At 41.6% G+C, this 249,204-nt stretch overlaps 1 protein-coding gene and 3 pseudogenes across 1 annotated transcript; 2 read left to right on the forward strand and 2 right to left on the reverse strand.

Moving 5' to 3' along the window:
- Positions 1-56,623: 56,623 nt before the first annotated feature.
- On the forward strand, positions 56,624-218,732 carry CAP2 (cyclase associated actin cytoskeleton regulatory protein 2). Its single transcript, NM_001132441.2, is given in 13 exon segments — positions 56,624-57,027; positions 84,831-84,952; positions 89,881-89,981; positions 125,074-125,151; positions 168,934-169,077; positions 169,407-169,492; positions 175,602-175,707; positions 201,994-202,183; positions 203,696-203,871; positions 205,551-205,674; positions 205,776-205,858; positions 212,470-212,610; positions 217,318-218,732. Coding segments are annotated over 12 exon segments (1,434 nt in total). The 5' UTR covers positions 56,624-57,027; position 84,831; the 3' UTR covers positions 217,402-218,732.
- LOC112134117 (U2 spliceosomal RNA) lies at positions 162,945-163,049 on the reverse strand (annotated as a pseudogene).
- LOC112133789 (large ribosomal subunit protein uL30-like) lies at positions 193,602-194,391 on the reverse strand (annotated as a pseudogene).
- A 24,091-nt stretch (positions 218,733-242,823) lies between the features above and the next one.
- Positions 242,824-243,423, forward strand: LOC103890819 (small ubiquitin-related modifier 2-like; annotated as a pseudogene).
- Positions 243,424-249,204: the final 5,781 nt, after the last annotated feature.

Consider the following 249,204-nt stretch of genomic DNA (forward strand, 5'->3'; position numbering starts at 1 on the left):
GAAGCATTTGTTTTTTCTTGGTTTTATATCATCTATGTAGAAAACATGTTTGTGAAAGACTTTGAAATGTACCACAAGATTACTGAGTGACTTCAATGGAAAACAGTGTTCTGCTTATGGTGTGCCCTTGGGTTATCTGGTTCTATGGAGCATGTGTCTTTCATTGTCTTTGAGCTATCTTACAATTATGCAAGTTACAGATAAAAGATTTTGCAAACATTTTTGTCAATAGACCTGCAAATAAATTCCACCTGGTGGAGACACAATTGATTTATCCACCCTGCAGAAATAGCCAGTTTTGCATCTATTTGCAAATTTATTTCATGGCTTATGTATATATCTCCTCTTTTCAAATTCCCTTTGGAATCAGTTATAAAAAATCTTATTTTTCATTGAATTGATTTCATTTTGAGGCTTCTTTTAAAATTTCAATCAGTACATCCTTGAAGTAAGTGGAAACATTTGTGTCATCCTTGTAATATTTGAATATCCAGAACAGACAGAATACCAGAAGTTTATAGGAATAGAATTTGTTAACTTCTTACAGAAACTACAGCTAATGGGAAATAGAAGGGAGAGACTCAGGGAGAAGGATGAAGGTTTGTTCAGCCTAATGGTGAACCACAGCATACCCTGCCTCCACAGCAATCTCTTTACCTCTGACTTTTATAACAGAAAAAAAAAAAAGATATTTCATTAAATTTTCAAACAACGTGAAGCTAGAAAAAAATAGTTAATTGTTTGGATGATAAAACTGGGCATTCAAAAATATTTTGACTGTCTGGAAACATTGAATCACATCTCAAAGAATGAATATCACTTGGCATAAATGTAAAGTCCTACCTTTATGTTTAAAAATTCAATTACATGAGTAAAAAATGGGGGGAAATATGGTTTTTTTGCTTGTTTATTTTTTATTTTGTATTTTTGCTTTTTTTTTTTTTTTTTTTGAGATGGAGTCTTGCTCTGTCGCCAGGCTGGATTGCAGTGACGTGATCTCGGCTCACTGCAACCTCTACCTCCTGGGTTCAAGCGATTCTACTGCCTCAGGCTCCCAAGTAGGTGGGACTACAGGCGTGCGCCACCATGCCCAGCTAATTTTTGTATATTTGGTAGAGGCGGGGTTTCACCATGTTGGCCAGGATGGTCTCGATCTCTTGACCTTGTGATGTGCCCTCCTTGGCCTCCCAAAGTGCTGGGATTACAGGTGTGAGCCACTGCGTCCGGCCGAAAATATGGTTTAATAAAATCCCATTTGAGAAGAGAGATTTTAGCTGAATGACACTCCAAATGATCTAATAATATAATTTGGTTGCCATAGATTTTTTTTTTTTTTTTTAATGGAGACGGAGTCTCACTCTTGCCCAGTCTTGCCCAGGCTGGTCTTGAACTCCTGAGCTCAGGCAGTCCGCTTGCCTCGGCCTCCCAAAGTGCTAGGATTACAGGTGTGAGCCACCGCGCCCAACTTTTTTTTTTTTTTTGAGACGGAGTCTCTCTGTTGCCCAGGCTGGAGTGCAGTGGTGCCATCTCCCTCACTGCAACCTCTGCCTCCCGGGTTCAAGCAATTCTCCTGCCTCAGCCTCCTGAGTAGCTGGGATTACAGGTGCCCGCCACCACGCTGGGCTAATTTTTGTATTTTTAGTAGAGACAGGGTTTCACCATGTTGGTCAGGCTGGTCTTGAACTCCTGACCTCAGGTGATCCGCCCGCCTCGGCCTCCCAAAGTGCTGGGATTACAAGCATGAGCCACCGCGCCCGGCCACCATAGATATTTGGTTACAAACTCCACCCAAGCACAGCATTAGCTCCTGGTCAATCAAAACCCATGTGTTTTGTTGCATTCTGTACTGAACAATTTAAGGATATACTGGTAAATAGACAACATCCAGATAAGTGCAACCAAGATATGGAAAGGGCTTTATAAACCATATCATATGAGAGTGATTGTGGAAGAAATTTTGAGTTATTGGGTTGCAAGAGATTTAGGGGAGAGAGGTAGGTTGCCAATTGAAAGAAGATTCCTACAGATCTAAGCTAGGACCAAGCAGTGGAATAAATAAATTTTAGGTCAATATAAGGAAAAATACGGAGTTGGAGCTCCTGCAGAGAGTCCCCACCAGGGCACTGCCTAGTAGAGCTGTGGGAACAGGGATAGTGCTCTCCAGACCCCAGAATTATAGAGCAACCAGCAGCGTTTAATCTCAGCCTGGAAAAACACAAGCATTGGACTGTAATCATGAGAGCAGCCCATGGGCTGTGCCCAGCAAAACCATGCGAACTGGGCTGCCCAAAACCGTGGGAGCCTACCTCTCATACAAGTGTGCCCAGGATGTGGAGTGTGGAGTCAAGCTAGATCATTTTGCAGCTTTAAGATTTAATATCTACCCTGCTGAGTTTCAGACTTGCATGGGGCCTGTGTTACCTCTTTCTTTTGGCTGATTTCTCCCTTTGGAATAGGAATCGTTATCCAATGCCTGTATAATCATTGTATCTTAGAAGTAAATAACTTGTTTTTTATTTTACAGGCTCACAGCTATAAGAAACTTGGCCTTGAGTCTCAGATGAGACTTTGGACTTCAGACTTTGAGTTGATGCTGGAACAAGTTGACTTTTGGGGACTATCAGGATGGAATGATTATATTTTGCAATGAGAGAAGAACATGAGTTTTGGGAGGGCCAGGGGTGAAATGCTATGGTTTGGATATTTGAGGCTTCCAAATCTCGTGTTGAAATTTGATCTCCAGTGTTGGAGGTGGGGCCTAGTAGGGTGTGTTTGAGTCATGGGGGCAGATATCTCTGAATGGCTTGGTGCAATCCTTGTGGTAATGAGTTGAGTTCTTGCTCTATCAGTTCCCATGGGAGCCGATTATTAAAATGTCTGTCACTTCCCTCTCTTTCTCTCTCACCATGTGGTCTCTGCACACATGCTGCCTCCCCTTCTCCTTCTACCATGAGTGGAAGCAGCCTGAGGTCCTCACCAGAAGCTGATGCTGGTGCCATGCTTCTTGTACAGCCTGCAGAACCATAGGCCAAATAAACCTCTTTTCTTATAAATTACCAGCCTCAGATAGTCCTTTATAGCAACACAAATGAACTAAGACAAAAGCCAATACTGGGATCCTAAATATGTACATTTGTATAACGTGAATTCATAATTTACTTGTGATTTTTAATGTTTAAAACCCATATATGATATCATTTCTTTAACAAATTATTTTAGTTATTTGAATAATTCAACCAAGAATGATAGTCTTTTGGTAGGCACAGGAGGTACGATAGGTGGCCCAAGGGTTTTCTGCCTCACTGAACATGGTACATGTATCTTTATTAAAGGTACCTCCCCAAATTCCAAGCCTGAAAAAGATGATGAACTTCTAGTCAAGAATAATGTGATTGAAGATAAAATAGAATTGTTTACCTGAAGAAGATCGGATTCTTGTGTCCAACCTCACTCTCAATCTAGTGGGGACTCATTCTACTCAATCTACTCTGCACTCATTCACATTTCTACCTTTGCCACAATTATTCAAGGGTACCTAGCGTCAGGATGACTGATACCATTTGGGATACTGATAATAGTGGTATAGCAATTCCTCTACAACACTTGTATACCCTGACAGTAATTTCTGGTACTGTTCAGGAAATAAAAGTCCTCACCTCCTAGGCAATAAAGACTGGAGCTGTAGAAACATTTTCTGCCCTGGACCTTACCCCACAGTGAAAGCCTTTACTTTGCCCTATACCAGCCACTAATGTCAATGGGAGCTTTCCTGCCAAAGAGTTTCTTCTATGTCGCCCTGGCTCCAAAGTACTGTGCCAAGAATTTATTCTTGTTTTGTTTTGTTTTTGAGACAGAGTTTCACTCTCACCCCGACTGAAGTTCAGTGGTGTGATCTTGTCTCACTGCAACCTCCGCCTCCCAGGTTCAAGTGATTCTCCTGCCTCAGCCTCACGTGTAGCTGGGACTACAGGTCCCCGCCACCACGCCCAGCTAATTTTTTGTACTTTTTAGTAGAGATGGGGTTTCACCGTGTTAGTCAGGATGGTCTTGATCTCCTGACCTCGTGATCCACCTGCATTGGCCTCCCACAGTGCTGAGATTACAGGCGTGAGCCACTGTGCACAGCCAAATATATTCTTAACCCCTCCATCAGATTACTCATGCCAATATTTTCACAGCTTAATTTTTTTAAGCTGTAAAAATTGCTACTGTCTACCTTGATTTTGTTGGTGGTGGTGGTGGTGGTGGTGGTGGTTGTGGTGGTGTTAAATTAGGGAGAAAAACGACATGCAAGTGAAAAAGCAAATGGATCCATTGCAGCGTTCATGTTGAGTATGAAATGGGGGAAATTTGTTTCTAGGTGTGTAATGTAGTCAACTCTAAAAATTGATGCAAGTGGTCAGAAGTATGCTAGTAGTTATTTAAGTACTCTCCAGAAAAATAAAAAAATAACTGATTTGCAACCTAGGTGCCCATCAACAGAGGATTAGATAAAGAAAATGTACATATACATCATGGAATACTAAGCAACTGTAAGCAAAAATGAAATCATGTCCTTTACAGCAATATGGATGCAGCTGGAGGCCATTACCCTAAGCAAATTAACACAGGGACAGAAAACCAAATACCACATGTTCTAACTCATAAGTGAGAGTTGAACACTGGGTATACACAGACACAAAGATGGCAACAATAGACACTGGGGACTACTAGACAGGGAGGGAGGGAGGTGGGGACTGAAAAACTACGTTGGGTACTATGCTAACTCCCTAGGTGATGGGATCAGTCATGCCTCAAACATCAGCATCAGTCAATGTACCAGTGTAACAAACATGCACATGTACCACTTGAATCTAAAATAAAATTTGACATTTTTAAAAACTAAGAAAATAAGTGATTTGTAACATTTTCCAATTTCTGTGGTAAAAATACTTCCACAGTGGTCAATTTCAAGCTACTAAAATGAACATCATTGAACCTGGGGTTGAGAAGAGACGTGCTAATAGGCCCTTATGAGTCAAGTGAGCCCCCTCAATTGGAAGTGAGGGCACCAATTTTGGCCGGTACTTAGGGGAAAAAATGCCTATGACATTTGACTCCTGGAGTGAATCATTTTTCATAAAAGATTTTATAGAGTTATTTAAGGCTGGTTTGGACCTGGCACATTAAAATAAAGCAGTATTTGTTTATTTTTCCTGTCTTCTTGCCAACTATTTTGATCAGCTGTCCAAATTTGCTTTCTTTCTAAAAAGCATTTTAAGAATGAGAATTGCATCTATTCTAATATTTATCTTGAAGTGCTTCCCATCATTGTGAAGTTTAATCTGTATTTTTATATCAGGAAGAAACTTTAATAACAAAGCTATGTGGTTGTAAGAAGAAATATAATTTTATATCTTTTTTTTGAGACGGAGTCTTGCTCTTTGACCCAGGCTGGAGTGCAACGGCGTGATCTTGGCTCACTGCAACCTCCACCTCCATTCTCCTGCCTCAGCCTCCCAAGTAGTTGGGATTACAGGCCCACACCACCACGTCCTGCTAGTTTTTGTCTTTTTAGTAGAGACGGAGTTTCACCATGTTGGTAAGGCTGATCTCAAACTCCTAACCTCAGGTGATCTGCCCGCCTCATCCTCTCAAAATGCTGGGATTACAGGTGTGAGCTACCATGCCCGGCCAATTTTGACTTTAGAATTATTCAAATACCAGTGATACTCCTTCCTCCATAAATACACACATAGTTTGATCCCATTTAATATAATGACATCTGTTGTTTAAGGTTGGTAATAATTCGGAGGTAAAGAAAAGAGTGGCAAAATCTCTTGGCTCAATATTCCATTCCCAACCACTTCTTCCTTGCCTTCCTGAAAAGAAGCTGGGAAACTAAACTTTCCAAGAATCCTCTGTAGCTAGACTGGACAATTCCATGTTTAACAGGCCTGTCCAATACCATGCAAGTTGAAGCCTACTTAGGGATTATGAGAATGTTTTCCTGGCAAAAAAGAACCGATACAACTGTCAGCATCTTCTCTCTACCTTCTCCTTTTTTTCTGAGTTGAATGTGAGGATAATGCCTAGATCGGTGTCAGCTTAGATCATGGGGCAACTAGCATGATGATAAAAGCCAACACCATAGGATGATAAATTAGAAAGAGAGATTAGTTGAATCCCGATAACACTGTCAAATCATTGACCAAAATAGAGTGTCTACATCTAGATATTTCATTATGTGAAAAAACACACCTGTTTCCCCTATGTTAAAACACAGCTGTTTCCTGTTTTAACACCCTATGTTAAAACACACCTGTTTCCCCTATGTTATCCTCAAAGTATAATATTAATTAATTTATTTATTTATTTATTTATTTTGAGACGGAATCTCGCTCTGTCGCCCAGGTTGGAGTGCAGTGGCGGGATCTCGGCTCACTACAACCTCCGTCTCCTGGGTTCATGCCATTCTCCTGCCTCAGCCTCTCGATTAGCTGGGACTACAGGGACTCGCCACCAGGCCCAGCTAATTTTTCATATTTTTAGTAGAGATGGGTTTCACCGTGTTAAATGGTCAGGATGGTCTCGATCTCCTGACCCAGTAATCCACCTGCTTCAGCCTCCCAAAGTGCTGGGATTACAGGTTTGAGCCACCGCGCCCAACCAATTTATATTTCATAAAATTCACCTACTGTTAAGTATACAAAGTCAATGAGGTTTTTTGTTGTTGTTGTGGATTTTTTTTTTTTTTTTTGAGGCAGTCTCGCTCTGTCTCCCAGGCTGGAGTGCAGTGGAGCAATCTCGGCTCACTGCAAGCTCCGCCTCCCGGGTTCACGCCATTCTCCTGCCTCAGCCTCCCTAGTAGCTGGGATTATAGGCGCCCGCCACCACGTCCGGCTAATTTGTTTGTTTTTTTTTTTTAATAGAGACGGGGTTTTACCGTGTTAACCAGGATGGTCTCGATCTCCTGACCTCGCGATCCGCCCACCTCGGCCTCCCAAAGTGCTGGGATTACAGGCATGAGCCACCACGCCCGACCACAAAGTCAATGAGTTTTATAATTTTTTTTTTTTTTTTTGAGATGGAGTCTCACTCTGTCGCCCAGGCTGGAGTGCAGTGACATGATCTTGGTGCGCTGCAACCTCTGCCTCCTGGGCTCAAGCAATTCTCCCACCTCAGCCTTCTGAGTAGCTAAGACCACACGCGTGAGCCACCACACCGGGCTAACTTTTGCATTTTTTGTAGAGACAATGTTTCACCATGTTGGCCAGGCTGGTCTTGAACTCCTGGCCTCAAGTGATCCACCCACCTTGGCCTCCCAAAGTGCTGGGATTACAGGCGTAAGCCACCGTGCCTGGTTAAGTTGCATAAATTTATAAAGTTGTGCAACCATCATGATCCACTTTTTCCTTCAAGTTAATTTTCAGTCAAGCCCCATTACTACCACTGGCCCTTGGCAAACACTGATCAGCTTTGTGTCTCTAAACTTGCCTTTTCTGGAGATTCCATATAAATAGAATCATACAGCATTTAGTCTAACATCTGGTTTCTTTCATTTACAGTAATGCTTTTGAGGTTTACCTATGCTGTGACATGTACCAGTATTTTACTCCTTTTTAATGTGGAATACTATTTTATTTGTATAGATATAGCTTAATATTTTTTAGCCATTTGTCTATTAATTGATAATTGTGTTGTTTTCAGCTTGGGTCTATTACCAAAAATGCTGATATAAACATTCATGTATAAGTCTTGATGTGAACTTATGTTTGCATTTCTCTTGGAGAGATTCCTAGGAATAAAATAGGGGGATCACATGGTACATTTATGTCTAACTTTTACAGAAATTGACAAACTTTTCCAAAATGACTGTAGTATTTTATATTCCCACCAGCAATGTATGAGAGTTGCAGTCTTTCCACATATTTGCCAATATTTCATATTATTTGTCTTTTTAAATATAGCCATTCTTAGTAAGTATATAGTGGCTTTTTTTTCTTTTTTTTTGAGACAGAGTCTCTATCACCCAGGTTGGAGTGCAGCGGCGCAATCTTGGCTCACTGCAACCTCCGCCTCCTGGGTTCAAGTGATCCTCCCAACTCAGCCTCCCAAGTATCTGGGACCACAGATGTGCACCACCACACCTGACTAATTTTTTGTATTTTTGGTACAGAGAGGCATTTGCCACGTGGCCCAGGCTGGTCCTAAGCTCCTGAGGTCAAGTGATCCGCCTACCTTGGCCTCCCAAAGTGCTAAGATTACAGGCATGAGCCATGGCCCCAGCCTAGTGGCATCTTACTATACTTTCAATTTTCATTTCCCTAATAACTAATGATGTTAAACACTTTTCCATGTGCTTATTAGCCATTCAAATGTCTTCTTTGGTAAAATGTCTGTTCAAGTCTTTTGTCCATTTTTACTTTAAAACTTTTGTATTGATTTTTATTTTTTGAGATTGGGTATCACTCTATCACCCAGACTGGAGTCTAGTGGCGTGATCATTGCTCACTTCAGCCCCGACCTTCCAGACTCAAGTGATCCTCCCACCCTCAGCCTCCCGAGTAGCTGGAACTGCAGGCATGCGCCACACATGCCCAGCTAATTTTTTAAAAAATGTTTTGTTGATTTTTGTACATTGACTTTGTATCCTGAGACTTTGCTGAAGTTGCTTATCAGCTTAAGGAGATTTTGGGCTGAGACAAAGGGGTTATCTAGATATACAATCATGTCATCTGCAAACAGAGACAATTTGACTTCCTCTTTTCCTAATTGAATACCCTTTATTTCCTTCTCCTGCCTAATTGCCCTTGCCAGAACTTCCAACACTATGTTGAATAGGAGTGGTGAGAGAGGGCATCCCTGTCTTGTGCCAGTTTTCAAAGGGAATGCTTCCAGTTTTTGCCCATTCAGTATGATATTGGCTGTGGGTTTGTCATAGACAGCTCTTATTATTTTGAGATACGTCCCATCAATACCTAATTTATTGAGAGTTTTTAGCATGAAGGGTTGTTGAATTTTGTCAAAGGCCTTTTCTGCATCTATTGAGATAATCATGTGGTTTTTGTCTTTGGTTCTGTTTATATGCTGGATTACATTTATTGATTTGTGTATATTGAACCAGCCTTGCATCCCAGGGATGAAGCCTACTTGATCATGGTGGATAAGCTTTTTGATGTGCTGCTAGATTCGGTTTGCCAGAAATCACAAGCATTCTTATACACCAATAACAGACAAACAGAGAGCCAAATCATGAGTGAACTCCCATTCACAATTGCTTCAAAGAGAATAAAATACCTAGGAATCCAACTTACAAGGATGTGAAGGACCTCTTCAAGGAGAACTACAAACCACTGCTCAAGGAAATAAAAGAGGGTACAAACAAATGGAAGAACATTCCATGCTCATGGGTAGGAAGAATCAATATCGTGAAAATGGCCATACTGCCCGAGGTCATTTATAGATTCAATGCAATCCCCATCAAGCTACCAATGACTTTCTTCACAGAATTGGAAAAAACTACTTTAAAGTTCATATGGAACCAAAAAAGAGCCTGCATCGCCAAGTCAATCCTAAGCCAAAAGAACAAAGCTGGAGGCATCACGCTACCTGACTTCAAATTATACTACAAGGCTACAGTAACCAAAACAGCATGGTACTGGTACCAAAACAGAGATATAGATCAATGGAACAGAACAGAGCCCTCAGAAATAATGCCACATATCTACAAATATCTGATCTTTGACAAACCTGAGAAAAACAAGCAATGGGGAAAGGATTCCCTATTTAATTAATGGTGCTGGGAAAACTTGCTAGCCATATGTAGAAAGTGGAAACTGGATCCCTTCCTTACACCTTATACAAAAATTAATTCAAGATGGATTAAAGTCTTAAACGTTAGACCTAAAACCATAAAACCCTAGAAGAAAACCTAGGCATTACCATTCAGGACATAGGCATGGGCAAGGACTTCATGTCTAAAACACCAAAAGCAATGGCAACAAAAGCCAAAATTGACAAATGGGATCTAATTAAACTAAAGAGCTTCTGCACTGCAAAAGAAACTACCATCAGAGTGAACAGGCAACCTACAAAATGGGAGAAAATTTTCGCAACCTACTCATCTGACAAAGAGCTAATATCCAGAATCTACAATGAACTCAAACAAATTTACAAGAAAAAAACAACCCCATTAAAAAGTGGGCAAAGGATATGAACAGACACTTCTGAAAAGAAGATATTTATGCAGCCAAAAGACACATGAAAAAATGCTCACCATCACTGGCCATCAGAGAAATGCAAATCAAAACCACAATGAGATACCATCTCACACCAGTTAGAATGGCAATCATTAAAAAGTCAGGAAACAACAGGTGCTGGAGAGGATGTGGAGAAATAGGAACACTTTTACACTGTTGGTGGGACTGTAAACTAGTTCAACCCTTGTGGAAGTCAGTGTGGTGATTCCTCAGGGATCTAGAACTAGAAATAACATTTGACCCAGCCATCCCATTACTGGGTATATACCCAAAGGACTATAAATCATGCTGCTATAAAGACACATGCACACGTATGTTTATTGTGGCACTATTCACAATAGCAAAGACTTGGAACCAACCCAAATGTCCAACAATGATAGACTGGATTAAGAAAATGTGGCACATATACACCATGGAATACTATGCAGCCATAAAAAAGGATGAGTTCATGTCCTTTGTAGGCACATGGATGAAGCTGGAAATCATCATTCTCAGTAAACTATCACAAGGACAAAAAACCAAACACTGCATGTTCTCACTCATAGATGGGAACTGAACAATGAGAACACATGGACACAGGAAGGGGAACACCACACTCTGGGGACTGTTGTGGGGCGGGGGGAAGGGGGAGGGATAGCATTAGGAGAGATACCTAATGCTAAATGACGAGTTAATGGGTGCAGCACACCAGCATGGCACATGTATACATATGTAACTAACCTGCACATTGTGCACATGTACCCTAAAACTTGAAGTATAATAATTAAAAAAAAAATGTTTTGTTGAGACAGGGTTTCCCTATGATGCCCAGGATGGTCTCAGACACTCTTGGACTCACGCAGTCCTCCTGCCTTGGACTCCCAAAGTGTTGGGATTACAGATGTGAGCCACCATACCTTGCCCAGTCCATTTTTAATTGAGTTGTTTGTCATATTTTTGAGCTGTAGGAGGTTTTTGTTTGTTTTTGAGACAAAGTCTTGCACTGTCGCCTAGGCTGGAGTGCCATGGTGCAATCTCGGCTCACTGCAACCTCTGCCTCCTGGGTTCAAGTGATTCTCCTGCCTCAGCCTCCCGAGAGGCTGGGATTACAGGTGCCCGCCACCACGCCTGGCTAATTTTTTGTATGAGAGACGCGGTTTCACTATGTTGGCCAGGCTGGTCTTGAACTCCTGACCTCACGATCCGCCCACCTCAGCCTCCCAAAGTGTTGGGATTACAGGCGTGAGCCACTGTGCCTGGCCACTGTATGAGTTTTTTATAGATTCTAGGTACACGTCCATGAGATATATGATTTGCAAATGTTTCTCTGTGGCTTATCTTTTTATTTTCTTAATGTTGTTTTGGAGGCAAAAGTTTTTTATTTTAATGAAATCCAATTTATTGATTTATTATTTTATGGCTTGGGCTCTGTGTCATATCTGAACTCTTTGCTAACCCAAAGACATGGAGATTTACCCCCTTATTTATTTTTTTTTTTCTTGAGACGGAGTTTTACTCTGTCACCTCGGCTCACTGCAACCTCCGCCTCCCAGGTTCAAGAGATTCTTCTGCCTTAGCCTCCTGAGTAGCTGGGATTACAGGTGCCCACCACCATGCCTGGCTAATTTTTGGATTTTTAGTAGAGACGGGGTTTTGCTATGTTGGCCAGGATGGTCTTGAACTTCTGACCTCAAGAGATCCACCCACCTCAGCCTCCCAAAGCGCTGGAAATACAGGCATGAGCCACCACGCCTGGCCCCCTACGTGTTTTTATAGAGGTTGTACCACTTCAATTCTTTTAAGGCTATGATGTCTTTTGAGCTAATTTTTGAGTATAGTGTGAGATAAGATTCCATGTTTGTTGATTTAGATGTATATGTATAATCTATTGAGGTATTGCTTTTTTTTTGTAGTGGATATCCAGTAAGCCTCATCACTATTTGACAAAAAGACTTTCCTTTCTCCGTTTGTCATGACACCTTTGTTGACACCTTCATTTCTGCATTCTCAATTCTATTTCATTAGTCTATGGCAGAGATCACAAAATATGGCCAGTGGCCTAAATCCAGCCTACTACCTTTTTGTTTTTTTGTAACATTTTAATAACATAGCCATTCCCATGTGTTTCCATGTGTCTGGGCTGCTTTTGCACTATAATGGCAGAGTTGAGAAATTGTAGCAGAGACCACAATGCCTCAAATATTTACTCTACAGCCCTTAAAAAAAGTGTGCCAACTCCTGATTTATGAACTTATCATTATGTCAATACCACACTGTCTTTATTACTGTAGCTTTATAAGTCATGACATCAGATAGTGTAAATCCTCCAACTTCGTTTTTAATCAAAAGTGTTTTGGTCATCCTAGATGATACTTTGTATTGCCATATAAATTTTAAGATCAGCCTGTCAGTGTCTACAAAATAGCATGCTAAGATTTTGATAGGGATTGTGTAGAATCTATAGCTTAATTAGAGGAGAATGACTATCTTGACAATACTGCTGCCCCTCTGTATTCATGGGGGATTGGTTCCACAACAACACCCATCCCCCACTCGGCAACCCCTGAAACCCTCACATCCCCCAGCTTTTTTCCCCTGCTACCAAAATCCATGGATGCTCAAGTCCATATAAAATGCCATACTATTTGCATATAACCTCTGCAATCCTCCCCTATAGTTTAGATCATCTCTAGATTACTTATAATACCTAATAAAATCTAAATGCTATGTAAATAGTTGCTATACTGTGTTGAGGGTTTTTTGTTTTGTTTTGTTTTGTTTATTTGTTTGTTTGTATTTTAAGAGATGGTGTCTTGCTCTGTTGCCCAGGCTGGAGTGCAGTGGTGAGATCATAGCTTACTGCAGCCTCAAACTCCTGGACTCAAGCAATCCTCCCACCTTAGCCTCCCAAAGTGCTGGGATAAAGGCGTGACCCATTGTGCCCAGTTGTATTATTTTTTATTTGTATTATTTTATTGTTGTATTATTTTTAATTATTTTTCCTGAATATTTTCCATCTATGGTTGGTTGAATCATGGATGTGGAACAGGCAGATATGGAGGGCTAACTGCATCTTCCAGTTCATGAGTATGCAGTCGCTCTGTTTATTTAAAGTTTTAGTTTTTCTCAACCATGTTTACTTTTCAGTATACAAGACTTTGGCGTTTTTTGTTAAATGTATTTGTAAGTATTTTATTATTTGTGATGTTATTTAAAAAGAAATTGTTGACTGGGAGCAGTGGCTCACGCCTGTAATCCCAGCACTTTGGGAGGCTGAGGTGGGGAGATCACGAGGTCAGAAGATCAAGACCATCCTGGCTAACAGGGTAAAACCCCATCTCTACTAAAAATAGAAAAAAATTAGCCGGGCGTGGTGGCGAGTGCCTGTAGTCCCAGCTACTTGGGAGGCTGAGGCAGGAGAATGGTGTGAACTTGGGAGGCAGAGCTTTCAGTGAGCTGGGATCGTGCCACTACACTCCAGCCTGGGTGACAGAGAGAGACTCTGTCAAAAAAAATAAATAAATAAAATTAAAAAAAGAAGAAGAAATTATTTTCTTAATTTCATTTTCAGGTTTTTTATTTACTTCTACTATATGGATACACGATTGATTTTTATATATTCATCGTGTATCCTGCAAACTAGCTAACATAGTTTATTACTTCTCTTTTTTCGTGGATTTTAAAGGATTTTCTACATAGAGAAATAAACACAAATAAACAGTTTTACTTCTTTCTTTTCAGCCCAGACTGGATGCATTTTTTGTTTTTGTTTGTTTGCTTTTTAACTTGCTGCAGTGACTAGAGAATATATTGACGAATATATTGAAGAATATATTGTTGAACAAAAGCAGTGAGAGTGGACATCCCTGCTTTCCCCCTGATTTTAGGGGGAATGTTTTCAGTCTTTCACTATTTAATATGATTTTAGCCATAGGTTTATCATAGATCCCTGTTATCATGTTGAGGAAATTCCCTTCTATTTCTAGTTTGTTGAGATTTTTAAATTTATGTATGGGTATTGGATATTTTTCACATGTTTTTCCTCATCAATTGAGATAGTCATGTGATTTTTTCTATTTATTATTCTATTAATATGGTATATTACATTAATTTATTTTTTTAGGTGTTGAACCAAGCTTGCATTCCTGAAATACATCACACTTGTTCATGATATATAACCTTTTTAATACACTTGAATTCTGTTCTTGAATTCATTTTTCTAATATTTTGTGAATTTTTTTTTCATGTATGTACATGATACTGACTAATCGTCTTTTCTTGTGATTGTGCTATCTGGCTTTGCTGTCAGGGTAATATTGGTCTCATAGCATGAATTTAAAGGTGTTCCCTCCCTCTCTATTTTCTAATAGTTTGGTGAAAACTGGTATTACTTTAAGTATTTAATAAAATTCACCAATGAAGCCACTTGGACCTGAGCATTTTTTTATAGGAATACAGTATTTCTAATTGCTAATTAGATTTCTACTAGAAATTACTGGCTCAATTTCTCTTTTTGTTTTAGGTATACTCAGATTTTCTATTTCTTCCTCAATTAATTTTTGGAATTTGTGTCTTTCTGCAACTCTCTCCCCATCTGCCCAATTTCAAAGTTTGTCTTATTAGTTAGCATAATATTGCTTATAATATTGTTTACACTCTTTCAAATTTTGATAGAATCATTAGTGATAGCCTCTCTTTTGTTCTCAATTTTGGTAATTTGTGTTTTCTGTCTTATTTTCTTTGTCAATCTACCTAAGGGTTTGTTAGTTTTATTGTATTTTTGATTTTATCTATTTTCTCTATTTTGTGGGGGCAGTTTTCTGTGTCAGTGATTTTCGTTCTAATCTTTATTATTTCCTTCTTACACTTGCTCTGGGTTTAGTTTTCTCTTATTTTTCTAGTTTTTTAAGTTGGAAGCTTAAGTTATAGATTTGTGCACTTTCTTCTTTTCTGATACTAGCTTTGCTGCAGATTTGATGATATTTCTTAATGAATTCAATTTAAAACTACCAGGTAAAACAGTACTTATATGTAAAGTTTATACCATGGTAAGATCATTTTGACAGCTAATGTTTAAATTACAAATAATATTAAAATGCTTTGCATATCTTCTGTGCTGGCAAAAGCTAAAATAAGAAGGAAGATTTGCATTAATATGCTAATTTTCAGCAGATGTATTTTCTGATCTTAAACTATGAGATAAGACTCTGATAGGATTCTATAAATGCCTTTCAAGCAATGAATATGGTCTGTGTTTGTTATTTGATACCAATATTTGGCAGTACCTGTCTGCGTAAAAAGCCATTTTCAAACATGAAATACAGAAAGTCTCATTACAGATCAGCATAAACATAAGAACATTTGCAGTTGACTGATGTTAGGGAATACTAAATTTGAACCCTAATTAAGCAAAATGTCATCTCAGAAAAAGAATTGCAATCTTGTGATTAGACCTGTATTACAAAATGTTCTTAATTATTATGATTATATTTTGAATTTCGTCAATGAAAAATGCATGAAAATTTATTTTCTCATGTTATATAGATAACATCATACATAAGATCCTTGATTGCTTCTTGGCCTGCAAAACCTAAAATATTTATGATTTGGCACCTGACAACAAGAGTTTGCCAGCCCCTGTCTAAGATAATATCTGCCTAACAAATTAAAGGTTTACCCCATCTGGGAAATGATAACATCTCTAGCACCTCTAGAATTTTTCATACACAGTGTCTGGCATTCAAAGAAAAATTACTAAGTATTTTTAGCAATAAAATCAAACTACTAAAAGCCAAGAGAAAAAAAAAGACAATAGAAACAGAAAGATATGTATTATAGATACTGGAGTTATCCAATAAAAATTTTGTTCAGGCAAGTATATATATTATATATAACACATTTATACTAATATAGATTATATAATAATATAATATATAATATAATATAGTTTATAATACTACTTATTAATTTATAATACAATTTATATTTATTAATTTATAATACAATATAAATTATATCCCAATTATACAATAATTTATAATGATTTATTAATATAAATATAACAATTATATAATAATATAATAATATATAATATATATTAGCAGAATCTTTTAAAGTTTATTTCAATAATTTTGGAGAACAAGTGGTTTTTGGTTACATAAATAAATTCTTTGGTGGTGATTTCTGAGAGATTTTGGTGCACCCATCACGCAAGCAATGTACACTGTACCCACTATGTAGTCTTTTTTTTTTTTTGAGACAGAGTCTCCTGTCACTCAGGATGGAGTGCAGTGGCGCAATCTCGGCTCACTGCAATCTCCGCCTCCCGGGTTCAAGCGATTCTCCTGCCTCAGCCTCCTGAGTAGCTGGGACTACAGGTGCCTGCCACTGTGCCCGGCTAATTTTTTTGTATTTTTAGTAGAGGTGGGGTTTCACCGTGTTAGCCAGGCTGGTCTCGATCTTCTGACCTCATGATCCACCTGCCTCAGCCTCCCAAAGTGATGGGATTACAGGCGTGAGCCACCGTGCCCAGCATATGTAGTCTTTTATTCCTCATCCCCATCCCACCCTTCCTCCTGAGTCCCCAAAGCCCATTATATCATTCTTATGCCTTTGCTTTTTCATAGCTTAGCTCCCACTTACAAGTGAGAACATACGATATTTGGTTTTCCATTCCTGAGTTATTACACTTAGAATAATGGGCTCCAGCTCCATCCAATTTGCTATGAATGTCATTATTTCATTCCTTTTTATGGTTGAGTAGTATTCCATGATGTATATATACCACTTTTTTTTTTTTTTTTTTGAGACAGAGTTTCGCTCTTGTTGCCCAGGCTGGAGTGCAATGGCATGATCTTGGCTCACTACAACTTCCACCTCCCAGGTTCAAGCAATTCTCCTGCCTCTGCCTCCCGAGTAGCTAGGATTACAGGCACCTGCCACCATGCCTGGCTAATTTTTGTATTTTTAGTAGAGGTGGGATTTCACCACGTTGGCCAGGCTGGTCTTGAACTTCTGACCTCAGGCGACCTGCCCACCTTGGCCTCCCAAAGTGCTGGGATTATAGGCATGAGCCACCACCCTTGGCCTATACCACATTTTTTTAATCCCCTTGTTGGTTAATGGGCATTAGGCTGTTTCCATATTTTTGTAATTGTGAATTGTGCTGCTATAAACATGCATGTGCAAGTGTCTTTTTCAAACAAGTCATATAATGACTTGTTTCCTGTGGGTAGATACCCAGTGGTGGGATTGCTGAATCGAACGGTAGTTCTACTTTAAGTTCTTTAAGGAATCTTCATACTATTTTTCATCATGGTTGTACTAGTTCACAGTGCTAACAGCAGGGTAAAAATGTTCCCTTTTCACCCCATCCATGTCAACATCTATTTTTTTTTAATTTCTTAATTATAGCCATTGCTGAAGGAGTAAGGTGCTATCTCATTGTGATTTTAATTTGCATTTCCCTGATAATTGGTGATGTTGAGCATTTTTTCTTATGTTTGTTGGCCTTTTGTATATCTTCTCTTGAGAATTGTCTGTTCATGTCCTTTGCCTACTTTTTGACGGGATTATTTGTTTTTTTCTTGCTGATCTGTTTGAGTTCCTTGTAGATTCTGGATATTAGTTCTTTGCTTAATGCATAGTTTGTGAATATTTTTTCCCATAAGAATATATTTTCAAAAAACAGTGAAAAATAGAGAATTTTCTTCAGATAATTGGAATATATGAGAAAATTTCCCAACCATCACAAAATCTAGAAGAAAGAATAATACTTCTGTTAGTAATTTGTGATATAACACCATAATGCTCTTTTCCAACTTTTTGATCTGCTTACTCTTTCATTATTTCTTTGCATGAGAATAATTGATAATATTATTATATATGTAGACAATAGTTGGATTATTCAGTCTTTCCTCTAACGTGATTGTTCATTTCCCACATTAATAGTAATTTTGGGTGCCATTTCCTCAGAAAGCATCAGACTTTGTCAGGGTAAACTGCGTAAAATACATTAAAATACGATTGAGTACAGGGGCCGGGTGCTGTGGCTCACACCTGTAATCCCAGCACTTTGGGAGGCCAAGACGGGCGGATTACCTGAGGTCAGGAGTTCGAGACCAGCCTGACCAAGGTGGTGAAACCCCGTCTCTACTAAAAATACAATAAGTAGCCGGGCATGGTTGTAGGCGCCTGTAGTCCCCGCTACTCAGGAGGCTGAGGCAGGAGAATTGCTTGAACCCAGGAGGAGGAGGAGGTTGCAGTGAGCCGAGATTGCACCATTGCCCTCCAGCCTGGGTGGCAGAGCAAGACTCTGTCTCAACAAAAAAAAAAAAAAAAGAAAGAAAAAAATACAGCTGAGTACATTGGGATACATAAAAATTTGTGACTTCTTACACAGACATACTTGCTCTTTATGGCACTGCTATTGGTTTGTGTTCTACAAATGCAGAAATTCTTGATAAATTTTATTTTACACAATTTCCATTAGAGAAAAAAATCCATAGTTGTATGCACTGTGTAACTGAGTATATGCATGACGGGAGAGAACTTTAATATGGATTAGATGTTCATGGGAACCAAATCTTCCATTTATAATTTTTATTTTATTTATTTTATTTAATTTTATTTTGAGACGGGGTCTCACTCTATCGCCAGGCTGGAGTACAGTGGCATGATCATGGCTCACTGCAGCCTTGACCTCCTGGGCTCAGGTGATGCTCCCACTTCAGCCTCCCATGTAGCTGAGACTACAGGTGCACACCACCACACCCAGCTAATTTTTTTTTTCATTTTGGTAAGGACAAGGTTTCACCATGTTGCCTAGTCCGGCGTCGAACTCCTGAACACAAGCAATCTACCCACCTTGACATCCCAAAGTGTTAGGATTACAGGAGTGAGCCACCATGTCTGGCCTCATTTATAATTTTTAAATGTTTGATATTTGGAAGAACTTTCCACAGATTGTTTTTGCCTCTCTACATTTCAATCTTTATTTTTCCTCCACTATATATTTGCTCCGAGTGTTGTCTAAACTATGATATGTTCATGTAGTGATACAATCTCTGCCTCTGCACCTCTCATGTGTCATGAGAAAGGATGATTTAGCAGAGTGAACAGTAGAAATATTCGTAAAATCTATTCCCACATCAGAACAGCTACCAATAATTTATATATAAATGAAAGTGACTATAAATCACATAAATATATCCTTCTAAACCTAAATTTAATGTATCCCTAGGTCAACTTCTTCTTGGCTAGATCCCAAAATTGAATATCATCACCCTTCCTTCCTTGATAAAGTTGGCACAGGTGTGTCAAGTGATGATTTCATCAGTCCTACAAACTAGAAAAGTAGAGGAAATATGCCTTTAGAGCAGCATTGTCAAAGAGAAATGTAATGTGAACCATGTATGTACATTTAATTTTGAAGTAGCCACATTTTAAATAAAACAGGAAAAAGAAATTAATTTTGGTATGCTTTATTTAGCCTAGTACATTCTAAATATTATTTCAACATGTAATCAAATTAATTTTTTGTGAAACTGATTTTTGAGATGACTTTTTTGTGCAAAATCTTCGAAGGAAGTTGTAATGGAGAGAAAGTTGGAATGGAAAGAGGCAATGACCTTAACTTATTGTTATTGAAAATATCTTATTTTTAAAAGGTTACAAAAATATATTTCTTTGGGAGTACATTGCCTGCAACCCCAGCCAGGGACTTGGAAGGAACTGAGGCAAATGAAATGTCCTTAAGCTTAAGCTTCATTAGCTAGAAGGATAAAGGAGAAACAAATATTATTGGCAAAACCGCAATTACTTTTGCACCAACCTAATAACAACAGGTATGCACTGGAGACTAGGGAGCTGAGAAGACAGAGGACAAGGATAAGAAAGAAACACTCTACCATTTGCATTTTATCATTCTGATGTTTGTGTCACCTACTAAAAATTAAATTTGGGCTGGGCGCAGTGGCTCACATTTGGGAGGCTGAGGCAGGTGGATCACCTGAGGTCAAGAGTTCGAGACCAGTCTGGCCAACGTGGTGAAACCCCATCTCTACTAAAATACAATGATTAGCTGGGCATGGTGGTGGGTGCCTGTAACCCCAGCTACTTGGGAGGCTGAGGCAGGAGAATCACTTGAACCCGGGATGCAGAAGCTGCAGTGAGTGGAGATTGTGCCACTGCACCCCAGCCTGGGCGACAAGAGCGAAACTCAGTCTCAAAGGATAAAAAATATAGGCTGGGCGTGGTGGCTCACTCCTGTAATCCCAGCACTTAAGAAGGTCAAGGTGAGTGGATCACGAGGTCAGGAGTTCGAGACCAGCCTGGCCAGCATGGTGAAACCTCGTCTGTACTAAAAAATTTTTTTTTAATTTTTTTTTTATAATTTTGGGCATGGTGGGGTGTGCCTGTAATCCCTGCTACTCAGGAGGCTGAGTCAGTAGAATTGTTTGAACCCAGGAGGCGGAGGTTGCAGTGAGCAGAGATCATGCCACTGCACTCCAGCCTGGGCAACAGAGCAAGACTCTGTCTCAAAAATAATAATAATAATGATAATAATAAAAGTAAATGTTTTAATTGAGGTCAAATATTACAAATTGGAAATGAGTGGCAAATACATTAGGCACTAAGTGAACACTGCTAGAAGCCTAACTGAAAAAAAAAAGTTGACAACCAGTGAATAAAGCATCTATCCAAGAATTCTGAGGGCTATCCATAGACCCTAAATGCCAAACAAGTAGTAGGATAATCATTCCATTTATCATCAACCCTCAGTCTCTCTCTCCTTCACAAATATTACACTGAAATATATCTAAGTATTGCATAATTCAATTCTTAATTTAATTACATGGATACAAAAATTCTGCTAATATTAATTCAGAAAGTGGAGAACTTTAAAGTTGCGCTATGGCCCTAGCCTCATTTGTCTACTAAGCAGGTAAAACGTGCCTAGTACAAATTGAGATGTGCTATAGGTGTAAAATACCTACTGTATTCAAAGATTTTGTAAAAAATTGATCTCAAAAATTAATTTCACAAAAAATTAATTTGATTACATGTTGATATAATGTTTAGAATGTACTAGGCTAAATAAAGTATATTAAAATTAATTTTCTTCTTTTTCCTGGGTTTTTTTTTTTTTTTTGGAGACAGAGCCTCACTCTGTCGCCAGGCTAGAGTGCAGTGGTGCAATCTCGGCTCACTACAACCTCCATCTCCCTAGTTCAAGTAATCAAGTAATTCTCCTGCCTCACCCTCCCGAGCAGCTGGGACTACAGGTGCACGCCACGACGCCCAGCAAATTTTTGTATTTTTAGTAGAGATGGGGTTTCACCATATTGGCAAGGCTGGTCTCAAACTCCTGACCTCAGCTAATCTGCCCTTCTCAGCCTCCCAAAGTGCTGGGATTACAGGTGTGAGCTACCGCACCCAGCCTCTTTTTCCTGTTTTATTTAAAACGTGGCTACTTCAAAAATTAAAGGTACATGCATGGCTCACGTTACATTTCTATTTGACAATGCTACTCTAAAGGCACATTTCCTCTACTTTTCTAGTTTGTAGGACTGATGAAGACATCACTTGACACTCCTGTGCCAGCTTTATCACTTTTCAAGAGAAAGTTAAATTCCAAAATACCAAGAGCAAAAAAACTCCCAGAATGAGAAAATTACATATCTATCACTATAATTGAATAGATCTATTAAAGTGTTATACAATTACATTGTTTCACAAGTTTGAAATCATCTCAAGAATTCTCTTTAAAGTAATAAGTAGTTTCTCCAAATAGTTCATTCTAGTTTTTTTTATTACCAACACACTTTATGCCTCTCTTAAATATCTTAAATTATATAAAATGAGAATGATGAATTTTTATAATCTTTAGAAAATAATCTTATAAGGAAAAATTTATAAGCAAGCAAAAAAAAAAGACATACAAAATCTGATTTTTTAAGGAGTCAAATTCATTTATAACAGTAAGTAGTGTACTGGCTTACCCTTCAATATCAGTCTACAGATAAAAAACTTGGCTGGGTGCGGTGGCTCACACCTGTAATCACAGCACTTTGGGAGGCCGAGGTGGGTGGATCACGAGGTCAGGAGTTCGAAACCAGCCTGACCAACATGGTGAAACTCCATCTCTACTAAAAATACAAAAATTAGCCAGGCGTGATGGCATGTGCCTGAATTCCAGCTACTCAGGAGGCTGCAGCAGGAGAATTGCTTAAACCTGGGAGTTGGAGATTGCAGTGAGCCGAGATCGCACCACTGCACTCCAGCCTGGGTGACAAAGCGAGACTCCATCTCAAAAACAAACAAACAAACCCTTAAGGCAAGGTGCTTCAACACATAAAAATTATGATAATATACTACATTAACAGAATGAAGGAAAAAAGCTACATGGTCATCTCAATTGATGTAGCAAAAGAATTCTCGACAAATTCAGCACCCTTTCATGACAAAAATACACTCAACAAATTAGAAATAGAAGAAAATGGCCGAGCGCGTTGGCTCACGCCTGTAATCCCAGCACTTTGGGAGGCCGAGGCGGGCAGATCACGAGGTCAGGTGATCGAGACCATCCTGGCTAACACGGTGAAACCCTGTCTTTACTAAAAATACAAAAAAAATTAGCTGGGTGTGGTGGCAGGTGCCTGTAGTCCCAGTTACTCGGGAGGCTGAGGCAGGAGAATGGTGGGAACCCAGAAGGCAGAGATTGCAATGAGCCGAGATTGTGCCACTGTACTCCAGCCTGGGCGACAGTAAGACTCTGTCTCAAAAAATAAATAAATAAATAAGTAGAAGAAAACTAGATGCTGGGCATGGAGGCTTATACCTATAATCTTAGCACTTTGGGAGGCTAATGAGGGAGGATCACTTGAGCCCAGGAGTCTGAGACCAGCCTAGGCAACATAGTGAGACCCCATCTCTACAAAAAGTAAAAAAAAAAAAAATCAACCACATTTGGTGGTGTGCATCTGTAGTCCCAGCTACTTGGAAAACTGAAGCGGGAGGATCTCTTGAGCCTGGGAGGTCGAGGCTGCAGTGAGCAATGATGCTGCCACTGCACTCCAGCCTGGGCGACAGAGCTAGACCCTGTTTCAAAAACCAACCAACCAAACAAAAAAAAAAAACAAAGAAAATTACCTCAAAATAATAAAGCCTATATATAAAAAACCAACAGCCAACATCACAGTCAATGGGGAAAGTCTGAAAACTTTAAGATCAGGAAAAAGACAAGGATACCCACTTTTGTCATTTGTATTAAATATGGTGCCAGTAGTTCTAGCCAGAGCAATTTGGGAAGAAAAAGAAACAAAAGGCATTCAAATAATGAAGAAGTAAAATTCTCTCTGTTCACAGACAACATGATCTTATATGTGTAAAACCCTAAATGTTTCATCAAAAAAACCTATTAGAACTAATAAATGAGTTTAGTAAAGTTGCAGGATACAAGTTCAACACTCAAAAATTGGTTGCATTTCTATACCTTAGCAATGAATAATCTGAAAAGAAAATTTAGAAAATAATTCCATTTATAATAGCATTGAAAAGAATAGAATACTCAGGAATAAACTTAACAAAGGAGACAAAAGATGTGTACTCTTAAAAACTACAAAATGTTACTGAAAGAAATCAAAGAAGACACCAATAAATAGAAAGACATTCCATGTTCATGGACTGGAAGACTTAATATTGATAAGATCTCTACCTGAAGTGGTCTACAGGTTCAATGCAGTCTCAACAGAAATCTCAGCATTGTTTTTCCAAAAATAAAAAATCCTAAAATTCATACAGAAATCTCAAGAGACCCAGAATAGCCAAAAAATCCTAAAAAATACAAAGTTGAAGTTTCCCTACTTCACTATTTCAAAACTTACTACAAACCTACAGTAATCAAAACAGTGTGATATGGCATAAAAACAGATATCTAAACCAATGGAATAGAATAAAGAGCCAAGAGATAAACCCTTGCATCTATGGCCAAATGACTTTTGACAAGGGTGCCATTTAATGGGGAGAAGATTTTTTTTTCAGCAAATGCTGGAAAAACAGAATATCCAGAAAAAAAATAGTTACACTATCCCATATACAGAAATCAACTCGAAATAAACTAAAAACCTAACAGCAGAAGCTAAAATGATAAAACTCTTAGAAAAAAATATATAGGGGGAAAGCTTAGTGACATTGGATATGATAATGATTTTTTAGATATGACAAAAAAACCACAGGCAACAAAAGAAAAAATAGGTAAGATGGACTTTATCAAAATTCAGAATTTCATGCATAAAAGGACACTACTAGCAGAGTAAAAAGGAAACCCACAGAAAGAGAGAAAATATGTGCAAATCATGTATCTGGTAAAGGATATCTGGACTAGTAAAGAACCTCTACAACTCAACAACAATAATGAAAAACGACCCAGTAAAAAATAGGTCAAGGACTTCGGTACATATTTCTCCGAAGAAGATATGCTAATGGCCAATAAGCACATGAAAAGTTGTTCAACAGCACTAATCATCAGGGAAATACAAATTAAAACCACAATGAGATGTCACTTCACAAACATTAGCATGGTCACTATTAATAAGAAAGAAAACAACAAAGGTTGATGAGGATATGTAGAAGCTGAAACTCTTATGCACTGTTAGTGGGAACGTAAAATTGTGCAGCCATTCTAGAAAATGGTATGGCTATTTCTTTAAAAAATTAAACATAGAAATACCATATAATCCAGCAATTCCACTTCTGTATATATAGCCAACATAAATGAAAGCAGGGACTCAAACAGATAGATGTACACCATGTTCATAGCAGTATTATTCTTTTTTCGTGTGTGTGACAGTCTCAGTCTGTCACCCAGGCTAGAGTGAAATTGCACGATCTTGGCTCTTTGCAACCTCCGCCTCCCAGGTTCAAGCAATTCTCCTGCCTCAGCCTCCCTAGTAGCTGGGACTACAGGTGCACACCACCACGCCCAGCTAATTTTTGTAATTTAGTAGAGACAGGGTTTCACCATGTTGGCCAGGATGGTCTCAATCTCCTGACCTCGTGATCCACCCGCCTTGGCCTCCCAAAGTGCTGGGATTACAGGCATGAGCCACCGCGCCCAGCAAGCAGTATTATTCTTAACAGCCAAAAGGTGGAAGCGACCAAGTGTCAATGGATGAATGAATAAACAAAATATTATATATACATACAATGAAATATTATTCAGCCTTAAAAGGAAATTATGGCACATGCTACAATACAGATGAAACTTGAAGACATTATGTTAAGTAAAATAAGTCCATCACAAAAGGACAAATATTGTATGATTCCATTCATATGAGGTACCCAGGGTAGTCCTATTCATGGAGACCGAAAGTAGTATGGTGGTTGCCAGGGGCTGGGGGAGGAGAGAACAAGGAGTTAGTGTTTAACAGATAAGAATCTCAGTTGGAGAAATGAGAAAGTTCTGGAGATTGATGCTGGTGATGGTTGCACAATGTGAATGTACTTAATTGTACACTTAAAATTGTTAGCCTGATAAAATTTATATTTTGTGTATTTTACCACAAAAAAACTTAAATGGGGAAAAATTGTAGGCTTTTAAGAAATTCTAGTATCTTTCATTTTAAATTGTCTGAATCTACTTTTAAACAAAAGTAAAGCACTAATTTCAAACTTCATTTTTAAAAAATTCATTCTAAGCCCTGGCGATACTAACAATTGCTTATTTCGTGAGCGCAACCAATTTAGAACACGATTTCAGTTACCTGCTTAAAGACCTGATTAGGAAAGTGGAAGGGATCATGACAAACTCAGCAGAAACCCCTCAAACATTCTTTTCTTGGTATGGTAATGGCAAGAGTCACATGACCAGCATACTTCAGCGTGGCAAGACCAATCACTTGTTGAGAGCTTGCCTGAAAATTGTGTAAGGCTCTCTTAGAAATTAGCATTACCTACTTCTGCTTGGTGGCATATTTTTTTCATGTACTTAGGAGCTTCATTTGGGTGCATTTATCGAAACTGGAAAAACTGGAAACTGGAAAAAGTAGCAGTTAAAAAACATTTGACTGGGCGTGGTGGTTTGCGCCTGTAATCCCAGCACTTTGGGAGGTGGATCACCTGAGGTCAGGAGTTCAAGACCAGCCTGACCAAAATGGTGAAACCCCATCTCTTAGCCTGGCGTGGTGGCAGATGCCTGTAGTCCCAGTTACTCGGGAGGCTGAGGCAGTAGAATTGCTTGAAACTGGGAGGCAGAGGTTGCAGTGAGCCAAGATCATGCCACTGCACTCCAGCCTGGGCAACAAGAGTGAAACTCCATGTCATAAATAAATAAATAAATAAATAAGATGGTTACACTTTTAGTGAGTTAAAGAGCTAAGATTTTTTTTCCAGGCTACATTGTGTTTTCTTCTTCAGATAAACTTTTTAAAATTGAAATACAATTCATATATCATAAAACAAACCTACTGAGTGTACAATTCAGAAGTCTTTATTATATTCAGAAAATGGTGCGTCACCACTGTCCAATTCCAGGACATTTTCATCAAACCCAAAAGAAACTCCATACCCATTAACAGTCATTTAATTTTCTCCCACCCTCAGCCCCAGGGAACTACCAATATTCTTTCTGTCTGTATGGATTTGCCTACTATGGACATTTTACATAATTGGAATCATACAAATGTGGTCTTTTGTGCCTGACTTCTTTCACTTAGCATCATGCTTTCAAGGTTCATCTGTGTTGTATTCTATATTAGCACTTCATTTCTTTCCAGGGCTGAATAATAATATATTGTTGTATGACTATATCGCAATTTGTTTATCTACTCACCCATGGTTAGATATTTGGGTTGTTTTGGATATTATGAATAATGTTGCTATGAAAATTAGCATACAAGGTTTTTTTTGTTTTTTGTTTTTTGTTTTTTGTTTTTGAGATGGAGTCTTGCTCTGTCGCCCAGGCTGGAGTGCAGTGGTGTGATCTCGGGTCACTGCAACCTCCACCTCCCAGGTTCAAGCGGTTCTCCTGCCCCAGCCTCCTGAGTAACTGGGATTATAGGTGCATGCCACCATGCCTGGCCAGTTTTTGTGTTTTTAGTAGAGAAGGGGTTTCACCATTTTATCAGGCTGGTCTCAAACTCCTGACCTCGTGACCTGCCCTCCTCAACCTCCCAAAGTGCTGGGATTACAGGCATGAGCTCCCATGCCCAGCCAGCATACAAGTTTTTATCTGGTCATATGTCTTCACTTCTCTTCAGTAGATACCTAGGAGTGGAATGACTTGGTCATGGGGCAAATCTATGTTTAACATTTTGAGGAACTGCCAAACTGTTTCCAAAAGTGATTACACCATTTTACATTCCCAACAGCAATGTATGAGATTTCTAATTTTTTATATTTTCACCAACACTTGTTATTGTCTGTCTTTTTATTTTAGCCATCCTAGTGGGTGCATAGTGGCATTCTGTTGTGGTTTGATTTGAATTTCCTTAAAGACTGATGATATTGGGTATCCTTCCATGAGCTTATGGACAATTGATGTATCTTCTTTAGAGAAATACCTTTTCAAATCCTTTGCCCCATTTTAAATTATTTTATTTGTCTTTTTAGTGTTGGATTATAAGATTTTTTTGTATGTAGATACTAGACCTTTAATATATATATGACTTGCAGATATTTTTTGCTATTCTTTGTGTTCTTTTCACTTTCTCATTAGTGTTCTTTGAAGGTTTTAATTTTGATAGTCTAATTTATCTATTTTTGCTTTGGTTGCTTGTACTTTTGGTGTCAAAAGTAAGAAACTTGCCTAATCCAAGGTCAGAAAGATTTACACTTACTATTTTGTAAGCAAAACTGCAGGGGTTCGGTCTAGGTTTGACTGCTTGCTGCACAGAAGGCCAATCACTGAGACAAGGAGTATTGCCAGGGAAGAAGACTTCCCTGCATCAGGTGATGCAGTTGAGGAGATGGGAGATCAGTCTCAAATTCACCTCTTTAACCAATTAAAATCAGAGGTTTATATAGCAGGGAAGAAATGTAACTATATGCCGGAAAACAAGAATAAAGGAAGGGTAAGGAAGAGGAGTTGGTCAACAGGAAGTAGGCAGTTGCTTAGGCAATCATGATGGGTGAGGGGTCTGGGCTCTCATTGTCCAAATGCAGTGATATGGTAAGTTTCATTTCCTTGATACTATCTGGGAGGCCTGATGTTTGGTTTCCTAAGAAAGGAACTCAGATAAGGAAAATGTAACTTTCTCAGGTTCCAAGACTGGGATGGTCAATTTCTATGTTTATTCAAAAGAAATCATAACATCTGTTTTATGGGACAATTGGGTCAGTTTCGTTTTCTTTTTTTTTTTTTTTTTTTTTTTTGAGGTAGAGTTTTGCTCTGTCACCCAGGCACCCAGGTTGGAGTGCAGTGGCACGATCTCAGCTCACTGCAACCTCCACCTCCTGAGTTCAAGCAATTCTCCTGCCTCAGCCTCCCAAGTAGCTGGGATTACAGGTGCCTGCTACCATGCCCCACTAATTGTTTTATTTTTTAGTAGAGACAGGGTTTCACCATGTTGGCCAGGCTGGTCTTGAACTCCCAACTTCAGGTGATCTGCCCACCTTGGCCTCCCAAAGTGCTGGGATTACAGGCACAAGCCACAGTTTCATTTTCTTCTAAGAGTTGTATAGTTTTACATCTTACATTTAGGTCTTTGATCTATTTTGAGTTAATTTTTGTATATAGTGTGAGTTTTTTTAAGTCCAAATTCATTCTTTTGCATATGTTTATCCAGATATTTCAGTACCATTTGTTGAAAAGACTATTCTTTCTCCATTGAATTGTCAAAAATCAATTGTCCCCAGCCTGGGCAACACAGTGCGATCCTGTCTCTAAAAAACAAAGAAACAAACAAACAAACAAACAAAATCTTTTTAAATTAGCCAAGTGTGGTGGTTGTAGTCCCAGCTACTCAGGAGGAAGAGGTGGGAGGGTTACTTGAGCTGGGGAGTTCAAGGCTGCAGTGAGCTGAGATTGCACCACTGTGCTCCAGCCTGGGTGACAGAGCAAGACTCTGTCTCAAAACAATAAAAATAAAAATAAATTGTCCATAAATGTAATGCTTTATTTCTGGACTTGGAATTCCAATCCATTGATTTATTTTCTAGCCTTATGCCAGTACCACACTGTCTTGATTTCTGTCACTTTTTAGTAAGTTTTGAAATCAAAAAGTGTATGTAATCCAACTTTGTTCTTCTTTTCTAAGATTGTTTTGACTATTCTGAGTCCATTGCAATTCCAGAAGAATTTTAGAATCAGCTTGTCAATTTCTCCAAAGAAGAGAGTTGACATTCTGATAAGGGCTGTGTTCAATCTGTAAATCTATTTGTGGAGTCTTGCTATCCCAACAATATTAAGTCTTTTGATCTGTGAATATCATATGTCTTTCCATTTATTAGGTCTTCTGCAATTTCTTTTTTTTCTTTTTCTTTCTTTTTTTTTTTTTGACGTAGGGTCTCACTGTGATGCCCAGGCTGGAGTGCAGTGGTGCGATCATAACTCATTCTAGCCTCAACTTCCCAGGCTCAAGGGATCCTCCTGCCTCAGTCTCCTATGCAATTTCTTTCAATAATGTTTTGTAGTTTTCACTGTACAAGTATTGCACTTTTTTGTTAAACTTACTCCTAAGTATTTGATTTTTGATGCTATTTAAGTTGAATTATTTTCTTAATTTTATTTTCAGATTTTCCATTGCTAGAAATAAAATAGCCGTGCCCGGTGGCTCACGCCTGTAATCCCAGCACTTTGGGAGGCCAAGGCAGGTGGATCACAAGGTCAGGAGATCGAGACCATCCTGGCCAACACGGTGAAACCCTGTCTCTACTAAAAATACAAAAAATTAGCCGGGCATGGTGGCGGGTGCCTGTAGTCCCAGCTACTTGGGAGGCTGAGGCAGGAGAATGGCGTGAACCCGGGAGGCGGAGATTGTAGTGAGCCGAGATCGTGCCACTGCACTCCAGCCTGGGCAACAGAGCAAGACTCCGTCTCATAAAAAAAAAAGAAATAAAATAGAAATAAAATTTACTTTTTATATGTTAATACTGTATCCTTCAACCTTGCTAAAATGCATTAGCTCTAATAGTTTTTTGTGCGTATCTCTAGGTTTTTTTATGTACAACATCATGTCATCTTCAAGTAGAGATAGGTTTACTTTTTTTTCATCTAGATGTCATTTTTTTGGCCTAATTGTCCTAGTTATAATCTTCAATACAATGTTGAACAGAAGTGGTGAGAACTGACATCTTTTTTTTCCCCCTGATCTTAGGGAGAAAGCTTTTAGTCTTTCACCATTATGTATGATGCCAGCTGTGATTCTTATAAGGTGAGAATGTTTCCTTCTATTTCTAGTTCTTAAAATGTTTTTCTAAAATCATTAAAGTCAGTTGGATTTAGCCAAATGCTTTTTCTGTATCTGTGGGGATGATTGTGTTCTTTTTGCCCTTTGTTCTATTCATGTTGGTCTATTACATATTTTTTTTTATGTTTAATCAAGTTTAGATACCTGGGATAAATAACCCATGGTTATATATGTTGGTAGATTCAGTTTGCTAGTATTGGTTGGGGATATTGGTCTGTAGTTCTCTTTTTCTGTGTGTGATGTCTTTGTCTGCTTCTCTATTTCATTGATTTCTGCTCCACATTATTTTCTTCCTTCTCTTCGCTTTGCATAAAGGAAGGACTCCTCCTTCCTAGGCCTCCCAAAGTGTTGGCTTACAGGCATGAGCCACTGCACCTAGCCACTGTTCAAGTCTTCTATTTCCTTTCTGTTTCCTTGCAGTTGTTCTCTTCATTATTGAAAGTGGAGTATTGAATTCTCCAACCAAGATTTGTTGAATTATCTTTCTCCCTTACATTCTGTCAGATTTTGCCTCATATATTTTGGGAGTCTATTGCTAGGTGTAATATGTTTATAATTGTTATATCTGCTTGATAATTGACATTTTCGTTATTATGAAATACCCTCCTTTTTCTTTTCTTTTTTTTTTTTTTGAGATGGAGTCTTGCTCTGTCACCTAGGCTGGAGTGCAGTGGTGTGATCTCAGCTCACTGCAACCTCCGCCTCCCAGGTTTAAGGAATTCTCTGCTTCAGCCTCCCGAATAGCTGGGATTACAGGAGCGTGCCACCACACCCAGCTAATTTTTTTGTATTTTTAGTAGAGACGAAGTTTCACCATCTTGGCCAGGCTGGTCTTGAACTCCTGACCTCGTGATCCACCCGCCTCAGCCTCCCAAAGTGCTGGAATTACAGGCGTGAGCCACCACGCCCAGCTGGTCCTCCTTTTTCTTTAGTAATCATTTTTGCCTTAAATCTACTTTGTCTGTTATTAGCATAGTCTTGACAGCTGCCATACTATTCATGCTATACTATGCATAACATATTATGCTATGCTATACACAAATATATACATATTATATGTATATATATGCAATACCTTACGCTACACATAACATGTACATATACCTTACGCTACACATAACATGTGTATATACATAAATATACACCTATATACATACATATATATTATGCTATGCTATAAACAGCTGGTTACTGTCTGCACAGAATTTCTTCCCTATCCTTTTATTTTCAAACTATTTGTATATTTAGATCCTGTTTTACAAGAAAGTATATAGTTGGATCACTTAAAAAATCTATTTTGCCAATATCTGCCTTTGATTGGAGTGTTTAATCCATATACATTTAATGTAATTACTGATAATATAGAATTTATGTCGTTAATTTGCCTTTGTATCTACACATTTTTTGTGCTTTTTTATTCCTCTATTCATCCATCACTGACTTCCTTTGCATTAAATAGATATTTTTTGTGTTGCATTTTACTTCCCCTTCACTATGTATTTTTTAGTTATTTTCTTAGTACTTACTCTACGACTTATCATTAACCTCTCATTTTATCCAAATCTAGTTTGGTTTAATACCAACTTAATTTCAACAGCCTAAACAAGTTTTGCTCCTATATAGATCCATGCCTTCTTTGTGCTGTTTTTACAACAGCATATCTCTATATATTATAGATCCACCAACACACACAAATTTATGATTATTGCTTTACACAGTTGTCTTTTAAATCAAATAAAAGAGTGTTAAAAAAATCAAAAAAGTTGTCTTTTATATTTACCTATGCAGTTACCTTTCTTGGAGACCTTTATTTCTTCATGTGGATTTGAATCACTTAACTGTCTGGTGTCCTTTCATCATCTCAGTCTGAAGGATTCCCTTTAGCATCTTTTTTTTTTTTTTTTTTGAGACTGAGTCTTGCTCTGTCACCCAGGCTGGAGTGCAGTGGTACAGTCTCGGCTCACTGCAAACTCCACCTCCTGGGTTTACACCATTCTCCTGCCTCAGCCTCCCAAGTAGCTGGGACTACAGGCGCCTGCCACCACGCCTGGCTAATTTTTTTGTATTTTTAGTAGAGACAGGGTTTCACTGTGTTAGCCAGGATGGTCTTGATCTCCTGATCTCGTGATCCGCCCACCTCAGCCTCCCAAAGTGCTGGGATTACAAGCTTGAACCAGCATGCCCGGCCCCCTTTAGCATCTCTTGTAGGGCAGGTCTACTAGTGATGAACTCCCTTCACTTTGATTTATCTGGGAATGTTCTATTTTTTTTCATTTTTGAAAGACATATAATTCTTGGTTTACTGCCTTTCTTTCACAACTTTAAATGTATCATCTCATTGCCTCCTAGCCTTCATGGTTTTTGATGAGAAATCAACTGTTTTCTGATGTGAAATCTCATTGAGGATCCCTTGTGTGTGATGAGTAATTCTTTCATGCTGCTTTCAAAATTCTTTGTCTTTTGCTTTAGATACTTTAAATGTAATGTGACCAGGTTTGGATCTCTTTGAGTCTATCTATGTGGAGCTTCAAGCATGTGTAGTTAATGTTTTTTCTTAAATTTGGGAGGTTTTCACCCATTATTTCTTCAGATATTTTTTCTGTTCCTTTTTCTCTTTCTCCTCTCTTTCTGGACCTCACATTATATGTGTGTCAGTTCACTTCAAGGTATCCCACAGGTCTCTAAGAATCTTTATTTTTAGTCATTCTTATTTTCTTTTTGTTTCTCACTGTATAATCTCATTTGTCCTATCTTCAAATTTGCTGCTTGCTCAAATCTGCTGTTGAGATCCTTTAGTGAATTTTTTATTTTAGCTAGTGTACTTTCAACTCTGAAATTGCTATTTAATTCTTTTTTACTTTATTTCTTTTTTTCTCATCCCCCCCAACAGCTGCACTCCAGTGAGGTGGTTTGTGGGGACTTTGGGGCTGGTGTGAGGTGGTAAGCATGGCAGGGGGTGAGAGCTGCATGGGGGAGGTAGAGGGATGCTGGCAGCAGCAGCAATCTAGTTTTTAAAAATATATTTTCTGTCTCTTTATTGATACTCTCTAATGAGACATTATTCTCATACTTTCCTTTTAGTCTCTTAGACATGGCTCCCTTTAGTTCTTTGACAACATACTTAAAATAGTAACTGAAAGTCTGCATAGTAATTCCAAAATTTGGGCTTTCTCAGTGACCATTTATTTTGACTACTTTTTTTCCTGTGTATGGGCCACACTTTTCTGTTTTTTGTTTGTTTGTTTTTGTATTATGTAATTTTCTATTGAAAACTGGACATTTAAAATAATATAACATGGGGCCGGGTGAGTGGCTCACACTTGTAATCCCAGCACTTTGGGAAGGGGAAGCTGAGGTTGGCAGATCACCTGAAGTCGGGAGTTTGAGACCAGCCTGGCTAACATGGTGAAACTCTGTCTCTACTGAAAATACAAAAATTAGCTGGGCATGGTGGTGCATGTCTGTAATCCCAGCTACTCGGGAGGCTGAGGCAGGAGAAGTGCTTGAACCCGGGAGGTGGAGGTTGCAGTGAGCAGAGATCATGCCACTGTACTCCAGCCTGGGCAATAGATTGAGACTCAATCTCAATAATAATAATAATAATAAAACATGGCAACTCCAGACATTAGGTTCTCTCCATTTCCCAGGTTTGTTATTGTTGCTCACTATGGGTTTTTTGTTTGCATGTTTATTGACTTTTCTAAATTAATTTCGTAAAGTCTGGATTCTTTGTCATGTGTGGCCACTGAAGTTTGTTCTTGGTCCACTTAGTAGCAGCTAATGATTCTACATGGATTTCCTAAATGCCAAGAACCAACAAGTCTCCCCGTCTTTGCTGGGGGAGGCCTCTCCATGTGAACATTGTAGCATACCTTCTTCATGTCCTGCTTGCACGGAGCCTCACGTGCAGCCATAGGTGAGAGCTTAGGGCCTTCTCAGGTCTTTGCTGAGTGCGCACAGAGCTCTGAGCATGTTCAGTGTTTCCTATGCAGGTATATGGCCTTCTAGATTCCCAAGACTATGTCAGAGCTTTCCAAAGTGTCCATAGACAGCTCATTCTCCAGTTTTTCCTTTTAAACTTTTGGTTACCCTGTCGTTCACCCCAACAGTTATCTACCATCTCAGGCAGCTGCTATTTTAAACAATTGCTGCTGATTGCTTTTGTCAAATAACTTTAGGAAAAACTATCTTCTCTCTGGGAAAGTTCCAAATCAGGTCAAATAAAGACAAGATTTGTGAGTGGGATCTTGAGAGAATCACCAGACAGGTTAAATAATGACAGTTCTCTAGGAACAGAGCTTTGATGGTGCACCAATCCCATTTTGTCCGTCCAGTGCCTGCCAAGCACTGTTTTCACTGTGAGTTTGGGCTGTTGGTTTTTAAGATTGCCACAGAGCTGAAGTAGGGAAAGTGGGAATAGAGAAAATTAAATTGCCACAAAGCTCAGTATTTTTACCAGATGTGGCCACTTTTCTTGAAGAAAAACTCCCCTCTGATTGCTGCAAGCCTTCAGTTACAGTTAATTTCAAGTTCTGAAAAAGTTGATTCTGAATTTTTTCCCAGGGTTCTAATTACTTTTATTGATGGGAGGATTTTTAGAGGTCCTTACTCTGCCATTACCACCAGTATTCAATTCATGTTTTACTGTACTACAAAATTAGTTAACCAATGACAAACATTTCAATTAGAAACCAATATTTTGTATATTTGGCTCTAAATTAACTCCTCAAGTTGCTAAAGTACTACATAAACCCCCTTAGAACTAAGATAACAAATAGACATTCCCTACATATATTTTTCTCTAATGGAAATTTATTTCTAGATCTTTAATTTCTTAGTTTTTATCTTTTTTAAAATATTTATTTATTTATTTATTTAGTGACAGGGTTTCACTATGTTGCCCAGACTGGCCTCGAACTCCAGGGCTCAAGTGATCCTCCCACATCAGCCTCCTGAGTAGCTGGAACTGTACAGGTGTGTGCCACCATCCCCAGCTAGATCTTTAATTTTAAAGTTTAATGACACTTCACTAAAATTTAAATATTTCTGAATGGCAGCATTGATGTGCATTCACTTGATTTAGATAATCCCCTTCTTCCATTTGTTGGACCTCAGTAGTCTAGGTCTTAGCTCTCACCTCCGTGGCTTCATCGTTCCCATTCTTGTCCCTGAACAAGACATAAATGAGCTAAGGCTCTGAGCTGACCCACAGTGGGAAAGATATCATTGTTCTGGGAAGGATCCCTGATTCTGGGCTAAGAATCAAGTGCCCATTCTATTTATCTCTTTTTGGAGTTCTTTTTACCTACTGTCAACCATTTTTTAAATTGTCTAAAGGTTGAATTTCCATAACCCCTTACAGGTTGCATTCCACCACCTCCTCTTCTCCCCTTTAACAGTGAATTAAAAGTGTGACTTGTTAATTAACAAATTGCAGGAATTTTTCCTCTCTTAGCCTTCCTTGTCCTTGCCTCCTCAGTAGAGCTCTTTTATTATGAAGCAATTGCTCTTTCATCCATCACTGGATTGGCTTAGTTATAAGGAAGGCATGTTTAACTTTCTCATTCTGAGAGCTGCTCTTTCTAAGGTGCTTGGACCACTTCTTTTTCCATGAAATTTTTTCTTTTCTTGGTTTTTATAACATTGCTCTGCTCTCCTGGTTCTTTTTTATCATAATATTGTATTTCCCTTTCCTTTCCTCGTTGACCTTCCAAACTTGAAAGAAGGACTTTCCCAAGGTCCAGTCTTCCGTTATTTACCTTGCCTCCCTTTGTGCTTAAAGAGCTCACTGACTCCAGAGATCCAGACTTCAGATATCTTATATGGTGTCATGCCAATTACCATTTTCTCAGCAATATCTTAAGGAACCTCCATTTCTGTCCCAGAACACGCTCCTGAGCTCAGATTTATACTTCTAATTGCCTATTACACATGTCCACTTGGCTGTTCTCCATTCCTTTCAAATTCAGCAGAGCTAAGTCAACTCATCACCTTGTCCTCTTCTCCACTAATCCTATCTCATCACAGTTTCCCTCTTGATTTTTCTGTTTCTGTTAACGATGTCATAATTTTCTCAATCCTTTGGATTTCAGAGCTAGAAAAATATAAAAAAATTATTTTTTAAATCTCTGGCTATTGGTCTTTAATACATAGTATTTTAGTTTGCTTGATTCTTCTTACAAAGTTTATTTTTTGTTTCATCTTTTTGCTGGGAGATTGGCAGTATTTAATACAAATTGTAATGCACACATTTTTTGACTCAACAGTTATATTTAAATTAATTTATCAAACAACTTTATACAGCTGGGAAAAGATTTATACATACAGGTGTGTTAATTTCAACATTAGTGAAATAGGAAAAGCTTGGAAATAAAAATATCTATAAATGAGTGACTGGGTCTGTATGTACCAATATGATATCTAAGACATTCTGTTGCATTAAAAAAATCAAGTAATAGGCCGGGCGCGGTGGCTCACGCCTGTAATTCCAGCACTTTGGGAGGCCGAGGGGGGCAGATCACGAGGTCAGGAGATCGAGACTATCCTGGCTAACACGGTGAAACCCCGTCTCTACTAAAAATACAAAAAAATTAGCCAGGCGTGGCAGCATGCACCTGTAATTCCAGCTACTCTGGAGGCTGAGACAGGAGAATGGCGTGAACCCGGGAGGCAGAGCTTGCAGTGAGCCCAGATCGTGCCACTGCACTCCAGCCTGGGCGACAGAGCTAGACTCCATCTCAAAAAAAAAAATCAAGTAATAATACTACATGCATGCTATTATTTCATTTTGTAAAACAAACAATAAAAAAGATGTACACATAGCATGCATACATTCTTGTATATGCATAGGCATTTTTTGTGTAATGTATTTTTCCACATATTTATTTATTTATTTATTTTGAGATGGAGTCTCGCTCTGTCACCAGGCTGGAGTGCAGTGGCACGATCTCGGCTCACTGCAATCTCCGCCTCCCGGGTTCTAGCCATTCTCCTGTCTCAGCCTCCCGAGTAGCTGGAATTACAGGTGCATGCTGCCACGCCCGGCTAATTTTTTTTTTGTATTTTAGTAGAGGCAGTGTTTCACCGTGTTGCTTCGGCTGGTCTCGAACTCCTGAGCTCAGGCAATCCACCTGCTTTGGCCTCCCGAAGTGCTAAGATTACAGGCATGAGCCACTGCGCCTGGCCTATTTTTCCCCATTTAAAAAATTAAGGTAGTCAGCAGGGCACGGTGGCTCACGCCTGTAATCCCAGCACTTTGAGAGGCCGAGGCGGGTGGATCACGAGGTCAGGAGATTGAGACCATCCTGGCCAACATGGTGAAACCCCGTCCCTGCTAAAAATACAAAAATTAGCCGGGTGTGATGGCGGGCACCTGTAGTCCCAGCTACTCGGGAGGGTGAGGCAGGAGAATCTTTTGAACCCGGGAGGCAGAGGCTGCAGTGTGCCGAGGTTGTGCCACTGCACTCCAGCCTGGCAACAGAGTGAGACTCCATTTCAGAAATAATAACAATAATAAGGTAGTCCAGGCATGGTGGCTCATACCTGTAATCCCAGCACTTTGGTAGGCAAGGTAGGAGGATTGCCTGAGCTCACGATTTCGCGACTGGCCTGGGCAATAAAGCAAGACCCCCATCTCTACTTAAAAAAGAAAAAAATTAGCTGGGCATAGTGGTGCCCACTTGCAGTCCCAGCTACTTGGGATGCTGAGGTGACAGGACCACTGGAGCTGGGGAAGTTGAGGCTGCAGTGAGCCCTGATCGTGTGCCACTGCACACGATTGTGTGCACACTGAAAAAGGTATAATTTATATACAAGAACATCCACCTATTAGTGTACAGTTTTGAGTGTTTTCACAAATGCATCCATGTGCAATCACCTTCACAATCAACACACAGTACAGTTACATCTCTCCAGAAAACTGCCTTGTGCAACTTTGTGGTCTACTCCAGTCCTCATCCTCAACCCAGGGAAGCCTTTGATGTGTTTTTTGTCCTATATATAGTCATGCTTTGCTTAGCAACAGGGATACAGTCTGAGAAATGCGACTAGGCGACTCTGTCATTGTATGATCGTCATAGAATGTACTTACACAAACGTAGATGGTATATTACACACTTACGCTATATGGTATAGCCCATTGCTCCTAGGCTACAAACCTGTACAACATGCTACTGTACTTAATACTATAGGCAATTGTAACATGATGGCAAGCAATTGTGTCTCTAAACAAATTTAAACATATGAAAGATACAGTAAAAACATGGTATAAAGGATAAAAAATGACACACCTATATAGCGCACTTACCAATGGAGCTTGCAGGCCTGGAGGTTGCTCTGGGTGAATCAGTGAGTGAGAGGTGAGTGAACGTGAAGGCCTAGGACATTACTGTGCACTACTTTAGACTTTAGAAACACTGTACACTTACATTATACTAAATTTATAAACAATATTTTTCTTTTTACCATAATGAATTAACTTTAGCTTACTGTAACTCTTTTAATTTATAAACTTTTAGATTTTTTAAAACTTGTTAACTCTGGCTGGGTGTGGTGGCTCAGGCCTGTAATCCCAGCATTTTGGGAGGCTGAGGTGGGCAGATCACAAGGTCAGGAGATGGAGACCTTCCTGGCCAACATGGTGAAACCCTGTCTCTACTAAAAATACAAAAAATTAGCCGGCTTAGGTGGTGGGCACCTGTAGTCCCAGCTACTTGGGAGGCTGAGGCAGGAGAATGGCCCGAACCCAGGAGGCAGAGGTTGCAGCGAGCTGAGATTGCGCCACTGCACTCCAGCCTGGGCAACAGAGCGAGACTCCATCTCAAAAACAAAAACAAACAAAAAAACAAACAACTTGTTAACTGTTTTTAACTAACACCGTTTAAAACACAAACACATTGTACAGCTGTATAAAAATATTTTCAGCCGGGCACTGTGGCTTACGCTTGTAATCCTAGCACTTTGGAAGGCCGAGGCAGGCGGATCACGAGGTCAGGAGATTGAGACCATCCTGGCTAACATGGTGAATGAAACCCCATGTTACCATGGGGTTTCTACTAAAAATACAAACAAAATTAGCCAGGCGTAATGGCGCATGCCTGTAGTCCCAGCTATTCGGGAGGCTGAGGCAGGAGGATTGCTTGAATAGTGGAGGCAGAGGTTGCAGTGAGCCGAGATTGCACCACGGCACTCCAGCCTGAACGACAGAGTGAGACTCCGTCTCAAAAAAAAAAAAAAAAAAAATTTCTAGGCTGAGCATGATGGCTCACACTTATAACACCAGCACTTTGGGAGGCCAAGGCAGGTGGATTGCTTGAGTCCAGGAGTTCAAAACCAGCCTGGGTGACCTGGCAAAACTCTGTTTTTACAAAAAATAAAAAAAATTAGCTGGGCATGGTGGTGCGTGCCTGTAGTCCCAGCTACTCAAGAGGCTGAGGCGGGGAGGCTGTGGTGAGAGGATTGCTTAAGCCCAGGAGGTGGAGGCTGCAATTCAGCCTGGGTGACAGACTGAGACCCCATCTCAAAATAAATAAATCATATTTTCTTTCATTATATCCTTATTTTATAATCTTTTTTCTATTTAAAAAATTTGTTTTGCAAACATTATGTATCAATAAAAAATAAATATTTTTTCTTTTACTTTTTAAACTTTTTTGTTAGAAACTAAGATATAAAACACATACATAAGGCTAGGCCTACACAGGGTCAGGATCATCAGTATCACTGTCTTCCACGTCCACTTGTCCCCCTGGAAGATCTTCTGGGGCAAAAAAAAATGCGTGGAGCTGTCATCCCCTATGAGAACAATGCCTTCTTCTGGAATCCCACGTGAAGGACCTCCCTGAAGCTCTTCTTGAGGAGTAGGTTTGTTAACACCAGCATCATGCTGTTGTGCTAAATTGCAGCTGCTACAAAGTCACTAGTAACTTTTCAGCTCCATTATAATTTCAGGGACCATTATCATGTATGAGGCCTGTCTTTGATAGAAATGTTATGCCAACCACGACTGTAGATTTTGTTTACCAGAATGTCATAGAAATGGAACACAGTAGACAGCCTTGTAAGTCTAGCTTCTTCAAGTTAGCATATTTAGGCTCATCCCTCTCATTGGCTGTATCAGTAGTTTATTTTAATCACACGGTAGCATTTCATCTTATAGATATACCACAGTTTATTCCCCAGTTGAGGGAAATTTGTGTGATTTTCAAATTATAGCCATTTTGAATAAAGTCACTGTAAACATTTGTGTACAGGTTTCTGTGTAAACAAGTTTTTGTTCCACTTGGGTAAATATTGAGGGGTAGGATTAATGAGTCATATTAAGTATATAAGAAACTTGCCAAACTTCTTCCTGAAGAGGCTGTACTAGTTTGCTTTCTCACCATCAGTGTTTGTAAGTTCTAGTTATTTCACATCTTCTCCAGCAGTTACTATTTTCAGTTTTTTTAATTTATATTTATTTATTTATTTATTTATTTATTTATTTATTTATTGAGCTGGAATCTCACTCTGTTGCCCAGGCTGGAGTGCAGTCGTGCGATCTTTGCTCACTGCAAGCTCCGCCTCCCAGGTTCACGCCATTCTCCTGCCTCAAACTCCCGAGTAGCTGGGACTACAGGCGCCCGCAACCATGCCCGGCTAATTTTTTATATTTTTAGTAGAGACGGGGTTTCACCATGTTGGCCAGGATGGTCTCGATCTCCTGACCTCGTGATCCGCCCGCCTCGACCTCCCAAAGTGCTGGGATTACAGCCGTGAGCCACCGCGCCCGGCCTTTTTTTTTTTTTTTTTTTTAATTTCAGCCATTCTAAAGGGTGACGTCTCACTGTGGTTGTAATTTACATTTCCCTAATGGCAGATGTGGAGCATCTTTACTTGTGCTTCATTTATGCATAGGCATCCTTAAGACACACACACACACACACATACAATTATGATTGTGTACAGTGTCACCATGGGAAGTATTTGCAGTAGCTGTGGATGGAAGACTTTTACATTGCACCTTCTACTCTTCTTTATGTGCCATTGAAATTTTGTCAAAAGCATGTTAATTTTGAATTTTTAAAACAAGGTAACTTTTTAAAAAATTTCCTCGCATAGATAAAACCATCTCTGTGCTTTGTGAATTCTCTAATAGGGCTTCATATGCAAAATATAAGGAGAATAGATTACTCAGATAACCACAGGGTAATCTAGGATTCAAAGGCCGTTGTGTTCAATTCTAGAAAAAGTTCTCTCCTATCCATCTCTTCTTTGTAACTCCCCTAGTTCAGACGTCATCATAAGATAAGACAATGTTATTTATTTCACCTATTTCAAAAATCCATAACCCACCACTTTGATAACTTTAATAAGAAAAATGTCTGGGCGCGGTGGCTCACGCCTGTAATCACAGCACTTTGGAAGGCCGAGGTGGGCAGATCCCCTGAAGTCAGGAGTTCCAGACCAGCTTGGCCAACACGGCAAAACCTCTTCTCTGCTAAAGATACAAAAATTATCTGGGTATGGTGGCACATGCCTGTGGTTCCAGCCACTTGGGAGGGTGAAGCAGGAGAATTGGTTGGACCTGGGAGGTGGAGGTTGCAGTGAGACAAGATGGTGCTGCTGCACTCCAGCCTAGGTAACAGCACAAGATTCTGTCTCAAAATAAAAAAAAAAAAAAAAACATAGAAGGGGAGCAATATAAACTTTTAGTTTTAATTTCAAAATTCAACCCTCACCACAAAGAGATACCATAACACACCTATTAGAATGTCTGACATCGGAACACTTGAACATACCAAGCGTGGGTGAGGATACAGAACAACTGGAACTCACATACAAGACTGGTGGGAATCCAAAATTGTACAACCAATTTGGAAAGCTTTTTGGCAGTTTCTTTAAAAGTTTCAGCCAGGTGCAGTTTCTCACACCTGTAATCACAGCTACTCGGGAGGCTAAGACAGGAGGATCACTTGAACCTGGGAGGTGGAAGTTGCAGTGAGCCGAGATCACACCATTGCACTCCAGCCTGGGTGACAGAGCGAGACTCTGTCTCGAAGATAAAAAAAAAAAAAACAGTTTCAAAATACTCCTACCATATGACCCAGTTATTCCACTCCTAGGTATTTACTTGAGAGAAAGAAAGCATACGTCCAAATACTTGTTCACAAAAGTTGATAGCAGCCTTATTTGTAGTAGCTCCGGACTGGAACAATTCGCCGTCGACATGTGGATAAATAAACAATATGAGATACAGCCATAAAATGGAATACTACTCAGCAACTTAAAATAATGAATATGGATAAATCTCGAAATAATAATGTGGAGTGAAAGAAGTCAGCCAAAATATGAATACAAACAGTATGGTTCCCCATATATAAAATTAGAGAACGTGAAAACTAATCTATAATGACAGAAACTGCATCAGTGGGTGCCTGGGGATGGGAGAGGGGCCACAAAGGGCATGGGAACACGATTACAAAGAGGCTCAAGGAAACTTTTGGGGACAATGGATGTATTCATTATCATGATGCTGGTGATGGTTTTCTAGGTGCATACAGATGTCAACACTTAAATTATCTAATTTAAATATGCACAGTTTATTTTATGACAATTGTGCTTTAATAAAACCTGCTATCAAATTATGCTTTACTCATGCCTGTAATCCCAGCACTTTGGGAGGCGGAGACGGGCGGATCATGAGGTCAGGTGATCGAGACCATCCTATCTAACATGGTGAAACCCCGTCTCCACTAAAAATAAAAAAAATTAGCTGGGCGTGGTGGCGGGCACCTGTGGTCCCAGCTACTCGTGAGGCTGAGGCAGGAGAATGGGGTGAACCCGGGAGGCGGAGCTTGCAGTGAGCCAAGTTCGCGCCACGGCACTCCAGCCTGGGCGACGGAGCGAGACTCTGTCTCAAAAAAAAAATTATGCTTTAATAAAACCTGAACCTTAACAATATCTGCCAAGTGTTTGACTTCCTTATATAAAATCAATAAACAAGAAGCCCTCCTGCTGGCTTTAGACTATAGGCCTGTGGGGTTTTTTTGTTGCTTTTGTTGTTTGAGACAGAATCTTGCCCTGTCACCCGGGCTAAATTGCAGTGGCATGAACATGGCTTACTGCAGCCTTGACCTCCCAGACTCAAGGGCTCCTCCCACCACAGCCTCCCGGGTAGCTGGGACTACAGGCGTGTGCCACCACTCCTGGCTAATTTTTATATATTTTGTAGAAAAAGGTTTTCTCCATATTGTCCAGGCTAGTCTCACACTCCTAGGCTCAAGTGATCTACCCTCTTTGGTCTCCCAAAGTGCTGGGATTATAGGCATGAGCCACTGTGCCCGGCCCAGGCCTGTGTTTTTTAAAATCTCTGAAGCATGAGATAATGGTGATGAGGAAGAAGTGCTGGAGATGCATGGAGTGGCAGAACCCTTTTCTCCTCTCAACTGTTTCTCCTACAACCTATTGGTCAGCTAAATGCTGTAGTGTCCAAAACAGGAGCCATTAGCCACATGTGTCCATTGAGCACTTGGAATGTGGCTAGAGAGGAGTTAAATATTTTATTTTATTTTACTCAATTCATAAATTGAACTAATTTAAAATTTAATTATAATAGCAACATGTCTAGTGGCTGCCATGTTGAACAGAGCAACTATAAAGCACTTCTTGCTAGAAGTCTCTTTATCATTGTTCTGTCCCTGTCCAATTGCTATTTTATTTTATTTATTTATTTTTGGGGGCAGGGTCTGGCTGTATTGACAGACTGAAGTGCAGTGGTGCAATCACAGCTCACTGCAGCCTCAACCTCCCAGGCTCAAAGCAATCCTCCTCCCTCAGCCTCCCACGTAGCTGGGACTACAGGTGCATGCTACCACACTCAGCTAATTTTTGTATTTTTTGTAGAGACAGGGTCTCACCATGTTTCCCAGGTTGATCTCAAACTTCTAACATCAAGCGATCCATCCACCTCAGCCTCCCAAAGTGCCTGGATTACAGGCGTGAGCCACGCACCTGGCCCTGCTATTTTAGTTTTTTGTGTCCTCACAAAAATGTAGAGGAGACTTCTTCTATGAGGGATAAAGTGGGGGGACAGAGGGAAAAGCACACCTGAACTCCTCCACCAACTTGGACATGAGCACCTCCATCATCACGAAAGTTCTTTTGGTGGCCGGGCGCGGTAGCTCACGCCTGTAATCCCAGCACTTTGGAAGGCTGAGGCGGGTGGATCACCTGAGGTCAGGAGTTCCAGACCAGCCTGGCCAACATGGTGAAACCCCATCTCTACTAAAAATACAAAAATTAGCCGGGTATGGTGGCTCACTCCTGTAATCCCAGCTACGCGGGAGGCTGAGGCAGGAGAATCACTTGAACCCGGGAGGCGGAAGTTGCAGTGAGCCGAGATTGAGCCTCTGCACTCCAGCTTGGGTGACAGAGCAAGACTCCGTCTCAAAAAAAGAAGAAGAAGAAAAAAGAAAGTTATCTTGGCCCCTGCTGCTCTCAGTTTGCTGACCATGTTTGAACATGATAGATTTGAACCAACGTGAGAAATGAAATTTGCTGTCTGCTTACTTCCAAAGCCAAGAACTGAAGAGTGATTGAACTGCACTGACTGCCTGTCTTAAAATACACAAAGCAAATGCTCCCATGAGTCAGCCAAGATCAAGCCCCGCTCGAGAACGCAGACTGTTCATCACTGCTCCAGAAACCAGGGCAAAGACATCTGGGACTTTAGGCACTAGGGCTGGATTGCATGTGGAGAGCTGAAAAACTACAGAATGTGCTCTTACATAATGGCTAAGGTTCCTCCACCGATAAATGCCAACTTTCCAGTGGACCACGGAAAACTGTCTATTTTGGGCCACTCTGTGGGAGGCCATGGAGCTCTTACTCATGTTGTGAAGAATCCTGGAAAGTGCAAATCTATGGCAGCATTTGCTCCAATTTGCAACCAGTTCTCTCTTTTTGGAGGGTGGAGGTGGGGATGGGGCAAAAATCTCTCAATGGATATTTGAAATCAGATCACAAAAATAAAACGCTTATGATGCTGCCATTCTTAGAAAGTTTCTATTCAGGTTCTGGTTAGACGTAATCAAGGAAATGATGATGAAACATTTCAGCAAGATAGCTACTTCCTTACACCAACTGTTTTTAGATTTCAAGAGGCTTATAATTAGTTACTTTTCTTTGCAATCTTCATTAACGACCACATCAGACTTCATGCAAAATACCTGAACGCAGGAAATATCAGACACTGAAGTCTCTTCTGAATTATATGTTACAATAAAGGAAAATGCAGTTATTGTATTTGAAAATATGAGTTTTATGACCTTAAAAGATCTTCATTCATAGTAGAATCATCTTCCACATAAATATACATAATACAAGCAACAAAAAAACTTCAAATGTATACTCATGATTTTAGAAAGTGTATCAACCTTCAAAATGTTTGAATGGCCCCATCCAGTTACTTAGACTTTTCTATAGTTCCTTTATTTATTTACTTATTTATTTATTATTTATTGAGATGGAGTTTTGCTCTTGTTGCCCAGGCTGGAGTGCAATGGTGCAATCTTAGCTCACTGTAACCTCCGTCTCCCAGGTTGAAGCGATTCTCCTGCCTCAGCCTCCCAAGTAGCTGGGATTACAGGCATATGCTACCACGCCCAGCTAATTTTTTAAAATATTTTTAGTAGAGATGGGGTTTCACCATGTTGGGCAGGCTGGTTTCGAACTCTGGACCTCAAGTGATCCAACCGCCTCGGCCTCCCAAAGTGCTAGGATTATAGGTGTGAGCCACCGCGCCTGGCCTGCTTTATTTATTTATTTATTTATTTATTTATTTATTTATTTTTAGATACAGAGTCTTTCTCTGCCACCCAGGTTGGAGTGCAGTGGCGCAATCACAGCTCACTGCAGCCTCAACCTATAGGGCATAAGTGATCCTCCCATCTCAGCCTCCTGAGTAGCTGGGACCACAGACACTGTGCCTTTGCACCTTGCTATTTTTTTTTTTTAATTTTCTGTAGGGACAAAATCGCCCTCTGTTGCCCAGGCCAGTCTTGAACTCCTGGGTCCAAGCAATCCTCCCTCTTGGCCTCCCAAAGTGCTGGGATTACAGGGATGAGCCACCTCGCCCAGCCAATTGCTTTTTTAAAAATGTGGAGCAGATAGGTCTTACTTTACAGATTTCTTTGACACTTTTTATAAAGTTGTAGTAAATTATTCAAGATTTGGCTGAAGATGAGTTTTGTTGCATAAAGAATGAATTTTCACTGCTGCATATGTGAGAAGTAAGAAATTAATCACTTTTTTTTTTTTTTTTTTGAGACAGAGTCTAGCTCTGTCACCAGTCTGGAGTGCAGTGGCATGATCTCGGCTCACTAACACCTCCGCCTACCAGGTTCAAGTGATTCTCCTGCCTCAGCCTCCTGAGTGGCTGGGACTACAGGCGCACCACCACACCCAGCTAATTTTTGTATTTTTAGTAGAGACGGGGTTTCACTGTGTTGGCGAGGATAGTCTCGAGCTCCTGACCTCGTGATCGCCCACCTCAGCCTCCCAAAGTGCTGGGATTACAGGCGTGAGCCACCGTGCCCTGCCCATCACTCTTTTTCTTTAGAATCAACTTAGATTCAAGACCCTGGAATTTTTCTTCTTCATTAGGTCAGAAACTGGAAATATCAACTTTATTCCATTCTGTGCCATAGAATTATCTCTTCCCAGATACTGCCCCTCTTCCCAGGCATTTTGCAGAGATGCCATTGAATTTATTTCGTCACTACTAGGAGAAATCCACAGAATTGTAGTTAGGTGGCTACTGAAGTTTCAAAAATGCAGAATTTCACCCATTAATGCTTTTATTATTCTTAAAACATGAAATTAAAAAGGTAGCCTCACCAGACTCTTTCAATTTCAATTCAAGATTACTTTCAGTGAGACCCGCCATGTGGTCATGGAAAGTCGACTTGAAAGATTTTGTTCCAGCCAGGCCCTGGCTCCATGGGCCAGTGATGCCCGCAGCCCGGCCAGCCATGCTCACCATCCCAGCACCGTGGGCTGTCTTGGTTCTGTCTGTCCTCACGGCCGCATGGTGCATTCTGCCTTTCCTGCTGCCTGCTCCTGGGCCTGCCTGCATGTGCACATTGCTGTGGGGCTCCACAGGAATCCTCACCTCTTTTGTCTCAGTCATTGCGCCTCCAGTTTGCCAAGTGTCCAGCTCTTATGAATCCCTGGAAAGTAGAAGCCTGGGGAAAGAGCCAACACCAACGAGGGCCCCAGTTCCCTTCTTCACACCACCGTTCCACTCACTATTAACAGATTTGATGGGGCCCATAGAACTTCTGAAATGCTATGAGCGAACATATGCTGTCTCTAAAGCATAGAAAACCCAGCTGCTTCTGATCTAGTACCATATGAAATCTTATTCAAAAGAACAGGAGTGGCTGGGCATGGTGGCTCATGCCTGTAATTCCAACACTTTGGGAGGTTGAGGCAGCAGGATCACTTGAGGCCAGGAGTTTGAGACCAGCCTGGGCAACAGAGTGAGACCTCATCACTACAAAAACTAAAAAATTAGCATAGTGCATGCCAGTAGTCCTAGCCATTTGGGAGGCTGAAGTAAGAGGATTGCTTGGGCCCAGGAGTTTGAGGCTACTGTGAGCTATGATCCCACCACTGCACTCTACCCTGGGTTACAGCATGAAACCCCATTTAAAAAAAAAAAAAAAGGAAGAAAGGGAGGAAGGGAAGGAAGGAAGGAAGGAAGGCCAGGTGTGGTGGCTCATGCTTGTAACCCCGGCACTTTGGGAAGCCAAGACAGGTGGATCACTTGAGCCCAGCGGTTTGAGACTAGCCTGGCCAACATGGCAAAACTCCATCTCTACAAAAAATACAAAATTTAGCTGGGAGTGATGGCACACACTTGTAGTCCCAGTTACTCGGGAGGCTGAGGAAGGAGGATTGCTTGAGCCTAGCAGGTAGAGGCTGCAGTGAGCAAAGATTGCACCACTGCACTCCAGCCTGGGTGACAGAGTGAGACCTCATCTCAAAAATAAAATAAAATAAAAATGTAAAGCCTTTAATAAATTTTAAGAGAAAGAAAGAGAAAGGAAGGCAGGAAGGAGGGAGGGAGGGAAAGAGAGAAGAAAGGAAGGGAAGGAAGGAAGAAAGGGAAGGAAGGAAGGAAAGAAGGGAGGGAGGGAGGGAGGGATGAAGGGAGGGAGGGAGGGAGAAAGGCAGGGCAGGATGGCAGAAGCTAATTAAGATATCGCTGACAAATAAAAATTGTACACAGATGCTCCTTGACTTACAGTGGGGCTATGTCCCAATAAACACATTGTAAGTTGAAAACATTGTGAATGGAAAATGCACTTAACACCCCAGATAAACTAATGGTGAAGTCAAACATCCTAATTCAGGACTGTCTGTGTATTTACCCAAGGTGTACAATGTGATGTTTCTATATATGTATACATTGTGAAATGGTCACATCAAGCTAGTGAACATACCCATACCTCACATACTTACTTTTTGTTGTGGGGACATTGAAGATCTACCCTCTCAGCAATTTGCAGGTATATAATACATTATCATTAACTGTGGTCACCATGCTACACAATAGATCTCCAGAACTTGCTCCTCCTCTCTAACTGAAACTTTGTACCCTTTGACCAACATCTCTCCATGCCCCACTCTAGCCCCTGGCAACCACCATTCTACTCCCTGCTTCCCAGTTCAACCTTTTGAGATTCCATAAGCTGAGTCTTTATTGTAGCCTCAGATATTCTTGTGCGAGCACTGATGAGATGACTACCCCAAAGCCTGCATGGTGTAATCAAAGTGTGCATGCTGATACATTTCCTTAATTCAGGAGTTTCCCGCGTGTGATCAAGTTCTCATGTCGGCAGCTGAGAAAGCCACTGACAGCTGGGGAGCTATTTTCTCCTTTAGTCACAAGATGATAGAGATAATCCTGGATGGGAAGTGTGGGGGAGACAAGGAGAAGAATGTTCGTTGTTCTGACCAGAATTGGTAAGGGGGCTCCTAGAGCTTCCTTTCCTATAGACTCAGCGTCTAAATAACTCATGATGTTATCCTGTACGTTCAATGAGAAACAACTGGATCAGATCAACAAAACACTTGAGGTATCAGAAAGAAGGATCAGGTTTTAAAAAATCAGCCTTATTTTTGTTTTTTTGTTTTTTTGAGATGGAGTCTCACTCTGTCACCCAGGCTGGAGTGCAGTGGCGCAATCTTGGCTCACTGCAACCTCCGCCTCCCAGGTTCACGCCATTCTCCTGCCTCAGCCTCCCCAGTAGCTGGTACTACAGGCGCCCGCTACCTTTCCCGGCTAATTTTTTGTATTTTTACTAGAGATGGGGTTTCACCATGTTAGCCAGGATGGTCTCGACCTCCTGACCTCGTGATCTGCCTGCCTCGGCTTCCCAAAGTGCTGGAATTACAGGTGTGAGCCACTGCGCCCAGCCCAGCCAGCCTTATTGTTATTTTTAAGGATCATTGCAAAAATATTTCATCTAGATTGCATTGTTGCCAAAAACTGAGGAATGCATAACACTCAATAGAGTATTGTTTTCCAAGTGTGAAGTCTGGCCAGGACAATTATTCAAAGTTAATCCCTCTTGTTTTGGTCGTCAACAAAACAATGACTATGGAACTAAAACAGGCAGAAACTTGGATATCTAGAGTTGGTCTTCGTAAAACGTTTGTACGTACCCTGACTAGGAATCTCCCTGACTGGAGGGAGAGTTACTGTTTTGGAATTTTCCACTGGCTGTCTTAGAGATTCCATGGAATTACAGATTAATCCACTCTTTATTTTGTATATATTAAACATTATAAATATTCTGTATTTAATGGTGCTAGGTATATAATATGCACAGTATATACAATATTAAATTCATAATACACCACTGACTTTCATTTATTGTTTAAGATTGCTTTTGGACAATCAAAGTTTCTTCTAGGCAATGCATATTTTCCCTATTTTTTCCTAAGTGGTGTGTGTCACAATATTCACTTCAAGTGATATTTATTGAGAGCCATCTATGTGCCAGGTGTGTGATATTTGGGCATTTGTTTCACTTCAAAGGCGGTTGTTAATTTCGGCTAAGTTCTGGGTAGACTTCTCCACACCTCTCAGTTTTCTTTCTTTGCCCTTTGCTGATGCCCCATTTCTAGCAATAGTGTAAAAACATACTTCTGCCATGATTAAATGAGAGGGGCAGGATTCTACTCAATACTCACACTTTTATCTTTAAAACTGAAATCTAATGCTTTTTTTTTTTTTTAACGCAGTCTTGCTCTGTAGCCCAGGCCCAGGCCAGAGTGCAATGGCACGATCTCTGCTCACTGCAACCTCTGCCTCCCGGGATCACGGAATTCTCCTGCCTCAGCCTCCCAAGTAGCTGTGATTACAGGCACCCGCCACCACACCTAGCTAATTTTTGTATTTTTAGTACAGACGGGGTTTAGCCATGTTGGCCAGGCTGGTCTCGAACTCCTGGCCTCAGGTGATCCACCCGCCTTGGCCTCCCAAAGTGCTGGGATTACAGGCATGAGCCACCACGCCCAGCCTGAAATCTAATTCTTGATTTCAACTATAGATTATGGCTTCTCTTTTAACTTACACACTACAAAATATACCACATGGAAGAGATATGAAGAGAAATGAAAGAATACACAAATACATGCTGTTAGGATGATGTGATATTTTTATCTGTTCTATATTTTCATTACTTTTAAGATTCTATATTAAAATGGAAAATAAATAAACTTGCTTTCTTACTAATAAAACCTAACCATTGGCCTCAGGCAATTTCACCCTCTGAAGTCTTCTTTATACTCAGAGTACAAGTGTTAAATATCATATTGGTAACTTTTTCTGGATTCAAATTGGCCTACAGTTCTCTTACATTCTCTCAAATAATTTCTCTTCCTCAGACTGTCTCTAAATTTTGACGTCTGGCTTTTCTCTTATTAATTTTGCTGTCAAAACCATTACTGTATTTCTTCTCAATAATTGGAATTTTTATAAAAACATGTTAAATGCTTTTGGCAATCATTTTATTTCCTACATTGTTTAAGATAAACTTGCCGGCCGGGCACGGTGGCTCACGCCTGTAATCCCAGCACTTTGGGAGGCCAAGGCGGGCAGATCATGAAGTCAGGAGATCCAGACCGTCCTGGCTAACACGGTGAAACCCCGTCTCTACTAAAAATACAAAAAATTAACCGGGCGTGGTGGCGGGCGCCTGTAGTTCCAGCTACTCGGGAGGCTGAAGCAGGAGAATGGCGTGAACCCAGGAGGCGGAGCTTGCAGAGAGCTGAGATCGTGCCACTGTACTCTAGCCTGGGTGACAGAGCGAGACAACGTCTCAAAACAAAACAAAACAAAAAGATAAACTTGCCTATTTCTCTATAAGTCCCGACTTTAAATCTGGATTTGTTTCATTAAGCAAACTAATAAAACTATAGACTCACCACTGATTGCATATCATGAACTGTCCTTGTTCAGGAACACTATGTATAGCTGTGCGGGTGGCTTACGGATGAATGGAGGATATTTGCTAACAGGTGACAAGAGGAAGAGACACCACATGGGCTGGTAGCACTGGTAGCAGCCCTTTCCTTAGGATTGAGTAATGACATAAAAGACATTCGAGATATCTATGGCCTTGCTTTTAGGCAGTTACGGGTTGATAGGGGACACTTAAAAAACAGAAAGCAGAAGAAATTTAAGATAGTAATTTCTTTCTAATTTAATGAATAAACTGTAAATTTCAAAGGTATTTAAGGAAGAGATGCAAGTGGACTGAAGCATTCAGGCACAGTTCTAAAAGTCAGTAGCATTTAAAAAAGATGATTATGTTTGTTAAGATCAGTGGTCTTATCTATTTTTAGTTACATAAAATTTTTATGTGGGGACAATCTTACCCACAAGGTAGATTATTAGAGACACACACAGTGGTTTGAGTGGTGTCAGGCACCTCCTTCCTCTTCTCAAATACTTTCTTCTAACCCACCCTGACTTCAATACCTGGAATTTAGTTAAGGTATGGCCATCATAAGATGGTCTTTTAAAAAAAGAAGATATTTCCAAAAGGCTAAACATACCAAACATGATCTACCCAGATGATTCTGATGAATGAGGCTGTTTGTGCCTCAGGTCAAACAGGCCCTCGGGTGAAGATTTGGAGAAGAGATCATAGAAGCCGGGATGCCATCTACAGCAGCCTGTGGTTTTGTTTAGTTTGGTTCAGTTATCCGTGGTCATCTGTAGTCTGAAGATATTAAACGGAACATTCCATAAATACACAATTTTAAATTTCAAACTGTGCTCCATTCTGAGTAGGGTGATGAAATCTCAAGCCATCCTCTTCCATCCTGTCCATTTGTGAATCATCCCTTTGCCCAGTATATTTATGCTGTCTAACAAGCTTGTCTAACTTGGGGCCTGTGAGCCACACGTGGCCTAGGATGCCTTTGAATGTGGCCCAACACAAATTTGTAAACTTTCTTAAAGTATTATGACTTTTATATATATATATATATATATATATATATATATATATAATTTTTTTTAGCTCATCAGCTATCATTAGTATTTTATGTGTGGCCCAAGACAATTCTCCTTCTTGCACTGTGGCCCAGGGAAACCAAAAGATTGGATACCCCTGCAGTCCAGGCTATCTGCCTGTTGACATCATCGGCTCCTGCATCCAACCATAGCCATGGTAATGACTCCATGATCCAGTGTCACTGATATGGTTTGGATCTGTGTCCCTACCCAAATCTCATGTTGAATTGTTATCCTCAGTGCTGGAGGTGGGGTTTGGTGGGAGGTGATTGGAGCATGAGGGCAGTTTCACATGGTTTGGCACCATCCTCCCTTGGTGCTGTCCTTACGATAGTGAGTTTTCGTGAGATCTGGTTGTTTAAAAGTGTGTGGCACCTCCCCCCTCCCCTTGCTCCTGCTCCTGGCACTTAAGATGCCTCACTCTCCCTTTGCCTTCCACCATGATTGAAAGTTCCCTGAGGCCTCCCTAGAAGCAGAAGCCACTATGCTTCCCATACAGCCTGCAGAACCATGAGACAATTAAACCTCATTTCTTTATAAATTACCCAGTCTTGGGCATTTGTATATAGCAATGCAAGAACAAACTGATAAAATCACCCAAAGCAGGTGACTCGTCTTCTGACATAATCATCAGAAGATGAATAGTAGCCTGATGCGCCATCACAATGCCTACGTCATTCACCTCAGCTCATTAAATCCCACAGGCATTTTATCATCTCACATCACCACAAGAAGAAGAAGGGCAATTGTTATCACTGATCTCTTACTGTACCTAATTTATAAATTAAAAATAATAGGTACATATGTATAGGAAAAAAATACTGTATAGAAGGTTCAATACGAATCTGTGGTTTCAGGAATCCATTGGGGGTCTTTGAACATATCCCTCGTGGATACGGGGGGACTACTGTACTGTATAAGCTTTATAGAATTTTGAGGTCCTGGGTCACCTCCTCTGTTGAGATTCTAGCAAAGCCCCTTATAAAAAAGAGTTCATTAAAAAGTTTTATTTTGTATAAACAAAGGTAAAAGAGCAGTAGAATCATTCTAACCATAGGTTAAATAGGGAAAAAGGATTTTTCCCGTGTCTACTGTGTTATCAGCCCTTGAGTTCAGCCTTGGCTGTTGCAGTTGGAGTGTAATCCATGGGGACAAACTCAGTGCAGAGGAGGTGGCTCAGAATGCAAGGACAAGGGCACAAGGTGGAAGAAGAGACCAGAATACTTTTAGCAATGACAAGGAAGGAGACATCAACTCAAAAGAAATATACAGGACAAAGGAGATGACGGGAGAAATTTTGAGGTAGAGGGGAGAAAAGTTGAAGGAGTAGAAGTTAACACAGTTATCGGCCTCTTTGTCTGGCACATCATGAGATCATGGGCTAAGGAAAAAGGCAGGTTTGGGCTGGAATCTCAAGGGGAACTGTAAAGATTTAGAAAAGCCCAGCTACTGTCCTCTTCTTTCAATTCCACTATTTTCTGACCTAATCCTGTACAAGAAAATGTTATCAATAAATATGTAGTCAGTGATCTTCATGTGTCTGGCCTGAGAAAATAGCGATTAACCAAACAGACCTAATCCCCACTTTCTTGGAATGTATAGGTCTAGTTGGAAAATATGGACAATAAGTATCAAAGAGTTGTGAGGAAGAAGTGTTCACTGGGGGCTAGACCTTTTGGGGAGACATCATATAGCAGACAGATGCTATGATAGGGCTAGTTCAGGGAAGAGTTCAGGCTTCAAGTTGAGGCTCGTTACTTTCCCCTCCAGACTAGCGAATTATTTCTTAGTGGATTTCTCTGCCTCCTATCTCTTTCCAGTCCTATATACCACCACCAAATTAACCATTGTTATCATGATTATGCTCAAAAATGGTCAATAGTCCCCCAGTGCCTCCTACTTAGGCTTCAAATATTTTAGGCTAAGATTGAAGGCCTCTACCAGCCAGGGCCTAACCTTCCTTCCACACCTGGCTTCCACAACCCTCCATTCCAGCTAAACTCACAGACTGTCCTTTATACATGCCATCCTTTATTACCTCTCCACTTTTGTCCCTGCCCATCATCTTGAGGGTTTTTCCTCCACAATCCACTCTTAATGTCTCATTTCCGCATGAAGACTCAACTCTCATGTCCATCAGAAAGTGTTCTCTGATCCCCAGTCTAGAAGCAACTTTCCTCTCTTCTGAACATCCATGGAAATTTGTTCAGACTTCTTTTAGAATATTTTTTACGACATTCCTAGAACTGTGGTTATTTTTATACTCTTCACATCTTCCTACTATATTATCAACCTAAAGACAGGATTTGTGGCTCATCCACTCTTAGACTCCATAATACCTTATACTCCAATAAAAAATAGATTTAGCTGAGGAAATACTCTGCTAATGTTTGTTGAAGTTAGTGTTAAAAAAAAGTCATATGAATGGATGCTTGGAACTTCCCTGTGGTCCTGCACACATTGATTCTTGTGGATATATATTTTTTCTGCATTTCTGGAACACAAATGTTCTAAATGCATACATACTTCATCCATCCATCCATTCATTCATTATTTAATACAAACATATTGAATGCCCGCCATATGCAAGGTATCCACAGGATAGGGAGGGTGCTGGCTCTGGCTTTATGCAGTGTAAGCACTCATTGATCAATGTTTATGTCATTTTGTTTCCCTTCTTTCCAGACAAAGGGAAGCAAAGACTCACTGCACCTCATTAGTGTCAGCAGACAGCAATGTGTAATTGGAATGACCTTTGTATAAGTGCTGACCTATGGGGTCAGAATAAGCCTTATAATGTACAGAACCAACTTATGTGCAATTTTAACATCGACAGAGAATATTGGCATTTAAGAAATTCATCTCACATTTATTGTTTGGAGATTTTACTTTCAGAAGATATCAGTTACATTTCCCCTCTTTTTTTCTCTTCTCTGCAATTATTTTCCTGGCATTCATTCAATAAAGAGCTTCAAGTCACTTTTTTAGACTGAAATAAACTTTGATGAAAATTGAAAATCAATGCTTTCCTTCTAATGACGTTAAGAGAAAAGCCTCCAATTTTATAATTATAATCAATATATAAAGGGGAAGTGGCCACAAATATGCTGCACATCTTAAGAAGCCGAGCGGGTTTGGTTACTCTGATTTTTAAATAATCGGGACATTTTAAAAGTTGCTGTTTATAAAATACTTTTTAAAAATGTCATCACACGCAGTATGAGTGCACCCAGTCTTGATGCCTCGCTAAAGCGTTAGCTGTCTAGCTCCTTCTCCTCCCAGAGCCTTTACCCTCATATCGGGTCTGGGGACACACATGCCGTCTCTTGATTCCTAAGGATCCATTACACATTTCTCTGCACAAATCTTCGGGGATCCAACCTATCTGTGCCTCCTTCAGCCAGGAGCCTCCGGATCTTTCCAGACTTCTTTGCAATACTGCCTCATGCACCGAATCCATTTCTCGCATAGCCTGGCGCTTGGCAGGCAGGCTGGCGTTCCCTGGCTCTGCCTTCCCCATTTCCCTGTCTTTTCTCCCACGGCCCATCTGCCCCTCCTTTCCTCCACCCCCTTCTCCTCTCTGCTCCCCTTTATTTCCACTCCCCACCCGCGTGGCTTTGCTCTCCCTCTCCCCCCTCAGCTCGTCTGTATTTGGAGCTCCGGAAGCTGCCGGCGACTCTCCCCTGGAGCAGCGTGACTGACACCGGTTCCTATTCAGCTGGGAGGAGGGAGAGGGGAGGACAAGGGGAGGGCCGCGGGAGGAGGGTGCGAGTGGCGGACCACGGATTTGCATTGCCGAGGACGGGACCCCAGGGCAGCGAAGCAGGTAATCCTGCAGCGGTCGGGGCCCAGCGAGGCGGGGAGGGGTCGGGGTGCAGGTGCGGGGGGCGCCTGGCGGCGGGCGCTGGCAAGTTGCGCCCGGAGGGTGGGGTGGGGAAGCGGCCGGGACGCGGCGGCTGTGGCGGCAGCGCGAGGGGAATAAAGGCGGCGCGGGCGCGGGGGCCGGGGCGCGGCGACCCTGGCGCCGGGCGCGGGGCGCGGGGCGCGGGCGCGGGCGGACTCCCATCTGGGTCAGCGGAGCGGCGCGCCCTGCCCCCGCCTCCCCAGCTCCGGCGTCCTGGCCGCTCCGAAGGCGGGGTGCGGGCAGGAGCTGCCTGGGGTTGGCGGGCGGCCGCGGCCTCCCCACCCCAGCGCCGCCGCCCGCCTGGCCGCTCTAACTTTGGGGGGTCTCGTCCGCCGGGCTGTGAGTCCTCCAGGGGGGTGTGGGTGGGAGTCATTGCGCCGGCTCTGACCAGAGCCACCTCGATCAGAAAGTGCTGGAAAGAAACAGACCTGGCTTCCCCCGCTGCAGAACCTGACTTGAGGAGATGAGTCACTTCTAAAAAATGCAGAGGCAACTGAGACTGGGGGAACGGCTCGGAAAAACGACACCCGCCGCTGGCTCTCTGACTGCTTTGGGTAGAGGGGTGTTCGTGGAAGTAGCCGCCCTATCATCACTTTTAGGGCCAGAAATCAACCTGCAGATGGCCTTTTCTTTATTCTCATCAGAGTAGTGTTCGCTGCAAGTTGTAGCAATATTTGAATGGATGCATTCTTAAAAATGAGTATGTATGCGTGACTGCATTTAGGAAATTGAACCAGGACTAGGTCCAAACAGCCAGAGTGGAGATGAACACTTGGTAAAAACATCTAGGACCTTTGGTTTTATAGTCGTGGAAATGCAGAAGCTTCTGGGACTTGAGCACTGTAGTTTACTGAGTACTCCTATTTCCTTACTGCTTCTGTAGATTTCATTTAAGCAATGTTCCTCAGAATTCTTGGCAAACTATCTAAGCCCACTTAGTGTAAAATTACAACGGTAGAGTGAACTTTAGAGAATTGGATTTATAGTTACTAGAGTCTAATTAGACTGCAAGCCTCTTGAGAGCAAGGATGGGTTGTTTGGTAGTTCCTACAGCACCAAACAGTATTTGGCTCACAGCATGTAATGGATAGACAATGAAAGTGTGTGAAATAGTTAATTCAGTACCTTAAGTGTAGATGGAGCATGACTTCTTGAATATACTGCATATTTTGCAAGGAAAGGCGACTTCTCCATGAATCCCGAAATTTAAAAAATTCTTAATAACATTACAATCAAAGTGTCATATAAATACTTCTTAAGGATAAAGAGAAAAAGAAGTTGACCATGAGAAATCAGAAAGGTGATTATCAAGGTGGTTTTTGCTAGTAGGAAGTAAGTTTTTGTTCCCCATCGTTAATGTGAGAAGTAATTTAATTTGTTGATACAGGGTAGGGTTTGGTAAACCTTTGAGTTAAGAGCTAGATAGTAAACATGTAGGTTTTGCAGGCCGTATGGTCTCCTTAGCAACTACTCAGTTCCACGGTGATAGTTTGAAAGCAGCTAAAGACAATACCTAAAGGAATGGTATGTTTGTGTTTTACTTTATTTACAGATGTTGAACTTTTCACCAGTAACAAAATATTATTCTGTTTTTTTTCCAGGCATTAAAAAATGTAAAAACTATTCTTAGCTTGAGGGAGGAGCAGAAAACACAAGAGTAAGAGAGAAGGGAATGGATTTGTCCTTCTAGTAGTAGTTTGCTACTCCCACTGATTGATTCTGTGCTAGAATCTGGAGAGGAGTCTATTGAAAGGATTAATGGGCCACATTCTCTTGAGTGCCTGTTATACCTTGGTAGTTAAGTTAAATACCCTCCAGAAAAGCATTAACTTATTTTGAGCATTACGGAGTTTTGTTTTGTTTTGAATATTTCCTAACATCTTTATGCATGAGGTTTTGTTTTGTTTTTAATTTATTATGTAACATTTTATATGTAAAAATAATATGCTAAGTCTAGGTAAGTTATGAACATTATATTCAACCGAACACCTGTGAACCCATCACTAGGTTTATAAACTAGGGCTTAAGAACTAGACAGTTGTGAAAAGATAGCTCATAGAATGGGAGGAAATATTTAGGAATCATGTATCTGATAAGGGACTTGTATCCACAACATATAAAGAATTCTTACAACTCAATAATAAAAAGAAAAATAATCCAATTTAAAAATGGGCAAAGGATCTGAATAGCTGTCTCCAAAGAAGATATACAAATGGCCTATAAACCCATGAAAAGATACTCAACATCATTATTCATCAGAGAAATGCAAATCAAAACCACGATGGGATACCACTTTATACTCACTAGCATGGCTATAATCAAAAAGTCAGGTAATAACAAATACTGGTGAGGATGTGGAGGAACTGGAACCTTTGTACACCGCTGATGGGAATATAAGATGGTGCCCTCACTTTGGAAAAGTTTGGCAGTTCTTCAAATTAAACATAGTGTTACCATATGACCTGGCAATTCCATTGTAAATATATGTCCAAGAGAAATGAAAACATGTGCTCACAAAAAAACCTCTACACAGATGTTGACAGCAACACCATTTATAATAACCAAGAGGTGGAAACAAACCAAATGACTATCAGTTGATGAGTGGATAAATAAAAGGTGGTATATCCATACAGTGAGATATTATTTGGCCATAAAAAGGAGTGGAGTACTGATACATGCTACAACGTGGATGAATCTTGAAAACATTATGCTAAGTGAAAGAAGCCAGTCAAAATATCACATACTGTATGATCTATTCATTTGAAAATGTCCAGACCAAGGAAATGTATAGAGCTAGAAAGTAGATTTTTTGTTGCTTAGGGCCGAAGGGGCTGTAGGTGGGTTGGGTAGGTAAGTGATAGATAAAGGTCACAGGGTTTCTTTTTGAGCTGAAACATGAAAATATCCTCTAATCGACTGTAGTGATAGTCTCACGTATCTGTGAATACACTAAAAACCATTGAGTTGTACACCTTTAATGGGTGAATTGTGTGGTATGTGAATTACATCTCAATAAAATTGTTAAAGAAAATAAACAGAAAACTAGGGGAAAAAGTACTAGATTGTTAGCATCCAGTTGCATCTTTGTGTTTTTCCTCTGTGCCTGCTCTCATGTCCCTCCCAACCCTGAATTTTGTGTTAATCATTCCCTGGTTTATTGTAAAACAGTTTTATCACATGTGTATGTATTCCAAAACAATAGTGTTTAGGTCTGTTTTTTGATTTATGAAAAAAGGTATTTATAATCTCGCATTCTCTTTTGAGATGGAGTCTCTCTCTGTCACCCAGGCTGGAATGGAGTGCACAGTCTCAGCTCACTACAACCTCCGCCTCTCGTGTTCAAGAGATGCTCCCGCCTCAGCTTCCTGAGTAGCTGGGATTACAGGCGCGGGCCACCATGCCTGGCTAATTTTTGTATTTTTAGTAGAGAAGAGATTTCACCACGTTGTCCAGGCTGGTCTCAAACTCCTGACCTCAGGTAATCTGCCCTTCTTGGCCTCCCAAAGTACTGGGATTGCAGGCGTCAGCCACCGCACCCAGCCTAATCTCGCATTCTTAAAATTTAACATTAGGTCATTAAGAATTACCCACATTGGGCCGAGCGTGGTGACTCACGCCTGTAATCCCAACATTTGGGAGGCCGAGGAGGGCGCATCACGAGGTCAGGAGATCGAGACCATCCTGGCTAACGTGGTGAAACGCCGTCTCTACTAAAAAATACAAAAAATTAGCCGGGCATGGTGGCGGGCACCTATAGTGCCAGCTACTCGGGAGGCTGAGGCAGGAGAATGGCGTGAACCCGGGAGGCGGAGCTTGCAGTGAGCCAAGATCGCGCCACTGCACTCCAGCCTGGGTGACAGAGCGAGACTCCATATCAAAAAAAAAAAAAAAAAAGAATTACCCACGTTGTTGCATGTAGGTATGTAATATTTCTTGGCAAATATTCCATGATTTATTTCACCGTTCTCGTTGACAGGCATTTGGGTTGGTTCCCATGTTTTGCTATTACAAAGAATGCTGCTTTGAAGACTTTTTTCCATGTGTCTTGGCACACATGTGCGAGAGTTCTTCACTGTGAATGTGCCATGTATTTTAATGGGAAAAAAAAAAAAAAGAACCTGATTCTCCTTTGACTCACACATTGATGGCATGTAACCACTTACTCATTTCCCCAAACCAAGATAAAATGATTAGATCTGACATTCTGACTTCTCATCCTATTTACATTCTAGTTGTAAGTGTATTTCCCAACGTTTTAAGAAGTGTGGAAAATCTAAAATTTCGCAACTGAATTTCACAGCAGAGCCTTTTAACCCAGTCACTCACGGACATCTTCATCTCCTTATATCACCTGGGTTTAGGATGGGAGGGAGGACAACTTTATCATTACATCAAAGGAACATTACTTTAATCAAAGTACATGAGTGGTTACTAAACCTCATTAAAAGTTGCCTCGTATTGTATATCCTGCTGGGTGGTCTAGTATTTCCGATATGATTTAGTTAGGTAAATCTGATAACAATGAACCTTGGGCAGATCTAGATCTGTCGTTGACTTAGGCAGTGAGCTTTTGCCGTTCATTCAGGATATTTCTCCTTGAACTTAGAAGGGGGAAAGCACCTTAAAGTCAGAACAAACCATTATGAGGAATTTTAAAATTACTTTTACTATTTTAAGATATATATAAAATTTATGATTTTAAACTTTTTTTTTTTTTGAGATAGAGTCTTGCTCTGTCGCCCAGGCTGGAGTGCAGTGGCGCGATCTCCTCTCACTGCAAGCTCTGCCTCCTGGGTTCAGGCCATTCTCCTGCCTCAGCCTCCCAAGTAGCTGGGACTACAGGTGCCCACCACCATGACCGGCTAATTTTTTGTATTTTTAGTAGAGACGGGATTTCACCGTGTTAGTCAGGATGGTCTCAATCTCCTGACCTCATGATCTGCCCGCCTCAGCCTCCCAAAGTGCTGGAATTACATGCGTAAGCCACTGCGCCTGGTCGGATTTTAAACATTTTTGAGCATACTATTCAGTGACATTAAGCTCATTCTCACTGTTGTGTAACCATTACTATTGTCCATCTCCAGAACTTTTTCATCATCTGAAACTGAAACTTTGTACCCACTAAATATAACTCTGGATTCTCCTCTTCCACAATCCATGGCAACCACCATTCTACTTTCTGTCCCTGAATGTGCCTGTTCTAAGTACCTTATACAATATTTGTCCTTTTGCTACATGAGCTTTGTTTGTTTGTTTTTGAGACAGAGTCTTGCTCTGTCACCCAGGCTGGAGTGCAGTGGCACCATCTCGGCTCGCTGCAACCTCCGCCTCCCGGGTTCAAGTGATTCTCGTGCCTCAGCCTTCCCAGTGCTGGGATTACAGGCGCGTGCCACCCCACCCAGCTAATTTTTATGTTTTTAGTAGAGGCAGGGTTTTGTCATGTTGGCCAGGCTGGTCTTGAACTCCTGACCTCAGGTAATGCACCTGCCTCGGTCTCCCAAAGTGCTGGGATTATAGGGATGAGCCACCACGCCCGGCCTAAATGAGCTTTTATATCCGGGGGAATTCCATCTTGTTTTGTTTTGTTTCTGTCTTTAGTAGACACTTTTCCCACTTTAGGAAAAAAAATGGCTTCTTTCACTAAGAAATTATGTGAAGCGATTGTTTCCCTTTCAGTATACAGCCCTATACAGACAAGGACATAGGACGTTGTCTAAAACCAGAAGAAGAAATTACGACTATTATGAATGGGGTCTTCATCTGCCCCGTCTAGTTAATTAGGCATCTAATAATCCTGGCTTCTCATTGAACACTTAGCCACCTGCAGAAGGTGCACTAGCCCCTAATTCTTAAAATTTCACATTTACCTGATACATGGAGGAAGTAAATAACCTTTGATGTTCCTGTTAGCCCTCAGCTTTTCAGAATGTAAAGGCCATTCTGCAATATAGAAGTCTGATCTAAAATCTCTTTTGTTTTGATGGGAAGGGGTGTTCTGAGGGGCTGAAGGAGGGTTCCAAGAGGCTGAACATAGAAGGGAGGTAAGCTAAATGGCAGTTCTGAAGAGGAAGATGGTTCCTGGAGAAGTTAAGATGCTGGAGACACCAAAGACAGACCTGTAGTGGCTGGGCATGGTGGCTCACACCTCTAATCCCAGCACTTTGGGAGGCCAAGGCGGGTGATCACAACGTCAGGAGATTGAGACCATGCTGGCTAACGTGGTGAAACCCCATCTCTATTAAAAATACAAAAAAAAAAAAAATTAGCTGGGCATGGTGGCATGTGCCTATAGTCCCAGCTACTTGGGAGGCTGAGGCAGGAGAATCGCTTGAACCCGGGAGGCGGAGGTTGCAGTGAGCCGAGATCATGCCACTGCATTCCAGTGTGGGCAACAGAGTGAGACTCCATCTTACAACACACACACACACACACACACAAACAAAACACACCTGTAGTACATAGACAGCTTTGTTGTCCTATTATTGTGCACAGTTTAATGAGAAAATAACCTCTGTTACTTTGCATCATTCCATTTGGAACTCCAGAGAAATTCTGGGATCCATTGGTTGACTTACTCCCCCTTTGTTGAGTGACTGCTATATCCCTAGCATCTGGGGATGCAAAAATGAAGATCAGTGAAGGAAGACAGAATGAATAGAAGATGACACTTAAGCTGTAAACATAAGTCTCGAAGGATCTATTCGGATGATTGTCATCATTTCCTACTTTGTTTCTATTTAGTTTTAGTCAGAGAAGAATCACTGGATTCTTGGCCGGGCACAGTGGCTCATGCCTGTAATCCCAGCACTTTGGGAGGCTGAGGTGGGCAGATCACAAGGTCAGGAGATCGAGACCATCCTGGCTAACATGGTGAAACCCCGTCTCTACTAAAAATACAAAAAAAAATTAGCCAGTTGTGGTGGCAGGTGCCTGTAGTCCCAGCTACTTGGGAGGCTGAGGCAGGAGAATGGCATGAACCCAGGAGGCAGAGCTTGCAGTGAGCCGAGATCGCGCCATTGCACTGCAGCCTGGGCAACAGAGTGAGACTCTGTCTCAAAAAAAAAAAAAGAATCACTGGATTCTTATGAAAATGAATTATTTTATCCTAAGGCAACAAGAACAGTTAAATTGGACCACACTAAGAAAATGAGATGATCAGATTTTTCAGAACCAGGTAAAATAGGCTTCCAGGTGGTGCATGTATAGTTCGGTCTGGTTATAGTGTGATATACCGGAGTTGGAGGCATCCATTTGTAATCTTAGTTTCGAAGCTGCTGTGGTCTGAATGTTTGTGTCCGCCCAAAATTCATATGTCAAAATCCTCACTGCCATTGTGATGGTATTAGGAGTGGAAGGCGTTGGGAGGTGAATAGGTCATGGGGCAGAGCACTCATGAATGGATTAGTGCCCTTATGAAAGAGAACCAAGAGAGATCCTTTGTTCCTTTTGCCAAGTAAGGACACAGCAAGAAAGTGCCATCTATGAGCCAGAAAGTGGGCCTTGATCTGCCTTGATCTTGGACTTCCCAACCTCCAGAACTGTGAGAAATAAATTTCTGTTGTTTATAAGCTATCCAGTCTGTGGTGTTTTGTTATAGCAGCCTGAAAGGAACTAACATAGTAACCTATGTATTACCCAAACTGTGCAAGTCATAGATCAATATGATATAAGTGTGATTTTTCCATCGAATGTATACTGTCCTGGTATTGCTACTCACCCCTCTCCAGTGGCAGGAAAACCAAATGTCTGGCCTAATGAGTTAGGTTGATTGATGGACAGGTTCAACTAATTGGTTACTTGACATGAGGTAGGCTAAATGCAGATAGTCTTTCTCTCGTCAGTCATGCTAGAAGCTGTGGCTAGAGATTTTCAGGGTACAATGCAGATCCACAATTATTTAGGCAATTTTTTTTAAGTTTACATTTTTATTTCTCCTCCATTTGAATTTCTTCTCTGTTTCTTAGTACTCCTCTCTGTGTTCAAAGTTCTCACTGTAGACAACCCTTCACTCCCCCTCCTTCCATCTTGCTTCAGAACACCCTCTCTCTTCTTTAGGAATTCACTCCCCTCAATGCCTCTTTCTGAATGAAAGGTGGACAATTATCAATTCAAAGTCTTCAGTAATTGAAAACTTTAAAAAGAGGCTTGTTAGTAGTGTGAGTCTCTATATAATATATAATTGGGGATGGAACTCATTTTTATGCTTCTTATTTTGGTTCAGCAATCTTTAAACTGTGTGCATTTACTATATGCAAAGGCTTGCCAAAGGTGCATGTGCACAGGTGCTTTGAGAATATAAAGGTCCAAATCCTCCTCTTCCGTATGTGCTTTTTCCTAAGACTAATCTTGATGAGAATGGACCTGAAATGGGGACACAAGTTCTCTTTCCCATCTGCTTTTCTGTAATCACCTTCCTCTCGCTTTCCTTGTGAAAAGCATATGTCTACCCCATTTTCCTAATCCATTTTACTGAACGGTTTATGTCTAACCCATTTTAGTAAATTGCTTTGTCCAAGGATGTAAAACTCTAGGGGATGGGGAGGACAAAAAGGGGGAAATTTCTGAATATAAATTTTGTTTCAGGGGTGAGAAAGCAAATGACTCTAATGCCTGCACAGAGACCCTTTTGCAAATCATGGGTTTTCTAAATCTATCTTAAAAAACAAAAAGTGAAGCCCAATCTAATCAAATAGTAAACTGATATTAAAGGATAAACTCTAAAAGAGAATGAAATTTTCACTCTCATACAAATAAAAAATAGACATTTTCAAACTTATTTAAAAAATGAGAGAGCCAGAAAGGGTTTGCAGTCAGTTTAAAGGAGATCATTTATAAGAATGCTGGAATGAATTTGCTTAATACATATAAAACTGGCTTCTTCCACAATGGGAGAGGGAAGGTGATTGGACTTCTACAGGATAAAGTTTATTTGCATGTCTGTATGACTTGCTTTACTGTCAGTTTTCTGCAAGTTAACTTGTATCTCTACAGAGTTATAAAATAGCTTAGTCAAATGCAATGGATGACTGAGATGACCCAGATGAATAAGTATTAGGGTACTCATGAAATTTGTCTTCTCAATTTTTCCTTACACTGACAATTAAAATAAGTTTTGATATTTCACTACCATGTGATGTTGGAGTTCAAAAAATCAAGTGACATTTCTATAACAAAATTCCTCCCATTTCCATCTCCTCATTAGTTTCCCAGCATTACATTGATAAAAACAAAATATAAGAATTAAATTGATGCTCAACCTTGACTCATTTTATTTATTTTTATTTTATTTTATTTTTTATTGAGATGGAGTCTTGCTCTGTCGCCCAGGCTGGAGTGCAATGGAACGATCTTGGCTCACTGCAACCTCTGCCTCCTGGATTTAAGTGATTCTCATGCATCAGCCTCCTGGCTAGCTGGGACTACAGGTGCGAGCCACCATGCCCAGCTAATTTTTTTGTACTTTTAGTAGAGATGGGGTTTCACCATGTTGGCCAGGCTGGTCTCAAACTCCTGACCTCAGGTGATCCGCCCGCCTTGGCCTCCCAAAGTGCTGGGATTACTGGCGTGAGCCACTGCGCCTAGCCACCTTGACTCACTTTAATAAGTATACACATCCACATATCCATAAAGTAATGAAAAATAAAGGTGTTCAAAAGAGAGAGATTTCCAGTAAAGTTGCTTTTTATTTACTTTTAGTAATTATTGTCAAAATTTGTAATATTTGTGTTGTTTTCTAAGTCACATCCTACTAATAGTAACAATGGTATCAGAATAGCTTTTTTTAAAAAATGTTTTGACCATTGAATTAGAATTTAAATTTAAATAATGTTTTTGATGCAGAAAAGTATGGTAGGCTAATGAGTAAAATAGACTAAAGCATAAAATATGTAAAATTAGGATAAACTTCTGTAGGGCAAGAAGCGTGGAAATATAAGTTCAAGGAGAAAATGGAATTATGCAAAATTTGTGACTATTAAAGAGCAGCCTGTTCCAGTATTCTTTTAAAATGAGTAAGAATGAATTTCACTGGACATATGAGATAGTTTTATATGTCCATATTTACACAGTGTTGGAAGTTACATTCTTTGTGACTATTCACATTTTGGTGACAGTTTCTATATGCCAATCTAAAAATGTGCAAGAGGCTTTTACAAAATTCTTTTAGGGTATATACAAGTAAAAAAATTGAAGACTCCTGTTGTAGCTCACCCTGCTGCTATTTTCTGACCAAAAACCAAGGGTCAGTAATTGTGGCAAAAGCTTTCTAGCTCAGTATTGGTAAATGAACCAATTCATTAATTGACATAGTTCTAGTGACTCCTTGTTTTACTGGATGTCCCTAAGGAAGACATTTAAGAATTAAAGGTCTTGGCCGGGCACGGTGGCTCACACCTGTAATCCCAGCACTTTGAGAGGCCGAGGTGGGTGGATCACGAGGTCAGGCGTTCAAGACCAGCCTGGCCAACATAGTGAAACTCCAACTCTGTTAAAAATACAAAAAATGGCCAGGTGCGGTGGCTCATGCCTGTAATCCCAGCACTTTGGGAGGCCAAGGCGGGTGGATCATGAGGTCAGGAGATGGAGACCTTCCTGGCTAACACGGTGAAACCCCGTCTCTACTGAAAATACAAAAAAATAGCCGGGCGTGGTGGCGAGTGCCTATAGTCCCAGCTACTCGGGAGGCTGAGGCAGGAGAATGGTGTGAACCCGGGAGGCAGAGCTTGCAGTTAGCCCAGATGGCACCACTGCACTCCAGCCTGGGCGACAGAGCAAAACTCCATCTCAAAAAAAAACCAAAAACAAAAAACAAAAAAATTAGCTGGGCTTGGTGGCACGCACCTGTAATCCCAGTTACTTGGGAGGCTGAGGCAGGAGAATTTCTAGAACCTGGGAGATGGAGGTTGCAGTGAGCCAAGATTGCGCCACTGCACTCCAGCGTGGGTGACAGTGTGAGACTCCATCTCAAAAAAAAAAAAAAAAAAAATTAAAGGTCTAAGTACTTATGACACCTCTCAAAAGAGGATAACAGCCATTACATTTTATTTATTTCTTTGTAGGCAGTTATATCTTTATTCATCGTTATTGTTCTCCTCTTTGGAGGCACTCACCAGAAGGTATTGTATGAGTGTGTGTGTATAACAGACAGACAGCACTACAGTATTCCCCCCTTACCCATGGGGGATACGTTCTAAGACCCCCTGTTGATGCCTGAAAGCATGGATAGTACCAAATCCTATATAGACCACGTTTTTTCCTATACATACCTACTGTGATAAAGTTTAATATATAAGGCTGGGTAGAGTGGTGCACGCCTATAACCCCAGCACTTTGGGAGGCTGAGGTGGGTGGATCACCTGAGGTCAGGAGTTTGAGATCAGCCTGGCCAACGTGGTAAAACCCCAACTCTACTAAAAATACAAAAATTAGCCAGGTGTGGTATAGATGCTTGTAATCCCAGCCACTCGGAGGCTGAGGCAGGAGAATCGCGTGAACCCTGGAGGCAGAGGTTGCAGTGAGCTGAGATTGCACCACTGCATTCCAGCCTGGGCGACAGTGAGACTCCGTCTCAAAATTTAAAAAAGTTTAATGTATAAATTAGGCATAGTAAGAGATTAACAATAATAACTAATAATAAACTAGAACATTATTTCAATATACCGTAATAAAGGTTACGTGAATGTGGAGTCTCTTTCTTTCTCTCAAAATATCTTATTGTACTGTGCTCACCTATATTCGGACCATGGTTGACCATGGGTAACTGAAACTACAGAAAGTGAAACTGGGCAAAGGGCAACTACTCTATTTGGATCTGTAAATGCATAGCTTTCACCAAGTTTGGAAGTTTTTGGTCATGATTTCTTCTTTTGTTTTGTTTATTATTTTTATTTTTATTTAAAGCACAAAAGCATAATGTTTTGTTTTTTTGAAACAGGGTCTCACTCTGTCACTCAGGCTGGAAGGCAGTGGCACGACCTTGGCTCACTACAGCTTCGACCTCCTGGGCTCAAGTGATACTCCTGTCTCAGCTTCCCAAGTAGCTGGGACTATAGGCTCACGCCACCACACTCAGCTAATTTTTAAGTTTTTTTGTAGAGACGGGGTCTCCCTATGTTGCCGAGGCTGGTCGTGAACTCCTGGGCTCAAGCGATCTCCCTACCCCAGCCTCTGAAAGTGCTGGGATTATAGGTTTGAGCGACCGCACCCAGCCTGAGCAGTGGTTTATATCTACTTCAGTTTGCAAAGCCTTTGGGACCGTCCCACACATGCACAGCTCAGGGACTTGTGCCGGTTCATACACAGAGCCAGGGCATCCCCTTCTTTAGCTCTCGTCTCTCTGGGATTCTCGCCACACACCTCTACCCCAAGATCCTTTTTTCCTGTTCTTCTGGAAAGATTGGATTTCTTTTAAAGTTTAAGCTGCTTATGCTGCTGTAGTACAGTTCTCTAAGACTTGGGGCCATCCTCAGGACAAAGTAGCAAGAGGAATAAAATACCAGGAATTCTCCCCATACTCTGTGGACCACGGGGTCCCCTGTTCCCCTACTTTTCTGTCAGTAAGCCCAGATTTCTTTTTCTTTTCTTTTTTTTTTTTTTTTTTTTGAGGCAGAGTTTTGCTCTTTTTGCCCAGGCTGGAGTGCAATGGCGCGATCTTGGCTCACTGCAACCTCCGCCTCCCGGGTTCAAGCAATTCTCCTGCCTCAGCCTCCTGCATAGCTGGGATTACAGGCCCATGCCACCACGCCCGGCTAATTTTTGTATTTTTAGTAGAGACGGGGTTTTACCATATTGGTCAGGTTGGTCTGGAACTCCTGACTTCATGATCCGCCTGCCTCGGCCTCCCAAACTGCTGGTATTACAAGTGTGAGCAACCTCACCCGGCCCAGGTTTCTTTAGAAAAAACCTTCAGGTGCCTGTGCTGCTGCTCACTGTTCTGCCACACAGTTCTGTGACTACAGCAACGCTTGGGAGAGAAAAATGCAAACAAAACCCAAAACCTGGGCTTTCCTCACACTCTTCTATTAGCCAGGGCCCCCTTTCCAGTTCCTCTGGCCAAAAAGAGGAGTTTCTGTTGGAGTGTTCACTACCTGCACCCCCACCCAATTCTGATTTAAGGTCGACCCAGAAGAAAAAAATGAGAAAGAAAAACAGCATTTTACTCCCAAATGGGTTCCCTTTTCAATTTTGATTCTTCTCAATTCATGTACTATTGTTTTGTCTTTTGGAATCAGATAGTTGCCTTTTGTGTTTTGAACACAGTTTGGAGAGAGGCAGAAGTGGGCTTCTTCCTTCTTGAGTGTCCCTGGTAGCCACTTCCTCTTTTTGAAGCTTTCTCTTGTTTCCTTTTTCTCCTCTGTTTCTTCCACACCATTCTTTTCTTTCCACTTTACCCACTTTCTCTGTTTCCCCTTTTACTTTGGGCTCCCAGGTTCAAAGGGCAAAAAAAGAAGAACCTGTAGTTTTTTACTGGTCAACAGCATGAGTTGAAACCCCTGATTGATTGTGTTGAAGTAATAAATTGAAGCTGGGTGTGGTGGCTCATGTCTGTAATCCCAGCACTTTGGGAGACCGAGTCAGGAGGATCGCTTGAGCCCAGGAGTTCAAGGTTGCAGTGAGTTATGATTGTGCCACTGCACTCCAGCCTGGGCAACTGAGTGAGAACCTGTCTTGAAAAAAAAAAATGGCCGGGCGCATTACCTCACGCCTGTAATCCCAGCACTTTTGGAGGCCAAGGCAGGTGGATCACTTGAGGTCAGGAGTTCAAGACCAACCTGGCCAACATGGTGAAACCCCGTCTTTACCAAAAAATATAAAAATTTAGCTGGGTGTGGTGATGCACGCCTGTAATCCCAGTGACTCAGGAGGCTGAGGCAGGAGAATCCCTTGAACCTGGGAGGTGGAGGTTGCAGTCAGCTGAGATCCTGCCACTGCACTCCAGCCTGGGTGACAGAGCAAGACTCAGTCTCAAAAAAAAAAAAAAAAAAATCAAAGTCAAGTGTGAAAGTAGACCCAGGAAGCTAGAGACACATGAAGAAGCAAAAGCGGGCTGGAGGAATGCTTGGGCCAAATTGATCACCTGGCTATTCTATTTTACGTCAAATGATCACACTTGGATTTGTTGCTAATTTCTATTCATAAAACTGGCCCAGCACTTAAGAACTGATCTTTAGGGCTTTTCTTTTTTCATTTTATTTTAAGAGAGTTGCTGAATCTTTTATTTAATTGCATATAATTGCAATGAATGCTGGTAAATTTTGAGATTACAAGGAATTTCAACAAACCTTATTACTCATTGTCTAAGTCCATTAGTATTGCTATAAAGGATACCTGAGACTAATTTACAAAGATAAGAGGTTTATTTGGCTCACAGTTCTGCAGGCTGTAGAAGAAACATCTGTTTCTGGTAAAGGCCTCAGGCTGCTTCCATTTGTGGTGAGAGTTGAAGGGAAGCTGGAATGCGCAGATTACGCGGCGAGAAAAGAAGCAGGAGGAGGGGAGAGGTGCCAGGCTCATTTTTTTCTTGCCACTTTACAGCTCACAAATGGATGCCAACCTCTTTTTAACAACCAGCTCTCTTGGGAACTAATAGAGCAAGAACTCACTATTGTGAGAATGGCACCAAGCCATTCATGAAGGATCCACCCCCATGACCCAAACACCTCCCGCCTCCCACCTCCCATTAGGCTCTACCTGGGGATCAGATTTCAACATAAGTTTTGGAGGGGGTCAAACAAACCAGACCATAGCACTCATCATTACAGAGAGACAAGGCATTCTTCACATTGAAATGACAGAATTTAATAAAGTAAAACATTTCTAGTCATGAGAAGTAACTGACTATATGAAATGATAGCCTACTTTTTTTTTTTTTCTTTTTTTGAGACGGAGTCTCACTCTGTCGCCCACACTGGGGTGCAGTGGAGCGATCTCTGCTCACTGCAAGCTCTGCCTCCCGGGTTCATGCCATTCTGCAGCCTCAGCCTCCCGAGTAGCTCGAGTAGCTGGGACTATAGGCACCTGCCACCACGCCCAGCTAATTTTTTGTATTTTTAGTAGAGACGGGGTTTCACCATGTTAGCCAGGACGGTCTCGATCTCCTGACCTTGTGATCCGCCAGCGTCGGCCTCCCCAAGTGCTGGGATTACAGGCGTAAGCAACCGCACTCGGCCCTATGATAGCCTCTTTTATGCTTTCAGTCCATGGTGCTTTGATATCCCCCTGCTTGCAGTCGGCGGTGATTTTGCAGAGTGCTTGTTCTGTGGTGTGGTTTGAGAAGTGTGGTGTGTGAGGCCGTGCGTGGTGGCTCACACCTGTAATCCCAGCATTTTAGGAGGCTGAGGCGGGTGGATCACCTGAGGTCAGGCGTTCGAGACCAGCCTGGCCAACGTGGTGAAACCCCATCTCTACTAAAAATACAAAAATTCGCTGGGTATGGTGGTGGGCACCTATAATCCCAGCTACTCAGAAGGCTGGGGCAGAAGAATCACTTGAACCCAGGAAGCAGAGGTTTCGGTGAGCCGAGATCATGCCACTGCACTCCACTCAGCCTGAGTGACACAGTGAGACTCTGTCTCAAAAAAAAAGGAAGTGTGATGTGTGAGATGTTACTGTCATTGTGTCTGGAAGATAGAAGAGGTAGTAACACTTGCCACGATAATTCAGGGATTGAGCACTCACTGGGTACAGATCGCAGCGATGAGTGCTATGGACCATTCAGAGGGAAATTATAATAATGATATGTAGGCATCACTTTGTAGTTGCAAAGTTCACTTCATGGTCTCCTTTCACCTTCCCAAGAATCCTGAGGCATGTATTATTATTGGGTAGCTAATACTTACGACATATTTCCAGAAGGCCCCTGAGCTTTAGGTCCCTACTCGTAACTGCCAACTGTAGGCACTTCAAATGCAGATCCTCTAACTCTGAACTCCTCTGCCCTGGGCACCTCCACTCCCTATCTCTATTTTGATTGGCACCACCTTCCCTGAAGCAAAACATCTAAGATATCCTAGCTTCTCCCTTTCCCTCCAAACCCCAACCATTTAATCTTTTCTCAAATCTTGCCTAATCTAAACTTCCCTTAGATCTTCTTCAACTTGCTGTCACTTTATTCCCAACTCCCCTCCCAGCCCTCACTACCACCCCTTCTACCTACTCATCAATCCCTTGTTTCTCATGCTCTGTTAGATAGCTCCTGGTGCATAATGAATGTTCAATTATATTTACTCGTCATTCATGCTTCCATGCCTTTGCATATGCGAGGCATAGGCGCTGGGATGCCTTTACTTATTTTTCTTCTTCTGAATACCATCCTCTCATCTTTGAGACTTAATTTGGTTCTTATCATAACTTTGGTAGCCTCTCTACTTCCCAGGGCTCAGTTGCATGTCTACCTTTCTTGAGCTCCCCTTCCCATGTGCTCCCACCACATTCCTGCACACCTCTGTTACAGTAATTCTCAAAGTGTGGGCCCTTGTACTCTGAAGAGTGCTTCTTAAAAAGGCAGATTCCTGGGAATACCTAGAACTACTACATCAGTATTGCTGAGAGTGGGGCCCAGGAACCTGCATTTAAGAAGCCTCACCTCTCCCCCAGTGATTCTTACACAGAGGAAAAAGAGTGGTGAGAATCAATGTTTTATTCTCTCACGTGCCTTGGCCCGTACAACTAGTTCCAGGAGTGGGGAGTATGGCCACTTGGAGCAGTCTCTGGGTAAGTTTCACCACCACTTCTGACCGTTGGGAGATGAGAATAGCAAAGTTACTCAGATTTAATGTTTTTTTTTTTTTTGAGATGGAGTCTTGCTCTGTCGCCCAGGCTGGAGTGCAGTGGCATGATCTTGGCTCACTGCAGGCTCTGCCTCCCTCGAGTAGTAGCTACTCGAGCTACTTGGGAGGTTGAGGCATGCCATTTTCCTTCCTCAACCTCCCGAGTAGCTGGGACTACAGGCGACCGCCACCACGCCTGGCCAACTTTTTTGTATTTTTTAGTAGAGATGGGGTTTCACCGTGTTAACCAGGATGGTCTTGATCTCCTGACCTCGTGATCCACCCGCTTCGGCCTCCCAAAGTGCTGGGACTACAGGCATGAGCCACCATGCCCAGCCAGATTTAATGGTTTTTAACTGTATCTTTACAAAGAGGCACAATCCTTTTTCATTTGTTTGTTTTTAAACCTTTTTTGAGTTATAATTTTATATGCCATAAAATTGACCCATTTTAAATGTCCTAACCTACTTTCTATCTCTATAGATTAGCCTTTCCTGGATATTTCTTATAAATGGAATCATACAATACACAGTCTTCTTGTCTGACTTTCATTTAGTGTAATGCTTTTGAGGTTCACTTGTTTTGTAGCATGTATCAGTACTTCATTCTTTTTTATGGCTGAATAATACTCCATTATAATACATATGCCATATTTTGCTTAGCCATTCACTGGTTAATGGACATTTGGATTGTTTCCATTTTTTGGCTATTATGAACAGTGCTGCTATGACATTTATGCACAAGTCTGTGTGTGAAAATATATTTTTGTTTCTCTTGAGTGAAACAGAGTGGAATGGCTGGTTCATATGGTAAACCGGTGCTTAACTTTTGAAGAAACTTCCAAACAGTTTAAACCAACTGCCCCATTTTCCATATTCACCAGCAATGCCTGAGGGTTCCAATTCCTTCATATTCTCACCAGCACTTTTTATTATCTGTCTTTTAGGTTGTAACCATCCTAGTGTGTGTGAAGTGGTATCTGATTGGAGTCTTGATTTGCATTTTCTTAATGACTACTGATGTTGAGCCCTTTCACATGTGCTCTTAGCCATTTGCCTGTCTTCTCTGGGAAGATGTCTATTTAGATATTTTGCTGATTATTAAACTGGCATGTTTGTCTTCTTATTGAGCGTAAAAGTTTTTTTATATATTCTGGATACAAGGGGAGTAACACATTTACTTGATAAAGGGAGAATGGTTCACGACCCCCCTGCCCAGTCTGCAGTGGCCTGGCCAGCAGGGTCTCCATGGCTCTTCTTTTCTCCCCTAGGTGGCCCTTAGGGGACTCCTAGAAGCAGTTCATTGAAGTCTGCCTCCTCCATGGCGTAAACAAGCACAAAGGGGCAACGTGGGGACACAGGAATAGAAAGAGCTTCCTCAACTGCATAGGTGCTTAGAAAGGGCTATAGAGGGGCCTGGGGAATGGGTTCCTCTTCAGTGAAGGGTTTCTATCTTGTGTTTAGCTAAGCGAGTTTCCACTCCGTGATAGGGGAATAGCATAGGGTTTATCCTGGTCCTGGTCAGCATTCAGAGTGCTTTATTTTATGGCTCTGCCTTACTCAGCCCCATCACCCCAAGTCAGTGCACAAAGCCAGGCTTCGGGGTGTACTTAGCCTTCTCACTGGGCTCCCTCCTGCCTCAGTAGCCCAGTTCTCTGTGGCCCAGTGCCATGGACAGCTGGCCAGCCCCTGGTGGCTGAACTGCCTACTCCTCAAGGAGACTGTGCCTTGAGGACACAGTCTGTGTCTCATCCACCTGTGTAGCCGCAAGCCAGTACCGAACGTAGCTCAAAACATCTTTGCAGACAATTTTCTTAAGCCACTGAATGAGGAAGAAGGAATGAATTCATATATTGGAAACAGGAAAACTGAGACTCAGACAGATTAAGTAGTCTGTCTACTAGAAGACCCAAGACCTCCAGAATCACATGGGTTGTCAGTGAAGGGGCTGGGTCTCAAATTAAGGTTCTCTAATCCCCAGAGTTCTTTTCCCACTACATTAAGTTACGAGTCCTAGCCTTTTATCTTCAGACATTTCAACTTAGAGAACAAATGCTTAAACTACAAGGCAGATCAGAGATGGTTCTGAGGGGTGATACCTCCGGAGTGGAGGGCGCAAGTGGGATGGCGAGGTAATTGTACATGTGGTTTTGATGGAAACGTCAGGGAGTAAGTATTTCTAATTTCAACTTAGAGGAGGAATATTTATATACAAGGCAAATTAGGGATGGTTCTGAGGGGTGAAACCACCACAGTGGAGGGGGCAAATGGGATGGCGAAGAAATTGTATATGTGGTTTCCATAGTCGATGGAGATGTCAGGGAGTAAATACCTCTCCAGAGATTACTCTGATTTGTGAGACACTGCAAGATCTCTTGGAGGAGCTGGGATTTGGGGAGTGAAAGTAACGGTGCTAGGAAGAACCTTAGAGGAAGCAGAATCATGGCATAGGAGAGGGATAGGGTAGGACATGTTTGGGACTTGGGGAGTTGTCCCTGTGGCATGTGGGCATCTCAGGAGCATGGGGAATTGTAGCTAGAGAGCTGGGGTGAGATCTTTCTGAAGGTCAAGCTGAAGCATTTTTCTCCTGCAGTGAGACCTGATTAGAGGCCCTAGAGGAGTCAGTTGGCTAACCAGGATCTCATACATGTTTTCTCCAGTTTCATGAAACATTGAGAGTGTTCTTTTCCTTATATAACTTTCTGGTCTCAGCTATTCTGATTACACCATCTCAAAAATCAGAGACTCTTGAAACATCTTTGCAATAAAAAGAAAATGGTGCTTTTTGTTTGCTGTTTGGCGAGAAGCTGGCTCCAGAAATGCTCTATAGGAGAGTAAGCAAAAGATACGAAGGCGGGCACCTTGGCAACGTGAATGTATCTCTTAGTTAAACAGCTCCCTGGCTTGACTGAGCAGGGTTTGCTTTCAGCCCCCTCACACTACAGTAGGGCAAGAAACGTTTTTTAATCAGCCTTAGTTTTCTAGATATGAGCATGGTGCCTAGCAGATAGTGGGAACTGACTGATTGAGTGAATGAAACAAACATATTCAATGAGCCAGTTAAAAAATGAATGAATGAATACTGTGATGGTTTGTTTCTCCTATACATACCATTACCCAATTAGTAATAGTGAATCGCAGGGTTACTTCTCCCAGTGCTTGGTAGTTTCCTGGGAAATAAAAGAAAGTCACTGATACGGTTACAGTAAAGAGAATTTAACAATTGGCCAGGCGCAGTGGCTCACGCCTGTAATCCCAGCACTTTGGGAGACCGAGGCGGGCGGATCATATGAGGTCAGGAGTTCGAGACCACCGTGGCCGACATGGCGAAACCCTGTCTCTACTAAAAATACAAAAATTAGCCTGGCGTGGTGGTGGGCGCCTGTAATTCCAGCTACTTGGGAGGCTGAGGCAGGAGAATCACTTGAACCCAGGAGGCGGAGATTGCAGTAAGCCAAGATCGTGCCACTGCACTCCAGCTTGGGTGACAGAGTGAGACTGTGTCTCAACAAAAAAAGAGTTTAACAATCTAGGACAGTCTGATTTGATGGTAGTTTACCAAATATTTTAAATTTTGATGGACCTGTAGAGAAATTAGTCCATTGTAACTTTATTTTTTGCAGAGAGTTCACATATAAACCAGTTGCCCAGCCTCACTATGAGAAAAGGTTTGAGAGTCTCCAGTTTCCTGTCACTTCAAGTCTATTTCCTTTTTTTTTCTTTATTTCTTCTTAAAAAAAAAAACACTTAAAAAAATGGGGTACATGTGCAGAACGTGCAGGTTCGTTACATAGGTATACTTGTGCCATGGTAGTTTGCTGCACCTATTGACCCATCCTCCAAGTTCCCTCCCCTCGGTCCCCATCCCCCAGTAGGCCTGGTGTGTGTTGTTCCTCTCTCTGTGTCCATGTGTTCTCAGTGTTCAACCCCCACCTATGAGTGAGAACATGGGGTATTTGGTTTTCTGTTCCTGTGTTAGTTTGCTGAGGATGATGGCTTCTAGCTTCTTCCATGTCCCTGCAAAGGACGTGATCTCATTCCTTTTTATGGCTGCATAGTATTCCATGGTCTGTATGTACCACATTTTCTTTATCCAGTCTATCATTGATGGGCATTTGGGTTGGTTCCATGTCTTTGTTATTGTAAATAGTGCTGCAATAAACATATGTATGCATGTGTCTTAATAGCACAATGATTTTCTGCTATTGGGTCTATACCCAGTAATGGGATTGCTGGGTCAAATGGTATTTCTGGTTCTAGATCCTTGAGGAATCGCCATACTGTCTTCCACAGTGGTTGAACTAATTTACATTCCCACCAACAGTATAAAAGTGTTCCTGTTTCTCCACAGCCTCACCAGCATCTATTGTTTCCTGACTTTTTAATAATCACCATTCTGACTAGCATGAGATGGTATCTCATTGTAGTTTTGATTTGCTTTTCTCTGATGATCAGTGATGTTGAGCTTTTTTTCATGTTTCTTGGCCACGTAAATGTCTTCTTTTGAGAAAAGTCTATCTCCTATTCAATCTTAGATTCATGATCTTCAGAAGCCCTTGGATCTGGGTCTCCCTTGCAGAACTGGAAGAGAAACACTCACTACCATTATTTCTGTATTTTTTGTTCTAGCGAGGAGAACTTTCAGCTAGCAATCAGGAAACCTGAAAGACCCACCTCTTTTATTAACATGAAAACGTTATCCAAGTAGCATTATCTCTTACTTGTTTTGTGAACTTGTTGTGAGGAATTTACAAAACCCTTTAGACAATGCGGAGTTTTGACGCAATTTGAAATCCTGAAGAAAAAGGAGCCATGGAAGAGACCCAAAGGCTTACGTTAGAGGGAGCAAGTGTGCTCTTTCAAGTCATGGGAGGGAGCCACTGTGGTTCCAAGTAGGAAAAACTAATCTAGCATCTTCTTTTAAATGAAAATTTCTCCTATGAAAATCTGGCTTTCAGCCTGATCTGGGATGGTGCCAGTGAGTGGGTAGGCAAAGGAAAGGCAGTGAGTGGAGCTAATTAATTAGTCAATCAAAAAGTATTTATAGTTCTCTAGGTATAGGGCAACATGCTGGACTCAGTGGGAAATGCAAAGAAGAGTAAGATCCAACCTCAGCCCCTGAAAAGCTTGCAGCTGGTCTCCCTGGGAGGCGAGGTGTACAGGTGCTGACAGGAAAGAAAGCACAAGGCAGGTTTTTAATTGGGCAGTATGTCTCACAGATGCAAGATAGGTAATCCAGGCACATAGGTTGTTATTCTAGGCTTATCATCATTTACACTGTGCCATGGAGTGTCAGTGTTCAAAGCATCTATGAAAGCTGCTTTTATAACTGGTTAGATTGAGCTAGTTAAGGGCTTAACAGACCCTTCACCAATGAGCATAAGATGGGTTGGGTGAAGAAAATATGAGGGATGAAGGAGTGCTGCTATTTTCCAAAAATGACCCCAAAGAGATTGGGCCTTCATCCTTTGCTGTTTAGAAGCAAAAGAGTCATTGTAAAAATGTTCAGAGGGAAAATATGTGATGAAAAAAACGAATTACATACTATAATTTTCATTTTATGGTAACCGCACGTACACGTAGACCTTAGAAAACTCTTTTAAACATGTTGGAGGAATAAGTACATGGACAGAGGAAAATGAAATGTTGGGGACAAAAATAAGGCTATATTGACCTCAAATTTTCCGTTAGTCATTTCCATTGACCAGATCTTCTAGAAGACTGCTTGACATTTCAAATATAACTATTCCCACTGACAACAAAATGAGATGGGATGACTGAATAGCTGCAGCTAACGTTTATTACTGACCATGTTCCAGACTTTCTCTACCTTTATACTTAATGGCAATCCTGTGTATAGTATACCTCCTGGCTCAGATGCAAATAGTCATAACTGTGTTAACACTGGATATCGATCACAGAAAAATTGTGATCTAACACTATTGGGAGGACAAGACAAAAGGCAATATGCATGTAGGTGGTAGTGGGGACTGGGCAAGAAAAAAGTAAACCCGTGTATTTTTGGTGGCAGCTCAGTAGATAATGCCCCAAACTGAAGAAAGCCAAACAAGACACAGAGATAGAGTCATGCTATTTAGAGATGAGGGGCGGGGGGGTGCGATTATCAAAGAAACAGTTAAAATAATTAAAAATGATTGGCATTTATGACACAGAATGGAAGAGTATAGAACTATTGATTCTTTAAATTATGTGCATGTCTAGCTGTGATAAAAATAAAAATTAGGCTGAATGCCATGGCTCATGCCTATAATCCCTTTATTTTGGGAAACTGAGATGGGAGAATTGCTTGAGCCCGAGAGTTCAAGACCAGCTTGGACAACGAGACACTGTCCCTGCAAAAAATGAATTAAAAAAATTAACCAGATGTGGTGGCATGCACTGTAATCCTAGTTACTACGGAGGATCTTTGGTGGGAGGGTCCCTTGAGACCAGGAGGTGGAGGCTGCAGTGAGCTGTGATTGTGCCACTGCACTCCAGCCTGAGAAACAGAGTGAGACTCTGTCTCAAAACAAAAACAAACAACCTTGAAAAGTGAGGGGAAAATTCAGATAAGAAAAAAAAATGACCAAAAAGGAGCATGGGTGCACTTCTCATTATAATGAAACTTAAAAGAGAATACAAAAAAATTAATTCAAAACAAGGAATTAACATTAATCTCGAGTACAGTTTTTTAAAACTGATTATTATTATTTTTTTTTCTGAGACTGGGTCTCATTTTTTCACCCAGGCTGGAGTGCAGTGGGGTGAACATGGCTCACTGCAGCCTCGACCTCCTAGGCTCAAGGGATCCTTCTGCCTCAGTCTTCCAAGTAGCTGGGACTGTAGGCGTGTGCCGCCACACCCAGCTAATTTTTCAATTTTATGTAGAGATGGGTTTCGCTATGTTGCCCAGGCTGGTCTAGAACTCTTGGGATCCAGCGATCCACCCGCCTCCGCCTCCCAAAGTGGTAGGATTACAGGCATGAGCCACTGGCCCCGGCCCCTAAAACAAATCGTGAAAAGGAGAAGGTTGTGCGATGTTATGTTCCTTCCTCTTTTTTCCACACACACTCACATTCTGGTCAGGTGTTTGTGTGTATCCTTTGACCTTTCCTTGTCATTGGCTTCTACTTGAATAGGATGACTAGCGAAGATCTGGGGGGCCAAGTTTGAGCTGTGTCATCTAACCCAGTCTCTTCATTCTCCAGCTGTGAATCTGGCTTCACTTTGTTCTTCACTGGGTTCTTAGAATATCTTCTTTCCTGCCATCTTGCTGTATCCCCCTATGCTGCTGGCCTCCTCAACCAAACTCCTCGGTCTATCCCCCTGGCTCTGACTCATTCCTTACCCTGACCTTGTTGTCTGTATTTGCTTTGACTACCCTATGAGTTTCCTCAACCTAATTCTTAATTCCTGGCTGCCACCTCCTTGTCAAAACTTGGCTAAATCCACTTTGGAATGCTAAGGCGGATGGGACTGCCTGGGAAGAATTTGGAGAATCTGCAGCTCCGCTCTTTCCTCATTCTTGAGAGCCAGGCTAGTGGCTGAGGGTATATGGGGAGAGAGACAGAGAGAGTTTGGAGAGAAGGCAGCATGATCATACCAATCATCTTGGGCCCCATCAGTCTCCTTGGGAATGCTAACGTGTCTCCTGGTATAGTCTTTCTTTTATTTATTCTTCAGTTTATCTTAGAAACTGTTCTGAAAGTTTTAAACCCGGAGACATCTCTCCAACTTCCTTGCATGAGCTGTATTTTGATCGCTTTAGAGGCTGTGGCAGGATTTCAGTCTTGCTCGTGGTAATTTTACATGGAGTGACATCTGAGTCGCTTTTCGACTGCATTCCACACCAATCTGTCCAGCCCTGCAGTTTGTGGGCTGACTCCTGTTGTCTTTCAACATACGGAGCACTATGAGATAGTGCGAGTTTGGGTCTTGTCAGGGAGTCTGATTAAGCCACAGTCAGAGACGGCAGTCCTAAGTGTGAAATGTAACAGGCCTTCTCAAGACAGCTTCATCTGTGAGCTGCTGGAGATGGCTGGTGCTGTTCTGTTGGGAATAGGGGCTTGCTAACAAAGCAAACATTTTTTTTTCTATCGCAGGCTAGGTCTATGGTGGTAACATTTGGCAAGTTGAGTAACAGGGAACATAGATAACTGTGAACAGATGGGCAACTATTAAAAGATTTGAGGGGCTTTCATCATTTCTCAAATGGCCTTCACCCACCTACAGGATACCCAGCTCCCTTGCAGGAGGATTACGTAAAGGATTCAATTACATTTCTCTTTCCTTTTTTTTTTTTCCTTCAATTGCGATGGAAGCACAAGCTCTGACGTGAAGAGGAAAAGAATAGATGAGAAATTTCTAATTTTGAATCCCCTTAGGATTAGATGCTGATTTCAGCTGTGCAGAGAACACTGCCCCATATTTTGCAAGAGTAACTGCTGCCAGTTTCAGGAGAGATGACTTTCCAAAATAGACAGTAAACTCCGCCCTCCATAGCTGATGACCATCTGACATTCAGACAGAATTACAGAGCTATACAAGTTTTGATAAGTATAACCTTGCTTTTGAAAAATGGCAGTGGCACATCATTACTGTGTTTAAGCTCAAAACTGATGGACTACAAAACACATAAGAGAAATGTATTGCCTGGCCCCAGCAGAAACATAAAATATTTATCCATCTGAGAGCAATTAAATTTATTTACCCCTGCTTTAGGACAGCAGTGTCTCGGATTCAGAAGCATGCTGTTCCTCTTTTGCTCAGAATGATGCCTGGAAGGTTCTTAAGAGGAAGAAGAATTCCAGGCACTGATTAAGAGGAGGCTTGTTGTCTTCTCTTAAGGAGCAGCAGCCTGATTTTGCCAAAAGCAGCCATAAATTGATATGGCCGGGGTTAAGGTGGCTATAAGCTAGATCTCAGTAACCTGAACAAATTAGATTGGGTTTCATTCCTCAGAGGTTGCCTTAATGACATATAAATTCTAGGGCCAATAATCTTAATATAAGTTTATAATTTTAGTGGGTACTTACCCTATGCACACTCATTTAATTTTCTGTTTGGAAGCGGGAAGCATGGATACCCTGCCCCCTCGCCATTTTTTTTTTCTAGACAGAGTCTTGCTTTGTCACCCAGGCTGGAGTGCAGTGGCGTGATCTCAGCTCACTGCAACCTCCACCTCCTGGGTTCAAGCAAGTCTCCTGCCTCAGTCTCCCGAGTAGTTAGGATTACAGGTGCCCGCCACCGTGCCTGGCTGACTTTTTAATTTTTATTATTTTATTTTATTTATTTATTTATGAGACAGAGTCTCACTCTGTCGCCAGGCTGGAGTGCAGTGGCACAATCTCGCCTCACTGCAACCTCCGCCTCCCGGGCTCAAGTGATTCTACTGCTTCAGCCTCCCGAGTAGCTGGGATTACAGGCGTGTGCCACCACACCCAGCTAATTTTTGTATTTTTAGTAGAAACGGGGTTTCACCATGTAGGCCAGGCTGGTCTCGAACTCCTGACTTCGTGATCCGCCTGCCTCAGCCTCCCAAAGTGCTGGGATTACAGGCATGAGCCACTGCAACTGGTCACCCTGCCCCATTTTTATCCCCAGTCCTCTAATCAGCTTTAGTCCCTATTTATCCCAGCCAAGAGTACTGGGTAACTGAAGATCCCTGTCTCTACACACCACCCCACCTAAGACTAAATTTTGCTTAAACATACCCAGCAGCCTTACAAAAGGGAAATAACCATTTGTCATATTTTAAATTAAAACCCTACATTCAGAATAATTATAATTTAAAATAATTCAGCAACAGAAACACCAAAACAAACCAATCAGTAATAAGTGGAAAACAATTAGCTCTTGGGGGTGATGGCCTCTTTGCCTGCTAAATGATGCTCAGATTCATAAACTCAGTTCTCCTGGGCTGGGCTGTTTGGTTTTATGTAATTGAGTAAACAAGGATTATCGGTGGGTTTAGTCTCCCCTGGAGAATTATACTTTAACAGAAGGAATTATTGGAAATAGTGAAAATATGTTCCCACCATTAGCAGAAGAGCTGGCAATATTAATTTTTCCATATATGTTTTGTGAGCTTTTAAAAAGTTAAGTGCTGTACATAGATTGTGTCATATAACAAGGAAGCATCCACACAGGCACTTGGAAGCAGTATAAAGGGAGTGAATATTTGTGTATTACATATTGGGCTTGTAATAATCACTAATGGAATAGAAAATAAGCTCAATATAATGCCAATTTTTTTTGGTTCCAAGTTTTAGGTTCTTTTGAATTTCACATATTTTTCTGATATTTAGAAATACTCTGTAGGTAAATAAAAGACGCATGCACACACATTTATAGCAGCACAATTCGCAATAGCAAAGATACGGAACCAACGTAAGTCTCCATCAACCAATGAATGGATAAAGAAAATGTGGTATATATGCACCATGAAATACTAGTCAGTCAAAGAAAGGAACAAAATAATGTCTTTTACACTAACTTGGATGGAGCTGGAGGCCATATTATTCTAAGTGAAGTAGCTCAAGAATGGAAAACCAAATATCATATGTTCCTCACTTATAAGTGGGAGCTAAGCTATGAGGACGCAAAAGCATAAGAATGATATAATGGACTTTGGGGACTCGGGGAAGGGTGGGAGGGGGATGAGGGACAAAAGACTACACATTGGGTACAGTGTACACTGCTCAGGTGATGGGTGCATCCAAACCTCAGAAATCACCACTAAAGAACTTCTCCATGTAACCAAAAACCACTTGTACCCAACCCCAAAACTACTGAGATTAAAAAGCAACAATAATACATACAATTTCATGGTTAAAAAATAAAAATAAAGCCATCCCCAGTGATTGTGTCTTCCTCCTCGCTGTTGTTGAGACTGATGGTGTTGGTTTGCTTATCCTCCCTGATGCTCACGCAGCCTCCGTTTGTGCCTGTGCTTTTCTAGAATGGCCAACATGCAGGGACTGGTGGAAAGACTGGAACGAGCTGTCAGCCGCCTGGAGTCGCTGTCTGCAGAGTCCCACAGGCCCCCTGGGAACTGCGGGGAAGTCAATGGTGTCATTGGAGGTAGGGTCACAAACTGTTGTCATTCCTGGTCTTCTTGTGGGTCACTTCATTTTGTTTCCATCATTTCACTCTCAAGGAACATTTCTATTATCCTTCAGCTTCCCTACTCCTTCCACTGTATGTGACCATAACATTAACCAGAGGCAAGCAATCCCTGAAAAAGAGAAAGGAAGAAAACCTTTCAACCCACAATCCACAAAAATTATCAGTATCTGTGCCTTTTAGAGACAGGGTCTCGCTCTATCATCCAGGCTGGAGTGCAGTGGTGCAATCGTAGCTCACAGTGACTTCAAACTCCTGGGCTCAAAGCATCTCCCTGCCTTGGCCTCTGGAAGTGCTGGATTACAGGTGTGAGCCACTGTGCCCAGCCTCAGTGCCTTTAAGAGCATATTCGTCTTTCTTTCGTTTAGTGTTCATACTGCTGTCCCGCACTCAATGACTAAATATATTATCTATATAATTATCAAAAAAGAAACTAATGTTCTCGATTAGAATGTAAATTGGAAGGAATTATCATTCTGTAGATTTTCATTTTAAAAAGAGCAAATCACTAAATTTAGGAACTGAAGTTTTGAAGGAAGCTAGTCTTATGCGAAGGCAAATATGACTTTGATGTGACATAACTACGTCACAGTGTTTTACCTTTGCCTATTCCTAACGAAATATGCTTTTTTTTTTTTTTGAGATGCAGTCTCGCTCTGTCGCCCAGGCTGGAGTGCAGTGGCATGATCTCGGCTCGCTACAACCTCTGCTTCCTAGATTCAAGTGATTCTCCTGCCTCAGCCTCCCGGGTAGCTGGGACTACAGGCACCTGCCACCATACCCAGATAATTTTTTGTATTTTTAATAGAGACGGGGTTTCACCATGTTAACCAAGATGGTCTCGATCTCCTGACCTCGTGATCCGCTTGCCTCGTCCTCCCAAAGTGCTGGGATTATAGGCGTGAACCACCATACCTGGCCAACCAAATACGCTTTTAAAACTATATCCTAATACCATACTGTAAAACATTTTTTAATTATATCATCAAAAATAAAAAGTTGGCTACTTTCCAAAAAGGGTACCACATATGGCAAGCTCTCCAAGTTATCTACAATAATTTTTCCAATTCCTTCTTGACTAAGGGACAAATAAAAATTACAAATAATTTACTTAATAATTTTTTTAACAAATAAAAATAAAGGACAACCAATTAAATTTGAATTTCAGATAGAGAACACTTTTTCAGGGGGTATAAGGATGTCCCAAATACTGCATGGGCTATACTGCGTGCTATGCACCTACAGCAAACATTTAATTCATTGCTTCTCTGAAATTCAAATTGAACTAGGCAATCTGCATTTAATATGGCAACTCTGTTCTTGTCACATGGGCACTTCCTCCTTATCTGACCCATACTGAATCCTGTCAGGTTTTTTTGGGCTGAGAAAAGCCGTGGGGAAGAAGGGACTTCAGAAAAAGCTTTCACCAGGAAAGACCTACATTGGTGCTTCTAGAATTTCCGGCGAATTTGGACCCGTGCCTGTATTACATACCATGGGACAAAAATTACTGTGTGAGCACAAATGTGCTGGCTGGTTTATTTCCCCCCTGAACATAATGAAAATTAAAATGCTTTGAATGAATTGAAAGGGGGTGTTGTTTTAAGGAAGGCTGCCAGGAGCCTGTAAGTTTTTTTCCGCACCAACTGAGACACATCTATGATTTCATTTTAAGCCTCTTTTTGTTAACTGTATACAGTTGGTATATGAGATTCAATAAACCTTATTTGTAAGAAAATATTTTCACCCTCTCTTCAGTAACTTTGTTTCATTATACTGTTGGCATCAGATGATTAAAGACATTTCTCTAAACTACTGACCACAAATGTGAAGCCTGTGAATACACAAAACAAAGTTAAAATCCAACTATCAGGAGATTATATAGTATTATTGAGTAAAGAAAAAAGCCTCAATAATTTGAACCTCACTTATTCAAAGAGGTACTAGACTGAACTTGGTACATTGTAAAAAAAAGATTTTTCTAGGAAAATTAATAGGCTAAGTAGAATTAGAGAGTATGTAATTAAATTATTTAAATTATTTAAGTGTTTAAACAAATATTTTCTCATATAACAAATCATTCCAAACCAGTTATTAAAGCAAAGCTCCTCTAAAACAACTTAGCCTGTAATTTACTATCCTACTTGAAATGAAGTAGGATAATTAGTAAATTGTCTGAATGATATCCATCCTTAAAACATTTTACTAATCCTAAACAACACCATTTCCATTTCTTCTTAATTAGTAAGTTTTGACAATTTTCTAAATTCTATTTTTAACAAATCCGCAGAACAACCTTTTACCTTACATGTAAACATCATTACGACAATGTTATAACAAAAGTTATTTTTTTTTAACTTTAAAAGAAACTTAAAAATGTTTAAAATCGGGCTGGGAGCGGTGTCTCACGCCTGTAATCCAGCACTTTGGGAGGCCGCGGTGGGCGGATCACGAGGTCAGGAGATCAAGACCATCCTGGCTGAGACGGTGAAACCCCGTCTCTACTAAAAATGAAAAAACTTAGCCGGGCGCGGTGTCGGGCGCCTGTAATCCCAGCTACTCGGGAGGCTGAGGCAGGAGAATGGCGTGAACCCGGGAGGCGGAGCTTGCAGTGAGCCGAGATCGCGCCACTGCACTCCAGCCTGGGCGACAGAGCAAGATTCCGTCTCAAAAAAAAAATAAATAAACTTTTAGAAAGAACATAATCCTTACAAATGCATAATAGGCGTAGATCAAAGGACCACTCTATTATGATCCTGGTATTATGATGTGCTTTAGAAGGTGAGTGTTTTTTTTCTCTGGTGATAATCAGTTAAGTTGCGCTCAACAGTTGAAGAAATATTTTTGCTTTTTTATAATGCGACAAACACTGTGCTAGGTGCAAGATAATTGAAGATGAATTATACACAGTCCTAATGTTCCAGAATCTTTGGTCTCAATGCATTACTATTCGTGGCCCCAAATTCTTTGATTAAGGGATGCTCAAAGGATGCAGTTTGGGGAGAAAGACAGGTCTGCCCGCAGGAGGTGTGAACAGAGCTGAACGATGAAAGGAAATTGGAAAATATTCCCTTTTATCATTGTACCTTCTGCTATGTAGAGGACTCTGTCACTTTTCTGAAACTTTCTCCCACTTTAAATACTCAGCAGAGACCCCCTCTCGGGCCTCTTCCATAGCAACAAACAGGTTTATCTGTCTCCAAACGGATCCATAAGGAGCCTTTGGGCTTGTGTCCTTTTTATGTTCCAGAAGTTGTTACATACTGTACTGTGAGCTTTAAGATAACTCAGCTTCAACGTCTAGCTTCAACATCCTGCTCAGAAGTTAGAACACACCTGCAGAGAGCTGTAAATAACTTGTTTCCATCACCCTTTGGGCCTGTGGAAATGGGTAATTGGGAGAAAGAGAAAAAGAAAGACACTCTCCTAATAGTTTTGTGAGCGTGGATGATATATTTGTACAACATGAGAAAAGGAATCCTAGGTTTTGGTTAGAGTTTTCATAGTTTCTCAGTATTGTATTTCTCAATATTAGGGACATGAAATCAGGGACTTAGATTTTTTTTCTGTTAATTAAAAGGCAGGGAAGGAAATGCAGAGCACACCTGTTGGGCAGTTGCCACTTGAGCTTTGCCAGTAATTTGGCAGCTCTGAACCCAACAGGTATGGGCTCAGCAGTCAATTTCATTCCCACTATGGTTGTCCCCCCACCCGCTGGGGAGTGAAGAAGAAAGAAAATGAGTGAAATCAGCTTTCTTTTCCTCCTTGCCCAGAGTTCATTATTACCTTCTGATTGTCATGGGTAATCTTGGTAACTGTTTGTAAGGTCATTATAGCATCTGAGCAGGTGGCTATGGAAGAAGGGCCACTGGCTTTGGATGAATCGGCCGGGTTCAGGTTTTGGATCTGCCTTTTGTTTGGTCTGTAACTCTGGCCCTGTCAGGTGCTGTGTTTGCAGCCATTACCTCATCTGTGATGGTGCTACCTACCTCCCTGTGTTCGGAGGGAATGAAATGAAATTATGTAGCGTCTTTACTCAGGAGGATGAAAAATAGGACAACAGTGTTTTCCTGAGCTGTTGAGAAATGTTTAATAAACATTGATGGAGATCCAGGCACGGTGGCTCACGCCTGTAATCCCAGTACTTTGGGAGGCCAAGGTGGGCCGATCACTTGAGCCCAGGAGTTCGAAACCAGCCTGACCAATATGCTGAGACCCTGTCTCTACAAAAACTACAAAAATTAACACAGCATGGTGGCATGCATCTATGGTCCCAGCTACTTGGGAGGCTGAGGCTGGAGAATCACTTGAACCTGGGAGAAGGAGGTTGCAGTGAGCCAAGATCACCACTGCACTCCAGCCTGGGTGACAGAGTGAGACCCTGTCTCAAAAAAAAAAAAAAAAAAAAAAAAACCCAAAAAAACAAAAACATTGATTGAGTGAAGGAATGACTTAGCAAATGAATTAGTGAGAATGACATTGATGATATTAAACTTCTGTATTGCCTATGGCAAGACAGTCCCAGGTTATCTTTTTTTTTTTTTCTTGAGATGGAGTCTTGCTCTGTCACTCAGGCTGGAGTGCAGTGGCACGATCTCGACTCACTGAGATCACCTCCACCTCCCAGTTACAAGCGATTCTCCTGCCTCAGCCTCCTGAGTAGCTGGGATTAAAGATGCCCACCACCACGCCTGGCTAATTTTTGTATTTTTAGTAGAGACGGGTTTCACCATGTTGTCCAGGCTGGTCTTAAACTCCTGACCTCAGGTGATCTGCCCGCCTCGGACTCCCAAAGTGCTGGGATTACAGGTGTGAGCCACCGTGCCTGGCTAGTCCCAGGTTTTCATTCAACGGCCAGGGAATAACAAACTGCTCCTTTCCCTAAGGTGTGGCACCCTCCGTGGAAGCCTTTGACAAGCTGATGGACAGTATGGTGGCCGAGTTTTTAAAGAACAGTAGGATCCTTGCTGGGGACGTGGAGACCCATGTAAGTACTTTCCTCCCCTGTTCTCATTAGAGAGTTTAAACTTACCAGCCCAGCCTCTGCGAACTCTAACAGCCTGAGGAGATCTTTATTTACTTATTTATTTTTTACTCTGGCTAGGCAGATTGTGGCTAAAACATTCATTTACCCATTTATTCATTTAATTGTTCCTGCAACGCCTATGGATAGAGTATTGTCCAGCACTGTTCTGGAAGCTAGGAGCATGGGGGTGAAGAAGATAGGCCACATCCTGTTCTCACAGAACTTCCACTTTAGTCTGGGAAACAGATGATATATACAAATATATAAACGAATTCAGGTAGTTATAAGTATGAAAAGAATAAGAAAGCAGAGTCATGATTTAGAGTGCTGGAAGCAGGGCTATTGCTTGAGATAGGAAGGTGTATCCGAGGTGACACTGAGCAGAGATCTGATGGTGAGAGGTAGTGAGCTGTGGAGTGATGTGGGGAAGAGAGTTCCAGGCAGAGGGAACAGCAAGAGCAAAGGCTCAGAGCAAGCTTGGTGTGTTCCCAGCAGAACAGAAGGCCTGGGAAAACATAAGGGAGAGGGGTAACAAGGGCTCAGAGTACAACATGCTCTTCTAGTCACAGTGAAGGACTTGGCTCTCCCTCCCACTGTGATGGGAAGCCACCCGGGGTCACCGGGCAGAGGACTCAGGGCAATTTGATTTATGCTTTAAGAAAGTTCCCCTGGCTGAGCTGACTCAGTCACCAGCCACCCTTCTTCTTTCTGTAAAATGCGGCCTGAGGATATCACCTCATATCCATTGGGATGGCTACTATCCAAAGAACAGGAATTAACAAGTACTGGTTAGGATGGGGAGAAACTGGAGCCTCTACACACTGTTGGTGGGAATGTAAAATGGTGCAGGCACTGTGGAAAACAGGATGTTGGCTCCTCAAAAAAAAAAAAAAAGAACTACTATATGATCCAACAATTTCATTTCTATGTATATCCCCCAAATTTAAAAGCAGCATCTCCAAGAGACACCCATGTTCATAGCAGCATTATTCACAATAGCCACGAGGTGGAAGCAACTCAAGTGTGCATTGACAGATACACTAAATGTGGTCTGTACATACAATGCAATATTATTCAGCCTTGAAAAGGAAGGAAATACTGTTACATGCTGTAGTATGGATGAACCTTGAGGACATTATGCTAAGGGAAATAAGCCAGACACAAAAAGACAAATACTGTATGATTCCATTTATTTGCAGTACCTAGGGTGGTCAAATTTGTGGAGACAAAGTAGAATGGTGTTTGCCGGAGGCTGGAGGGAGGAGAGAATAGGAAATTGTTAAATTAGTACAGAGTTTCAGTTTTCCAAGATTAAGAAGTTTTGGAGATTGTACAACTATGTGAATATACTTAACACTACCGAGCTGTACACTGAAAATGGTTAAGATGGTAAATTTTGTTATGTATATCTTACTATAATTTTGAACAAAGTACAGCCTGAGGAAAAGCAAAAACACAGAATTCGATAATCTCTGGATTGGAAGAGAACTTTAAAAGTACCTAGGTTAGCCTGCCAGTTTTAGACACTTTTCATATTTTAAAAAATATTAACATCATCTCCGGGGTTAGTCATTGTTTGCATGCATTTAGTGAAAATCTAATGTGATAGCCAAACCAATTAAAAACATAAAAAGAAATGTATCACTGGGTTCTTCTTTTTCTTTGGCCTTTGTTTCTCACTAAGGATTGAATTCCAAATCCATCTACCTATAGATTTCTCAGCAATGACAGAATCCTGGCAAAACCATTTTCACTACAGATTCACAGAAAATCTGATTCTTGAATAAAGTTGTGGTTTGGGGCTTTTAAAAAAAAGTATAAAGGGATTCTCTCTTTGCTCGCCTCCCAATTACACATCATATGCAATACCCAACACCAGTCTCCCAGGGGATCCAGTGACTCCGGTTATGCCGGAGGCTCCAAAATTGTAATTAAATAGGTGCTTATCTCATCACGTTGCAATGTATTTGTTTGCCACATCTAAGAAAAACAAAGATACTTCTCCATTTCTGTTGAAGTACCCCTTGGTGAAAGAGACAAGCCTTGATATATTTGAGTTCTGGAAAAACCTGGGCACTAAGAAGCGTCTGCATCAAATGTATCCCACAGCTCTATCGTTACTACTCTAGTCTGTTCTTTTCCTCAGTGTTTTTGTTTACAAGAAACCTTGTATGCAGCAAGAGAGTGGCTGAGCCTCTTGTATTCTGAGACATGATAACTCCTGAATGCTAACATACACAAAGGAATATTATCTGCAATACACTGAAAAAGATGCTTGAGTGATTGATGAACATTTTCTCTCTTGAACGCTATCACAGTAATCCTTGTATCATTATGGTTACTATTAATTAATGCCAACATTAGGCTTCTGAGGTACACAGTACATTATAACTCATTAGGAGTATCTCAAAAATTCTAGACAGAAGCTTTTTACAAGAGAATAATGAGACCTGTAAATAAGTATATTTAACTTTGCATTTTTTAAAAGAGTAAGATTTGTATGCTGTCTTCAAATTGCACAGTAAATAGTCCCTTTAAGTTCTTTTTAGAACAAAGTGAGTTATAAAGTGTAGCTTAATACTAAGTTTTTCATCTCTTCGTTCATCAGGCTGTAAACAGGATGACTCAGATGAAGGAATATTCTCAGTAATGAATATGTAATGCTTACGAAAATTTATGTTCTCCCTAGTTTTTAAAAAATAGAGGAAAGGAAGGAAAAGAATGAAAGAGGGAAGGAAGAAAGACAAGCAAGAAAGAGAGAAAGAAAGAAACACTTGTCATCTGAAAGTTTAGACTCCAGCTCTACAACACAAAGAAAAGTACAGGCAGCTATAGTCCATCTGCCCATGACTTTAATACTTTGAACATGCCGTTTATTTTTTCTCTCGCTTATAGAACCATGTGTCATTGGCATTAAGCTTGCAGCTGTTGCCTCTCACATCAGCCAGAAGTGGGGGTTGAACTTTATTCCGAGAACACACCTGTTGCCTAGAAAAAAAGCCCTCACATACCTGATTGTACAGGATGGAAATTTGAGAGTGACACAAATGTGCATCATGTTAAATCCTGTGCCTGTGCTTAAAAGTCATTTCACAGATACCAGTAAGGAATAAGGGCAGCCAAGCCATGATTTAACGTCTGTCTCAGTGTGTTGGCTGCTGGTTGGACTTAATTTACTGAACACTCAATAGCCTATTGACAGAACAGACCACAAAAAAGGGGAACTAATAGCTACAATTAGGAATCTCTGCTGAACCGAAGAGCATAACAGGTTTAGAAAAGATTAGAACTTGTAAAGCCTTCTTGTGTGCAACCTAAACCAAAGGGCTTATTTAAACTACTCTTCAACCCAAGAAACTTGACACAGCTTGCACCCCTTTTAAAAAAGAATAGATAATTTTATGCATAATTGCACGCATGCATGATTTTTTAATAGATATTGGGTAAATAGAGTTCTCAATGTCAAAGAAGCAGATCCTCTAGAAACTGGGCCTATATAATACCTAGCCCTTGGTTGGACATCATTTATCCATAAATAGATTTATGTGACTTTGGGTTTTTTTTTTTTTTTCGAGACAGAGTCTCGCCCTGTTGCCCAGGCTTGAGTGCAGTGGCGTGATTTCAGCTCACTGCAACCTCCACCTCCCGGGTTCAAGCGATTCTTCCGTCTCAGCCTCCTGAGTACCTGGGATTACAGCCGCACGCCACTACGTCTGGCTAATTTTTGTATTTTTAGTAGAGACGGGGTTTCACCATGTTGGCCAGGCTGGTCTTGAACTCCTGACCTCATGATCCACCTCCTCAGCCTCCCAAAGTGCTGGGATTATAGGCGTGAGCCACTACACCCAGCCATTAGGGGTTATTTTTTAACAAAGCTATCCTATTGTTAGGATTCATGGCGGAACTGATCTCAGGTCTATTTCTAATTGATGTGACAAATAGGAAGCAACTGCAAATCATAGCTTTTCCTAACCCAAGTCCTTTTTGGAGATTTCTAGAACTTACATTGTAAATGTTTGTAGGAATCTGGAATATTTATTTCCTGTTCTTGATTGAAATGGATTTAAAAAACTGTTGTTACCACATGCTCTCACTAATAACTGGGAGCTAAACATTGAGAACACGTGGTCACAAAGAAGGGGACAGTAGACAGTGGGCCAATTGGAGGGTGGAGGGCAGAAGAAGGGTGAGGATCAGAAAGTACCTGTCGGGTGCTATGCTTATCACCTGGGCAATGAAATAATCTGTACACCAAACCTCCGCGACACAAAATTTACCTGCATAACAAACCTGTATGTGTACCCCTGAACCTAAACTAGAAGTTTAAAAAAAGATCTCATTAAAAACAATAATTATTATTAATTATTTAAAATGAAAGAACCACAATTTGAACAAAAGGGCAATAAAATTCAACTAAACGTAACACACATAAAGCATGCTATGATTAAATCCATGCTGTCTAATGTTCTGTCTTTGAGTTCCCTGACCTCTATGAAGGATGAACACTATCAGAAAGTTATTAGAGCCTCACTTTTGACGGGTCATAGTCACTATGCTAGATGTTCATAGTCTTTACCATTTATTTAAATCATCTACAAAACAGGTTGCTCATTTTGTGCCATGCTGTTTGGTTAATGAGTTCAAAGAGTGGCAAAATGAGAAGTCTCTCTTCCTCTGACTCGCACTGGCAGTTTGTATTAATATTTGGATTTAGAGTGGCCCTGCTTTTGACAGCATGACCTTGAGCTAGTCCCTTCATCTGCTCCTTAACAAGGCAGGACAACATAATTTATCAGGGCCTCTGTCTCTCAATAGCCCATGCACCTGACTCATCAGTTCTCTCTGCCTGAAAGCATGAGGGAGCTATTCGGTTTCCAAATGAAGAGCTTGCAATAGGGTGGCCTCATCACCATTATAAAGAGCATCTTCAGTCATGCCAGGGAAGATGCCCTGAGAAACAAGCAGAAGGAACCATGTCAGAAAAAGGATACACAGAACACTAAAGACAAAACATCTTTCCACTCTCCTGTGGTGTAGACGAATATCAGTCTCCTTCATCTAAAAGGACCCGGAGGCCTCTACCAGTCTGTGCTTTCTGGTCCTACGAGTTGTCACATCTTCCTTTACATGAATCTTATCTCTGTAACATATAATAATCTTATCTCTGGAATAAATAATACAGAATATCTGCATGTTTATCTTATGGATGGTAACTTGTATTCTTTCAGTTCTTTTGATTCTCGAAAATATTTATGGATCATTTGTACTCATTTGAAAAGTGACCATTTACATTTTTGGCGCTTCAGAATCTGTGTCTTTACAGGATCCGCATCCCAAAAAATCTTATCAGAAGGACCACTATGGGGCTGACTCTGCAAACCAGCCCATTCCACGTCGATCTCCTCACCTCCCCACTCTGCCTTCAGCCAACTTGCTCTTCCTATGAACTTCCAGTTTCCTGTTCACTGTTTTAATTTGAACGTTAATTTTTATTACCACTGGATGTGGAATATCTTGGCAATTGCAAGCCCGAAGAATCTGTACGTCTTTCAATTTCACCAAATGGCGGAGATCCAAAAGATGACTTGCATCAAGAATTCTGCCTCTAGGTTTCATCCAGGCTTTAAATCGGGCATCTTCTTTCTTACTGTCTTAGCCATGAATGATAGCCAGAATTTTTAGAGAAGGAAGCATTTAAAAGTCATCCATTCCAGTTATCCACCCATCCACCCCCTTGCTTGCTTGCTTGTTTTCTGTCTTTTTTTCTTGCTTCCTTCTTCCTTTCCTTTCTTCTCCCTCTTTTCTTTCTTTTCCTTTCTTTCCATTTATTTTCATCCTTCTTTCCTTCCATACTTCCTTCTCTCCTTTTCTTTTTTCCCTCTTTTTTTCTTCCTCCCTTCCTTCCTTCTCCCTTTCTTTCTTAGCTTTTATTTTCTTTTACTTCCTTCCTTCCCTCCTTTCTCTTCCCTCCCTCCCTCCCTCTCTCCCCCCTCCCTCCCTCCCTCTCTCCCTCCCATCCATCCATCTATCTGTCCTTCTATCTTCTACAGAGGAGGAAACTGCAAATTAGAGAGGCTAGGTGATGTGCGTGGTGTGTTAAAGATCTCAGCAATGCAGTGGCAGAGCCAGGAATCTGGTCTCCAGAGTCTCTGTCTGTCACCTTGGCAGGCGCCTACTTTAACCTGCAATAGGGTGGCCTCATCACCATTATAAAAAGCATCTTCAACCATGCTGGGGAAAACACCATGAGAAGCAAACAGAAGGAACCATGTCAGAAAAAGGATTTACAGAACACTGAAGATAAAACATCTTCTCTTCCTGCTCTCTCCTTGTGGTATAGACGAACATCTGACTCCTTCATCTAAAAGGACTCTAGGCCTCCACGTGTCTGTGCTTTCAGGTCCTACAAGTTGTCATGGCAGCTGTGTCTCCCATCACCCTTGTGGTAATTGGCTGACTCGTGAGAAGCAAGACCGCACTGACCTGCCTCCTTCCCTCTTTCTAGACCTCACTCCCTCTTTCTAGAAGACGAGGATAGGTCTCCATGACCAGGCTCAGGCCTAGGGCAGAGGAGAGGGTGGAAGGCTACTGTGCCTCTTAGTGACCAGGAGAATGCTGCCTCCAGGACAGAACTCTGTCCCTCATGGTCTTCATTTCTGCTCCTTTGTACTGGCGTGGGCTCGGCCTGATCATTACTCACTATGCTGTTGGCAACAAATTTGCAGAATTCAGAAAAGTCACAGATAGATCAGCCTCTGTTATCATGTCTTCCCAAGAACGTGGAGAAGTTTTATTCTCAGCGTAGAACACATGGTTTGCTACCAAACATGCTTTGATTCACAGCTCATCTCCTGCTAAATCTCAGGCCTTAATTGGACATCCCTGTGACTCCTTTTTTACTTAAAGTTTGTTTCTAGAGCATACAATCCGCATCTATCTCACGGAACATCCTAATTTCATAAACACACTTAGAGCTTTGGGGACTGGCCAATAAGAAACCGGACTTGGAATCAAAACCAGACTTCGAAGGGCCACCAGGCCTGACCAACCACAGGATTGCCCATTTACTCTACCAATGAAAAAAATCATCAAGACACCTTGCTGAAACAATGAATCAGATTCCATGAGTTGAAAAAAATCACCAAGACACCTTGCTGAAACAGTGAATCAGATTCCATGAGTCTCTAAGCTTGAGATGATACCTGCCCTTTTTCTTTTTCCTGGACAGCAAATATGCTTTCTGCCAAACTCTTGCTTCAATGCTTTTCTTTCTGCTTTTTTAGTAACTTAATTTCTTTTTTTTTTTTTTTTTTTTTGAGACAGTCTCACTTTGTCGCCTAGGCTGGAGTGCAATGGCGTGATCTCAGATCACTGCAACCTCCGCCTCCCAGGTTCAAGCAATTGTCCTGCCTTAGCCTCCTGAGTAGCTGGGTCTACAGACCCGCACCACCAAGCCCGGCTAATTTTTGTGTTTTTAGTAGAGACGGGGTTTTGCTCTGTTGGCCAAGCTGGTCTCGAATTCCTGACCTCAAGTGATCCGCCTGCCTCGGCCGCCCAAAGTGCTGGGATTACAGGCGTGAGTCACTGCACCTGGCCTGATTTAATTTTTTGAGTAAACGTTTGCATGGGTTAAAAAATTGAAGGCAGGAAAAGCACCACGTGTACTTTGTGTAGTAACGTGTATTAATGTACGTGTTCATCCCATTTCCCTCCATACCCCTGAAGGTGACGACTTTTCAAGTTTCTTATGTATCCTTCCAGTGTTTGTTTTTGAAAATACATTTATTCTTATTTTCCTCTTATTACTAAACAGTCACCTCATTATATACACTGCTTCACACCTTGTTTTCTTCACTTAACAATATATTCTAGAGATCTTTTCTATCAGTCCATCTAGAGCTTCTTCACTGTTTATTACGGCTTCAAAATACTCCTCTGTGTAGTTTATCACAGTTTATTTGACCAGATCCCTGTTGCTGGACATTGGGTTGTTTCTAATCTTTTGCTACAGTGCATAAGCACGTATGCACAGAATTTTCTATATTCACAAGTATATCTGAGGATAAATTCTCCAAAATGGGATTCCAGGGTGTATCAGTCAGGGTCCTGGAAGGATACTCATGGATAGATCCTGTGAGTCTCTAAGGTTAAGATGACTAAACTCTTAATCTTGGCATGGTTAAACTAAGGAATCTTTCCCTTTCTTTCTTTCCTTCCTTCCTTCCTTGATAGAGTCTCACTCTGTCACCCAGGCTGGAGCACAGTGGCACGATTTCAGCTCACTGCAACCTGTGCCTCCTAGGTTCAAGTGATTCTCCTGCCTCAGCCTCCCAAGTAACTATAAGGGATTATAGGCGTGTGCCACCCTTCCAGCTAATTTGTTTTTTCTTTTGTGTTTTTAGTAGAGACAGGGTTTTACCATGTTGGCCAGGCTGGTCTTGAACTCCTGACTTCAAGTGGTCCACCCGCCTTGGCCTCCCAAAGTGCTGGGATTACAGGCATGAGCCACCACACCTGGCCCAAACAAGGGAATTTGAGGAGAGTTTAATAAAGGGACTATTTCCAAAGCTGTGAGCAGGCAGTCAGGAAACAAGAAATCATAAAGTACCCAGGACTACCAATCACAGGAATCACTGCTACACCGAGGTTTGCAGAAGAAGAGAGAGGGAGGCGGGTATCAGAACATTCCGCAGAGAGACACAGCCATGCAGTGGAGACCAGCAGGAAGAACCAGGGGAATAAAGGCCACCTTCTGCTTGCCTCCCTTGCTCCAGTCTCCTGTCAAGCCTTCCAGTGACTGAACCCAGTGAGAATCCAGGAGCTAAGGAGCCTGTGGATGCTGATGCCATCTATGTCAGGGGTCCCCAACCCTGTTAGGAACCAGGCTGCAGAGAAGGAGGTGAGTGGCGGGCAGGTGTGCGGCCAAAGCTTCGTCTGTACTTAGAGCCACTCCCCATCCCTTGCATTACTACCTGAGCTCTGCCTTCTGTCAGATCAGTGGCGGCATTAGATTCTCAGAGGAGCGTAAACCCTATGGTGAACTGCCCATTCGAGGGATCTAGGTTTTGTGCTCCTTATGAGAATCTAATGCCTTATGATCTGTCACTGGCTCCCATCACCCCCAGATGGGACTGTCTAGTTACAGGAAAACAAGCTCAGGGCTCCCATAGATTCTACGTTATGGTGAGTTGTATAATTATTTCATTATATATTACAATATAATAATAGAAATAAAGTGCACAATGAATGTAGTGCACTTGAGTCATCCCCAAACCATCCTCCTGCTCTGTCTGTGGAAAAATTGTCTTCCATGAAATTGACCCTTGGTGCCAAAAAGTTTGGGGACCGCTGGTCTAGTGGTCGGCCTGGAGCACAGAGCAGGGTGCAGCAGGGTAGAGAGTGGGTCTAGAGCAGCAGAACAGGGATAGGCAGGATGCTGGGCGAAAGGAAGGGCATTGTGCTTTTGAGATCTATTGTGAATTGCCTTCCATGGGGAATATTCCTGTTATACTTTCATCAACAATGGATGAGTGTGTCTGTTTCCCCAAACTCACCTACAGAGGGGGATGTCAGTGGAGTTTTGCCAATCTGATAGGTGACAAACGGTGTTTCTGTGTTGTTTTCAATTTGTATTTTTCTTACAATGAGTGAGGTTGAGCACTTTTTCGTATGTTTAAGGATCACAGGCTGGGCGCGGTGGCTTACACCTGTAATCTCAGCACTTTGGGAGGCCGAGGCGGGCGGATCATGAGGTCACAAGATCGAGACCAGTCTGGCCAACACAGTGAAACCCCGTCTCTACTAAAAATACAAAAATTAGCTGGGCGTGGTGGTGCATGCCTGTAATCCCAGCTACTTGGGAGGCTGAGGCAGGAGAATTGCTTGAATCTGGGAGGTGGAGTTTGCAGTGAACACAGATCATGCCACTGCACTCCATCCAGCCTGGGCAACAGAGCGCGACTCCGTCTCAAAAAAATAAAGAGTCACGTATGTCACTTTTGCTGTGAGTTGTTTATGCATTTCTTTTGTCCATAGGCGGGAGCAAGAAAGTCATTGGTTTATCATTGATTTCTAGAGAACTTTATGTATTGGAGATATTAGCCTCTGTCTGTGGTGAGAGATACAAATATTTTTCCCCATTGTCATTATGACATTATGACTAGATTATAACATTGCTGGTCGGGCGTGGTGGCTCAGGCCTGTAATCCCAGTGCTTTGGGAGGCCAAGGTGGGCGGATTACAAGGTCAGGAGTTCAAGACCAGCTTGGCCAATGTGGTGAAACCCCGTCTCTACTAAAAATACAAAAATTAGCTGTGCATGGTGGTGGGTGCCTGTAATCCCAGCTACTCGGGAGGCTGAGGCAGGAGAATTGCTTGAACCTAGGAGGTGGAGGTTGCAGTGAGCCGAGATTGTGCCACTGCACTCCAGCCTGGGTGAAAGAATGAGATTCCATCTCGAAAAAAAACAAAAAAAAGACATTGCTTATGTTGGTTTTTTTGTTTGTTGGTTTGATCATCCAGAGTTGGTTTTTTTTTTGAGACAGAGTGTCTCTCTGTTGCCCAGGCTGGAGTGCAGTGGCACGATCTTGGCTCACTGCAAGCTCCGCCTCCCAGGTTCACGTCATTCTCCTGTCTCAGCCTCCTGAGTAGCTGGGACTACAGGTGCCCACCACCACGTCTGGCTAATTTTTTTGTATTTTTAGTAGAGACGGGGTTTCACAGTGTTAGCTAGGATGGTCTCGATCTCCTGACCTCGTGATCCGCCCACCTCGGCCTCCCAAAGTGCTGGGATTACAGGCGTGAGTCACCGTGCCTGGCCCAGAAGTTTTTTTATGTAGTAGAATTTATTATAAACATATCTTTTTTTTATGGCTTCTAGAGTGTGAGTTGTCATTTAAAAGGCCTTTTCTGCTGGGCGCAGTGGCTCATGCCTATAATCCCAGCACTTTGGGAGGCCAAGGCGGGCAGATGACGATGTCAGGAGTTGAAGACCAGCCAGACCAACATGGTGAAACCCCATCTCTACTAAAAATACAAAAATTAGCTGGGCGTGGTAGTGCGCACCTGTAATCCCAGCTACTTGGGAGGCTGAGGCAGAAGAATCGCTTGAACCCAGGAGCCGGAGGTTGCAGTGAATCAAGATCGTACCATTGCACTCCAGCCTGGGCTACGGAGCGAGACTCTGTCTTAACAAAATAAAGAGAGAGAGAAAAAAAGGCTTTTTCTTCTAACACTTTCATGGCTTCATTTTTGACACATAAATTTGATCCACATTTGAGTTTATCTTGGTGAATGATGTAAGGCATGGATCCAACTGTTTTTTTTTTTCCAGATAAGTTACTGCAATTCCCATCACTAACATCAATCAGTCCATTTCCCCCATGGATCAAAATGCTGCCTTTATCACATGCTAAACACCTGTATGTCTTCAGATCTGTTTTTGGACTTTCTGTTCCTTCTGTTGTGCTGTTCATGTCTCAGTTCCAACTGCTTCAGTCACTGAGGATTTAGAGCAGCAGTACTCAACCTTTTTTGGCACCAGGGACCAGTTTCATGGAAAACAATTTTTCTATGGACCAAGGAGAGGGATTGCACTTTATTTCTATTATTATTATGTACTCATCAGAAGATAGAATCAATGAGAGCCCTGAGCTTATTTTCCTGCAACTAGACGGTCCCGTTTAGGGGTGATGGGAGACAGTGACAGATCATCAGGCATTAAATTCTCATAAGGAGCATGCAACCTAGATCCCTCGCATGCACTGTTCACAATAGGGTTCACGCTTCTATGAGAATCTAATGCCATTGCTGATCTCACAGGCGGTGGAGCTCAGGCGGTAATGCAAGCGATGGGGAGTGGCTATAAATATAGACGAAGCTCCAGTCACTTGCTTGCTGGCTTACTCACTGCTCACCTCCTGCTGTGCACCCCACTTCCTACCAGGCCATGGACCAGTACTAGTCTGTGTGTCCTGGGGGTTGGGGACCCCTGATTTAGAGTATGTTTCATGTGTAATAGGGTTAATTCCCCCCATGGCTCTTCCTATCCAGAGTTCTCCTGGATGGTCTTGCTTGTCTTTGCCTTTTTATTAAAATCAGCTTCTCTGTTTCCAGAAGAAAAATGTTGGAGTTTTTATTGGAATCGGTTAAAATTATGTTAGTATTAAAATGTTCACGTCTGTGTGATGTTGAGTCTTCCTGTCCAAAACCAGGTTATGTCTCTCCATTGATTCAAGTCCACTTTTGTATCCTTCAGGAGTAGTATTAAGTTTTTCTGCAGAGTTTTGGCATGATTCTTGAGTTTATTTTGGAGGACAGGGGTTGTTATTTTTAGTAAATGGGCTAATTTTGTCTATGTATTTTTGAATTGATTGTTCGTATATGTGAAGGCTGCTGATTTCTATGTGTTAATTTGTGCCTGGCTGCCTTTCTGAAGTTCACTTTTGTTGTTGTTTATTGGAGCTTTTCAGTTGATTATCCAGCACTTTTTAAGTATATAGTTATTTGCAAATAGTAATTACTGACCTCTTCCTTTTTATACCTTTCATGTCTTTTTATTTACTATTACCTTTAAGACAGTATTTTAAAAATATTGACAGAGGCTTATCTTTTAGCAGGAATGCCAGCCCATTAATATGATGCTTGTTTTGGGCTGGAAAAAACTGTGTGTGGTGTGTGTGTGTGTGTGGTCATTTTAATGTTCAATTCTGTATCTCCCATTTTTTTTTATTATACTTTAAGTTCTAGGGTACATGTGCACAACGTGCAGGTTTGTTACATATGTACACATGTGCCGTGTTGGTTTGCTGCACCCATTAACTCGTCATTTACATTAGGTATTTCTCCTAATGCTATCCCTCCCACATCCCCCCACCCCATGACAGGCCCTGGTGTGTGATGTTCCCCGCCCTGTGTCCAAGTGTTCTCTTTGTTCACTTCCCACCTATGAGTGAGAACATGTGGTGTTTAGTTTTCTGTCCTTGCGATAGTTTGCTCAGAATGATGGTTTCCAGCTTCATCTGTGTCACTACAAAGGACATGAACTCATCCTTTTTTATGGTTGCATAGTATTCCATGGTGTCTCCCATTTTTAAGCAAGAAGATTGTTTAATTTTTTTCAAAGGTCTTTTTCAGCATCTATAGAGATGCTAAAAATATAACTTTTCTTCTTAGATCTTTTAATAAATTACATTAATATATTAATATTTCTTCATATTGAGTCATTCTTATATTTCAGGAGGCTATTTAGTTATACCGAAGTGACCATTCTAAACTTTATCTCATGTTTCTTTCAAGATGTTTAAGGAATTTCACAGTGGCAAAGAGAAATACGAAATTTTCTGAGTTATGTGAACTAATTTGTTCAAGAAAAACATGCTGCCTTTGAAAAATCCTTATGTACTTTCAAGCTTTATTATTAATATATTATTAAATATCAAGTGCATTTTAAAATACTTTTTAAGTCTTAAGACCATTATATATACACAGTACATAGGCTTATTTCAGATCCTCTGTCCAAATGAAAAAAAAATTGTCGTTTTTACTTTGAGACAGGGTCTCACTCCTTTCGCCCAGGGTGGAGTGCAGTGGCACGATCAAGGCTCACTGCAGCCTCAACTTCCTGGATCAGGTGATTCTCCCACCTCAGCCTCCTGAATAGCTGGGACTATGGGTGCACACCACCATGCTCAGCTAATTTTTCATATTTTTAGTAGAGACAGGGTTTCACCATGTTGCTCAGGCTGGTCTCGAACTCCTAGACTCAAGCAATCCTCCCACCTCGGCCTCCCAAAGTGTTGGGATTACAGGAGCGAGCCACGGTGCCTGGCATTAAAAATATACATTTTCTATCATAGATTCATAGTTAAACTACAGCCAACAGATTTGAAACGTGTAGCTGTCGAGAAAAAAAAGTTCAAATTAACTTTAAAATGCATTTTTTTCTGTTATCTACGTAACCTACACTTTTCAAATTTAAAATTTTAACAAAACAACAACAATAACTTGTAGGAATTGTAATGAACTCTTGTTGCGTTCACTTCTTTGCAGAAGTCATTATTGCCTGTACAAACAAATTAAGCAGGAAGAGGAGGAACCTCCATAATGACATTAGCCTTTCCTGGCCTGTTTTCAGTAGGAAATACTTTAGGGCCAATTAAATTCTTTGGTTGAGTAAATCAGGCAAAGCCGAATCCTCACTGGAGTTGCTGAATCTGAAAGAGATTCCTCTACTCCATAGAGCTCATGATATAATGATTGGAATATTGCACTAGGGGAGGGAAACCTGGGTTTCACCTCCAAGTTGACCATGAACTTAGTGTGCAGCCGTGGATGGGGTTCTTGATTCTCTGGGTCTTTGAATCTGCACATGATGATGTTTGCCACCAGGGAACCTGTGGAGCACCTGCCCTGGTTCTTCCTTTCTGTTCTATGTTCACTGACATAAGCAAAATGGAACAGACAACATGTGCAGGGGTGAATTTGTGAGCATGCCCAGGGCTGCTGTGCTTGGGGTGAATCACATTACCCTTGGGTACCTCTTCACTTGCATCTGGAAAAAACTGATTGAGTCTCACATGCATGATATGCCTCTGTGGAAATGCATGGCATGTATCTACAGCTCAGTCCATGCCAGAAGTTCCTGAGAGCTGGCTGGGTGTGGTGGCTCAGGCCTGTAATCCCAGCATTTTTAGAGGCCAAGTGGGGGGAATTGCTTGAGGCCAGGAGTTCAAGACCAGCCTGAGCAATATAGTGAGACCCCATCACTAATTTTTTTTTTTTTTTTTGAGACAGAATATCACTCTGTCACCCAGGCTGGAGTGCAGTGGCAGCATCTCAGCTCACTGCAACCTCTTCCTCCTGGGTTCAAGTGATCCTCGTGCCTCAGCCTCCCGAGTAGCTGGGACTACAGATGTGCGCCACCATGCTGGGCTAATTTTTGTGCGTTTAGTAGAGATGGGGTTTCGCTCTGTTGACCAGGCTGGTCTCAAACTCCTGACCTCAAGTAATCCACCGCCTCGGCCTCCCAAAGTGCTGGGGTTACAGGCATGAGCCACTGGGCCCAGCTGACCCCATCACTATTAAAAAAATAAAACTCTTGAGAGTAACCAGCAACTTTCTTCCTAACATTTTCTCCTCAAAAATACCCTTTCATTAGCTGAGCATGGTGGCACGCACCTGTAGCCCTGGCTTCTCGGGAGACTGAAGCGGGAGGATCATTTTAGCCCAGGAGTTCCAGGCTACAGTGGGCCACGATCACGGTATTGCACTCCAGCCTGGGTGACAGAGGAGGCTCTGTCCTAAAAAAAGAAGAAAAAAATATGCTTTTAGAGGATTGTTTCCAATGTCCTGAATTAATCATGTTACTGAATACTGCAGCATATATGTTCTTTGTCTTGCCTCTTGCCTTGCCACCTTTTTTCCCTATCTTTCCTTCTTTCTACAACTATGCCCATAATTGGAAATTTGTTGTTGTTTTCTATCTAGACTTCGAGATAACTCTATTGTTTGCCTGGAGGCTGCTTCAGCAATACTTTTGTACACAAGGAATGACCTCTTTACATATGATTTCATTTAGCTTATCTTGTTATTTCTATTCATGCACCCATTACCACAAAACACACACACACACACACACACACACACACACACACACACGTGCACGCACGCACTCCCTCCACTCATCTATGAATTCCTCATGATATTGTATTGGCTACATGTAAGAAAAAACAGTCTCAGTCAAATGTGTGGGCACACTGGCTGAAGCATCACTCTGATTCTAGGGAATGTGTTTGCAGATTTATTATATTACTATGCATAAAGCAAGTACAGAATATGTTTTCCAACCTTCAGTATTTTTTTTCCTTTTCTGGTTGTCTTTACATTGTGGTTTAACACTGTTAGTTTTAAAACATGCCAGATTTTACACACACACACACACATATGTTATAACACATTACACACCAAGTCTTTTTCATGTATCAAATATAAGATGTTTTAGTGATATAAAAGAGAACTCACATGTGTTTGCAATACAAATCCTTTCCCTTTTAGAAAACACTTTGAAAAAAAATATTTTAAATAGTGAGGTACTTGGAATGCTGATACTTGACTTTCAATTGCTTTAGTTAAAACAAATTAATATAGAGGTAAAGTAGCATGATTTATAACTTTGGGCCCACCTGTTGAGAGTTGGGGTTTATTACAAGGTTCCAGAATTATGCTCTTTTCTTCCAGCCCTCTCTCTGTCTAGCACTGTGCCCATAATAGCTAATAAGTGTTTTCTAAATAAATAAGTGAAAACAAGTATTTAAATGGATGAATCAAACTATTAAGGAACAATGGAATCAATGGACAGATGAATTTACTGTGGCTGACAGCTTGAATCAAGCCAAACCTAGACCAGCAGTTAAAAAACAAATCATCAGCTAGGCGTGGTGGCTCACGCCTGTAATCCCAGCATTTTGGGAGGCCGAGGCAGGCAGATCACGAGGTCAAGAGATACAGACCATCCTGGCCAACATGGTGAAACTCCGTTTCTACTAAAAATACAACAATTAGCTGGGTGTGGTGGCGTGCTGGGACCTGTAGACCCAGCTACTCGAGAGGCTGGGGCAGGAGAATCACTTGATTCCGGAAGGCAGAGGTTGCAGTGAGCCGAGATCGCGCCACTGCACTCCAGCCTGGCGACAGAGCAAGACTCTGTCTCAAAAAAAAAAAAAAAAAAAGTCATCATGGCCCAGGTTTTAAGTCATGAAATTAGCAAGTGAAATATTGAGAAACATAGACTATTATCAACACCTGTGAAAAGAAGGGGAAAAATACGTAGACTATTAGATTGCCATGTCTCTATAGATTTTTGTTTTTCTCTCTCCACACACACATACACACACACACACACACAACACGTGTCCTGATTTTATCACAGCTGTGACAGTTTATCCAGTACCCGCCTCATTCCCTTCATTCTCATTGCTCTTCTGTAGTTGAGGAAAGTGAGCCATTGAAAGACTGGGGCTCCGAGGCAATTTAAGAAAGTGAGACAAAGATTCATAAGTAACCTGAAAATTCATCAATATATTGACTTATAATCACTGCCAATAGAAACACCTTTAGCTCCACCTGAGACAAGATATTTATGTCAACCTTACTATAAGTATTTTATTATTTATTTGGAGACAGAGCCTTACTCTGCCACCCAGGCTGGAGTGCAGTGGCACAATCTCAGCTCACTGCAACCTCCACCTCCCAGGTTCAAGCAATTCTCCTGCCTCAGCCTCCTAAATAGCTGAGATTACAGGCATGTGCCACCACACCCAGCTAATTTTTGTATTTTTAGTAGAGAGGGGGTTTCACCATGTTGGCCAGGCTGATCTTGAACTCCTGACCTCAGGTGATCCACCCACCTCGGCCTCCCAAAGTGCTGGGATTGTAGGCGTGAGCCACCATGCCTGGCCTCTATAAATATTTTAAACTGAAGGTCAGAGTTAAGAAATAGAATTTAGTTTGGTTTTCCAGTTTGGATTGGGTTGTGGCATGTTGCTTCCCCCTCAATTGTTAACATTCAAAATGATAGCAATCGGGCAAGAAATGACTTTGGAGTCTGAAAGGGTAAGTTGGGAAATTAAACTTTTGATGGAGACTTTACTGTGTATTTCTAATAATCAAATCTCCCTGGTCTCAAGAGTCTTTGGCTGTATTTATATCATTGTAAACATCTGGATGGAAAGTGAAAAATTCAGTTGATTATCTCAATATATACAAATACAGGCAGTCCCAAACTTCTCAGTGAGATCCCCTCTCCCCAAAGCTCATTTGTAAATTATTTTTTAGAAACTTGGAAGACATTTTCCCATAGACATTTCCCATAGACCATGGGTGGTTAGGCTCCCATGGAAAGATATCAAACAGCACCGCTGCCCGTGCTGTGCACAGAGGCTGCAGCTCGAAAACTATTCACTAACGGTTTGTACCATGAGATAAGCACAGAAATTGTGCGTTACACTTTGAAAACTTGTGTAGCAGTACAACAGAGGAATTAAGTCTGCTAAATCTAGTAATTGAAATAACTTAGACTTGTACTATACTTTGTATTTCAGTTTTTTAAATTTCATTTTTCTAGTACTGCATTTTTACTTATTTTACAAAGGTATCAGTCTGTGATAGATGAGACATTATGAAGAAAAACCTTCCCTATAGGTTACTGAGCAGTCCTTACATAATGCAAAATACTAAAACATTTATTTCACCATGCTCTTAGGTAAATGAAACAAGAAAACAATAACATGAAATGAAAACCAGTCATTTTTTATGAATGCTGATACCTGGGGGAATGTGAGTTTAATTGGAGAAAGTCAAAGACATAAATAGGGATTTCTATGTGTATTTTCAGCTGACTTTGGGTCTGATTCCTTTCTACTTTCGATACCAAACAAGATTTTTCTTTTTTCTTTATATGAGTATATAGTTATGCTGCTTTGGTGCTTAGCAACCATTATTAGGGTTACCTTGGAATTCACGAGTGGGACAAAAAGACAGGAAAAGAGATTTTCTGAGGATAACCGAGTAGGAATTGAAAGAAAGAAGAGTAGGGAGGTGGTATATGCACTTAAGAGAGATTTGTCTTGTTAAAAATAAATTCTGGAGGGATATTCATTGAATTACTGATGGTGGTCACCGTTGTGGGGTGGGATTATTGAGTGTTTTTACAGTTTAAACATCCATGTCTTTTGAACTTTTTACAACAAGCATGTGTTGCTGTTATCATCAGAAGAGGGGAAAAGGAATATTTGGTGCTAGAATAAAAATCCGTGGAATCAAGATATTGCCTGAAAGACAGTTCACTGAGCAGCAAAAAACAAAGTAAAGAGAAGATGTGGGCACGAGCTGGTGCAACCAATCCTGCACAGCTTGGCTGCGTAGCAGCCTAGTGGCCAGGGGTCCCAGCTGCCTGGGAATCCATGGGGAATGAGGAACTAGTGTTTAGCAAAGACCTTTCATGGTTGAGCGGTCATAGTGAGTTCTCAGTGCAGATGAGTTGATATTGGGTGGACTTGGTTCATGAATGACCAAATCTGATTCTTAGCTGTTTTATTTAAGAGACAGTCTCCGTCTGTCACCCAGGCTGGAGTGCGGTGGCATGATCATAGTTCACTGCAGCCTCAAACTCCTGGGCTCAAGAGATCCTCCCACCTCAGGCTCCCAGGTAACTGCGACCACAGGCAGCTAATTAAAAAAAAAAAAAAAGTTTGTAGAGACAGGGGGATCTCACTATGTTTCCCATACTGGTATTGAACTCCTGGTCTCAAGCAGTCCTCCCACCATGGCCTCCCAAAATACTGGCATTAAAGACTTGAGCCATCGTGACTGGCCCTTAGCTAAATTTTACAGTCACTAGAGATTAACTTTCTTTTCTTGCCTTATTTTCATTTTCCATATTAGTAAGAGAGGCAATTTTTTAAAAGGGGAAGGAAAACTGGCATTTGTGGAGGGTCTGCTAGGTATCAGGCCCTGGGCACAGCTATCAACAAACATTACTTCCTTAATCATTAGGAGAACTTTGTTTTTCTGAGACGGAGTCTTGCTCTGTCGCTCAGGCTGGAGTGCAGTGGCATGATCTTGGCTCACTGCAACCTCCACCACCTGGGTTCAAGCAATTGTCTCGCCCCAGCCTCCGGAGTAGCTGGGATTACAGGCACTCGCCATCATGCCTGGCTAACTTTTGTATTTTTGAAGAGACTGGGTTTCACCATGTTGGCCAGGCTGGTCTTGAACTTCTGACCTCAGGTGATCCACCTGTCTTGGCCTCCCAAAGTGCTGGGATTACAGGCTTGAGCTACCACACCCGGCCAAGAGTTTTTAATGTATCTTTCGAGGTAATGAAACCATGCCTCAGAAAGGTTGGGTAAGTTGGGAATGGCTATGTGTGTAGTAAGGGGTAGAGTTGAATTCTATCCCAGGCCTATCTGAAGTTCATGCTTGTGGTTTCTCTACTACATCACACTGCTTTACAGTAATTTCAGTCTTTCATTATTAAGCAGTAATTACTGAGCTTCTGTTGTAATAAAGGCCCTTCTATATAGGCACCTACTGGCTTAGTCCTCTGGAATATGTCTTCTATGTGGAGACACAAGGCATATATACATGCATGAAAGCTTGGATAAGAATATGACTTAAATAACACAAAATGAAAGGATAATGCTGTAATGCTTAGTGTCACAGTGGATTCTAATATAAGGAGTACCTTGTTGTCTCTGATTTTTCTGAGCAGCCTTAGTAGCCAAGTGTCCTTTATTTGTGAAGACCCAAGATTCATCAACCATGAAGGATTTGCTGGTTCTCTAAGTCAAAAGATTTGGCTTAAATATGTTGATAAAGTGCTTCAGATTCCTTAAGTGATAGAAAAACAAGTTACAGAATTTGGAGAGGAGCCAATCTGCCAAGTGTTTTGTGGCTATACAATGATTGAATTTGAAAATGCAGTTTATTCAGGAGAATGGTTTTGTTCAGAATATAAACTTCTAACAATATTCATGCCTGTCAGAAAAGCAAATGGATTTGAACATGCAATGGTGTTTTCTTTCTTTTCCTATTCCCATGCCCTGATAACTACTCACTGTTTTAAATTCTTTCCAGTCTTTGATCTTTTAAAATATAAATTGCAATAATAAATTATTTAGAAGAGTTCAATGTTGGGCTTTTTAAGTTATAGTGATTGGTCTTACATTATAGACTTTGCAGACTTTTCTGCACATACTGTTTCTGTAACCTGCTTATTTAACTTAGACCATGTCTTCTGGGTCTCTTTCCATGTCAATGAGTTGAAGTCTACATTATCTTTTTTTTTTTTTTTTTGAGACAAAGTCACTCTGTTGCCCAGGCTGGACTGCAGGGGTGCGATCTCAGCTCACTGCAACCTCTGTTTCCCAGGTTCAAGGGATTCTCCTGCCTCAGCCTCCCGAGGAGCTGGGATTACAGACACCCACCACCACGGCAGGCTAATTTTCGTATGTTTAGTAAAGACAGGGTTTCACTATGTTGGCCAGGCTGGACTCGAACTCCTGACCTCAAGTGATCCACCCGCCTTGGGCTCCCAAAGTGCTGGGATTACAGGCGTGAGCCACAGCGCCCGGCCTGCATCATCATTTTTAATGACTGTATAGTATTTCTTCACGTGTGACACCATAATTGATTCAAACAATCAAAATTATATGTAGGTGAAGTAATGTATGTATGAGAATTTAGGGCTTGGACTAAGGTGACACAAGTGAACATTGCAGGGTGTGACCTAAAGAGAGAGCACCTTTTAAATTCCATTCCATGGGCTCCTTGCTAGCTCTACCCTGGTCCTATCCCTGCAAGGATGGTTATCTAGTAGTATTTATAATCATTTAAAAAGTTAGTGTCATTTGACTTGTTTTCAGTTTTTACCCTATTGTAAACCAAATTGCAGTTAAAAGCCTTGTACAATTATTTTATTATTATTATTTTTTTTTGAGACACAGTTTCATTCTTGTTGCCCAGGCTGGAGTGCAATGGTGCCATCTCAGCTCACTGCAACCTCTGCCTCTTGGGTTCAAGTGATTCTCGTGCCTCAGCCTCCCAACTAGCTGGGATTACAGGTGCCTACCACCATGCTTGACTAATTTTTTGTATTTTTAGTAGAGGCGGGGTTTCGCCATGTTGGCCAGGCTGGTCTGAAACTCCTGACCTCAGGTGATCCACCCACCTCGGCCTCCCAAAGTGTTGGGATTACAAGCATGAGCCACCATGCCTGGCCAGTTATTTTATAGTTATGTAATTATTTTCTCAAGGAAAAGTCCTACAATTAGAAATTCCTGGCCAATGGCAAGTGGTCCCTAATATTTATTGCCAAATTATTCTCCCACATATATGTTGTACTGATTCATACTCTCACAGTGTCTTAAATGCTTTAGGCTATTTGGTGATAATTATGAACTAGGAAAATAAGAGTTTTAGGGAAATGGCACATGATTTGAATGCACATTAATATTCATGACATTGATTGTTTAAAAATACTTTGCCGTCTGCTGAACAAGCAGGAAAATAAAAACAACCCACAGAAATCATCCTTTTTGCAAAAGAAAACCATTTATCAGTTCTACCTTTTTTTTTTTTTTTTTTTTGAGACGGGGTCTCGCTCTGTCACCCAGGCTGGGGTGCAGCGGCACAATCTCGGCTCACTGCAAGCTCCACCTCCCGGGTTCACGCCATTCTCCTGCCTCAGCCTCCCGAGTAACTGGGACTACAGGCGCCCACCACCACGGCCGGCAAATTTTCTGTATTTTTAGTAGAGATGGGGTTTCACCATGTTAGCCAGGATGGTCTCGATCTCCTGACCTCATGATCCGCCTGCCTCGGCCCCCAAAGTGCTGGAAATACAAGCATGAGCCACCACGCCCGGCTCCAATTCTACCTTTGATCTATTTGATGTACCAAGAAATTTGTTTAAATTGCCTCTTTGGGGTTGGATATGACATATTTTGGATGGGGTTGGTGGGGCATTGAGGTCACCTTAACTGAAACCAATAACGCAGCTGAAATATATAATAGAAGATTCTAGGTCTGGATGTAGAAAAGACACATTGGAGCTGTTTCTCAGTGTCAGAACTGTGCACTGATGTAAATACTTTTGTGAGCTGGAAGTTGCCAAGGCAACAGTCCTATTAATGAAGAATAAACCTCATTTATTATCAGTGCCTGAATAATTATTTTTTAAATAAATGTACCCAGTGGTCTAACATTGACATTCTCAGTCTACCTACTCATCTTTCCTTCCCAGATTGCAAAACTATTTAGCCTTATTCAATAAGCATGCCTCCTTTCTCCGCCAATGAGAGTAAAATCATGGAAAAAAATCAGTAAAATGTAAAGGCATTAAAAATGTTAATTTTTAACAATTATCTAATATAAAATTATTGCCCTTTTGATTAGTGCTTTGGCTAAGGCAGAGCCTGAAATCAACTGTGATTTGGTTGGTATCTGAGCAGGCCAGAGTCTTTAAATTAACTTGTCTTTACGATTTAATGGAATATTGCCAACATATTTGTTAAGTAAGTGGAGTGTGACATTACTGCTTCCTTCCTCCCGTCAGACTGTAAATTTAGACTCCATTTTATTGTGCGCACATGGACACTTCAGAAAGGCAGCTGTGGCTGAGTTGTAGCCTTTATGAAATCTCTTGTCTTGAGGAGCCCGAGAATTGTGTTAAGGGAGACAGTGGTTCCAAATGACTGAGGACCAAGCAGTTTACTTTCTGGATTTCAGAGAAAAGGAAATCTTCTATCAAAAAAAAAAAAAATAACATTTCCCTTTTCATTTTCTTTTTTGTGAAAATGTTTCTTGTGTTTTGTGAAGCTGAGCAAATGGGTAAACTTACCTTTTCAACCATGGGTCATATCAACAAACCTCCTGTCCAGGTTGGATGTTTGCTGTCTGCTCCACACAGTTCACACCTCATCACTTGTTACTCACATGCACTAAGTGATTCTGTGTTCCTGTCTTGTTTCCCCTGATTTATATCTAATTTAGCATCTCAGCACATAGTAGGTACTCGGAAAATACTTTTTTTTTTGAGACAGAGTCTCGCTCTGTCATCCAGGCTGGAGTGCAGTGGTGTGATCTCTGGTCACTACAACTTCCACCTCCCGGGTTCAAGTGATTCTCCTGCCTCAGCCTCTCGAGTAGCTGGGATTACAGGCACCCACCACCACGCCCAGCTAATTTTTCTATTTTTAGTAGAGACAGGGTTTCTCCATATTGACCAGGCTGCTCTCAAACTCCTGACCGCAGGTGATCCGCCCACCTCAGCCTCCCTAAGTGCTGGGATTACAGGCGTGAGCCACCACACCCTGCCCAGAAAATACTTTTTGATTATAAAATTGTGTAATAGGTTTCTGTTTCACTCAGGTCTTTTCAATAGATTTTTTTCTGATAATGAAAAAAAATGTTTGACATAGGAAAAATGGACAATCCATATTTGAAAAAGAGAACAAAAACCATTCAGAATCCCACTACTTGAAGGTAACTTCCACTGATACCATGGTGTGTTTATTTCATAAGGACATTTTTTGAAAGTCTAAAAAACCCAATCATTGTACAGTCTGTTTTCTCCTTGATAAGATTTAGAATCACAATGTGATCTGTGCTGGCTGTGTGTATAGGGCAAGTGACACCTGCCAAGCACTAGCAGGGTATAGGTAGTTCAGATGAGATATTAAAATGCCGACTAATGATGGGACCAGTCACAGACCAAGAAAAGCTGGCCCTTCTGTCTCACCATGGCAATTTCAGATTCAACCACAAATAGCAAGCAATCTGATTTCTCATTTCTTAACTCTTCGCGTTAGACTGTGTTACTGACAAAACAGATTTTACCCTCAGAATAAGTTTTAGCACAAGCAGACGTATATGTTCCTTTGTCGATGGCACTTCTGGCTTACTTCTTTGTGCCGTTTCCTAATGGCACTCTGGGAAGAGAGTAATTTCCCAAACTTATCAGGCAAAATAGGAAAAAGTCCCTGGGAACCCAAGAAGTCATAGCAAAGAAACATTCCGTACTTCTTTATTTTATTCTTGGCTATGACAGCACAAAGGGGGCAGTTTGGATGTTGGTTTAATGCCCCCCTCCCTCTCTATGACATCTCCAACCATCCCCAAATAAATATGCTAAAAATAACAATAATAAGCACAAAGAATAAAATCTTATGTAGTTAGTATAAGCATCTTTAGAGGACTTTGCTATTTTTAATAAGCAGAAGCAATCCAAGAAAAACAGAGCACTTATCAGAGAGTTTCTTAGTGACTTCCCATATCACAGTTTCACTGTCTTTTCCCCCAGATAACTGTCTGTAAGCCCCTCTCACATAAGTGTTTATCACACTCACCCTCACCTCACCCGTAGTCTCCCCACACATGTCGGTTCATGGGGAGATGAACTGGAATGGAAGTTCTATAACATTGCCTGAATAAGTCCTTTCTAGTTTTAAAAAAAAGTGGAGGAGGGGGCCACATATTTTAACTCACAGGACTGATAGCAAAAGTTGGGAAGATACAGGGATGTTATGGCTTCTCCATCAACTACTTATAAATCAACATTGGTTGGATTTAACTTTTAATAATTTATACTCCATTCAAATCCTGACCATGTTGTTCCATTCATTCTTCCATCTGCTCAGCAGATCTTGAGCACCTGTTTTGTGGCAGGCAATGGGCAGGGTGAAAACTGAGATTTGAAGGTGAGGTGGGACTTTGAAGTAGAGACTTGGAAGAACGCTAGAGGGAGCAGACTAGGACAAAACCAGTGATGGCGTGGAACACTACTGATGACTTTGGAGAACTTCTCTATTGAGGTCTAGATGGTGTAGACTAAGGAACTGCCTTTTTCCTGCCTTACCATTATTGATTCATTGCATGATTGGTATCACTTGGAACTGTGTATCGGGAAAAGACAAATACCTATGAAATCCATCTGCGTCTTGTTTTTGAGGATGGTCATATGCCCCATCTGTTGTTCTTTGAGCCCTCATCAGTAAAGTCAGCTCCCATAATTAATTTTCAGTCACGTTGCCTTGACCACAGTGAACAGAATCCTTATCAAACGGTTAATATGTGTAAGTTGTCTGCTATATGCAAAACCCCGTGCTAGGCTCAGCAGAGGATACAGAAGAAGGGAACAGGAAATCTTGGCTCTTTAGGGATGGAGAGTGTCATTGAGGAAGCAGTGAAGACACTATTCCCACAAAGTTAACCCACAGTGGTAATTAGTATGGGATTAGGGAGAGGGCAGTAGGCTCAGGTCAGTAGACCCAACTCTAATCCTACATTTGTCCACCAATCTTGGGAAATTCACTAACCTCTCCAGGTCTTGATTTCTTTTTTGGAGAGGCAGAGACCTGTCTCTGGGTAAATAAATATATTTATTGTCCCAGGGCTCTTTCTCTTTTTATCGTTTCTTTCTTTTTTTTTTTTTCCCTTGCCCGGGCTGGAGTGCCATGGCATGATCACAGCTCACTGCAGCCTTAGCCTCCTGGGCTCAAGCAACCCTCCTGCCTCAGCCTCCTGAGTAGCTGGAACTACAGGCAAGTGCCACCATGCCTGGCTAATTTTTTAATTTTTGTAGAGACAGGGTTTTGCCATGTTGCCCAGGCTGGTCTCAAACTCCTGGGCTGAAGAGATCCACCCACCTCAGCTTCCCAAAGTACTGGGATTACAGGCATGAGCCACTGCGTCTGGCTCAGGGCTCCTTCAAGCAGATCCCTGGGATGCATGGGAGACCACCTTGACTGGAGCAGAGGGTAGTTGGAGAGGAGTCGTGGCCGTGACGCTAGAAGATGAGGGTCCAATTGTACAGGGCTTTGGAGGCCAGGCAAAATTCTAGACTCATCCAAGCCTTTTATAAGAAATGAGAGCTCTTGAAGTGATTATAAAAACATAAGTGTCCAGGCGCTGGCTGAGTAGGGATGTGATGAGGCATTCTGTCCTCGGCCTGCAGCCTCTGCTCCCAAACACTATTAGCACATTTTTACCCCGGGCTCTTGTTTTCTTTCCTTTCACTCTTCTTTTGTAATCTCCCATTATCATGACTGCCCTGTGCTCAGCAGAGAGGCAAAGTGCTCATGTGGCTGCTTTATAAATACTTTTGGGTGGTGATAGTTCCCATGACTGGCTTAACTCTGCCCACTTGTCTTCTTCCATTAGGTAAGTGGTAGTAGCTCTGAAGTCAGTCTTGCTGATATGTTTCAAAAGAACATTGGCTTGACGCAATTATATCCAGCTCTCATGATCTGCATTGTTTTCATTTTCTTTTGCCAAACTTTTCCGTTTTCTATGCTTCAGATCTCTCTCTGGGCAATAAAAGAGAACTTGGAAAGAATCAGGATTTAGGAATTCTTGCTTCAGCTTTGACACTTGGGCAGAGAGCTTTATTTTTTCTAGACGTTCATCCCGTCACTTAAAAAAAAAATGCGAGGATTGAACGAAATGAGCCCCTTCGGATGGTATGAGTGCATGGTTTTGTTACAGTAGGTTGTTAGTCAGACATGAGCAGGGCAGGAGAGCCCCCGCTCCAGGAATGTCAGGCCACCATCAGATGATGGTCCAGAGGTTGTTAACTGTCTCGCTAAAATAATAATTGGTTGCAGCTGGCACCAAGGAACGGCAATCTCCCAATAGATAGGAAACACCTAAACTAGTGATAAGGCCCTGATAAGATCTAAGCTTATAAGGAGACTCAAGCATGAGCACTAAGAGGCAAAATGGTGGAGTTTAACTGGTATATGACCTTCCTCTAGGAATGCTCTACTGGTAAGGGAAAAAAAAATGCCTCAAGTGAGCATGCACACAACTTAAATAACACACCACATGTGGTCCCTCCCAAGGGCTGGCAGGTGTGCATATGGACAGCCCACCCCGAGGGAAGAATCAGGGGAGAAGAGACACAGACCCAGGAAGAATGCTAACATGTAGAACCCCAAATCAAAGGGCAAATCACACACTTGAAACTCTCAAGTCACCTGCTTGGCCCTCTTCCAAGTGTACTTTACCTCCTTTCATTTCTGCTCTAAACTTTCTTTTTTTTTTGAGACAGAGTCTCGCTCTGTCGCCCAGGCTGGAGTACAGTGGTGCAATCTCAGCTCACTGCACGCTCTGCCTCCAGGGTTCATGCTATTCTGCCTCAGCCTCCCAAGCAGCCGGGACTACAGGCGCCCGCCACCACGCCCACCTAATTTTTTGTATTTTTAGTAGAGACGGGGTTTCACCATGTTAGCCGGGATGGTCTTGATCTCCTGACCTTGTGATCCGCCCTCCTCGGCCTCCCAAAGTGCTGGGATTACAGGCGTGAGCCACCGTGCCCAGCCTAAACTTTTTAATAAACTTTCCCTCCTGCTCTCAAACTTGCCTCAGTGTCTCTCTCTGCCTGTGCCCCTCAGTTGAATTCTTTCTTATGAGGAAGCAAGAACTGCGTGTTTGCTGCTGACTTGTACAGATTTGCTGCTGCTAACAGTTTTGTAGTGGATGCCCTCTGAGCTGTTTTGTTAATTCATCTGCTAATGAAAATGGAATAGAAATGAGAGACAAAATATATGAGGTATCATTTAGGCCAGTGGTTTTGAAAGTGCAGTGTCCAGACTCGAAGCATCATCCTCACCTGAGAACTTGCAGAAATGCGAATTCTCGGGCCAACCCAAATCTACTGAAACCGAAACTCCGGAGATGCAACTCAACAATCAGTTTTAAGAAAGCCTCCAGTTGATTCTGATGGTCACACAGAACCACTGATTCAAGCCTTCTGAGAGGTGCATAATATGTCAACTCAGATATCTTTCTTAATCTGAAAAGATATAGAAATGGGGTTGGTGCTTATGTTCATGTTTACAAAATCAGGCATCTTCAGTCTTGTTTTAAGCAAAATCATGAAATGGGTGAAATTTATCTTTAGCATTCTATTACCTCTTTTTGGGGCTAATTTCTTGTCTCAATTTCATCTGTCAGGTTCTTCTTTACCTCTTCATTGGCAGAAACTCTAGGAACTTTTCCTTTAGGGTAGAGTAGAGGACCCTAAACAACAAATCTGAAAACACAGTGTCTCTAATTACGAAAAACAGGGCATCAGTAGACCAACTGGGGAGGTATGTGAGGATGGCATTGGCAGTAGGGCCTGCAAATTGCACTGAGTACACAGATGCCCATTCCCCCATCTTTAGAGGAAGAGGGGCCCCTTCCCTTTGCTGTCTGGTTTTCAAGAAGAGGGCTGATGCAGTTTCAGAAGGATCTGGAAATGCTTTTAGCACAAGCACCCAGGGTGGATGCTTTTTCCATCTTCCAAGTATTGCCTGTGGCATTTCCCCCCGTTGTGCCTGTTCATTTTGCCATCCACATGGGACTTTGCAGCCTGTAGTGCTTCCAGTGAAACAATGCAAAGCTTTGATGAGTATCCAGAAATCAACTGGGCTTCCCTAGGGAGCCAGCTGTCTTTCCTGAGGGGATTAGATGGAAATAAGTCATATTTCACTAGTGTCTGCTGGCTCCCAAGGATGGTTTTAAACTGATTTCTGAAATGCATTCCCCCATTCTTCGTCCTAAGACCACACAGCAATGGATGTCCCACCAGCCTGTCTGAGAACCCCGGTTACTGGTGTGAGAACTGATAAATTTCAAACAGAATGCACAGACTTGACCTTGCCAAAATTATCCGTTTCCTCTCTGCACACACATGCTCACAGGCAGATAGATGCACATGTTCACCCACAAAGGTTGCCCAGGCTTTCTGAGCCCTGCACACATGTGATGGACAAACTCAGCAAAACCCCTCGATTATTTGTCGTTACTGAAAACCCCTACGTTTGGCTTTTTCTTTCACAGTGTTTTGAACTGCCTGAGTGAGCCAAATTCTCCCTTTCAAGTTACCAGACTCAGCAGGTTCAGTAAAATTCCTCCTAAATAGGATGCTGTCTGGTTGAAGCGACTCATGGAACTTTCTAGAAGGAAGAAGCAAGTGGATCGGAAGTTGGAATGAAGGTCCTTTGACATGTCGACCGATAAGGTTAAAAACGAATGTAGATTTAATTATGCCCAGAGTTCCAGGAAGCTGAAAGAAGTACACAGTCGAATTCTCAGAAAGGTTTTGTCTACATAAGCAAAATGGAAGGGAGAGTTGAAGCAGATATCTCAATATTGGGCCATTCTCCACCCCAACCTCAACTTTTATTGTTCCCATGAAACACCATTTGGAGGAAGAGACTAATTAATGAAATTGGCCATCTTTGCTCATCAGACCTGCCAGAAAATTGCTCTATTAGCAACAGGCTAAATGTTGTTACTAGGGAAAGTAAAAAGGCTAATGATCATGCTCATCTTGGGATAACTACAAAAATATTGTTAATGCCACCTCTGAGCTACAATTTTAACTGCGGAAGTCAGAGCATCCGAATTACTGTTTCCACAGCAACTACAATTCAGTCGGCTCTGCAAGACTTGTCATAGAAGAGGACGTTACCTCTATATTATCGTTGCTGGGGAAAAGTGCACTTATTTTATTTATAGCCAAGCTGTGCAAAGTTGTATTTTGTAGTCTTTTATTTGGAAACGTGGTCATTAGAGACCGACAAAAGTCCTTCTGAATCACTGAAATACATGTTTTGATACATGGAAAAATACTGCATAGCTCAGAGCTTCCCATTCATAATGTCATAATGGCCTCCAGGACAGTGAGATTTGAAAGCCCTCTATTCTTCCCTAATGAATATTCAAAATTTGAGATCTTGAGTAGTATAGTCCCAGCAATCAGGCTACCAGGACAAAGAGAAAGAAGATGGTGTACTCCAAAATGGCTTTGAGAAAAACATGCACTAATTTAAACAGTCAGGAGACTTATATCTGTTGTGTTAATGATGATTGAATTTGTGATTTTAAATGTAAATAGTCCACAAATCTTGGTTTGATTTCAAGCATTTTCTTCTCAGTGGGAAAAAATATCCTTGGATGAGAAGTGACAAGGAATGTTAGAAACAAGAATAAGGTGTTCATTCATTTCATTTATATTTTGGAACATTTGTCAGATGCCAAAACGTTAATACGAAGTGGTTTGACAAAAACTAGTCATTTTCCAGTTAACACATTTACCCTTCCAGCCCAGAAAATTATCTGATATTGACACGGGGATGAAATTAACCTAATCCTCCTGTTATTTTGTTATTTTGGTGTCTGTTTTTGAAAATGTATTAAGCTGGTTCTTGCCTATCTACTAGAGAAGTCAGTCACATCCAAGATTGCAGAGAGATAGAAACTGCCCATAAACAGATGTGGAGCTAAAAAGGAGATTAAAAATGAAATTATTTATAGAAGAATATAAACTCATGACCAAATAAAACCGAATCACAGAATTTTTCCCTCCCCACAAAGTAGCAAAAAAAAAAAAAAAAAAAAAAAAGAATTAAAGAAAAACACCTCACCTAATAGTAAGCAAACAAAAAACCCATAACCTAAAGCAATACATTTTAGTAACTGGTGGCTGAGTGGCTTTTGATTTCTAACCCTGTCCCCAAACCCCCTTAAAGACATTCCTTAGGGGAAGTGAAATCAGGAAAGGAGAATAGGAAGCAAGAAAAAAACACCATGGACTGCTTCTGTTTATAGATGTAAAGCCCTCATGTCTAGGTTCTGCATCAGAGAAATGATCTAAAGTCGGAAGGGACCACTCCATCCGAATGGCGTCTGTTCCAAGTAGATGGAGTGAACCCTGGTTTGGGGCATTTAGCAAATTCCCAGAAGAATGAGCAGCACTTGAAGACACAAATAAAGACTGGACATCGCCTCAGCCAAATTCTTCCTCTCCCTGTTCTAGCAGGCCTTAAAGAATAGAGAGCAGAAAGCGTTTAGCCCCCAGATTCTGGCTTGAAAGGGCAAAGAAGCTGATCTCCAATATGATGGCAAGGAATCACCCACATTTTATCAGAAAAATTAAAATATCTGAAAAAATTAAAATATGTGCAAGATGGAAAGAGCCAATGTGGCAGCTACAAGTAATGTGTCAGAAAGGAGGCTAGCATGCATAGTAGAAAGACATGGGCTTATCCTTGAAGAAAACAGTATTTAAGGAACAGAAACAGTTTCCTCACAATGGCTTAATAAGAAGATAACTTGTACTCTTAGAATTTAACAAGAGTAAAAAAGTATTTTTAAAATAGCCTAAAGACAAGGTGATAAAACAAGAATGAAATGAAAAGGGAAATTTAAAGTCTGACAAATCAAGAATTAAATACATTAATGCAAAAATGATATATAAATTAGAAATGGTAACATATATGAGACCTGTTGAAAATTTGTTTACTAACAATAGAAAAAGTATTCTTATAATCACAGAGAATACAGATAACAAACAAGGAGATTAAAGACAGAGAGACTCTAAAAGATATTAAGACATTCAAATATTCTACACTATGAGGATAATAATTGGGTCCCTGAATAGAGACTCTAACAAAAGGAACAGAAGAGACACTGAAAGATGTAATAAAATTTCCCAGAAATGAAGAAAGGACCAAATCTATTCCAGGAATGTTCAAAACGCAAACATATCTTAGTTAAGCTATTAAACCTCAAGTATAAAGAAATAATTGTTGAGATACCAAATCAGAGTAAGTCAATTTCCTACAAGGAGAAAAAAATCAAGCTAGTCTCAGATGTCACCATTGCCACATCTGGGGCCACGCTCTCTGAAAATGGAGAGAGAAAGTGACCCAAGGATATTATATCCCATCAAGATCTTGTTAAAATATAAAGACAACAGGGGGACATGCTTCAACCTGAAACAACTAAAACAACTTTGAGAGCTTGTTGAAGAAAATACACAATGATGAATGCCTGGCCAATAAAAAAAAAATAAAAATAACTCAGAAATGGAGAAGTTATGGTGAGAATCATTAGGTTTGCTTAAATGCAGAACTAATACGTAACAACTATGTACACTAATATTACAGATCGAATATCAATGCTATCAGTTTGGAGAAAATAAAAATGATAACTAAAAACTATGGGAGATAGGGATCAGAGATGGAAAAAGTGTAAGTACTTATGTTCTCATCTTTCCCAGCAAGAAGTCAGCCAATACTATCTAGAATTATAACATGTCATTTTAGAATGCAAACACATAATTATCCCAATCTCAACATTTTATAATCTTTTTTTTTTTAACCTTAGAATGATCATTTAGGACATAAAAACTATTATGTGGCAGAAACTTTTCTTTGAAGTTTAATGGTTCTTTTTCATTTTCATCTCTACTATTCAATCATAATTAAAATGTATGCTTTTTAAGTCTCTCTGCATACATTCTTAAAAGGTGGTTACAATGATGTTCATTTAATGATTATTTCTAGGTTATGAGGCATTTTTTTAAAAACTTTAATCTTTGCTGGGTGTGGTGGCTCATGCCTGTAATCCCAGCACTTTTGGAGACCAAGACAGGAGGATTGCTTGAGCCCAGGAGTTTGAGACCAGCCTGGACAACATAGCAAGAACTTATCTCTACTAAAAAATTTAAAAGTTAGCCGAGTGTGGTGGTGTGCGCCTGTGGCCCCAACTACTCAGGAGGCTGAGGCAGGAGGATTACTTGAACCCAAGAGTTGGAGGCTTCTGTGAACCAAGATTGCACCACTGCACCGCAGCCTGGGTGACAGAGTGAGACCCTGTCTCTAAAACAAACAGACAAAAAAAGAAAAACAAACAAAACAACAACAAAAAAATCCCTGTAATCTTTGAAACATTCTTTTTTTTTTTTTTTTTTTTTTTGAGACGTAGTCTCCCTCTGTCACCCAGTCTGAAGTCTGAAGTCTGAAGTGCAGTAGCACAATCTCGGCTCACTGCAGCCTCCGTCATCCAAGTTCACATGATTTTCCTGCCTCAGCCTCCCAAATAGCTGGGACTACAAGCGTGCACCACCATGCATGGGTAATTTTTGTATTTTTAGTAGAGACAGGGTTTCACCATGTTGGCCAATCTGGTCTCGAACTCCTGACCTCAGGTGATCTGCCCACCTCGGCCTCCCAAAGTGCTGAGATTACAGGCATGAGCCACCATGCCTTGCCTAATCTTTGAAACTTTCTGCATTAAAAAAAAAAAATTATTCCAAGTCGGTATGCTTTATCTTACAAGAATAACTGCATGAATTTTCTGAAAAACTAGAAAAAAATGCCAAAATGGCTAATCCTGGGTGATCTGGATATTTTTTCTTGGTACACTTCTGTAATTTTTTTAATTTAAAAAATTAACAAGGCCAGGCGCGGTGGCTCACGCCTGTAATCCCAGCACTTTGGGAGGCCAAGGTGGGCGGATCATGAGGTCAGGAGATCGAGACCATCCTGGCCAACACTGTGAAACCCCGTCTCTACTAAAAATACAAAAAAATTAGCTGGGCGTGGTGGCGGGTGCATGTAGTCCCAGCTATTCGGGGGCTGAGGCAGGAGAATGGCGTAAACCCAGGAGGCGGAGCTTGCAGTGAGCCGAGATCACGCCACTGCACTCCAGCCTGGGCGACAGAGCGAGACTCCCTCTCAAAAAAAAAAAAAATTAACATAACAGAAAAAGAAAAAAGAACCGAAAAAAAAAATTAACAAATCAGTTGAATGAGTCGAGGGTGAAGGTAAGAGAATATGTGTTTGAGGCCATTCCTGCTTGCACGTCTCCTTATGGGGTGTTGAGTCCAGGTGGGGCCCCCTCTACCAGGGCGCAAATGGCACTGAAATCTCTCCTGGGCCCATCTTAATGATTAGAAGCCACTGGCTTTCAGTGAGCATATCTAAACGGGGATGACTTAAGGGACAATTCTCTTTCCTCTAGAAGGTGTAGAATAGAATTTGGGCACAGTGTGAAAGAGGATAATAGAGAGACAGGCTTTGAAAACAAGTGCACTTTGGGGCTCAAACATTTTTTAACAGCTTTATTGAAATATAATTCACATGTCATAATATTCATCTTTTTGAAGTGTATGATTCAGTATATTCACCAAGTTTTGAAACCATCATCACTGTGTATTTCCCGAACATTTTCACCACCCCCAAAAGAAACCCCATACCCATTAGCAGTTCACTCCCCATTCCTCCCTCCCAGCAGCCCCAGCGCCCACTCATCTGTAGTGGTTTCTGTCTCTATAGATTTGCTTCTCCTGGACATTTTATATAAATGGGATCATACAAATGTACTCTTTTGCGACTGACTTCATTCACTCAGCGTAATGTTTTCAAGGGTCACCTATGTCGTAGCAGGTGTCAGTACCTTGTCTCTTTTTCATGCTGAATAATATTCTGTTGTATGGATATATCACATTTTGTTTGTTCATTCATGAGTTGATGGATATTCGGGTTGTTCCCATGTTTTGGTTATTATATGATGCTGTTACGAACATTGATTTACAAGTTTTTGTGTGAAGATATATTTTCATTTTTCTTGGGTATATACCTACGGGTGGAATTGCCAGATTATATGGTAACAATGTTAAGGAGTCAAACATTGAAACTGCCATCTTCCTCTTTGTTTCCAGGCAGAAATGGTGCACAGCGCTTTCCAGGCCCAGCGGGCTTTCCTTCTGATGGCCTCTCAGTACCAACAACCCCACGAGGTAAGAGAGTGTCCTGAGAGGGAAGGTGTCCCAGGGTATGGGCAGTATAAGATGGAAAACAAGGAGGCAACAGAAGCATTTATTATAGTCGACCTCCTAAAAATGAGACTTATAGCATGTGTAGGTTCTGTCGCTAATCTGTATCATGGTATAGAACAATTCTTCTCTCTCATAATCTCATTAATAGTAGACAAGTTGTTTTTTTTAAAGTATGCCATTTGCGGAAAAAAAAAGAAAAAAAGCAATGTGTCTTCTTACTACTAATATATCATTATGGCCAAATTCTTACTGTAACAAATGGACATTACCAGTTTAAAAGGTGAGTTGACTTGTGTGATCTTTATACTAGTCTCACAACCTTTTTATAATCAAGGAAGTGTTTATAACTAATTTTTAGCTCAGATTTTGAGCTGCTTTGTTACCAAAGACTGTTCACATCTGTGATCATCTCTAACCTCCATGTATGGATTTTATTAGCTCCTATTTCCTAAGTAGCATAGATGGGCTAAATCAGTGGCTAAGTGTTTTGTGTTTATGGGTCATCTACAGAGCCTCATTGCAGTTTCTGGTTCATCAGGCCTGGATTGTGTCCCAAGATTCTGCTTTTTAATAAGCTCCTGGTTGATGCCCATGCTGCAGATCCTCATTCTCAAAACACCAAAATTGGAAAGAATTTTCATGACTCTATAAGAACTTAGGTGTAGTCCACCTCGCCTTTCTCTTCCACCATAAATATGAATGAACTTTTCTTAGGTTAAAGATATTTAGAGGTGTTAGAGGATCTGATGCTAACTGCAACAATATTACCAATGTAGTAATTTTAACAACTTTTAATCTATTGTAAAATTACCAAGTAAGGCCTATGGTAAATTTTAATACAGAAGGAATAAAACTGTGAGAACAGATGTTAAGAGCAAAGTAATGGTTGGCGGAGGTCTGTCTCATTCCCCAGGCCCTGTAAATTTCCGATTCTCTAAACCAAAGCGTGATCACCACCTGCCCAAACTACTAACATTGTATCATGCAAATAACTGCATTCCCTCTACCAAGGGTTCATAATAACAACTTTTGACCATGCTGATTGTGTCACAAATGAAATTATTCATTAAAAAGTAGTCCTACTACCAGCACAATTTGTTTTATCAGAAAAAAATAAAAATTGTTCTTTTGGCTAAATATTCTGCATCTGAAGTTTAAGAACATTTATATAAATAAAAAATAAATTGAGCATACGTTATGACACAATAGCTTAAATGTAATAGCTCACTTTGAATTATAAAACAAACTCCTGAAATTGAAGATTTTGAGCTAAGAATCCTGGGAATCCAGAACTTTGACCTTCAGGGGATGACACTCAGCTCCATAAAGGGGCAAGACCGGAGACCCAAGACCCTCCCTGGAACGGACATTCCCAGCCATGCTTGTGCAGTAGAATCACCTGCAAAATTTTAAAAAATACCAGTACCTGGGTCCCAACCCAAGGGACTCTGACTTCATTGGTCTGAGGAGTGGCCTGGGCTTTGAGATTTCTATGGGCTTCACGGGTGATTCTGACTTTCAACCAGAGCTGTCAGCCCCCACCCGAGATGGATATATCGCCTCCCTCCACGTGAAAGGAGTTAGCTCACAGCCTAGGTAGGAGGCTCTGTAGGAATGAAAATATTCCGTGTTCCACCATGGATGCGTTTTCCTCCTTGGTCTTCTCAACCTCTGCTTTGCAGAAGAGCAAAGTGAAACTGGGAAATCACAAAGATGTGTTGTAGATTCAGCCTTAGCCTGCCTTTTCTGTGAAGTGGGAGGAGAGGTGGTCCAGCTGAGATTCTCAGGTAGAAGAAGAACTGTGACTTTCCTCACTGGGTTACCACTCCATCCCTTCCCTAAGCCTCAGAACAAGAGGCCTCTCCAGTGGCTTTGCAGGCCTTAGACAGAAAAGCCACTCACTAAATATTGGATGAAAATGTGAGTGAATGAACAATGAATGAATGCATTGGATCTGTGGCATTCCAGCGTGAGCCATGGTCAGGGACGCTGTGTGGCTTAGCATGTGGCTGTGCAGATTCTTGGGTCATATCTACAGTTTCCCTTTCTTACTCTACTGCATTCTCTCTTTTTTTTCTTTTCTTTCTTTAAAGATGGATTCTTGCTCTTGCTCTGTCACCCAGGCTAGAGTGCAGTGGTGCAATCCTAGCTCATTGCAGCCTCGAACTCATGGGCTCAAGTGATCCTCTCACTTCAGCCTCCTGAGTTGTTATTACAGGCATGAACTGCTGTGCCTGGCTCTATTGAATTCTTGATAAAGGGGAGGGAAACTTGTTCCCAGGGAGGCATGCACTGGAAATGTCTGGCAGCACTTACCACAGTGCTCCATGTGCAATAAGGCCTGGACCAGGACCAGCAAAATGCAGAGCAGGCTCATGATGCCTACCTCCCTTCCTGGCCCTCCCCTCTACTTCCCTTTCCTCTTTATTCAGAACACCGTCCTACTATTCCACCTGAGAGAAAAGCAGACCTGAGTGATCACCACATGTTATTCAGAACCCCTGTCCACTCCAGTGTGGATGGTACAGGCTCAAGAGGCTGAAGAAGAGACCCAGAACCAGCAAATGAGACGTGGGGTTTATTGGGGACTTGCATACGGGGGAGAGAGTCCAGTAGCAGAGGGCTGGACAGGAGAACTACAACCACTTGCAAAAGGCGTGTAATTTATATAGCATTTTCATGTAACATCCTCCCTCTAACAACCTCCACCTGGTAACCTTCATTTAACCTAAAACAAAAGGCCTCCATCCCCCATATGGCCAGTGTTCCACGGCATTCCCCGGGAAGCACCAGGGGCTCAACTGTTCCTCATAGAAAAGCAATGGATCTCCAGGTTGGCCGCTCCCAGATTCCTTAGTTGCAGACTCTGAACACACATTCAGGTGGATCTGCCGTACAAGATCACTCTCAGGGTATGCTCAAGTCATTGCTGTCAAGTGTGTCTGTCATACACAATCGCCACAGTGGTGAAAATAGCCTATGACCAGACCTTGATCCACCCAGTATGCATTCTAGAAGATGCATCTTAAAGATCAGTATCATAATGCAGATCATATTTTCTCATAGGAACAATTATTATAACCGTTTGTGTCTTACTGTCCTCCTCCTTTCAGGAGGAAGAGAATTAACTGCTGTAATTTCAGCTCTCATTGACATACAACAGTGATCCTCCAGCTTTAGCGTGCATGACAGTTCCCTGGAGGGTTGTCAGAACTCAGACCGCTGGGCCCCACTTACAGAGCTTCCAATTCAGTAGGTCTTGGTTGAGTCCCAAGACTCTGCAGTTCTAAAATGTCCCCAGGTGATGTGATACTCCTGGTCCAGAGACCACACTTTGGATCCTGTGCTGTATGGATGGCTCTCACTTTTACAATTCAAGCTCAGATTTATTTCAGGTGCTTCAGAATTTCATTTCCAACTGTCTCTAGACCACTGCTTCTCAAACTTCAGTATTCATCTGAATCATCTGGAGATCTTGTTAAAGTGCAGAGTCTGATTCAGTTGGTCTCAAGTGGGGTGCAAGAGTCTGTAGTTCTAACAGGCTCCCCGGCGATGCTGGTGCTGCTGATTTCTCACTACACATTGAGCAGCAAGACTTTAGTCATTGCCATCCAAAATCCCAACAAACACAGAATCCCTTGGTAGTCAAATCTCGAATTCATATTCTCTTCTCCTACCATTTCTGTAGCAAAGTAGGCCGTGTTATGCTGCAGTAACAAACATCTCTAAAATCTTAGTGATGGATAACTGCAGAGGTTTATCTCTTGTGCACACTATATAGCTATCTGTTGCAAGTCAGCTTAGTATCTAGTGGATGAGTTACTAAATAACGACTCATATAATTATTTACTTAGTGTTGTAACAGGGCTCTGAGAGAAAAGAGTATAGAATGAATCTTTAATAGGAGTTTTGGGCATTGGAGAGGGAAGATCTTCCAGGGCTGGGGAACCTTCCAGGGAGTCCCTTGGATCCTGCTAATGAATGCAAATGACCACTCTTGCTGCCACAGCATAAGGCAAAACTAAACCAACATGAGTGGTCGGTTGTGGCTCATGTCAGCCTTGTGAGACCCTGAGAGAGAACCTAGCTCTCCCTTGGCCCAGAATTCTGATCTACAGAAACTGTGAGATGATAAATGGATATTGTTTTAAGCCACTAAGTTTGTGGTAATTTGTAACACAGCAGTAGAAAACTAATAGGGATTCTCTCAATTCCCTTGTTGCTGAACTCTAAGGTAATGAATTTTGTAAAACTTTTTGTGGGTACATAGTAGGCATATGTATTTATGGGGTTCATGAAATGATTCGATACAGGCATGCTATACATAATAACCACATCACGGGGAATGGGGTATCCATCCCCTCAAATATTTATCCTTTGTGTTGCAAGCAACCCAATTATACTCTTAACGTTTGTTTGTTTTTTTGAGACGGAGTCTTGCTCTGTCACCCAGGTTGGAGTGCAGTGGCGCTACCTTGGCTCACGGCAACTTCAGCCTCCTAGGTTCAAGCAGTTCTCCTGCCTCGGCCTCCTGAGTAGCTGGGATTATAGGCGCATGCCACCACACCCAGCTAATTTTTGTATTTTTTAGAAGAGATGAGGTTTCACCATGTTGGTCAGGCTGGTCTTGAACTCCTGAACTCGTGATCCGCCTGCCTCGGCCTCCCAAAGTGCTGGAATTACAGACGTGATCCACAGCCCCCGGCCTACTCTTCATTATTTTAAAATGTGCAATTATTATTGACTACAGTCACCCTGTTATGCTATCAAATAGTAGGCTTTATTCATTCTTTCTATTATTTTCTTACCCATTAACCATCCCCACCTCCCCGCCTCAGCTCCCCCACTACCCTTCCCAGCCTTTGGTAACCATCCTTCTACTCTGTATGTCAATGATTTCAATTATTTTAATTTTTAGATCCCATAAATAAGTGAGAACATGCAATTTTTGCCTTTCTGTGCCTGGCTTATTTCACGTAACATAACAATCTCCAGTTCTATCCATGTTGAATTTTTTTTTTTAATAAGACCACAGGCCACAGACCAGAAAGTGCCCTTCAGTTCCTCCACCTTCACCCTTCCATCTATCCTGGCAGAAGCCGGATAAAGGATTCATTGACAGCCCTGATTGACAATGGTGACCCCCAATTTCAAATTTCCTTCCTCACTTTGGCAATGAGGAAACAGGTCTCTTGCATTCTCTAATACTAGGACATTCCAACATTTCGGCCTTGACCCACAGAAAAAAGGATATTTTACTTCACTACCCAGTTTCACAAAACAGTATTCTTACCATGTGCGCTGCATTGTGACGTTTTTCTTCTAGTCTATTCTGTGCTGTGGTCATGACCCACTGAACTGATCTTAAGACGCACTAGTGGTGACACCTTGCAGTTCAGAAGCACCTTTCTCATTGATTTATTACATGCTCATGACATAAAACACATTACACAATATTTGCAAAACATCTCAGCTTTTCTTGTCTCCCCTTGTTGTATTTTACATAAATAACCTTTGAGCAAAAGAATGGCCCAGTTCTTATAGTACTTATAGTTCTTATAGTCTAGAATTTGTCAAGCACATCCTCTTCCAGTTGATGGAAGGATTCTCACACGGAAAATGGCCAAGAAGCCCCCACCCTGGCTTGCTCAACTGTTCATTTACTTTTACAGCAGGTGAGCATAGGGAAAGTATGTTATTTCTAGTTCTCAAACATAAAAACAATATTCAGTGATACATTAATAATCCAGCCCCAGGATGTAGACCTGGGCCCATTCCTTTATTCACTATCCAGAGTACTTTTTGCAGAAACTACATGTCAGAGCCACACTACACGTCATTTATAAGAGTTGTGTGTCAAAATAAAATTGTAGGAAGTGTTTAGTCGACATGAACAAGTGTTTTTTGGCCTGAGGCCACCTCACCTCACCTGGGAGAGATGAGAAAACAAGAGTGTTAACAATTTTAACCATGGGTGACTCCAAAACTCTCGCCCGAGCTGCAGAGGTAACCTTCTGTAAACCACGGATCTGATGCCTTGATGGGCACCACCCCAAGGAAGACTATCATTCGGGGAATTCCTGGGAGGTCTCCCACTGATGTCCCACCAGTCTAACCCTGAGTAGTTTGCAGGAGCAGAAGAGAAGCACCCAGAGGGTGGAGAACTACAGCTGATGGGCCATAAGTACAGCAGGCTTTCTGCTGCCTTCACACTTTCCTTATTTTCTCCAGCATTTCTTGTGCTGCTAAGACCTCACAGTGAAATGATCTCTGTGTGTGTGTGTGTGTGTGTGTGTGCATTTGCATGGAATCAATATGTACCTGCACATAGAGAGTGTGTGTGTGTGTGTGTGTGTGTGTGTGTGTATTTGCATGGAATCAATATGTACCTGCACATAGAGAAAAAATTAATCTTAAGTTTTTCAACTTCAGGGAAGATGATTTACGGTCATTGGCTGCCCGGTAGGTTTTATTCTATCTAGGAAGTCTGAGTTCTGTATTCCTCCATAAGGGGGAGAGAGAGAGAGAGAGAGAGAGAGCGTTTCTACTATCCTCCCTCTCCTTTTCTTGTCTTTATTTGAACTTGTACTTTAAAGAGAAATAGTGCCTTCCTGTGCATAAAGCAGGCATCTAAAACTGATTCTCTTTCCTTTCGTTGTTTATACAATCTGAAAAATTAGAAGGAGAAGGAGGGTTAGCGACCCTTCTTGGCCATTCCTCCATCTCTGAGTGAATGCACATGCCCAGCACAGTCTTCCGCTCAGCACTTTCTTGATAAGGATTTTTCTAATGCATGGAGCAGTTATCAAATTTGTTAATAATTTGTTCACATTAAACTAAGCAAAAAAGCCTAGCGGCAGTGATCTTAGGACTTAAGCTAATTATTTAGATGCATGAGAGATCCAGATTATTAGTGGGCGTGAATATGTTCGGGATTTTAATAAAACATTAATTTGTGAGGGTGGTCAAGAGCAGAAACTTTGGACTTGGGCCTACTTGGATTTGAATTTCACATTTTCTACTCATTAGCTCTGCTAATCCAAATGCGAGAAAAACAAATTCATCTATGTCTTCTAAGTTTGAGAATCTTCTATCTTTTTCTCGGTATCTACTGGAGAATTAACTTGTTAATCCACTGACCCACTCTAACCAAACCAACTTGTCAAGTTACCCACTTGGAGGAAGGCAGTGAAACTTTCTAAGCCCGTGTTTTCTTGTCTTTAAAATAGGGATAACAAATAATTCCTACCCCAAAGGGTTATTGTGAGGATTAAATGAGAAAAAGCAGGTGAGGGTCATGTGACTGAGTAGAAAAGTTCATTATTAGTCAATGTTGTCTGACTGCTTTAGCAAAAAGTCCCCAAATCTCAAAGGCTTAACAGAGGAGATTTTTTTTCTTGCTCACATAAGGTCTGCTCCAGTGTTTTTGGTTGACAGTCTTCCACATGGTCGTTCAGGGACCAGGCTTCTTCCATCTTGGGGCACCCAACTCCTCTAAGTCCTCAGCCATTGAATTGGAAAAGAGAATGGAGGAAGGTTTTATGGGCTGGGCTGGGAAATGGCCTATGTCACCTCACCTTCATTCAGCCTTCTGGTCATTCCTAGCTGCAAAGGAGGCTGGGGAATTTAACCCACCTCTATGCCTGGAGGAAGAAGTAACAGATTTGGTGAGCATTTGGCCAGTCCACCAGAGTGAGTCACTTGGTTTCGCTAAAATGAGCTCTTTCTCTGTGGAAATGTATTGTCTTTCCAAAAACTCGTAGGGATTTTCCAGACTAATACCCCATTTCTCTAGCTGTCCAGGGAAAGACAAGAAAGACTTTGAAATCTAACAGCTGAATTTTTATTGCACTTGGGTATAAATAGATGTATCTATGTATGTATGCAATATTTCAAAATTTCTTTTAATTACAGTGAGTTTATCCTTTTTGCCTATAAAATGTTTTACCATAACTATAAGGTGTCAAGTTATTGTCCAGTATTTTAAAATGCCAAGCAAAGTAATCACGTGACTGATCTCAGCGCATACCTTGGGTAAATTACTTGGTGCTAGTGGCAGGTCTAGAAATTGCAAAGGAAAAGCAAACGAAGGAGCACAGAGCCAAACTCCCAAGTGTTTCTTAAGTCCATGCCCAGAAAATGTCATAGCATTGCTCAATCAGAATTGCTGAATCTTCCTGAAAGATTTGGCCATGATTAGTGCTGCTAAGTTCTGTTGTCAAGGGCCATATGACAGATAACATCATGCAATAAAGTAATTCTGGCCCTAATGTAAAATGAAATGTCTATTTTGAAATATTGCTATGAAGTTGGGTTTTTCTTAATACAAAGGCATCAAGAAAATATTCTGTTGAGTAACTACTGTTAATTATATGTGCACAGCAAGGATTTTTAATGGATTTTAAAATATCTGTTTCATTGATCTTGGAAGTAGGAAAAAACTACAAGAGAAGTAAAAGGTAAAAAAGTTAGGCCGGACGCGGTGGCTCAAGCCTGTAATCCCAGCACTTTGGGAGGCCGAGGCAGGCGGATCACGAGGTCAGGAGATCGAGACCATCCTGGCTAACACAGTGAAACCCCGTCTCTACTAAAAATACAAAAATTTAGCTGGGCATAGAGGCAGGCACCTGTAGTCCCAGCTACTCGGGAGGCTGAGGCAGGAGAATGGCGTGAACCCGGGAGGTGGAGCTTGCAGTGAGCCAAGATTGCACCACTGCACTCCAGCCTGGGCGACAGAGCCAGACTCCATCTCAAAAAAAAAAAGTTTCATTCTTTGTATCACGCTCCGTTATGTTTCCGTTTAGCCATTTAGCCGTCGTATTTCCCAGTGATCTGGATTGACAGTTTCAGGAAGGAGTAGCACCTTAGAATCTAAATCAGTGACTCACTTTATGAGCTTTTCCAAATTACCTCGATAGTCTCACTTCATAAATATGCGTAAGTTTCTGCTCTGTTGATAGTGCTGAATGGGTTGGCTCTCTTCACTACCAACACAAAAGCACCCAAAGGCAATATATGCTTTTAATTTCTGGAGAAGTGTATTAGTTTAAGTTCAACTAAAATATCTGCTTAAATATAATTTATGTAGTATAGGTAAAAACCAATTGCATTCTGATACTTACAAGATTGCTTTTATGTAAACAGCAGCTTTCTGAGTAGCAGAAGGTGGAGAAGTGAGGCAAAAAGAAGCCTTTTTTCCTTTTCCTATGAGCCTTCCAATGGCAAGAGAATTACCTTGGTAATGACATGGTGGCTAGCATGTGAGGGCTGCTGCCCGTGCTGGATGTAGATGCTGGTTAACACACAATAAAACACCAGGGAAGGAAGGAGAGGCAGGGGTTTGTGTGATATCATCAGGGTCTGCTTGAGTTGACAGCCTGAAGCTACCCAGTCAGGGCTGAATCCCAACAGGAAAGCTAATCATTAGTTTATCAGGATGCAGAGAGGGAGGTAATCAGAAAAGAGAGTAATTCTGTCATTCTTCTGCCTAGACTGTTTGCTTTAGCAACATAAAGCTGTGGGTGAGCCTGTGAGCTGTGACTATGAGTTGGTAGCTTTATAGGTATTTAGAAACCCAGGACTGTGGAGGCAGAAGGGATTTGCTAAGATCCTGTCCTGTTGGAACATCACTCATGGTGACCTTTTTTTTTTTTTTAATCTGATAAGGCACATTAGCTCATCTCTCTTTGTATAAGACATGAATTAGATAATGAATGGCTGCCCAAAGGAAGTGAGGTGGTTATCACACCCTGGGGATTCGAGAGATTATCTGAGGGGTAAAGGTTAATAAAGAAGGATAATATCCTTTGTTTGATCAACTGTTCCATATTAAGTTCGTTAGAATTCCAGACTGCCTTAATGGCAAATGCTACATAAATGATAAAACTGTGTATGTACTAATATTTGACTAGGGAATTTTTTATTCTCCATTTAGTTAAATATTGAGGTCACTTTGTGTTTTTAATAAAATAATTATCAACGATATATCGTTTTCCACTGTGAAGCTCAATATTTGCTTGCGTAGCCACCATCAATCTGATATAAAAAGTTGTAAAGGTTGCAAGTTTTTCTCTCATGACCTGAATCAAAAAGTAATTTAGAAAGAGGTCACTGTGTCATCCAACAAATCTTTTTAAAAGCCAAACATATTTTGACCTTTTATTTGGATTTGCTACTTGTTAATTGTTTCAGCAGCCTTAACTTAGATCCTCTTTGCAGAACATAGCTTCTGTCATCTGTACAAAGCTGTATATGTGAAAATTGAAGGCAAGGAGAAGGTAATTCCAGCTGGCATTCCAGTCTGGATCTGCTGTCATAAATTACTTAGCAGAGGGCATGGTTCGTTACTTTTTATGGTCATGTTCTATATTTGTATGTGCTGGGGGGTGGATCACATGACAAAACCATCATTTGATATTAGTGTTTATGTGCACCAACCAGTGAGGGCTCGATTGAAGCTTCACTGTGCAGTACTTTTAATTTGTATATTTAGCTCTTAATTGAAAATGCAGGCACTTCCATAAGTACTAAAACTACAAATAATCTAAATAAATGTTATGTAATTGTCTTTAGGAGAAGACAAAGTGCTGTATACCAAGCTAATTGAAATACACTCTGCCTTCCAGAGATTTGAAAACATAAAATTTTGAACTAGCTAGTCAACATTGCCAGAATAATAAAGGTCAAAGTTTACCATTTTCCATTTTTTAGCCCCTCCCCTGATTAGCTGATGTCTGTTTATTTAAGAGGAAAGACATTTTTCAAACTAATCAAGACAGAGGAAAAAAAGTTTTTTTTTGTTGTTGTTGTTGTTCTATTCTCCAAATCCCTTCCCCTAGTGCAGCTTCATACTTAAGTTTATAGTGGCAAACACCTCGAAAATGTCCTTCTTGTTTGATTTTTTTTTTCCCCATAACTAAACAGGAAAAAAAAAATGGTCTTGTCAGGTTTTGGTGCATCCACTGCTTTGAGAACTAGTGTTTCCATATCTGGAATCGTTTGTTAGATAAATTTGCCTGTAAGTAGTTGCTTCAGATCTTTGTCAGGCCTTGTTCATCTTACATACTGCAGCCCTCTTTAATTTCCTCAACTCCATTAATGTATTCTTCAGGCTTTTCTTTCACTAAGTATTTATTGCATGCCTACTCTATAGTAGTCAGAGCACTTAGCACATCTACATCTATTATTTCATTTGTATGAGAACATACTTTGGAAAATAAGGTCGGGGTGATGTTATTTGAACTTCCTCAGCACCTATGTAGTAGTCTCTGTCAAGCAACAAGTAACTTCTGAAATAACTGTTATTTTAGAAACACTTCTACTGTTATTTTTTGTGCGTATTTTCCATCCCCTCAACAAGATTTGCAGAGCCTCAGGGATCTTTAGAGTTGATATCTCTTTGCTTTTCTGACATATTGTGGTCTTCACAATATTTTTTATTAGATGCCAAGTTTGATGAGAAGAGAGGCTCGGGTTCCGAGTCACTTGTTTTGTTTGAGGAATAAAAGCTAGGTTCAGCTAGCCACAGTAGCTCACACCTGTATCCCAGCACTTTGGGAGGCCGAGGCGGGCGGATCACAAGGTCAGGAGTTCGAGACCAGCCTGACCAACATAGTGAAACCCCATCTCTACTAAAAATACAAAAATTAGCCGGATGTGGTGATGTGCGCCTGTAATCCCAGCTACTCAAGAGGCTGAGGCAGGAGAATCACTTGAACCTGGGAGGCGGAGGTTGCAGTGAGCTGAGATCGTGCCACTGCACTTCAGCCTGGGCAACAGAGCGAGACTCCGTCTCAAAAAAAAAAGAAAGAAAAGCTAGGTTCATGGATTACAGTGGTGCAGGGAAGGGAACTGAGTGAAGGAGGGACATTGTCGTTTGGTGATGCTGTTATCTTTTACTGAAAAGGAACTTGATATTTGGAGGTGTATTTGGTAAGGACTTAGTTATCAATTGACAGCACAACTGGTAACATGTAAGTCCTAGATCAGCCTTGAAAGAGTATTCCTTATGGGAAATGGGAAGATTAGAGAAGAACAAGCGAGATGGTGCTGGTGAGGCATTTCATTTCAAAGGTTTGTTTCTCTTTCACCCCCTTTTACTAAATGAATGCTTTTGAGGGGACCACGGAATGGTTCATTTCTAGATGTGTGGCGCTAACGATGAGAAATGACGGCAACCAGATTTGGGTGACAGATGTCGCTCAAGCCTTCAATGATTATAGAATATAGGTTCTGGGAAGAATGTGCTGATTAAATTCACATGGGCTGTGGAGATCCAGCTGGCTTGATATTTAAATGCTGCTGAAAAATGTTCCAATTAGATGGATTCTTCCCTGTGCAGAGTTTTCATGTAAATTGTGAAAAACGGTACTTTCTTCAGGCAGTGAAATTGTTGTGAACGTCCGATGTCAGTCCTCTGAAGATGGTAATTATGCAGCTTGAACTACAGAAACTGCAGCGCAGAAGAACTTCAGGGTTTATCCTGTCTCTGTGCAGATGGACCCTCTATATAGAATAATGACCAACACATCACACAAATTGGATTTAAGTGATTTGAACAACAGGAGTCCCATCATTTTCTTTGGCTGAATATCCTATAGTTGAATGTGTACAGGATTCCTCTTGGATAGTCATAATTGGATTATATTTCCCATATGAGCAGGGTTGTAATTTGAAGCTTCATATTTTACCAGCTTGACAGCAAATTAAGCACAGACAGGACAAACTATACATCATACAAACCAAGATACAACTAAAACCTTTCTAATTATTTAAAATGGGAAAGTGTGGCTCCACGTCCTGTAAAGTGGTTAAAATATAGTGTTCACATTGATTATAAGAGTTGCTAATGAATTCTAATTGCAATACAGCTCATAAAAAAATCTATATCGTAACTTACCTATCTGAAGCTGATGATGGATAGCCATAGTAAATAATATTCAGATATTACCTATCTGAAGCTGATGATGGATAGCCATAGTAAATAATCATCAATAATAATTTTATTTGACTCTTTAGAATTTGAAATGTCTTTTCACAGAAAAGCACTGGACCACTCATATTTTTTAAATATTTTTTGTAATTAAGTGAGAGCTCTTGTCTTTTCCTCTCTTGACAGCATTTCTCTGGCCTGGACAGATATGTTCAAAATCATTCTGTAATTCTCTAATACCACACTTGAGATTGGATTATCTTTTTCAGAAGTAACAATCAAAGAATCACAGCATTCTGAGGCTGTACCCAGGAGTGCACTGGGGAGGGCTCCCTTGGCACTGGTCTTTTCATTCAACTTTTCTTTGTTCTGCCATCTCCCAAGGCTTAAATGGGAAAAGGAGACAGACGAGAACAACGGGAAGTATGTGAGGAGAGAGGATAGAGAAAGATAATCCTATCCCTGTGGCTTGTCAGTTAGAATGTGGGAGGGAGTTGTGAGCTGATCATGTGGCTATGCACCTTAGAACTTTTTCCCACAATACTTCTCTGAACCGCTTTGGTCTTATTTTCTTCCTTCTTTTTTTTTTGAGGTGGAGTCTCACTCTGTTGCCCAGCCTGGAGTGCAGTGGCGCAATCTCGGCTAACTGCAAACTCCGCCTCTCGGGTTCAAGTGATCCTCCTGCCTCAGCCTCCTGAGTAGCTGGGACTACAGGTGTGTGGCCACTCCCAGCTAATTTTTTGTATTTTTAGTAGAGACAGGGTTTCACCATGTTGGCCAGACCGGTCTCGATCTCCTGACCTCAGGTGATCTGCCCACCTCGGCCTCCCAAAGTGCTGGGATTACAGGGGTGAGCCACCACACCCGGCCTTATTTTCTTCTTTCTTTCTCCATCTTTTGCAGCCTCCAAGGCAGGGAAGCTGAAGTGTAGATGTTAATTAGTAACAAGGCAGTAATGAAAGAGTGTTACTGTGAGATGCAGGGCTGCTTGCGCTGTTACAGCATGTCATCCAGCCACTTTCATTTCCTTGACTTATTTTTGCACCTTTATTTCGAGTCAGGTTACCCTAAACTTAGTTGTTTCCTTTACATGGACTATCTGTGTCCAGTGCTCATAACGAGTGCTCAGAAAGAGACAAGATGAATAAACCATCCAAAACCAGCCAGACCCCAGATATTTGAGATGATTAAGATCTTTTCCCAAGATCACTTATTAAATGAGTCTCTGAAAACCTCCTCTTGTCTTTCTGTCTGTGGAAAGTCAACCCTAATTACTTTTTACAGTAAGAGAAACTCAAGGAGTCTGGAAGAGGGTTTTCTCCCCATACTTAGGGGATGCACAGAGGAGATTCATACTTAACAAGATCATCATTAAAACCTCCGCATAATTATGTCCTGACCTATGGATTGCTTATGAAAAAGATATTGTTCCCATGTAGATAAGGAATAGCATAGATCTTTGTGATTAATTTTGGGGGAAGATCTATTTTTCTTGAAAAGAAACTGTGATTTAAATGTAATCCTGTCATTTAGGTTGTTTCATATAACTGTTAGTTTTTTCTTAATGATTACAATTTTTAACTTTGCTTCTGTTCTTTGTTTAGTTGTTCAGGTGTGTCCTAAACAGAGTTTTAACTTATGTAATTACTAATTTTACTTGTTGCATTTTCCACTTTTCATATATATGAAATATATATAATATATATAAATATATTAATTATGTATCTTTAATAATCATTATGTATAATATATAAAATTTTATGTTGCTTGGGGCATAAACATTTATTCTTTTAGATAGGCTGTATCTATTGCAATCCTATAGTAACCCCTCAGTTGCTTTTTTTCCTTGAGACAAGGTCTTGCTCTGTTACCCAAGCTGGAGTGCAGTAGCGTGATCTTAGCTAACTGCAACCACCGCCTCCCAGGCTCAAGTGATCCTCCCACCTCAGCCTCTCGAGTAGCTGGGACCACAGACGTGCACCACTACACCTATTTTTTTTTTTTTTTTTTTGTATTTTTAGTAGAGACAGGGTCTCTCTAGGTTGGCCAGGCTGGTCTCAAACTCCTGAGCTTAAGCAATCCACCTGCCTCAGCCTCCCAAAGTGCTGAGATTACAGGCGTGAGTCACCACACTGGGCCTCTCAATTACTTTTTATTCAGAATACTTTTTTAATCTGATAACATTATAAATATCCCTTTTTGTGTTGTTGATGTGACCTCCTACCTTCCCTAGAACCTTATCTAATCAATCCTTTCCTTCTTTCTCTCCCTACTGGATCCTTCTGTTTAGTCTACAAGCCAAATCAGTTTTTTCTGTTTAAAAAAACCAAACCAAACCAAACAAAAACAACTTCCTTCACTGCCTAAAATGTCTCTGTCCTCCTCTTTACTGCCAGCCTTCTTAGGAACACTCTGTCCTCCCTGATGTCATGTCCTCACTTCCCTGTCACTTTTTAATCTCCTGTCCTCTGTCTTTCCTCCTTATCATTTGACCAAAAAAGACTTTCCCAGTGCCCTGCCTGCTTCCTAACTGTCCTCATTCCATTCAGCCTCCTTGAAGAATTTTTACTGCTGACCATCACCCTCCTCAAAGTTTTTCCTTCTCTTGGGTAATAACACTATGCTTTCTGTCTGTTTTACTTCATTTCTTGCTCTGACTTCTCTTCTTCCCTCTATCCCTTAAGTGTACATATTCCTTTAAGATTCATTCTATGTCATCAGAAGAGGATTTTCTCAAACCTGGTCTCTCCCCTGTCAGTTTCATCCATTCCCATGGTGGGGTCCGTCACTCATATGCTGGTGGTGCCCACTGTATGTCTCCAGCTGAAGGCTCATGCCCCACGGCCCTGGGTCTGGGTGTCCTCCAGGAGCTCAAATGCAGTGCGTCTGTACCACACACACCTCCCCCAAATGCTGGGCTCCCTTCTCATTCTTTCTCCCAGTTCATGGAACCTCAAGCCACCCTGTCTCTTGAACTAGAACTCCTAAGTCCTTGTGACCCCTCCTTTCCTTCACCCCTCACATCCAGCCGACCTCTGAGTCCTGATGATGCCCTAACCAGGAGAATCTATGGGATGTGGAAACTTCACTTCATTGCCATTTGCTCCAATTTGGAAAGGAAGGGAGGATGAGAGTGAAGAAGAGGAGAAGGGAGGACGGAAGTAAAGATGAAAGAAGGAAAAGAGGCAAGGAGGAAGGAAAAAAGGAGGGAAAAAAGGAGGGGTAGAAGAGAGAAAGGAAAAAGAGAAAAAGATCTGCTTTTTAATTTTTTTTTTTTTTTGAGACAGAGTCTCGCTTTGTCGCCCAGGCTAGAGTGCAGTGGTGCGATCTCGGCTCACTGCCAGCTCCGCCTCCCGGGTTCACGCCATTCTTCTGCCTCAGCCTCCCAAGTAGCTGGGACTACAGTTGCCCGCCACCACACCCAGCTAATTTTTTTGTATTTTTTTTTAGTAGACACGGGGTTTCACCGTGTTAGCCAGGATGGTCTCGATCTCCTGACCTCATGATCCGCCCTTCTCAGCCTCCCAAAGTGCTGGGATTACAGGCGTGAGCCACCTTACCTGGCTAAATTTTTTTAATGTAAGGATATTACAAGCTTGCTTTTTAAAAATCTGTGAAATGAAGAAAAGACATAGAAGAAAAACAATCCCACCACTCTCTGACAGACACTACAGTATGGCCTCTTCAACCAGTCTCTGCCTCAAAGCTTCCCCTCCTCCAGTCTGTCTTCCATTCTTATCATCGTAACTGTTGCTACAAAAGAAACCAAACAAGCAGAAAACAAAGCAAATCAGGAATGCTGCCATAATCCATTGCCTATGCAATCAATTCCAGACTGCAGAGGATGACATTCAAGGCCCTTTGCAACTTACTTCAGCCTCTGAGTCCTCTCCTCCAAAACTTCTCCCCCACAGCAAATCCATTATCCCAATCACATTGGACAACCCAAGTGCTATGAACATGTATAATGTGTCTTTATGCAAGGGCCCAAAATGTCCATCCTTCTCTTCCTAATTTGTATATTTTTCATTTTAACAGGTGTAGTGTATTCCATAATTTGATTAGCTGGGCTTGGAGACATCAAGAACTGCTTTCTCTAAAGCTCAAAGGCTAACGAGGGCAAAAGATAAACCTAAACCTGGTATATTGTAATAAGAGCATTGTAATAAGTACTGAACTGGTGGGGGGCCCTAGGTGGCAGTCCTGAACACTGCATAGGGATTGGGGAGTTGGAGAAGAGGTCACAAGGAAGGGGCCCCTTGAACTGGGACTTGCAAGAGAAGCAGGATTCATGCATGAGAAATTGCGCCTGACAAATGGAAGCGTCTGAAGTGTCTTTGCTCTGGTATTCACACAAACAGATTCAATCTCAGTCCATTCTCCCCCACCCCATCTGCCAAGATGACTTGGTGCTAAATGTGGTTTTTTTTGGGGGGGTTTTTTGGGTTTTTTTTTTTTTTTTGAGACAGCGTTTGCTCTTTTTACCCAGACTGGAGTGCAATGGTACAATCTCGGCTCACTGCAACCTCTGCCTCCTGATTTCAAGTAATTCTCCTGCCTCAGCCTCCTGCCTAAGTAGCTGGGATTACAGGTGCACGCCACCACACCTGGCTAATTTTGTTTTTTTTTTTTTTTTTTTTTTTTTTTTTTTTTTTTAGTAGAGACAGGGTTTCACCACGTTGGCCAGGCTGGTCTAGAACTCCTGACCTCAGGTGACCTCGGCTTCTCAAAGTGCTGGGATTACAGGCGTGAGCCACTGCACCCAGCATAAATATGTATTTTTTTAAACAAGATTGTTGAATTTTATTTTTTAATCCCGTCAATTACTTTCTAAATCTTTTTAATAAGCAAGTTTAGGCTGTTCACATGTGCTTTTTGATATGTTATTTGTCCTGAAGCCCAAGTAAATGTATCTTTATTGTAGTCATTCTTGCTTTCTCTTTTAATTTCTGTGGTTTTTATGGCAGATTTTAAACTCTATTTCTTTCTGAAATTGGCCAAAGGATAACCTTAAGTAGTCTGATGTTAACATTTTAACAATAATATATTCCGGAAAAACCACTTTAACTGCTTCTATTTATTTCAATTAACTAAGTAAACTTGGATTCTTTTCTAGGAAACAAAAAGAATCTTTTGTTCATCTTCAGCTGTTCATTATTTGTAATTATTATCTGAGATCCTTTTTGAGATTCTGCTAATACCTGATAGTTCCAAGAATTTATTTGCTAATTTACTAACCATTTCCATTATATTCTGTTAATCCTTGCATAACATTCTGATTCATTTGTTTCTCAAATATGTCCTTATAAATCTCTGTCTAGTTTTGTTTCCTACAGTGGCAAAATGGATACGTTTCTATGTGATGCACTGTTCATATTTTTAATTGGTCAATTTTTCCAAGTCTGAAAATATCCTTCTCTGTCTTCAAAGAACAAAATGACCCTGGGCAAGTACCTTCTTTTGGCCTTGTCATAGCTTTTCCACCCCGTCCTCTCCTCCTCCAAAGTCTAAGGAGAGAAATCTAATTACTGTTCCATGTCATTAAATACCAGCTCTCTTTACCTGTGATCACTTTAAAACTTTGCCTTGGCCTATTTCTTTAAGGTGACAGGCATGCATATGTAGGGGAGTTCAGGCATGGGAAGTCACCCACCACTGAGTGAGTGGCTTTCTCTGAATTCTCATGATGTTTGTGCCAAAATTCTATTTCAGTTTAATAAATTTTCTGTTATCTCTGTTCCTAATTTTATACTCATCACAGTCCTTTCCTTTCTGTCCTTCAAAGCTTGAGCTTCCTTATTCTGTTTTGTAGGTGTATTCATCAGCTAGGGCTGCTGGAACAAAATAACACAAAGTTAGTGGCTTAAACAACAGAAGCGTATTCTTTCATAGTTCTGGAGGTTAGAAGTCAAGGCGTAGGCTGGGCGCAGTGGCTCACGCCTGTAATCCCAGCACTTTGGGAGGCCGAGGCGGGCAGATCATGAGGTCAGGAGATCGAGACCATCCTGGTGAACATGGTGAAACCCCGTCTCTACTAAAAATACAAAAAATTAGCCAGGCATGGTGGCGTGCGCCTGTAGTCCCAGCTGCTCGGGAGGCTGAGGCAGGAGAATCGCTTGAACCTGGGAGGTGGAAGTTGCAGTGAGCCGAGATCGCGCCACTGCACTCCAGCCTGGCGACAGAGCAAGACTCCATCACAAAAAAAAAAAAAAAAGTCGAGGTATGGGCCATCCCTTAGATGGCCCAAGAGAAGACTCTCTTCTGAGACTCACTGCTGACTTCTTGAGGGTTGCTGGCAATCTGGTGTTTCGTGGCTTGTAAATGCATCATACTCCATCTTTATGTTCATGTGGTTTCTCCCTGTGTGTCTACATTTCCCCTTTCCATAGGGACACCTAGTCGTACAGGACTAGGGGCCCTCCCTACTGCAGTACGACCTCATCTTAACCAATTACATCTGCAACAACCCTATTTCCAAATAAGGTCACATTCTGAAGTACTTAGGGTAAGGACATCATGATATGAATTAGTGGGGGGACACCACTCAGCCCATAACACTAGATTTGTCAGGCATTGTTCTACTGTTATTATCTGTGTAATGCAGGCGTCATTTGGGCCAGTTGTTCTAGCGTGTCCTGGCTTACACCATCACATATTCCTCTGTACCAGTAACTGCTTCTTCTGTCTCTCTCTTTGGAAGCTTTCATCGTGAGCCCATTCAGACCTGCTCAGGTGGAGAGCTCCAGGCCCATTTGCCCCTTTAAGTTGCAAAATTGTGTTTTCATAGGAGTCAGGCTGCCAGTTAGTGGGGTTTCATTTATTCGATTTCTGTATCGTTTATGAAGCCTATCATACTGTTTGTTGTCTTGTTTTCTTATTTTCTAAAATCTTACAGATAACAATACAAGGAGGGATTACCATCTGTAAAACTCCTTCCCAAAAGTGCAGGGTACATAGATAGCATTCAGCAATTTTCTTGAATTCTTTTCTTTCCTCCATTGTTTTCCTGTCTAATTTTTGTGGACAGTTATATGAAAATCTAGGTGACTTCCTGAGACTTCATGTGCACACGTAGAACTCACGTAAAAGTGAAGGAGCGGCACTGGTGTGCATTTGGTCACACTCCAGGGAGACATACCCAGATTACACCAACTCCTCAGGGTGCAGACAAGGTGACGTCAAAGGACACAGTTGGACTGGGATTCATTCTTACAATGGGATAAGGCAGGGCTTAGGCCCCTGTGAGAAAGAACCAAGTACTGGTTCCTAAAGGAAAGGTATGAAGGATGGGAGTGCAAACCCTCATGGAGCCCCAGGGCCCCTTGATAAGAGAATTCTCACATGCCCAGCTCCACCACTGTGCCACAAAGCCTTCCAGAAGCCCAACCATCAAGGCTGCTGAGAGATTCCTCTCCCTGGCGTGGCTGACAGGGGTGTTTTCCCTGGCGTGGCTGACGGGGGTGTTTTCACACCAGGAGCCACCAGCCCCCTGCTCAGTGATAAGGAGCACTCGTGAACTCTGCACATGAGCACCCTGAAAAAACCCAGAGGAGCTTGCCCTGGAAATAGCCCCATAGGTTCTCTCCTGTGTGCTTCTTGTCTGTTTCTGGTCACTCGTGCTTGGAGTTGTATGAGTCCAGTGAGAAGAGTCCCAGAGAGCAGAGTGGCAACTGCTACACTCCCAAGCTTATGTCCTTGGTCTGCCAGCCTGAGATGAGAACTACTTTTGCAGACCAAAATGAAAGACCACGGACTCCCTTTTTTTTTTTTTTGCAGAACAAAATCAAAGACGGATGGACTCTATTTTTTTGGCAGACTGAAATCAAAGACGGTGGGCTCCATTCATTTCCTTTCCAGAGCTCTTCCCTGATAGCGAGGATGTTGTGGGCAGAGAAAGATAGAAAAGAATCATTTCTATAGCAGTTTCATGAGTCTGTGTCTGTGTATTCAATGCTTGGGTGGGGCTCCCCCTTCTCACGCAAGGCCTTGTCACAAGCTCCTGTGTCATGAATTGTTGGAAGCTGCAGCCTGGCTCAAATGACCACAGGGGTGCCTCTTTGTCAGACATACGCTGTGCATCTGGCGGCATCGTGAGGGTAATGTGATATGGCTCACAATTTTAATTTTAACAAAAAAATACATCTGTCAGACTCATTTCAGCTGACAGGATAAATATCATATTTCATTGCCAGTTTGTAAACACCTCACTTTTCATCTCTATCTAACATGTTTCCTGGGTGGTTTACAAATTGAAAAATCAAATGGAATACATTTGGGGCTGAGCATGTGTGCTATGTCAGTCAAGTCTGAGGGTAGTGTTTATATGGAGCCGGGTCCGTGCAAGCAATACATAGGTGGCTGACCAGGAAATGTGACGGTGGCAGATTTGTCTTATGTAGAATTGTCTGTAGTAAGAAAACCCGGTAGAGAAAGTGGTTTTGAGACCGTTCGGCAGCTGCCTTGGACACCTGGAGCCATTTCTTTTACAGAAGATGCATTGTGTCATTGTCTCAGGATCCTCGTCCTGTTGCTTCTCTGGCCACAAATTATTCTTCACCAAAGATGATTTTATTTCACTGTCTTTGAAAATCATTCTTTATAGGTAGAATATGAAGGTTCTCTGAAGTGATTCCAAAATGCAAAACTCAAACACTGTTGTCCAATTTCTTTAGTTGCAACAAGAGAGTAGAAGGGACAGTATTTGTTTTGTGATGTTGGGACGTTCATCAGGGAGAGAATTTGAGATAAGTAAAACAGCAAATAGAAATAGTGAAATAACTAGATTCCCAGTCCTGAGGGTTTTTTTTTCTCAGTCCTGTTATAAACAGCACTGATGGCATTTTATGTGAATATTTATGAGGGACCTTTTAATTAAAGGATCTCAAAATTCTCTTATCACCTGTTAGTTAATTTTCACAATGTCATGCTAGAGCGCATGGGTAGTAATGTTATATGCCACGTACAGATGGAGAGATCAAAGCCCACAGATGTTCAGTTACAGAACTTGCCAAGAACCTGCAGTGATCAACTGGGCTTTTTCCAGCCTGGGGCACCAGCCTCTGGTTACCGGTGCCACCCGGCTTTCCCAGGCTTGGTAACCAGTGAGAATGAGGTCTAGGGCTAGCTGGAAAACAACAGGAATGGTGACTTTGGACTCACCCCAACCCTTTCCTGCCATGTGAACTCCCACCTCCCACCCACTCATCTTCCTTTCTTGTCAGTCTGTTTATTACTCTGGGCTGATTTCCACTGACCCCGGAAAAGGATTAATTAATAACTATAGGGGTTAGTAATTATTGACAAGGTCACACTTTTCCAAAAAGTATATGCATTTTCAAATGGAAATCTAAACGCCAGCCAGGTCTTCCCCAGGCTTGGCTTCCTGCTGTCCTGCTTCCAATACTCTTTTCCTTCATTGTTAGGAACCAGAGATGCATAAGAACCTTCTACAGAAGTAGCCCTCAAACTACCTCTCCACGGCAGGCTCTGCCAAGACACCACTTAGTGCAGAGGCTTCTGAGGATGAGGAGGGGAAGGATGGAATGGAAGAAGGACATCCTGTTTGTGTTCCCACAATCCACAGCACTATAACTCTCAAAGGGTGAAGCAGTGAACATTGGGTGTACCAATTCTGAAAGCCTGAAGTCCCTCATACACAACAATCACCTATAATATATTTGTGGCCAAACATGTTCTAAAATCCAGTAAAATAAGCCAGGCATGGTGGTGTGCACCTGTAGTCTCAGCTATCTGGGAGGCTGAGGTCGGAGGACCCCTTGAGCCTAGGAGTTTGAGGCCAGCCTGGGCAACATAGCAAGACCCTGTCTCTCAAAAAAAATACTTTAAACAAACTAATGAGATAGAAAAACTGCAAAATCTTGGGAAGTAGAATTCAAGGAAGTTGTGATAGTTGATAATTTAAGCTCAAGTAAATTTTCTCAAGGGAAGAACCTAGATAAATAACTGACAGTGGGTCAGGTGTTGTGGCTCATGCCTGTAATCCCAGCACTGGGAGGCTAAGGCGGGCGGATAGTTTGAGCCCAGGAATTCAAGACCAGCCTGGGCAACATGACAAAACCCTGTCTCTACTAAAAATACAAAAAAATTAGCCCGGCATGGTGGCGTGCACCTGTAGTCCCAGCTACTCGGGAGGCTGAGGTGGGAGGATCGCTGGAGCCCAGGAGGTCCAGGCTGCAGTAAGCCAAGATCACACCACTGCACTCCAGACTGGGTGACTGAGCAAGACCCTGTCTCAAAAAATAAATAAATAAGTAAATAACTGACGGTGTTTAAGCATGGCCAGGATATCATATCATAAGACAATCAAGATTATTCTTTAGAAATCAGCCTCAAAATACCATTGATTAGATGTTTAAAGGCTAGGGATCTAAACATGTTTTCTCTTACCCACTCTGTTGCTATAATCCAAAGGCCAACTGAAGTCACCCTTCCGCTTAGGATCCAGTAAGATGTGCTGGAACCCTCATTCCGTGTCCTGTGGACATGCCAGGATATCTGGAAGTGCTCACGCAACACACTGTCACGGTCACCCCGGCTTCCAGGCTGAGCCGCTGCGGAGGACTCAGCTGTGTCTTTTCTGCTCATGGAGCCCTGCAGTTCTCCTTGATTGCATTGGCAGGAGGCACTTGCAGTTTTAAATAGCAACCTCCAAGCAAGGAACTCAGAATCATCCTCTGTGTGCCCCACTGCCATCACTTTTCTTGCTCACCTCATTCATTAACTCAGCACTTAATTGCTGAGCACGTACTATGTGCCAGGTGCTGAAGATACTGAAGAAAAGAAGCCATCCTCGTGCCTGCTGGAAGCCCTGTCCCTTACCTGCCTTTCGGAGCCGTCTCCTTCTCCCGTCCCCTCTTGCTGTGGACTTCCCCAGTCACTTATCAAGCCCCTGAGAAACACTCCCAATTGGTGTCTGCTCTGACTTGGTGCTGTCCCCTTGCGCCTGCCTCTGACTCTCTCCTCCCTGACAGGTCAGTTATTCTAAACTTTCAACTAGGCCACTGCTCTGCATTAAATCCTCTCAGAGCTCCCCAAGAGCAAATGCCTGTCTGGCTCAGCAGCCTCATCACCCAGAATGCCTCCAGGCTGGTTTGTTTGTTTGTTTGTTTGTTTGTTTGTTTTTGAGATGGAGTTTTGCTCTTGTCACCCAAGCTGGAGTGCAGTGGCACCATCTCGGCTCACTGCAACCTCCGCCTCCTGGGTTCAAGCGATTCTCCTGCCTCAGCTTCCTGAGTAGCTGAGATTACAGGCACCCACCACCACGCCCGGCTAGTTTTTGTGTTTTCAGTAGAGACGGGGGTTTTACCATGTTGGCCAGGCTGGTCTCGAACTTCTGGCCTCGTTTTGTTTTGTTTTTTGTTTTGTTTTGTTTTGTTTTGAGACAGGCTCTTACACTGTTACCTAGGCTGGAGTGCAGTGGTGCCATCATGGCTTACTGCAGCCTCAAACTCCTGGGCTCTAGTGATCCTCCCACCTCAGCCTCCCTAGTAGCTGGGACTACAGGTATGTGCCACTATGCCTAGCTAGTTTTGTTTGTTTGTTTGTTTGTTTTGTAGAGACAGAATCTTGCTTTGTTGCCCAGGCTGATCTCCAACTCCTGGGCTCAAGTGATCCTCCCGCCTCAGCCTCTCAAGTAGCAGGGATACCCAGTTAGTTTCATTTTAATTTTTGTAGAGATGAAGTCTCACTATACTGTCCTGGCTGGTCCTGAACTGCTGGACTCAAGTGATCCTCCCACTTCGGCCTTCCAAAGAGCTGGGATTACAGGCATGAGCCACCACATCCGACCTGATTCTTACTCCATGCCATTCAGGAAAATTTGTTGTTTCCTGAGCATAGCTTGGCTTTGTGCTCTTTTTGGTATCTTTGTCTGCTGTTCTGTCAGCCTTTCCCTTCAGATTTCTTCTCATCTGTAAGTAATAAGCAAACACCTCCCCTCTGGATTGTCCTACCTGGTGCCACCCACAGTCAGACCAGCAGCCGCCCAAGCCCTTGATGGCTCGGTCCCACAGCCCCACTGTAACCATTTGTTCATGTGACCATCTCATTCATCCTAGCTCAGGGCCAGGAAAATGGTAATTGTGATAAATTTAGTCATTTATTGTAATTCTTCAGTGAATTTCACATCTCGTTTTTTTAAAAAAACCCACTCATATCACAAGCCCACATTCAGCTCAGAAACAAATGTTAAATCGGCCTAAACCTCACTTTCCTCTGCTGAAAAATGAGGATAATAATACTGAATTATAAAGTCACTAAGAGAATTAGCATCTATCTTTGTGGAAGCCATAGTTTCAATCACATCAGAGCATCTCCTTATAGAGCTGCAGTTTGTGTTAGTTCTGTTGTCATCAAAGTTTGCACGCCAAGTTAGCACACTTGGTCTTGAATTATACCCTCTGGACATCTAAGGGATTCATGGACATGAACATGGTCTTGAATTATACCCTCTGGACATCTAAGGGATTCATGGACATGAACAAGCACCGGCTGCTTCATATCTGTTCCATGAGGTGGATATTCTCTCAGTTAATAAGGGGCAGAGTCAAGACTAAAATCCAAGACTGACTCTGATGCCCATGCTGTGTGGAAACTCCACTGTGCTGAGGGGTCTGTGCTGGCAGGACATCCTACCATTACCCATTTTGCCTTTGGTCCACTCCTGCAAACACAGGAAAATACCTCCACCAGAAAGTCTACAAACTACCTTTCCTTCCAAAATTAATAAAATTGATGGCGACCATGAGCCACAGAGAAACTGCCTTTAAAGAAAATCAGGCTGGGTGCAGTGGCTCACGCCTGCAATTCTAACACTTTGGGAGGCTAAGGCGGGCACATCACGAGGTCAGGAGTTCAAGACCAGCCTGGTCAACATGGTGAAACCCCATCTCTACTAAAAATACAAAAATAAGCTGGGTGTGGTGGCACGCGCCTATAATCCCAACTACTCGGGAGGCTGAGGCAGGAGAATTGCTTGAGCCTGGTAGGCGGAGGCTGCAGTGAGCCAAGATCATGCTACTGCACTCCAGCCTGGGCAACAGAGCAAGACTCTGTCTCAAAAATCAAACAAACCAAAAGAAAAAGCAAAAGAAAATCAGAACACAGTAACTACTATTCAGTACAGTTTCCAACAAGCAGCAGTGTTAAGTCCTCAGAGTCCCACATGGTGCCCCAAAGGGTGTTGAATGACCAAATGTCCCACAGTTGGCATTATCCAGTGTCAGCTACCATCACGGGGAGAGTTCAGTTGCTACTACACTCTTCCATGCGCCTCTCTGCTTGCCTGTTGGGATTAGCTTCTTGAAATGTGTTGCCTTGCCCCTTACTAGCTAGGGTTTTGCATCCATTCTCTCATTTAACAAACACTAGTTGAGATTCTATTTGCCAGATCCTGGTCTGGAGCTGGGAAAACTGTAGTGAGCAAAACAGATCTGCCCTCCTGGAGTTTGTAATCTAGTAGGTCCATCATGATAGTTGTGCCATTTAGCCAGATCTTGAGTTCTCCACGGGGGTGCTAACGTCCTCCAAAAGGGCATTTTGGAAATGCGTGAGGTTGTCAGATACAGGAGGTTTCTTTTGGCATTTGGTGGGCAGATGCCAGAAGCTCAGCAACACACAACACAATGCATTATCCCTCCTCTTACTTGACTGTCACCCGCCATGTATGCATGTAGGTGAAAAACATTTTCAATCATCTGAGCTTCGAACCTAATTTCATTCCATATTCTGTATTAATATGCATAGTAATTTTAATATATATCCTAAATTACCCTGGAATGCAGCTGCAGTGCAAATTGAGGGAAGATGACACTGTTTTCTCCTGAACTTTACCATGTGTTATTTTCCATGTCAGAAAATGGCATCTCCAGATATCTCCAAAAGACTTCTTGTATTTGAGTTGCTAAAACGCTCACCTGTATGAGTCCACATCTGTGGCTATCTCTTTCTGCAGGATTCTATGTGCAGCTGCAACTTTGAGACTACATCATATCTTCCTGGTGTTGCTGTGGCCAAGCATTTATGTCTTGAAATTACTTTCCTTTTATTTCTCCTTTATTTTACAATTGGACACCATATGGATTTCTTAAAGTGATGTGTACATGTAGTTTATATTATCTGTGAATTTCTTTCAGGCTAGAAAATAGAGGATTATAAAACACTTGCAATTTTAAAATGGAGTATTGGGTTGGGTGGGGTATAAGTCACAAAGCTAGGTGTTCCTGCCATGTCAACAGCACTCCTTTGCGGGCAGAGGTCCTGCCCATGAGTTTTCGGTTGTAGTCCTAAGATTCTGCATGGGTCCAATCAGAACAAACAGAATGAGAGCCTTGGAGAAGGATCCTGGAGGCCTCCTACTAGGCCAGGATTGCTGGAGTTTGGGGACTTTGAGGAGTCCTGGAAGAGAGACTGGGGCAGCCAGGGCAGCAGGGGGTACCCAAAGGGCTTGGAAAGTGGCTGTTTGCCAACCACTACAAAGGATCACGGTGCCTTAACAGCTGGTGAAGCTGCCCTTGTGCCCTTTGGCTGAATGCCAGCTATAAGCTCAGCCCTCCTGCTGACATGTCTGTTTCCCATGCAAGTAAAGTCTTCAGGCTGTGCCCATAGCTCCACTGGGTAAACCAGAGGACGTGTGCTACTAAAAGAAATCTGTTTCTCTTTCATTCTTCTTCTGCCTTGAGAAACTCAGTGTCATTAACATCATGCCCCAGAAATGTGAGTTTCTGATCCTGGGGTTCTTCTAGCACCCTTGCATTGAACTTGAACAGCTTTTCCTAAGGACTGTCCCCCAATGCCCCAGAGATTGTCAGGGTGCCCCATCTGTTCTCCACCTTTTCCAGTATGTCCCAGAGTCACGTAAGTAAATTGCCTGAGATTCTCAAAAAGAGATGACCTAAGTTTCCACCCCATTCAAAAGGGCCTGCATTGTAAGCATGTCCTTCTTACCGCATATTGTGGGCACCGTGTTCTCAGTTCTTTCATCAGCTACAGTGTTTAACTCAGCAATAACTATTCCATTTTGTCCAGCTATCCATGATATGCTTTTTCTTCAGTATTTGAGGTCAGTAAAATTGCTTGAATAATTACAATAATAGCAGCTGTCATTTTTAGTCCTCTATCATGTGTCAGACATGATGCACATACTGTCTTATGTAATCGTCATCAGAACCTTACAGATGACATACGAAGAATACTGGGGCTCGGACTAGTGTGAACGATACGGTTTAAACCCAGATGTTTCCTGTTCCGAAGCCAATGCTTTTTTTGTTTTGCCTAAGAGTATTAGCTGTGGGAGCCAGACATATCTGGGTCCAAATCTCAGTTCTAGCCAGATGATCTTGGGCAAGTTACTAAGTATTTCTTGATCTTGTTCCCTCACTCATAAAACAGGGATAATAATGCTAATGTTTCCACCAAAGTTTTATGATGTTTACATAATATATAGAATACAAAGTACAGTGCCTGATTTATAGTAAGCAATCAGGAAATTTTCATTTCTTCCCTCCCCACAAACTGATCTTAAGATGATAGTCATCCCACAGGACTCTCACAGATTTCTGCGGGCTTCCTCGCATGACCTGCTGATGAGGACCAAATAAATCCCATTGTCTATCCAGTTCAGCTGCTCTTGGCCCCAGCCTTGTCCCTGTGTTTATTCTGGAAGGAGTACTTAATGTGCCAGGAGGAAGGAAAGGGTTTGACCTTACTGGTCTTTGCAGGAACTGTGTTTTGTACTTTGCAGTACCCATGTGTGATGCTGGAAAGGTACATCTTAGAAACTCAGAGAAATCTTCTATAATCAACCATGGGAAATGGTTGTCTATTTTTTCTCTCTATAAATTTCCCAACTTCTTGTGATGTTTGCCAGTGGTGGGGTGCGTGTATTTTGATTTTAACTTTGTATTTTGGGGTCACCAAAAAAAAAATCAAAACACAAGTAAGTCTATGGGCTGGAAGTCAGAAGGAGCAGAACTGAGGGAAGGTAACTGAAAGAGAAAAACAAGACTGGTGAGGCACCAGAGGGTCCAGCAGGAACATGAAACTGCAGCTGGCAGCCTTTATTCTGTGCTACCAATCAGCAGCAGGCATATTATATCCTGGACTACGTGCCGGCGTCCAAAGTGGCTGGAATTGAAAGTGAACTTTAGCCTATGCGTGGCTGAATTCAGGTCAGCCAGTTGGGGGGAAAAGCAGATTTTATCCCTGTCCACTTCGTGATTTCTCCTCATTGATGTTCCATACTCCCTTCTGATCAGCTGCTAGCATGTGACAGGCTGGCTGGGTCAAACAGCATCAACCAAATGTTCAGTCAAACATTGTAGTCAGCTAAATATTTTCACATAAGCCTTTTTTACATTAATAAAATCTCCCCTGCTCCTCTGACCCCTTTGTACTGCTTCACTCCTTTTTTTCATAGTACGATATCTTTAATATGTCTGTTGTTTACTGTCTGTTTACTGCTTGTAAACCCCAAAGGAAAGACCCGTTTTCCCCACTTATGTATCTCAAGTCCCTAGGACTATGCCTGGCACCTAGTAGGTGCCCAATAAATATTATAACAGATAAAAAGAACAAGAAAACATGAGGTCAGAGTTAGTGGACATCAGGCAGAAAAAAATGTTTATGAAGGAAAACAGAGGAGGACATAAAAGACAATATCTGATCATTTTATTTATGAATAAAAAATCTGTATCAAAACAAGGTAAACTATTACCATCTTTAGAGAGGTACATTTTATTTCTCATTTACCCAGATCAGATTGGACTTTTCAGAAGCTTAATTTTTGTCACTTCAGTGTTAGTTTGTGTATTCATTCCCTTGTTCATTCATTCCTGTTACATGACACTATGTTTAGTATAAAAATGCAAGCTAGACCACCAGCATCCACTCATATAACCCAAATAAGCCACTGTAAATAGTGCACATCTCTCTCACTTCAATTTGTTAAAATACGATAGAGATGAAACCAAGGCTAAAGGCTGTTTCTCTCTACAGGCCAACAAGTTTTAGGATATAATGAGTAATTGACCTGGGAAATTAAACAAAAATAATTTTACCGCCAACCACAGACTGTACCCATAATGGAGGCTGACTGTCTCACAGACTTTTGCTGCTGGCCAGAGTGAATGACTCAGCACAAGTCAACCCCAGGAGAGAAACAATACAGAGCTCACCCCTGGCTGATTGAGGGCCAGAAGCGCCGTTCTTGTAGGTGAGGAACAGAGCATGTATACATTGTGTTGTGCTGAATTGGAACTGAATTGTACTGAATACAGGAACATATAGCACATTTATGAATCATGTGTACTGGATTGAAAATGTGAGAAGATGCTCCCAAGCAAAGACACACTGAGGAGTGGAGACCAGAAAGGAACTGAGCTGAGGGGGGGGAAAAAAAAAAACAGCAAGCCCATCGCAGCTGCACTGCAGATATTACTCATCAGTTGTGGCCCCTGGGAACACCTGGTTGAGGGCAGCCGAAACAGTATGTCTAAATTGGAATTCCTGGTCTTTGCGCTAAAGCCTGCTCCTTCTGCCATTTCCCCCATCTCAGTTGATGGCAACTCCATCCTTCTAGTTGTTCAGGTCAGAGACCAAGGAGTCATTCCTGACTCCTCATTTGCTTTGATACCCCACATCCGGTCTAAAATCTACTTTTCACAATCTCCACTACATTCACTCTGGCCTGAGCTGCCTTCATCTCTTGTCGGAATTATTGCAGTAGTCTCGGATACGATGTCCCTAGTTCTGCGTTTACCCTCCAATAATCTATTCTCAATACAGCAGCCAGAGCGATCCTTAGAAAAGAAAACCACATCACGTTATTCCTCTGCTCAGAACTCCATGGCGATCTCCGCTTCATTCAGGATAACAGCCAAAATCCTTTCAGCAGCTCCCATGATTGGTGCCCCAACACCCTGTCATTTTCTCTCTGACTTCAAACCTTGGCCCTTTCTCCCTCAGTCGCTCCATTCCAGCTACACGGGTCTGCTTGCTCCTTAAACACTGGAGGCACATTCCTACCTTGTGATCTTTGTAGTGGCCGTTTCCTCTCTCTGGGGAGCCCTTCCTCCAGATGTCTACATGGCTAATGCCACTTCCAGATATTTATTCAAATGCCACCTTCTCAATGAGACCTGCACTGGCCATCCTATTTTAAATGGGAACCCACCCCCCCATATATATTTCTGATCCTCCTCACTAGGTCCTACCTTTTTCCCTGTATGGTTTTTAACAGTTAACATGCTATATAATTTAGTTATTTATTATAATTATTTCTCTGGGTCTGTCTCCTCCTGTGATGGTTAATTTTATGTATCGACTTGACTGGGCCCTGGGGTTTCCAGATACTTGGTTGAGTATTATTCTGGGTGTTTTTGGATGAGATTAACATTTAAATTGGTAGACTGAGTAAAGTAGATTGCGCTTCCCAATCAGTTGGAGTGCCTCATCCAATCAGTTGAAGGCCTGAATAGAACAAAAGTCTGACCCTCTCTTAAGTAAGAGAGAATTCTTACTGACAGCCTTTGAGCTGGGAAATTGGGTTTTTTGTTTTGTTTTGTTTTGTTTTGTTTTGTTTTGTCCCCTGCCTTTGGACTCGAATTGAAAGATCATTGGCTCTTCCTGGATCTCCAGCCTGCCAGCCTTCAGACTTGGACTGGAACTTACACCACTGGCTCTCCTGGGTCTCCAGCCAGCTGACTGCAGATCTTGGGACTTGTCAGCCTCCATAATCACATGGGCCAAATCCTTGTCATAAATAAATAAATAAACACATCCTATTCGTTGTGTTTCCCTGGAGAACCCTGACTAATACATGCCCCTTGCCACTTAAACAAAAGAGGGCAGGGACATCAGAGTGCTGTCTGTATTGTTTACTGCTGTACCCCAGCACCTCGACCAGCTCTGGCACATAAAAGTCACCAGTATATATTTATTGAATAAATGAAGAAACAAATGAACCAGCAGGTGGCAAAATAACTCTCTTTACTGATAATAGTGAGCAAAATTGTCTTCATTTTATTACACAGTCATGATTTATAAGCTTTACATCTAAGAACTGAGTCAAAAATCAAAGAATGGTCCTTCCAGCACATGCCTCATAGAAAGTAGTTCTGGTTGTACATCACGTTTCATGCTGGATTTATACACACCGTTAGCCACACTTTCCCTTTGGGGTCAATGTCAAAATCCAGGCTCAGCTGTCTACAAGCACTGATAAGACTTGGAATCTATGGGATTTATGGCATACGGAGCTATGGGACTCCTCTGGACTTGGAAGTGGCCAAAAATCCCCCTTGGACAACAAAGAAGCATCTCAGCTCAAGACTCGAAGATGAAAGGTCATTGGCCATGAGTGTGTGCTGCAAAAGAAAAAGACTGCAGTTTAGTGGCTTTTTTCCTTAAAAAGCCTGCTTTTTCACACAAGTTTAGGTGCGTGAAAGAGAAAGCAAGAAAATACAGAGAAAGGACAGGAAAGAGACTGTAACTGTCAATGGTGGGAGTTGTTAGAAGTGAGGACAGGGCTGGCCAACAAATGACCTGCAGAAAAGACAGCAACAGAGGACAGGATCCCAGTGCAGTGGGGGGATGGCTATGCCAGCAGCCCATCCAGAGATGTTTATAGCTCCTGAAAGCAACTGCTGTGTGTGTGTGTGTGTGTGTGTGTGTGTGTGTGTGGTAAGTGAGGGAAAACAGGCTGCTTTACCTCTGTTAAATGCCCTTAAAAGCATCTCCATGGTTATAAGTGAGACAACCAGAGAGGAAGGGGCAAATGAATACACGGTAAGCAGCCCAGCAGGCCTCCATGAAACCCTGAAGCTACCCCACAGGCCTCTTATAGCAGCATCTCCCTGGGTCTGTTCACAGAATACCAGTTCCTTAGAAAACTGGGTGATATTAAAAGCTCCATGGATCAAAAAGCTTGAAAAACATCAGGTTAAGCAAAGTTAAATAGGTTTGTTTAGTATCTTGTTCAGTATTCTGAAGTGAATTGTGGGCCACCAAAAGAGGGGGTGCCATATGCAGAATCCTCCCAACCCTGTTGACCAGGAAGCACGGCTCATGTTGAGCTGCTCTCCAAATGAGCTAGTGCTCTATGGGATGCATTGCTCTGTTTTTTCTTTTTTTTTTTTTTGGTAAAGATGCGGTCTCACTCTATTGCCCAGGCTGGTCTCAAACTCCTGGGTTCAAGCCATCTGCCCACCTCAGCCTCCCAAAGTGCTGAGAATACAAGTGTGAGCCGCCACTCCCGGCTGTTTGCTCCTGAGAATAACAAACAATGGAATCTTAGGAAGATGATGTTACCCTTAAAAGAGAAAGCAGTTTCCGATTAAGGATCATTGGAGCTAAGTATCAGTGACTCGGTACAATAATGGCTCATCTACCCTGTGGGATATCTTAACACTCACAGGGGAGTTGTTGAAATTCTTTGCATCTGCTGAGTTTGAGGTGGAAACTGTAGATTTACATCCTGTCAGCCACGTTCTACGTAAATGAATCTCAGAGAAAAGATCTGGCCATCCCTCTACCATGGGCCACTTAAGAGGAGAGAGACAGTGACCCAGCAAATTCAGTTGACGGGGCTGGGACCTTCAAATGGTGGATTTGGTAGTTTAAACTGAGATTTATCATTAGAAAGTAGAGACAACAGATGAAAACCAATCAGCATGGTATTTGGCATATAGTCAATGCACATCAAATGTTGACAGAATGAAAAATGAATTGCAGTTCAGAATAATTTTTTCTTGCTATTTCAAAGAACTAATTTCTGATCACTCTACATTGTCATAGATTTTATAAAGCTGATGAATTCAAATGGTTTCAGCAGTTTTCTCCAATGTTTGTCCCTAGGGATTACTAGTGAAGTCTCTCTGGATTTAAGTAAAGCACAAGTGAGAACTTCTGCTCCTCAGCTTTTATGTGCCGAATCTCACAAAGTGAAATTATAGGTGATTATAAAATTTATCGCTGTCAGAAGCCAGATGATAACCTCCCTGATAGGGTAAGAGTTGGTATCTTCTCAGCTGAACCAGTAAGCTGAAATAAGAACAAAACACAAAATGAGATCTTCTTAGCCACCTGATCTGTTCTGTTATACTTGTTGTAGACAACTAGGTTAAGCTTTGGTTTTCAACTTAATTTTCTCTCCAAAACGTCTGGTTTCTCTCTGCAGCAATTTTCTATGTTGTTGTCATTGCCTAGTATTGATCCACTACTTCCTTCCTGGATCTCAAATAATTCAGCTAATCCCATGCCCCTGCCATGAATCCAGCATTTTCTGGAACTCATGTTGTCAAGGCCCCTTATACAAGGGAAATACACTAGAGCCTCCTCTGTCTCCCATATTCATTAGTTAGCTGCACACTGATGCATGAATGGAAAAGATATGTTTTCTCTGACTGGACTGTTAGCTTTTTGCACTACTAGTCAAGTATCTATCAGAACAACTATAATGAAAACTATAAATCTCAACCTGAGGGAACAGTTAATGTGAAGGGTTTTCTTGTTTGTTTATTTTGTTCTGTTTTTATGGTCTCCCAAGCCCTGGTGTTGCATTAAGATTCAGGATATGAGCTATTGTGAGGCTATTGTAACATCCTGGGTCATTGTGTTAAACATTTCCATTTCCATTCAACTTGACTTTTCCTCTCACATAATCTATCCTTCGGAAAAGTGTCAAACATTGACAGCATAGAGAAAATTGTGGCCCACACATCATGTCAACAGAACTGTGTTCTTGTTCTGATGTATAACTTGTAGGTTTTAGAGTGAGCACTCCCTCAAATTCTGCAGCACAAAATCTAGAAATGATGAGAGATGGGAATCACATCTGTGAACAATGGCAAAGACAAAGAATAGTAAATGGGAAGTGACAAAAAAAAAGTCTACTGTTCATTGTGTCAGTGGCCCCAAAATCCTAGAGAAGGCTTTGAATGATTCTGACAAGTTAAAACATATTGATAATGACAATGTAGATTATTATCTATCTGAAGGGTACAAAAATGACTTCAGAGAAGGCTTTTTAGCCTATGATTTGCTGAACACTTTTGCAGAAAAGGCATTGTATTAAAAATGCCCAATTTGAAACTGCAAGTGTATTGTTCTACCTTTATAGAGCAGTAGAGCAATCTCATGTCAAACTTCAGTTCTGCCCCGGAGGTCTTATCTAAATAGTTCTACGTCTCAGGCTCCAGATCGCTTCCTTTCTAGTTCTCCTGAAGATGTCAGTAAAGGGGCATCGTAATGATGATCCTGGGCCCCCATGAAAAATTAAATTAAATTATAAATGGGAGCCTGTCATCATTATTATGTTTTTCTGTATGTCTAAAATAGCTTGTTTTATTTTATTTTATTTATTTGTATTTTTTTGAGATGGAGTCTTGCTCTGTCGCCCAGGCTGGAGTGCAGTGGCACAATCTCGGCTCACCGCAAGCTCCGCCTCCTGGGTTCACGCCATTCTCCTGCCTCAGCCTCCTGAGTAGCTGGGACTACAGGCTCCCGCCACCACACCTGGCTAATTTTTTTGTATCTTTAGTAGAGGTGGGGTTTCACCGTGTTAGCCAGGATGGTCTCAATCTCCTGACCTCGTGATCCGCCCACCTCGGCCTCCCAAAGTGCTGTGATTATAGGCGTGAGCCACCGCGCCCAGCCAGCTTGCTTTAAAAACAAAAACTGTTACTGAAAAAAAAATGTGCCAATGAGATTGTTGAAAGATTAGCATTAAAAATTAAAGTAGGGGCTGGGCGCGGTGGCTCACGCCTGTAATCCCAGCACTTTGAGAGGCTGAAGCGGGCGGATCATTTGAGGTCAGGAGTTTGAAACCAGCCTGACCAACATGGTGAAACTCCGTCTCTACTAAAAATACAAAAATTAGCCGGGCATGGTGGCACACGCCTGTAATCCCAGCAACTCAGGAGGCTGAGGCAGGAGAATCGCTTGAACCCGGGAGGTGGAGGTTACAGTGAGCCGAGATCACGCCATTGCACTCCAGCCTGGGTGACAGAGCAAGACTCCATCTCAAAAATAAATAAATAAATAAAGTAGGAGTTTATGCATGTTAAAAAGCTTCTCTCTGAGATACCAGGACAATGTAACTATCCAAAGCAATGCATCCTCTGGAAGACCAAGCCACCAGGTTTTATATTCTTGAAGAATGATTTTTAAAGAATATAAGCAAATATAGCTTGAGCACGGTGGCTCACGCCTGTAATCCCAGCACTTTGAGAGGCTGGGGTGGGAAGATTGCTTGAGCCCAGGAGTTCAAGACCAGCCTGGGCACAACATAGGGAGACCCGGTCTCCTCAAAAAAATCAAAAACTTAGCCAGGGCTGGTGGCACATGCCTGTGGTTCCAGCTACCTGGGAGGGTGAGGCTGGAGGATCTCTTGAGCCTGGGAGATTGAGGCTGCAGTGAGCCAAGATTGCACCACTGCACTCAGCCTGGGTGACAGAGTGAGACTCTGTCATAAATAAATAAATAAATAAATAAAAGCAAATATAGTATATAAGGAATATAAGGAACATAAAGTTTAGCAACCCTAAGATAAGGAATATATATGAACCATTAAGTCTTATAAAGATGTAAAAATATTTCCCAAGGAATCTGTTATTATTCAATATAATGGCAACTGCTGTAAAATCATGTACATGAGTGGTGCTCACTAGGTTTTGCAAACATTTTAAATTGTTTAAATTGTACAAGTGTTTCTGAAAATATCTCCATGGGCATATTCTGAAATCTCCAAAATATTCCTGGACAGTAAAAAATTTTTATTTAATGGGACTCAACAAGAAGGGAACTAGCCAAGGGAAATACCTACAATTGCACCAAAGCAAAAGTTAACTCAATTGAACATTTCTCATTTGTAAAAAATTGCTGCTGACTTTAAATGGTGAAAATAATTGCCTCAATTATTAGAATGTGTCCAAATATATATGTGTGTGTCCAAATATATATATATATATTTATTTATTTATTTATTTTTTGAGACGGAGTCTTGCTGTGTTGCCAGGCTGGAGTGCAGTGGCACGATCTCGGCTCACTGCAAGCTCCGCCTCCCGGGTTCAAGCGATTCTCCCGCCTCAGCCTCCCGAAATACTGTTCCTGATTTGGATAACCTTTGCTTGAGAAAACTTTATTCTTCTTCACCTGTATAATTTATTCTGGCAACTTCTGAATGTGTTTTCCTAAAGCTTCTTCCCTGATTGGAAGGTTTAATATTTTGTGACACATGCAAATTTAACAGCCCCTATGTGACATATTTTCTACTTTTGAAGGTGTGAAACTGGTTAAAATGTTTTAAAACTTTTCCCTTAATTAGAAAGGAAATGTATATACATGTTAGAAGATTTAGAATATATAGATAAGCCAATAAAATTAAATAAAAGTTCTATGTTGACACTTTTTGATGTCTATCTTTCCATATATTTTCCGTGCTGTGCACTCACACACATACACACATGTATCCAATGGAATAAACTGGTGAAACTTTGCACAAAAACACGTAAGCCAAAGTGATAATGATTAATATTTGGTAGTGTGGTTTACTAATGCATACTGCTTGATATGAGCTTTCTTGGAATTTTAAATGTAGGTGGAACCCAAACCTTTTTCAAAATTTTACTCTAATGCTATTAAGTTTGTTTGAGTTGTAGTGGTAATGCAAATGTCATTACCTTGGAATCATTCTTTCTCAAATGATAGAGTTCTCACAGTACACGCCAGGAACGTACTGATGGGATTTTATTTGTGTGCTTGTTTGTTTTCATTGAACTGTTTGAATTAAACTCTCAGAATCATTCTTGATGGTTTGAATCGCCATTACTTAAAAAGTAATTATTATTATTTCTGAAAATATCTCCAGTAATTACATCTACACTTGATCTTAGCCAAAAGGCCGAGAAGCGATGAATAGTTACATCTACAGGAAAAAAAAATGAACACCAACTTTTAGCACTGCTTTTTTTTCCATGTGGTGGAATGCAGAATGTTTATTGTTTACTTATGTTTTACATCTGTATTTTTCAGTGTTTCACAAAGAGCATATATTGATTTTTATAATCAGAAAAAGAAATTCGTTAAAAAGAAGTAACAATGACTGAACCATTTTCCACCTGATACAGAACTTCATGAGAACCATGGGTTCCAGAAATAACAGGCCTATTTTGTTTTGCTCGGTGATACATCTTTGAGGTCAAACTCCCAGAGTTTGTGCCGTCTCTTACAAAACAGCATGAGTGGGAATCTGGTTTTCCTTTTTGGGTAAAGTTTCTACAAAGCTTGCTGATAAAACTCATTTTACTTTTGCAAAACAATTCCCTTACTTTGGGAGCTAAACAGAGATGAAGCTGATAACGGGACTCAGTTCTTCAACTTTAAAGCAGAAGCTAGGGTCATAAAGACATGGAGTCCTAAAATACTCTTCCAAAGTACAGTCACATCCAGCTAAGATAACCCTTGGAAACGTTTGCTGAAAACGTGCAGTTTGTTCATGCATCTCTTCCTTGTTGGCCCTTTCCACCTTCTTTCAAAGCCACAGAAACTAGGGGAAGGCCAGGGAGCAGGTTCAGCTCATCTTCACACGAATTCTGAGAAATTATTGAGAATCAAAGAAACCTCAGTGAGACGTTAACAAAAAGTAATCTGAGTGACATCTATGTAAAAGTCATTGCAGAGCACACTAGCTGCTAGACATATCCGGGGAGCTACCACCAATGCACTCCCTTGACAGAAAACCAGGACACCTCTTAGATGAGCTCCTTCTTTAGTGGAAAACTATTATGTAATTTTAATTGACATCAGTGCAAATTAGCCTGTATTGAGTGAGTGTGCCTAATATATGCTTAATACTGAAACAAGTTGAAGTACCTCATAGACCCCCCATTGACTTTTCGTCTGACATCCCACACAACAAGCTCCAGTTTTGATGGAAGTCACACCATCACTCTAATGTTCTCTTCTATTTTTGATTCCAGCCTTGAAAGTCAGGATGAACTGGTGAAGATAAGACTTCTTTAAAGTACAGGAGAAATCTATTGGCACAGAATAAAAGCACTAATGTTTATTAGAGTTGTGCAAATAGCTGTTGTACTTAGTTCTCTCAACATTGCTTTTTTCTTAATGATGACAATTCTTCACATAATTGCCAAACTAAAGCAAAAGAAAACTTTCTCAATCTTTATGATGCTTTCATCAGATAACCAATATAAAGTATCTTCCAGAAGACTCTGTCTCCTCAGACTTTAGAGTTTGTTCTAGGGAAGTTAGAGATAAACAAAGATGGCCTTAATAAATCTCTCTAACGTTATAAATATACAATTTCTGGTTCTTTTTCCCCTTGGGGCAGTGGGCCAGGTATCATCAACAATTCAGATATTCTGGCCTTTCTCAAAAATGTCATTACATTAAGAAAATTATGACTTAGCAAATTGTTGGAGAAAATTAGGATGCTTTTTTTAGTAGTTCTGCCATCATTAAAAATCAGCTGCCTTCTGGGGAAACTGATGCCAAACCTTTGATCAGGTCTTGAATTTGGACTGAAAAGAATCCCCCAAAGAAGGAGATGTTTGCTTTCTAAAGAATGAAGCTCCAGGGAGGGTATTTAAAACTGATTTTTGGCAGCCATTAACAAACAAGTATGACATAATTGTGTTTGGGGCCAGGAGTGTTTAGAGGGGTTTTTGTTTGTTCTATTGTTGAGAGTTTGGAGGGAAGGAGTCCCTGAACTGCCATTACCCGTGTATTGGTTTGCTAGGGCTGCCCTAACAAAGTACCAGAGACAGGTAGATTAGAAATAACAGAAATTCCTCACAGTTTTGGAGGCTGGAAGTCCAGGATTAAGGGGACGGCAGGGTTGGTCTCTCCCCACGCCTCTCTCCTCTGTGTGTGTCTCTGTCCTCATCTCCTCTTCTTATAAAGACACCAGTCAGGCCGGGTACAGTAGCTCACACCTATAATCCCAGTACTTCAGGAGGCCGAGGCGGGCGGATCACAGTTCAAGACCAGCCTGGCCAACATGGTGAAACCGAAACCCCGTCTCTTCTAACAATACAAAAATTAGCTGGGTGTGGTGGCATGTGTCTGTAATCCCAGCTACTTGGGAGGCTGAGGCCGGAGAATTGCTTGAACCCAGAAGGTGGAGGTTGCAGTGAGCCAAGATCGTGCCGGTGCACTCCAGCCTAGGCAACAAGAGCGAAACTCTATCTCAAAAAAAAAAAAAAAGACACCAGTCATATTGTATTGAAGCCCACCCTAATGACCTCATTTTAATTTAATCATTTCTTTAAAGACCCTATCTTCAAATATGGTTGCATTCCCACCATATTTAAGATTCTTTCTCTAAATATGGTACTGGGGGTTAAGGCTTCAGCATATGAATTTGGTTGGCGGGTGGGTGCACAGAGTGCAGCCCCTAACAACTCTGATTCAAGGTCTTTTCACCAAATCCAGAAGCCTTTTGCTTTGTAGTGGTCAGAAGGGAAAGAGAGGAGACAGGAAGATATTCGTGGCTTTTCCACAAGAGCTGACTAGCTTCTGCAGCAAATGTTTTTGTTTTTCCCCTCCTTCAGTACGGGATAGCTAAAAAGTCCACTCGGAACCTTGAGAGCACTTTGCTTTCTTTCCCTGTATTTCTTTGTTTCCCCCAAACAGAAGTGTGCCTCTGTCCCTCAGCATATTGTCAGTTAGGAAACCGCTCTCCTTGTGTTTGCATATAAGGGATGGGAAAGAGCTAGTCAGTGAACTTGGCCAATTAGAGGCTTTGTAACTGGCAGATACCTTGGAGACCACCAGCCACCTGTTGTGCACCCACAGTATACCTGACCCTTTACCAAGCACGACATGTTCTCTCATTTACTCCTCCTAGCATCCCTGTGAAGCGGGTACTGTTGTCAACCCTAGCTTGCAGATGGGACAAGGGAATCTTGGACAAGTTTGGTAATTGGTATAAAGTCCCAGAGCTGAGTACACTGTGGAGCAAGGATTTGAACCCAAGAAGTCTCATTCTAGAACCTTTGCTCTTAATCGCTTCTTAACACCTTTCCCTAGTCTTATTGCTAGAGAAGAAACCTGTATGTAGAGAACTAACCATATGTTTCTCAGCACCCAGTATCAAGAATTGTCTCAGGGCTTCCCCGAAGACCTAGCTTCTAGCTCCAGCTCCACTAATCATTGCTAGCTGGTCTTGACATAGTAAATTAACCTCTCTGCGCTTGTATTCCATATGTAAAATAGGAGAATTGGATTACGGCCATGTTTCTCAAACTTTTAGGCTAGATCCATAAAAAGAAATACATTTTATTTGGCAACCCAGTACACACACACACACACACCCACACACACACACACACACACACACACACACACACACACTTCATAACCAAAACAAGTGTTTAATACCAAAATATCCATCCTCATTACATGTGAATGCCCTCTGATATTTTCTATTCTAATCTATTTTCATGATTTTTAAATACTAATTGTGACCTATTCTGTTGGATTTGTCAAAAAGCTAAACTAGGTGACCCAGTTTAGACTCCTGGAATCCTAAAATCCTGTTGATCTATGTAGATGTCTGTTTGGAGCTTCTCATATCTTGAATGCATATTTATTTTAAACAAATGAATATCACATATTACAGGGGACAACATCCTTTTTACCTCTGGTATGAGTTAACTGCATCATGGAAATAATAATAATTTCTTCTATTTATTGTGTGCCTCCCATGTGCCAGGGCTTTAAAATGCAGTGTCTCCTGTAGCCTGTAGGTGGTAGGTATTCTCTCTGATTTACAAATGAGGAAACTAAGGATCTGATTAAGTAATTTGCTCAAGGGCCCGTAGGCACCAAAGCTGTATGAACCAAGTCCATTCTAATTCCAAAGCCTTTCATTCAACATTCTTTTCAGAGGAGGGTATATAAAGGGTTTAGAAGGAGAGGTAAAGTCTAAAAGCTACCGCAGCTGCACATAATTTATTTCCTAATAGTTTTCTGTCCCTGGCAGAAATGACTGTCCTCTGGGGTGTGAAGCCACCACTGCAGCAATGATTGAAATCACCTGGGAAGCTTAAACGATCCCTCTGCCCTCACCCAGGCCACCCCCGGACCGGTTAAATCAGAATTGCTAGGGGTGGAACCCAGGCCTTAGTGGTTTTTAAAATCCCCAAGGTGGTTCTAATGTGTAGCCAAGGCTGGGAACCATTGTTCTGAAATCTCAGAAATTAAAGAGCTGTAAGGAGCTTTTCTATTTTACCTCCTGCAAACAAGATTTACTAAAATACTGCTTAAAGCTCTTTAACTTCTTCCACAGAGCTGAAGTATAGGACCTTTGCTGTTTCTTTGGAGCACACACAAAAATCTGATAAACAACCTTGTATCTGCTTTTCAACACTTAGAGACATTAGAGAATGCTAAGGATGTAGATGAGGAGATGTTTAAAGCAACTGTGGTATTCTGGAGAATCTAACTCCGAGATACTTCATAACTCAGCTCATGTCATTTTGTTTTTTATTTTTTATTTTTACTTATTTACATATTTTTTCAGACAGGGTCTCACTCTGGTGCCAGGCTGGAGTACAGTGGTGAGTCACAGCTCACTGCAGTCTCAAATTCCTGGGTAATTCTAATTCTCCCAGGATTGGAGTCTCCTGAGTAGCTGGAACTACAGGTGCACACCACCGCAGCCACCTCATTTTTTACATTTTTTTGTAGAAGTGGGGTGTTGCTGTGTTGTCTGGGCTGGTCTCGAACTCCTGGCCCCAAGCAATCTTCCCGCCTCAGCCTCCCAAAATGGTGGAATTACAGGTATGAGCCACCACACCCAGCCAGCTCATGTAATTCTGAAAGTCATTTTTGTATGAATGGAGAAGTCAGTTGTTGAATTAGCAGAATTGAGTGTGACCTGTAGCCATAGGCCAAGTGGACTGGGGACAATGTAGAATACCAACAAAGACTAAAGTCACTATAAATATGATAAGCCATTACGTTTTCTTAAAAAGGGCCGGGCGGGGTGGCTCACAGCTGTAATCCCAGTATTTTGGGAGGCCGAGGTGGGTGGATCATTTGAGGTCAGGAGTTCAAGACCAGCCTGGCCAACCCCGCCTCTGCTAAAAATAAAATTAGCTGGGCGTGGTGGCAGCCACCTGTTGTCCCAGCTACTCAGGAGGCTGAGGCAGGAGAATTGCTTGAACCTGGGAGGCGGAGGTCGCAGTGAGCCGATATCGCGCCACTGCACTCCAGCCTGGGACAGAGTGAGGCTCCGTCTCAAAAAAAAAAAAAAAGGTTGTGGGGGCCTCAGTGAAAGATTTTCACTTTTTCACATGGATTATGGTAACTGTGGTGAAACCAGGAAGCCTCTCCCAAAGCATTTTCCCACAGGAATAGGATGATGTCATTTTACTAACCTTCCGGTCTTACCCAACTTTATACCAGGATTATTGCAGGGTGTGATCTATTTGCCATTTGAAATATAAATGATCAACACTCAATTTCACTGTCGTCTATGAAGGAGTCTTCAAAATGGGGGCTGTGCCATAGTGCTGGGTTTTTTCCACATCTCAAGCCACGGCATTAATAACGTTAAAAATATCTGCAATTTTCATACTTCAGACAGTAAAAGCACAGCATTACCATAACCAAGAACAAATGCGTGCTATTCTCAAAGATGATCGTATGTTTCTTTTAGACCCCTTAACAGATGGCAGGTCCTGAATTCTCCTGCTTAGGCCAACATGGATAGAGGTGCTATGCGTCTGCTCTGTCTGTAGTAACAGCCCCCGATGTTTGACTGCTTACAGAATGACGTGGCCGCACTTCTGAAACCCATATCGGAAAAGATTCAGGAAATCCAAACTTTCAGAGAGAGAAACCGGGGAAGTAACATGTTTAATCATCTTTCGGCCGTCAGCGAAAGCATCCCTGCCCTTGGATGGATAGCTGTGGTGAGTCCAGGTGCAATGTTGCCTCTTCACCTCATCACACATTTGGAGTATTTAGGAGAACTAGTAGCTTAGCTACCTTCACACTCCTTGCACTGAAGGAAGCTTCTTCCTAGGCTGAATGCATCTGCTTTCTCCTACCCTGTTTAAAGTTCAATGCTTTCTGTTCTGAGATGCTGTAGAAAGTGTTTTTATCAACCTTTACAGAGCAACATGTGCCTCCCACTTTCAAGTCCACACGTCTCCATTGCTTTTCTTCTTCTTTAAGGCATTTTCTTTCTTATCCTATTTTTTTTTCCTTCTATGCTTGGGTGACGGTCCTGTTTTCTCAGTCCCCCAAACCCGGTCCTTATGTCAAGGAGATGAATGACGCTGCCACCTTTTACACTAACAGGGTCTTAAAGGACTACAAACACAGGTACGTACCTTCCTTTACTCAACAAATTTTCAGTTGATTACTTGTTAGATATTTGTCCCTGAAACTCAGTCCAGTTAACTACTGATTCCTTTCCAAGGCTCTACACTAATTTACTATAAACTTTAAAGGAAAATCTAATCTTTGCAGATAAAGTCAAGTGGAAAGTGGAATCAATTATCCGGATAATATATGGGTTTTAGAAAGTTTACCTCAGTTCTCTCGTAATGAATAAACTCTCCCCACTTGAATGCATGTCACTATCTTATGTATTCCCTCAATAATCAGAGAGCTTGGTGATGGAGCAGCCCTATATGGTACAGAACCTTTATCATGGATCAAAGTAGAGTTGGAGGGTGAGCTATAGAAGAGAGGAGGAATCAGGAAATGAAGTGTGAATCAAAAACAGAAATGAGATGAAACAACAAACCAGAACAGTGAGAAGGAAACCAGAGACTCAGTTAATATGAAATACAACTGGGGTGGACGCAGAGACACCTGTAAGACTAGCAGCCATTCAGAGTGCTGCTGAAAGTATAGATGAGTCTAAACCTAGGGGCTTTGCCTGGTGAACCAGCGTGAAAGGACCTTGCGTTTGACAGCACAAGTAATAGATCCCAGAGTAACTTAAACTGGAGTCACAATAGAAAATAGGCCCAAACGGAGACATGGCAGAGCTGAAGAAATATCCAGGAATATGTTTCCTAAACTATTTAAAGGGTATCATGAGATTCCTCCCCCCTCTGATAAGGTCGTGCCTTATACTCTAAACAGCTGGCTAAATGTGATGTGGCTGGTGCCTAGGAACTAAGGGAAGGGATGAGGCAAATATAAGAGCAACAAGGTTCTACCTGCTTCTGGCCCTGGACTCGAGAGTGGATCTCCCTCTGAGCTCTTAGATGGCAGCAACAGAAGTGACCATTGGTCAGCAAATGCAGAGGCACCTGGGGACGTCTCGTGTTGACCCAGACTGTTCAGGTGGAAGGAAATTAAAGAACCTGCATTATTGGATTATTGCTTCAATTCACCTTCTTTTTTTCTTTCTTTTTTTTTTTTGTGAGATGGAGTCTCACTCTGTTGCCAGGCTGGAGTACAGTGGTGCGATCTTGGCTCACTGCAACCTCTGCCTCCTGGGTTCAAGTGATTCTCCTGCCTCAACCTCCCAAGTAGCTGGGACTATAGGCATGCACCCCCATGCCCAGCTAATTTTTGTATATTTAGTAGAGATGGAGTTTCACCATGTTGGCCAGATGGTCTCAATCTCTTGACCTTGTGATCCGCCCGCCTCAGCCTCCCAAAGTGTTGGGATTACAGGCATGAGCCATCGTGACTGGCCTCAATTCACCCCTTTATTTTACTAATGCAGATCTGAAAATTAGAACCAGAAGAAAAGGGTCTACAACAATATAAGACAAATTTTATATGGAATATAGAAAAATTGCATAAAATATATAAATAAATACCTAGTATACTTCCAGGCCATTAATTAATATTACATATTCAAAATTTTCATCACTTTTTTTGTAGATTTTTTTAATTTTAAAAATATTGAGTAAATACAAAAGAATATTTATAAAATACACATGAGATGTAAAGGATTACAATACAAAAAAATACCTATACATCCATCCCTCAGGTTAAGAACTATGTAACAATATTTTTTTTTACTATAAAAAGCAGGCCAGGTGTAGTGGCTCATACTTGTAATCCCAGTACTGTGGAAGGCTGAGACAGGTGGATCACCTGAGGTCAGGAGTTCATGACCATCCTGGCCAACATGGTGAAACCCTGTCTCTACTAAAAATACAAAAATTAGCAGAGCGTGGTGGCAGGCACCTGTAATCCCAGCTACTCAGGAGGCTGAGGCAGGAGAATTGCTTGAACCTGGGAGGCGGAGGTTGCAGTGAGCTGAGATTGGACCACTGCACTCCAGCCTGGGTGACAAAGTGAGACTCCGTCTCAAAAAAAAAAAAAAAAAAAAAACAGAGCCATATCCAACAGTTCCACTCCTAGGTGTATTTCCAAAAGAACTGAAAACATATGTTCACCCAAAATCTTGTACACAATATTCACTGCAGCATTATTCATAATAGCCAATAGGTGAGAACAACCCAAATGTTCATCAGCTGATGAATGGATAAATAAAATATGGTATATCCACACAATGGAATATTATTTGGCTATAAAAAAAGAATGAAGTATTGATACTTCATTCTTTTATTCGGGCAACAGCATGGATGAACCTTGAAAATATTGTGCTAAGTGAAAGAAGCCAGGCACAAAGGCTACATATTGTATGATTACATTTATATGAAATTCCAGGATAGTCAAATCTATAGAAACAGAAAGTAGATTAACAGTTGCCTAGGGCTGGAGAAATTTAGGGAAAACTTAAACTTTTTAAAGTTTAAGGTTTTTTTTTTAAGTTTTTAGTAATGATTCCCTTTTGGGGAGTAATTGCTAATGGGTATAGGGTTTCTTTTGGGGGGTGATGAATATGTTCTAAAATTGATTGTGGTGGTGATTGCTCAACTGAGTGATAACTCCGCTGAGCTAAACTATGGAATTGCACACTGGAAATGGTTGAAGTGTATGGGATGTGAATTATATTTCAATAAAGCTGTTATATTTTAAAAAACAAAAAGAAAAACAAACAGCCATTGTATTCCCCTCACAGAATTTAGTCGTTCCATGTTGCTTTTAGGAAGAGGAGCTTTAGCAGACAGAACTCCTAATTCCAGGGTCTTCAGTGCGCCTCTTTTCCTCTTAGGGGCTCTGCGCACCCCGAGAAAACTTTGGTTAAAACAATTGTGCTCAGTTACAGACCTTTTGCATCAAGGCAATTGTGCCCAGTGATATGCCTCCAAATGTTGCCGTGTTGTATTAGAGACTTTAGAACTGTGCAGCACGCATGAGAAAGGCATCAGAAATGCAAGATGGTCTGTTCATCTGACATAAAAATAACATTTCAGAAAAGAGCAAGTTTCAGTTCCCAAACCTGGATATCATATGACAGTATGAACATACACCCATGGTGACTTCTTTTGTTCCAGATATACAGACACACACCTACACATGCCAGTTCAGGACAGCTCAAGCACTACCTAGGTTTCTGCCTTTTTACCTTCCACCCTTGGAGACTATTTTAATTAGTATCTCAGTTCATCAGCTCCTGTCCTTCTCCCAGTCCCTCCTTGAGTATATGTTGGGGCTGTGGGTGTGAGGGGTTCTCCCCAGGTCGCAGCATAGTCAAAAGGGTTGGGCTTTTCTACATGCTTTTGTTCACAAAGAGGGTTCAGTATTTGCCCCTCAGTGTTAACTCTAGCAATTAAGTAGAAAATGTACTTCCAGTAGTACCAAAGATGATTCAGTTAAGCTCAGTGGACCACCTCAAGACTGTACAAGAAGCCGAAGAAATGCAGCTGGAAGTGCAAATGCATTCGTTTTACTGCTAGGAGTAGTCAAAGCACTCCCAGGTCACCCTTGAGCTTCTGAAAGCGGACTAAGCAGCATACTCCACACCATGCAACACCCATTTACCGGTGGACTCAAGCCCGTGTTGCCATCTCTGTGTTGCAGTCATCTGTGAGTCGCTGCTGCCCACTGGGCAGATAGGACCGTAGGTAGAGGAGTAGAAAGGCAGACTTCCTTGAGGTTTAAACAGGACTGTGAGCAGTGGAATTTGTATCTGTGCAACGCTTACCACCAGCTTGACTGCTCATTGGCTGTTTTTCTCTTTCTTTTTTTTTTTATTTTTTTTGAGACACAGTCTCGCTCTGTCACCTAGGCTGCAGTGCAGTGGCACGATCTCAGCTCACTGCAATCTCCGCCTCCTGGGTTCAAGCAGTTCTCCTGCCTCAGCCTCCTGAGTAGCTGGGACTACAGGCATGCACCACCACGTCCAGCTAATTTTTTTGCATTTTTAGTGGAGACGGAGTTTCGCCATGTTGGTCAGGCTGGTCTCAAACTCCTAACCGCAAATGATCTACTTGCCTCACCCTCCCAAAGTACTGGGATTATAGGCGTGAGCCACCCTGCCCAGCCTGGTTCTTTCAATATATGAATACAGCAAGTCATTTATTTTAGCTTTATAGAGGTGTGGCCTCTCTGAGTCATAATCATTAAAATTCACATTCCCCTACCATAGCTTCTTCCAGAGTATATGAAACTGAAAATAGGTTTGCAGCTCCTAATGTGTATTTGGGTCCTGCTCAATTTGTTACCCCTTAAAGACTGATTTCAGGTAAAAGGGCACCATACTCTTTGTCCTTATTACAAGTTTTGCTAGAACGTTCTTCAAGTCAAAATAATACTGCATTGGTTAAAAAAAAAAAAAGAATTTGCCCATACAGACTTGAACTTCATCCATTGTTAAATTTTTTAATGGAAAATATACTGAATTAGACGTGGTGGCTCATGCCTGTAATCCCAGATCTCTGGGAGGCTGAGGAGGGAGGATAGCTTGAGGCCAGGAGTTCGAGACCAGCCTGGGCAACATAGTGAGACCCCCATCTCTACAAAAAAATTTAAAAATTATCTGGGCATGGTGGCCCACATCTGTAGTCCCAGCTACTTGGGAGGCTGAGGTGGGAGGATCACTTGAGCCCAGGAGGTTGAGGCTACAGCAAGCTATGATCTCACCATTGCACTCCAGCCTGGGTGACAGAGCAAGACCCTGTCTCTAAAAAAAAAAGAAAAGAAAGTATATTGAATGTCAACATGCTATTTCTATAATGTCCACAAACATACATGTGTGTTGTATGTACATACACATATAAACATAGACATATATGTGTACATTTATATTGAAGTAATGTTCATGCTCTAATAATAGCTATGTGTATACTGCTTCCTATGTGCAAGGCACTGTACTAAGACCCTTACAAGACCCTACAGACTTAGGAAACTAACAAGAGAGACCATTGGAGCTACACTTAGTTTTTGAGTTTTGACTGTGAAGGTGAGATAAAGCGACAATGAGATTTTTCATACATTTGATGAATATAATCAGTACATCTAAAAATGTAGAACAAAACCACACTCACATTTTTTCTATTTGTGGAGTGAATATTTATGACTTCGGTTCCCAATTTCACTCTTTATAAATGGCATGCCTTAATACAATAGGATTCTAAACATGCTGGTGGTACTTTAGGGCTTTTCAAGGAAAACAGAATATGTCTAGAGACAAGTCATTATTACAAGAGCTTTAATAATAGAGATTTCCATTCGTGATTATCTTCAGATTAATGGCCCAGGAACATAATTAAATTTTTCTTAACTCAAATGTCAATTCTATAAGTGAGAAAAAATGTATTATAGGTTAAAATTGCCAAAAGGAAATGCAACTATTTTTACCTATCTATAAGTTTAATATTTCTAACAATTCTTTCAATCTTGTATGTTAATCCCGTTATAAAAGGTAAGCATTTTACTAGCCCTTAGTTCAATAAAATAGAGATAAAAATACTGGTGATGCCTTGCCAGGTTTGTATTGTCATTCAAAGTATTAAATTAAGGGAATTTAAGTAAATGTCCCTTTAGAAGTAAGGAGTGTTACCTGTTTGTAAAAGATCAATTTTCTTCCTATACCAACTTCTTTGTCAGTCATAATGGCTAAAATTCTCCAATTTGGTTATACTTTTAACCAAATAATTCAACAGAATTATTAGAAAATGAACCCAATGACTTTTTTTTTCTTTTTAATACCGTTCTCATTCCTGGGAGCATATTGTCTCTCATTTTGCATCAGAAGCAGTGCAGAAAGAAACAGTCTCCCCTCCACACCCCCGTCACATGAGGGCTGACTGGGACAGTGCGAGGACACCCTACTCAAGTCAGCTTAGCTCTGTTGGGTCCCCTCTCTGTGGTCCCTCTGCTCCATACCCAGAGCTCAGGGCATCCGGCCACCTGCCGCCTCCCCTCAGGAGAGTACTGGGCCAGTTTCCTCCTAGGGTTCCCTTCTGAAGCCCTTCACGGTGACTGGGCTGCAAGGACAATTGCTCCGGGCTCCAGGGCCCCTAGTCACTAGATAACCATGTGCCCCACAATCTTTTTAAAATTTTATTTTAGATCCTAACTCTGCTTTCTTCCACTCTCTTTCACAACAAAGTGATTTGCGTCATGTGGATTGGGTGAAGTCATATTTGAACATTTGGAGTGAGCTTCAAGCATACATCAAGGAACACCACACCACGGGCCTCACATGGAGCAAAACAGTGAGTACCAGGCCTTCCTCCACGTGCGTAAAAAAAAGCCACAACTATATATACACCCTGTGGCCCAGTAATCTCACGCCTTAAAACTTACCTCAAGGAAAATATAAGATTAAATGTCCATGCAGAGGGCCAGGCGCGGTGGCTCACGCCTGTAATCCCAGCACTTTGGGAGGCTGAGCCGGGCAGATCATTGAGGTCAGGAGTTCAAGACCAGCCTGGCAAACATGACAAAACACTGTCTCTACTAAAAATATAAAAATTAGCCAGGCATGGTAATGCACATCTGTAATTCCAGCTACTCAGGAGGCTGAGGCATGAGAATTGCTTGAACCCAGGAGGCAGAGGCTGCAGTGAGCCGAGATTACACCATTGCACTCCAGCCTGGGCGACAGAGCAAAACTTTGTCAAAAAAAAAGCCCATGTAGAAACTGTTTATGGAAATGTCATTTGTTGTAGGAGAAATTTCGGAGCTCCCTACATAACATAGAAAAGAAAATGGCTGGCCGGGCGCAGTGGCTCACGCCTGTAATCCCAGCACTTTGGGAGGCCGAGGTGGGCAGATCACCTGAGGTCAGGAGTTCGAGACCAGCCTGGTCAACATGGTGAAACCCCATCTCTACTAAAAATACTAAAATTAGCTGGGTGTGGTGGCGCATGCCTGTAATCCCAGCTGCTTCGGAGGCTGAGGCAGGAGAATCACTTAACTCGGGAGGCAGACGTTGCAGTGAGCTTAGATCGTGCCACCGCACTCCAGCCTGGGCCACAGAGTGAGACTTCATCTCAAACAAACAGCAATTAAAAAAAAAAAGGAATTGCCTAAGTTGTCCACAGTAAGAATGCAATGAAACACTCTACAGCCATTAAAATGCTTTACCAGTTAATGTTAAGCGATAAAGTCAATTGCAAAAGTTTATGAGTATTAAGATGATGTATATGTTAAGAAATTGCATGATAGAGGCTGGGCATGGTGGCTGTAATCCTAGCACTTTGGGAGGCCAAGGTGGGTGGATCACCTGTGGTCAGGAGTTCGAGACCAGCCTGGCCAACATGGCAAAACCCCGTCTCTGCTAAAAATACAAAAAACAGCCAAGAGTGGTGGTGCGCACCATAATCCCAGCTACTCAGGAGGCTGAGGCAGGAGAATCGCTTGAACCCGGGAGGCGGAGGTTGCAGTGAGCCAAGATAGTGCCACTGTACTTCAGCCTGGGTGACAGAGCAAGACTCTGTCTCAAAAAATAAAAATAAAAATAAATAAATATGTGATAGAAATTGAAGGGAACAAGAAGGTTTGAAGACAGGTGTACATGGAAAGCTATGCAGCCATAAAACAGAACAAAATCATGTCCTTTGCAGCAACATGGAAGCTGCTAGAGACCATTATCCTAAGCGAATTAACGCAGGAACAGATTGCCAAATACCATGTGTTCCCACTTACAAGTGGAAGCTAAATAATGGGTACACGTGGACATAAAGATGGGAACAACAGACACTGAGGACTGCTAGAGATAGGATGGAGGGAGGAGTCCAAGGACTGAAAAACTACTTACTGGGTACTGTGCGTACTACCTGGGTGACGGGATCATTCACACCCCCAAACCTCAGCATCACACAATATACCCACGTAACAAACCTGCACATGTATCCCCTGAACCTAAAGTAAAGGTTAAAATTATTCCAAAAAAAAGAACAAGATAGATGTCATTTTAATGAGGTGGAATTATGATTAAAATGTCCTTTAAATGTTCTTAACTTCTCTTTTAGTGTTCTAAAGTGTATTGAATAGTATTTTTGAATACCTAGGCGATCCTAGGACTTTGGTATCTTAGTAGCAGCATAAGATCGCGGCCTGTGTCTGTTCCCACTTTAATTCCCATGTGAGATGTTGCGCTGACCTTTGCCCCTTTCAGCTTTATCTCTCACATCCTTCTCCCATGTCTCACTGTGTGTTCCAGCAACCCCTCGCTCCTTGTGGTATCCTGAACAAAGTCAGTGCTTGGATTGCACCAAATGAAATTGATGTTGTTTCAAAATTTACCGAACTCATATTGTGTAACCTTTATTGCAATGTCCTGAACCTATATCCTGCTGTATAACCTAATTTCCCCCGGGGAAGTACCCCTATGTCTTCTGTAAGGCTCACCTCACACATCACCTCTTTAAGAAACTTCCATTGATCTCCGTCAGCTCCCCATCAGGGTTAAGTGGCTCTGCTCCCTGTCTGCCTCCTTTGCATCTTGAGTATACCTCAGTCATATCCTTAGCATGTGGAATGGTGCTTTACTGTGTGCTTTTGGGGCTCTGCCACTAGATTGGAAACTCATCTCTTGTCTCCAGCCCCTAGTATAGTGCCTGGCACAGAGTAAGTGCTCAGTAAATGGTTTGAACTAAATGACCATGAGGTGACTCTTAGAATGTTTCTTGCCCTTTTGAATCTCTGCACCTGCTTTTCATGGAAACTCCTTTCCATTAGAAATTAATGTTACAGTGGACTTAGAGACTTGAGGGAAAGGGTGGGAGGGGGCTGAGGGATAAAAGACCACAAATTGGGTGCAGTGTACACTGCTCAGGTGATGGATGCACCAAAATCTCACAAATTACTACTAAAGAACTTACTCATGTAACCAAACACCATCTCTTCCCCAAACATCTATGGAAATCAAAATAAAATAAAGAAATTAATGTTAACTTGAATGAAACAGCTTCTTTGTGAATTCCATTCATAGGTAAAACTCACTGTCCTGAAAGCAGTACCCCAGCACCTAACCCTCCATGCTGGATGTCCCTGTTGGTATAGTAAGCAGGCTTCATGCTAAAGGAGAGTTTGTGGTTTTTCAAGAGAGTGTGGGGCCTTCTACATTTGTTTTCCAACACTTATACAAATGTTAACATTGACCCTTCAAGACCAATGTTTCTTTTTATATTATACTTTGCCTATTTTCTCCTATAGCACTGAAATGCACAGTGCAAGATACAACTAAGTGGATTATTTTTTTTTCTGACCACAACATTGTGACTTTTGAGAAGAGAGTTCAAAAACATGTGAAGGGTTTTAATAAGTAAGGGTATGTGTGGATATGGATGGGTGTTTATGTAGACTAATTGGAATTATTTTTTATCGATTTCCAATGAGATAGTGTTTTGTTGTAGAGCCATGTATCATAAAGAGAAAGTGTCACATCTTTGCAATGGAGTTAGATCATTATTAGAGAACAGTGAAATGAAAATCAGGAGCCCTTGGCTCTATTATTATTTCATGGTAGACAAATGCCAGAGGAATGAGAATCCATTTATGGAAAATAGTGTCAACAAATGCTAGCCTGTTAATTCTCTAATGGTGCCCATGGAAAATGAATAGAAAATTACTTTTCAATGGTTTGAATACCTTTAATGCAATGTGCAAAGCTGAGTAATTGTGTTTATGAATATAAAAGAGAAGAATTGATTATTAATTACAGAAAAATATCAATGTAGTTGTTTTCCTTTGTTCTAAAGTGAATACTTATTATGTTCAAGCTTCACAAAACAATACTTGCTCTTACCATGTACAACACATTCAGATATTTTATTTTTTATTTCATTTTTTATAAAATTCTGGCTGAGACCCAATAAATTGATTTCATGACCCCACTAGTGAGTCACATCTCACATTTTTAAAAATGTGTTATAAGCTAGGTGTGGTGGCTCATGCCTGTAATCTCAGCACTTTGGAAGGCTGAGGCGGGTGGATCGCCTGAGGTCAGGAGTTTGAGACCAGCCTGGCCAGCATAGCAAAACACTGTCTCTACTAAAAATACAAAAATTGGCCAGGCATGGTGGCGGGCACCTGTAATCCCAGTTACTTGGGAGGCTGAGGCAGGAGAATCACTTGAACCCGGGAGGCGGTGGTTGTAGTGAGCCGAGATCGTGCCACTGCCCTTCAGCCTGGGCAACAGAGTGAGACTTGGTCTTAAAATAAATAAATAAATAGTTATAAAACGTGTTATATTTATACAAAATAAATATGATCCATAGAGCACATCAGGCATCATGGATCGCCATGACAGCTGTTATTTATATTATACATATTATGTGCTCACATAATATGCCAGGGGAAAATTCTATTCAAAATGGTAAAAGCAAAGCATCTACTTCACGTCTTTAATGGAAGAGTAAAATGATAAAGTTTTGGTCAGATATTAAAAATGACGAAAAATCTTTTGTCAAGCTTTCAAACGTATGCCTAGAAATGTATTTCCTGATTTTTTGTCTTATTCTTCCAAGGTTTGGGCAGCTATTAAAAAGTATATTATAACAATTATATTTTTGAATTTTAAAATCAAATTTCTATTAAATTATTAAAAACTACTTAAAAGATTCCGAAACATAGTCCATAGCATAAATCAAGCTAATTTCTCCTCTCTTACTATGGCCTGTTGACATTCCAGCAAAATGAAGGATAAACAGTTATAGCCAGAGTTGCAGCATTCTTGCAGAGAAGAGAAAAGGACTACTAGAATCATCTGATTGAATGGTCTTTGGGAGGAAAAAATGAAACAAGACCATTTCATTTGTTTGCCCACTGATCACAGCTCTGTAAAAACTACATATTTATAAAAAGGTAAATATCATGAAAGAATGTAGAAAGATGTGGTGTTGATGTTCACGGACACTACAGTATTCAGAGATTTTTTTTTTAATTTAACTTTTTTGTTTTTTTGAGGCAGGGTCTCACTGTGTCACCCAGGCTGGAATGCAGTGGCACAATCACGGCTCACTGCAACCTTAACCTCTTGGACTCTAATGATCCTCCTGCCTCAGCCTCCCAAGCAGCGGGGACCACAGGCCTGCACCACCACACCTGGCTAATTTTTTTTATTTTTTGTAGAGACAGAGTTTTGCCGTGTTGCCCAGGCTGGTCTCTTAACGCCTCAGCTCAAGGAATTTGCCCGCCTCGGCCTCACAAAGTGCTGGGATTACAGGCGTGAGCCACCACATCCGGCCCAGAGGTTTTTAAAAAAAAACCCATTCCATCTTAACAGACACAGTCCATTGCACAAAACTCCTACTTGCACCGTGAAAAGTTTATGAGGACTTAACATCTCAAGTACTTTCAGTAATTGTTGTTTTTTTCTATTTTCAAATTGGATTTTGAGATTTGCACTCTGTGGGGTTTTTAGTGACTGACAGCATGCTGTTTGAGACCTGGACTGTCCAAGGGCAGTACAAAATCATCCTTCCCTGAGTTAACAGTTGGAGCTGAAAGTCCCTGATCCCATCTCCTAACCTCTGCCTCCAGACCGCAGCTGTGTCAGGCAACTGCTGCCCTGTTCAGTTGTCAGGGTAAAATGCCAAACTTTGAGACCAGTGATTTGAAGAGAGTCTACGTGTGTGTGCAAGTGTGCCGGGTGGGGTGGGGGTGAGTTGGGTGGGAGGAAGCAGCTGTGGAGTTATCTGTCTGGAATGTCTTCTTACATTTACCATGGTAAATGGAATCTTGTCATTTCTATGAGCTTTCTTCCAACATTAAGACAGCTGTCAACCAGAAAGACCCCACACCAGAAACTACTTGCCGTTTTCAGTTAGTTTCATCCTTGGGACCGGACCTCTTTTTCATATGAGTTTGTGTCATTTCCTCAGTGCTAAGTTTCAAATGCACTTTGTTGAACAAATTGATCTTTTGGCATAAACCCATTAGCAGTACTGTTACTTAGGATCCCTCGCAGTTGGTCAGAACTGTAATATTCCTTGGCATTTCCTTCAAATCAGATAACTAAAGTCAAAAGACTAAGGCTTAGTCTTTACACTTATAATTACTGAAATAATTGATTTTTTTTCCTACAAAACTGTTCATTTCTGTGAATCTATAAATGCAGACTATTATTCTGTTCTAAAAAAGGTCTGTTCAGAAAATTCTGCTCAGATAAAGGTCATGTAAAGAATTCTATGATTAGGATAAATATGATTTATTTTATTAACTTTCGGTTGTTAAACTTGTTGACATATTTCTGTCCTTTCCTATATTTCTGAATTACTTTAGCTTTGGGATCAAATAGGATATAATTATTTGTAGAGTAGAATAAAACTGCGCATGGATGAATGTATATACAGTCTTATGTAATAGTGATGTAGTTCTATTTTTTTTGTTGTTACTGTTTTTTGTTTTGTTTTGTTTTGTTTTTTTGATACAGAGTTTCGCTCTGATGCCCAGGCTGGAGTACAGTGGCACGACTGCAGCTCACTGCAGCCTTGACCTCCTGGTCTCAAGCAATCCTCCTGCCTCAAGGCCTCCTAAGTAGCTAAGACGACAGGCGTGCACCAACATGCCTGGCTAATTTTTATATTTTTTTTGTAGAGACGTGATTTCATCACATTGCCCAGGCTGGTCTCAAACTCCTGGGCTCAAGTGATCTGCCTGCCTTGGCCTCCCTAAGTGCTAGGATGATAAGCATGAGCCGCTGCACCCAGCCAATGTAATTCTTAATAATACGAGTTTTAAAAATCCATCCTATACACTATCATCCATCCTAGCCTCTCCTGAACCTCCAGGAAAATGCAAGTCGTTGGGGGTGGTTACAATTATAGACAAGGTGGCGTTTCATTTTTCCCAAAGCAAAACGCTTTAGGATCACTTCTTTTCCTCCAGGTAGATATTTCTTTTCTTTTTGTTTCTTGGTGTAAAGGCCAAATGTCTGTTAACAAAGTGAAAGTTTAATAGCTTACTTTTGATCAAATTAAAACTCAGCCAGAGGGTATCCTGACTTATTATAAATAATGTAGACTCTGTGGCATGTCATTAAATATGAATATGTATGCCTTGTACGTTTTCAAGTCTTCAGGCCACTTTACCTTCCTCTTGCTATTTACAAGAGAAAACTGTTCTTAAGCTTTTATATCCAAATTTTCATTTAGAACTTGTACCAAACCCACACCTTAGGGGTATTAATCAAAGTGAATGGGCAGCGCCTCAGATGATGTGCTGGATGAGACAAAGCTCACTATTCTCTATGGCTCTTCCCCTGGAGTAGCTCTGGCCAGTGTACCTGACCACAGCTGCGTCGTTCTACTTAGTTCAGTTTGGGCTTCTAGGTCCCTTCTGGGGCTCTGGGTGGCCAGTTACTCTCATTCTCCTATGGAAGGGTTCCACATTGCTCAGCAGGGGTTAGAAGTGTCATCAACTGGCTGTGCGTAGTGGCTCATGCCTGTAATCCCAGCACTTTGGGAGGCCGAGGCAGGCAGATCATGAGGTCAGGAGATCGAGACCATCCTGGCTAACACGGTAAAACCCTGTCTCTACTAAAAATACAAAAAAAAAAAAATTAGCCGGGCAAGGTGGCAGGTGCCTGTAGTCCCAGCTACTCAGGAGGCTGAGGCAGGAGAATGGCATGAACCCAGGAGGCGGAGCTTGCAGTGAGCCGAGATCGCGCCACTGGACTCCAGCCTGGGCCGCAGAGCGAGACTCCGTCTCAGAAAAAAAAAAGAAGTGTCATCAACTAACAAAGGAGCCTCAAATGCACAAATAGATAATAAAGTTAGGTTGGAAGTGGCTGTGAGTTCAGCCTGACAGAGACCACATAATTAAACCAATATGGCTTAAGCATCTACTATGCACTGAGTTCTGGGCAAGGGGCTAAGAATACAAAGATGGGTAGATGGCATTGTGGACACGATTCCTGTCCATGGAAACGCACATTCTAGCTGAAGAAGATAAGCAATGCACCATGATGGAATAGGGAGAGCAGTGTGCTAGGGAATCCACACAAGGCATGACACTTGCATACACCAGGACAACGTGGAAGATATGGCCCATCCTGTAGTGCAGCGTGGTTCTGGGGCCAACAGCAACCTGGGCACTTGTTAGAAAGCTCAGGCACCTTGACCGGGTGCAGTACCTCAAGCCTGTAATCCCGGCGCTTTGGGAGGCTGAGGCGGGTGGATCACCTAAGGTCAGGAATTCGAGACCATTGTGGCCAACGTGGTGAAAACCTGTCTATACTAAAAATACAAAAATTAGCTGGATGTGGTGGTGCAGACCTGTAATCCCAGCTACTCAGGAGGCTGAGGCAGGAGAATCGCTTGAACCTGGGAGGCAGAGGTTGCAGTGAGCCTGGATTGCACCACTGCACTCTAGTCTGGGCAACAGAGCAAGACTCTGTCTCAAAAAAAAAAGAAAAGAAAAAAAAGAAATCTCAGGCTCTCAGGCCCCACCTCAGCCCTCCTGAATCACAACCTACTTTTCAACAGGATTCCCAGGTAATTTATATGCATAGTGAAGTTCGAAAAGCACTGCTCTACTGTATTTAAGTTGGGCCAAAGGAGTTGTTACAGGGAAATATTCACTTTTACACGTTGATTTATTTAGTAATTCACTTCCTTGGTAACTATTTATTGGCTACTTACCATGTACCAAGCACACACCAGGCATTATATTTATACTACAGTTCTTCCGTGAAGCAGCAGGGTTTTTATTATGATGCATAAATAAATAACAACAATACAAAGCTAGGTTGGAAAATAACCCTTGTGAATTAGACTCCTTCCTGCGTGGGCAGGAAGAGCCACAAAAGGGCTGACACTTGATTTGGATCTTGAGGGTGAGCAGGAGTTCCCTAGGCAAACAGTAAAGGGAAGGGCAGTTTTGGGGCAGAGAATTCAGCATATGTATGTAAGACATGAACAATGTACTTTGAGAGAAAGGCTGGTGGTTTTGCAGAGCTGAATGTGGCAAAAGGTGAGGCCAGAAAGGCAGGTTGGGGCCAGATGGTGAAATCCTTATGCATTACGCTAAGAAGGTGGGGCCATGTGGTGTTTGAAGTTGTTTCCTTTGCCATAGGTTTTGTTGTTTGTTTTTTGTTTTTGAGACAGAGTCTCACTCTGTCACCAGGCTGGAGTGCAGTGGCATGATCTCGGCTCACTGCAACCTCCGCATCCTGGGTTCAGGTGATTCTCCTGCCTCCTGCCTCAGCCTCCAGAGTAGCTGGTACTATAGCCATATGCCACCATGCCTGGCTGATACCTCAGGTGATCCACCCGCCTCAGCCTCCCAAAGTGCTGGGATTACAGGTGTGAGCCACCGCACCCGGCCTGAATGGGTTCTTAAGCAGAAAGTAACACACTGTGAATAATGACTTATGAATTGCATAAGATAGACGGAGAGGGGAAGAGATTAGAGGCCCTGATACGTGTTGGGAGACTTTAGTGGATGGCTAGAGGGTGAGGTAGTTAGTGTGTGACCTAGAGTGTGACAATGGCAATGCAAAGAGATGGAGTGACTCAATGCACTGAGTTGGAGGACGAGGGACGTAAAATCTAACACAAAATTTCCAATCTGGAAGTCTGGGAGAGAATCGTGGTAATATAAAAATAGGGAAATCACAAGGAGGAGCTGGTAGAGAAGGAAGAAAAATCTTCACCTGGGGTTCACTGCATTGTGTTTGAGGTGCAGGAGGTATAGGAGAGACGTCCAAACACGTGGAGTCAGGAGATGAGATTCAGATCTGGAATTCGCTGAAGGGGGAGACCCCGATGTACGTGCTGGGAGTCATCTACCTAGAAAAGACCAGCAAATAAATAAGATGGTTAAAAAAGAGAGAGTGAGATCAAGGATAAAACCTTGGAAAACACCATTATTTCAAGAATGGGGTAAACTAATCAAGGAGACAAGAGATAGGAGAACTAGAAGAATGGAGGGTCTCAAAGCTATAGGAAAAACAGGCTGGCCAGTGATACCAACTGCAGTAAGCTGTGGTGAATAAGGATTGGACAAAGGCTGTCATCAGCCATGTTTACCATGCTATTAGTAACCTTCCAAGAGCAGTTTCTGGAGGACTGGAGGCAGATGCAGTTTTACAGAATTAAGGAGTAAAAAGTTTTTGTAATCAAAGTACTTTGGGAGGTCGAGGCGGTTGGATCACAAGGTCAAGAGATCAAGACCATCCTGTGGTGAAACCCCGTCTCTACTAAAAATACAAAAATTAGCTGGGCGTGGTGGCGTATGCCTGTAGTCCCAGCTACTTGGGAGGCTGAGGCAGGAGAATGGCTTGAACCCAGGAGGCAGAGGTTGCAGTGAGCTGAGATCGCACTACTGCTCTCCAGCCTGGTAACAGAGCAAGACTCCGTCTCAAAAAAAAAAAAAAAAAAAAAAAAGGAGTAAGAAGTTTTCCTGTAATGAACTCTTGATTATTTCTGGACCAGTTGTCTAATTTGATGGATTATTTCTTATGGCTTCAATTTCTGCCTTTTGAAATTTGGGGTATTTGGAATTTTCATTTCAATCTGTGCTATATCTTCAATAGAATAAGTTTAGGTGAAAAATAGTCAAATATCTCCAATTTCACACACAGTCATTAAGAGCTGTACTGTGAAGCTCTAAGTAAATGTGTTCTATTCAGAACTGTTTTTATTATCTCATAAATACCTTTGAGTTTTAGTGTCAGTTGATAATGTTGCAGGGAAGGTGAACCCCAAAAGTGGGACTTAGCTGAGAGGGTTCTTGGCTTTGCCCAGGCGAGAATTCAAGGGTGAGCCAGCGGTGTTAGACAGCAGCTTCTATGGCAGCTGCAATGTGCAGCAGCAGCAGAGGGACCATAGGAACTGTGCCCAGAGTAGCAGCTCAGGGACCATTCTGCCATCATATTTATATTCACTTTTAATTATAGGCAAATTAAGGGGTGGGTTATTCAGAAAGTTCTAGAAAAGAGGTGATAACTTCCAGGTCATTGCCATGGAAAGGGGTAGTTAGTAACTTCCAGGTGTTGCCATGGCAGTGGTCAACTGACATGGCCCTGGTGGGCATGTCTTCTGGAGAGGTGCTTTCACCTCTTTCCCCCATTGCAGCGAGTCTTCAGTCTGGTTTGGCATTCAAATCTTGCCCATCCCCAGTCAAGCCTGCCTCATACCTTAATAAGAATCTATAAATATTTTAGAGTATTTCTTTTTTTTTTGAGATGGAGTTTCGCTCTTGTCACCCAGGCTGGAGTTCAGTGGTGGCATGATCTTGGCTCACTGCAACCTCTGCCTCTCATGTTCAAGCTATTCTCCTGCCTCAGCCTCCTGAGTAGCTGGGATTACAGGTGCACGCCACCACACCTGGCTAATTTTTGTACTTTTTTTTTAATAGAAATGGGATTTCACCATGTTGGCCAGGCTGGTCTCGAAATCCTAACCTCAGGTGATCCTCCTGCCTTGGCCTCCCAAAGTGCTGGGATTACAGGCATGAGCCACCACACCTGGCCATTTTAGAGTATTTAAATTTCTCTCTCCATCAATCAAAATAGTAGTAGCTTTTAAAGCTGCCTACTTTAATGGTCAGTATTATTTTATTTACCAGAACTTTTTCATAATCAAGAATTCAAAGCTCTCTAAAATAAGGGCTAGCAAGTTAATATACATTTCTAATTTATTTAAACCATCATTCTGGGAAAATGTATTCATTTAAATTCCTTAATTCATGGTGTTGAAGGCAATCTTGCAACTGAGTGTGTCCTGTTGCCCATTCTTTCCTCCAGCCCCTCTTAGGAACATCAGGAGGTGGTGGTTTAGGGGGGCAAACAGAGATGCTCCCCAAGTCAAAGCAGGGGGTCACTGTGTATGAGGAGAACTTGAGTGACCCCAGCTGCCGGCACCCCTGTATTGTCATTTGTCACTGAGATGCCACACTCTGCATCTAACTGCCCAGCCTTTGCTCCCCAGTCCACCCCTACTTCCTGAGGTGGAGCCTCCCAGCAGTCACTGCCACAGCTGAGTGATTTGCTCCACCTCACTGTCCCTCCGAAGCCTGGAGTAAGAAAGGGCAACAGCAGATGAAGCCCTTGGCCCATCTCTTTGGGGTCATTCAGGAGTGGCAAATAATCTTTCTTTAACAATGAGTTTTATCTTGTCACATGGCCAAACTCCATTGAGACCCTCTTCCGAGAGGGATCAATTCGAATAATACTCTTTTCAGGCCAAAGGAGCAGAGTATAAAGGCATAAGTGAGTATTTGGTGTGCATGTTTTTGTAAACAGGTCTGAAGGCAACCAAAAAGACATTTTTTTGAGTAGTAGTGGTTTCGTGAAAGAAGTCTGTAGCATCTGAAGATCTGGCTTTGAAAGATGACAGTGAGTGAATCTCTAAGTTCTTATGTGATTGTTAACAATTCCATTTCATTTATCGTAATGACAATGTTCATGTCCCCAGCTCCTAGAATCCCCTTCCTCTTGCTTCCTTACATCAAATCCTGTCCATCCTTCAAGGTCTACTGAAACAGTCCTTACTCAAGAAGCTTCTCTGGGCTGGGTGCAGTGGCTCATGCCTGTAATCCCAGCACCTTTGGGAGGCCGGGGCAGGTGGATCACTTGAGGCCAGGAGTTTAAGACCAGCCTGGCCAACATGACAAAACCCCGTCTCTACTAAAAATATGAAAATTAGCCAGGCGTCATGGCACATGCCTGTAATCCCAGTTACTCGGGATGCTGAGGCAGAGAATCACTTGGACCTGCAAGACAGAGGCTGCAGTAAGCTTAGATCACACACTGCACTCCTGCGCTCCAGCCTGGGTGACAGAGCAAGATTCCATCTCAAAAAATAAAGAAAAAAGAAGCTTCTCCAACCTCTGCTTATCACCATGCCCGCCACAAGCTGGAAGTTATCCTTCCATCCTCAGCAACTGCATAGCACTTCTTATACTCTCCATTTCTTTTGTGATGCTTAGCATTTGCTACCTTATACAGCAGTTATTTTCTCATTCAGTAACATGTTTATGAAGCACTTACCATGTTTCAGGCACTGTGCCACATTGAAACATGGAAGTCCCTCCTAAGAGAGTTCCAAAAACCCTACAAAAGGAGGAAAGACACATTTTGGTTGAGGCTTGAAGGCTGTTTTCCAGATTGTCAATTGGGCAAGAGCCTTCCAAACTAGGCACACCCTGAGCAAAGACTCAAAGTCTGGGAGCCAAGTGCCTGCCACATCTGGGAACACAGAAGTATCCTCTCTTCCTAAGCTATGAGCTCATTGAATGCAGGCTCCATTTCCAGTTCAGCCTGAGATCAGTAGCAGTGACTGGTACCCTGGTTCTGGGACAGCAGTGACTTGAAAACAGATAGGATTCAAACACATTTGCTAAATCCACTGTATTCATTTGTCATCACAATGAAATTTCCAAAGCGTTAGTCCATTAACTATAGATCATGTCTGTTTTTCAAAAGCTGCATAAAAATGTGTCTTTTTTTTTTTTTTTTTACGGAGTCTCGCTCTGTCACCCAGCCTGGAGTGCAGTGGTATGAACTCAGCTCACTGCAACCTCCACCTCCCGCGTTCAAGCTATTCTCCTGCCTCAGCCTCAAGAGCGGCTGGGATTACAGGCACGCACCACCACGCCCGGCTAATTTTTGTATTTTTAGTAGAGACAGCGTTTCACCATGTTGGCCAGGCTGGTCTCAAACTCCTGACCTCAGGTGATCCTACCTTCTCTGCCTCCCAAAGTGCTGGGATTACAGGTGTCAGCCACCGCACCCAGCCAAAATGTGTCTTTCCTTCTGTCCAGTGATAGGAATGGAATGGACAATGCCTTTTATTCAGGAACACCCATCGGCCGCCCACACCTCCTCTGCTCCTGTCCCTTGTCACCCACTGCCTTTCATTCTCAGTTGGTATAAACTCAGGAAACAGAAGGTAGTATTAACTTAAGCAAAAACTATTTTCTTAAAAAGGGAAATGGGGGAAGGTGCCGATTATCTTCTAAAGGTAAAACAAACCTTTCATAAAACAAAACACACAGGCTGGGCGCAGTGGCTCCTGCCTGTAATTCCAGCTCTTTGGGAGGCTGAGGCAGGCAGATCCCCTGAGGTCAGGAGTTTGAGACCAGCCTGGCCAACATGGTGAAACCCTGTCTCTACTAAAAATACAAAATCAGCCAGGCATGGTGGCGCATGCCTGTAGTCCCAGCTACCTGGGAGGCTGAGGCAGGAGAATCGCTGGAACCCAGGAGGCGGAGATTGCAGTGAGCTGACATCACTCCACTGCACTCCAGCCTGGGCGACAGAGCAAGACTCTGTCTCAAAAAAAGGAAAAAAAATAGAACACATAGGCAAGCCCTGGCCACAGTTTATTGGTCCAGTCTGCACCCTTGATGCAAACTGAGCATCCCTAAATAAACAAAATGCATATATAATATGGAGCCAAAGGTAACTAATCTTTCTAACAGCAATTATTTTGCCTTAGCCTCCACCTCTACTATCTACTAAGTATAGATAATTGGAGAAAGTACAGTCGTTTCTGTATGCCCCTGAAATCTGAAAGAAAAAAACCTGAATTTAGTGGTAGTTCAGACTTAGGCCCTTCTGGCCAAATGAAGTAGCTGTTCAGCTAATTCAAGCCACATGTCCCTCTTGGTCTTTATATAACTGTTGGGCCTCTTGAGTTTGTTTCTTTGATGAGTATACTCTGCTATCTTTAACCCTGGAAAGTTTTCCCATGGAAAATTTAATTTTATCTTTCCTTTTTTATGAGAAATTGTATTCTCAAGCTGGCAGACAAGAAGAAAAGACAGTCTGGAAATTCCAGATTTGATCTAAATGTCAGCAAGCCAAACTAATAATTATGGCCACATATCAAGGCAATTTATGCAGAATATACGGATCACTTGAGCATATTAGATTGTGTTCATTATATTCTTTTTTATTTTCGTTCGTTCTTTCTTTTTTTTTGAGACAAAGTCTTGCTCTGTCGCCCAGGCTGGAGTGCAGTGGCATGATCTCGGCTCGCTGCAGTCTCACCTCCCGGGATCAAGCGATTCTTGTGCCTCAGCTTTCTGAGTAGCTGGGATTACAGGTTGTGCCACCATGCCCGGCTAATTTTTATATATTTTGTAGAGACGAGGTTTCACCATGTTGGCCTGTTGGCCAGGCTGGTCTCCAACTCCTGACCTCAAGCGATCCACCTGCCTTGGCCTCCCAAAGTGCTAGGATTACAGGCGTGAGCCACCATGCCTGGCCGTGTGTTCATTATATTCTTCTGGACTCTACTCTGAGGGATTGGTCTGCTTTTATCAAAAATTTTTACTTTGAGCATGTAGAAAAGAAATCACCACCTATGTTTTTAGAAGGGCCACATCTGGGTATACAAGTAGCGGTTTGAGTACCCATACAGGCATTCTGTTTTTGACTTCAGTACGGTATTTAATAAATTACCTGAGATATTCAACCCTTTATTGTAAAATAGGCTTGGTGTTAGAAGGTTTTGCCCAACCGTGGACTAATGTAAGTGTTCTGAGCACTTTTACATTAGGCTAGGCTAAGCTATGAGGTTCAATAGATTAGGTGTATTAAATGCATATTTGACTATTACAATATTTTCAACTTATAATAGGTTTATGGGACGAAACCCCATTATAAGTCAAGGAGCATCTGCATGAATTAAGAGAAAAACAAACATAAAAACACTAAGTTACTGGTTTACAGGTACTAATATAGACAGCACATGTTATTCCCAGGCTGTTTTCTGATTTTAAGCTGTTGTTACTTCTCCAAAGCAACTTTGCTTTCTGTTCTGTCTTTTTTTAATCTACTGCCAAAGCTCAGATCTTTCCAGGTCATCAAAGGAATGACATACAGGGACCCACAGGAGGATGGGAGGAGTGGAGAATCATGAAGCCATCAGAAATCATCGACGAAACCATGAGATCTGAGTTTTTATGACCTTTCCTCTGGTCTTTGTATCTTAGGATAAGGGCGTTTGGAGCTTTGCCTCTGAAGAAAACGGATCCAAATGAGCCCCACAATTCCTTCATATTTGTGGGACTGTCTTTTTATTTCAACTGTATTTAAGTACCGTTAGTACTTTCATGGAAATCTGAAATTCCAGTAGTGTTCTGTTTTCCCCAAACTGACTTTTTAAAAATTATTAATAAACATACATTTAAAATATTATACAGCACTTCACTGTGGTATTACTAACAATTCTGTGTTCTTGGAAAGGCCCCCAGAAACTTTGTTTTTATTGACAGAAGTCTCAAAATTCTAAGAAGTGGAGCCGGGTGCGGTGGCTCATGCCTGTAATCCCAGCACTTTGGGAGGCCAAGGCAGGAGGATCACTTAAGCCCAGGAGTTTGACACCAGCCTGGGCAATGTGGTGAGACCCCATCTCTACAAAAAAAAAAATTTTTTTTAATTCCTATAAGTGATAAAAATAAGAGAATGTAGACAAAAGTCATAAATTCAATTCAGTTACACTCACATTATACAGGATGATCATCTTTTAGTTTTATGTGCAGCCTTTTTACTTGACTATAGTTGTCTTCTAATAAAAGTGTGCTATAAATATGAATGTAAAATTTGCAAGTTATTATGGAAATTAACAAATTTGGAAAGGTATCAGTTTCACTGAGTTATTGATCAATGTACAGCTTGCATAAAATAGAAAGAAATTAGTTTTGCATTGAAAATATAAACACACCCTGGCTGGGCGTGGTGGCTCACGCCTGTAATCCCAGCACTTTGGGAGGCCAAGGCAGGCAGATCATGAGGTCAGGAGATCGAGACCATCCTGGCTAACATGGTAAAATCCCGTCACTACTAAAAATACAAAAAACTAGCCCGGCATGGTGGCAGGCACCTGTAGTCCCAACTACTCAGGAGGCTGAGGCAGGACAACGGCGTGAACCTGGGAGGCGGAGCTTGTAGTGAGCCGAGATCGTGCCACTGCACTCCAGCCTGGGTGACAGAGCAAGACTCCATCTCAAAAAAAAAAAAATATATATATATATATATATATACATATATAAACACACCCTACAATACGAATTTGCAAAGGAAGACCATCTGATTTATGTGTATAAAACATTAGGTCTGTTCTAAAACTGGTAGTTCTTTCTTTTAATCACTCCCTCCTATTATGCTATATGAGAGGCTTATCCTGTTCATGTTTTATGTTCCATATTACACAAGGCCATTTGGGATTCTTTGTCTTTGGAAAAATTAATAAACAGTATTTTATTAAAATATTCAGTTGTCACTTTGGGAGGCCGAGGTGGGAGGCCAGGAGTTCGAGACCAGCTTGGGCAACACAGTGAGACCAAAAAAAAAAAAAGTTCCGTTGTAAAGTATTGTTAGTCTCTATAGTTGTAGCATGAAGATGTAAGTGTACTTGTGATTGAAATGGCTTTGTGATTTTGAAACTGCTTTTAGTTTTTGAGACAGGGTCTCTGTCTCCCAGCTAGAGTGCAGTGGTGCCATCATAGCTCACTGCAGCTCAATCTCCCGGGCTCAAGCAATCCTCCCACCTCAGCCTCCCAGCTCCCAGGTAGCTGAGACCACAGGCACATAACCACCACACCCGGCTAATTTTTTTACTTTTGGTAGAGACAGGATCTCACTATGTTGCCTATGCTGATCTCTAACTCCTGAGCTCAAGTGACCCTACCACCTCAGCCTCCCAAAGTACTGGGATTACTTTACTGGGATGAGCTACTGCACGGGCCTAAACTGCTTTTAAAGTGTATAATTGGACACCTATAAGTTGTCACTGCTACCTAGAGATCATTAATGGTGAGCCGGGTGGTTATTGGGCCAGGATGGTTCAGAGATGGGCAGTTAAAGAGAATCTAACCGACAAACAGAAGGGAGTATGTGTTTGTGTCCATGAAGGACAGTTCAAGGAGGGGCTCATAAAGGAAGGATGAGGGAGAGGGAACACCCATGAACAGTGCCACGGCATGTCAGCTGTTTCATTTTGTGGCTTTATGTACAATCTCCACAAATATGTAAAGACAGGTGGTTCACAACAGTACTACCACTAAGCTAGCTCTGTGGAAGAAACATCTTAACAAAAATTGTTCCGTGAGCAACATAATCCACCTGTTCCAAGAGACTGTCAGGTGATATTTTTTTCATTTTTTTGGTCTCCCGCTTTTTTTTTTTTTTTTTTCAATTTGAGAGCAGGTACTGTTTATTAACTGACCAGCTTAGAAAAATAATCATGGTGGACACCTTAGCTCATTCTTCTAATAAGCCTGTTGATCTGGTCCTCCCTGTTGCCAGCATCTCCACCTTCTACAAAATGGGTGGTCTTTTTCTTCATTCTGCCTAGTGGAGAAGATAATTTGAAGGGCCACAGGAAGTTATTTACTTCTTTGAAGCGTTTTCCAATGGTATAGATCTCATGAATCAGATCCTCCCTGCAGATGATACCATATTTACCGAGAGATCGAGCCATCAAAGCTTTGTCTTGTCAAAGCAATTTGCTTCTTACTGATTTTGCCATAACCACACTTATAGATTAGTTCATTTGCTGACTTCAGACTTGGGTACCCCCATGCAATGTATGGCTCTACAATCCTCAGCATGTTAATTGAAGCCTTGTTGAGCTTCACAAAGGTTCTGTTGAAGATTTGACGAAGGGAAGAAGCTGCAACACCTTTCAGACCTTTGGGCTCACATCATTGATACCTCTGATCCTGATGACAAACGCCAATTCGGGTTCTGCAGGTACATAGAAGTTGCCAGCTTGTCTTGCCATCCTCGCCATTCGAATTTCAGTTCTGTACATCTGCCTATATTCCTTGTGATAGTGCTTCGCTTTTTCATAGATAAGCTTCCTCCTTGCCTTTCGAAGCATCTTTTGGGCAAACTTCTTTCTCGGGCACTTGATCTTCAGCTCTGCGAAACTCCTTCACTTTTTCTTAAGGGTTTCTGGCACAGCAGGAAACTTCTTCTCTTCTACACCTTCCATGGTTCCAGCCAGAAAAAGAGTGGTCTCTGCTTCTTAAAAATGGGTAAGAACACTAATAGGTTGCCTGACCTGTACTTAAAGTTGGAGAACAATGTTGTCTATATACATTCCCCCCATGCTTAAAGCCCTTCAGCTTCTCCTTTTAGGATAAAGATACCTGCAAATCACCCAGACCGTCCTGAGGAGAGCTGGTCACTTCCACCTTTGCACCCCAGCATCCCTCATTCACGTGATGTGTGACTCATATCACACTTCATCTACAGTTACTTCTTTGTGGGTTTGCCAACACGACTAGATTATGAGCTTCTTAAAAAACAGAACGTATGTGTGTTTCCTTGTCAAGTACCCCATTCCCAGCAAGGTAGCCCTCGGTAAATGTTTGTTTAGTGGACTGACAAAGCAGTCTTAGTTATTCAATTCACTTTCAATCCAACTATTAAGAGTTAGATTCTACTCAAACCAAATTCTCTACTAACTCTATTGTTGGGTTTGAAAATTTTTTTTTTTCTTTTTTTTGGAGGCAGAGTCTTGCTCTATCCCCCAGGCAAGAGCGCAGTGGCGTGATCTGGCCTCACTGCAACCTCCGCCTCCCGGGTTCAAGTGATTCTCCTGCCTCAGCCTCCTGAGTAGCTGGGATTACAGGTGTGTGCCACCGTGCCTGGCTAATTTTTGTATTTTTAGTAGAGACAGGATTTCACCATGTTGGCCAGGCTGGTCTCGAACTCCTGACCTCAGGTGATCCGCCAGCCTCAGCCTCCCAAAGTGCTGGGATTACAGGCGTGAGCCACCGCGCCCAGTTGGGTTTGAAAATCTTAGAGTTTAGGTAGGGCGCAGTGGCTCACGCCTGTAATCCCACCACTTTGGGAGGCCAAGGTGGGTGAATCATTTGAAGTCGGGGGTTTGAGACCAGCCTGGCCAACATGGTGAAACCCCTTCTCTACTAAAAATTCAAAAAAATTAGCCAGGCGTGGTGGCGGGCACCTGTAATCCCAGCTACTGGGAGGGTGAGGCAGGAGAATCACTTGAACCCAGGAGGTGGAGGTTGCAGTGAGCTGAGATCGCGCCACTGCACTCCAGCCTGGGCGACTGAGCGATACTCCGTCTCAAAAACAAAAAAAAACAAAAAAAAAACTGGAAGTGGTGGCTCATGCCTGTAATCACAGCACTTTGGGAGACTGAGGTGGGCGTAACACTTGAGGTCAGGAGTTCAAGACTAGCCTGACCAACATGGAGAAACCCTGTCTCTACTAAAAATACAAAAAATTAGCTGGGCATAGTGGTGCACTCCTGTAATCCCAGCTACTCGGGAGGCTGAGGCAGGAGAATCACTTGAACCTGGGAGATGAAGGTTGCGGTGAGCCGAGATCACACCATCGCACTCCAGCCTGGGCAACAAGAGAGAAACTCCATCTCAACACCTCCCACCAAAAAAAAAAAAAAAAAAAAGAACTTGGAAGTGTTTTCCCTTTCATAATAAAATCTAAAGTAATAAAGCGATTAGTATTTCAAGAAGTAACAATTAATGAAAACAAATTTTGATGTACATTAGTATAGAACTATATTACATAAAGTATACTTGTATATAGTATATGTATCCAAAAAAATCACAAACCTTCCACACGCTGCATATTGGTTTCATTATTTTATAGCTACTGTTCATATATTTAAAAATAGAGGAGGCAGCTGTTCCCAGGACAGCTGAAATTAACTTAGAGAAAGGGATTTGCAGTACAGTAGCTTTTTAAAAAGTCTTTGTGCCAATTTAAAAAAAAAGTATATAATTGAATATCTGCTCTCAAAATTAATCTTAATAGACCTTAAATGCAGCATTTTTAGGCGTTGTGCTGTGTTCTTACAACAGAAGTGAACTTTTGTACTCTGAATATGGGCATTTAAAATCATAGATGTGCAGCTTTTCTTTTTTTTTGAAACGGAGTCTCCCTCTGTCACCAGGCTAAAGTACAGTGGCGTGATCTCAGCTCACTGCAACCTCTGCCTCCTGGGTTCAAACGATTCTCCTGCCTCAGCCTTCCGAGTAGCTGGGATAACAGGCGTGTGCACCACACCCAGCTAATTTTTGTATTTTTAGTAGAGATGGGATTTCACCCTGTTGGCCAGGATGGTCTTGATCTCCTCACCTCGTGATCCACCCAACTCGGCCTCCCAAAGTACTGGGATTACAGGCGTGAGCCACCGCGCCCAGCCTCATTTTTTTTAAGCTGTAAGCCGTTGTTACAATGACTCCAATAGAATGTACTTTTTCATTATTCCCAGTCTGAGGTGCTAAGATACTTAAGTGACTCATTTCATCAACATAACAAAGTTGTTTTTTAAAAAAGCATTTGTGTATGGATCACTGCTTCTTAACTAAGGTTAAGTCTGTCTCCCTTCAGGCTCCTAGGCCAGGATACCTCCATTCAGTTCTCAACTTCACTTTCCTAGCCATGTGGCTTTGTGCAAGTCACATGACATCAGAATCCTGTAGGTCCTGGAAGCTTTTAGATGTATGATTCTACATTGTAGAAATAAAATGAAACTAATTGTTAGGATAAAACATACTGTAAAAGAATTTGTTATTAAGAAAAGCCTTCTTTTGAGAAGGACCAGAAATATTCTGATAATTTACAAGTGAACATCTCTTATTTGGTGTCTTTGTTGAATTCTCTATGTGCAGATCCAACCATATAGCTTGTGTTCATTCTGCAGAGGCACGAATGCAGTCTGCAGGCTATGGCTGCAGTTTCTCAAGACTCTCACTGGTAAATGGTAGGGAAGAGAACCCTGTCATGTCTTACCCATCTCAGTCAGGTTCCTGGGCAGGTACTGTTAGTTCAGAGGCTCTTCCTAGCCCTCGTTCTTGGCACCGCCTAGACAAGTTTGCCCATCTGGGAGTGATCCTTTTGTATCTCTAGACTGACCTAACTCAGATTGTAAAGGATACAAAATCTGCCCTGTGCCCATGTCCCCTCTCCTGTGAGCTCTGCTGTCCTACAGAGCCTGTTCTCCCACAGTTGCCCACTGTGATGGAGAAGTAGTGGATCACTCGATGGGCACCCAAGGCTGCAGGCTCTGATCTGATCCTTTCCTTCTCATCCAGTCTAGACAACCTGGTACATTACCTCTGCCATGAAAGTCTAACTTTAAAAGGAAATCACCCTGAGGGGTCGTGTTGTTCAATCTCTAGTCTCCAGAAGACAGGTCACAACCCTATCTTAGAACAACTTGAGCCCTAGACGGAGAGTCAAGATCTGGGTACATGTACCCCACTACTGCAACCAGTGGGTACTCAGGAAAAATGAACAAGGCAAGAGACCAGTTTCTAGAAGCAGGGCACAGAGTAACAACAAAACCAGCACTCAGGGTGACTTAATTGTCAAAGCACAAGACATCTTATATTCCCATAGGATCAAGACTGGTTCCAGAGGTGCTGTAGGAGCTCAGTCAACTGCTAAAAGGCATCGGGGGATGGAACAAGGGGTTGTGGAGATAAAAATTGAGCCAGATATTGCACCACTTCCCAATACTTCTGTCATATGTATTCTAGCCAGAGGCCCACAGGCTGCGCTACATATGAGTCAAGGTAGCACAGACCTTCCTTTAATTTGGCTAATGACTTTTTTTTTTTTTTTTTGAGATGGAATCTCACTCTTGTCACCCAGGCTGGAGTGCAGTGGCACGATCTCGGCTCACTGCAACCTCTGCCTCCCAGGTTCAAGTGATTATCCTGCCTCAGCCTCCTGAGTAGCTGGGATTACAGGTGCCTGCCACCACGCCGGGCTAATTTTTGTACTTTTAGTAGAGACGGGATTTCGCCATGTTGGTCAGGCTGGTCTTGAACTCCTGACCTCAGGTGATCCACCGCCTTGGCCTCCCAAAGTGCTGGGATTATAGGCGTGAGCCACCGTGACTGGCCATGACTTTTTTTTTAAGTCCAAATATAGCATAAAAGATTTCCCTGAAGAAGACTTTAGAATCAAGCAGATATGTGATTCAATAATGTCTTTACCATTGGCTGGCCATTTAATATTGAATTTAAACAGCCTTTCTAATTTCCTGCCGTATTTTCTGTTAAAGAGATATTTCAACACAGTCCCAGTAATATCGTTGTCATAATTCAGATTAATTTCAGCACATAGGAAAGAATGGTTATTCCCAAACTTGTCTACAGATTGGAATCACCTAGGGAAGGTCAAAAAATACAGATGCTTATGTCGCTGCCTCCTCCACCCACAAGAGTATTTCTGTGACACAGCCTAGTCGTCTTTGGAATTTTTGGACTCCCAAAGTGCTGGGATTACAGGCGTGAGCCACTGCACCCAGCTAATTTTTGTATTTTTAGTAGAGACAGTGTTTCACCATGTTGGCCAGGCTGGTCTTGAACTCCTGACCTCAGGTGATCCACCCGGCTCTGCCACCCAAAGTGCTGGGACTACATACAGGTGTGAGCCTCCACGCCCAGCCTCCTCTCTGTTTTTTCTTGGGACATCTGAAGACAGTGTCAGGCTGTGATTCCACTTGTGGCCAGACATAGGAGAATGTAGAAAGTTCCCATGTCATGTGTTGTAATCTCCCACAGAATGAGAAGAGACGGAGGCAAAGATAAGTGACTCTGCAAGGGGCAGCTCACGGAGATCCAGTGAAGGGAACATCTAATCAGTTTGATTTCGAGTCCACTGTACGGTAAAGCCCCTGAATGCTAATTGAAAAGTAACCTTGGAAACAAGAGCCCGGTATTGTGCTCTTGCTGGGGCCGATATGGGAATGAGCCAGGACATACAAAGGATTAGTCCAAGACGGAGTTTCAACTGGTCCTGAGTTCCCTTATTTTTTGGCTTTTATTTTCCACTTTGTAGCATTAAATCCTTTGTCTCGCGTTCCTGGGCCAGCCATCTGAATGTATCAAAGTTCCAAAAAGTTGAATATGTGGCTTTTTAGTTTCAGTGTCCTTTAATGGCTCTTGGAGAGAGTCTCTGAATTCTGAGAGCTGGGGAACCATCTAAATCATTCTAAAATTTAGAAGCCAGCATCGTCTTCCCTTTACACAAAATAGGACTATAAAGCTGCACGGTTTCAGATGTTGGGGGAAGGGGCTGTCCCTTCACCGGCTGTATGAGTTATGATGTGCTTATGAGTAAAAGTAATACTTCATGGTTCTCAGTGTCTGAGGACTAGAATACTGTTTGATGCCCAAAGCTTATATTATACTCTCTTTCTGATTCAGAGCAAATTTTCAAATTTTATCCCGGTAACATAGAAAACATTTCAAATACTGGTGAGAAAAATCGTCTGTCTCAGGAACTGTGAAATAATTTTCTACTTGACCTAAGAAACCTGATGGAATTAGGCTGCTCTTTCTTAGAAACAAAGACCATTGCAAATTAAATCTTCAGGAGATGAGCCCTCCAGCCTGCAGGGTTTCTGAAACATGCGTTCTGAATAAGACACTTATATTTTATTTTCAGGGTAATTCTACAGTTAATAGGAATTATATAAGTACTTTGAAAATAGCATGTTTTTTTTTTGTTTTGTTTTGCTTTGAGACAGGGTCTCACTCTCTGTTTTCCAGGCTGGGGTACAGTGGCATGATCTCGACTCACTGCAACCTCTGCCTCCCAGGCTTAGGTGATCCTCCCACCTCAGCCTCCTCAGTAGCTGGGACTACAGGCATGCATCACCATGCTCAGCTAATTTTTTGTATTTTTTGTAGAGACAGGGTCTCACTTTGTTGCCCAGGCTGGTTTCGAACTCCTGGGCTCAAGTGATCCAAGCGATCCACCCTTCTCGGCTTCCCAAATTGCTAGGATTACAGGCATGAGCCACCATGCCCAAGCCAGCATGTTTTGTTTTGTTTTGTTTTTAACTGAAAACTACTACAGATTAAGAATCGCTGATTTTGATACTGCATAATACTAAATTGTTTATGACAATAAGGATATTCTGTTTTCATTAATATTTGGCACTTACGTAATGTGTTACCTTTCATATTTGATATTGAAAATTGACAAGTCCAAGCCACATTTCCATTACTCCCAATTTTTTAAGCTTTGTGACTGTTGAATTTTTTTATAGTTCCCTATTATAGGTATACAGTTCTGCTTGAGGGTTCAAAAGTAAAACAGGGCCAGGCACAGTGGCTCACACCTGTAATCCCAGCGCTTTGGGAGGCTGAGGCGTGTGGATAATTTGAGGTCAGGGGTTCCAGACCAGCCTGACCAACATGGCAAAACCCTGTCTCTACTAAAGATACAAAAATTAGCTGGGCTTGGTGGTACATGTCTTTAATCCCAGCTACTCGGCAGGCTGAGGCAGGAGAATTGCTTGAACCTGGGAGACTGATGCTGTAGGGAGCCGAGATCACGCCACTGCACTCCAGCCTGGGCAACAGAACAAGACTCCATCTCAAAAATAAATAAATAAAAGTAAAACAGTATATAGGCCAAGTTTGTGGTATATGTGTGTTTCTATCCTATCAGTTTTAAGTTCTGTGAAAATATCACAGATATACAATATTTTGGATATTTTCCAAAATATTAAAACTGGTACTTTGGGAGGCCAGGGCAGGAGGATTACTTAAGACCAGGAGTTCAAGACCAGCCTGAGCAACATAGTGAGACCTCATCTCTACCAAAAAAAAAAATTAAAAATTAGCCAGTTACAGTGGCACATGCCTGTTGTCCCAGCTATTCAGGAGGCTGAGGCAGGAGAATCGCTTGAGCCCAGGAGTTTGGGGCTGCAGTGAGCTATGTTCACGCCACTGCACACAGCCTGGGCAGTAGAGTGAGACCCTGTCTCCTTAAAAAAAAAGCAAAACTGAACTAAAGCAAGTCCCTCTCTTGTCTATCACATCTTATTGCCATTTGAATTTGTTAGGCTTTCATACTAAAAACAAAGGTTGTGCTTTACGTAGCAGTGAAAATAAGAATAACCATAGCTCTTGGATCAGGAAGAATCTAATTTTCAGTTGGTTCACTAACAGCCAACATTTGATGAAAAGTCATATGGATCCTGGACCCTCATTACCTTCGGGTTTGACAAGCATCCCGGTCACATATGCTCCTTATTTGGGGGTCAGTCTGCGGCAGGCATATTTGGAAAATCAGGTCCAGAGAGTTTCTGTATCTCTCTCTTTCACTGCTTAAAAAGGTTCGGAAACATCCAATCACCACTGAATATTTTTACCCTTCCCCACACCCCATTGGTGGTTACAGTTTCCAGTGTCTCAAAAGAGCTAATCGTTTTATCAATTGGATCACTTTTTTCTTGTGATTCTAAATTGGCCAAGGCCCAGTGTCATTTAGATCCTGAGCCTTGGACCTGGACATGGGAGTATGGCTCGTTTGCCTCTGATTTGGCAGCAGGACTCATTGCCGCACAGATCCGACTGACAGGGCCACACAGCTAAGTCAGGTTCCACGTTCCCAAGCTGGAGCTGCCATGGTTCAGATCCTCCCAGACAGACCCATGATGCACAGGTGTGCCCTCTGGGAGCCTTTGCTCAGGCTTCAACCCCACTCCCTCATTGGCAGCAGGTTTTGACTCTCTTGGGCAAAATCCCAGCAACGGCGCAGTCTCAATGCAACGCTCTGTCTTCTGTCTTCTCAGGGTCCTGTAGCATCCACAGTATCAGCGTTTTCTGTCCTCTCCTCTGGGCCTGGCCTTCCTCCACCCCCTCCTCCTCCGCCTCCTCCAGGGCCACCTCCACTTTTCGAGAATGAAGGCAAAAAAGAGGAATCTTCTCCTTCACGCTCAGCTTTATTTGCCCAACTTAACCAGGGAGAAGCAATTACAAAAGGTGAGAGAGAAAACAAGACCTTGAAGCTGCCTCCCTTTCCCTCTGGCTCCCAGACACAAAAAGCCGCTGGAGCCCCAGTGATGGATACACCACTCCATCCCTGCCTCCAGCGTGCAGGGAGAGGGGGAGCTGGTGCTGGGAAGACAGGAGCCTGCCATGTTCCTTATGTCCATGCAGACGGGCTCAGGGGGCACTGTGTAGACCAGAAAGAAGTATTCGGAGACTCTGGGTTCTAAATGGACCACTGTGCTGCATCCTTGCTTTAGCCCCCGGTGCTTCCACATCATTGTCCACAACCAAGGCACCAAGATCAAGTGAAATAAAAATAAAAATGGCAGGCTAGGCATGGTGGCTCACACCTGTAATCACAGCACTTTGGGAGGCCAAGGCAGGCCTATTGCTTGAGCCCAGGAGTTCAAGACCAGCCTGGGCAACATAGTGAGACCCCATCTTTACCAAAAATAAACAGAAATTAGCTGGGCACTAGCTGCTAAGGAATCTGAGGTGGGAGGGTCACTTGAACCCAGGAGGTAGAGGCTGCAGTGAGCTGAGATCGCACCACTGAACTCCAGCCTGGGTGACAGAGTGAGACCTTGTCTCTAAATAAATAAAAAGTAAATAAATAAAAGTGGCAAACATTAGCTCCTCTGTCCTGAAGCAGTGTACAGGCTTGTCAAAGAATTATATCCCACTATACTGGGCTTGGAGCTAAGAATCCAAAATTCTAAATTTTTCTCTGGCTTCAACTGGTTCTGCTGTGCCCTGTGAAACTCATTTGCAAAGTAAAGGAATGGATTCATAAAGTCAATTCCATATCCTGATATATACTCACTGGAGTGCCCTAACCTTTTAGGCTGTGTCTGGAGAATGATTTAGCTGTAAGAGAAGAAGTAAGACATGATCCTTTTTCGTGAGGTGGTTTGCTCTTTGCAGAATTTTTATCTATCATTTTATCTCCCAACAGAAGAGGTTCCTCAAATTAAAAAAAAAAAAAAAAAAAAAAAAATTCTTGGCTGGTGCAGTGGCTCACGCCTGTAATCCCAGCACTTTGGGAGGCCAAGGAGGGCAGATCACCTGAGGTCAGGAGTTTGAGGACCAGCATGGCCAACATGGTGAAACCCCGTCTCTACTAAAAATACAAAAATTAGCCAAGCATGGTGGTGCATGCCTGTAATCCCAGCTACTTGGGAGGCTGAGGCAGGAGAATCGCTTGAACCCAGGAGGCAGAGGTTGCAGTGAGCCGAGATCACGCCACTGCACTCCAGCCTAGGTGACAGAGCGAGACTCCATTTCAAAAAAAAAAACAACAACAACAACTTACAGTGCTTCTATCAACTCTAAACTTGTACAGGACTCAGCTCCTGCATCCTGACTTGGAGAAAGCACTAGACTGTTTTGAAAGTGGCATTACCAAAAGTTCTTGTGCTCTTTATTTACATCATGTTGATCTAGCAAGTTAGAGACATTTCCCTTTGCATAAAATAAATGTGTCCGTGTGTGTTGTCCTCCTAGGGCTCCGCCATGTCACAGATGACCAGAAGACATACAAAAATCCCAGCCTGCGGGCTCAAGGAGGGCAAACTCGATCTCCCACCAAAAGTCACACTCCAAGTCCCACATCTCCTAAATCTTATCCTTCTCAAAAACATGCCCCAGTGTTGGAGTTGGAAGGAAAGAAATGGAGAGTGGTAAGTGAAGCATTTTAACCTTTATTTTCCTGACACGCACCAATGAAAGGACCAACAGCCAAACCATTTACCAAGATCTGAAGGATTTCTTTTGTTTAATTTTTTTATTGATACATAACATTTATACATATTTATGGGGTACCTGTGATATTTTGTTCATGCATAGAATGTGTAATGATCGGCACTTTGGGGGGCTGAGGTGGGAGGATCACCTGAGGTCAGGAGTTCGAGAACAGCCTGGCCAACATGGTGAAACCCTATCTCTACTAAAAATACAAAAATTAGCCGGGTATGGTGGCACGTGCCTGTAATCCCAGCTACTTGAGAGGCTGAGACAGGAGAATCACTTGAACCCGGGAGGCGGAGGTTGCAGCGAGCCGAGATCACGCCACTGCACTCCAGCCTGGGTGACAGAGTGAGACTGTCGCAAAAAAAAAGAATGGGTAATAATCAAGTCAGGATATTTAGGGTGTCCATTACCTTGAGTATTTATCATTTGTATGTGATGGAAACATTTCAAGGCCTCTTTTCTAGCTATTTTGAAATATTTAAGACAGTTTTGTTAACTATAGTTACCCTACTCTGCTATCGAAAGTTACAATTTATTCCTTCTGACTATATGTTTGTACCCATTAACCACCAAAGTGAAGTGACAGAGGCAAAAACCACTGGCTAGAGTAGAAACCAGGGTGTTTCTGAATGCTTCCATAAATTTTCACAGGTTCTCATGCATTCTTTTCTTCAACTTTTTAAATTATTTTGTAAGTGGTGGTAAAATACACGTAGCATAAAATGGACTGTTCACCATGTTTAACCGTCCAGTTCAATGGCATTAAGTCTGTTCACATGGTTGTGCTGCCATCACCACCACCCACTACAGACCTCTTTTCATCTTGCAGAACCAAAAATCTGTACCCTTAAACAATAGCTCCCTATTTCTCCCCCCGCACCCCTCCCAGCCCCTGGCAATTACCATTCTACTTTCTGTCTCTATGAATTTAGCTATTCTTTCTATAAGCTTTTAATCAGGCAGCAAGACGGACCGTTAATATATGGAACTGGGAAGTCTGTGCCCCACTCTGATTTGCTGTGAGATGTTTCGTTCAGTCCCATGGATGGAGGGATTGATACCTCTGTACCCTACTGCTGCCACCCCCCACTGCCCGGGCTAAGTGTGTGAGCAGGACATAGACACTTCAAATGGGAATGAAAGCTGGTGTCTCCTGCTGATCTGGAGGGCTTCCCTAAAGATGAAGGACCAAAGTCCCTGGAGAGTTGTCATCGCCTTGAAAACACAATGGGCTTAGACCACTGCCGTGACCCTTCACCAGCCTCTTTGCCCAACTCCTGTTTGACACAGCAGGTTTTGCTGCAGCATCAAGTCCAGACTTGGCATCAAGCCCTCAGCAAAAAGCTCTCACATCCCTGCTCCAGCCTCCCACCTGCTAGGGTGCCTGATACCTGATGTTTACAGATACTGACTTGCTTCCAAGAAGTGGTTCCGTTTTTCTCATCCTAACAATGACAGAGTAAGACCTATGGTTTCATCTATAAGGAGATTGTTCCAAAAGAATATATTGCAAAGCCATACTTCATGCTGAGCTCATGGTAATTTCAGTGTGCAGTGGATTCTGTTTATATATGCTGATGTTTAATATTTGTATTTGTCTTAATTCTAGGAGTATCAAGAGGACAGGAATGACCTTGTGATTTCAGAGACTGAGCTTAAACAAGTGGCTTACATTTTCAAATGCGAAAAATCAACTCTTCAGATAAAAGGGAAAGTAAACTCCATTATCATTGGTAGGGCAGAATTATGGCTCTATGGTTATTATGATGTTTTATAAACAAGCTGTATGTATTTAGTGGAGTTGGTTTTTTGGTGTGTTTTTTCTCCCCCCCAGACAACTGTAAGAAGCTCGGCCTGGTGTTTGACAATGTGGTGGGCATCGTGGAAGTGATCAACTCCCAGGACATTCAAATCCAGGTAAGCAGAGCCTTTCCAACCACGCTGTAATAAGCAGCCTTTCCAACCACGCTATAATAAGCAGCCTTTCCAACCACGCTGTAAGCTGCGGCCTTGCACAGACCACTCTGCCTCCAAGAAGCAGCCTTGCGGCCAGACGCGGTGGCTCACGCCTGTAATTCCAGCACTTTGGGAGGCCGAGGCAGGCGGATCACGAGGTCAGGAGATCGAGACCATCCTGGCTAACACAATGAAACCCTGTCTCTACTAAAAATACAAAAACAAAATTAGCTGGATGTGGTGGCAGGCGCCTGTGGTCCCAGCTACTCGGGAGGCTGAGGCGGGAGAATGGCGTGAACCCAGGAGGTGGAGCTTGCAGTGAGCCGAGATCACGCCACTGCACTCCAGCCTGGGCGACAGAGTGAGACTCCATCTCAAAAAAAAAAAAAAAAAAAAAAAGAAGGAGCCTTGCTCCCCCATGGCCACCTAAAATACTATTCCTGTTCCCTCTGGACACAGCTCTATCATCACGTCCTTGGTAGACCCCTCTCTTACTTCTCAGTGTTAGTTCTTTCTTTTCTATCTCTTCTAACAGATCCCATTTTGTGTTTCCATTACTGGCATACCATCTCAATTTCAAGTACAGCTAACTGGCCAGGCATGGTGGCTCATGCCTGTAATCCCAACACTTCGGGAGGCCAAGGCGGGCGGATCACCTGAGGTCAGGAGTTTGAGACCAGCCTGGCCAACATGGTGAAACCCTGTCTATACTGAAAACACAAAAATTAGCCAGGTGTGGTGGTGGGTGCCTGTAATCCCAGCTACTTGGGAGGCTGAGACAGGAGAATCACTTGAACCTGGGAGGCAGAGGTTGCAGTGAACTGAGATTGCACAACTGCACTCCAGCCTGGGCAACAGAGAGAGACTCCATCTCAAAAAAAAAAAAAAAAAGGACAGCTAAGTAATCTTTATAGCCCCAGAAACTTGCACAGTACCTGCACATAGTAGGCGTCCAGTAAATGTTTGATGAGTATATGATTTGAGTGAATCAACTAATGCATAAATAAAAATACTGTGAGACTCTCCTAGTATGATTAGCACCATTCCAAAGAGAACTTTTTTCTCAGGAAAAATTGGTCCTAGATCATGAGGAGGAAAAGTTTTTCTAAAGAATCAGTGAGATCATCAGAAAAACAACCTGAGAAGTAGGGTTGGAGTTGAATTTGCAAAACAGAAGAAAATCTGTGAATTAAAATCTTTAATAATTTTGATTTAGCCACATGGAATTTTATGATATGCCAAAATCTAAAGGACTTCTTGGTTTTGGCCAATTATAACTTCTATCTTTTTCTTTCTTTCTTTCTTCTTTTTTTTTTTTTTTTGAGACAGAGTCGCTCTGTGGCCCAGGCTGGAGTGCGGTGGCACAATCTTTGTGCACTGCAACCTGCACCTCCCAGGTTCAAGTGATTCTCATATGCCTCAGCCCCCCAAGTAGCTAGGATTACAGGTGACCATCACCATGGCCCAGCTAATTTTTTCTATTTTTAGTAGAGACAGGGTTTCACCATATTGGGCAGGCTGGTCTCAAACTCCTGACCTCAAGTCCGCCTGCCTCAGCCTCCCAAAGTGCTGGGATTACAGTCATGAGCCACGGCGCCCAGCCCCAGTTTAGTATTTCTGATCACTACATTTATCCATTTAATAACACTGCTTTCTCTCCAAACTATTATGCATGAAAATTTTAAGGAGGTTGCTCATCTTCAGAAAAAGCCCGGTACTTCAAGGATGATCATGGTTCATAGAAACCTAATGAGACCACACTTTCTGAAGAGCTATTTTCGATAGTGGGAGTTCCTATGTAAAGAACCACGCTATTTCCCACTTTACATTATTTTTGATTTTAAAAAACTAGAAGTAACAACAGTGAAGTAATATTTGATGGCAGAGGTGAGAGTACATGTTTAGCCATAGTCATGCAATCATAGTGTGTTACAGTTGACAAGCATCTTGGAAACAATGCAACCTAACACACATACCACAAACACACCTTAATTTTAGAGAGTTTATTTCAAGCTCCCTTTCATTCTTACAGAAATTAAGCTTAGGTAGCAATGGTGAAACCATATATAAGGAGTTAGCATTTTTTTTAATGTAAATACATCACATCCAAAATATACAACCAAGTAAATTAAGTATAAAACGTGAAAATAGAAAGTTCTAAATATTCATCATGTTTTTTGGAGGGAGAAAAAAATCTTAAACCAAGAAGAAACAGAGGAAATTTTCAAACAGATAGGCAGATATGTCTACCTAAAAATTTAAAACTTCTGAATTCCATACAATGGAATACTGTGTAACCATTTTTTTTAAATTATGCTTTAAGTTTTAGGGTACATGTGTACAATGTGCAGGTTTGTTACATATGTATACATATGCCATGTTGGTGTACTGCACCCATTAACTCGTCATTTACATTAGGTATATCTCCTAATGCTATCCCTCCCCCTCCCCGCACCCTACAACAGGCCCCGGTGTGTGATGTTCCCCTTCATGTGTCCAAGTGTTCTCATTGTTCAATACCTATGAGTGAGAACATGCAGTGTTTGGTTTTTTGTCCTTGCGATAGTTTGCTGAGAATGATGGTTTCCAGCTTCATCCATGTCCCTACAAAGGACATGAACTCATCCTTTTTTATGGCTGTATAGTATTCCATGGTGTATATGTGCCACATTTTCTTAATCCAGTCTATCATTGTTGGACATTTGGGTTGGTTCCAAGTCTTTGCTATTGCAAATAGTGCCACAATAAACATATGTGTGCATGTGTCTTTATAGCAGCATGTTTTATAATCCTTTGGGTATATACCCAGTAATGGGATGGCTGGGTCAAATGGTATTTCTAGTTATAGATCCTTGAGGAATCACCACGCTGTCTTCCACAATGGTTGAACTAGTTTACAGTCCCACCAACAGTGTAAAAGTGTTCCTATTTCTCCACATCCTCTCCAGCACCTGTTGTTTCCTGACTTTTTAATGACCACCATTCTAACTGGTGTGAGATCGTATCTCATTGTGGTTTTGATTTGCATTTCTCTGATGGCCAGTGATGATGAGCATTTTTTCATGTGTCTGTTGGCTGCATAAATGTCTTCATTTGAGAAGTGTCTGTTCATATCCTTCACCCACTTTTTGATGGGGTTGTTTGTTTTTTTCTTGTAAATTTGTTTGAGTTCTTTGTAGATTCTGGATATTAGCCCTTTGTCAGATGAGTAGATTGCAAAAATTTTCTCCCATTCTGTAGGTTGCCTGTTCACTGTGATGGTAGTTTCTTTTGCTGTGCAGAAGCTCTTTAGTTTAATTAGATCCCATTTGTCAATTTTGGCTTTTGTTGCCATTGCTTTTGGTGTTTTAGACATGAAGTCCTTGCCCATGCCTATGTCCTGAATGGTATAAAAACTCTCAATAAATTAGGTATTGATGGGACCTATCTCCAAATAATAAGAGCTGTTTATGACAAACCCACAGCCAATATCATACTGAATGGGCAAAAACTGGAAGCACTCCCTTCGAAAACTGGCACAAGACAGGGATGCCCTCTCTTACCACTCCTATTCAACATAGTGTTGGAAGTTCTGGCCAGGGCAGTCAGGCAGGAGAAGGAAATAAAGGGTATTCAGTTAGGAAAAGTGATGCAAAAAAAGCAAACGGAAATGGGAGATAGTTACAAAGAATGCAAGAGTGATGTTGTAAGTAAATGGACAGGAAGACATCACTATCAATGGTCTCAGCTATTTAATGTAAGTTTAATGAAATTCACCTCAAAATCTCAACAGAGTTTTAAATGAAAAATGGTCTTAAAATTCATTTGGAAAACAAATGGACAAGAATAGCTAAAACAATGTGAAAGATGAATAAGGTGAATGGACTTGCATGCCTGATATTGACTCATTGTAAAGTGCTATATTGTTAGTGGTATACAAAAATAGATATATGAAACAGACTAGCGAACCCTGAAATCAATAGATGCATAGATGGAAATTTGTATTTTAGGACAATTGATTATCCGTATGGGAAAAAAATACACTGAATTCTACCTCACATCATACATAAAAGTAAAATGCTAATTGTGAAAAATAAATACTTTTAAACTTTGATAATAATATGTAGAAGAAAAATTTTATGCCTCAGAGTAGGAAATAAATTAATTAGGGTCAAAAAGCACAAACCATAAAGAAAGGACTGGTTATTTTAACTACATTAAAATTTAAATTATATGTTAAACAGAAGACATCATATGAAGCTGAAAGACAAGCCATGGACTGAAGAAAGATATTTGCAATGCAGATAATTGAAAAGGATTTGTATCTAGAATTTATAAAGGATTTAATAAGAAAAAGGCTGCTGGGCATGGTGGCTCACGCCTGTAATCCCAGAACTTTGGGAGGCTGAGGTGGGTGGATCACCTGAGGTTGGGAGTTCGAGACCAGCCTGACCAACATGGAGAAGTCCCGTCTCTACTGAAAATACAAAATTAGCCGGGCATTGTGGCGCATGCCTGTAATCCCAGATACTCAGGAGGCTGAAGCAGGATAATTGCTTGAACCCAGCAGGCAGAGGTTGTGGTGAGCTAAGCATTGTACTCCAGCCTGGGCAACAAGAGCGAAACTCCATCTTCAAAAAAAAAGAAAGAAAAAGGCTAATAATCTAATAGAAAAATGGGCACAGAATATTAAGGCAATTCAGACAAAAAAGAAAGTCGTTGATAAATATATGAAAATATGTATAACCTACCTAACTAGTAGAAGTATAGATGCCAATGAATACCACAATTAGTGATGTCTTCTCACACTCATCCATTTTGCATTCATACTGTCCTTACTTTGCATGGTGCTAGGTTAACTGAATCTTATGCCTATAGGAACTACGATTTGAGGATTGCCTATATACTAAGTCTGTTGCTATAGGATTGCTAAGGAAGTGAAACAATGAGAACCCTGATACATCAGTGTTGGGGGAGTAAATCTGTGACATTCACTGCAATGCAAATTGGCAGCATCTAAGAAAGTCACATTCATAGTCTGTGACTGAGTAATTTCACTCTTAGTGTATATATTAAAGAAGCCCCAGCACGTGCGCCAAGGAGACATATGTAAAAATGTTTATTGCAATATCATTCATAATGGCAATAAAAACAATTTAAATGTCCACCAATTGGTAAGTTAGTAAATAAATCCTCCCAATAGGATACTAGTTGGTAGTTTACCTAGTATAGCAGCTAAAATGAACCGGCCGGGCGCAGTGGCTCACACCTGTAATCCCAGCACTTTGGGAGGCCAAGGCAGGTGGATCACCTGAGGTTAGGAGTTCAAGACAGAGGTGGAGGTTGCCGTGAGCCGAGATGGCGCCATTGCACTCTAGCCTGAGTGACAGAGCAAGACTCTATCTCAAAAAATATAAAAATAAATAAATAATTTAGAAAAGACATCTAGAAATTACCAAAACATTACTGCAGACACATTCTTGAAATATAGATATATGTGCCGTATTATTATTTGTGGTAGAGCCCTATGTGTACCTGACCTATGTGTACCTTTTGCACTGGGGCTCAATTCCAACTCAGTATTCAGTTTCTGTGGAGTGCGAGGAGGAAACAGAGAACTAGAGTGACCTGGCCAGACTCCCCACAAGGAATTCTTTACATCACTCACACCGTCAACAAGAGTTGCTCCTGGTTTGCAATCCAGCCTTTTCTCCACGGTGAAAGGAGATGTCTTTATCGCTTTAATTACCATGACAAGAAGGAAAATTATAGAGTTGTAATATGGTCTTTGGGGGAACAGTCCGCCCTTATGGAGATTTTGGGGGGATGTCTGAAAACTGATTGTTAGAAGAGAAATTTAAAACCGATCAGAATTTTTACAGCACTTCGATATTTGTAAACAACACAAAGAATCGCCTCCTCTTTTGTATGATCCTACTTATCTATATAATGAGTGTCCTGAGCCAAGCCCCCAGTTTTGTCTCCTGAAATGAATACATTTCAGAATACCTAGCCATTCATCTCATGTAAGCCTCAAATTCAGCCACTGAGATTTTTATCCGGCAAAGGACTTATGTGAAAAGAATGGTAGTGTTTCTTATTTAAGTTCAGGAAAAATCTACTGTTTTTACTCAAGAATAGTTTTACTTGTAAGTGACAACATTAGAACTTGTTTTAATCCTAGTTTCATAGAGATTTGTCAAAAGTAAAATTTCAAGCAAATGAATATGAATGCATCTTGTTTCTTTTATCATGAAATCAAATACATGTTTGGAATCTACTAACAGTGTTGTGAGGCTTTTTCTGAACATCTAGCTGCTGTTTCCAAATTAATCCCTTAATTTTGTCTCAGGAAAGAGACGCTGAGGTTTGAGAATCCCCTTGTGTGGTCTTTTCATTCTGTCCCCGAATGACACCTATCCTATTCTGCCTGAAGACTTTGCCATTAACCCACCTCCCCAGCTTTGACCCAGTGAATTCTAACGCTTGGTTAAGCCCAAGCTAAAGCCGAGAGGAACTGAGATTGTATTTATTCGAGGGCATTGTTATTTCTGTTCCTTTGCTTTGGTCCCAGGTATTTTTTCCTATTTCAGGTAATGGGGAGAGTGCCAACAATTTCCATTAATAAGACAGAAGGTTGCCACATATACCTCAGTGAAGATGCATTAGACTGTGAGATCGTGAGCGCCAAGTCGTCTGAAATGAACATACTTATCCCTCAGGATGGTGATTATGTAAGTACCTTTCAAAAGGCTGTCAAGAATTTTTCTGGAGCCTTCATTATTAACATTCTTAGAGATTGATTAATCAGCTACCAACCTGCGAGCTTTATTTGTAGCATAATTCACAGGCAGGCGAGGAATTCAGGGAGCTGTCTTCCACATCTCTTCCCGCCTATTAGCTTCTTGACTGTACTCACTCCTGGATTTCCAATTCTTAAGGTAGTGTACTAATAATTCATTTAATGGACCAGCGTTTACCAGATGCACAGCATGCATCTGAGTTCATATTATGTAGGACTAAATATTTTCCTTTGCTCTGGTGGAGGTAAACAGGAAAGAAGGAGAAATAAATACTTAGGGGAAAAAATGTGAGGACAGAGAAAGGACAATAAGTAGGGCTATTTGTGCAGCTATGCTTAAGTGAGAGGTTAAGTGTAAGAATCGGGAAGTTTTATGAAAATGCCAGTTCCCAAATCTTCCAGCTGGAGGTTGGATTCAGGAGGCCTGGAGTGAGGCCCAGGAATCCAGATTTTTAACAGGCGTATATCCCTTAAGTCCATCCAATGGCCCTTCTGAGAAACACTAGCCTAAGAGACTTGGCCACTATTTATTTTCTCAGCTTTCTCTCCTCAACAAAGCACTTTCTCAAAGAAGCGTACACGTATTCTCACATTTTGAAAAGGGCGTATGAATAAGTAAGTACATTTCCTGGTTCATGAAGTGTGATGGATTGAAAGTGGGGAAATAAATACAGAGAAGGCCAAGCACGGTGGCTCACCCCTGTAATGCCAGCACTTTGGGAGGCTGAGGCGGGCAGATCACTTGAGGTCAGGAGTTTGAGACCAGCCTGGCCAACACGGCAAAAGCCCGTCTCTACCAAAAATACAAAAATTAGCCATGTGAATCCCAGCTACTCGGGAGGCTGAGGCAGGAGAATCACTTGAACCCGAGAGGTGGAGGTTGCAGTGAGCTGAGATTGTGCCATTGCACTCCAGGCTGGGCGACAGAGTGAGACTCAGTCTCAAACAAACAAACAAACAAAAACAGAGAAAGTTCCCTCTAAGTCTGCCTGTGCAGGGAAGGGTGGGAGAAAACATAACTTAGCAGGCAAACATCTGGAAGAGGCGCTTCCTCAGCCTAAGGGGTCAATTGCCAGGGGCTACACAGCAATCAACACACAGGTTGATCTCCTTAAGCAGACAGTGTGACTGCTGCCACATTCTCCCTTCCCCACCTGGCAGTAAGTTCTTCAGCTCTGCTCAGCCACGTGTCATACATTACAGGCCAGAATTCATCATTTCAGTTTAAAAAAACAAAACTCTGCAATCCTCAGGCCATGCTTTACTAGTAAGTGTGTATGGACAGTCTAACCCTGAGATAGAGAAGAGTCCTCTCTTGGGCCCTCCACCTAAAAAAATTCCTGGAGAGCTGATGCCAACAGCTTCAGTGTAGGAGAGCCAAAACTTAGAGGGAGGCCTGGCCTTTGCAGCTGTTTAAGCAAAAGGCTCAGCTGCATGGGACCGGATCTGCTAAGAAAACCAGTGGGATTTGGATGAACACTGCAGACTAATGAAGCTGGAATCTATGGGCGTGGGACCCAGGCACCTGTAATTGTTAAAGCTTCCCAGGTGATTCCAGTGGGGAGCCAACATTGAGATCCACCAGCCTAAAGGATGAGTGTAAGTCAAAACCTGAGCATTCATGCTAAAAACCAAGGTCTTGGCCGGGTGCAGTGGCTCACGCCTGTAATCCCAGCACTTTGGGAGGCCAAGGCAGGCAGATCACGAGCTCAGGAGATCAAGACCATCCTGGCTAACACAGTGAAACCCCGTCTCTACTAAAAATACAAAAAATTAGCCAGGCGTGGTGGCACACACCTGTAGTCCCAGCTACTCGGGAGGCTGAGGCAGGAGAGTCACTTGAACCTGGGAGGCAGAGGTTGCAGTGAGCCGAGATCACGCCACTGCACTCCAGCCTGGGCGACACAGCAAGACTCCATCTCAAAAAAAAAAAAAAAACAAGATCTTGCCTCTTATAGGTCAATTACCTTGTGGCCCTCTTCACGTGTTCTTGGTTGGAGCTGGTAGGGAACAACACAGAGGACCTGCCATGGGCATTATGGTGCGGGAATGGATGGAGGAGATGATTCATCCTGAAAGAAATTGGTCTCCCAGAGAAGACTCGTTAGCATATTACTAACCCCTCACTGCCAGGAACAGATTTGGGACAGCTGTAGTGCAATTACTATCAAAGAGGTGTCTTCATCTGGCACATTCTCTTCTTGGCCTGGTTCTTGAGAACAAACAGCAAGCCTCGTCTACCCATCCAGAAGAACCCCAGAAGGAATATTGGCTGCACAAACACACACGTTATTCAGATTGTGGGTTCTTTACTTCAAGATTTTTCCATTGCAGATTTTACTCAAGAAGAATACATCACTCATTATAGCAAGGGCTTTGCCTTTTATTTTATTTATTTATTTGTTTGTTTGTCTGAGACAGGGTCTTGCTCTGTTGACCAGGCTGGAGTGCAGTGGTGCAATCATGGCTCACTGCAACGTTGACCTCCTGGGCTCAATCAATCTTCCTGCCTCAGCCTCTCAAGTAGCTGGGACTACAGGCGTGTGCCACCACACCCTGCTAATTTTTGTATGTTTTGTAGATACAGTGTCCCTGAGGACAGGCAGAGACAAAGGAGAGGGTGGGATTACCATCCCCACTTCTGGGACTCCTTCCCTGCAACTCTGCCAAAAGAGATGCCAAATCAGAGTGGCTCTTCAGCAGCACTACACTGTGTAAGGCTTGTCCTTATACAGTGGGGTCTCGCTATGTTGCCCAGGCTGGTCCCGAACTTCTGGGCTCAGATGATCTGCTGGCATCAGCCTCGCAAAGTGCTGGGATTACAGGTGTCAGCCACCATGCCTGGCCCAGGCCTTTCCTTTTGAATGAATGAATGGCTTCATCCCAAAGAAACAGTTGGATCCTACATCTAGGAAGATAGGTACCCATGTGTGTTCCATGGAAACACCACAGCTTATGATCATGGGCATCAGCTTATCAGACACATGAGGTTTCAACAAGCACTGCATGGACTGGAAGTCCGAGGAGGCCCAGAAGACAGGTCCAAGGCCTCCTTGCCTTGGAGAGGTTTTCTATCTTCTTCTGAAGGTCTTCTGTCCTTCTTCCTTGCCTTGAAGGAGGTCTCCTAGCCTCTTCTGAAATGACTGGAGTATCACTGTCTGGGAAAGGAGAATGTTGACTCAGACTACTTTTATTTTGACTATTCTCTATTACTCTTTGTGTGTACGTGTTTGTATGTGTATTTTCTAATGGGAGAAGTAGAGTGCCTTGGTGAAGGGTAACAAACATGTATATAACCCTAAGCTCATTTTTATAGTTTATCAAAGAGTAGAGAGCTACCTCTGGGATAAAACCTTTCTACTCCATGTGATTGGAACCAGCAGCATTGGCATCACCTAGGAGCTTCCTGGAAATGCAGATTCTCATCCCATTCCCCAGACCTACTGAATCAGAATCTGCATTTTCATAAGATCCTGAATCGGAATCTGCATTTTTTTTTCTGAGACAGAGTTTCACTCTTGTTGCCCAGGCTGGAGTGCAATGGTGCAATCTCGGCTCAGCACAACCTCTGCCTCCTGGGTTCAAGCGATTCTCCTGCCTCAGCCTCCCAAGTAGCTGGGATTACAGGCATGCGCCACCACACCCGGCTAATTTTGTATTTTTGGTAGAGACAGGGTTTCTCCATGTTGGTCAGGCTGGTCTTGAACTCCCAACCTCAGGTGATCCACCCACCTTGGCCTCCCAAAGTCCTAGGCTTACAGGCATGAGCCACGGAGCCCAGCCAGGGAGAATCTGCATTTTAATAAGATCCTGGGTCAGAATCTGCATTTTATTATTATTATTATTATTTTATTTTTTGGAGACGGAGTTTTCACTCTTGTTGCCCAGCCTGGAGTCCAGTGGCATGATCTCAGCTCACCGCAACCTCCGCCTCCTGGGTTCAATCGATTCTCCTGCCTCAGCCTCCCGAGTAGCTGAGACTACAGGCGCATGCCACTATTTCTGGCTAATTTTTTGAATTTTTTTAGTAGAGATAGGGTTTCACCATGTTGGCCAGGCTGGTCTCGGACTCCTGACCTCAGGTGATCCACCTGCCTTGGCCTCCCAAAGTTCTGAGATTACAGACTTGAGCCACTGCACCTGGCCAGAATCTGCATTTTCATAAGATCCCAGCTGATTCATGTGCATGTTAAAGTTTAATGGAGAGTAGTAGGTAAGATAGAGCCCAGATTTGAATTCTGGCTGTGCTGTTACTGGCCACATCATTTGGGGCCAGTTGCTTACTCTCTCAGGCCTCTGTTTCCTACAGATGGCATCCCCAAGAACTCCTAGCTCATAGGGTTATTATAGGAGATCTGCTGAGTTCATCTATGTCCAGTGCTTAGAAGGATGCCTGGTTCGTTCTAAATGATGCTTTTAGCTTTAATGATGATACTGGCTTGAAGTCACAGAACTGACACATGACATACGCAAGTCTCCACGTGACAAAGACCTCCCCATGACGCAGCTTGCAATTCAATCGAATTTCTTTGCCTATCATGTGGAACAAATCAGCCTCCCCATCTGTTTGCAAAAAGAAGCCTTAGTTTAAATAACTTTGTTGTAGTTTAAATACTTTGTTGTTCTTGCCTTTTTCCAGAGAGAATTTCCCATTCCTGAACAGTTCAAGACAGCATGGGATGGATCCAAGTTAATCACTGAACCTGCAGAAATTATGGCCTAACTTCCCGAGAGACCGAACCCCCTCACCTGAATCCCCCGCTATCAAACAAACAAAAAAGCAGCAGTAAAGAGCTAGAAGTTGCAGTAGCCCCTACTGCTTTAGCTTTGGCCTCCAACGATTCTGTGCTATAGACACAGCACTGTTTCTGGCACACCTCGTGGGCATTTTGAAATATTTAATGTTTCCTCATGATTTGCCTTTGTGTGTGATTTTAGTTCCACATGATGACTTGTGAACATTATGGATTTAAAGGAAAAAAAAAGAATTCTGTTCCCCTCATATCATGAACACAGTAACTGATAGGTAAAAAGACTGCATGATTCACTTTTACACTTATATTTCATTGCTAGTTAAAAAATAAAACCTTTGAGAATCTAAGATGTATATTTTTACCTTTTAGGCAATTTCAATATAATGTAGAAGTAGCAGTGTGCCCTGAAAAATGTACACGTTTTTTCTTATTGTTACCACATGTTCACCTTTATCAGCGTGGATACTGTCAGCATGAGTACGTATTTCAACCCACGCTTTTAAAAGACATAAGAGTTTATATTAAGGACCAAATTCAGTTCCTTGGTCCTTGGAAGACCTATATTCTCTGTAGTTACTGAAAACTGAAAGTCAATTCTAATTATTCATCTTACATATTTTTCCACCATGTCATTTGAAAACTTACTTTTCTTCTGCATAAGAGATTCTTATGCCAAAACATTAAACAGAAGAAATCATTTTTTGCTATGTAATACCTCGCAACTTTGCTCTAAAATCAAGCTCAGTTATTATTTTCCAAGTTTGAACATGTTAAATATCAGATGCCTTGTAAATTATGTCTTTAATGTTTTCTTATAGACTAATTTCCTCTTTTCCACCTGCCAGACTTGCTAACCAGGCTCGAAAATGAACATGAAAAAGCCATACATGTATTATTTCTCCTAAAACCTAAGGCATTATCTGTTGGTTTGGCTTGCTGCTCCTATTTTGTAGTCTTGATAGTAGATGCTTCTTCAGCGTAAGAGTAGCTATGATATTCCTTTTTATCTTTTCAGTACATAGTGCTGAAAAATCTGCAACTTCTTGGATCACATTTAATGAATTATAGTATAATGCTTGCAGGCCCAGTACAAGCATATATATTGTGCCTCTTACAGCCTTTGGAATACATTGTTTCCATTTTTTAAATATCTTCTATATCCATATAGTATTCAAATTATTAATGCTCATGTACCAAGGTTTTGCTATAAAAGTTTTGTCTGTATGAATAATGTGGCTTTAGTAAATAATCATTTTTCAACTGTAAACTTATTCTGAAATAAAGTAAAATTCTAATTGTTTAAATACTGTGATGAATTCTGGATGTTAAAATGATTTCTTTTCGACTTTGATTTGCTCCTTGCTCATGTGTCAGACTTAGAAAAGACAGCTGAGTCCTTCGGGTTGAATTAGAGAATTTATCCAGCATGCCATCAGCTTCCCTGATGAATGATGTCTCCTTTGAGATAGATATCAGATAAAGCCATTTGCAATTGGATTTACTGTCAGAAAATTCTAGAATTCAGTTTTGTAAATCAAGTCCTCTTTACTGAGAAAATCTTCCTCATAGATCTTTGTTAATGTAAACATCCCAGAACATAAGTGATTTTATAAATACCATATATACCTTATAAACATATAACTATAAATAGCATAATGTATAAGTAAACTCCTAAAAGAAAAAAAACTGGGAAGATCCTAAAATGGATATATTATATACCCATAATATAGTGATAATTTTGTATTGAGAAATAAATCCAACCATAATTCTTAGAATCTGTCAACTTGCCTCATACTTGACATCAGTCTTTTAGCATGCCTCACCATATGTATTGAAAATCTGGACTTGAGGCTCAACGATTATTTTACCAGCCCTGTATTCCTTAAGCCAGAGGTCCCCAACCCCCGAGCTGTGGACTGGTACAGGTCCGTGGCCTGTTAGGAACTGGGTGGCAAAGCAGAAGATGAAGGGCTGGCAAGCCAGAATTGCCACCTGAGTTCTGCCTCCTGCCAGATCAGCCACAGCGTTAGATTCTCATAGGAGTGTGAACCCTGGTGTGAATTGTGCACGTGAGGGATCTAGGTTGCGTGGTCCTTATGAGCATCTAAGGCCTGATGATCTGAGGTGGAACAGTTTCATCTCGAAATTATGCCCCACCCCCACACCCCGTCTGTGGAAAAGTTGTCTTCCACAAAACTGGTCCTTGGTGCAAAAAGCTTGGGGACCACTGCCTTAAACCATCTACTTAAGTAACATAAGAGTAGGTTGAATTTGTTGAAAAACCTTTGGCAATGTATAAGCAATTACCAAAAACAATGCTGCATCACCAGTGTGCCTTGTTTCGTGCACCTTTTGAACTCCTGTGTTACCAATGCTATGACCTAATAAATATTGTAAACGCATTAAGAAATCTGTACTCAGCAGAATTGCTGTCACATCCATTCCCAAAAAGTCAAAATGAAAATCAGTGTCAGGGCCGGGCGTGATGTCTCACGCCTGTAATCCCAGCACTTTGGGAGACCGAGGTGGGCAGATCACTTGAGGTCAGGAGTTCAAGACCAGCATGGCTAACATGGTGAAACCCCGTTTCTACTAAAAAAAATACAAAAATTAGCCAGATGTGGTGGCACACGCCTGTAATCCCAGCTATTTGGGAGTCTGAGGCAGGAGAATCGCTTTAACCCAGGAGGTGGAGGTTGCAGTGAGCCGAGATTGCGCCACTGCACTCCAGCCTGGGTGACAGTGCAAGACTTTGTCTCAAAAAAAAAAAAGACCAGGCACGGTGGCTCACGCCTGTAATCCCAGCACTTTGGGAGCCCCAGGCAGGTGGATCACGAGGTCAGGAGATTGAGACCATCCTGACTAACACAGTGAAACCCCGTCTCTGCTAAAAATACAAAAAATTAGCCGGGCATGGTGGCAGGCGCCTGTAGTCCCAGCTACTCGGGAGGCTGACGCAGGAGAATGGCGTGAACCCGGGAGGCGGAGCTTGCAGTGAGCCGAGATCAGGCACCCCTATATCTCGTTACTTTGTAGCATTACAGGATAAAAGTGACAATTCAAAAGAGGCCTTTGTTGTCTTGAAAATTCATTTTTTGATAATGCTCTCCCCTTAGATAGTCTATTACTGATAGTCGACCTCTCACAGCAAGTCATCTTGAAGTACGGCTTCAATTCTAACCACTCCTCCCTACATATAGAACTGGCAAGAAATACGTATAGTTTGATTCACTTATTCTCTCCTTCACTGAAAATGTCTGCTGCAACTTCTTAGACTCTAGATGGGTTTATCTAGGGGATCCCTTCATTTTAAAGATGAGAAAGCTGAGACCCTGGGCTAGAACACAACGCACACCTTTGTATAACTACTGTAGTTTAGCTTCTAGTCTCAACATATGCCTCAATCTCAGAGGTCATCAATCCAGTGGCTTCATCTCATACTTCATCAGTTGAGATTCTCGACACTGCCTTCATCTTATTAAACTCCCTCTGATGTTGTGATTCACGATGTGCTTCTCTGGCTCCCTTCCCTCCTACCTTTCTTGTTTCCCTCTCAAATGCTCAAATACCTAATCTCAATACCTCTATGTAGATGACTCCCAAATCCACATTCCCAACCCAAATCCACCTCCCCAGAGCCTTCACTCCCAAGTGTCCACAGAGTATTTCTACCTGCCTGTCCCAAACTCATGCAACATGGCTAAAATTAATGCACATCTCTCACACATATCTATCTATTCCTTATCTGCCTTTCCGGTTTCAGTCAATGGCCCCCTCACATTTATCATAGATTTAAAACCAGCCATTTGCTGTAATAAAAAGTACGAAAGAGGCCAGGAGTGGTGGCTCATGCCTGTAATCCCAATACTTTGGGAGGCCAAGGTGGGCAGATCACGAGGTCAGGAGTTTGAGACCAGTCTGGCCAACATGGTGAAACCCCATCTCTACTAAAAATGAAAAAATTAGCAAGGCGTGGTGGCACACACCTGTAATCCCAGCTACTAGGGACGCTGAGGCATGAGAATTGCTTGAACCCAGGAGGTGGAAGTTGCAGTGAGCCGAGATCGTGCCACTGCACTCCAGCCTGGGTGACAGAGTAAAACTCTATCTCAAAAAAAAAAAAAAAAAAAGGCCAGGTGCAGTGTCTCACACCTGTAATCCCAGCACTTTGGGAGGCCGAGGCGGGTGGATCACCTGAGGTCAGGAGTTCGAGACCAGCCTGGTCAATGTGGTGAAACCCCATCTCTACTAACAATACAAAAATTAGCCGGGCGTGGTGGTGGGCGCCTGTAATCCCAGCTACTCGGGAGGCTGAGGCAGGCGAATTGCTTGAACCTGAAGGCAGAGGTTGCAGCGAGCTGAGATCACGCCATTGCACTCCAGCCTGGGCGACAAGAGAAAAACTCCGTCTCAAAAAAAAAAGCAAAAAAACCAAAAAAACGTGAAAGAGAATTAGATCTTGGAGAAACCATGGTTCAGTCTTGAATACATTTAATGCACGTTGTCTCTGTGACATTTAATTGGAAATGGAGAGTAAGCAGTTGGATCTGTGAACCCCAAAATACTGAGACAGGTCTCAGTTAATTTAGAAAGTTTATTTTGCCAAGGTTGATGACACGCACCCATGACACAGCCTCAGGAGGTCCTGACAACATGTGCCCAAGGCAGTCAGACCAGTTTGGTGTTATACATTTTAGGGAGACATGAAACGTCAGTCAACATATGTAAGATGAACATTGGTTCGGTCTGGAAAAGCAAAGAGGGGGCTTCCAGGTCATAGGTAGATGCATATCTACCTATGCATTTGTAGAGACAAATGGTTACATTCTTTTGAGTTTTTGATTAGCATCTCCAAAGGAGGCAATCAGATATGCATTTATCTCAGTGAGCACAGGGGTGACTTTGAATAGAGTGGGAGGCAATTTTGCCTTAAGCAGTTCCCAACCTTGACTTTTCCCTTTAGCTTAGTGATTTGGGGGGCCCAAGATATTTTCCTCTCACATTTCCCCAATTTTCTTTTTTAAAATCTTTTGGATAAAGCATTTTAGAAGAAAATGAGTCTCTAGTCTCTGGTTTCATCTGATTTATCATGGCTAGGATGGTTTATTCCTAGATAGGCAGTTCTTGAGTTATTAGGAAAGCTCATTTTTGAATATTATGAAGTCTCATGTCCTATGAAGAGAAAATAGGGGGAGGAAGGAAGAAAACAACAACCACAGCAATCCTGGAAAATGGATATAGGCCACATTACTCTGAAGTCCATACCTCAGTAAGCAGGTATGAAAGTGGCTTATGTATGTAAATAGGTTGCTGTTATTTTCTTCGGAGATTTAAGTTGTCTAGCTTTAGTTTGCAGGGCTTTACGAAAGCACAGCTTAGTTTTCAGTGACTCCAAATTAGAAAAGTTGGGGGAAAAAAAAGAAAAAAATTGAAAACATTATTTTGAAGACTTGTAGCCAAGAAAAATTAGAATTCTGTCCAAACTGCAGAAAATAATAAAAATTGAAAAACATTAGGCAAGACTAGAATCGAACAAAAGTATACTATAGTTTTTAAAACATAATTTTTCTTTCTCCTGTTTCTCATTTTTACTAAAGACAAACCATGATAGGACTGGTTTGTTTTATTATACTTGGCCTAATTATTTGTATACAGTACAGCAAGAATAATTATTTTTTACATAGACTTTTAAATTGGCCTTGACGGAATGTTGTTCCATAGAAGGAATCTCAGATAAGACTTTTTTAAAGCCAAGCCCAGCCATGGATTTGTACCATCAAATACCTACGAGTTGGGTGAATTCCTCTCCTCCTGAGGTTCCAAGATATACTTGGGGCTCCTGGGTCTGTAAGAAAGTGGCATTCTTTACTTAGCACAGGTCAGGAACCCTGTACAGGGACTGTGTAGACAAAGAAATGAGGCCAGTTTTTCAAGGGGCTTTTATTGGCTCCATGAGTCAAGTTTGATTCCTTAAAGGAAAGCACACCATTCCAGACAAAGCCTTGGTAAAATAACCAGTTTCTCCAATTGTGTCCTATTACAAATGAAAACAGATTCTTACTGCACTTATGCAAATAACTGTATTGTCATAAGTTAAGAATACTCACAAATAGTTGCCAAATTCTGTAGAAATCAGGTAGAGAGAAACAAATATGCTCCAAATTTTGTTCATGGAAGTATACTTTACTCAATTGTTAAAAGCTGTAAACAGCTTAAATGAAAGTTTTCTCGATTCTGAAAAACAAACAAAAAAAGGTTCAGCAATGTTTTAAGTAAAAAGTTAAAAAGATTAATTCAGACTTCTATTAGTTTATCTATGCAGTCAATTCTGTTCTGCTTGATATTTATGAACATTTCAGCTCTCCATGCGTCCTGAAAGTTGTTCTTCTATCCTGATGTTACAGTTTTCAAAGTTATCAGAAACCTGCATTAAAGAACACCTGTTAGAGTCTTATAGCTGATTATAAAACCACCCTCTAAAGAGGACTAAAACGAAACAATTTTCTGTGGATGACAAAAAGTGTTAGGGCAGCCATAGTCAAAGTCACAATTTACAAGGAAATTTGTTACCTCTGTGGCACACAATAATTTAACTTAACAATTACTGATAACATACATTAAGTCATATCAGAATTTTAGGAGCTTCCCATTATTTTGGAACACATACCAATAACATAGTTATACAAATACAGCCCAAAGAAAACCAAACACCATTTTATATTTGGCAATGCTTCCTGTATAATTTTTGTACCAAATAAGCCAAATATGTCATTTTTTAGACTTTAACGAACCTATTAAGAATATCTTAAAGGATTAATTAGGTCAGTAAAAGACATAATTTATAATTTGATTTTGGAAGTTTGTCAAATACCAAAGGTTTAAAACATTTTATATAGGTTGGGCATGGTAGCTCATGCCTGTAATCCCAGCATTTTGGGAAGCCAAGGAGGGCAGATCACAAGGTCAGGAGATTGAGACCATCCTGGCTAACACGGTAAAACTCTGTCTCTACTAAAAATACAAAAAATTAGCCGGGTGTGGTGACATGCGCCTGTAGTACCAGGTACTCGGGAGGCTGAGGCAGAAGAATCGCTTGAACCCAGGAGGTGGAGGTTGCAGTGAGCCGAGATCATGCCACTGCACTCCAGCCTGGGCAACAGAGCAAGATTCCGTCTCAAAAAAAAAAAAATTGATATTACAAAATAGGATCACAGGTCATTGTAAAATAAGTCATTCATTTAATCAAAGTGATAACTCAAGGACTTCAAAACAAGGCAAAAACTTTCATTCTTTGACAGAGGAGACTTAATTTTCCAAATAATAAGCCCTTATAAATACAGCATGAAGTCAATTAAATTTGTTGTCCAAAATTTTATAAACAATCTATAAAAGTTTCATCTTGATCATAACATATAACTTCCATAAACCTTTATACCCTTTATAATCCTTATTAAGGAGTAAGTTAATGCCAAGAAAACTTTGTTAATCTGACACAGGGACCCTTCACATTAATTATTAATCTATAGAGAAACTGAACTTATTTTATCTCTCAAAATTGGCCCTTATAATGTCTTATGACCACCTCTTCTGCAATATGCCCTGGGTCTTGAGGAGTTGAATAGCTTTAATTTCTGGCCCTGTGTCTCAAGAATGCAGTTTATTTTGATTGGCATCTTCTACTGGGCCTAAAGACAAGGCTTTAATTGCTGTCAGTGTTTAAGATTTAGCAGGACTTACTGTTCTTTTTAGACCCAGGAGTCAAAGCCCTGTAACTCAATGTCACAAAGACTTTAAAAGCACATACCTGAGATACAAGGAGGTAACAACCTTAATTACCTTAATTTAATAAAAATGTTTAAATCTCTGTTTTCCCTAAGCAAACCAAACTTAATAATAGTAGCATAAGGATTATTTCAATAAAACATAAAATCTGTTAGGCCAGTTACCAAAAGACAAAAGAAAAGACCTTCTACAGTGCACAGAATATGATGTTGGAAAAAAACGTTTCCTTTATATCTTTAAGAAAACATTGTTACCATCAGGCCACAACAAACAGAACAGAACTCAAGGGGAAAAAAAAAAGACTCGTATGAGCTGAAAATGAGTTGAAGGAGAGTGTTACTATTTCGTGGCTTTTAAAAGTGAAGAGAACACCCAAACTGGTGACATGCAATAAAAGTTGAACTTTGGGTTAAAATTTTAAAAATTAAAATCTCTTATAATTTATTGCATAAGGTTGGGCGCGGTGGCTCACACCTGTAATCCCAGCACTTTGGGAGGTCAAGGCGGGTGGATCATGAGGTCAGGAGATCAAGACCATCCTGGCTAACACAGTGAAACCCTGTCTCTACTAAAAATACAAAAAATTAGCTGGGTGTGGTGGCGGGCGCCTGTAGTCCTAGCTACTCAGGAGACTGAGGCAGGAGAATGGCAACCCAGGAGGCAGAGCTTGCAGTGAGCCAAGATCGTGCCACTGCACTCCAGCCTGTGTGACAGAGCGAGACTCTGTCTCAAAAAAAAAATGATAATAATAATAAAAATTTATTGCGTAAATCAACCCCTTAAGAAAATTTCATTGTTCTAACCAATTATTTCATGTAGAAGTGTTTTTTTTAACATCAAACCCAATCCCTAGAAAGACCATTATAGTTTCCCCTTAATCATAGACAACTTGATCATATAAAAGTTTTTGGTGTTTTTGTTTTCTTTTTTTTTTTTTTGAGACAGAGTCTCGCTCTTGTCTCCCAGGCTAGAGTGTAATGGCACAATCTCAGCTCACTGCACCCTCTGCCTCCTGGGTTCAAGTGATTCTCCTGCCTCAGCCTCCCAAGTAGCTGAGATTACAGGCACCTGCTACCACACCTGGCTAATTTGTATATTTTTAGTAGAGATGGTTGCCATGTTGGCCAGGCTGGTCTCAAACTCCTGACCTCAGGTGTTTGACCTCCGCCCACCTTGGCCTCCTAGAGTGCTGGGATCACAGGCATGAGCCACTGTGCTGGGCCTGGTGTTTTCTTAAATACATCTTCTTACAGTGACTTTCACAGACCATTCATGACATGCTTGGACTTTCTGGTTTGTCCTGAACATGTCTCTTTCTTAAACAACCAGTCATTTTACTCTAGGGCTAAATTTACCATACAAAATTCTTTCTCATATGAAATTATATCTCTTTAAACTTTCTTACAAAAAAAATTCTTTATTTTTATAACTTTCATTACATCTCTTTTATTTCCTGGTTCTTTTTACCTTGTTTTATACAGGACCTTTAAATAAGCTTTGAATTAGATAAAAATTGTTCACCTTTTTAAAAAGAAACACTTTTGTTCAGAAAGAATGTTTTCTGGCCAGGCGCAGTGGCTCACACCTGTAATCCCAGTACTTTGGGAGGCTGAGGCAGGTGGATCATGAGGTCAAGAGATCAAGACCATCCCGGCCAACAAGGTGAAAGCCAGTCTCTACTAAAATTATAAAAATTAGCTGGGCGTGGTGGTGTGCGCCTGTAGTCTCAGCTACTCAGGAGGCTGAAGCAGGAGAATCACTTGAACCCAGGCAGTGGAGGTTGCAGTGTGCTAAGATCATGCCACTGCACTCCAGCCTGATGACAGAGCAAGACTCCTTCTCAAAAAAAAATTTGTTTCTTACAAATATATTTTTATTGAAAAATAACCAAATAATGAAATATCTATTATTTAATTTAATATAACTTTAAATTCTAAATTATGATGAGTTTTTCTGCAAGTATTTATCCTATTACATTTACCTAATTATTTTATTTTAATCATTTACCTAGATTATGTATAAAAACTGTGTTTTCATTATTTAAAGTTATAGAACCACCATAACTTTGCAAAATTATAACTGAGACAGTGAAAAAGATTTGTCCTAAATGACTCCATCTTGCTTCTAACCTCCAAGCTGTCCTTGTTCATTCCTGGTTGTAGGCTGAACTAACTTTGGGAGGAACTTAGTTTATAGTTTAGCTTTGGAACAAAGATGATGACAGTCCTTTCTCAAAACCAACCTTAATGCCTGTGGACTAGACTGCCTAAAGCCACAGGATTAGAAGTTACGGTAGTCTGACTAAATGGAAGATGTTGCTGTTTTTATTAAACCTGTATCAATATCTTATTTATTAAATATTACACAAGCAAAGATCATTCTGTCTTGGGCTGGATTTACAGTTTTGTAACCCCTGTGCCAAATTTTGACACCTTACAGTATTTGGCAGGGATAAGTATGAAATTGCTTGACTAATAAATGCAAACAAAAATGTATGCTGGCAATTCTTAAGACATTTCTAATATTACTTTACCTATAATTTTCAAGCTAGCTTATTTATTAAGGATTTTATTTAGTTATGTAAACTTGAAAAAGCATTTGACTAGTCTTTTTTTAATGATAAACTATTTGATTCAAGTGCTTTTATTTTCTTAAGCCAATTAACTAGAGCTCTTTTACATATTTTCAGTTGTGAAACATTGTGTACACAACACACAAACACATAGATGTATCAGGCATGCCAATAGAAGTACATCTTACAGATTTATGAAAACCTTTTTTTTTTCCTATCTTAGACTTTCAGATTCTTGATAACCTGTTTCACAACTCTAGGTAGTTGTCAGCTAAATAGCCTTAAATTTTCATATTAAAGGAAACAACTCAGGTGCAAATCAAATGGCAAAATTTACATCATAAGGTACAGAGAGAAAAAGTCTGGTGATGCTAGAGGGAGATTAAAAATCCAATCATTTATTTGATCAAATCAAATATAAAGTTGCAGAAATCTATCATAGGATTGTATAAGGAGACCAGTTTTATTTAGATAGGGACTACCTATCTTTTAACTGGATCTCTGAGCTCCGGGCAGAGCCCACACTGAATCCTGGGTCTACAAAAAGGAAGAATTATTGAGGTTAGACCACGTGATGCTTTTACAGTGCACTTAAAAAAAAATACTTTTTTAAGCAAAGTCATTTCTAAGTGTCTAAACCACACTCTTTCTTAAAATCCAAGAGTAAACTCTGTTGCAATAACTATTTTAGTCAAAAAAACAAAAAAAAAAACAGGTAACACAATACAAAAGTAAGGAGCTTAAGAACTGAGATGAACTTAGCCAGGCGTGGTGGCTCACACCTGTAATCCCAGCATTTTGGGATCCTGAGGTGGGCAGATCACGAGGTCAGGAGATCAAGACCATCTTGACCAACATGGTGAAACCCCATCTCTACTAAAATACAAAAAATTATCTGGGTGTGCTGGCATGTGCCGGTAGTCCCAGCTACTCATGAGGTTGAGGCAGGGGAATCGCTTGAACCTGGGAGGCAGAGGTTGCAGTGAGCCACTGCACTCCAGCCTGGGTAACAGAGCGAGACTCCGTCTCAAAAAAAAAAAAAAAAAAAAAAACACAAAAACAAAAAACTGAGACGAACTTATCAGTTTACATTCTTGAGGTTCCATAAGGAAAAACAGGTTTCTCCCCCAAAGGGAGTCTGGCGGCGCCTTCTCCATTTTCTTTAAGGAACCTGAGGCTGTTATAAACTATTTTAGGTCCCCCATGCAGCAGACGGTGCAAGAAAAAGGAGAGACAGCAGAAGTAAATGAAGAAACCAGAATTCAGCCAACTGAGAAGAAAAAACTTTTGCTCAAAAAAAAGACAAGGTCTTAGGAGAAAAACAAAAACAAAAACATGAAAGCCTTTTAAATACAAACACACACATATGCCCACACACACACACACACACACACACACAATCTTGGATGTTAGTTTTTAACTAAGCTGACTTTTAACCATTGAGTTCCTTTAGAAAAAATCTTTTTAAATCTCATTACCATATTTCAGCTAGGACAAATTGCTGCTATTTCAGAAGTACAACCACTGCTCTTTTAGTTTGGCCTGGCTAGCAAAAAAAAGTGGACTTGTATGTAAATAAAGCTCCTTATTAGTCAAAATCAAAAATCTTTCCTCTTTTTTTTTTTTCCTTCTGCTGGCCGTTTTTCTCCCCCAACCACACCATCTTTTTTGTGTGTTGGTGGGGTGGTGGAATTTAGCCACTTCAGAGGCCTTGTTCCCCAAAATTAGGAGGAACTTCCTTCAGATTTGATCAAGTCGGATAGAGTTGATCAAACCCAATGGGAAAAAGACCAAAACAACAACAAAAAACAGGTAAGCAAAACAAATGATCGCACAACTTACATCATTACTGAGCACTCTAATGGTAAGGAGAAATTAAAACCAGCTGATTGTTAATTTTAACTTTAACTGAGACAAAGCCCAATGTAGTTACTTACCTAGGGATGGTTCTCAGGCTGTAGACCGCTCTCTACCACCCTAGAAGCAGGAAAAAAACCTCATCTTCCCTGTTGAAAGCAAGCTCAAACTCCATAAAGGAGTTAACTGCCTTCCATCATCACGGAAGCAGGAAAAACTTGCCTTCTTTGTGTTGGAAACAAGTAAAATTCCAAAAAAAAAAAAAAAAAAAAAAGGAATTGTATGGGCCAGGTGCAGTGGCTCACACCTGTAATCCCAGCACTTTGGGAGGCCAAGGTGGGTGGATCACCTGAAGTCAGGAGTTTGAGACCAGCCTGGCCAACATGGTGAAAAATCTCTACTAAAAATACAAAAATCAGCCAGGTGTGGTGGTACATGCCTGTAATCCCAGCTACTTGGGAGGCTGAGGCAGGAGAATTGCTTGAACCCAGGAGGCGGAGGTTGCAGTGAGCTGAGATCACGCCACTGGAATCCAGCCTGGGCAACAGAGCGAGACTCCATCTCAAAAGAAAAGAAAAGAAAAGAAAAGAAAAGGAATTTTACAGCAAAATAAACTTTAGATCTCGATCCAATTTTGGGAGATCAGGGATTCTCTAGAGGGGGTGCTTCCAGGCATCAGCAAATTGTCCTATTTGTTTGAGCCATAAAGATAGCTCAAGCTGGTACCAAGCACCAATAGATTTGTCAAAGGTCAGGGGCGCTTCTACTCAGAATCTCTTCATGGTTACCAAATGTGAACCCCAAAAATCTGAGACAAGACAAGTCTTAGTTCATTTAGAAAGTTTATTTTGCCAAGATTGAGGACGCATGCCTGTGACATAGCCTTAGGAGGTCCTGACAACATGTGGCCAAGGTGGTCAGACCACAGTTTGGTTTTTAACATTTTAGAGAGACATAAGACATCAATCAATATATGTAAGATGAACATTGGTTTAGTCTGGAAAGGCGGGACAACTCAAAGCCTCAAAGCAGGGAGGGGGCTTCCAGGTGATAGGTAGATAAGAGACAAATGGTTGCATTCTTTTTTTTTTTTTTTAGATGGAGTCTTGCTCTTGTCGCTCAGGCTGGAGTGCAGAGGCTCCATCTCGGCTCACTGCAAGCTCTGTCTCCCAGATTCAAGTGATTCTTGTGCCTCAGCCTTCCCGAGTAGCTGGGATTAGAGGCTACCACCATGCCTGGCTAATTTTTGTATTTTTAGTAGAGACAGGGTTTCACCATGTTGGCCAGGCTGGTCTTGAACTCCTGACCTCAGGTGATCCACCCACCTCAGCCTTCCAAAGTGCTGGGATTGCAGGCATAAGCCACTGCAGGTTGCATTCTTTTGAGTTTCTGATTAGCGTCTCCAAAGGAGGCAATCAGATATGCATTTATCTCAGTGAGCAGAGGGGTGACTGAATAGAATGGGAGGTAGGTTTGCCCTGAGCAGTTCCCAGCTTGACTTTTTCCTTTAGCTTCGTGATTTTGGGGGCCCAAAATATTTTCCTTTCACAGATCTATGGATCTGGAGCCTTCCCTTGTCTTCTATACCAAATCCTTAGGAATTATTGCATAAACTTAATAGTCCAAAAGTGAATTTCATTAAAAATATTCATTTCAAAAGAATTATTTTAAACCATTGGCACTTTCAGCACCACTTCAGATACAGATGCAATTTTAAGGGCTTTAATTGCTTCAACTGAGACAAGCTGATTTTATAATCTGTCACAGATTTCTTTTGCATATTTAACCATTTCAATGTTTCTGTACATAATGCAGCTTTTATCTGTGCTACAAGTGAAGAGTAAGCCAGCTCAAATTTCTCCAAATGGTTTTTGTTCCCCTACTGTTTGCTTAGTAACTTGGCACAGAGTATACAACTAACAAAGGGCAATGTTTGCCTGTTAGATAATTTTTTTTCAGTTTCCCTCCAATACAATGTATTATTATTTTTTGAGACAGAGTCTCACTCTGTTGCCCAGGCTGGAGTGCAGTGGCGCAATCTCGGCTCACTGCAACCTCTGCCTCCCAGGTTCAAGCAATTATCCTGCCTCAGCCTCCCGAGTAGCTGGAGCTACAGGCGCACACCACCACGCCTGGCTAATTTTTGTATTTTTATTAGAGATGGGGTCTCACCATATTGGCCAGGCTGGTCTCAAACTCCTGACCTCGTGATCTGCCCACCTCGGCCTCCCAAAGTGCTGGGATTACAGGCGTGAGCCACTGCACCCAGCTGACAATGTATTATTTTATATTTAAAGATAATTTTTGCCTAAAACTGCAACTTTGAATATTTGAGTCCTAAGTCTACTTTATTTCCTTGTTTTTTTAGGACTGTCAATAGTCAAAGAACTATAAACCAAAAATAAAATTATAAGGCCAGAATGGAAGCCAAAAATAAAATTCTGAGGTCCCCCAGCCATCTGAATGGACTTCCTCCTCCACCAGGGCACTCTAAAATTTCACCTGAAAGACTGGCTCAAGCTAGGATGGGAAGTGGGGATTGGACATTCCCCCTTTGACCCTCCAGCATTAACATCAACACAGACCTTAAGTCTGATAAGAAACATTAACGGTCGGCCTGGCGCGGTGGCTCATGCCCATAATCCCAACACTTTGGGAGGCCGAGGCGGGAGGATCACGAAGTCAAGAGATCAAGACTATCAGCCAACATGGTGAAACCCCATCTCTAATAAAAATACAAAAATTAGCTGGGCATGGTGGCACGCACCTGTAGTTCCAGCTACTTGGGAGGTTGAGGCAGAAGAATGGCTTGAATCTGGGAGGCAGAGGTTGCAGTGAGCCGAGATGGCGCCACTGCACTCCAGCCTGGCAATAGAGCAAGACTCCATCTCAAAAATAAAAAGAAAAAAGAAAGAAAAAAGAAACATTTACAGTCTATTAAAGCCTGCTATCTGGAGGCTTCATCTGCATGATTAAATTTTGGTCTCCAGAACCTCTTAATGTAACCCAGACATTCCTTTCTACTGATAATAACTCTTTCAGCCAATTGCCAATCAAAAAATTTTAAAATCTACCTAAGACCTTGACCTCCAACCTTCCCCACTTCAAATTGTCCCACCTTTCTGCACAGAACCAATGTACATCTTTAAAGTATTGTTTGCTGTCTCATGTCTCCCTAAAATATGTTAAACCAAGCTGTGCCCCAACCACGTTGGGCACATGTTCTCAGAACCACCTGAGGGCTGTGTCATGGGCCATGGTCACTCATATTCGGCTCCGAATAAATCTCTTCAAATGTTTTACAGTTTGACTCTTTTCATCAACAGAATGATACCCTCGTAATAACCTGAAGATTCAGATGAAGTAAATGCACCACTTAATAAACTATAATGCTAGGTTTTAAATTGCATTCACCAATATTACAAAGGTTTTCTCATTGAAAATCAGTTAGTACTTTCCTGAGTTCAATAATTCATCCAAGCAACTGATCAGAGGTATGCATTTGAAAATTTTTTTGTTATTTTTAATAATAACTCTGTGATCTCATTTCTTTCACTCAAAAGTCAATAAACCTACAATAGGAAGTCTTCCCATGAATATAGTAGTTCTGTAGATTTGTTTTGGGAGAATGAGGTTTGGAAAGACTGATCTTTTCTGCTTATTGTCCCTGTGGGGCATAATAGTGTCCACACATAATGAATAGCATGCATCCCCTCCCAGGGTGATGCTAATGACACATGCCTTCCAGCAGCCCGCCCCGCATGCAGCTGATATTGTGATAGCCCCTGCTGCAGGCATTCCTCTTCAATTTAAAAGCTGTAGAGAACATATCAGAGTTAGGAGGATGCAGACTCTCTGTTCCAGGAGAGTGATTACCTTCTGCAATCAAGCATGATAAAATTTATGATCTTTTACATATATTTAAAGACGTTGTCCTGTAGCATTACTAAAAGATGTATAGAGGTCTGGAGAAATATTTTACAAGAACTATGTATGACATGTTATCTTCAGTAATAGGATATAAATTTATAGCAATATAATTTTTAAAGGAGTTGTAAATTATTTGTATTCTTTATGTTCTGGGATAAAAAGAAAAGCTGGCTGAAATAACCAGGAATTTCCACCACTATTATGAGTTGTTTCTTTAGCTCTGACTACAATGGCAAATTGAAACAGAGATTTTGGTATTTATCTGGTAAAGCTAAGCAAAAAGCAACTATACATGCCTACTGAAAAATAGTATTTGAAAACCTAAGTTATCCAAATTACCTGTACAAATTCACCAAATAAGTAGTCAACACTTACCCTACATGCTCAAAGCTGATATACAAGTATCTGAAGAATAAAAAAGGAATATTTTAATGGAAGCCTATTTAGTGAATGTGGAATTCAGGGAATGATGTCCCATCGTTAACAACTAAAATCTGAGAGATTTTCATGGAGTTATCAAAATGTTCTCTCATTTGTTAGCATCTAAAATAATTATGCCAGCAATATGGTCTACAGGCTGCTTCTACCAACTGACTAGACAACCATTTTCTCAAATTAAATTAACCCCATACTCTATAGTTTATAGAAGTCTCTCTCAAAAAAGCTTCAACCTCTCACCAGAGATATTTCTAATAGTGTTTATCTTCAGTGAAAAAAAAAAAAAGCTCATACTTCATTAACTTTAAAAAAGTAAAGTAAGCCTTCCATTAATGAAACAGGATCGATCCCTTGACCCCTTCGTGGGACTCAGACTATAGCTCTCAACCCCTTACAGAAGTGGGAGCATGCAGGCAAGTGGGTACAGCGGCCAGGACAAGTGCTTCTGGGCAACCAGCAGGAGCAGAACTCCATGAGAGCCCATGGTAGCATCTAGGGGTTGCCTGCCAACCCCAAGGCCCCAGAGGGCATGTGTTAGAGTGCACTCTCTTAGCTTTGCCATCCATGGTTGGCTTAAGTGTTACACAGCTCAGTGGAGGGTCAGTGTGACAACCTCTTGTACCCACACCCGGGTCCTTGTCCATCATCCAGGAAGAATAAGGTCACATGAATGAATTGAGGGGTGGTGAATATGGAGGATTTTATTGAGTGGTAGAAGTGGCTCTCAGCTGGATGGGGAGCTAGAAAGGGAATGGAGTGGGAAGGTGGTCTTCCCCTGGAGTTTGGCCATCCCTGGTCAAACTCTTCTCCAAGGTCTGTCCATTAAGCCATCCCTGTAAAGTCAAGCTGCTTCTCTCTGATGTCCAGCTGCTTCTTCTCTTGTCTCCAACGTCTGGCTGTTCCTTCTCTCCTTCTCTGCCTCTCTGCCAATGGAGCCTGGCTTTTTATGGGTACAGGATGGGGGATGGAGTGGGCCAGGGTGGTTTTGGAAAAGGCAACATTTCGAGCTGGAAAACAGGAATGCATTTTTTCACTTTGGGCTGCAGGTCCAGGTTTGAGGATGGGGCTTTGTCCATGACACTGCCCTTTTCTGCTTAGTATTTCCCAACCTCCTGTCCATATCATTCATTAGAAAGAGCTTTGCTGGCTGGGTGCAGTGGCTCACGCCTGTAATCCCAGCACTTTGGGAGGACAAGGTGGACAGATCACGAGGTCAGGAGCTCAAGACCAGCCTGGCCAACATGGTGAAACCCCATCTCTACTAAAAATACAAAAATTAGCTGGGCATGGTGGCACACGTCTGTAATCCCAGCTACTGGGGAGGCTGAGGCAGGAGACTCGCTTGAACCTGGGAGGGGGAGGTTGAAGTGAGCTGAGATCACACCACTGCACTCCAGCCTGAGCAACAAAGTGAGACTTTGTCTCAAAAAAGAAAAAAAAAAAAAAGAAAGAGCTTTGCCATTAGTGTCAAAATATCTGTTTCCATTCTGGATCTGCCACTAACTAGAGGTGTGCCCATTTGACAAGTGCCTGTGATACCTTCAAAGACAATTCTTTTACAATGAGATTAATGTGTTAAAATTTTTTTCACATATGAAATTAAACAAATATATAACAAAACTGTGTACCAAAATCTAGTCTCCCCTTCTTATCATTTCCCAGCCTCTCTTGCAGTTGGATGGCCATGTGACTATATCCTCCTTGAAGGAATGTGAGTGTTAAGTAATGTGGTAAATCTCACTTCAGGACTTAGTAATTTAAGACAGTATATTTTCTCTATGTTCCCTTTCCCTTCTACTAGCCAGATCCTAGGCATGGCAACCAGCCTAAATCATGCAGATGACAGTATACTCTGGTTATGCAAGAATAACAAGTTAGAAAGAGCCTCAGTCTCTGAATCACAGTATGGAATAGAGCCATTCATTGACCTGTACTCGTCCTGGGTACTTACATGAGAAATAAACTTACAATGTACTTAAGTGATTACAAATTTGGATTTATGTATCATGCACCCTCTGATTTACTGGTTCCATTACCAGAAATATCTTCCTTCCAAGAACTTGGAAAAATGTGCACAATATATTATTAAGTAAGGTGAGTATGTATCAGAAAAACAGATTGTCGCCAGGCACGGTGGCTCATACCTATAATCCCAGCACTTTGGGAGACCAAGGCAGGTAGATCATTTAAAGCCAAGAGGTTGCTGCAATAAGCTATGATTGAGTCACTTCATTCCAGCCTGGGCAACAGACTGAATCCTATCTCTAAAAAAAAAAAAAAAAAAAAAAGTGCCAGGCACGGTGGCTTACGCCTGTAATCCCAGCACTTTGGGAGGTCAACCTGGATGGATCACTTGAGGTCAGGAGTTCGAGACCAGCCTGACCAACATGCTGAAACCCCGTCTCTACTAAAAATACAAACGTTAGCCAGGCATGGTGGCATGCACCTGTAATCCCAGCTACACAGGAGGCTGAGTCAGGAGAATCCCCTGAACCCAGGAGGTGGAGGCTGCAGTAAACTGAGATTGTACCACTTTGCTCCAGCCTGGGCAACAGAGCAAGACTCCTTCTCAAAAAAAAAGAAAAAGAAAAAAAATCGGAAGAAGGTAATTACATTCTAGTCCATCAAGTTATTTTTATTTTTTGTCTCAGATTACAGGTGTCTGTTTCAAGAGAGTATACATGAAGAATATGGTTTAAAACCAACATGAAAATGATATAACCCAAAGAGAAAAATCAAATAATATTTTTAAATGCTTATTTGAAAAAAAAATGGTAAAAGCTACCTACCAGCACAATTGCTTAGAACCTAGTGATTTCAATTCAGCAAACCAAATGTTTTGTATTTATTTATTTATTTATTTATTTATTTTGAGACAGTCTTGCTGTGTCACCCAGGCTGGAGTGCAATGGTGCAATCTCAGCTCACTGCAACCTCCACCTCCCAGGCTCAAGTGATCCTCCTGCCTCAGCCTCCCAAGAAGCTGGGACCACACCTGGCTAATTTTTGTATTTTTTGTAGAGACAGGGTTTTACCATGTTGCCCAGGCTGGTTTTGAACTCCTGGCCTCAAGCCATCCACCTGTGTTGGCCTCTCAAAGTGCTGGGATTACAGGCATGAGCCACCATGCTCGGCCAATCAAACATTTTTTAAACATTTCTATGTGATTGGTACTAAGGGTACAAGGGGACAAGAGCCCTAGTCCCTGCCTTGAAAAAAATACACAAGTAGAAGAATCCTTTAGAAAAATGTAAATTTTTTTATTCCTAAAAACAAGGTTTAAATGCATACTTTCTAAAGTCACTGAAAAAGAGAAAACAAAAATATAGTTATATACCAAAGTACAGAAAATAACAGAACAAAGAATAAGATACAGAAATAACAGCACAAGATGAAAAATTAAGATCAAAAGAGATACCAATAAATAAAATGTGACAAATTATATAATGAAAATACAAAAAATTCAATTAAACAAATATGTATGTATATATATACTATTTCTAGAAGTATCTCACAACTTTAGAACTAAAAGGATGGCAAAGGGATAATAAATGAAAGCAAACACCAAGAAAACAGAAATCACAATATTAGTAATATGTATAATAACAAAAATATTAAAATCTGTAAAGCAAATATATTAAACAGAACAATAGAGGTTATTTTATAATCATGAAGGATCTAATTAACACCAAAAATATAACTCTCAGAAGTCTTTATATGTTTGTATTTGTGTTCTCTTGCTGCATGACACAATACTACAAACTTAGCAGCTTGAAACATTACTCATTTATTATCTCATAGTTTCCGTAGGTCAGAAGTCTGGGCCCAGTGTAGTTGCATGCTTATAAAAGTATTGGTTACTATTAGGATCTCACAAAATTGAAATTAAATCGAGATGCCAGCTAAGGTGTGTTCTCATCTACTCATCTAGGGTTTAGGATCCTCTTCCAAGCTCATTCAAGTCACTAGTATTGGAAGTAAATGCTTGGTGCCACCAAGTGAAAATAGCACTCAGGCAAGTTTTCTCAGCAAGGCAATTTACTTCTATAGAAGGGTGCATCTCATGGATAGAGCAATGGCAAGAGCACACCAGACAAGGGAGGGGAAGGGAGTCTTATTCCTAAAGCATGCAGCTAGCCCCTACTGCTGCCTCTTTCCCCTATTGGCTAGGGTTGGACCATACAGTCTAAGCTAATTCTGATTGGCTATTTTAAAGAGAGCAAGGGTACCAGCTAGAATGGTGGGGTGAGTAGTTTCGGTGGGAGGGACGGTTACAGAACAGGTTACTAAGGATGCCTAAGGACAGCACAGGTGACTAAGGATGGCTAAGGACAGAGCACATGACTAAGGATCCCTAAAGACAGAACAGGTGATAGAGGCTAGGAGGGTAAAGAATGAGGACGTTAAACTTTAAAATGGAGAACAAAGGACAGGGAAGCTGAACATACTGACATATTGGTTCTTTGAAGAGGAACTCAGAATTCATTGTACTTAACAATTTTTCTTCCTCTTGAATTTTAAAGGAAGTTAACAGGCTAAACTTTGAAGAGGAATTTACTGTATCCTACATTAGTAAAAGTCAGTTCCTTGAGATTGTAGGACTGGGGTGTCTGCTTTCTTGCTGGATATTGGCTGGGATCACTTTTAGCTCCTGGAAGCCGTGTGCAAGCCCTTGCCACACGGCCCCTCCCACAGGCAGTCTCAACGTGGCTGTTTGCTTCTGCAAGGCCAGCATGGGGCTCTCTCTCACTTCAAATCTCTCTAACCCCTTCCATTTCTGACCTTCCAACACTCTTTTAAAGGTCTCACTTGATTTGGTCAGGCCCACTCAGGATAATCTATCATTTGATCAACTTAAAATTGATTGATTCAGAACCTTAGTTATATCTGCAAAATCCCTTCAACTTTTCCATATAACATAACTTAATCATGGGACTCACAGCCACCCAGATTCTCAGATTTCTCTCACACTCAAGAAGAGGGGATTATTATGTGGAATGTATACTAGCCACCAGGAATTTTAGAGACCATCTTAGAATCCTACCTGCCAGTGTTGAATTGTTTTTCATGAAAATATATTAGCTGTTAATATATTAAGTATATTAACCATTAAAAATGCAAAAAGATGGATTTTTAAAAATATATAAGTAGTGTGCTATCATATATATTTCTGTCTTTGACAGATTGACTAGGCAGAAAAAAATGGACTACAATACAAGAAATCAGAATTATATAATTCAGATTGATTTGAAAGATTATTGGAACTCTAAAAACAGAATATACTTGTTTTTCCATTGTCTTATGGACTTAATCCTGTATTTGATAAAGTGAAAATCTTGGAGTCTGAAAAGTAAATATTACATGGGCCAGTCTCTGAGTGCAAGACAATAGAGCTAACAGAAGAAAAAATTAACCAAAGTTATGCAGGCATCGAAAAAGTTTACTCTTTTAAATAAATCTTGATTCAAAGAAGAGAGGTGGGTACTACAATAATAATTTAGTGACAAAAGATTATAGAATGATAAGCATTCCAGCCAAAAACTTAGGGAAAGGAAATGAAACATAATCAAGGAATACAGGAAAAATAAATTAATTATAATTAAGCAAACATTAAAGAATTAAAACATTCAAAGTTTATTTTTTATGTTTGAAAAAGCAGTGAAGAATGTGGAAAGATATGTACTGACTTAACAGTGAGTGGTAATCCTTTGAGGTGCAAACATAATTGTCTTTTTTTGTGGTTTAAATTTGTTATAATAAGCTTGGATTACTTTTATAATTATAAATAGATGATAGGTAGACAAACAAGGAATATTCTGGTTTTTAAAGATTAGCTAGAAAGTTCCAATTATTATATAAACCATTTTTCCAATATCTTTTTTTTCTCTTTGTTGAGACAGAGTCTTGCTCTATTGCCCAGGCTGGGTTCAAGCGATTCTCCTGCCTCAGCCTCCCGAGTAGCATGGATTACAGGCATTCGCCACTACACTCGCCTAATTTTTTGTATTTTTAGTAGAGATGGGGTTTCACCATGTTGGCCAGGCTGGTCTCAAACTCCTGACGTCAGGTGATCCACCCACCTGGGCCTCCCAAAGTGGTGGGATTACAGGCATGAGCCACCATGCCCAGCCCATTTTTCCAATATCTTATGGAACATATTTAAAAATTCATCATGCAACAGTTCAAAATTAATGTCTCAAATTCCAAAATACAAATATTATATAGGCATTGTCTCAAAACTCAAATAATAAAGCTATGAAATTATAATTTAAAAATAACGGAAAAAAAAGTTAATTGTTTTTGACAAGTATTTTGATTTTTTAATTTTTTTAGTGGTTATAAATGTCTTTAGGTTTTTGTCTTTAAGTCAGTTTTGGCAATTTGTCATTTTCCTAGGAAATAACCTATTTTCTCTGGGTTTTCAGAGTTGTTGGAATGAACTTGAACATCAACTTCATTTTATTTTCAAAAAATTGTTTCAATATTTTCTTTTTCTTTTTTTTTTTTTTTGAGACGGAGTTTCACTCTGTCACCCAGGCTGGAGTGCAGTGGCACGATCTCAGCTTACTGCAAACTCCGCCTCCCAGGTTCACGCCATTCTCCTGCCTCAGCCTCCCGAGTAGCTAGGACTACAGGTGCCTGCCACCGCACCGGGCTAATTTTTTGTATTTTTAGTAGAGACGGGGTTTCAACGTGGTCTCGATCTCCTGACCTCGTGATCCGCCCGCCTCGGCCTCTCAAAGTGCTGGGATTACAGGCATGAGCCACCGTGCCCGGTGTTTCAGTATTTTCAATACAATTTCTCATTCTTAATGTCTATAGTAATAACTTTTTTTCTTAATTAACATTGCCAGACTTTCACACGCTATATATATGTGTATATATATATATATATGTTTGTTTGTTTTGGTTTTTTGTTTTTTCTTTTTTTTTTTTTTTGAGACCAAGTCTGGCTCTGTCGCCCAGGCTGGAGTGCAGTGGCGCGATCTCAGCTCACTGCAAGCTCCGCCTCCGGGGTTCACGCCATTCGCCTGCCTCAGCCGCCAGAGTAGCTGGGACTACAGGTGCCCGCCACCACGCCCGGCTAATTTTTTGTATTTTTAGTAGAGACGGGGTTTCACCGTGTTAGCCAGGACGGTCTCCATCTCCTGACCTCGTGATCCGCCCGCCTCCGGCCTCCCAAAATGCTGGGATTACAGGCGTGAGCCACCGTGCCCGGCCTGTATATATATATACATATATATTTTATTTTTTCAAAGAACTAGCTTTTGGATTTATTGAGAAATTGTACTATTGCTTTCTCTGCCGCTCTTGGTGCTGCTTGTATGCACATTCTGAGAGGTGACAGCGTGCTGGCAGCCTCGCAGCCCTCGCTCTTTCTCGGCGCCGCCTCGGCCTTGGCGCCCGCTCTCCCCGTGCTTCAGGAGCCCCTTCAGCCCGCCGCTGCACTGTGGAAGCCCCTTTCTGGGCTAGTCAAGACGGAAACCGGCTCCTTCAGCTTGCGGGGAGGTGTGGAGGCAGAGGCGTGGAGGGAGAGGCGCCGGCGGGAACCGGGGCTGCCCGCGGCACTTGCGGGCCAGCGCGAGTTCCGGGTGGGCGTGGGCTCGGCCGGCCCAGGAGTCGGAGCTGCTGGCCGGCCCCGCCGGCCTGGGTAGTGAGAGGCTTAGCACCTGGGCCAGCAGCTGCTGTGCTCGATTTCTCGCGGGGCCTTAGCTGCCTCCCTGACGATCGCCGCCCCCTGCTCCAGGGCGCCCAGTCCCATCGACCGCCGAAGAGCTGAGGAGTGCGGGTGCGCAGCTTCTGACTGGCAGGCAGCTCCACCTGCGGCCCCCCTGCGGGATCCACTGGGTGAAGCCAGCTAGGCTCCTGAGTCTGGTGGGGACTTGGAGAATCTTTATGTCTAGCTAAGGGATTGTAAATACACCAATCAGCACTCTGTATCTAGCTTGAGGTTTGTAAACACACCAATCAGCACCTTGTGTCTAGCTCAGGGTTTGTGAATGCACCAATCGGCACTCTGTATCTAGTTAATCTGGTGGGGACTTGGAGAATCTTTATGTCTAGCTAAGGGATTGTGAATGCACCAATCAGCACTCTGTATCTAGCTCAGGGTTGGTAAATACACCAGTCCACACTCTGTATCTAGCTAATCTAGTGGGGCCTGTAGAACTTTTGTGTCTAGCTCAGGGATTGTAAATGCACCAATCAGTACCCTGTCAAAACAAACCAATCAGCTCTCTGTAAACAGACCAATTGGCTCTCTGTAAAATGGACCAATCAGCAGGATGTGGGTGAGGCCAGATAAGAGAATAAAAGCAGGCTGCCCGAGCCAGCAGTGGTAACAGGTTAGGGTCTGCTTTCGTGCTGTGGAGACTTATGTTGTTTTGCTTTTTGCCATAAATCTTGTTATTGTTCACTTTTCAGGGCAATACTGCCTTTATGAGCTGTGACACTCACTGCGAAGATCTGTAGTTTCACTTTTGTTAGCCATCCAGACCAGAACCCACCGGGAAAAAGGAAAAAACTCCAGACACGCCGCCTTAAGAGCTGTAAAACTCACCGCGAAAGCCTGTAGTTTCACTCCTGAGCGACCGAGACCACGAACCCACCAGAAGGAAGAAACTCTAAACACATCTGAACGTCAGAAGGAACAGACTCTGGACACACCGCCTTTAAGAACTGTAATAGCGCTAGGGTGTGTGGCTTCATTCTTGAAGTTGGTGAGACCAAGAACTCAGAAATTTGAGACACAATTCGGTACGGACCTGATACCTGCTTTATGAAGAGACAGCTGAGGACTTCAGCGCTTCCCATGGCCTACGAAAAGCCCTAGGAAGGAGTCGAGACTGAGAACAATGATCATATTAATTCGAAGGGGGTGGGGCTGGGAGGTTCGGGGGTGTACTTTAAGAGGCATGCACCACTTAGTAAACTAATTAAAGCCTATTGTGAATGATAGGGATTGTCAATGAGGCAAATCAGATTCTGATGGGCAACCCATCAATGAAATAGATACACCTGCACAGTTGGAAATGGAGGATGAAGATACAATTGGTGTGTTCCAACAGCAGACAGGAGGTGTTTGCTGAAAAGAGAACCTGGTTCTTTACTCCAGAATTCTAACTTTAAAGACCAAGACTGCACTTATAATTAGAAAACTGCAATTTGGTTCCACCACATCGTGACTACTACAGTATAGCTTTCTCTATTCTTTCATTTCCCCCTTTCACATTTCTTTATTTGTACATAAAGTAACTGGTGCATGTGCACAAGCATACTGCGTTTTTTTTTTTTTTTAACCACGCAGCCAATGGTATGTTTTGATTGACATCAAGTGGAGACGGGATGGGGAAAAATACTGATTCTGTGAAAATACCCCATTTTCTCCATTAGTGGCATGCTCATTGGGCTCTTCTTATATTCCAGTAAGTTATTTTGCTCTCACTGTTTTAACAAAAAAAATAATAAAAATCCTTGCATACCTTGTTCAGTTGGAGAATTTTAATGTTTTTCATTTATCATTGTAAAACCAAGGACAATTTTATACTTTTTTGTATGTAGCTGTTACATGTAGGGCAATTTGTCTTTAAGTAGGGATAAATTACTCTAAAACAAAACAAATCCTAGTTTTCCCTTTAAGTTAAGCATCTTGTTGTTTAAACTTCTTGTTTTAAATGAAAAAAAAAATTGTACTATAATTCTGGTTTCGAGTTTTTGTTGGCTGTCTCATTTATTTTCTTTGTTTTGTTTTTGTAGATAATCCTACAGGAAATATGCTTGACTTGCATTGCTCTACTCTAGTGCTCGTATTTCTGTAAGGTAGATTTCTAAAAGGAGGATTAAGGATTCACAAGGCTCAGATATTCTGAATTTGGGTGGATGCTGCCTAATTATCCTTCCAAAAAGATGTCTAAGCTTATACTTCCACGAATGACTGAACCTGTTTCTCCAAACCTCGTCAACTCTGGATACCACCTATCTTAGTATATTTTTCCAGTCTGATGTGCAAAAACATGACATGGCGTATTTAAGTGCATAAAATTGATCAAGAGTGAGGACAGTCTATTAAATAAAAAAGAAGATAAGTTCTCATGGTTAGTAAGAATAAAATGAACCAGGATATTAAACATGGAAGAGTATATAGGCCTATGAAAAGAGAAAATGAAGAAGAAACCAGGAGAATTGTGGAATTTTTTTTTTTTGAGTGCAAGAAGAAGGGGAGCCTCTGTTTGCAGGAAAATAAGATAGAATAGGAATAATACAAAAAAATTTTAATTAAAAAATAGAGAAAGGGGAGCCAGGGTGAGTGGGAATTTGATGAGGTTTATTTGAACTTTCAGTTGATGTCCTGCGTGTGTACAACTTCATACTGGCCAGGCGTTGGGTCTCCACTTAATGTCAATAAGATGATGTAATAGAGTAAGTCTTAACGGGGAGGGGAAGATCAGCGATCAGGCTGGTGGGCTCCACCTTGCAGGGAGGTCAGGAGGAGGTCTGGGATGAGTGGTGGGTGACACAGGCAAGGGTCAAATTCTAAGGGAAGAAATTGTGTTAGGCACAGAAGGCCTAAACTGACGGGTGCTCAGGAGCATCTGTGGCTGTTCCCTCTGGATTCATTGTTTCCAGGGCTAAAAAGGAAGGAGCAGCAGAAGCAACTCAATGTTTTTTTGTATTTGTTTGTACCAACACTTTATATTTTACAAATATTTGCGTTTGTCTTTCATAAGAGCCTTCTATTGCTGACTGGACCAAAGCCAAACTCAGCCTCCCTCCCTGACCTTTCTGCATGATGTCACCCTTTCTAGCATCTACCCACGGCACTCTCTTGTTGGCTTCCTTCGTCCCGTATGTCACAGTCATTTTCTTCACACACTCGACTTATTTTCAGTTTTTTAATCTCATGCTACCCATACCCAAAGCAATGCTTTCTCTTGGCCCCAATCTCATATTTCACAAGTAAAATCCAATCCTAACCTAAACTAGTCTTTCCTTTTGCCAGAATATCATGGGCGATGTACTTCCATGAGCATATATCTCAGAGCTGCTCCACAGTCTTTTATTAGTATAAAGCGGAGAAGGCTGAACAGATTACTTTAAGGCCCTCATGCTCTGAAGTTGGGTTTGGAGCCTGTGGTGTTCTTAGCTTTGGAAATTCCTCCACCTACTGGTTGCCTAAAATCCTGTCTGTTCACATTATATAATGAGGTTCGCAGTTATTTTATGAGATCGGCCTATTTTTAAGAGTAACATGGGCCTCTTGTGAATGATGACACATTTCTAAGTCATTTCGAATTCCTGAAATAAAATTTAAAATGTGCTATAAAGAAAATATTTTCTTATAATAGAAAATGTTTTCAAGCAGATGACAAATTTCTTAATGCTTTTGAACAACCATTAGGGGGCAGAAAATCATTACACAGTATAGCAATTCAATCCACGTTAGGCTAGAGAAGAGAAAGCCTATTTTATGTGTATTTCCAAAAGCTGGTACCAAAATCAAGTTATTTTTCAATGTAATCATTGATTTGGTGCTTGGGCATCTTATTTACAAAAGAAGTCTTCCGTAGTGGCTTTATTTTTTACAATTTGCTTCCTATCAATGTATCAAATCAGATGAACCTTATTCTGAAGGAAACACTTTAAAGACCAATGTGACATCTTGGGGTAGGTTTGCCATATATGACTAGTAAGAATAGTTGAAATATGTTGATAAACTAAAAGTAAGTTTATCTCACTAAAAATTAGAGAAATTCATAATAAAACAATAAAACATAAAAAAATAATAAAACAATAAAATTTGGCTGCCCAACTTTCAGGAACTCTCTTTTAGGTCACCCTATCAAACCATGGGTTCAAGCTTGGTTAAAAATAGTTCGCTACTTCTTTAACAGCTTCTCTTCCAAAAAAAAAAAAAAAAACTCCTTAAAGATTAGAATGCAATTATTATTTCTACTTTCTCACTTCCATTCCCCCATCAGTCAGCCTTTCACCTCTCACCCCACGAAACTTCTCAGGGAATGCCACCCATGACTTCCTAATGGCCGAATCCAGGTTCTCTAATTAGAAGGATTATAAACAAGCACTTGCTAATTTAAGTTTAAGAGAAATTTATTGAAAGTATATCACAAGCTCGATGCAGTGGCTCACGCCTGTAATCCCAACACTTTGGGAGGCTGAGGTGGGTGGATCTCTTAAGCCCAGGAGGTCGACACCAAACTGGCCAAAATGGAGAAACTCCGTCTCTATAAAAAACACACACACACAAAAGTATAGCCAGGCATGGTGGCACTTACCTGTAATCCTAGACACTTGAGAGGCTGAAGTGGGAGGATCACCGGAGCCTGGGGAGGTCAAAGTTGCAGTGAGCCATGATCACGCCACTGCACTCCAACCTGGGAGGCAGAGCGAGACCCCATCTCAAAAAATAAAATAAAATAATAGGCCAGGCGTGGTGGCTCACACCTGTAATCCCAGCACTTTGGGAGGCCAAGGTGGGCGGATCACGAGGTCAGGAGTTCGAGACCATCCTGGCCAACGTGGTGAAACCCGTCTGTACTAAAAATACAAAAATTAGCCAGACGTTGTGGCAGGCACCTGTAATCCCAGCTACTTGGGAGGCTGAGGCAGGAGAATCGCTTGAAACTGGAAGGCAGCAGTTGCAGTGAGCAGAGGTTGTGCCACTGCACTTCAGCCTGGGCAACAAGAGTGAAACTCCACCTCAAAATCAATCAATCAATCAATCACAGCTCCTGAAATTAAAGGAAGAAGCATAGGTAGCAAGAGTTAATCAACACTCTTATCAGATAAGGGCCCTCTGCTGGCACTACATTTATTCCATCCTTGGATCACTTGGCTCAAGTTTCCAAGTCCTCATAAGTCAGTCCAGTCTGCTGAGCTCGGGCCACATACCCACCTGGTGGCTTGGAGTGAGCAGTGCAGAATGCCCTGAGAGTCTTAGCACAGGTGCACACACTGGGGGAAGAGTTATTAAGTGGAAATTCTCTCTCTCCAAAAGAAGGGGGAAAAAAAGAGGTAGTGTGGTCAAAAGAGAAAATGTCCACCACAGTTTTCATCCTTCCTGATTTCTTTATGGTTTTCACACCAGATGTAACTCCTGTGATGGTTAATTCTATGTGTCAACATGACTGGCCAAGGGGCACCCAGATTAAATGTTGTGTCTGAGTGTGTCTGCGAGGGTGTTTCCAGATGAGGTTAGCATTTGAATTGGTGAATTCAGTAAAGCAGGTTGGCCTCCTCAATGTGTGTGGGCATCATCCAATCTGTTGGAAGCCTGAACAGAACAAGAAGTGGAGGAAGGAGGAATTCTTCCATTTTTTTGTTTCCTGCTTGCCTGCTTGAGTTGGTACATTGGTCTTCTGACCTTGGACTGGGAATCACACCCATATATATATACATATACATACACACGCACACCCATATATATATACATATACATACACACGCACACCCATATATATATACATATACATACACACGCACACCCATATATATACATATACATACACACGCACACCCATATATATATACATATACAAACACACGCACACCCATATATATATACATATACATACACACGCACACCCATATATATATACATATACATACACACGCACACCCATATATATATACATATACATACACACGCACACCCATATATATATACACATATACATACACACGCACACCCATATATATATACACACACACTGTATTGGTTCTGGTTCTCTGGAAAACCCTAATATGACTCCTTTCTTATGGAAAGTCTCTCTTCCCACTCAATCCTACTTTCCTACCGACCTCACTAACTATTCCTTCTCCATCTCTGTTTTTTTCTCTGTTCTTGGCTTTCTTTTCTTCTTATTTCATTGTTTTCCATCTACTTGTCATTTCAAGGACCATCTGTACGCCTATGACTCTCTCAATCTGTATTCTTTTTTATTTTAAAACTTTGTTTGCTTTTGCTTTTTTTCTCTTCTTTATTTCTGAATGATCAATCTATATCTTTACAGATGCAACATATTCAACAGCTGGTGTCCCTTGGATGGCCCACCAGCACCCCACTGCCCCACTTCCACCCTCTTGCTCTCCCTTCCTCTGCCTTCTTCATTTCCATGAACGGCATCACAATCCACTCACCCAGTCATCCAAGCCACAGACTCTCTCCAAATACATTCAGTCACCAAATTCTGCAGACTGAGGCATGGTGAGGCAGATCACCCCTGTAATTCCAGCATTTTGGAAGGCTGAGGTGGGTGGGTCGCTGGAGCCTAGGACTTTGAGACCATTCTGGGCAAAATAGGGAGACCCTGACTCTTAAAAAAAAGAGAACAGTCTGCAGATTGTGCTTCCTTAATTTCACTCAAATGTCTCCTCTCCTTTATATTCCCATTGCTATTGTCTTGTTTCAAGTTCTCTTCATCTTATCTAGGGTATAGTCTCCCAACCGGAGTCCACATCTTCAATTTTATACCATTCCAACCCATCTTCCACACTGTTCCCAGAGAGATATTTCTGAAAAAAACAAATATGACCAGATTTATCTCCCTCGTTAAAGCCCTTTATAACTTCTGCTGTCTACAGGATAAAGTGCAAACTCCCTCACATGGGACCAAAGCCGTTTATAAACCAACCCCTCCCTACTTTTCCAGATTTGTCTCTATTCAGATCTACCTCATACCATAAGTATCAGCTTGCCTATTTCCATGACCTTTGCCCTTGTTGCCCTTCCCCTGAAATCGGCTTCCCTCCGATGTTCTCTGTCTCTCTCTTTTTTTTTTTTTTTAATTAGAGATGGGGTCTTGCTCTGTCACCCAGGCTGGAGTGTAGTGGTGTGACCATAGCTCACTGTAACTTCAGACTCCTGGGTTCAAGCAATCCACCTGCCTCTGCTTCTCAAGTAGCTAGGACTACAGCTGTGTACCACTCCACTAGCTAATTTGTTAAAAAATTTTCATAGAGATGGGGTCATGCTATGTTGCCCCGGCTAGTCTCTAGCTCCTGGGCTCAAGCAATCTTCCTGCCTCAACCTCCCAAAGCTCTGGAATTACAGGTGTGAGCCACCACACCTAGCCACCTACCATGTTCTTTTTTTGTTGTTGTTGAGACGGAGTCTCACTCTGTCACCCAGGCTGGAGTGCAGCGGCGCGATCTCGGCTCACTGCAAGCTCCGCCT

The sequence above is a fragment of the Pongo abelii genome, chromosome 5 (assembly GCF_028885655.2).
Source record: "Pongo abelii isolate AG06213 chromosome 5, NHGRI_mPonAbe1-v2.0_pri, whole genome shotgun sequence".
NCBI classification, from domain to species: Eukaryota; Metazoa; Chordata; class Mammalia; order Primates; family Hominidae; genus Pongo; species Pongo abelii.